Below are 205,295 nucleotides of genomic sequence, written 5' to 3' on the forward strand. Positions count from 1 at the left end.
TTAGGAGCCAAACACTTAACCATTTACATCACCCAGGTACTCCCTTGAGTAGTATAGTCCTAAGGAAAATTGAATGGAGGCCAAGACAGAGACTAAAAGTGACCATTAGAGGTGTTAGCAGTGAGCTGTAAGATTTGCCTCGAGTCCTTTCTGACAAGTATGGGCAGTTATTTGCATCACACATATTGAAAAAGAAAACATGACAGAATCTGGGAGGTGGTTTCCATGCCTCTGAAGAAAGAGGAAAACCACCATGCTTGAGCATCTGAGTAAAGCTTCACATCCAGAGGGTGTTCTTCTTAGAATTGCCTCCATCCAACCTGAGCTGCCCTTGGGTGGGTGGAAAGGTAGGGTAGCCCCTTTCTCCATTTTCATTAACCTTTCAGTGAACAAAGGGGGCCTCAGAAAAATTAGCCCAAAAGCCCACTCTGTAGTCAGGTCTCTGCCAAACCCCTGGACATCTCAGGCATGGGATGTATAGAATAGACTTTCCCCACAGAAGGGCAAGCGCTGCCCCATCATGCCCTGGGTCACAGAGGAAGGTCCTGGGATCCTGTGCGCTGCAGTCAGGAGTGCAGGTTCAATGGTCTCACAGGCTCAGCTGCAACCCCAGCTTTGAATCTACCAGTAGTGTGGCTGCCTAATGAGGAGATGCATCCATGCCTCACAGGCACTCACGGACGGTAAATGAGAAGTTTTCCGTAGCACTTAGACCAGAGCCTGATATCTAACACATTCTCATTGTGTAGCTCCAGTTCCAAAGTAGGAAGGCTGGTGTATAAGGGAAAGCAGTATCCTTCCAGAGCAAAGCAGGGGCTTAAGGGATTGCTCCCTAGGAATCCTCACCTTGACCCTGCTCCTGTCCTGCGCAGGACCCTGCGTAGGGCATATGCCCAGTTCTTTCTTATTCTGAGTGCATTTGTTATTGATTAATTAATGATTGATTCAATGATTGAAATACCTCTCTGCGGTTTGGGCAATAAGTCATCTTAATAAATAGCAAATTTCATGTTACTTCAATTAACAGATCTCCTGGGGATGAAGTCTAATTTACGCAGTGATTAAACCAAACACCAAGCCACTAGCCGTGGAGTTGATTCAACTCACAGTGACCCCAGGTGTGTCAGAGTAGAGCTGTGAGCTACAAGGCTTTCAATAGCTGATCTTTTGAAAGTAGACCACGAAGGCTTTCCTCCAAGGCACCTTTGGGTGGATTTGAACCACCAACTTATCAGTTAGTAGCCGAGTGTTCAACCATTTGCACCCCCCAGGGACCCAAACAGTGATTGGTTGGCATTAAAATCAAGGGGGGCTTGTGACCCAGCACTGCCTTTCTTGGGCCAGAGTGCTCCAGGACACAGCTTGTTCTGTCTATTCTGGGTCCACCAGGTGAACAGGGCAATTCCCCGAGGTAGTGATACCTTCTAGGTCCTTCCTTTGTCACAGACTCTACACTTTCCAACCTTTTCTGCCTTCATTACCTGACAGCCCATGGTGAGTCTCTGGATATAAGGAAGGATAAGGTAAGCACCTAATCACAAAAAAGGCTACCCCAGCCAGGCATTTGAGTTCTAGTCTTTTATTGTTAACTGGAATGAAAGGCTTTTTCTCTCCTTAAAAGAGTTTTGGGTCTCAGTAGGGAAGGGTGGAAATTTTCCATTTTCAGGGTAAGGCCCTGGGTCAGTGAGTGTTCCTGGCACTGTCCCAGGTCTGTGTGTCTGATCTTGTGGCCGTTAGGGAACCCTGGGGTAGGGAGGCAGAAGCAAAACAGCCCTGCTTCCTCCAATGAGAAGGGCCCAGCAGGATGGAGGCCTGGTCCCAAAAAAGTCAGTGGGAGGAGGTGTGTGTGCCTCTTTTTGCCAGCCTTTCATATTCACTTCCCTACCAAAAGACAAATCCACCTCCTCCTGTATCCTTAAATCAGTCCCTGCCTTGTCCTGTGTCGGGTTCCAAGACTCCTTGATGCATATATTGTCATATAAGTGACAGTATTTTAGATCATATTGAATGTTTTCTTTGTAGCGAACTTCCTGGCCTTATTTCCTACCCCTTAACCCTCACCTCCCCTCTGAAGCAAAAAGCCAAACCAGCTGCTGTGGAGCCAGTCCTAACTCATGTACTTCAGGGTAGAACCGTGTTCCATAGGGTTTCCATGGCTGTGACCTTTGGAAGTAGATTGCCAGGCCTTTCTTTCAAGGTACCTCTGGGTGAATTTGAGTCTCCAATCTTTCAGTTAGTAGATGAGCACTTAACTGTTTGCACCACCCAGGGACTCCCTACCTACTCTCTACCCCTGTATTATTTTTACCTCTACTTATAAAATTTCTCCCAAGGAAATATGTCATTGAAATAATTCTTTTTGTTAATAGAGGTATTATTTTATAACAAAGCCACGACAAGCATTTTGGGGATATAAAATGCAGCCTTAATAATATAAATAGAATAAAGGTTTGACTAGGAGCCATGGTGGTACAATGGTTAAAGCCCTCAGCTGCTAACTGAAAGGTTGGCGGTTCAAACCCACCAGCCGCTCCAAAGGAGAAAGATGTGGCAATCTGCTTCCATAAAGATTACAGCTTTAGAAACCTTTAGGGCAGTTCTACTCTGTCCTATAGGGTCGCTACAAGTCAGAATCGACTCGATGGCAATGGGTTTGGTTTTGGAAAGGATTTGCCTAGATAAGAACCCAAAAAAGAAATTAGACACTTATTGTTTCCTTAACTTTAGGCACTAGAGAAGTCAAGGAAACAATTTAATTTAAGGGCTATTCCTGAGAAGGGATTTGATAGTGTCAGGAAAGCTACAAGTCAGAGGGAAATTTCAGTAAAATAAAAGGAAGCTTGTTGTGTAACAATACTATTAAAATGTCAGCACTCGTCTTGGAGGTGGAGCCAGGCAATCCCACATGAAAGCAAGGAGGTTAAAATGTCACATTGCTTAGCTAAGGGGAAGTACCCTCCCAAACATGATATTTGACTTCTGGTTACTTCTCTCCATGATTTAAGTTATTTACGTACCTTGTAGGATCAAAACAAAGTTATGATAGTTCTAGAATAGACTGGTTCCTTATCAGTTTGTAGGAATACAAGTTGGCATTTATAGTTTTTATTTCATTTCTTTTAAAAATAGTTTTATAGTTTTGTCATAAATCACCTGAAGGCCTAATCTGGAAGTATGTGGTGTCTAAATGAAAATTCTTTGCTATCATTTAAACACCCAACTCTCCAGTTGCTGATCCTTCTGTGGCTCCCTATTACAGCAAAACTGAGAACAAACCCCTCTGCCCTGAATTCCAGGATCTCTGATGAAGGCCCCAGTAGACCTCACTGGTTCTTTCTCATTGTTCTTCATTTCAAAATGGCAATCTTCTCAAACAGTGCTTCTTCTATGAGCCCCAATCTCAGCCTCCCAAACAGACAGACCTTCTTCTCTTCTGCATTCCTGGAATGCCTGTCCCTCTTCATGGGACCACTCTCATGTTGTCCGAGAATATATGCAATACTTATCTTTCTGTTCACCTCCCACACACACACCACCTCTCAACCCTACTACAATGTAGGCCCTTGGAAAGCAAGAGCCAGGGCTACTTTGCAATCCCCTGAGTGCTGAGAAAAATATCTTGAACAGAGTTAATATTTGACAATATACGTTGATTGATGGTGGGACAGAAAAAATACGTTTTAAGGGTATGAGATCTACACTTAAAGCATTTCATAGAAGTTGTCTGTGCAAATTGTCTAAGCCCTCAGGGTAGGAATTCATATCTTACCAAGAAAGCTCACTTTTTAATTTAATAATTCTTCAGGAAAAAAAAAATTGCATTATTTTGGCAAACTGAAATATAATTTACTGTAATTTTTACTTATTTTCTCTAATTTTAACCTTTATAAAGTTGGATAGGAGCTAGTTGTCACCCTTTATAAACTTTGAGATAGATACTGAATCAGAATCAGGAAAGGCTAGTAGAGATATTTAGTCTGGATAGGAAGGAATCCAAAAAACCAAAGGACGCTCAGCTTTGAGATGAGCAGACCACTCGGTACATTTAAATGTTTTTTTCCTATTGAAAAAAAAAGTTCATGGCTTACCCCATAACTCATTAAAAAAAAGAGTACCAAACAGCTCCAGTTCTTCTTGCCAAATAAAGATGCATACTCAGGCTGTTAAAAGACAATCTAAAGAGGCCTTAATTATTTATTTCCCCTCACCTTACTCCCAATGGAGGCTTGGTAGCATGGTGATTAACAGCTTGGCTGCTAACCAAAAGGTCAGCAGTTGGAATCCACCAGCTGCTCCTTAGAAACCATATGGGGCAGTTCTACTCTGTCCTATAGGGTTGCTATGAGTTGGAATCAACTCAAAGGATTTGAGTTGACTTTATACAAATAGGCACAGTATATCAAACTAAAATAAGTAAATAAAGAGAAAGGGCAAAGGGAAAGTAAGGACAGAATAGTAAGATAGAGACAAGGGTAAAGTTAGCATGCAGAAACGTATGCCAGGAATTCTTCAACTTCTGAGCTTGGCTCTAAGTTTCCTGGTGACCAAAGCAAACAAAGGAATATGATTATCTACAAATTTCAGAGTGTGTTTAAAATCCCAACCTAGTTCATTAGTGCCCATATGCCAGAGACTGCACTTGACCTCTAGGTGGTTCTCTTTATTTTGGGTTAGTTAATCTGGTGCCTCAGAATCCCTGGGTGGTGCAAATGGTTAATGTGCTCAGCTGCTAACTGAAAGGCTGGAAGTTCAAGTCTACCTAGAGGTACCTTGGAAGAAAGGCCTGGAGATCTACTTCTGAAAAATCAGCCATTGAAAACTGTACAGAGCACAGGTCTACTCTGACACATGGAGTCTCTGTGAGTTGGAATCAACTTGACAGCAAATGGTTTTTAATCTGGTGCCTACCATGATGGATCACATGTGTTTGAAACCATGGAGCAGGAGGAAAACCCTCAATTAAGCCTGTGGTCCGGCTGTCTGTAAGGATGATGTCCATTGTTTTCATGAGTCAACCCAAGGAGAAAGATAGATCAAAAGGAAAAGAACTAATTTTCTATGGCAGCATCACGTGCAAGATTTTCTAGTGGTGGTAAGACTTGCCACCACAAAGACCTTAGAAAAACCCAAAAAGGCAAAGTATATCTTTAATGTCTTCTTGACAATTGACACCTTCCTTCTTTCTGTCCTCCTGGAACCATGATATCCTCTGGTGCCTAAAGCCCCTACCATGCTTCCCCCCAGAGTCCTCTGTCCAGTGCCCCAGTCCCTTAAAAAAAAATATATATATATATATATATATACACATATATGCATACCCATTTCCATTCAGTCAATTCCGACTCATAGCAACCCTAGGGGACAGAGTAGAGCATCCTCATAGGGTTTCCAAGGAGCACCCGGTAGATTCAAACTGACGACCTTTTGGTTAACAGCTGTAGCTCTTAACCACTATGGCACCAGAGATACACACATACATATGTAAAACACATCTCTCTTTCAGATAGCTATTAGGACAGCCACATAAGTAAAATAATTAATACAGTGATGTGCATCACTGATATATAAGCCTTCCAGAATAGATTTTATTTTTTAACAGTGGCTTTTTAACCCACATAAAACTGTAACTTACTAGAGGACTGACTAACTAATAGATTATGTCTCTGTGTGTGTAGAGTTAGAGATTTTTAAACAAAGGCACCTTCTCTGGGTCTCTTGCATGCCTTTAATGGCCACTTTGTCATCCATCAAAGGAAAAGGATTTAGCAACTTAACCTCTAACTTTCTGAAAATTTACAACCGTTGCCCCTAGTGGTATGTGAAACCTACTGGAATCACTTAAGTCAGTTCCCTCTCGGAAGTTTCAATCCTGATTTATAAAGGGGAATAATAATAGAAGTTACTCTAGGGAATTTGGATATGAAATCACTAGGCATACAGAAGAACTTTCTCCTCCCTATTTTCCTGTTATTCACTCTCTCTTCCTCACCCCCTTGCCAAGGATAAACCTGGTTAACCACTTGTTTTATGCTTGAAATTGTATGTTTTAAAAGCACTTTTCTTCCTGCCCTGCCTGTAGTTGCTCTCTCTCTGGACAGCATACAGCATCTGCTCGTGTATCATGCTGTTGTCCATCTTCCATACAAATCTTTTGGTGTCCTCTCGTAATTAAGGCTACCAGTCCGCTGGTAAACTGGCTGTGCCAAGAGGTTAGATGTGAGGTACTCACTGCTCATCACTCAAAAGTTGTATGGCACATGACTACCCCTGACTTCTTGATTCTGCATCACCTTGCCAATGGGAGCAGAATTGTCAGTGGCAGTCATCAAGGGAGAACACCTGGTAGCCATATGGTTATATGTATATATAGAGAGAAAGAGAGAGAACCTGGTGGCACAGTGGTTAAGTGCTCAGCTGCTAACTGAAAGGTCAGTGGTTTGAACCTACCTGCCACTCCACTGATGGAAGATGTGGCAGCCTTCTTCTGTAAAGATTCCAAACCTGTCATCATCGTGTCAATTTGGACTCATAGCAACCCTATAGGGCAAAGGAGAACTGCACCAAAAGGTTTCTGAGGAGTGGCTTGTGGATTTGAACTGCTGACCTCTTGGTTAGCAGCCAAGTTCTTAACCACTATGTCACCAGGTCTCCAGCTGTAAAGATTATAGCCCTGGAAACCCTAAGAGGCAATTCTACTCTGTCCTATAGGGCCACTATGAGTCAGAATCAACTTAATGGCAATAAATTTATATATACAGAGAGAGAGACAGAGACAGAGAGAGAATATGTATTTTATATACATGTATAAATGTGTGTGTATATACATCCACTCCTCACTTATCGACATGGTTAGGTTCCAAAGACCAGGTCATTATGTAAAAATCGGCATTATGTAAAAATGAGGATTTTTTTTTTCTGTTTTCAAACCATCAATTTGTCTGATTTTTTTTCTTTTTTTAGAAAATATGGTCATAGAACTAATAACAGCTAAGAATTGCTGATATGCTTATAACTGTCACAAGTCTGGTAGTCCAGTTATGGATTATTCCTCTTTGAAGAAGGAGGCTTGGAGGAGACAAAGCTGGATAAAGCCGGGCTGTGTGACTTGGAGAACCGAACAGGGCTTAACCACTTCACCTCCCTCCTGTGCTGGGTCACAGCTTCCCTCTTGGAGTTGCCTCCAGGGCTCCGCCCCCACCCCTGCAAGCCCTGTGTTCACTATCTGGAGCTTGCTCTGCCCTCCAGGCCTGGCAAGTCACTGAGCCTTGTCTCTCACAAATATTTGACCCAATGGTAGTGATATTTTGCATATTTCTATGCCACCTCATGCAATGGATTAGCAGTGCCCTCTTTACTACCAGAGGCAGAGTCATCAACACCTTTAAGACTAGTCAGACTTGAGAACCAATTTAGAAAACTTATCCTTACGATTTTGTTTCTCTAGAACCACTCTCAGTACCAAATGTCTTGGGTTCTCTAGAGAAGCAAAATACAGAGACAGAGAGAGAGATTTATTTCAAGAAAATGGCTCATCTAGTTGTAGAGTCTGGCAAGTCCCAAGTCCACGGGTGAGGTGTCAGGCTGGAGGCTTCTCCTGGCTCACATAGCTGCAGGGGCTGACGAACACAAGATCAGGAGGTCAGACGGCAGGCCACTGGCTCACGGGCTGTGGAAACCAACGAATCCAAGATCAGCAGATAAGATGGTAGGCATCTGGCTCACAGGAAATTGATGAATCCCAAGATCAGCAGGCAATATGCAGACAGCTGGCTCAAGTCCCAAGAACCAGAGGTCAGATGATAATGAGCCAGATTCAATATCTGGAGCAAGGTCTATGCAGGATCTATAATGTTGGATGTATATTTTGGAATGGAAAATGGTTTGACCACTTCGGAATATGGCTTGACAGTGTCTTATACAATTAAACATAGGCCTACACTTTGACTTAGCAACTTCATTTCAAAGAAATGAAAACATATATCCACACACACACACACACAAAAAAGCAGGTACAAGAAAGCTTATAGCAGCTTTTTTCACAACAGCCAAAACCTGGAATTAACTCAATGCCCATCAACTAGAAAATGGATGAACAAATTGTTGTATGTTCTTGCAATGGAACACTGTTCAGCAATAATAAAGAAGGAACTACAGATACACTGGATGAATCGCACAAACATTACGCTGAGCAAAAGAAGGCAGATTCAAAGGGGTATATACTATATCCGTCCATTTATGTGAAGTTCTAGAACAGGCAAAAATAATCAAAGGTGAAAAAAATCAAGACAGTGGCTGCCTCTGAGTGGGGGATGACTAGGAGGAGACATGAGGGAATTTCAGGGGTGGGGGCATGAAATGTTCTATATTGTGATAGTGGTGTAGGTTACATAGGAATATCCATTTGTCAAAATTGCACAGTTCAGATCTGTGCATTTAATGTGTAGAAATTTTGCCCAAAACAATGAACAGTAAAAAGCAAACAAAAAAACAGGGGGATGGAGATATACATAAAATAAGAATGGCAGAATATTGATAATTGGTGAAGGTGGGGTTTTGGTACATGAGAGTTCATTATACTGTTCTGTTCACTTAGTATGCATTGGAAATTTTCCATAATAAAAATTTTTAAAATACAGCAATTGACACATAATACATTTGACTACATGTCATCAAGACCCACTGAACACTAGCTAGTATTTTTAATTAGCTGGAGGTTAAAAATGTAGTTGGGAATCAGAAATTAAGTGGCTTGCATCGTGAATGTGTTTCTCTTTATTTCTTGGATCACGTTCATTTGTTGCAATGTTCAAAAATAGAAGAGAGGTCATCACTGTAACATGGTCTTGGTATTGAGCTTTAGAACTAATATTTCCTCAGAAAGCAGACCAAAGAATTTTGGTTTTATTTGCAAATTCACAATCCTTCATGTTAACATGTTATATGAGAATATATATGATAAACCCCAAGTATTAAAATTGTCTTCTTTTTAAAGTTAAATGAAGGGATTAAATGGTTTTCTTTTTCCCTCACGTCTTCAATATTTGTTTATCTTGCTCTTGGAATGCACAGGGTACTCATTATGCAGTTTCTGAAAATAAACTACTTCTGAAAAATATTTAAAATAATTGCCCTGAAGTTCTCAACAAAAGTCTGGAATACCAGTATTTCCTGAAATATATAAACATGACTGTTTCATGACCAGTTGATTCATCTGTAAAATTTCTGGTGATTTTGTTTTATATCATCTTTTTTATTTCATAATTTAAACACCCCAATTTATTTGGGGGTAAGAAAAAGAAAAAAAAAACATGGATTTCATATATAAAGAACACTTCAGTTAGGAAAGGTTGAATTGTAGAACTGAATTTTCATAAGGTTCTAATCTAAATTTTCACACTGGAATGTCTCTGGCTGGGCTACTGGGGGAGGTTTTGAAATCTCTGTTTCTGGAGAATATGGTGGTTTTAGAAGCAGAACAGATATTCCTCTAGGGTAGCTTTGGACAACCAGGCAACAGGAACCACTCAGCAGTCTCTGCCAGGTATCAAGGCTGGAGTGGGAGTTTTCTAGGATGAATGAACGCCTACCACCTTTTCTTTTTTCTTGTGCTTAAGCCACTTGGTTGAGATTTAAAGTCTTAAGAAAAAGAGCTCTTAACTGAGCTTAGGGTTGTGCCTGCCCCTGGGCAATTCTGGAGGTGACAAGAAATATTTGCCTAAAGGAACTGCCAGCAACTCCTTTAGCCTTCTTGGTGATAGGGCAGATTGTCTCCAATATAATGGAGGAAAGAGAATTCCACAAAAGAAAACAGGGTGCTATTGGGGAGGGATAAAGTTTACTGGATCCACTGCTGGGAGGGAAAGCAACTGCCTGTCAAAAAGAACTTTTCCTAATACAGCCACACTACCCATCCATTTTATTTTCACTGGCACACATTCTCAGGCCCCTTCATCTCAGGGCAATGACCATGCTTTACGTTCCTCTATATCACAATCATCATTGCAGTTTTAGGCAGAGTGGGTATATCAGAGGCTTTGGGCTGCAAGTAACAGAAAAAAAAATCAACTCAACTGGTTTGAACAATATGGAAATGTATTATTTCACATAATGAGTAATCCTGCCATAGGATGGACACAGGATTGTTTGAGCCAGAGGTTCTGTAATGTTTTCATGGACCCAGATTAAGTTCATCTCTCTTCTCTGCCATTTTCAGTGTGTCAGTCACAGAATGGCTACAGCAACTCCAGGCTTAAAATCCCCACACAGCACTGAGCAGAGGCAAAATAAAGGGATTATTGCATCCCTGTGCCTCTTTTTATGAGCTAAGAAACCTTTCCCAGAAGTCCCTCACCAGATGTCTCTTCAAGCCTCGATGATCAGAATTGGGTCACATGCTTCTCCCTAAACCAGGTAAGAGCAAGAGGAGTGGAATTTTCATGATTGGCTTGATCAAGACAGCTGAAGATGCACCAGCCTTCCCAGAAGCTCATGGCCACAAAGAATAAAATGGACAACTGAGAAAAGCTAGGTGGGCTTTTGTTAGTGGATAGTGTACGTTCGTTGTATTTGTGCCTTCCCATGTTTGAGGAATTTCCCACATTATAAGTCCTGCCACCCATAATAGAAGAAGAACTCACCTTCCCAATCAGTAGCTTGGCTGCAGGTATATTACCTGGGTTCCACCAATCAGAGGCACCTACATAACACTTGAATTCAGACCCGAGCAATACAAGGAAGCAGTGGCCAGGCAGAATCCATTTTCTGTGAAAGTGAAGGAGCACTGCAGAGAGACTTCTGGTTTTCAGGTAAAGCATGGTAGAGGGTTGAGTGATGACATCTTGTGCATAGCCACAAGGGCCACACATCTCCACTGGAGCAGTTCGGTTGTATAATCTGGGTATCGTTCCAGGTTAGGTAGCCTTCAAGCCTGATATCCCAGTGCTCCTGGGGGTTCTGTGTTCCCTATATTCCCAAAAAAATTATTTCCTGCTTAAACTTGGTTGAGTAGGTTCTATTGTTCATTACCAGGAACTCTGTAAGGAAGAGGTGAAGAATGCTGTCGGGTAAACAAAGCTGCACCTACTACTGCAGGGGATCAGTAGGTACTTGGCACTGCGAAGTACCAGGAGGCTGTATTCTGTATATACCCGGGTGCTGCAAACTGTTAACGTGTTTGGCAAATAACCTAAAGGCTGGAGGTTTGAGTCCATGCAGAGGTGCCTTGGAAGAAGGCCTAACAATATACTTCAAAAAAAAAAAAAAAAAATTCAGCCACTGAAAAACCTATGGAGTGAAGTTCTATTCTGGTACACATGGGTCACCATGAGTTTGGGATCAACTTGATGGCAACTGGTTGTTTTGGAATTTTGTGTGGTGCATCTCAATGTATCACTTATAGAGAATAAAATGTGAAAGATCTCCCAAAGTTGTGCCATGCTGTGGAGTGTTTCCAATGAGACGCTTGACATACTGGGATTCTCACCTCCACCCCGCTATCCCCCTGCACTGGCCTAATAGATTGATGTAACTTGATCTTGTGTGGAAGAAATCACAGCCCAGGCCAACCAAGCCAAGCTAAGCATAAATAAAAAGGTTTAAAAAATAAAATTCTGTATATGCTTGATGTTGTGTCCTCTTAGAAATACTAAAAGGTATTGTACCTCCCCTGCAATTTATTTAACATTTTTATTAAACAAAAAAACATTATGGCAAGTCACAGACTGGGAGAAAATATTTACAAAACAAATAGCTGATAAAAGGCTTGTATCTAAGATATATAAAGAACTCTTAAAATGCAATAAGAAAACAAACAACACAATTCAAAAATGGGGAAAAGATCTGAACAGCTGCCTCACCAAGAAGAGATACAAATTGCAAATAAGCTTATGAAAAGATGCTCAACATCATATGTCATTTAAAAAACTCAAACCCATTGAGGCTGAATCTATTCCAACTCCTGGCAACCTCATATGTCACAGAGTAGAACTGCTCCATAGAGTTTTCTTGGCTGTTATCTTAATGGAAGCAGGTTGCCAGGACTTTCGTCCATGGTATCGCCACCGGGTGGGTTCGGACTGCAACATTTAGGTTAGTAGTTGAGACCAAACCAGTTAAACAGTGAGATACCAAGATACCACTACACACATATTAAAAAAAAAAAAAACCCATTGAGGTCAAGTCGATTCCTACTCATAGTGACCCTATAGGACAGAGTAGAACTGCCCCATACAGTTTCCAAGGAGCACCTGGTAGATTTGAACTTCCAACCTTTTGGTTAGCAGCCATAGTTCTTAACCACTATGCCACCAGGGTTTCCACACACCTATTAAAATGGCTAAAATCCAAAACATTGACAATGGCAGATGCTGGGGAGAACGTGGAGCAACAAAAACTCTCATTCATTGCTGGTGGGAATACAAAATGGTTCCGCCACTTTGGAGGATAGTCTGGCAGTTTCTTATAAAGCTAAATATATGCTTACTATCCCCACGTGTCTGTCAGTTTGTTGTACTGTGGTGGCTTTTGTGTTGCTATGATGCTGGAAGCTATGTCAAATGCCATCAGGGCCACACTTGGCAGACAGGTTTCAGCTGAGCTACCAGACTAAGACAGACTAGGAAGAAGGACCTCGAGGTCTACTTCTGAAAAAATTAGCCAGTGAAAACCTTATGAATAACAGTGAAACATTGTCTGATACAGTGCCAGAAGATGAGCCCCTAAGGTTGAAAGCACTCAAAATACGACTGGGGAAGAGCTGCCGCCTCAACGTAGAATCGACCTTAATGTTGTGGATGGAGAAAAGCTTTCAAGACCTTCATTTGCTGAATGGCATGAATCAAAATGAAAAGAAACAGCTACAAGCATCCATTAATAATAGAAATGTGGACTGTATGAAGTATGAATCTAGAAAAATTGAAAATCATCAAAAATGAAATGGAATACATAAAGAGTGATATCCTAGGTATTAGTGAGCTGAAATGGACTGGTATTAGCCATTTCAAACCGGACAATCATATGGTCTACTATACCAGGAATGACAATTTGAAGAGGAATGACATCACACTCATCGTCAAAAAGAACATTACAAGATTTATCTTGAAGTACAACGCTGTTAGTGATAAAATAATATCCATATGCCTACAAGAAAGACCAGTTAATATGACTATTACCCAAATTTACCCACTAACCACTAAAGTCAAAGTTGAAGAAATTGAGAATTTTTACCAACTTCTGCGGTCTGAAATTGATCAAACATGCAATAAAGATGCATCAATAATTGCTGCTGATTGGAATGCTAAAGTCAGAAACAAAGAAGAAGGATCAGTAGTTGGAAAATATGGCCTTGGTGATAGAAATGACATCGGAGATTGCATGATAGAATTTTGCAAGACCAACGACTTCTTCATTGCAAATACCTTTTTTCAGCAACATAAACGGTGACTGCACATGTGCACCTCACTAGTTGGAATACACAGGAATCAAATCAACCAACTACATCTGTGGAAAGAGGAAATGGAAAGGCTCAATATCATCAGTCAGAAAAACGCCAGGGGATGACTGCGGGACAGACAACCAATTGCTCATATGCAAGCTCAAGTTGAAGCTGAAGAAAATCAGAACAAGTTCACGAGAGCCAGAGTATGACCTTGAGTACATCCCACTTGAATTTAGAGATCATCTCAAGAACAGATTTGATACATTGAATATTAATGACAGGTCTCTGCTGTCAGACTGAAGACCACATGAGCTGTGGAATGACATCAAGGACATCATACATGAAGAAAGCAAGAAGTCATTAAAAAATTGGAAAGAAAGAAAAGGCCAAAACAGATGTCAAAAGAGACTCTGAAACATGCTCTTGAACGTAGAGTAGCTAAAACAAACAAAAGAAGCAGACCCCGAAAAAGAGCTGAACAGAAAATTTCAAACGGCGGCTCAGGAAGACAAAGTAAAATATTACGATGAAATGTGCAAAGACCTGGAGTTAGAAAACCAAAAGGGGAGAACAAGCTTGGCATTTGTCAAGCTGAAAGAACTGAAGAAAAAATTCAAGTCTCGAGTTGCAATGTTGGAGGATTCTACAGGAAAAATACTAAATGACACAGGAAGAATCAAAAGAAGATGGAAGGAAGACACAGAGTGATTGTACAAAAAGAATTGGTCTATGTTCAGCCATTTTAGGAGGCAGCATATGATCAAGAACTACTGGTACTGGAGTACAAAGTCCAAGCTGCATTGAAGGCACTGTCGAAAAACAAGGCTCCAGGAATTGACGGACTAACAATTGAGATGTTTCAACAAACAGATGCAGTGCTGCAAGTGCTCACTCATCTATGCCAAGAAATCTGCAAGACAGCTACCTGGCCATCCTACTGGAAGAGATCCATATTCTTACCCATTCCAAAGATAGATGATCCAACAGAATGCAGAAATCATCAAACAATATCATTAATATCACGCAAAAGTAAAATTTTGCTGAAGATCATTCAAAAGCAGTTGCAGCAGTACATCAACAGGAACTGCCAGAAATTTAAGCCGGATTCAGAAGAGGGCACGGAACAAGAGATGTCATTGCTGATGTCAGATGGATGTTGGTTAAAAGCAGAGAATACCAGAAAATGTTTACCTGTGTTTTATTGATTGTGCAAAGGCATTTGACTATGTGGATCATAACAAATTATGGGTAACATTGTGAAGAAATGCGAATTCCAGAATACTTAGTTATGCTCATGAGAAACGTGTAAACAGACCGAGAGGCAGTCGTTTAAACAGAATAAGGGGATACTGCATGGTTGAAAGTCAGGAAAGGTGTGTGTCAGGGTTATATCCTTTCACCATACTTATTCAATCTGTGTGCTGAGCAAATATCCGAGAAACTGGACTATATGAAGAAGAATGGAGCATAAGGATTGGAGGAAGGCTCATCAACAACCTGTGATATGCAGATGATACAACCTTGCTTGCTGAAAGTGAAGAGGGCTTGAAGAACTTACTAATGAAGATCAAAGACTGCAGCCTTGAATATGAATTATACCACAAAATAAAGAAAAAAAATCCTCACAACTGGACCAATAAGCAACATCATGATAAACAGAGAAAATATGGAAGTTGTCAAGGCTTTCATTTTACTTGGATCCACAATCAACACCCATGGAAGCAGCATCAGGAAATCAGATGACGCATTTCTTTGGGCAAATCTGCTGTAAAAGACCTTTTTAAAATATTAAAAAGCAAAGATGTCACTTTGAGGACTAAGGTGTACCTGACCAAGCCGTGGTGTTTTCAATCACCTCACATGCATATGAAAGCTGGACAATGAATATGGAAGACCAATTAGAATTGATACCTTTGAATTACGGTGTTGGCGAAGAATATTGAATATATACCATGGCCTGCCAGAAGAACAAACAAATCTGTCTTGGAAGAATTATAACCAGAAAGCTCCTTAGAAGCAAGGATGGTGAGACTTCATCTCACATACTTTGGACATGCCATCAGAATGGACCAGTTCCTGGGGAAGGACATCGTGCTTGGTAAAGAAGAGGGTCAGTGAAAAAGAGGAAGATCCTCAAGGAGATGGATTGACACAGTGGCTACAACAATGGGCTCAAGCATAACGAGGATTGTGAGGATGGTGCAGGACCAGGCAGTGTTTTGTTCTGTTGTACATGGGGTCACTGAGTCAGAATCAACTCAACGGCACCTAACAACCCCAACATGCTTACTATAAACCCAGTATGATCCTGCAATTACATTCTAGGTATTTACCCAAATGAATTGAAAATTTATGTCCACACAAAAACATGTACATGAATGTTTCCAGGAGCTTTATTCATAATTGACAAAAATTGGAAGCAACCAAGATACCCTTCAATAGGTGATGGGATAAACACATACAGTGGAGTGATAATACAAATAATTCAGTGATAAAAAGAATTGAGCTATGATGAAACCTAAATATACTCCTAAGTGAAAGAAGCCAGCCCGGAAAAGCTACATACTATATGCTTCCAACTATATGACGTTCTGGAAAAGACAAAACTATAAAAAAAAAAACAAAAAAAAAATCAGTGGTTGCCAGGCAAAAGATGAATAGGTGAAACAGGGCATTTTAAGGGCGGTGAAACTGTTCTGCATGATACTGTAATGGTGGACACATAACATTATGCATTTGTCAAATCCATGGTACTTTAAGACACAAAAAGTGAGCCCTAATGCAAATTATGGACTTTAGTTACTAATAATGTATCTATACTGGTTCATCGGTTGTAACAAATATACTATCCTAATGCAAGATGTTACTAACAGGAGAATCTCCCAGCGGAGGGTAGAGAGAGTATGTGGGAGCTCGGTACTTTCTGCACAATTTTTCTATAAAACTAAAACTGCTCTAAAAATAAAATGTTTTTTTAAAAAATTATGGCAGTATTAATGATACTGTAAATAACAGAAGGAAAAAAACAGCATTCACAATTCTGCACTCCCCCCGCCCCCCCGCCTCACGGCACTACTTGTGCCTCTTAACGTTGTATTACTTTCCTATCTTAATGCTTCTACCTTGCGTTTATATTCATCAAGTGGATATAGTATATTTTACATAACTGCCCCCTCCACACTCAAAATTTAGGAGAGTTTCAGCTTATGAACATTTTTATATTAATTCTGTGTTAAACAGGCATAAAACATTATCCTTCTTTCAGACTATTTGCTCGGAAATGCAATCACTGAATCATGTAAGTACTCCTAATAGCTTTGTCTGATGTTGTCATTTAACACTGCCATCAGCAATGTATGCGTAGACAAGTTTCATGACACCATCACCAACAAAGGAATGTTTTAAATATTTTATTCATTAAGTAAAGCAAAATGGAACCTGAGTACTGTCTTATTTAAAATGTTTTAATAATTATTGAGGTTTTCTTACAATCGTGAGAGTGAAGCCCCCTGGTTTAACATGGGCGTCAAGTCCTCCAAGACACAGTCTACACCTGGGTTGTGGATTATAAATGGAATAAAGATGTGCACATTATCAAGAATGTTTCAGAAGGTGCCATGTGCTTCTCTTCAGGAGCTGGTTTTAGGCAGAATTAATCCTTTTAGAGGGTTATTATATTGGATTGTCCTAGTTATGTCAAAGGATGGCCTGGGGGAGGGGACTTCTTCATCTGTCTGAACATTGCTGAACATTTCATTTCAAATTTTATACTTAGTACACAATGAAAAATGTTCACTGCACTTGTGGCAGTAAATGCAAACTGTGTTTTTGACATTTGAAAAATTTGAAATAGATTACTATTACAGAACTACACCAGTTCTCTGTGACATCTCTTCCCAAAAATAAAATGGCTATTTTTCAGATGAATTGCCCCTCCTTTTTTCTCTTATTTTCTTTGCTACAAATAAAAGCAGTCACTTTTTAAAATTAGCCATTGAAAGATATTTACATTTTGGCAAACGTGGCTTAATTTTGAATGCTAGTATAGAATTTCTCACAGAAAACCGGGGTCCTGGAAAACAAAATGTTCTTTTTCAAACTGCATTTTAAAAAGGGAAATTAATTGTAACTCTTGCTTTTCCAGGTCATGCCATCCTGGGGGGTGGGGCGGAGAGACAAGCAGAAAGTAACAAAAATAGTTTTTGGCTCCAAGCACCCACCAATGGAAATGCTGCAACCCAACTCCTCTAAGTCCTTTTCTTCCCCTACCGGATACCTTTCTGGCTAAAATGTGCCCCCTGGTAGCCGTTTAATGACTCCCGGTTGGTTTTGTTTTTTTTTTTTTAGTTGGTACCCACCTCTGCTCTGCCCCCTGGTGGTCTCAGGCCACCATTGCTGCTGCTTGGGCATAGTTTGACCTAGCTGCTTTCCAAAAGGAAACACTGGTAGCATAGTCGTTAAGAGCTACAGCTGCTAAATTAAAATGTCGGCAGTTTGAATCTACCAGGTGCTCCTTGGAAACTCTATGGGGCAGGTCTACTTTACCCTGTGGGGTCACTATGGGTCCGAATCGACTTGATGGCAATGGGTTTGGTTTTTTGTTGGCTATCCAAGAAAGACCTCTCCTCTTGTCACTGCAACCACCCTGAGGCCATGCCTCAGGCATCTGTTGAAGCTGTTCTGACTGAGGAGGAGCAGACTCGGTTCCCTCAGTGCATTGTACATAATCCAGCACCCCCACCCCCCTCACCCACCATCCCCCCACCCCCTCACCCACCATACCCCCACCCCCCTCGCCCACCCTCTCCCCACCCCCCCCACCTCCACCCCCATTGCAATCACTTTCTGACTAAGGTCACGTCCTCAAGTTCTTCAGCCCTTTTCCTGAAAAACACCACTCAGGTTTTCCCAACCTTGGATCTTAGGACATTTAATGACACAACATATTGTTGCTTTAAAAAAGTCTCCCCCTAACACTACCATGCGTTCCTCAGAACAGAGCCATGTCTATGTCTGGTCTCCAAAGGCCTCAATGTTAGTTCCCAGGGTGCACCTTTCATTTTCTTTTGGAAATCTCTTTGGGGCCTCAGGTAAATGGGATTCCGGCTGGGGGTGGGAGGAATGTCCTATGGGCCACCCAGGTCTCTCACTACATAATAGAAGAAATGATTCTCAAACTGCCAAAATGGAATCTTATGTAACCAATGAAACCAGTCAGGATGAATGGGCAGAACAGGAAGTTAGTCAGTGATATGGGGTTATATTTTGGTTTGGCTGGGAGAACTCAACATTCCTTTTCAAACTTTGAATCTCATAAAACTCTGCATTGTTACCTCTGTCCTCTGAGGGTTACTCTACCTTTAGTTTTGTTTTTCCCCAGTACAAGTAGATCTAAGTTCCAATTATGTGTTTCAATCTTGAAAAAAAAAAAAAATGCAGAAACTCATGTGCTACATTATATTGACAGCATTAATACCCAGAAAGATAATGAATAATATTAGTGCCTTCATTGCTCTAAGGTCTGGGCTGGGACTGTGGCCAACCATCCAGCACAACTGTACAAACAGCCGCTTCTGTTCTTCGACCTGCAGAAGCTCCTGGAGCCCAAGATGTGGCTATGAGGCTGGTGACCCCTGCAGGTGCCTATTAGCAGTTGATTTGCAGGAAAGCATTTCATTCTGGCTGATGGAACAGGAGGGAGTTTGTCGGTACTGAGAGGAAGAAATAGGGAGACAAGAAAACGAGAGGATGGAGGAGGTCTGTCCCTCAACAAGGACTGTGGGTTGGTTTTGAGCACCTTGAAGGAGGTGCAGGTGAGCAGCTGAGGAGCGCTCTTTGTGAATGGCTGTGTGAGGCTCTGGGCAGAAGCATGCTGACTCGAGGCCCAGAGGTGAGGTGCTCATGTAATCAGGGAGAGCCCGGCCCAGGCTCCCACCTGAGAGTGGCACCTGTGGGGAAGGTGGCAGAGCTGGCACAGCCACACTTTCCTGATGCAAGAGCACTGTGGCTGAGCCGTGAGGGGCCCTTAAGGTGACGGGGGTGGAGGAGCATGAGCAGAATTGCTCCTAAGCCCAGGTGAGATGGCACCGCCCATAGGAATTCCCCGAAATAACTGACAGGAGACTATGGGCTGGGGAGGCCTATGGTTAAGTTAGAGGGAGGTTGAGGGATGACTGTCAGTGGAACTAGAGTCCTGGATGTCACAAAACATTAAGCTCTTGGCTGCTAACTGAAAGGTTGTTGGTTTCAACCCACTCACAGGCACCTTGAAAGAAAGACCTGGTCACCTGCTTCTGAAAGGTCATAGTATGAAAACCTTATGGAGCAATTCTACTGTGCAACATGTGGGGTCACCATGAGTGTGAATCAACTCAACAGCAACTGGTTTTTATTTTTTCGTCAGTGGAACTACATCATACCTGCCTACCAGTGAATCCTGGCACATAAAAGGTACACATCAAAGCACTCGGACCCTGATGTCATGCTCTCTAGTCCACATTTATTTCTTCATTTACTCAACAAATATTTACTGAATGTCTACATGTTCCAGGTACCATTACTGTATTGAGGATACTCAACAAGGTCTCTGTTCTCAGGGTGCTTACATGCCCGATTTCCATTTTCATCTGCTCTGGGTTCTGCTCACTGTGACCCAGATGAACGACATGCACAATATACAGTGAAAAAAACATAACCATAAAAGAGATTGTTTGAGGCATCTTTGAAAATTTCCTTGAGAAGCATTACTCTTTCTTCTCAGTAAGGTTCTCGGTCTCTCTGCAGCAGACCTCCTATACTGAGTGCTTGGTGAACACAAAATGCTGCTGTTACATTCAGGGTGAGCTTTCCCCACTGCTAATGGTGATTTCAGACTAGAGAACTGCAGTGTGCTCTGTCTGGGGCTGTTCTAGGAGACCAGCTGGTACAAGGCTCAATCATACCGCTTCTTAAGAACATAAGCCACTTGGCACAAAGCCTGGCAGAGCTTTTAGGTTGGGTGCTAGGCTTTGGTGGGAGGTGGCACATCACATGGTGGATGAATGGTTGGCTGAGGCCTTGGCCCCTGCTGCTTCATTAGAAGGCAGGGCGAGGTGGGACCAGTAGGGGACCTGGGGCAGCTGCACCCAATGGACAGAGAGCAGCAGAGGCCTGGAGGGGCTAGGGGTCTCCACTCCTGATAGAAAATGAGCTGCTTTGGACACTGCATTTAGGCCAACAATTTCTTCTCTTAATTTGAGTTTGAGTACTCAAAATCACAAAGATTTAGAAAACTGGAAAACTTCCATTTCTTTCTACACCCTAGTAATAACCTTGATCAACACACTGTTCATGTCAGCCCTCTCTGGTTACGAATTTAAAAAAAAGACTAGAAAGAATAATTGCCCTGAATGACTTCTGGCTCTGAAATTCACTTTTCCTGGTCAGTTAAGGGCCTTCTGTTGGTTTTCAAGTTTCAGAGAAAAAGCTTTTAGTCCTGATTGCATTGTGGGATGATCATCTTATTTAGTTCTGAATTTTATTTCCTCTGTGTTTGCATCACAACTTTTCATCTGTGTATCTTGCAAAGATGGAATAGGAAGTGAGAGAGTCAAATGGTTTATTTTAAATTAAACTTTTTATTCTGAGATCACTGCAGATTCACATGCAGTTGTCCCGAGAGGTCCTACATACCCTTTACTCAGCTTCCCCCAATGATAACATCTTGCAGAACTATAGTACAATATCACAACCAGGATATTGACGTTGGTGCAATTCATCACCTTATTTAGATTTTTACAGGTACTCATTTGTGTGTGTGTTTAATTCTATGAATGTAAAGTGTTTTGAACTCTGATGAAGAAAAGTGCTTTTCAAGCGCACAGTGATCATCATGAATTTTTTTCTTTTTTTGGTGGGAAGCCGTGGTGGCTCAGTGGTTAAGAGCTCAGGCTGCTAACCAAAAGGTCAGCAGTGTGCATCCACCAGCTGCTCCTTGGAAACCCTACAGGGCAGTTCTACTCTGATTTCTACTCTGTCTTGCAGGGTTGCTGTGAGTCGGAATTGACTCAAGGCCAATGGGTTTGTTTTTTATTACTTTTGCATTCTTGGTAAATAATAGTATACACCCTATTTATGGACTACATTTTCCTAAAAAGCATAAATAATTCTGTGACTATTTTCATCTCAGTGAATGAGTGTGCTTAATATCTTTAGCTCTTAAAGATACTGCTATTAGAAACCCAGACACATTCTGCTAGGTTTGTAACGTGCCAGGATTCCTTTTGTCCAAACATTTAAACCAGAAGCTGGAATCTACATTTCTTGGATTGGTCTGAATTCCCATAGTTAAATTAACCCTTTCTTTTCTATTTTAAATGGATTCTTCTTGTCCAGTTTTTCAGATAATATATGCTTGGGCTAGTAACTCAATAGCAACATTAGTACATTGTTTTCACACACACACACACACACACACACAACTGAGTTTGAGAGCCCTAATGAGTGGCAAAGAAGCCCTGGTGGCACAGTGGTTAAGCACTCGGCTGCTAACCAAAATATCGGTGGTTCAAACCCACAAGTCACTCTGAAGGAGAATGATGTAACAGTCTTGGAAACCCTATGGGGCAGTCCTGGAAACTCTCACTATGAGTCAGAATCAACTCAACTGCAATGGGGCAAAGTATGTATCCCAGGTGACCTCTAAATTCATGGGTCCCCAGGTTATGGAGGGGGTTCCTTTCAAAGGCAGCTCGCTGCTGTCATTACCCAAGAGAACGGGAGGCATATTTCTCCTGGACCCTCAAGACCTGGGAGTCACAGCCTTCTCACTCCTCCTCTCTGGGGGTTTCAGGAGTGACACACATAGGCCATTCTGGTCACAGGTGTTATTAGCACAGCACAAGAAATCTTGAGGCACAAACTACTGACAAGCCAGGTTCTCCCTCTGTTCCCTCTCTCTCGGTGCCTCCTCTGGCCTCCTTGGACCTTCGACCTCCCAGTTTCCTGATTTTCTCCAGGACAGTGACCAGTCCAGCCACATCTTGGACCCTATTATCTGGCTTTCACATGGAGCCACCTCCAAAATCCACAAGAGCCTGGTGCCTTGATGCCGTCACTGAGCTGTGGGACCAACCCTGAAACAGCCCACTTCCAGACCTATTGTTAAACAAAACAATAGATGTCCTACCCCAAGTCTCCCTCTCTGACTACAACCTCCTCCCACGGAATATAAGAGCTCAGCTGTGTCCTAAGGGTCATTTAGTTAAACCTCTTCATCTTACAGATGGCAAAAGTGCAGCTATCAAGTGATGTGCCCCCATGCACACAGCTAAGGGGTGACAAAACCAGCATTTGAACTAAGGTCTCTTGATTTTCAGTCCAGGGTTCTTTCCACCACAGCACACTTCTCATTTCCCTCTCTCAAACCACCTCATCTGCTTTTTGCCCTCTTGTGACTGCTCCTTAACCTCACAGACCACACCATCTCCTATTTACTTCCCCATCCAGCCTAGCCCTGTAGCCTGTTCCTTCAGACTTTATCCTCTGGCCATCTCAACCCTGGTCATCCCCATACACACTGTTTCTGCTCCTCTTCTTGGCCCATACAGCATTGCTGCAGAAAGGTACAAAACTGTGCTGTCTGGACCCACTGTCAACTTGAGCAGTAGAAAACAGGAGACAGGAGGAAATGAGCAGATCTGTTCTGTCTGCTTTCTCTTTTCTGTGGACTACTCCAAGATAAGTTCCTCTTCACAATCCTTTCAGATGATGAGTGCTGAGGAATTCCATTCAGCTCTACCAGGGACTGGCACGTGGTCATATGACACAGCTCTGGCCAAAGAAATGCAGACACTGCTGAAGGGCTTTTGGGAATTTTTTTTCTTCCCAGTATAAAAACCAGTTGCTGTGGAGTTGATTCCCAAGCATGGCGACCCATGTGTGTCAGAGTAGAACTGTACTCCAGAGGGTTTTCATGACTGTGATCTTTCGGAAGCAGATTGCAAGACTTTTCTTCTGAGATGCCTCTGGGTGTGTTTGAGCCATCAACCTTAGTAGTAGCTCCACTTGTAACCATTTGTGCCACCTAGGAAATCCTCTTCCTAGTGTAAAGAGATGTATACAGAGAGGGTCTGCCCCTTGCCTTTCTTCCCTGCTTTTAGACACTATCCTGTGAGAATGCATAACTCAGAGCTGCCACAGCTGTCTTGTGACCATGAGGGGAGGCATGACTTTTCTACTCTGAAAAAAGCCTGGTGCCTTGATGCTGTCACTGAGCTATGGCACCAACCCTGAAACAGCCCACTTCCAGATCTATTGTTAAATAAGACAATAAATGTTCTTGTTATTTAAGCAACTTTTGATTGGATCTTCTCTTCTCTGCAGCCAAAAGCTTCCAAATGACACAGATATGCTCACTTAGCAATACCTTATAGGTGAATTTGACAAAGAATAGCACAGTTCTGATTGTCTTTGTCAATCTCCTTCAACATTCAGCACTTGTTGAGGAAGACAATTCATAGCCAGACTCCTAAAAAAAACTGAAAACCTTTCCCCTCCTATGAAATATGAAGTAGTCAGAGACTCTTTGTAATCAACTGTTAATTGTTGTTGTTAGCTGCTATCAAGTTGGCCCAGGCTTATGGTGATCCCACAAGCGCTGGAATGAAACACTGCCTGCTCCTGTGCGATCTGCATGATCACTTGTGATCCATACATAGGATTTTCATGGGCTGATTTTTGGAAGGCCTTTTTTCTTAGCCATCTTAGTCTGGGAACTCACTGAAACCTGTTCAGCCTCATAGTAACACACAGGCCTCCACTGACAGATGGGTGATGGGCTGGCGGCTGAGCATGAGGTGCACTGGCAGGGAATTCAAATTTGGGTCTCTTACAAGGAAGTTGAGAGTTCTACACTGATCCACCATGACCCTCAGCTGGTAATTGTTGTTGTGTGCCGCTGAGTTGATTCTGACTCATAGCGACCCTATATGACAAATAAGAACTGCCCCATAGGGTTTCCACGGAGCAGCAGGTGGATTCCAACTGCTGACCTTTCAGTTAGCAGCCAAGCTCTTAACCACCGAGCCACCAGGGCTCCACAAATGAATGGGCCTTTATTCATTAGTGGAGCCCTGGTGGCACAGTGGCTAAAACCTTGGCTGCTAATCAAAAGGTCAGCAGTTCGTATCCACCAGTCACTCCTTGGAAACCCTGTGGAGTAGTTCTACTCTGTTCTATAGGATTGCTTTGAGTCAAAATTGACTCAGCAGCAATGGGTTTGGGTTATTCATTAGCATCCCTGTGAACAACATGTCAGCTCTTTGTAGCTCGAGGCTGAGGTGGTGGAGGCTATGTACCATATTGGGAACATTCCTATTGCTAATATGCTTAAAGGCAAAGTAATACTTAAGGTGCACAGGCAACAGCTGAGGCCAGTTGAACAGAGGATTTTCATGCAACCTTTTCAGCTGATGGAGCCCTGGTTCTGCAGTGGTTAGGAGTTTGGCTGCTAGCCAAAAGCTTGGCCGTTCCAATCCACAGCTGCTCCTTGGAAACCCTAAGGGGCAGTTCTACTCTATCCTAGTCCCTGTGATTCAGAATTGACTCGACAGCAATGGGTTTGGGTTTTCAGCTGATAAATCAGACAATTCCACAGCCACATGTCATTCCAGTTCCATGAAGCTGGTTAATTTTCATTAGATTGTAAATCTACACTAAGTTGCAATTTAATATAGGGTCGCTATGAGTCTGAATTTACTCTACGGCACCGGGTTTACATTTGTACGCCAAGACTGCACAGGCTATCAATTTGATGAACTTTTTACAGGGACTATGTGATAAATATAATTAAAACTGAGATTTCATATTGAGAAAAGCAGAAAACATCTTTTTTTATAATTTTTATTGTGCTTTAAGTGGAAGTTTACAAATCAAGTCAGTCTCTCACACAAAAACCCATATACACCTTGCTACACACTCCCAATTACTCTCCCCCTAATGAGACAGCCCGCTCTATCCCTCCACTCTCTCTTTTCGTGTCCATTTCGCCAGCTTCTAACCCCCTCCACCCTCTCATCTCTCCTCCGAAAACATCTTTTTTTTAAATATTTTTTTATTGCACTTTAAGTGAAAGTTTACAAGTCAAGTCAGTCTCTCATACAAAAATTTATATACACCTTGCTATGTACTTCTAGTTGCTCTCCCCCTGATGAGACAGCATACTCCTTTTCTCCACCCTGTATTCCCCATGTCTATTCAGCCAGCTTCTGTCCCCCTCTGCCATCTCATCTCCCCTCCAGACAGGCGCTGCCCTCACAGTCTCATGTGTCTCCTTGAGCCAAGAAGCTCGCTCCTCACCAGTATCATTTTCCGTCTTACAGTCCAGTCCAATCCCTGTCTGAAGAGTTGGCTCTGGGAATGAATGGTTCCAGTCTTGGGCTAACAGAAGGTCTGGGGACCATGGCCTCTGGGGTCCTTCTTGTCTCAATTAGACCATTAAGTCCGTCTTTTTACGAGAATTTGAGGTCTGTATCCCACTGCTCACCTGCTCTATCAGGAATTCTCTGTTGTGTTCCCTGTCAGGACAGTCATCGGTTGTAGCCAGGCACCATCTAGTTCTTCTGGTCTCAGGCTGATGTAGTCTCTGAGTTATGTGGCCCTTTCTGTCTCTTGGGCTCATAATTACTTTGTGTCTTTGGTGGTCTTCATTTTCCTTTGCTCCAGGTGGGTTGAGACAAATTGATGCATCTTAGATGGCCGTTTGCTAGCATTTAAGACCCCAGACACCACTCACCAAAGTGGGATGCAGAATGTTTTCTTAATAGATTTTATTATGCCAATTGACCTAGATGTCCCCTGAAACCATGGTCCCCAGAACCCCACCTCTGCTACCCTGGCCTTCAAAGTGTTTGGTTTATTCAGGAAACTTCTTTGTCAAAAGCAGAAAATATCTTGAAGTGAATATTATACTACTAAATTGGTGGTTTTTATTCCATTCTAACAGCATATTTTTTTTTCCTCTGAGTCACATCTCTGTTATATTCATAAAAGTCACTGGTGGAATTATGAACATTAAAGAAGTATTTATTTAACCTGCATCTTTTTAAGACATATAAGTCAGGATAAGCTGTTGATATTAAATATGAAGTGCATGTAACGTAAACCATGGAACTGTAAAATCTACTGTAGAGTCTTCGGGGGGAAAAGTATCTGTGAGTTCATTATTGCGTTGCATTTTTTGTATCTTAGATTTTGTAAGACTATATCATTACCCAGTTGACTGACTGCCCATATAATTCTTGCCTTAACTCAAATCTAGAAATGGCAGCAGGCATTTTCAAGTGAATGTAAAGATTCTCAAGTTCCTCTCAATCCCTCTAGTCCCATGCAGGATATACTCTGGATAAGTGAGAGGAGACAGGAAGAACATATCTTAACAGCTTCAGCAGCTCAGGTAGTACCTCTTGGTGCTGTGGATGAGAGTCATCAGTCTGAAAGATAATTTTACATGTGCACATTGGCAGATACTGGACTTGGGCATCAAGAGTACCAGGTTTCAGATCGCTTTACTAGCTGTGTGACTGTGAACAGATCACTTAACCTCTCTGAACCTGTTTTCTCCACTCTCTTAAATTGGGATAATAATCCCTGGGACGATATTGGGAATAATAAAAAAAAATTCTGCTGTTGTCTTTGACTTATGGCAGCCCCGACTCATGACATTAGTAGTATTGTGCTCCATAGGGTTTCTTTCTTTCTTCTTGTTTTAATAATACTTTATTTGTGTTTTCGGTGAAGGTTTACACAGCAGTTTAGGTTCCCATTCAACAACAATTTCTACACAAATGGTTCAGTGACATTCGGTTACATTTTTCACAATGCATGAACATTCTCATTTCTGTTCTGGTTGTTCCATTTCCATTAATCTAGCTTCCCTGCCCCCTTACATTCTCATCTTTGTTTTAAAGTAATTGTTGACCATTTGATCTCATATAGTTGCTTTTTTAAAGGACCACAGTACTCACAGGTCATATTCTTTATTTGTTGTTTAGCTAAAAGCTGACCTCAGGGGCTAGCTTCAGTTCAAGGATTAAACCGCATCTCAGGGCAGTAGTCTCTGTGAGTTCTCCAGTCTCAACCAGTCCAGTAAGTCTGAAAGTTTTTTAAGAATTTGAGGTTCTGTTCCACATTTTTCTCCCGTTCAATCTGGATTCATCTATTGTGGCCCTTATCAGAATGGTCGGTAGTGGTAGACAGGCACAACCTAATTCTTCTGGTCTCAAGGTAGATGAGGTAATGGTTCATGTAGACTATTCATCCAGTAGACTAGTTTCTTCCTTAAGCCTTTGGCTTCCTTCTTTCTCTTTTGTTCTGGACGAGTAGATGGTCCTTAGGGTTTTTAATGGCTGATTGTTTCTAAGTAGATTACCAGGTTTTTCTTTCAAGGTGTCTCTGGGTGGACTTGAACCTCCAATCTTTTAGCTAGTTAGCCAAGCGTGTTAATCAATACCAGAATATTAATCTCGAATTGGGATAATAGCCTCAGGCTTACTGTAAACTCAAAACAATAGGTATGAGAACAATTTGGAAACTATAAAATGCTTTGTAAATATCAGATACTTACAATTTTTTTCATCTTTAGTCTCTCTAAGATGTATAAATCATGTTAGCAATTTTGTTTGCAAAACAATTCCATTTACGAAACTTCACAATGTAAAACTCTGTTAAATGTCCCTTAGGGAATGCATGGAGGAACAGCCGGGTCAGTATAATACTCCCTTGCTGGGGTAGCCTAAATATTTTTCTACGTAGTGTCTTTCAGTGAGTCAAGATGGGCAGCTTTACTGCTTCAAACAACTGCTGCCTGGTGGTACAGTGGTTAAGCACTCGGCTGCTAACCATAAAGCCAGTGGTTCAAACCCACCAGCTGCTCTGTGGGAGAAAGATGTGGCAGTCTGCTTCTGTAAGGATTACAGCTTTGGAAACACTATGAGACTGTTCTACTCTGTCCTATAAGGTTACTATGCATGGGAATCAATTCCATAGCCATGGGTATAATTCTGCCCTTGTCATTTTTTTTTTTTTTTTCTTGATGGTGGTTTCTGAAATCTGGGGTGGCTGTTGCAATTTTTTATATTATTATTATTCTCTAGATGAAGGTTTACAGAACTAGCTTCTCATTAAACAGTTAGTACACATATTATTTTGTGACATTGATTAACAACCCCACGACAAGTCAACACTCTCCCTTCTTGAATTTGGGTTCCCTATTACCGGCTTTCCTGTTCCCTCCTGCCTTCTAGTCCTTGCCCTGGACTGCTGTGCCCCTTTAGTCTCATTTTGTTTTATGGGCCTATCTAACCTTTGACTGAAAGGTGAACCTCAGGAGTGACTTCATTACTGATCTAAAACCGTGTCCCAGGGCCATAAAGTCAAGTCTGGTCTTTTTTTTTGTGAGTTAGAATTCTGTTCTACATTTTTCTCTAACTCTGAGAGCCTCTATTGTGATCCCTGTTGAGCAGTCGGTAGTGGTAGCCAGACACCATCTAATTGTAATGGACTCAGTCTGGTGGGCACTGTGGTAGTGGTGGTCCATTTGTCCTTTGGACTATTCTTTCCTTTGTGTCTTTAGTTTTCTTCATTCTTCCTTGCTCTCGATGGGGCAAGACCAATGGAGTATCTTAGGTGGCTGCTCCATAAGCTTTTAAGACCCCAGACGCTACTCACCAAAGAAGAATGTAGAATATTTTCTTTACAAACTCTGTTATGCAAATTGAGCTAGATGGTCCCCCCGAGACCATGGTCCCCACAGCCCTCATCCCAGCAATCCAGTCCCTTGGAGAGTTTGGATGTGTCTATGGAGCTCCCATGACTTGCCTTGGACAAGTTGTGCTGGCTTCCCCAGTATTGTGTACTGTCTTATCCTTCACCAAAGTTACCGCTTATCTACTGTCTGTTTAGTGTTTTTTCATCCCCACCTCTTCCCTCCCTCAAAGCCATCAAAGGATTGTTTCTTTCTGTGTGTAAACCTTTTCATGAGTTTTTATAGTCGTGGTCTCCTACAATATTTGTCCTTCCGTGATTGACTTATTTTACTCAGCATAACGCCCTCCGGATTCATCCATGTTGTGAGATGCTTCATAGATTCATCATTGCATAATACTCTATTGTGTATATGTACCATAGTTTGTTTTTCCAGTCATCTGTTGATGGGCATCTAGGTTGTTCCCATCTTTTTGCTATTGTGAGCAATGCTGCAGTGAACATGGGCATGCATATGTCTATTTGTGTGACAGGTCTTATATCTCCAAGATAATATTCCTAGGAGTGGGATAGCTGGATCATATGGTATTTCTATTTCTAGCTTTCTAAGGAAACGCCATATCATTTTCCAAAATGGCTGTACCATCTTGCATTCCCAGTGCATAAGACTTCCAATCTCCCCGCAACCTCTCCAACATTTGTTGTTTTCTGTTTTTTTTTTTTTTGTTGTTCAAGTAATGCCAGGGTAAGATGGTATCTCATTATGGTTTTGATTTGCGTTTCTCTAATGGCTAGTGATCGCGATCATTTCCGTATGTGTCTGTTAGCCACTTGAATGTCTTCTTTGGTGAATATCTGTTCATTTCCTTTATCCATTTTTTAATTGGATTATTTGCCTTTTTGTTGTAGAAGTGTTGGATTTTCCTGTAGATTTTAGAGATTAGACCTTTGTCAGATTTGTCATAGCTAAAAAAGGTTTTTCCAGTCTGTAGTTTCTCTTTTGACTTCTTGGTGAAATCTTTTGATGAACATAACAGTTTAATTTTTAGAAGATTCTAATTATCTAGCTTATCTTTTGGAGTTTCTGTGTTGTCAGTATGGTTTGTACCCTGTTAATGCTGTGTTTTAGGGCCTCTAGTATTGATCTTACTTTTTCTTCTATGATCTTTATAGTTTTGGGTCTTATATTTAGGTCTTTGATGCATTTTGAATTAGTTTTGTGTATGGTGTGAGGCATGGGCCTTGTTTCATTTTTTGCAGATGGACGTCCAGTTTTGCCAGCACTATTTGTTAAAAACACTGAATTTTCCCTATTTGATGGACTTTGGGCCCTTGTCAAAGATCAGGTGACCATAGGTGGATAGATTTACATCTGGGTCCTCAATTCTGTTCCATTGGTCAATGCATCTGTCATTGTACCAGTACCAGGCTGTTTTGACTACGGTAGCTGCATAATGGTTCTGAGGTCCGGTAGTAGGAGTCCTCCTACTTTATTCTTCTTCAATAGTGCTTAATTTATCCAGGGCCTCTTCCCTTTCCATATAAAGTTAATGATTAGTTTTTACTTCTCTTTAAAGAGTGTGGTTGGTATTTGGATCGGGACTATATTGTATTTGTAAATTGCTTTGGGTAGGATTGTCATTTTCACAGTGTTGAGTCTACCAATCCATGAGTGTGGTGTGTTTTTCCATATATGCGATCTCTTTTGGTTTCCTGCAGTAGTGTTTTGTAATTTTCTTTGTACAGGTCTTTTACATCCTTGGTTAGATTTATTCCTAAGTATTTTATTTTTTTTAGGGGCTATTATAAATAGTATTGTTTTCCTGATTTCTGTTTTGTCATGCTCTTTATTGGTATATAGGAATTCAACCGATTTTTGTATGTTTAGCTTGTATTCTGCTAATCTGCTGAATCTTTCTATTAATTCCAATAGTTTTCTATGTATAGTATATCGTCTGCAAATAGGGACAGTTTTACATCTTCATTACCAATTTGGATGTCCTTTATTTCTTTTTCTTGCCTTATTGCTCTAGCTAGGATTTCAAGCACAATGTTAAATAGGAGTGGTGATAAAGGGAACCCTTGTCTCGTTCCTGTTCTCCAGGGGAAGGTTTTCAGCCTCTCTCCGTTAAGAATGATGTTGGCCATTGGTTTTGTATAGATGCCCTTTGTTATGTTAAGGAATTCCCCTTCTTTACCTATTTTATTGAGAGTTTTCATCAGGAATGTGTGTTGGACTTTGTCGAATACGTTTTCTACATTGATTGAGATGATCGTGTTATTCTTCCATTTTATTTATGTGGTGGATTGCATTGATTGATTTTCTAATGTTGAACCATCCTTGAATATCTGATATGAATCCTTCTTAATCATGGTGTATAATTTTTTTTTTATATGAAGTTGAATTCTACTGACCAGAATTTTGTTGTCAATTTTTGCACTATACTCATGGCCAGTGTTTCATTCTCTTGTGCACACGGTTACTATGAGTTGGAACCAACTCAACGGCACCTAATAACAACAACATTCATGAGCAATATTGGTCTGTAATTTTCTTTTTTTGTGGTGTCTTTGCCTGGTTTTAGTATCAGGGTTATGCTGGCTCCATAGAATGAATTCAGCAGTATCCCTTCCTTTTCTTTGTTCTGAAATAATTTGAGGACTACTGGTGTAAGCTCTTCTCTAAATGTTTGGTAGAATTCTCCAGTGAAGCCATCTGGGCCGGGGCTTTTTTTTGGTTGGGAGTTGGGTTTTTTTTCTTTTTTTTTCCAATCTCTTCTCTTATAATGGATCTGTTCAGATTTTCAATACCATTTTGTGTTATTTGGGTAAGTAATGTGTTTCTAGAAATTTATCCATTTCCTCTAGGTTTTCAAATTTGTTGGAGTATAGTTTTTCATAATACTCTGTTATGATCCTTTTTATTTCAGTTGGGTCTGTTGTAATGTCCCCCATCTCATTTCTTATCTGGGTTATTTGTGTCCTCTCCTGTTTTTCTTTTATCATTTGGGCCAGTGGTTTGTTGATTTTGTTGATCCTTTCAAAGGACCAACTTTTGGTATTGTTGATTCTTCCTGCTGTTTTTCTATTCTCTATTTCATTCATTTCTGCTCTGATCTTTATTATTTCCTTTCTTCTGGTGGTTGTGGGCTTCTTTTGCTGTTCTCTATTTGTTTGACTTGTGTACCTAATGTTTCGATTTTGTTCCTTTCTTCTTTTTTAATGTGTGTATCTATTGCTATGCATTGACCTCTGAGCACTGCCTATGCTGTGTCCCAAAGGTTTTGGTATAATGTGTTTTCATTCTCATTTGATTCTAGGAATTTTTTTTTTATTATTCCATCTTTGATTTCTTCTATTACCCAATGATTTTTAAGCAGGGTGTCATTCAGTTTCCATGTAATTGATTTTTTTTTCTTGCTCTTCCTGTTGTTAATTTCTACTTTGATGGCTTTGTGATCAGAGAAGATACTATGTATTATCTCAGTGTTTTCGATTTTGTTGAGTGTTGCTTTGTGGCCTAAGATGTGGTCTATTCTGGAGAACCATGTGTGTTGGAAAATAATGTGTATTTTGCAGCTGTTGGGTGGAGTGTTCTATATGTCTATGAGGCCAAGTTGGCTGATTATGTCCTTTAGATCTTCTGTATCTTTGTTGAGTTTCTTTCTAGATGTTCTGTCCTTTACCAAGAATGGTGTGTTGAAGTCTTCTACTATAATTGTGGAACTATCAATTTCTCTTTTCAGTGTTGTTAGAGTTTGTCTTGTATTTTGGAGCCCTGTCATTGGGTGCATAGATATTTATTATGGTTATATCTTTATGATGGATCACCCCTTTAATCATTATATAGTTTCCTTCTTTGTCTTTTATGGAGGATTTTGTTTTAAAGTCTATCTTATCTGAGATTAGTGTTGTCACTCCTACTCTTTTTTGGTAATTGTTTGCTTGATATTTTTTCCATCCCTTGATTTTTAATAAATTTATGTCTTTGTTTCTAAGGTGCGTCTCTTGTAGACAGCATATTGATGGATCCTGTTTTTTAGTCCATTCTGTCACTCTCTGTCTCTTTATGGGTGCATTTAGACCATTTACATTCAGTGTAATTATTGATAGGTGTGAGTTTATTGCTGTCATTTTGTAGTACTGACATTTTCATTGTTCCTCTTACTCTTCTGTGCTGAATTCCTTTTGTTTGAGAATTTTTTAATTTTCTTTTGTTTTTTGTAGATTTTTTGTTTACTGAGACTTTGTGTTTTTCTTCTTTATTTTGATGAGTAGGTTTGTTAACTTTATTTGTGGTTACCTTGAAATTTAACCTTATCTTCCTAGGTTTGAACCAGTCTATTACTACCTCAGTATTGCCTTGCCTTCCTCTCCATTGGAAGTTCTATATCTACATTGTTTATTCCCTCTTTTATTGTTCTGACATTATTGTCATTTACAGATTAACCTCTCTGGTACCCTATTGTAATTCTTTTGGTTTTGGATAGTCCTTGAGAGTTCATTTCCTAGGTTGGTATCTGGTTGGTGTGGTCTTGTGTCCTAGACTGAGGCTGTCATCTGATGATGTTTGTTCTCAAACCAAAGAATTCCCTTTAATAATTCTTGTAAGTTTGATTCAGCTTTTATATATTCCCTTAATTTCTGTTTATCTGGAAATGTCCTAATTTACCATCATATTTGAATGAGAGTTTTGCAGGATATGTTATTCTTGGTTGGCAATTTTTTTCTTTCAAGGTTTTATATATGTCATCCCATTGTCTTTCTTGCCTGCATGGTTTCTGCATGTGACTTTTTGTTTGTCTGGAGCTGCTGTCAGGATTCTTTGTCTTTGCTTTTAGCAAGTGTGAGCATGATATGCCTTGGTGATTTTCTTTTGGAGTCTATCCTATATGGGATTCATTGAGCTTCTTGGGTGGTCGCTTTTCATCTTTCATAATATCAGGGAAGTTTTCTGTCAGCAATTCTTCAATGATCCTCTTTGTGTTTTCTGTTTTGTCCTCCTGTTCTGGGACTCTGATCACTTGCAAATTTTTGCTTTTGATAGTATCCTACATCATTCTCAGGGCTTCTTCATTTTTCTTCATTCTTTTTTTCCGATTTTTCTTGAAACAGAGTTCTATCCAAGTGTCTTCAATTTCACTGATCCTGTCTTCCATTGTTTCAAACCTACTCTTCAGACCTTCTATGACAATGTCCATTTCTGAAATCTTGTTGTTTATCTTTTGGATTTCTAATTGTTGTTTTTGTATGATTTCTAGTCATGAATTTAGTTTGTTCCTATATTATTTTACTGACTCCTTCCATTGTTTTGTCTGCATTTTCCATGATTTTGTCTATTTTTTCTCATTTTTATCTGATTTTTCCTTCAGCTCTTGGACAGCTGTGAATATTAGAGATTTGAATTCCCTATCAGGTAGTTCCAGTGCCTTTTCTTCTACTGGAAAGTCATCTGGTGTTTTATTTTGGATGCCTATGGGAACCATCTTGTCCTTTTTTTATGTTTTGTTATTTTCTGCTGTCTTTGGGGCATTCAGTGACTATTTTCTTCATTTACTGATTGTAGATTTGTTTGTCTTGTCCTACTTTTTAATTTTATTTGGTTATGTCTGAGGAGGCAAGCTGTGTGTTCTTCATTGTTTGCTCATCTGTGGGCATGATACTTCTCACCACCTTGTCTGATAGGCAGGGCCAGTTGCTCTGCTATGGTGCAGCAAGCCAGGTCCAGCTGAAGGGAAGGTGTTGGGGTGGGTTGTTTGTGGCATATACTGGGACTGACAGGACAGGGCTGGGGATCAATGTACGGCAGGTTCTGGTAGACTGTGCTTGTGATGCTCAGGGTGCAATGTTCAGCACATGGTGTGGATAGGCAGGAGGGAGGGAGGAGGTTGTGATGTGTGGAGCTAAGTGGGTATAGGAAAGAAGAGAAAGAGGAGAGAGAAAAAGGAGCCCCCCAAAAAGTGCTAAGGGAGCCTGCATTGTAGTGGTGCAAATCCAGGAAAGCCACGTGTTGGTGGCTTTCTAGCCAAGCAGTGAGGCACAGCTCCTCAGTAAGGGACAGGAGGGCACACACAGGTAGATGGGCAGGAGAAAGGAATGGAAAGGAGAGAGAGAGAGAAGAAACTAGATTTTAAAAAAGGAAAGAGAAATGCACACATGGCTAGGTGTTTGGGGGAAAGTATTGGAAGGAATAGAGAGAGAGACTAGAAACTGAGAGAGAGAGAGAGAGAGAAAAGATGCCAGGTGGTTGGAGGGAAGGAAAGGAAGGAAGGTAGAGAGAGACAAGAAACCGAGGAGAAAAAAAGAAGAAAGATAGTAAAGAAAAATGCCCTAAGAGAACCCACTGGGAGTGGATCCCCAACTAAGCAGTGCTGCACAGCCTGTCAAGAAGGAACAGAGATGGCACATGGCACCAGGTGTTCAGGAGAAGGGCAAGGAAGGAAGGTAGAGGGAGACAAGAGATCAAGAAAAGAAGAGAGAAAGAAAAAGAGAAAAAAAAAGTGCTCTGAGGGAGCCCACCAATGTGGTGGTGCAGATGCAGGAAGTGGCTCCCCAGTGATGCAGCACTGCACAGACCATCTAGAAGGAGCAGAGGTGGCACATGGTGCCAGATGTTCAGAAGAAAAGAAGGGAAGGATGGTAGAGAGAGACAGGAAATTGAGAGAAGAATAGAAAAAATTCCCAAGGGAGCTCACTGGCTTGGTGGTGCAGACCAGTGAAGTGGCTCTCAAACCTCTAGGCACTGGACAGCCCATCTAGAAGGGGTGGAGATGGCATACAGCACCAGGTATTCAGGAGACAGGAAAAGAAGGAACGTAGATAGAGATGAGAAACCAAGAAGTGAAGAAAAACAAAAAGGAAAAAAGAAAAAAAAAATTTTTTTAACTGCCCCAGGGATCCCACTGATGTGGCGGCCCAGACCAGGGAAGTGGCTCCCAAGCCACATGGTACAGTCTGTCTAGAAGGGGTAGAAATGGCACACAGTGCCAGGTATTCAGGAGACAGGAAAACAAGGTAAGTAGAGAGAGATGAGAATCTGAGAAATGAAGAAAAACAAAAAGGAAAAAAGAAAATGAAAAAAAAAATCGCCCCAGGGATCCCACCGACGTGGCGGCACAGACTGTAGAAGTTGTTTCCTAGCTGAGTGGTGCTTCACAGCCTGTCAAGAAGACACAGAGATACTGCACAGAACTCAGGTGTTCAAGAGAAAGGAAGGGAAGGAGGTGAGAGAGAGGGAAGAAATGAAAAGAAGCCAAAAAAAAAAAAAGCAAAAACCCACAAAGATATGGCATGGAAAGAGGTGCCCAGTGTGGACGGGGTGAATCCAAGTGGCACAGAGCCAGCATCTCCCTCGCCAAGCAACCCTGGCCACAGGGGATTGGCAAAGGCCAAGCAGGGGGAAGAAGGGTAGGGGGTGGGAAAGCATGTATTGCTGATTAGCAGGTGATCTGTCTCCTGCTGGGAGCTCTGTGAAGCTGCTTTCCCATACTCCCTGTCAGCTGATCTCTGACAGGACTTAAAAAAAAAAAAAGATGGCCAATTTGTGCTGTGTTAGCTGATAGAGGACCTCCACTCCATATCTCTCCTTGCTCTCTGTTCTCTGTCAGTTTATTCTGTTCAGTTAGTGCTTGGTTGAGTTCTCTATCTCTTCATTTGATGCTTAGGGTTCCAGGATTGACATTTGTCTCTGTTTTAGTTAGTTTTTCAGGTCTTTGCTGTGGAGGGATGGTGTGGTGCTTCTGCTTTAGTGACCTGTTGACTCTGATCCCTGCCCTCATCATTCTTTTCAACCGTTCTCACTTGACTGAGAGAAATGTCCTGGCCAACAGCCAGTTAGCTTCAGGATCCAGTGGCATGCTTGTGAGGCCTAGTTTAGACCCAAGATCCTAGGAGGCAAGATCATAACTGGTAATCGGCAATACAACAGGTTTTTAAACTGAAGTTTCAACTGAGGTGCTAACACTACAGTTATCAGATCCAAAATGAAGGTGAGGCAAATCCTCCATCGACAACTTACAAAGAAGCATACAGACCCCTCCACAACTTTGGAACCCTTAACCAGACTGGGAGTCCCTTGGTTAACAAGCTTGGCTGTTAACCAAAAGACTGGAGGCTTGAGTCCAACCAGAGGTGCTTCGTAAGAAAGACCTGGTGATCAACTTCCAGGAAATCAGCCATTGAAAAATCTGACATACATGGGGTCACTGTGAGTTGGAATCAACTCAATGGTTACTGGTACTGGTTAAACCAGACTGAGGCTAAAAATACGGGACCCAGGTGGCAAGGGGGAGGTGAAGACATTTCATTGGGGACAGGAATGTGGGGGTTCTTCCTCCTTCATCTCAAACCCAGTAAGGGGGGTTTCCCAGGGGTCTGCCTGAGCCTGCAGTTGGGTGGCCCAAAGGGCTGGGGCCCAAATCATGAGAAAGCTAAATTTCCATCCCGTGGCAACATGCAGGGCCTGCACTCCCAGAATCACTGGAGCAAGAGATGTATGGGGTTTACCTAGGATCAGATGCTAGGGCATCTTGGGATCCATTCGCAAGGGGCAACAGAAGCTGGAGTGAATCCTGGATTTCTAGGAGCAAGGAAGGAATTGCAACCAATTCTACTGCTTGACCTTGGGTCAAGGGTCCTCAGGCAAGAGGTCCCAGTAATGGGAAACTCTGAAGAACCCAGGAAAGATTTACACAAGAGTGACTTTAGCTATCAGCTAGGCACAACAAGCTTGAAGCCACTCAACTCCAGGAAGAAGTACTCCATCCCTTGCTTTTCTTCTCCCTCCTCCCACCTCTCTTTGACCAGACTGGGTCTTATACAACCACTAGTGAGTGTATGAAGGGTGAGTCTAAGCCAATCCTTTCCCTTCTGGGAAGGAAATCGCTGCCAATTACAGACCTTCAGGTTAGGGCAGGAAGAGGGGGGAGAAGATTTACTTTCAAGTAAAGTCTAATGTTTGTATCTGACACTCGACATTATAATTTTGGAATGAAGCTGTGGTTCAGAATTAGTTACTGTAGAATTTCCAGTGGCCTAAAAATGAGCAGAAAATTCAAGGACTCTACCCACCTTTCCATCCAGGGTCAGGGGGAGATAACCAGTACTGAGTACCTTTTAAAGTGGCAGTGAGAGACCAAAGTAAGATTTCATTTTGATCACATTCCACAAGTTGTGCATATAAAGTACTGGCTATGGTTTTATATTGTTGTTAGATGCTGTCGAGTGCATTTCAACTCATAGCAACCCCATGTGACAGAGTACAACTGCCCTATAAGGTTTTCTAGGCTGTGATTTTTATGGGAGCAGATTTCCAGGTCTTCTTCCTGCAGAGCCACTGGGTGGGTTCAAACCACCAATCTTTCAGTTAGCAGCCAAGCTTTTAACCATTATGCTACCAGGGCTTCTATAGTTTTATATTAAATGGGATCCAGTGGCAGTAAATAGGGCTTGTTACTATGATAATTCGTGTTGAGTCAAGGAAAAAGATTTCGACCCTGAAGAACACAAATGTTTTGTTTCAGGCCCTAAAATTATCCAATAACTAATAAGTATTTATTGTCAGTTATATGCAAAATCCTATTGGGTACTCTGAAGAATAAAATTTTCAAAAATTTAAATATGAATTCTCATATAATATGGAAAGAACACACGGCAAAGAGGTATTCAACTCATTAATGAGGGAACTAGCAGGATAGTAAAGTTGGATCCTCTAGAATTAGAGGATCAGGGGTTATATCAACATTGGAGAAGGAATGTTGGCATAAGATTGCTAGATTAGATGCAAAAATGACTAATGTCCTACATGGCAATAAAACCATAACCTTTGAGGTTCTCTTTTCTTCTAAGCAGAAATCATTTGCACAGGTAACTTCACTGTGTCTGGGTCTTTAATCTCAAACAAAAGTACATTCCCTAGATGAGAGGTTGGCAAACATTTTCTTGAAGAGCCAGAGAGTAAATATTATAGGCTTTGTGGGCCACATGGTCTCTGTCACATCTATTCAACTATGCCATTGTAGCACAAAAGCAATGACAGACAATACACGAATGTGCATGTCTGTGTTCCAATAAAACTTCATGGACACCGACATTTTAATTTCCTATAATTTTCACATGTATGAAATTCTATGAGTTTTTTAATTAAAAATTTTTTCTCAACCATTTAAAAATATAAAAATCACTCTGAGCTCACAGGTTGTACAAGAACAGGTAGAGGACTAGATTTGGCTCAAGGGCCACAGTTTGCCAAGCCCTCCCCTAGATAATTAAATAATCTTTGGATGGGTCTATTTAAAAATTCTCTAACATTTCATTGAAATGACATGATGCCCTCCCTTTGCCTCATTTCCAGTTTAATATACTTATTTTTAATAATTTGGTCCAGGCAGTTAATAGACTTAAGTGTCAGGAAGACAAGACAGAGGGAAGTACACCAAAAGTAATACATTGTCTACTCCATTCATTCATTTATTCACTCATTGACTAAACAATGTGTTAACACTGTACTAAATCTGTTACAAAAAAAATGTGTCACACTTTAATCTTCAAGTACTCTAGGAGATAGTAACTATTTTTATCTCCATTGTACAGATGAGGAAATTGAGGCTGAGAGAGATGGTCTCGGCCAAACTCAGACAGCTAATAAGTAGTGAGATCAGTTACGTTCAGTGTACAATACAAAGCAATGTGGTAACTTAGTAAAAATCATGGTGGCTAGTATTCCTTCTAAGTCATCTCCAAGAGATTGTCTGTAATCCTTATAGAGCCAACCCAGCATGCTTGAGCACAGGAGGCCCAAGTGCAGTCATTAAAGATGTTATAAATTTTATAAAATGGCTAGTCTTAAGAGATTGGATAATGAGGACTTACTGCTTTGCTGAGTATTTAGTTCAAATAATTCAGGAGGAGCTTGTTTTTAATCAGCAGAGCAAGGCCAATAATATTATTTTTAAAAAGCTATTTTATACCTTTAAGTCTGTTAAAAATGAAACTCAAGCAGCTAAAGACAAAAATGGATAAACTGTACTTCATCAAAATTAAAAGCCTTTGTGCATCAAAGGATTTTACCAACAAAGTCAAGAGACAATCTACAGGTTGGGAGAAGAGATTTTAGGGAACTATATATCTGATAAGGGTTTAATATCCAGAATATATAAAGAACTTCCTACAACTTAACAACAAATAGGCAACCCAATAAAAAAAAAAAAAAAAAAAAAACCAAAGGACTTGAATAAATATCTCACCAAAGAGAATACACAAATGGCCATCAAGCACATGAAAATGTGCTCAACGTCAACAGTCATTAAAACAAACTAAACCCTTTGCCATCAAGTCAATTCTGACTCATAGAGTAGAACTGCCCCATTGGGTTTCCAAGGCTATAGTCTTTTTGGAAGCAGACTGCCACATCTTTCTCCTGCAGAGCAGCTGGTGGATTCAAACCACCGAGCTTTCAGTTAGCAGCCAAGCACTTTAACCACTGTGCCACCAGGGCTCCTTTGTTAGCCATTCCAAAAAAAAAAAAACCTATTGCCATCAAGTTGATTTCGACTCATGGTGACCCTGTAGTCATTAGAGAGATGCAGACCAAAGCCACAATGAGATACCACTTCGCACCCACTAGAATGACTATGATCAAAAAAATCCGGTGTTGGAGAGGATATGGGGAAATCGGAAACCTCATCCATTGCTGGTGGGAATGCAAAATGGTACAGCCACTGTGGAAAATAGTTAAATCGTTTCTCAAAAAGTTAAACACATAACTAGCATGTGACCAGCAATCCCAGTCCTAGGTATTGTCAAAGAGTAAAGTCTGAGTCTACTCAAAGCAAAAGTAAAGAGTTTTATTGAGGGTGTATAACGATTTGAATTGGGCAGTATTCAGGAAGAATTCCCAAAATGCTCTGTCTTCCTGGAGACAAAGTTGAGTTTTTATACACAAAGTCAGGCATGATTAATCCCACAAATGTTTCAGAAACAGCTCTTTCTTCATATCAGTTAATCTTATCTACTTCCAGAAGACCATCTGTGCAAAACATTGGTTCTGAGGACATCGCATTTGCATCACATGCTTCCTGGAACATTCTAAGCACATACTTTTCTTTCTGTCTCCTTCCCCTCTTACTCAGAGTGACCTGGATTAACTCTTTATTCAGAGCCTAGTTGTCAGCCATCTTGGCTTTGCTGAGAGCCTCAGTTTGATTTTAGAAACTCCTAATCAGTGTACACCCAAAATAATTGAAAGCAGGAACACAAACAGAAACATGTACACCAATGTTCATTGCAGCCGTGTTCACAATAACCAAAATGTCCATCAACAGATGAATGGATAACAAATTGTGGTATATACGTACAATGGAATATTGTTGTTACCTGCTGTGGAGTTGGCCCCAACTCATGGTGACCCTATGCACAACAGGATCCAACTACAATCATCAATAGGGTACTTAGCTATCAATAGAAATGGAATCTTGATATGTGCTACAACATGGATGAACCTTGGAAACATTATGCTAAGTGAAATAAGTCAGTCATAAAAAGACAAATATTGTATGATCCCACTTACGCAGGCAAATGTATAGCAACTAAAGTTTACTAGGTGTTACCAGGAATGAGAATGAGGAGTGAAGAGGAAGTCATTGCTTAGGGGCACTGAGTTTCTGTTAATGGTGGTGGAATAATTTGGAAAAGGATTATATAATGAATGTAATCAATGTCACTGAATTGTATATATAAAAATTCTTGAAAAGGCAAAAGTTTTGTTTTATATATGTATATATATATATTTTCCTTTTTTGCCACAATTTAGAAAAATCTCAATGGTAAGATCAAAAAGTGACCTTTCAGAATGGAAAAAGTTGATGTTGAAAATATGTCCCCAGCTCCCCCCTGCCCCATAAAAAAAAAATGTGAAAATTGGGAAGCAAGCATCTGATTTCTACCAAATCAGACTGGCCTTAGGTTGCAAGATTTGTCTCATTCTGTGTCCATTTGGCAGCAGAGTTGTATGGGAGTCAGTAGTCCAGTCAATAAACATGTGTTAAAAACAACCTAACAGCCCAAGTATTGCTCTGTGCCATAGCAGGCCTTCATACGTATTAGTTGTGTTGTCTTGAATTGTTAAATTGTGTATTATTTATTGACTTTAATCTGCTCTATTTGCCCAACCAGATGGTACTTTTCTAGAGGGCAAAGTCTTATTAATTCCACTTCCTAAATACATTTTTATGGGAGTCTCTGGGTGCTACAAATGGTTAATGTACTCTCAGCTGCTAACCAAAAGATTGAAGATTCAAGTCCACCCAGAGATGCCTGGAAGAAAGTCCTGGCATTCTACTTCCAAAAAGTCAGCCATTGACAACCCCATGAAGCACAGCTCTACTCTGATGCACTTGGAGTTGCCATGAGTCAAAATCGACTGGTCAGCAACTGGAACTGGAAAAAAAAAAATCTCGCAAAGCTGTTCCCTCCTCACCATCCTTACGTACATTATTTTTGTTCAAGTTCATATCATTGCTAATCTGGATAACTGCTATGGCAGCATCCTCCTAAGTGGCCTGCTTTCCCCACAGCTTGCTCACTTCTTGTATTTTCTCTGCAGTAGCCAAAGTGATTTTTTTGTATAACCAAGTATGACAATGTCACTCTTCTACTAGGGTCCTTCAGTGGCTTCACCAAACTAACTGATGTTCATCCCTCAAGACACACACAGCACAGTCTAAAACCTTAGCATACGTGTATCACATCACTTGTAACACTGTGCTTTTTATTGTGCTAGTTGTATCTCTCACTAGTCTGAGAGCCCCTTGAAGACAGGAACTTAGTTTTCAATATCTGCGCCTCCAGTATCTAGTGCAGTGCCTGGCACACAGGTGCTCAACAAATGCTTATTGACAGAATGAAAGCCTTTACAGCGTTTTAAATCATCCACAGTGCCTCCTACCATGCCTTATATGTAATTCGTGCTCAAAAATATTTTCAATTTAATTATTCTTTACAAGATACTTAGCACCAAATGATATGGCCTTTTTCCAATGTTGACAATTTCAAAGAGTAATATCATGTACTCTGTTAAAGCAAAAGCAAAGAGTTTTATTGAAGGCAAGATACAGTTTAAACTGGGGAAACACACAGTCCACAAAGTGAAACTGCAGCTGTCTAAAATGGTGCAATTACAAAGGCATATTTATATAGTAAAATCAAGAACAATACAAAATTTCTGATAGGTGCTTGATGATTCAAGGAAGTGGGAGGCGGGATATCTTGAAGCAGAGATGTTAACATAATTGGTTTACAGAGTCTTTGTTGATTAGTTACTACTTGGTGACTGTAGGGGGTTTATAGGGTGGTTGCAAGACAATTGCAAGGCATTCCTTTCTAGGAATGTGGAGGTTAGATACACTGTATCAAGGCTTTTCAGGAACAAGCTGACAACATTCTTTCTTATCTTGATTACAAAGAAAACATTTCCTAAATTATAAGATTAAGTCTGTATAATGGTTACAAGTTAACAAAAGCAGTAAATTATTGATCCCAAGTCTGGGTTAGCAGTCCTCACGATCAAAAAAAAAAAATATGCCCAAATTTAGGACTTTTGCATTTCCTCCTTCTGATCAAGGATTTTTTAGAAATTCTTTGATTGCACTCTTCAAGAATGTTTCCTCTGCATGGACTGTTAGTTCAAAGATTGTTGCTCAGTATTATGAGCCATTAAAGATTCTGGGTGCTACTATTAGGTAGCCAAGGCACCGTCTGGGTTCTTCAATATACCATGACTGGATATTCTGCTTCAGTGATAGTTCATGAAGGTTAGGGTGAGAGGATGGCCACATTACGGGAATCACTTTGATGGATGACAGTGCTAGCTTAAGGCTTGAGTTCAATGTCATCTGAAAAAAAGTTTGATCTATATATTCAATTCTTATATAATTTGAATGGTGAAATAAATTCCTGTCACTGCAAGCAGTCTTTGGAGTACTCCAAGTAGGGATGATATTTTCCAAAATTTCTTAGTAACAAAGGTGCAGTAGCATTCCTGCAAGGGAAAGCTTCTACCCAATAAGAAAATAAACAAATCATGACTAAAACATATTTATATCCATTAGAGGGGGGCAGCTGGATAAAATCAAGTTGCCATTCTATTATGGAACCAGAAAGCAACTGATATTGTCCTGGTGGGGGTTTCAAAGTTTTACTGGGATTACATAGAAGGCAGAGAGAGCATAAAGAAGTGACATGTTCTGCAGCCCTGAAAAAATTTCCCCACCAAATTCTTATAATAAGTCAATTATTTTGTGTCTCCCTAAGTGGTTATTAGAGTTCAAGGTAGAGGAATGTGAAACATGCTTCTAGTTAGGCCCTTCCCAAGTATGGGTGTGCCAGCTCATCCAACAACCTTCTTTTTTTTCCCAATATTCCTTCTCCTCATCTGGGTCCATAATTTGGTGGCTCACAGGATTTTGCCAGATGACTCCAGTAGTATTGGAATCTTTAACTAATAGACTATCAGACACAGCCAGGTCATTGTTAGAACAAATGTAGCAGTTACCTTTATTAATCACAGAAGCGTGAATAGTGGTAGAGGCAGCTTTCTTAGCAGCCTGGTCGGCTAAGTTATTCCCTTTAATTTCCTCAGTTAGAGGAGCCCCTTTTGGTGGATGGGCCTGAATGTTAATCACAACAATTTCATAAGGTTGTAATAAAGCTTCTAACAGTTCTGCTATTAATTTGCCATTCTTAAAATGATGGGCCCTGAAGAGGTCAGGAATCCTCGTTGTTTCCAAAGCATCCCCAACTATGAACCACCCCCAAAACATACCTCGCATCCATATAATACTCATGGGATTCCTTGAGGCCATTTGACAGGCACTGGTAAGAGTTTTTGGAGAAACTCTGATGGTTTCGTGGTTAAGAGCTATGGCTGCTAACCAAGAGGTTGGCTGCTAACCAAGAATCTACCAGGCACTTCTTGGAAAGCATATGGGGTGGTTCTACTCTGTCCTATAGGGTCACTACGAGTCAGAATTGACTTGACAGCAACAGGTTTGGCTTGTTTTTCTTTTGCTGGTAAGAGCTTTTAATGCAGCCTATTGGGCTGAGGTGGCTTTAGGGATTGCCTGACTTTCAAGGATCTCAGTGGACGTAGCGACAGAATATCCAGCCTGATGGTTTAAGCTGGCAGGGTCAGGTTTCAAATAAGACCCATCAGCAAATAATATTTGGTCAAGATTTAGTATCCCTTAGGTCTCTTCTAGGACATAACAGCTAAACCTAAGCAATCTTGGGGCCTTTTGATCAGGGAGTAAGGTGTCCGGGTTTAGGGTAGTCACCATGTACAGTGGTACATTACCTACCTGTTACCATTGAGTTGATTCTGACTCATAACAACCCTATAGAACAGAATATAACTGCCTCATAGGGTTTCCAAGTAGTGGCTGGTGGATTTGAACTGCTGACATTTTGGTTAGCAGCCAAGCTCTTAACCCCTTCACCACCAGGGCTCCAGTCATACATTAGAGGTGGCTGAAAGTAAAATTTCATAAAAGGTGAGCCTATTAACAGAGAGCTGTTGGGTCAGGTCTCAGTTAAAGATAGCAGACCCTGGATGAGGTACATAAACATCAATAAAGTTCTATAAAACAATATCGGTGGTGGTTTCTACCAACTTGGCTGTTGCTGCTACTGGTCTCAAACAGGGTGGGTAACCTCTGGCCACCAGATCAAGTTTCTAAACTATATTAATCAACAGGACTCTGTTGATGGTCTTCATGTTTCTGCACGTTAATGCAACCAAAGCATTACCTGAAAACTCATGTACAAAAAGAGAAAACGTAGGTCATAATTTTGAAATCTTAAAGCTGCTGTATTGATTACAGGCTCTTAAATCCATTAATGGTCTTTCTTCCTTCTTCTTGTAATTGAAAAGGATCAGGTTCAGAAACCTTCAAGTGTTGGTAAAGGGGCTGAGCCAGTAAAGAAAAAATTGAGAATCTGAGCCCTACAATATGCACAAAGACCAATAAAACTTCTCAGTTGTTTCTTGGTATTTAGGAACAAGGTAAGTCAAAATTGCCTCTTTTCTCTTAGGGTCCATAGTGACAGCTGCTGATGAGATAACATTGCCTAGATATTTTACTGAAGGTTGGGTTAACATCAATTTTTCCATGATGGCTTTATAACCTCCAGCACTCAGGTGCTTTAACAATATTGAGCTGTTTTCCAAGCAATTCTGGTATGAATTTGAACAGACCAACATATCATGTACATATTGTAATAAAACATACTGATGAATAAACTGTAAGGACTGTAAATCTGCACGCAAAATTTGGGAAACGTATGTTGGCGATTCAGTAAAGCTGTGAGGCATCACAGTTCAGGTAAATTGTTGATCCTTCCAAGTAAAGGCAAACAAATATTGACTTATGGAATGAACAGGAATACTTTAAAAAATCACTAAAAAGGTCCAGTACTGTAAAGTGAGTGGCATTTGGAGGCACATCTACAAGTAGCAGATGAGGATTAGGTACTACAGGGAGTTGAAGAACAACAATGTTATTGACAGCTCTCAAGTCTTCCACAAATTGCCATCCTTGGTTATTAGGTTTCTTTACAGAGAACACAGCAGTGTTACAAGGGCTGGTACAGCAATTAAATAAACTTTTAGATAAGAAATCTTGAATGACTGGGGTTAGTTCTTCCTTTTCCTCATGTTTCAAAGGGTATTGGGACACTTTAGGTGAAGGTTTATAGGTGTCTAGTTGGATTTTTATAAGTTCAGCCAATAGAACCCAGCACACATCAGTAGATCTGGTAGCTCATAAAGCTTCTGGCACTGAAGAAAGTAGTTCCTTAGAAAGAAAGGACTAAGAGTACTCTCTGAAGACTGGAGACTCATCTTCTGCAAATGAGAAAGAGTATCCTCCTACGTTACTTCTAAATTCTCTAAATTCCTGTTGGATAAAGAATCTGAAAAATCTAATATTTCTCCTCCTTCATTAAACTTGGAAACCCTGGCAGTGTAGTGGTTAAGTGCAACAGCTGCTAACCAACAGGTTGGCAGTTCAAATCCACCAGATGCTCCTTGGAAACTCTATGGGGTAGTTCTACTCTGTCCTATAGGGTCACTATGAGTTGGAATCGACTCGATGGCAGTGGGTTTGGTTTTTTTTTTTTTTTTTTTGGTTTTCATTAAACTGACTATGATAATTCTATTTGGGCAGAAAGTCTCTTCCCAATAGGTTTACAGGAGTAGTCTCACTAAGTAAGAAAGGGTGTAAGTCATCTACAGGAACTGGTTTAGAGTGAGGCACAGTATGTACCTGATTTATAACTCCCACAACTTTAGAGATTTGGGTACTCTGGAGCAGGGCCTTCTGCAAATACGTGATTGCAGACATGGTAGCACCTGTACCAGTAAAAACTTAAAAGACTGTCCGTTAATTTGAACTGTACTTTCTCCTTGACATTATTTATTTTTTTATTTTTATTGTGCTTTAAGTGAAAGTTTACAAACCAAGTCAGGCTGTCATATAGAAACTTAAATTCACCTTGCTATATACTCCTAGTTGCTCTCCCTCTAATGCAACAGCACACTTCTTCCCTCCACTCTCTATTTTCCTGTCCATTTGGCCAGCTTCTGACCCCTTCTGCCCTCTCATCTCTTCTCCAGACAGGAGCTCCTCACATAGTCTCACGCGTCTGCTTGATCCAAGAAGCTCTCTCTTCACCAGTATCATTTTCTATCCCATAGTCCAGTCCAATCCTTGTCTGAAGAGTTGGCTTTGGGAATGGTTTCTGTCTTGGGCTAATAGAAGGTCTCTGGACCATGACCTCTGGGGTACTTCTAGTCTCAGACCATTAAGTCTGGTCTTTTTACGAGAATTTAAAGACTGCATCCCGCTGCTATCCTGCTCCCTCAGGGGTTCTCTGTTGTGTTCCCTGTCAGGGCAGTCATTGGTTGTAGCTGAGCATCATCTAGTTTTTCTGGTCCCAGGCTGATGTAGTCTCTGGTTTATATGGCCCTTTCTGTCTCTTGGGATCATTTTTACCTTGTGTCTTTTGTGTTCTTCATTCTCCTTTGCTCCAGGTGGGTTGAGACCAATTGATGCATCTTAGATGGCTGCTTCCTAGCATTTAAGACCCCAGACGCCACTCTCCAAAGTGGGATGCAGAATGTTATCTTAATAGATTTTATTATGACAATTGACTTAGATGTCCCCTGAAACCATGGTCCCCAAACCCCTGCCCCTGCTACACTGGCCTTTGAAGCATTCAATTTATTCAGGAAACTCCTTTGCTTTTAGTTTAGTCCAGTTGTGCTGAACTCTCCTGTATTGTGTGTTGTCTTTCCCTTCACCTAAAATAGTTCTTCTATCTCTTTAGTGAAAATCCCTCTTCCTCCCTCCCTCCCCCCTCTCATAACAATCAAAGAATATTTTCTTCTCTGTTTAAACTATTTATCGAGTTCTTATAATAGTGGTCTCACACAATATTTGTCCTTTTGCAACTGACTAATTTCAATCATAATGCCTTCCAAGTTCCTCCACGTTATGAAATGTTTCATGGGTTCATCACTGTTCTTTATCGATGCATAGTATTCCATTGTGTGAAAACACCATTATTCATTTATCCATTCATCCACTGAGGGACACCTTGGTTGCTTTGATGTTTTTGCAATTGTAAACAATGCTGCAATGAACATGGGTGTGCATATATCTGTTCGTGTAAAGGCTCTTAATTCTCTAGGATATATTTCAAAGAGTGAGATAGCTGGATCATATGGTAGTTCTATTTCAAGCTATTTAAGGAAGGACCATATCAATTTCCAAAGTGGTTGTACCATCGTACATTCCCACCATCCAGGTGTAAGTGTTCCAGTCACTCCACAACCTCTCAACATTGAGTATTTTGTGTTTTTTGGATTAATGCCAAGCTGGTTGGCGTGAGATGGGATCTCATGGTAGTTTTTATTTGCATTTCTCTAACGGCTAATGATTGTGAGCATTTCCTCAAGTATCTGTTAGCTACCTGAATATCTTCTTTAGTGAAGTGCCTGTTCATATCCTTTGTCCATTTTTTAATTGGGTTGTCTTTTTGCAGTTGAGTTTTTGCAGTATCATGTAAATTTTAGAGATCAGATGCTGATCAGAAATGTCATAGCTAAAAAGTTTTCCCCAGTCTGTAAGTTACCTTTTTACTCTTTTGGTGAAGTCTTTGGATGAGCACAGGTGTTTGATTTTTAGGAGCTCCCAGTTATCTAGTTTCTCTTCTGTGATGTTGGCAATGTTTTGTATATTGTGATGCCATGTATTAGGGCTCCTACCATTGTCCCTATTTTTTCTCCCATGATCTTTATCCTTTAGGTCTTTGATCCATTTTGAGTTCATTTTTGTGCATGGTGTGAAGTATGGGTCTTGTTTCATTTTTTTGCAGATGGATATCCAGTTATGCCAGCACCACTTATTGAAGAGACTGTCTTTTCCCCATTTAACTGACTTTGGGCCTTTGTCAAATATCAGCTGCTCCTATGTGGATGGATTTATGTCTGGATTCTCAATTCTGTTCCATTGGTCTATGGATCTGTTGTTGTAACAGTACCATGCTGTTTTGACTACTGTGGCAGCATAATAGGTTCTAAAATCAGGTAGAGTGAGGCCTCCCACTTTGTTCTTCTTTTTCAGTAATGCTTTACTTATCCAGGGCCTCTTTCCCTTCCATATGAAGTTGTTGATTTGTTTCTGCACCTCATTAAAAAATGTTGTTGGAATTTGGATTGGAACTGCATTGTATCTATAGATGGCTTTTGGTAGAATAGACATTTTTACAGTGTTAAGTCTTCCTATCCATGAGCAAGGTATGTTTTTGGTTTCTTGCAGTAGTGTCTTGTAGTTTTCCTTGTATAGGTCTTTAATGTCTCTGGTAAGATTTGTTCCTAAGTATTTTATCTTCTTGGGGGTACTCTGAATGGTATTGATTTGGTGATTTCCTCTTCAATGCTCTTTTTGTTGATGTAGAGGAATCCAACTGACTTTTGTATGTTTATCTTGTATCCTGATCCTCTGCTGAACTCTTCTATTAGTTTCAGTGGTTTTCTTGAGGATTCTTTAGGGTTTTCTGTGTATAAGATCATGTCATCTGCAAAGATACTTTTACTTCTTCCTTACCAACCTGGATGCCCTTTATTTCTTTCTCTAGCCTAATTGCTCTGGCTAGGACCTCTAGCACAATGTCAAATAAGAGTGGTGATAAAGGGTATCCTTGTCTGGTTCCTAACCTCAAGGGGAATGCTTTTAGACTCTCTCCATTTAGGATGATGTTGGCTGTCGGCTTTGTATAAATGCCCTTTATTACGTTGAAGAATTTTTCTTCTATTCCTATTTTGCTGAGAGTTTTTATCATGAATTGGTCTTGAATTTTGTCAAATGCCTTTTCTGCATCAATTGATAAAATCATGTGGTTCTTGTCTTTTACTTATATGATGGATTACATTAATTGTTTTTCTAATGTTACACCATCCCTGCATACCTGGTATGAATTCCACTCGGTTATGGGGAATTATTTTTTTGATATGTTGTTGAATTCTATTGGCTAGAATTTTGTTGAGAATTTTTACATCTAAGTTCATGAGGGATATATGTCTGTAATTTTCCTTTTTTGTTGTGTCTTTACCTGGTTTTGGTATCAGGGATATGCTGGCTTCATAGAATAAGTTTGGGAGTATTCCGTCCTTTTCTATGCTCTGAGATACCTTTAGTAGTAGTGGTGTTAACTCTTCGCTAAGTTTGGTAGAACTCTGCAGTGAAGCCGTCAGGACCAGGGCTTTTTTCAATTGGGAGTTTTTTTTATTACCTTTCAGTGTATTCTTTTTTATGGATTTATTTAGTTGTTCTACCTCTGTTGTCTTAGGCAGGTAGATAGTGTGTTTCTAGGAATTCATCCATTTCTTCTGGGTTTTCAAATTTGTTAAAGTACAATTTTTTGTAATAATCTGATATGATTCTTTTAATTTCAGTTGGGTCTGTTTTAATGTCACCCATCTCATTTCTTATTCAGGTTATTTGCTTCCTCTCCTGTTTTTCTTTTGTCAGTTTGGCCAATGGTTTATCAATTTTGTTAATTTTTTCAAAGAACCAGCTTTTGGTCTTGTTAATTCTTTCAGTTTTTTTTTTTTTTTTCTGTTTTCTATTTTATTTAATTCTGCTGTAATTTTTATTATTTGCTTTCATCTGGTGCCTGAGAGTTTCTTTTGTTGCTCTCTTTCTATTTGTTCAAGTTGCAGGGATAATTCTTTGATTTTGGCCCTTTCTTCTTTTTGGATGTGTGCATTTATTGATACAAGTTGAACTCTGAGGACTGCTTTCGCTGTGTTCCAAAGGTTGTGATAGGAACTGTTTTCATTCTCATTGGATTCTATGAATTTCTTTATTACATCCTTGATATCTTCTATAACCGAGTCATTTTTGAGCAGGGTATTGTTCAGTTTTCAAGTGTTTGATTTCTTTTATCTGCTTTTTCTGTTACTGATTTCTACTTTTATGGCCTTTTGGTCAGAGAACACACTTTGTAACAATTCGATGTTTTGATTCTGCTAAGACTTGCTTTATGACCTAATATGTGGTCTGTTCTAGAGAATATTTCATGTGTGTTGGAAATGAAAGTATACTTGGCTGCTGTTGGGTGGAGTGTTCGGTATATGTCTATGAGGTCAAGTTGATTGACTGTGGCATTTAGATCTTCCATGTCTTTATCGAGCTTCCTTCACTGAAAGTGGTGTGTTGGAGTCTCCTACTATAATTGTGGCACTATCTCACTTTTCAGTGCTGTTAGAGTTTGTTTTATATCTTGCAGCCCTGTCATTGGGTGCATAAATATTTGATATGGTTATATCCTTCTGGTATATTCTGCCTTTAATCATTATATTGTGTCCTTCCTTATTCTTTGTGGTGGATTTAAAGTCATTTTGTCAGAAATTAATAATGCCACTTCTGCTCTTTTTTGATTGTTGTTTGCTGGATATATTTTTTTCCATCCTTTCAGTTTTGGTATCTTTGTTTCTCTAAGTCTAAGGTGTGTCTCTTGTAGGTAGCATATAGTCTGATCATGTATTTTTTAAGTCTGTTCTACCACTCTGTCTTTATTGGGGCATTTAGAGTAATTATGGATACGTATGAATTTGGTGGTATCATTTTGATGTCTTCTTTTGTGTGCTGTTGACAGTTCCTTTTTCCCACTTAATTTTTTTGCTGAGTAGTTTATCTTTATATATTGCCTTTTTCTCTTATTCTTTGTATTTGATTTTGTTTCTGCTGAGTCTCTATTTTTTTCTTGTACTTTATTTTGATGAGTAGGATTGTTAGTCTCCTCTGTGGTTACCTTAATATTTACCACTATATTTCCAAGTTTAAACCTAACTTTTATTTCCTCATATCACCTTGTCTTCCTCTCCATTTGAACAATCTATGACTACATTTCTTAGTCCCTCTTTCTTGTTTCATGTTACCTTCTTTCACATAATAACATCGGTGTTTCCTTATTTGAGCATTTTTTTTGTCTTGATTTAGTTTTGTGATTTTCTGTCTAGGTTGACCTCTTATTGCCCTGTCCAGTGTTCTAGTCTGGTATCTGATATTGATTTTCTAAGTAGAGAACTCCCTTTAATATTTCTTGTAATTTTCGTTTGGTTTTTATGGATTCCCTAATCTTCCATTTATCTAGAAATGTCCTAATTTCACCTTCATATTTGAGAGACAGTTTTGCTGGATATATGATTCTTGGCTGGCAATTTTTTTCCTTCAATGCTTTATATAAGTCATCCCACTAACTTCTTGCCTGCATGGTTTCTGCTGAGTAGTCTGAGCTTATTCTTATTGACTCTCCTTTGTAGGTGACTTTTTGTTTAACCCTAGCTGCTTTTAAAATTCTCTCTTTATCATTGGTTTTGGCAGGTTTGATTATAATATGTCTTGGTGACTTTCTTTTAAGATCTACCTTATGTAGAGTTCAATGAGCATCTTGGATTGATAACTTCTCTTCTTTCTCGATATCAGGGAACTTTTCTGCCAACAAATCTTCAACAATTCTCTCTGTATTTTCTGTTATCCCTCCCTGTTCTGGCACTCTAATCACTCGTAGGTTATTTCTCTTGATAAGAGTCCCACATGATTCTTAGGGTTTCTTTATTTTTTTAAATTCTTTTATCTGATTTTTCTTCAAATATATAGGCGTCAAGTGCTTTATCTTCAGTCTCACCAATTCTGCCTTCCACTTGATCAATTCTGCTCCTCTGACTTTCTATTGAGCCGTCTAATTCTGTAATTTTATTGTTAATCTTCTGAATTTCTGATTGCTGTCTCTGTATGGATTCTTGCAGCTTATTAAATTTTTCATTATGTTCTTGAACAACCTTTTTAATTTCTTTAACTGCTTTATCTGTGTGATCCTTGGCTTGTTCTGCGTATTGCCTGATCACCTTCCTGATCTCGTTCCTGATGTCTTGAAGAGTTCTGTATATTAATCTTTTGTATTCTGCATCCAGTAATTCCAGGAAGGCACCTTCATCCAGAAGATCCCTTGATTCTTTGTTTTGAGAGCTTGTTGAAATGATCATGGTCTGTTTCTTTACATGATTTGATATTGGCTGTCGTCTCCATGCCATGTATAAGCTATTGTGTTAGTTTATTTTATGTTTGCTTACTATATCCTAGCTTCTTGCTTTTTTTTTTTGTTTGTTTGTTTTGATATGCCCAAATAGGTTGCTTGAGTGAGGTAGCTTGATTATTTTTGCCTTTGGAGCTCTATCGTCCTGTCACTAGATGCCTAGAGCTGTTACCTTGTGTATGAGCCTAGGAGTCCATTCACTTTTCTTGTATGGATTCAGCTTAGGTGTCCAGGCAGTTGGTCATGACGTGTGTGGTACAGGCTCTGCCCTACAGTCTTAGAGGGACAGTGGTGATTGGCATAGGTACTGGTATCTGGTTGCAGCAGGAGATCACACACAGAACAAGGCAGGGGGCTGACAACCATCCCCCAAGTGTCTGTGAGGAAAGCACATCCCTCTTCCCTAGAGGTACAGGTGTGTGGGTTCTGTAGACAGACCTTGTGCACTCATTGCTTTTGGTTGTAAAGACTGGGGGGGTACCAGTCATCCTTGGACCCCGTTGCAGGTGGGTGACCTGAATGGAGCCACCAGTCCTTAGGCCCCTGATGTGGGTAGGTGAGGACCATGTTTAATAGGCAAAATGGTGTCAAACTTCAAACACCCACCCCTCCACTGCATAGCTAAAACAGTTGTAGTCTGCCAACAAGGGTCTATTCTTCCAAAATAGGCCCACACATGTCCATGCAGCAGGGAAAGTTATTCAAGGTCCACAGACTGTTTATGCCTGGACAGGAGCTGCTTCTGTCCTGAGCTCCCCAGGCTAGTGGAGCTGGAAGATGATCTTTTCCGCAATTGTGAATTTACTCCTTCTTCAAGGCCGGGAGAATGGCTCAGAGCATACAACACGACCTATCTCAGGCCCAGGGAAATCAGAAGCCACTGAAGCTGGCTTGGGGGCTAGGGGCATGGTGAAATATATGCAAGTACTTAGCTTTTGCTGAAAGTGCTGCTCTCTGGTTGCAGAGGTGTGAGTAGGCTGTGTGGCTGGCTGTTTTCCCCTGAGGAAACTGCAGCCAAACGCTACCACCAGCCCGACAAAGTCACTCTGGGGAATGGTGCCTGAGGGTTTCCAGAGATTCAGGTCTGGGAACTCCTCTCTGCTTCTGAACTGTCTCTCCCTCCACCTACCACTCAGTACTTTTTCTAACTTTGCCTTTGATGTTCAAGGCTTCTAGCTTGTCAGAACTGTAATCATTTAACTTTTTTGGGGGGGGTCTTTTTGTATGAGGGTTCACTGGAAGTGTCTGACCACTCCACCATCTTGGCCCCGCCTCCTCTCCTTGACAATTTAAAGCCACCATGGGAAAAGCCTCTGTGCATTCCCCAGAACCCTATCATTCCAGCTTGGGGGTGGAGGGGGTTAGTGGTTGATTCCTTATTTTGTTCTTCAATTTTATAAAATCCTTATTAAAGTGCCTGGGTTTTTTGCAGTAATAGCAAACACCAGATTGGGATGATCCAGGAGATTTGAAATTCTCCTGGCCAGGGGACTGTAACTGCTGCTATTGCAGAGCCATTAATTTGTTTGCCTTACTAGCTTGTTTAGTTTCCATAGTTAGGGTCAGTTCATGGGCTTAGCCTGTCAATTCAGCTATGGGGGCGGCCTTCCAGTCCATTCGATGCCTCTTCACTAAGGCAGATTATTCAGGATTAAGACCAGATATGAAAGCTGCATTAAAGGTCCCTGTCACTCAGGGGTCAAAGAAGCCAACTCAGAATTTGAAACAAGCCTTTGATATAGCCAGTCTTGATAATCACACATGCTCTCACCTTTATTCTGTGTGCATGAATGAATTTTAGTCCAATCAAGTACTGGAGGAAAGGCTTTATTAAGAGAACCCAGTAAATTCTGTCCTTTCTTTTGGGTCTCTTTGAGTAAAATCCTGGGCTGTCTTGGTAGTATCTAGGGCCAAACTAGCTTGGGGATCTTTCCAGTCAGCCTCTTCTAGCCATATCTGTGCATTCCCAGGGCTGACTAGTATGTGCACTAGTTGACATAAATCAGGTAATCCAGGCTGGTAAGTTTTAACAAAGACTTTAGATTCTTTAGAAAATTGGTAGGGGTCTTTATGTAAGACTAGGAAGTCCTTAACAATGCTATGCAGCTCAGTATGAGTCCAGACAACAAAAGACATGACTGGTTCCCTAGGGATTTCTCTAGTGCTGATCCCTGGAGCCAGGGGCCAGCTTCAAAGGGCATTTCAGGAATAGGCTTCTCCTATTTAGGAGGCATTTTTTTTTTTTATATATATATTTAGGAGAGTTTTTAGGGAAGAAAGGAAGTTTGGAGAAGGTGTTAGTAGAAGAGTAAGAAGGCAAAGACCGGTACAGAGAGGACTCAGCTGGAGAGGGAGTAGTCGGTGTCAGCTGAGGAGTGATTGCTGCCTGGCATTGGAGTTTTTTTTTTTTTTTTTTTTACATGTTTCAGTCAATTTGGAGATGGTAAACTGCATAGATGCCAATCTACTTTCCTGATGCCTTTTGGAAGCTTCTATGTACCAATCTAAATATAAGCCCCAGTGTGCCTGTTTAATCTGGGACTCTTTTCCTTCTTATTTACTGTGCAGAAAAATTAGTTTACCTAGGTCAAAAGTACCCCACAATAGCCACTGGTCCTTTAGACTATCTTTAGTTAAATTATGCCACTGATCCAGGAACAAGCATGTACTGGGGCTGTATTGCTTGTGCACATAAGCCACAGGGGTCCTGGATGCCAGCCCCACCAAATCCTTAGAAGTGGCATTCCCCATCCTGCTATGAGTCTGAGCCTTAAGTGCACATGCAATGAAAATCTTAACATGTACACAAGAAAACAAAATGAGCAGTGAGTACCAAGTGGGGGTACTCTGAGCTGCTCTTCAAGGAGAGGTGCTGTCTTCAAGACAGCAATATAAGGCTATATTAAGCTCTGAGACCTTTTAACAGCCAAAAATACTGAAAGGGAGGAACTGAGAGTGGTTTATTCACCAACCAACAGATAGCAGTGAATATACATGCAAAGTGTTTGAAGAGACAACAGAAAATGAAAGTTAAGAAATGAAGCCAATGGTAAAATCTCAGAGAGCTTAACACAGAGAGTGAAGTCTGGGTTCAAGAGATGGCTTACCCTAGATGACCTCTGGGAGGCTGGGGAGGTGATGAACCAAAAGGCTCTGTTGGCCAAGCCTGTATTCTCAATGTCCTAGGATCGTGGAAGGCATCAAGTCTTTGCATCCCCACTTCTGACACAAAGAACTGTCAAAAAGTAATACTGTGTACTCGGTTAAAGCAAAAGCAAAGAGTTTTACTGAAGGCAAGATACAGTTTAAACTAGGGAAACTCACAGTCCACAAAGTGAAACTGCAGCACTCCAAGATGGTGCAATTACAAAAAATATTACAAAGGCATATTTATATAGTAAAACCAAGAACTAACAATACAAAATTTCTGATAGGTGCTCAATGATTCAGGGAAGTGGGAGATGGGATATCTTGAAGCAGGAATGTTAACATGATTGGTTTACAGAGTCTTTGTTGATTAGTTACTACTTGGCGACTGTAGGGGGTTTACAGGGTGGTTACAAGACAGTTGCAAGACATTCCTTTCCAGGAACACAGAGGTTAGATACACTGTATCAAGGCTGTTTGAGAACAAGCTGACAACATTCTTTCTTAGCTTGGTTACAAAGAGAACATTTTCTTCATTTGAGATTAAGTCTATATAAAAGTTACAACAAAAGCAGTGAGTTACTGAACCCAAGTCTGGGCTAGCAGTCCTTTCACCATCAAGCACCCCCAAATTTAGGACTTTCACAAAAACACCACTTCAGCTGAAAAATCTCCATATTTATAAAACCTGGTACAAACCTGAATGGAGAGTGATTATATGGTCTCACTTGTATTTAACACTGTAAAGTGTTTCTTAGTGATCTAACGGCAGAGAAAAAATACAAAACAAGAAATGTATAAATGAGGGTTTTTTTTTTTTTTTTTGTCATTTAACTGTGATGATGCAGTAAGAACCAAAAATGATTGGCCATGGGGCAGTGTCTTAATCATCTAGTGCTGCTATAACAGAAATACCACAAGTGGATGGCTTTAACAAAGAGAAATCTATTCTCTCACAGTCTAGTAGGCTAGAAGTCCAAATTCAAGGTCTCAGCTCCAGGGGAAGGCTCTCTCTTTCCCTCTGGAGGAAGGTCCTTGTCATCAGTCTTCCCCTGTACGAGGAAATTCTCTGAGCAGGAAGCCCAGGTCCAAAAGACATGTTCTGCTCCCAGCACTGCTTTCTTGGTGGTATGAGGTGCCCACTCTCTGCTTGCTTCCCTTCCCTTTTATCTATTGTAAGATAAAAGGTGGTGCAGTCCACACTCCAGGGAAACTCCCTTTACACTGAATCAGGGATGTGATCTTGTAAGCGTGTTACAATACTATCCTAATCCTCTTTAACATTAAATTACAATCACAAAATGGAGGACAACCATAGAATACTGGAATCGTGGCCTAACCAACTTGACACATATTTTTGGGGACACAATTCAAACCATGACATGCACTTAGACTTGAACCTAGGTCTCCACTCTGCCCCTAGTTCCTCTCCTGTGAAATGGGGTTGCCAGGCACTTTGCAAACCCTTTGACTTGACAGATATTAAAAACAAAGTGCTGCACAAATCCAAGGGCTTTTGTGGTAATAGTGAACAGTTTAACATTCATTGATTGCCGCCACATCCTTAGCACCTTACATCTCCTTTCTCATTCAGTCTTCACAACAACCATAAAACCTAGCCAGGTATTATCATTTCCTTCCATTTTGCGAGGAGGAAAGTAAGAGCTCAAGCATCAGTATGAGGTTACACAGTTAAGTGGCAGAGCAGCGACTTGAACCAGTAAATCTTGATTCTTACTCCCAGCACTAATTATCAGAGGTGCTGAGATCTCATTGGGGATCAACAAATGTGGTTCCATAAATTGCTAATTTAAATGCACACGTGTCTTCATTCTCAGCTCCCGCTTTTCCTCTTGCTTCACGCGGCACTAGCACTCCCTGCCTCCAGCCCTCTGCCAGGCTCCTCCCACTCCCGCTCTCGGATACCCACTCCCTCAGCATTTCTACGCATGCGTTGGCTAGACTCGCGCAGGCTCAGTTGCCGAGCGGCGCCCGGCGACCGCCCGGCCCCGCCTTATCTATCGCAGCTGCAGCTGCTTCGGGAAGACAGAAGGGATGAGCTGAGCGTCAGCAGCTGGTGACTGTCTCCAGCGGCAATCACAGGTGCATTGGGTCAGGCCAGAAGCCCCCGTCCGTACGCTCACTCCCAAGTCCCTCCCGCCCGTTCCGCCCTCGGGTACCTGAGTGGTTCAGCGGGCGGGCGGCTCGGGCGGCGGCGGGAGGTAGTTTGTGTACAGTTGCCATGGAGACGGCGGCTGGCCTGACTAAGCAGGCAGGCGGGAGGGCTGGCGGGATGAGGATGGTCCTGCGCTGTGGCCTGGCCAGGACCTGTGGAGCAGCAAGCATTACCCGGGGTGGGAGAGCCGCCGGCTGGGCGGGAGGTGCGGCGGTTCCCGCCGGCGCTCCGGGGATCCCGTTGACTGTTGTCCACCTTTCTGTCCCTGATGAGGGAAAGAGGCTATGGGAGTGTCCTGTGCCTGCTCTTCTGGGTTGGGCCATGGCTCTCGTTTCTACACACTCAGCACTTTAGCGGTGTGGTACTTAATAGAAGCTCAGTAATATTTGTTACATGAAAGAATCGTAGACCAGGGGCTTTCTCTAGGCAGTGACCAGGCCAAGGTCACAGAGAGGAAAAACTGATTGTCCCTGGGCTCTTGTAGGCTACAGTACAAAAAAACAGTACAGGTAGGGCTTAAATAAATAAGGTGTGTGTGTAACAATCTATGTAAAAATACATCGTACCTACACATAATGCTCAGTATCCGTGTTCTGTCTGAACAACTGCCTCTTGGTCTGTGTACAGGTTCTTCATGAGCACAATGAAGTGTTCTGGAATTCCCATTCTTCTCAACATTATCCATAATTTGTTATGATCCACACAGTCGAATGCTTTTACATAGTCAATAAAACGCAGGTAAACATCCTGAGTGGTTTAAAGTCAGGAAAGGTGTGCGTCAGGGTTGTATCCGTTCACCATACCTATTCAATCTGTATGCTGAGCAAATAATACAAGAAGCTGGACTATATGAAGAAGAATGGGGCATCAGGATTGGAGGAAGACTCATTAACAACCTGCATTATGCAGATGACGCAGCCTTGCTTGCTGAAAGTGAAGAGGACTTGAAGCACTTACTGATGAAGATCAAAGACCACAGCCTTCAGTATGGATTACATCTCAACATAGAGAAAACAAAAATCCTCACAGCTGGACCAATAAGAAACATCATGATAAATGGAGAAAAGATTTCATTTTACTTGCATCCACAATCAACAGCCAAGGAAGCAGCAGTTAAGAAATCAAAAGATGCATTGGATTGGACAAATCTTCTGCAAAGGACCTCTTTAAAGTGTTGAAAAACAAAGATGTCACCTTGAAGACTAAGGTGCGCTCAACCCAAGCCATAGTATTTTCAGTCGCATCATATGCATGTGAAAGCTGGACGATGAATAAGGAAGACCGAAGAAGAGTTGACACCTTTGAATTGTGGTGTTGGCAAAGAATATTGAATATACCATGGACTGCCAAAAGAACGAACAAATCTGTCTTGGAACAAGTGCGGCCAGAATGCTCCTTAGAGGCAAGGATGGGGAGACTGCGTCTTACATACTTTGGACATGTTGTCAGGAGGGATGAGTCCCTGGAGAAGGACATCATGCTTGGCAGAGTACAGGGTCAGCGGAAAAGAGGAAGACCCTCAACGAGGTGGATTGACACAGTGGCTGCAACAATGAACTCAAGCATAACAACGATTGTGAGGATGGCGCAGGACCGGGCAGTGTTTCGTTCTGTTGTGCGTAGGGTCGCTATGAGTCGGAACCGACTCGACAGCACCTAACAACAACAACAATACTTTGGACATGTTGTCAGGAGGGACCAGTCCCTGGAAAAGGACATCATGCTTGGAAAAGTACAGGGTCAGTGGAAAAGAGAAAGACCCTCAACGAGGTGGACCGACACAGTGGCTGCAACAATAGGCTCAAACATAACAACGATTATAAGGTTGGCGCAGGACTGGGCAGTGTTTTGTTCTTTTATGCATAGGGTTGCTATGAGTTGGAACCGACTCGCGGCACCTAACAACAACAACACATGATGCCATTTATAATCAGTTCCCACAGGTTCCGCAGCAGGCCTTCCATCTCCCCCTGATTTAGAGTTATTTTAACTTGTTAGAAAAATAAGCAGCATTGTTTATTTGTATCCTACTTTGTGAGTTTTTTAGAACCTGTTGATTTGGCGTAGCTGATAGCCAATCAAATCCTTAATAAAAGGTCTCACAAAGGAAAACAACCCCCATCCCATTTCAATTTGAAAACTTATAAAGTGTATAAAAACATTGACAGATATCTTCCTCTTTCTTCGGCAGTTTCTTTTTTAAAATGCAGTTTTTCATTCATGGGAGAAATTTTTATTCTCTTATTTTATCACCTAGCACTTGGGCAGGAATTATGAACATTTTTTAAGGTCTGGGTGCCATGCTAAAGCACATTACATTTATCTCATCTAATTCTCAAAACAATCTGTGAGGCAACTACTGTTACTATCTGCATTTTACAGATGAGGAAACAGGCTTAGAGATGTTAGAGACTTTTCCGAGAGTTAAACAGCTGAGAATTGTCAGAGTTTGAACCCTTACACCAGCATTTATCTGTTTATAATTTATCAGTTATGACTTTGAACTTTTCCCCAAGCAAATAAGAAATAGTTTTTTTAAAAAAAAGGTCTCTAGTTTCAAATTTCTGACTGCTGGTGGTCTTCATCCTGTGGAGGTCCTGTGCCCAAACTAGAGACCTGTGATGCGAGACAGAAGTGAACCTCTGTCTTTTTTCCCATCAGTCTGCATTTCCATTCTTTGAAAAGAGCCGCTCACCTTCCTACCATCCTAGATTTGCATACCCAGTGTTGCCTCTGGCCTCTTCTTTGCCTTCTCAGGTGCCAGATCCTGTTGGATTTCTGTTCTTGATGCACCTGGCTTGTTCTCATCTCTCTTCTTACCCCTATGTCACCCTCACTCCTGTGTCTCAGGCTTTTCAATATCTCCTTCACTATCACAACATTTATTGAGTAGGACTCTGTGCCAGGCAACTTGAAATAAAGACAAAAAAGGGAAAGAGGGTTAAAGCTGAACTCACACTATCATATGGCATCAAGAATCAGATGCTATTTGAAATAAACTCTGAAGTATTTACATAATCTACCATAACAAATATCTCAAAATAAAGAAGCCATGCAACATTCAGCTGGAAATTTCTTGACTCAGGTCTACATTTGAAAGTGGAGCCCAGCAATTATGGAAGTGTTGACTTTCAGTGTACCTCACTTGGATGGTCAGAGCTCAGAACCAGGTACTCAGTCGGTTCTAGCATAGTAGCAGAAGTGTAGTGACAGAGACTAGCTGGGACCTTTTGGAGCCTGAAGGGGATGGGGCGCCTGTCTCAGGCTGGGAGAGTTGGGGAGGTAGGTCCAGGAAAGCTTCTTTGAGGAAGTGACCTCTAAGAATTAGCTAGGCCATTATATAAGAACTGCCTGATTTTGCCACTTCTAGTTTCTTCTCCATTCCATCCTGCTCATCCCTGCTAGATCAAGTCAGGCCTGAAAATCTTTTATTTCATTTACTCAACAGCTTTTATTTAATTGTTTGACTTGCCATTCTGTTCTGTCTCTGGTCTCCAGCAACCTACATCTCCAGAGTTCCCTCTTGTCTAGCACACACCTCATACATTTCTGAGTTCCTGATGCTCTCTGCCTTGGCTCACTCATTGACTTTTCTGGAGCTTCCTCCTCTATTTCAGCCCCAGTGCCGGCCATTGCCACTTGCCCAAATTCAACCCATTTTTCAGAACTTGGCTCAAGCACCACCTCCTCCAGGAAATCTTCCTGATGCCGCCTGCCAATCAGAGATGTCTTCCTCATTTTCTCTCTCTCTCTCTCTTTTTCATTGCCCCCATCAGTTTCTACCTTGTATAAAATAATTTGGGTACAAGCAAGACTGATACTCAGCTGGTACGCCCCAAGAAGGCTGTTCCAATGTGAAAATACTGGAATATCCCTCTATTGGTGGGTAAATAGCTGCAGCCCCAAGGCTTCCCAGTGCCCTGCCTCCCCTCACCCCATCTAATCGACACATAGTTTGAATATCATCTCTAGGTATATGTTATGGCTTTTTTTTTTGCTATTTTTTAAGACTATCCACTTCACAAAATTGTTGTGGGGATTAGTTTGAGACAACGTATTTATGAGTACCTAGCATAGTACTGGAAACCCTGGTGGCATAGTGGTTAAGTGCTACAGCTGCTAACCAAAAGGTTGGCAGTTCAAATCTACTAGGCGCTCCTTGGAAACTTTGTGGGGCAGTTCTACTCTGTCCTGTAGGGTTGCTATGAGTCAGAATTGACTTGATGGCAATGGGTTTGGGTTTTTAGCATAGTACTAGGTATTATAAATGTTTGGCATTAGTGTGGACCTCCTTGCCTGAGGGAGGAGACTATTTTATTCTTCTTTCTTTTCTGAGATGTTTGAGCGGAGGGCTTTTCAAATAAGAGTTAATAAATACTAGTTGACTGAATTTGCTCCTGTTGTCAGGAAAATTTTTGTAAGGTTAAAATTTCTGTGGTACTATTGTGTCAAGGAGCCCTGGTGGTACAGTGGTTAAGACCTTGGCTGCTAACCAAAAGGTGGGCAGTTCGAATCCACCAGCTGTTCATTGGAAACTCTATGGGGAAATTCTACTCTGTCCTATAGGGTCGCTATGAGTCAGCATTGACTTAAAGGCAACAGGTTTTTGTGGTTTTTATTGTGTCAAAGAAATTTGACAGAATTGTCACAGAAATTGTACTGTTTCATCAAAGACTGCAGCCTTCAATATCAATTACACCTCAACATAAAAAAAAAATCTGCACAACTGGACCAATAAGTACCATCATGATAAATGGAAAAAATATTAAAGTTGTCAGGGATTCCATTTTACTTGGATCTACGATCAACACCCATGGAAGCAGCAGCCAAGAAATCAAACAATGTATTACATTGGGCAAATCTGCTGCAAAAGACCTCTTTAAGGTGTTAAAAAACAAAGATGTCATCTTGAGGACTAAGGTGTACTTGATCAAGTTACGTTATTTTCGGTCACCTCATATGCATGTGAAAGCAGAATAAGGAACACCAAAGAAGGATTGATGCCTTTGAATTATGATGTTGGTGGAGAATATTGAATATACCATGGACTGCCAGAAGAACGAACAAACCTGTCTTGGAGGAAGTACAGTAAGGATGTTCCTTAGAAGCAAGGATGGTGAGACTTTGTCTCACATGCTTTGGACATGTTATCAGAAGGGACCAGTCCTGGAGAAGGACATCATGCTTGGTAAAGTAGAGGGTCAGCGAAAAAGAGGAAGACCCTCAATGAGATGGATTGACACAGTGGCTGCAATAATGGGCTCAAACATAGTAATGATTGCGAGGATGGTGCAGGTCCGGGCAGTGTTTTGTTCTGTTGTACATGGAGTTGGAATTGACGGCACCTAACAGCAACAACATTGTGTCCTGGGTGGCACAAATGGTTTGTGCTTGATTAACTGAAAGGTTGATGGCTTGAACACAACCAGCAGCACCACAGAAGAAAGGCATGTCTATCTGCTTCCTGTATCTGTAATCTTTATAGATTACAGTCAAGAAAACCTTATGGAGTTCTACTCTGTAACTCATGGGGTCACCATGAGTAGGAATCAACTCCACAAATCGGATTTTTTTTGTTGTTGTTGTTTTGTTTTATTGTGTTATAGTTCAGGCATAAAAAAAACTTTACTATAAATAAAAAAAAAATTTTTTTTTTTTTTTGAGCCAGCTTTAAAACTCTGAGTGGTTGTTTTTCAAGTAGAATAAAAACCACCTAATGTAAGGATTTTGTGGAGCCCTGGTAGCACAGTGGTTAAGAGCTTGGCTGTTAACCAAAAGGTCAGCAGTTCAAATCCACTAACTGCTCTGTGGAAACCCTATGGGGCAGTTCTACTCTGTCCTGTAGAGTTGCTATGAATTGGAATCAACTTGGCGGCAATGGTTTCTTTCTTTTTTTTTTTTTTAAGTAATAATTCGTAATTTAATAAATGTAAAACAAAAACATTCTCCATCCTCCTGAAATGACCAAATTCTAAATCAGTTCACTTGTATTACTGAACATTTCCATGTTTGATTCAGCTAATGTTATAGCACTATTAATTTAATATTAATATATTAACTGTGTAAATCATATATTATTGAACCAGTTTCTCACAGTTAAAGTGAGATTTGGGGGAAAGAAGAGGAAGAAAGAATGTTGTGTTGGGATTCGTGGTAAAAATTTAGACAAAAATATTCTTAAGTCCATTGTCTACATTAATTCCACCAGTATTTCCACACAGTCTAAATTCCTGTGTGCCCAAATAATTCACAGAACTCTTAGAATTTGACCTGAGTAAATGTTCCTGCTGAAAGAGTATAGTTCTCAGTGCAAACAGGAGTATAGCCATGAAGAACCTTAAGTCAAGAATGTGGAGTCCCTGGGTGGTACAAGCCATTGAGCACTTTACTGCTAACCAAAATGTTGGCCATTTGCGGTGCGATGGATTGCTTTTATATGGCATTTTTTACCATTGTTTTGTAACTCCCACCAAGAGACTTGGTGAGACTATGCAAATGAGGTGCTTGTGATCCACCAAGGGGATTGGATAGCTTGCTAATAATGTAAATAAGATGCAAAAATAAGGTGTCTGGAACCCTAACGAGGGGATTGGTCAGTTTTGCCATCCCACTAGGCTTAAAAGAGCCAATTCTAGAGCAGAGAGGGTTCCTGACATCACCAAGACGGGAGTGTGTTCCTTTGGAAGTGGGATCCCTGCGCTGAGACCCTCCAAGACCCAGGAGACAGAGAGAGAGCTGTAACACCAAAGACAGCAAGATGACGAGAAGCAGCAGCAGAGAAATGGTGGCCACAAAGGCAGCAGAATCAGGAGACAGGCAGGAGGCTTGCTGGTGAAGTAGGGTGCCTCCAAGCACTTGGAGCTGGGCTTATTGACCCACTGAGCAAAAGAGCGGTCTGAGGGTTACTGGCAGAGTGGGGTGCCTCTAGGCACTTATTTGCAGATGTAAAAGAGCTTCATAACACTTAGCAGAGCAGAGACCGAGAGGCCAGAGAGAGGCATGTCTGCAGGCATGGCTGAGGAGAAGTAGTCCTGATTGAAGAACTGTATGCTGAGCATTCCTCAATCTGAATTGTAACCTGTTATTTCACTAATAAACCCTGTAATTGTGAATATGGTCTGTGAGTTCTTTGTTGCCATTGCAACGAATTATTAAACTCAGCAGAGAAGTAGCTCCATGGGAGGGACAGTTGGTGTCAGAGTTCGTAAAGATGGCGGAGAGAGGAGGCATGTCTGACCTCTGCCTCACAGGAATCAGCCTCGGGCTGTTGATCTTGATTCTCTGTCCTCCTTGTAAAGTTAGAGGAGGTCAGATACTACTGCCATGGCCATTTTAATACCTTTCAAACCCACCTAGAGCACCTTGGAAGAAAGGCCTGTTTATCTGCTTGCAAAAGGTCAGAACCTTGAAAACCCTACTCTGCAACACATGGGATCACTGTCTTGGATTGAATTGTGTCCCCCGCAAAATACGTGTGAAATTGGCTAGGCCATGATTCCCAGTATTGTGTGCTTGTCCTTCATTTTGTGATCTGATGTAGTTATTCTCCATTTTGTGATGTGTTGGGGTGTATCTTGAGTCACAGCCTTACAAGAGGGTATGCTCCAGTCACATTGTTGCATGAGTCACACTTTTTATCTTACAAGAGGTAAAAAGAGAGGTGAGCAGAGAGGGAAGGGACTTCACTACCACCAAGAAAGAAGAGCCGAAAGCAGAGAGTGTCCTTTGGACCCAGGTTCCCTGCACTGAGAAACTCCTAGACCCAGGGGAAGATTGATGCCAAGACACATGGCGATATCCAAGGAATGCTAGGCCCACAAATATTGAAAAGAGGCAAGGACCTTCTTCTAGAGCCTACAGAGAAAGCGTTCCCTGTGAACCCATGCTCTCAATTCAGAATTCTAGCCTCCTAAACTCTGAGAAAGTAAATTTCTGTTTGTTAAAGCCACCTACTTATGGTATTTCTGTTACGGCAGCACTAGATAACTAAGACAGTGGCTGTAAGTTGGAATTGACTCAGTGGCAACTGGTTTGGTTTTGGTTTTCATTCTTCCAAAGCACTTTCTCCAACTTTTATTATTTTGCCAGAATTAATTTTATACATTAATAGACTCATTAGAATCATGTCAGACCAAAGGGGTCACAAACCTGATTTAGGCACTGGCAGAAACCTGTTCATTGTAAGAAACGTCTCACTATGTGGCATGATTTTGTACTGCAATGGACCTTTTAAAAACAAACAAACCTACCATAACTGTTTAAATTAGATGTTGTAGGAATTGAATTATATCATTATGCATCGAAAAATAAATGATTTATTAAAAAAACAAAACAAACCCGTTGCCATTGAGTTGACCCCGACTCATAGTGACCCTATAGGACAGAGTAGAACTGCCCAGTAGGGTTTCTACAGAGAAGCTGGTGGATTTGAACTGTTGACCTTTTAGTTAGCAGCCGAGCTCTTAACCACTTATAACCAGGGCTCCAGGAAATGATTTACAGAAATGTGTAAAACACTTCATACATATTTTGAGTAATTATTATTGAATTTTTCTAAATAAAGAATCAATCACATCAGAGGTGTTAGAAGCAAAATGTACTGGGCTGCCATAGTATTTTATAGTTGTATTTGTGTACATAATTCTAGAGTCCTTGCTTAACAAATTCAAAACCCTATATCAAAAATTCCGAGGATAGCATTGCTTACCCAGTAATTTTTACTGTTTTACCACAACACCTGCCTTTCCATATGAAAAGAATGACATATTTTTTGTAGTTTTCGCCTTACTCTTTTCCTCAAAAGATTTTGACGTGGGGCTTGGGTAAACTAAACAGATGTTCTTGTTGTTTGTTTTTATGGAACAACTTAATATATAGAGTCATAGTATGATAAATCTTTATTTGTTTAGGGAATCATCTGTTGATACCTTCACTTGTGGAAATGAGATCATTTTAGTTTCCTTGGGCATATGTCATCATGCATTTTTTCCCCCAGACGTTGTTCTAAAATTGGACAGCTGATATGATATGAATCATTTCTAGACCTCTATCTAGGAAGCCCTGGTGGCGTAGTGGTTAAGAGCTACAGCTGCAAACCAAAAGATCAGCTGTTTGAATCCACCAGGCGCTACTTGGAAATCCTACAGGGCAGCTCTACTCAGCCCTATCAGGTCGCCATGAGTCGGAATCGACTTGACAGCAACGGAAAAAAAAAAAAATTCCCCAGAGCTTTAACATTTTTAGAGGGTTAGGTTTTTTTTTTTTAATGAATTCCTATATATCTAACACCATATACTGATTAGAATTAAAATTTTGAAAACAGTTCAAAGCTGTCAGAGGTGTCTTGCCAAGTTATTCAGGCCTCCACGGGGTATACCAGCATTTGATAAGGATCTGCATAGTGGTCGATAGTTCGAATTCACCAACGGCTCCTTGGAAACCCTGTGGGGCATTTTTTCTCCATAGGGTTGCTATCAGTTGGAATCAACTCGATGGCAACAGGTTTTTTTTGTGTGTGTGTGCAGGACTTTAACTTTTTAACTGAGGAAGACGCCTGGGAAAGGACCATCTGCTATTGCTGTTTAGTATTTATTCACCTCGGACACTATGTGAGATTAAAGGTGATTTGAATCAATTCATTTAAATATATTATGGACAAATGTGGGACTGAACCTTTCTCTGAAGTTTGTTGTAAAAGCAAGTATGGTTTGGAAATAAGCCCCACCTTGTATAAAATTAAAATTTAGTCTTTGCATTAGCATCTTGTGTGGAAAGTGTGGTGAAGAAAAGGAAACTTTGGTTAAATTTTTTAACAGAACCCCCTTATAGATTGGAGAATATGAGATGACAATCTCTCCTAGTCTGTCGTCTTTCACGATTTATCTTCTTTCCCCTCAAGAGTTAGCTTTCTTCCTGGACCTCTTCCTTGTACACCTTTTCCCTCAACCATGTATACTCCCATAGGCATAACTGTGCACATCCATCTACAGTTTTGACAGCTCTTCCTGACCTTCTAAGTGGTGTATTTTTAATTAAAAATTGTTTATGATTTTTTCAAGTGTAATATAGTGGAATGGTTTAAGCTAATATGGTTGGGTTTAAGCACTCCTGTCTGATGTATTGGAAAAAAATAGTTGATGGTTTGTACCGTATATTTGCAGTGTGTGGTGTCTACCTGAAGAACGTTTTACTTTAAAAGGAAAGATGCTGTCTCCAAGTGATAAAAAGTTAGAAAAGCTGGATCCATTTTATCGACCTTCAGTGTCCAAGCAGAAGACCAGTGCAGAAATCATAAATGAGGCTCGAAATGCACTGAGAACAGTTAGAACTCAAAGGCCATTTACGCCACAGGAAGACCAAAGAAAGCTATTTGGACCTACATCTTCAAGAACACCAGAAAATAGACCTCCTTCTTCCTTCAGGTATATGACATATATCTTAAATGCACTTTCAGACATTTAAACCACCAAATGACATTTTCCCTTAATTCTAGCTGTGGATAAATTAAGTTTGACTTCTGCTAATTATGCCCCGGGAGTACTTGGGTGGTATAAACGGTTAATGTGTTTGGCTGCTAACCTAAATGAAGGATGGAGGTTCTAGTCCAACCAGAGGTTCCTTAGAAGAAAGGCCTGGCCGTCTACTTCTGAAAAATCAGCCACTGAAAACCCAATAGAGCACAGTTCTACTCTAACATGTGTGGTCACCATGAGTGAGAGATGACTTGATGGCAACTGGTTAATTACGCACCTTGTAGCTGTTCAGGATTCCTAAAGGTAATCCTAGACCTTGAATCTGGGAAATTGCTTTGGGTTGAAATGGTTAGTAGTGGTTGTCTTATCAACTTTATGAAGCTAAAAAAAAAAAAAAAAAAAAAATTACTGGATGTATTTCTTTGTTATTCAATATTTTTAATCTTTCTAAAAGCAGTGAAAAGACTTGCTAATAAAATGTCTTAAGTACTATAACATTTTTAAAATTTGCTTCTTCCCCAAGGCTTATTAATTGAATGTGTTTACTTGTTTTTTGCTTGAGTGAACTAACATACACTAGAAATAAAATAGTTATTCACAAACACTAATGCTTCCTTGCTTTGTCTTTTGCTAGCCTCCACGCAGCCAGCTTTGAATCACCTGATTCAAGGCCTATCTCTGGCGCACGTCTCAGTCCACTAGAGCTTGTGAGTACTTCATATTACCAAGAGTGTTGTGAAATGAACTTGACCAAAAAGACATGGACTCAGCATTTAAATATTCTAAGAAAATTATCTAATAGACCTAATTGTAATATAGATTCTACATGTACTAGTAGAGTAGATTCTTTTATATGTTAGCATTTAATGTAAAACTTCTATAATTTACCTATAGTTTGATAATTTGAAAACTAGTAAGTTGGAAAGCAGAATGTGTTACAATTTTTTAAACATTATACACATAGAGGGTCACTATGAGCCAAAATCAACTCGATGGCAAAGGGTTTGGGTTTTTGGGTTTGTACACATACATGCAAGTTATTTTTAGCAATGATACATACACATAAATTATACTTTTAAAAAAAAGTCATTGCCATTGAGCAGATTGACTTAGAGAAACCCTATAGGACAGAGCAGAACTGCTTCGTAGGGTTTCCCATTAGTGGCTGGAGCATTCGAGCTGCCAACTTTTTGATTAGCAGCTGAGCTCTTAACCACTACACCATCAGGGCTCCAAGTTATATATACATGCACATAAAGAGTACAATATTTCTGTAGCTACTTCTACAACATGATTTATAACAAAAAGCTCCAGCAGTTTCCTGTCCTCATATTCTTCATTCTCCCCTCCCTAGTGGCCCCACTTTAAACTCTCTTGGCACATTCTTTTGGTATTTACATCCAAACTTCTAGATAACACATTGTCCTGCTGCCCCCTGACTTAAGAGCTTTAGAACTTATGTAACGACTTCCCACTAAGGAAGATGAGGCTTTAGCTCTTTTCTCTCCACCCATTCCCACCACACATTCACCCTTTCTGCCCCCACTGCTATTCCCAGTACAGAGGTATTGTAATTTTGGTTATAGCTGTTTTCTCTGACTATGATCATATAAACCTTGTTCATAGCCAAGTCTTGAATTAATGTTTATTAGTTATGATTATTTCTCTCTACACCCTTTTGTTTTCTCTGGCGTTAATACTGGTCTTGCTTTTTAAAGTTTTTTAAAAAAATTTACGTATTACTATTTCACCTCTGAACTCTTCCATCAGTTCTTGGTATGTTCAGGCATATAAGGTATTCAGTTGATTTCATCTTCTTGGAGAACTTCCCACGTGCCCTTTCTTCTGGACCACCTGCTCTGGGTGCACAGCTGTTTTCTGGCACCTTCTCACCATCAGATGCTCCTGTTTGCTGTATCCCGACTCCTCCTATTTCCTGATTTAGTCTGGTTTTGAAGGAGCACTTCCTCCAGTAGCTTCTTTGTGCGTGCTTCTGATTTTTTTAATAATTTAGTTTATATTTTGTTGTTGGTATTGAAAATATACGCAGCAAAGCATACACTAATTCAGTAATTTGTGTACATTCAATTCAGTGACATTGATTACATTGTCCAAGTTGTGCAACTATTCTCCTCCTCCTTTTCCAAATTATTCCCCTACCATTAACATAAACTCGCCTCCCCCTAAGCTTTCTATGTGATGTTTTGGGTTGCTGTTGTCAATTTGAACTCTTATAAATAGTTCTTGAAAAGAACACGGTGCTCAAGGCAGACATTCTTTATTAATTAAGCTAACTATTGTTTGGATTAAAGAAGACTTCAGGGGATGTTTTTGGTTTAAGGTTTGGAAACTACCTCAGGCCTCCAATAGCTTCTTGAGACAGCTGCTTCAGAAATAAATTGAGGCCTTAATTCCTATTTTCCACTCTAGAAGTTTGCAGCATTTTTCTCTTTGTTCCCAGTGTCTTGAAATTTCATGATAATGGGACTTCGTGTGGGTCCATTTTCATGTATTGTGCTGGGCACTTGAAGAACTCTTTCCATATAGAATCTCATACCCTTCGGCTTTGAGAAATGTCCTTGAGTTATTTTGTAGTACCTTCCCTTCTTTTTTGTTCTGTTTCTTCTTTCTGGAATTTATTATTCAAATTTAGATCTCCTGGACCAGAACTTCAATTTTTTTATTTATGTTCCCCACCTCTTTTTTTGGAAGAGACTCTATCTTCTAATCCCTTTATTCAGTTTTTTCATTTCTGCTATCATATTTTTAATTTCCAAAAGCACTTTTTTCCTCTAATTAACTTTTGTTTTTTATAGTGTCCTGTTCTTGTTTCATGGTTGTAGCATCTTATCTGACTATATTGACAGTTTTAATTTTTAATTAAGTGTTCTTCTCCTTTTGTAGTCTTTGTTGCATTTTTATGTTTGTTTTGGTCTCTGTTTTACACATTAGAAGCTCTTCTCTGATTCCTTACATTCCTTGTTTGGCTGCTCTTGTCTAAGAGTGGGAGCACATGGATGGGGTTGGTCAACCCGTAGACGATACCCGCGCACATCTACGTTTGGGGGGACCTAGGTAGGTTGTGTTGTTGATGAAACCCTTGATGGCAGTATCTTTAGGGTTCTCCTCTTAGGCTAGTCAGATTCCCTCTAGCCACTGCCGTCGAGTCGATTCTGACTCATAGTGACCCTATAGGACAGGGTAGAACTGCCCCAAAGGGTTTCCAAGGAGCACCTGGTGGATTTGAACTGCAGATCTTTTTGGTTAACAGCTGTAGCACTTAACCACTACACTACCAGGGTTTTCAGATTCCCTGTAGAAGAACTATTTTCCAAGCTCTTGTCTGGAGGATAAAAGCTGGTTGCTAGTTTCCAGGAGCCAGGTAGATGAAGAATGTAAGGGTGCCATTCAATATGTAAATATTTAATTAACACCCATTTTTCAGTAAGGTACTCTCACCCTCAACTTTGCCTGGTTATCTCAGTCCAGCAACTGTCTGTTTTAATTTTTTTTTTTTTTTTTTTAGAGGATAAAGCTCTGATATTTTTGTGGGGTCAGTATCCTGATTGCATGAAGCTGGGAAGGAAGCTAATGCTTTGTAAACAGACTTTCAGCCAGTCCTCCTTATTTTAGCCATTGCTCCCCTTATGCCTCTGCTTTCAGAAGTACCTGGTGATGGCACTTCTTTAGGCTTTTTGAGGAATTGTAGTATCCATCAAACTGCTTCTCGATTCTTATTGCTGTATTTGTGTCTGTTTGTGTGTTTGACAAGCTTTTTGCAAGTAAGTCGCAGACATTCCGAGACTTCATCCATAAAAATTTAAGTATGCATCTCATATAAATGAGGATATTCTTCTGCATAACCACAACACTATCACCACAGCTAAGAAAATTGACATTAACTCAGTAGTGTCATTTAATATGTAGTCCGGATCCAAAAGACCCCAACCAAAACCAAACCCGTTGCCGTCGAGTTGATTCCGGCTCTTAGCGACTCTGTAGGAAAGGGTAGAACTGCCCCATAGGGTTTCCAAGGAGCGGCTGGTGAATTTGAACTGCTGACCTTTTGATTAGCAGCTGAGCTCTTAACCACTGTGCCACCAGGGCTCCATATGACCCCAGCTGTTCCAAAATGTATCTTATATTTTTATTTTTTAAAGTACTTATCAGTAGGACTCTGTGAGGAAGATTAGAATTGTTCTTATATTGCAGAGGACGAAAATAAGATCCCAAAATAGTAATGAATTAGTTGCCTATGAACTGATAGGCAGTAAACAATTTGCCAACAGTTGTTGACACATGGTCTCTTGCACCTACAACCTTGAAAACCACTTGAGTTTGAGCCAGCTACAGTGTGAAGGCCCGGGTTTGGCAGCCCAATGGGTCTACTTTGCTGTAGAGTGGCTCTTTTTTCTATGATTCTATGATTTGACACCTATGACATTGTTTTCAGCACTACTGTAGGTTTTTTGGGCTCATTTAATTTTGGGCCACTCTTTCCCAAAAACCTTTATTTCTGGAGTAACTTGATCCTTGTCAAACTGGTGCAGTTTTTGGACTGCAGGATTAGGTGTTAGGCTAAGATAATACTGGTATTTGTTTGTCTTTAGGGAGTCTCTGGGTGGTGCAAATGAATAAGTGCTCAACTACTAGCCAAAAGGTTGGTTGTTCAAACCACCATACAGTCAGAATTGACTTGACAGTTACTGGTTTGGTTTTAGCCTCTATTTAGGGTCATTGACATTGAATTTATTTACTGCAAAATGATTGAGTTTCATGTTCAAAGGAAAAGTAAGCTAACAAATTCTTAAAGTAAAATGACTCCTTTAGTTTGACTTTTTTGTTGTTGTGATAATGGATTATGTAAGGGTCTTAAGTTTATTTCGTTTTCAACAATGATTAAAATTTGAGGCTTCTAGTCAAAAAATTCTGAAAATGGACGCATGATACCTGCCCTTCCACCTTCTTTTCTCTTTTCTATTTCATCTTTAACGGGCCCTTTGCTCCAGTAACTGCTAAATTGACAAAGGAGGAGATAAAAGGAAACAGGAGTGGAGGGAAAGGGAGTGGGAAAAAGGAGAAACTGAAGGGAAGAAGAGAGAACGAGACTGACTCATAGTTAAGGAACACGGTTTCTAAGGAATTTGTGAAGAAGACCTAACCAAATGAATTTCAGCACTTTTTGAATCTATAACCCTTTCTTGGACTGGCTTGCCTTTTACTCAACCAGCGGTTCTCTAGGGAAGAAAGGACCCAGTGAGCAACCCATTGAGCTTCTCCATTTAACAGATTAGCTAAAATCTTTGCGCTTGTGTACTTATCAACCTTTCCATTTCTTTCACCCCTATCTGGCCTGTCCTCCCCTCATGCCACCAGCAGGCAATGGGAAGCCTATATTCTGGAATGTCTAGGGCTTCTGAGAATGACAGAAACTGATGTTCCTGCCTCCTCACCACTCTATCCTTAGCCCACTGGCCTGACTGGCCCACTGGGTTCCCACTAGCACCTGTAATGATGTAGAGGGGAGAAAAGCGTGATAATATGCAGCCTTCCATTAGCATTTACCCTGCCCGTTATCCAGTTATGCCCAGGTGCAACTTCTTTCTTTCTTGGGCCACCCCACCTTCCCACCACAGCTCTGAGACATGGGACAGTTGGGTGGCTGGGTGGTTGTTATTGTGTTGTTAGGTGCCATCGAGTTGGTTCCAACTCATAACCACGCTATGTACAACAGAACAAAACACTGCCTGGTCCTGCACTGTCTTCACAGTCGTTGTTATGCCTGAGCCCATCGTTGCAGCCACTGTGTCAATCCATCTCATTGAGGGTCTACCTCTTTTTTTGCTGACCCTCTACTTTCCCAAGCATGATGTCCTTCTCTATTTGGGTGGCAGTTATTTCTGTTTTCATTCTGCTACTCTGGTTAGCTGGCGTGTGGATGTATAGACACAGGAACTACTGCTTTCATACTTTGGAGTGTATAAATTAGGAAAAGAGACATAAGCATGTGAATAAATAAGTAATTTTGTCTTTCATCATTATCATTCTCAGAATAGTATTTTCCCTCTGTTTCCTAAACTCAGCCCAGTTATTTAAGCTCCAAGTATTTTACTAAACTTTTTATTGACATAGTGAAACAACTCAGATCATAAGAAGTACAGCTTGATAAGTTTACACAAACTGAACCAGCATTCAAAAAAATATCTATATATAGGTCACTTAACAGCACCCCAGAAATCCTCACCGTTTCTCCCTCAGTTATGATCCCCCAGGGTAACTTTATTCTCACTTCTAACAACATAGATTAGTTTGGGCTATTTCTTATATTTTATATGAACCAAGATCCAAGTATTTAACAAGTGAAACAAAATTTAATAAGAAAGGGACTTAGAAACCCACATAGACCTTGGGCATAGAGGTAGATCCAGAATAAGAAAAAGTAGAGCAAGAATGTCAAAGCAGTGTTTTTTCTATTGCTATTTCTGAAATGAATGGTAACATTTCAGTGGTGAGTCACATGCTCAGAGTGACAGAGTTGCCCAGAGTACCTACAGAGAAAATCGTAGTAATAGAAATGCACATAGAATTGCCAAATCTCAAAGGTTATGTATTTGGGACAATTTTTAATATTTACTTTCTGACTTCCAAGGGGCCTTGTATTGTGAGGTGAGTGTGTGTGTGTTCTGCTCCTTTACAAATTAATTCATGAGCAACTTTTCCTCTGAAGTGGTATATCATCAACTCCCTTTCTGGTCTTCCCATAGTATGGGGGATGGCCCTTGCCTTCCCTTCTGGTGGTCCTCAGGAGGAGCATCAGAAAGTGGTCAAGGACCACTGTGCTGGCCTAAGGGCCATGGCCAGCCAGATCCTTCAAATGTTCTATGAATTGCCTCATCCTTGGTTGGGTTGTTCTATGAAAGTAATCTTCCTGTCTTCAATAGGTTCTTTCCAAGTACTTTCCAGGTATCCTTGGTTATACTCAAGTCACTGATTAGTGTTATGAAACAAAACGTGCAGGATAAGTAAGGTTCTTAAATGAAGATTTACACTTATTTGTAGCATTACTTGTGCCTTTCACCAGTGGCCATCTAGTTGACTGTGACTTATGGCTACCCTATGTGTGTCAGAGTAGAACTGTGCTCTGTAGGGTTTTCAATGGCTGATTTTTGGAAATAGATCACCAGGCCTTTCTTCTAAGATGCCTCTGGGTGGACTCAAATCTTCAACCTTTAGGTTAGCAGCCAAGTGCTTTAGCTATTTATACTACCCAGGGGCTCCACTTGTACATTTATTTGAAGTGAATTTTAAAAGAACTTTTTTTTTTTTTTTAACAGGTTTTCTTCATAAAACCTGTTTTGTTCCACAGAGTGGAAGAACACTTTGTAGAACTTGGCATGAAAGAAATTGATGTCTTGTTTCATAGTTTTCTCTCTGGAAGAACTAAAAATGCTTTACATGTATCACCTCATATTTTAAGTAGCTCAGTGAGATAAATATTTAAATGGAATAAATATTTTATTAAAGGTCAGGAGTGAATGGAGCTAATGTTTTCATTTTACAAACAGTTAATAATTTTGCGCTAGGGGAATAACGCCTTTTATCAGCGAGCAGTTAGGAGACTTTATCTTGCCAGTCAGAGGTGACTCAGTTACTGTCTTCTGAGTAAAAATCAGCTTTGCAAAACTACATTTTCCCTTTTTATGAGAACTTTTACTTACTACCCAAAATATTTATAATAGTTAAGGCATCTATAAAAGAAATCATTTGCTTTATCTGCATTATCATTTCACAGAGTCGTCAGTCTTTTTCAGTTTCAAGCTACCTGCAGAGTATAGACATTTTGAAACAAGAAAACCTGTAACTACATTCAGTACTGAGGTGATTCTTATATATTTCATCTTTCATAATTATTTATGTCTAAAGCACTTATTTTCCTATTTTTTTTTGCCATTCACTTCATAGCCTAAGTCACATTTTTATGAATGTTTTGCAACAAATTGTTGTTAGCCGCCATTGAGTCTGCCCCCAACTCATGGCCACTCTGCGCACAACGGAATGAAATCTTGCCAAGTCCTGTGCCATCTCCATGATCGGTTACAGATCGAACCTTTGTGATCCATAGGATTTTCATTGGCTGCTTTTCTAAAGTAGATCACCAGGCCTTTCTTCCTAGTTCATCTTAGTCTGGAAGCTCTGCTGGAACATGTTCAGCCTCATAGCAACACGCAAGCGTCCATCGACAGGTGGGTGGTGGCTGCACATAAGGTACATTGGCTGGGAATCAGACCCAGGCCATCTCTGTGGAAGGTGAGAATTCCATCACTGAACCGACACTGCCGCTGCTGCAGCAGATTAGGGAGACTAAAAATGAAGTGACTGTTGATTAAACAAATGTACAGACAAATGAGTATTACTCCTTCAGAATAGAGCCCTCAGAAATCCCATTTTATGAGTCTTTATTCCAGCAAGGTTGTGTCAGAAGCCAGGGCCTTGACTTTTGAGAAGAGTTAAAAGTAGTTTCGAATCAAATTGGATAAATAAGGGGTGAGCAACTTCCACAGGGAAGAGAGCTAGCATTTCTTAAGCCCCCCCCCGTGACAGGGATTTTATATACGTCAGCTCATTCGATCCTCTCAATGTCCCTGCTCTAGTGTCTCCATTTTAAAGCTGGGGAAGTTCGGAGCAATAAATGGCCTGCCCAAGTTCACATAGCTAGCGAGGTGATTCCACTCCAGGTCTGTTTGATCCCAAAGTCATTTACTCTTTCCAGTATATATGCTGATTATTTTATTTACCCCTTTTTCTTTAAAAACTGTATGGGGCAGTTCTATTCTGTCCTACAGATGAGTCAGAATCAACTCAACAGCAATGGTTTTTTTCTTTAATTATTTTTTTTAAATGTGTGTCTGAAGTATAAAAATAATTTGTTTTGTCTGGTTTTTAAACAAATTCTGGATTAAGTGAGCAAGAGGAAATATTTTGAATAATGTCATTATTGAAATAAATAACTTCTTGGAAGGAAAACTCTAATATAGATGTTTGTTCTTTTAATATATATGAAGAAAAAAGTGTTTGAGATTATGGGCTGTACATGATAGATAACCTTACCCATTTTTCCAAATTACCTGACTTGAACTTTACACTGGATTTTAAAAAAAAAATTTTTTTTTTTTGGTTTGCTGTTGATTAACTTATTGTCTAGGGAGTCATCCTTTTCACATATTATGGAAGTGACTTTGGGAACTGTAACTTGATTATTTTTGGTTAGAGAGCTAAAAGCACTTGCTACCATAAGATTGCTCTTTCAGAGACAGTTAATAGTGCTAAAGTGGGAGGCAGGAGGAACAGAACTACGAAGTCATGCTGTGAGGTTTTGGTCCTGGGTGCAGACTATCACCGTCTGAAGGTTAGACCAGAGTGAGCTCTGGGTAGCACAGTGCTTGGTACAGATATTTTTAAGTCTTTTAAGGAACTGGAATTACGCCAGTAATTTTAATATGTAAAGGTAGTGTTTATTTGCTACACAGTACTTGGCACATGTTGCAGTTGTTCTTAGGTGCCGCCAAGAAGGTTCTGACTCATAGCGACCGTACGTACAATAGAATGAAACACTGACTGGCCCTGCACCATCCCACAGTGGTTGCTATGTTTGAGCCCGTTGTTGCAGCCACTGTGTCAGTCTATCTCATTGAGGGTCTTCCTCTTTTTCACTGCCCCTCTACTTTACTAAGTGTGATGTCCTTTTCCAGGACTGGTCCCTTCTGATAACATGTTCAGAATACATGAGATGAAGGCTTGCCATTCTTGCTTCTAAGGAGCATTCTGGCTGTACTTCTTCCAATACAGATCTGTTCGTTCTTCCGGCAGTCCATGGTATATTCAATATTCTTCACTAACACCGTAATTCAAAGGCATCAATTCTCTTTCCTCATTCATTGTCCTGCTTTTAAAAAAAATTTTTTGTTCCTTTTTTTTTTTTAATTGTACTTTAGATGAAGGTTTACAGAACAAACTAGTCTCTCATCAAACAGTTAGTACATAGATTGTTCTATGACACTGGTTAACAACCCCACGACATGTCAAAACTTTCCCTTCTCAACCCTGGGTTCCGTATTACCAGCTTTCCTCTTCCCTCCTGCCTTCCAGTCCCTGCCCTAGGGACTTTAGTCTTGTTTTGTTCCATGTTCAATCTTTGGCTGAAGGGTGAACTTGAGGAACGACCTCATAACTCAGCTGAAAGTGCGTTGGGGCCATACTCTCAGGGTTTTTCCAGTCTCTGTCCGGCCAGCAAGTCAGGTCTTTCCTTTTGAGTTAGAATTTTGTTGTACATTTTTCTCCAGCTCTGTCCGAGACCCTCTATTGTGAACCCTGTCAGAGTAGTCAGTGGTGGTAGCCAGGCACCATGTCATTTTACTGGACTCAGTCTGTTGAAGGCCATGGTAGATGTTGTCCGTTAGTCCTTTGGGTTAATCTTTCCCTTTTATCTTTAGTTTTCTTCATTCTTCCTTGCTCCCGAAGGGGTGAGACCAGTGGAGTCCTGTGAGATGGCCACTCACAGGCTTTTAAGACCCCAGACTCTATTCACTGAAGTAGAATGTAGAACGTATTCTTTATAAACTATGTTATGCCAGTTGAGTTAGATGTTCCCTGAGACCCCCACAGCCCTCAGCCCAGCTGTTTGGTCCCTCGGAGAGTTTGGATATGTCTATGGAGCTACCATGACTTTGCCTTGTACAGGTTGTGCTGACTTCCCCAGTATTGTGACATTGTCCTGCTTTGCATGCATATGAGGCAATTACAAATACCATGGCTTGGGTCAGGTACACCTTAGTCCTCAAGGTGTAATAGTCATCAGAGAGGCCTTTTGCAGCAGATTTGCCTAATGCAATACGTCGTTCTATTTCTTGGCTGCTGCTTCCGTGGGCGTTGATTGTGGATCCAGATAAAATGAAGTCCTTGACAACTTCAATCTTTTCTCCATTTATAATGATATGTTGTTTATTGATCCAGTTGTGAGAATTTTTGTTTTCTTTCTGTTGAGGCATAATCTATACTGAAGGCTGTAGTCTTTGATCTTTATCAGTAAGTGCTTCAAGTCTTCTTCGCTTTCAGCAAGCAAGGTTGTATCATGTGTATATCGCAGGTTACTAATGAGTTTTCCTCCAATCCCAATGCTGCGTTCTTCTTCATATAGTCAGGTTTATTGGATTATTTGCTCAGCATACAGATTAAGTATGGTGAAAGGATGCAACCTGGATGCACACTTTTTCTGAGTTTGAAACCACTCAGCATTCTCTTGTTCTGTTCGAACAATTGCCCCTTGGTCTATGTACACGTTCCACATGAGCACAATTAAGTGTTCTAGAATTTCCATTCTTTCAATATTATACATAATTTGTTATGATCCACATAGTTGAATGCCTTTGCATAGTCAATAAAACTCAGGTAAACATCTTTCTGGTATTCCCTGCTTTCAGCCAAGATCCATCTGACATCAGCAATGATATCCCTGGTTCCGGAGCCTCTTCTGAATCCGGCTTGAATTCCTGGCAGTTCCCTGTCAGTGTACTACTAAAACTGCTTTTGAATGATCTTTAGCATAATTTTACTTACGTGTGATATTAATGATATTGTTCAATAATTTCCTCATTTCATTTTATCACCTTCCTTTGGAGTGGGTAAAAATATGGATCTCTTCCAGTCTGTTGGCCAGGTAGCTGTCTTCTAAATTTCTTGGCATAGACAAATGAGTGCTTCTTGGGTTGCATCCATTTCTTGAATTATCTCAACTGGTATTCTATCAATTCCTGGACCTTTGTTTTTCGCCAATGCCTTCAGTGCAGCTTGGAGTTCATACTTCAGTACTGTTGGTTCTTGATCATACGCTACCTCCTGAAATGGTTGAAGACTGACCAATTCTTTTTGGTACAGTGACTCTGTATTTCTTCCATCTTCTTTTTTTTTTTTTTTTTAAATTTTTATTAAGCTTCAAGTGAACATTTACCATTCCAATCAGTCTGTCACATGTAGGTTTACATACATCTTACTCCCTTCTCCCACTTGCTCTCCCCCTATTGAGTCAGCCCTTATAGTCTCTCGTTTCGTGCCAATTTTACCTTCTTCCCTCTCTCTCTATCTTCCCATCCCCCCTCCAGTCAAGAGTTGCCAACACACTCTCCTGTGTCCACCTGATTTAATTAGCTCACTCTTCATCAGTATCTCTCTCCCCCCCACTGACCAGTCCTTTTCATGCCTGATGATTTGTCTTCGGGGATGGTTCCTGTCCTGTGCCATCAGAAGTTCTGGGGAGCATTGTCTCTGGGATTCCTCTAGTCGCAATCATACCATTAGGTGTGGTCTTTTAATGAGAATTTGGGGTCTGCATCCCATTGGTCTCCTGCTCCCTCAGGAGTTGTCTGTTGTGTTCCCTGACAGGGCAGACATCGATTGTGGCCGGGCACCAACTAGTTCTTCTGGTCTCAGGATATTGTAGGTCTCTGGTTCAAGTGGCCCTTTCTGTCTCTTGGGTTCTTAGTTGTCGTGTGACCTTGGTGTTCTTCCTTTGCCTTTGCTCCCGGTGGGTTGAGACCAATTAATGTATTTTAGATGGCTGCTTGTTGGCATTTAGGACCCCAGGTGCCACAATTCAAAGTGGGATGCAGAGTGTTTTCATAATAGAATTGTTTTGCCCATTGATTTAGAAGTCCTCTCAAACCAAGTTCCCCAGACCCCAGCCCCTGCTTCGCTATCCTTTGAGGCTTTCATTTTATCTCGGAAACCTCTTTACTTTTAATCCTGTCCAATTAGGCTGACCTTCCATGTTTTGAGTGTTGTCTTTCCCTTCACCCAAAGCAGTTCCCATCTACAGATTGATCAATAAAAAGCCCTCTCCCTCCCTCCCTCCCTCCCTCCCCCCTTTGTAACCACAAAAGTATGTGTTCTTTTCCGTTTTTTCTATTTCTCAAGATCTTATAATAGTGGTCTTATACAATATTTGTCCTTTTGCAACTGACTCATTTCGCTCAGCATAATGCCTTCCAGATTCCTCCATGTTATGAAGTGTTTCAGAGATTCGTCACTGTTCTTTATCGATGCGTAATATTCCATTGTGTGAATATACCACAATTTATTTACCCATTCGTCCGTTGATGGACATCTTGTTTGCTTCCAGCTTTTTGCTATTGTAAACAGAGCTGCAATAAACATGGGTGTGCATATATCTGTTTGTGTGAAGGGTCTTGTATTTTTAGGGTATATTCCGAGGAGTGGGATTTCTGGGTTGTATGGTAGTTCTATTTCTAACTGTTTAAGATAACGCCAGATTCCATCTTCTTTTGATACTTCCTGCATCATTCAATTTTTTGCCCGTGGAATCCTTCAGTATTATAACGTGAGGCTTGAATTTCTTCTTCAGTTCTTTCAACTTTAGAAATGCCAAGCATGTTCTTCTCTTTTTGTTTTCTAACTCCAGGTCTTTGCATATTTCATTGTAATACTTTACTTTGTCTTCTTGAACTGCCCTTTGAAATCTTCTGTTCAGTTCTTTTATGTGATCATTTCTTCCTTTCGCTTTAACCCAAGCCACTCTGTATTCAAGAGCAAGTTTCAAAGTCTCTTCTGACATCCATTCTGGTCTTTTCTTTTTTTCATGTCTTTTTAAGGACCTTTTGCTTTCTTCATGTATGATGTCCTTGATGTCATTCCACAAGCCATTTGGTCTTTGGTCATTAGTGTTCAATGCATCAGATCTATCCTTGAGATGGTCTCTAAATTCAGGTGAGATATACTCAAAGTTGTACTTTGACTTTTATGGAATGATTTTAATTTTATTCAGCTTCAACTTGAATTTGCATAGGAGCAATTGATGGTCTGTTCCGCAGTTGGCCCCTGGCCTTGCTCTGATTGATAATACTGAGCTTCTCCAGCTTCTCTTTCCACAGATGTAGTTGATTTGATTCCTGTGTCTTCCATCCAGTAAGGTCCACGTGTATAGTTGCTGTTTATGTTGTTGAAAAAAGGTATTTGCAATGAATATGTCGTTGGACTTGCAGAATTCTATCATGAGATCTTCCGCATCATTTCTGTCACCAAGGCCATATTTCCAATTACCGATTCTTCTTATTTCCAGCTTTCACATTGCAGTCACCAGTAATTATCAAGTATCTTGACTGCATGCTTGATCAATTTCAGACTACAGAAGTTGATAAAAATCTTCAGTTCCTTCAACTTTGGCATTAGTGGTTGGTGTGTAAATTTGAATAATAATTAACTGGTCTTCTTGTAGGCGTATGGATTTTATTCTATAACTGACACCATTCCTCTTCAGTTTGTCATTCGGCATAGTAGACCATATGATTGTCTGATTGAAAATGGCTGGTACCAGCCCATTGCAGCTCACTAATGCCTTGGATATTGATCTTTATGTATTCTGTTTGATTTTTGACGACTTCCAATTTTCCTTGATTCTTACTTCATACATCCCATGTTCCAATTGTTAGTGGATGTTTGCAGCTGTTTCTTCTCGTTTTGAGTCATGCCACATCAGCAAATGAAGGCCTTGAAAGCTTTACTCTATCCATGTCATTAAGATCGACTATTTTGAGGAGGCAGCTCTCTTCAATCATATTTTTAGTTGACGTCCACCTGAGGGACTCTTCTTCCAGCACTATATCAGACAGTGTTCCTTTGCTATTCATAAGGTTTTCACTGGCCAATTTTTTCTTTTTGGGGGGGAAGTAAATTGCCAGGTCCTTCTTCCTCGTCTGTCTTAGTCTGGAAGCTCTGCTGAAGCCTGTCCAGCGTGGGTGACCCTGCTTGTATTTGAAATACTGATAGCATAGCTTCCAGCATCACAGCAACACACAAGCCACCACAATATGACAAACTGACAGACAACTAGTGGTTGGCACATATAGGTGCTCAATAAATGTTTTTTGAACTGAATTGAATTTGAATACAAATATTTGCAAAGCATGCTGAATGTACTATACCTAATCTCATAGTCCGTTATATAGTAATATCTGTTTTCCAGCGCAGGTGACCTTTTTTCTTCCTCAAATATTTTGAGCAGAGCGGCAGAGTATTTACTCATAATATAATTAAAGAAAAGAATAAGTGTTATTTATATACACATTAGGTGAGATGGTCCAATGAGACGATAGACTTGGACCAGAATGAAGTCAAGCAGAAAGCCCTGTGTTCTTCTGGAAGTGTCAGGACTAGCTCCAGGGTAATGAGGCTTATTTGAAACACAGAAGCTCATACCAATCATTTAAAAAATCTCTTTCCAGAAACCGAAAACTCCAACATCTCCCACCACAGAGGAGGATTCCTTCCTTTCCTTTCCTAAACCCCCAGTGGACCCTGCGAAAATTCGAAGAATAAGCAGTGCCCGGGCACGCTTATTCAGGGCGGCCTCGCAGGGGGCGCTGCTGCCGGACCGAACCCTTCCTCCTGCTGAATGTAAGGCCATGTAACATCCTTTCACACCTGGGGACAGACAAGCTTCTTGTGTTTGCACACAAAAGCTAGTTTTATATGATTTTTCCTAATTCCAGGTGATTTCATTAACTAAGGCTTTAGTTAATATTGTGTAAAAACTGCGTAAGCACTACTGCACATGTATTTTTCTGGGTGTTGATAAGGAACACATAAATATCACAGTTATTTCTGTTGTTTTTAAATTACTTGGTAGACAAGGAATATTAAGGTAAGTATTTTTCCTGATGGGTGGGTTCACGTATATAGGAAATAAATGATTTTTAAATTAGAGTTCAAAAAGTTGTTACTTTCATTAGGCATACTTAAGATTCATATAATGTACACTGAGGTCTTTGAAAATGCCTTTCTGATCCCGTGGGAATATGTAAGCAAGCATTGAATGGGATTTTTGGTACTGCCACACAATTGCTGGCTGGGATCTAAACCTGGGAACAGAGAGGCTAAAGACCTCACATGCTGAGGGAGCCACTAATAATTGGGACCGCACTCCTCCAGGGCATACTAAGACAGGGTTTCTCAAACTGCAGGAAATGACCCTCTTGTGGGATAACAGTCAGTTTAGTGGGTCACAAACAGCATTTTTAAAAAATCAAGTAGAATAGAATATAAAGGAAATAATAAGGGTAAATATTGCTTTGAGAGACTATTTCAATTACATATGTATGCATTAAGGGTCATATTATACATTTGCTTCTTACTGTATGTGCTCAAAAAGCTAGAAAACTACTTTACCAGAGTTGACAGAACTGGCCCTAGCTCAGTCAGCAAGAAATGATGAAGAGGGTAGGTTTACGTTCACAGAGGGGAGATAATCTGAAGATGGACCCCAAAGGTTACAAGCCACTGCCTGAGGCTCATGCTTGTTTGACACATATAAGTTTTCTTTCTTAATTAGCTGTCAACATTTAAAAAGTAGAAGATCTCCTGGAAGAATCCATGAGATTCATGACTTCTTGTGAAAAATCAGACGATATAGCCACACTGGGTCCCCATTCCCTGTAGCCAAAACAAGGAATAATTGGAGCTTAGTAGCATCTGCCCCCTTTAGCCTGGGATGTGATCTGTAGTTCATATTTTACCATGTTTCTCCAGTCCATTTCACTCCTTTTCCTGGGTGGCCTCTATGGGCTTCGGGGTGAGTGATCTCTAATAGAGATGAAGAGATAGAATCAACGAGAAAGGAAAAAACAAAGAAGTACATGGTGTGTGCATCACCCTGTGATGCCGTAATGAAGTATCTAACTAGGCAGCTTGTGTGACCTCAATGTCTCAATGTGTTTCCTTTATAGCAGTCAGTCAGATATTTATTGAGCCCCTACTGAGTGTCAGGTGCCACTCTAAGGACAGCATATGTGTTGACAAACCAGATCAAGTCCTGCCCTCAAAGAGTTTACAGTCTAGTAAGGGGAGATAGATAGTAAACAGGAAAACAAATTTAAACAATAATTTGGGTTCTGATGACTGCTGTGAAGAAGATAAACAAGAGAATGGGGTAGATAGTGACTGTGGCCGGGACAATTTGCTTTTGTCAGGTGGCTCTGAAAGGTGTCACTGAGAAGGTGATATTTAAGTTGAAGTGTGAATCATGAGAAGGAAGCAGTCACGTAAAAATCTGTGGGGGAGTGCGCGACGCTGAAAGAACAGCATGTAGAAAGGCCTGAGCTGGGAACAAGCATGGGTGGTGGGGAAAACGAAGGCCAGTGCTGATGGAGGTGGTTAAGCAAGGGAAAGGTGATGGAGCTGAGGTCAAAGGGCTGGCAGAACCTTGGCTTGTGGGAAATGGCCTGGACTTCATTCTGGTGGCAATGAAAAGCCAAGGCCGGGCTTAAGCAGGGCAGAGATGTGTTTCAATTTATGTTTTTGTTTCAACAGCAGTTCTTAACTGGAGCTGCACATTAGAATCACCCGAGAAACTTTTCAAAAGTTCCACTGGAGCAAAAATAGAAGCCGGGGGTGGGGGCCAAGATGGAGGACTAGGTAGACGCTACCTCGGATCCCTCTTGCAACAAAGACTCGGAAAAACAAGTGAATCGATCAAGTACATAACAATCTACGAACCCTGAACAACAAACACAGATTTAGAGACGGAAAACGAACAAATACGGGGAAGCAGCGATTGTTTTCAGAGCCTGGAGCCAGCGTCCCAGTCAGGTAAACTTTGACACCCGATTTAGGGCAGAGCCCAGGGGAGCTGACGGCGCAAACAAGGGGCCCAGCCCTACCCCCCTGAACTCACCCCGGGAGGGGGCCCAGCCAGTTCACACGGGTGGCGTGGCAACGCAACCGGTGGGAGAAGTCCCTGGGAGGCAGTGACTGGTCTTGGAGCTGGGAGAGCAGCATCCAAGCCGGGGAATCGTGCCGCCAGGATTTTGACTGGGCGCTGGCATGGCACAAGCACGGAGAGCTGCTCCACTCCCCTGAACCAACCCCGGGAGGGGGCCCAGCCTGTTCGCAGGGGCGGCGCAGCGACGTGGCTGGCGGGACGAGAGGTCCCCGGGAGGCAGCGACTGATTTTGGAGCCAGGAGTAAAGCGTCCCAGCAGGGGAACCTTGACGCTGGCAGCGGGTGGCTTCAGAGGGCCAGACCGCCGGGGGCAATCTCCACACAGCCAGCACACATAGGCGACACGCCCCGCGGGAATCTCAGATATAATAGACATTCCAAGCAAGACAAGCAACTCTGGCTATATTCTGAGGTGCTACTCTCCTATCTCTCTGATCCCTCCCCCACCCTTCCCAGGCAGCTTCATTAACATTGGAATTGCCTGAGCCAGAGGGAGAAGGCTCCAGCTCCGCGGCAGCTTTGCTTCCCCCGCCTTTTTTTTTCTTTTGGTCTTTTCCTAACCCACTCTTTCGGCCTGAGAGAAGGAACAACGACAACAACAAAAAAAACCGAGGGACCAAAAATCCACCCCAATTGGACTAAAAACACAGAACCAGCTACAGCCAAGCATATATGATCCAAATCTCAGACTTTCATCCTTACAGAGAACAAGCTGGCGGTCATAATCCAAAGGCAATTCTGATAGGGATCTGACTGCATTTGTTTTTAGCGGATTTTCTGGAAAAACTAGTTTCCCAGTGATGGCTCAGAGACAGCAGTCCATGTCAAACCACATAAAGAAGCAGACCATGACAGCTTCTACAACCCCCCAAACAAAAGAATCAAAATCTTTCCCAAATGAAGATACAATCCTGGAATTATCAGATACAGAATATAAAAAGCTAATTTACAGAATGCTTTAAGACATCACAAACGAAATACGGGAAACTGCAGAAGAAGCCAAGGAACACACTGATAAAACTGTTGAAGAGCTCAAAAAGATTATTCAAGAACACAGTGGAAAAATTAATAAGTTGCAAGAATCCATAGAGAGACAGCATGTAGAAATCCAAAAGATTAACAATAAAATTACAGAATTAGACAACGCAATAGGAAGTCAGAGGAGCAGACTCGAGAAATTAGAATGCAGACTGGGACATCTGGAGGACCAGGGAATTAACACCAACATAGCTGAAAAAAAATCAGATAAAAGAATTTAAAAAAATGAAGAAACCCTAAGAATCATGTGGGACTCTATCAAGAAGGATAACTTGCGTGTGATTGGAGTCCCAGAACAGGGAGGGAAGACAGAAAACACAGAGAAAATAGTTGAAGAACTCCTGACACAAAACTTCCCTGACATCATGAAAGATGAAAGCATATCTATCCAAGATGCTCATCGAACCCCATTTAAGATTGATCCAAAAAGAAAAACACCAAGACATATTATCATCAAACTCGCCAAAACCAAAGAGAAGCAGAAAATTTTAAAAGCAGCCAGGGATAAAAGAAAGGTTTCCTTCAAGGGAGAATCAATAAGAATAAGTTCAGACTACTCAGCAGAAACCATGCAGGCAAGAAGGGAATGGGACGACATATACAGAGCACTGAAGGAGAAAAACTGCCAGCCGAGGATCATATATCCAGCAAAACTCTCTCTGAAATATGAAGGCGAAATTAAGATATTTACAGGTAAACACAAGTTTAGAGAATTTGCAAAAACCAAACCAAAGCTACAAGAAATACTAAAGGATATTGTTTGGGCAGAGAACCAATAATATCAGATACCAGCACAACACAAGGTCACAAAACAGAACATCCTGATATCAACTCAAATAGGGAAATCACAAAAACAAATTAGGATTAATAAAAAAAAAAAAAATACTCATAACAGGGAGTCACGGAAGTCAACATGTAAAAGATCACAATAATCAAAAAGAGGGACTAAATACAGGAGGCATAGAACTGCCATATGGAGAGTGATACAAGGCGATATAGAACAATATAAATTAGGTTTTTACTTACAAAAATAGGGGTAAATAATAAGGTAACCACAAAGAGGTATAACAACTCCATAACTCAAGATAAAAGCCAAGAAAAACGTAACGACTCAACAAACATAAAGTCAAACACTACGAAAATGAGAATCTCACAATTTACTAAGAAAAACGTCTCAGCACAAAAAAGTATGTGGAAAAATGAAATTGTCAACAGCACACATAAAAAGGCATCAAAATGACAACACTAAACACTTATTTATCTATAATTACCCTGAATGTAAATGGACTAAATGCACCAATTAAGAGACAGAGAGTCTCGGACTGGATAAAGAAACACGATCCGCCTATATGCTGCCTACAAGAGACACACCTTAGACTTAGAGACACAAACTAAAACTCAAAGGATGGAAAAAAATATATCAAGCAAACAATAAGCAAAAAAGAAGAGGAGTAGCAATATTAATTTCTGACAAAATAGACTTTAGACTTAAATCCACCACAAAGCATAAAGAAGGACACTACATAATGATAAAAGGGACAATTGATCAGGAAGACATAACCATATTAAATATTTATTCACCCAATGACAGGGCTGCAAGATACATAAACCAAATTTTAACAGAATTGAAAAGTGAGATCGATACCTCCACAATTATAGTAGGAGACTTCAACACACCACTTTCGGAAAAGGACAGGACATCCAGTAAGAAGCTCAATAGAGACACGGAAGACCTACTTACAACAATCAACCAACTTGACCTCATTGACTTATACAGAACTCTCCACCCAACTGCTGCAAAGTATACTTTTTTTTCTAGCACACATGGAACATTCTCTAGAATAGACCACATATTAGGTCATAAAACAAACCTTTGCAGAGTCCAAAACATCGAAATATTACAAAGCATCTTCTCAGACCACAAGGCAATAAAAGTAGAAATCAATAACAGAAAAACTAGGGAAAAGAAATCAAATACCTGGAAAATGAACAATACCCTCCTGAAAAAAGACTGGGTTATAGAAGACATCAAGGAGGGAATAAGGAAATTCATAGAATGCAATGAGAATGAAAATACTTCCTATCAAAACCTCTGGGACACAGCAAAAGCAGTGCTCAGAGGCCAATTTATATCGATAAATGCACACATACAGAAAGAAGAAAGAGCCAAAATCAGAGAACTGTCCCTACAATTTGAACAAATAGAAAGTGAGCAACAAAAGAATCCATCAGGCACCAGAAGAAAACAAATAATAAAAACTAGAGCTGAACTAAATGAATTAGAGAACAGAAAAACAATTGAAAGAATTAACAAAGCCAAAAGCTGGTTCTTTGAAAAAATTAACAAAATTGATAAACCATTGGCTAGACTGACTAAAGAAATACAGGAAAGGAAACAAATAACCCGAATAAGAAACGAAAAGGACCACATCACAACAGAACCAATTGAAATTAAAAGAATCATATCAGATTATTACGAAAAATTGTACTCTAACAAATTTGCAAACCTAGAAGAAATGGATGAATTCCTGGAAAAACACTACCTACCTAAACTAACACATTCAGAAGTAGAACAACTAAATAGACCCATAACAAAAAAAGAGATTGAAACGGTAATCAAAAAACTCCCAACAAAAAAAAGCCCTGGCCCGGACGGCTTCACTGCAGAGTTGTACCAAACTTTCAGAGAAGAATTAACCCCACTACTACTGAAGGTATTTCAAAGCATAGAAAATGACGGAATACTACCCAACTCATTCTATGAAGCCACCATCTCCCTGATACCAAAACCAGGTAAAGACATTACAAAAAAAGAAAATTACAGACCTATATCCCTCATGAACATAGATGCAAAAATCCTCAACAAAATTCTAGCCAATAGAATTCAACAACACATCAAAAAAATAATTCACCATGATCAAGTGGGATTTATACCAGGTATGCAAGGCTGGTTTAATATCAGAAAAACCATTAATGTAATCCATCACATAAATAAACAGAAGACAAAAACCACATGATCTTATCAATTGATGCAGAAAAGGCATTTGACAAAGTCCAACACCCATTTATGATAAAAACTCTCACCAAAATAGGAATTGAAGGAAAATTCCTCAACATAATAAAGGGCATCTATGCAAAGCCAACAGCCAGTATCACTCTAAATGGAGAAAACCTGAAAGCATTTCCCTTGAGAACGGGAACGAGACAAGGATGCCCTTTATCACCGCTCTTATTCAACATCATGCTAGAAGTCCTAGCCAGGGCAATTAGGCTAGACAAAGAAATAAAAGGCATCTGGATTGGCAAGAAGGAAGTAAAATTATCCCTATTTGCAGATGACATGATTATATACACAGAAAACCCTAAGGAATCCTCCAGAAAACTACTAAAACTAATAGAAGAGTTTGGCAGAGTCTCAGGTTATAAAATAAACATACAAAAATCACTTGGATTCCTCTACATCAACAAAAAGAACACCGAAGAGGAAATAACCAAATCAATACCATTCACGGTAGCCACCAAGAAGATAAAATACTTAGGAATAAATCTCACCAAGGATGTAAAAGACCTATACAAAGAAAACTACAAAGCTCTACTACAAAAAATTCAAAAGGATATACTTAAGTGGAAAAACATACCTTGCTCATGGATAGGAAGACTTAACATAGTAAAAATGTCTATTCTACCAAAAGCCATCTGTACATATAGCCCACTTCCGATCCAAATTCCAATGTCATTTTTTAAGGTGATAGAGAAACAAATCACCCATTTCATATGAAAGGGAAAGAAGCCTCGGATAAGTAAAGCATTATTGAAAAAGAAGAAGAAAGTGGGAGGCCTCACTCTACCTGATTTCAGAAGCTATTATACAGCCACAGTAGTCAAAACAGCCTGGTACTGGTACAACAACAGGCACATAGACCAATGGAACAGAATTGAGAACCCAGATATAAATCCATCCACGTATGAGCAGCTGATATTTGACAAAGGACCAGTGTCAGTTAATTGGGGAAAAGATAGTCTTTTTAACAAATGGTGCTGGCATAACTGGATATCCATTTGCAAAAAAATGAAACAGGACCCATACCTCACACCATGCACAAAAACTAACTCCAAGTGGCTCAAAGACCTAAACATAAAGACTAAAACGATAAAGACCATGGAAGAAAAAATAGGGACAACTCTAGGAGCCCTAATACAAGGCATAAACAGAATACAAAACATTACCAAAAATGACGAAGAGAAACCAGATAACTGGGAGCTCCTAAAAATCAAACACCTATGCTCATCTAAAGACTTCACCAAAACAGTAAAAAGACCACCTACAGACTGGGAAAGAATTTTCAGCTATGACATCTCCGACCAGCGCCTGATCTCTAAAATCTATATGATTCTGTCAAAACTCAACCACAAAAAGACAAACAACCCAATCAAGAAGTGGGCAAAGGATATGAACACACACTTCACTAAAGAAGATATCCAGGCAGCTAACAGATACATGAGAAAATTCTCTCGATCATTAGCCATTAGAGAAATGCAAATTAAAACTACGATGAGATTCCATCTCACTCCAACAAGGCTGGCATTAATCCAAAAAACACAAAATAATAAATGTTGGAGAGGCTGCAGAGAGATTGGAACTCTTATACACTGCTGGTGGGAATGTAAAATGGTACAACCACTTTGGAAATCTATCTGGCGTTATCTTAAACAGTTAGAAATAGAACTACCATACAACCCAGAAATCCCACTCCTCGGAATATACCCTAGAGAAACAAGAGCCTTCACACAAACAGATATATGCACACCCATGTTTATTGCAGCTCTGTTTACAATAGCAAAAAGCTGGAAGCAACCAAGGTGTCCATCAACGGATGAATGGATAAATAAATTGTGGTATATTCACACAATGGAATACTACGCATCGATAAAGAACAGTGACGAATCTGTCAAACATTTCATAACATGGAGGAACCTGGAAGGCATTATGCTGAGCGAAATGAGTCAGAGGCAAAAGGACAAATGGTGTATAAGACCACTATTATAAGATCTTGAGAAATAGTAAAAACTGAGAAGAACACATACTTTTGTGGTTACGAGGCGGGGAGGGAGGGAGGGAGGGAGAGGGTTTTTTATTGATTAATTAGTAGATAAGAACTGCTTTAGGTAAAGGGAAAGACTACACTCAATACATGGAAGGTCAGCTCAACTGGACTGGACCAAAAGCAAAGAAGTTTCCGGGATAAAATGAATGCTTCAAAGGTCAGCGGAGCAAGTGCAGGGGTTTGGGGACCATGGTTTAAGGGGACTTCTAAGTCAATTGGCAAAATAATTCTATTATGAAAACATTCTGCATCCCACTTTGAAATGTGGCGTCTGGGTTCTTAAATGCTAACAAGCAGCCATCTAAGATGCATCAGTTGGTCTTAACTCACCTGGAGCAAAGGAAAATGAAGAACACCAAGGTCACACGACAACTAAGAGCCCAAGAGACAGAAAGGGCCACATGAACCAGAGACTTACATCATCCTGAGACCAGTAGAACTAGTTGGTGCCCGGCCATAATCGATGACTGCCCTGACAGGGAGCACAACAGAGAACTCCTGAGGGAGCAGGAGATCAGTGGGATGCAGACCCCAAATTCTCATAAAAAGACCATACTTAATGGTCTGACTGAGATTAGAGGATTCCCGGCGGCCATGGTCCCCAGACCTTCTGTTGGCACAGGACAGGAACCATCCCCGAAGACAACTCATCAGACATGAAAGGGACTGGACAGTGGGTGGGAGAGAGATGCTGATGAAGAGTAAGCTAATTATATCCGGTGGACACTTGAGATTGTGTTGGCATCTCCTGTCTGGAGGGGGGATGGGAGGATAGAGAGAGAGGGAAGCTGGCAAAATTGTCACGAAAGGAGAGACTGGAAGGGCTGACTCATTAGGGGGAGAGCAAGTGGGAGTACGGAGTAAGATGTATGTAAACTTATATGTGACAGACTGACTTGATTTGTAAACGTTCACTTGAAGCTCAATAAAAGTTAATAAAAAAAAAAAAGTTCCAGTGCTGGGGTCCCACATCAGACCAACGAAATCAGAAAGGAGGTAATTGGAGGAGCAAAGTCCTTGCCAAGATGAGAGGAGATGGGATCTAGAGCCCAAGGGGGTGGGAGCACAGACTTAGGTAGGGTCAGGGTCACTTCTCGTAAACAGGGGTGACCGAGCTTGTGTGATGGTTACTAAACGGTCGTTTATTATATATTTTTTGTTCTGAGTTTGACTGCTACATGCATTTTTTATGCATGTAGATTTTGGTAGTTCATGTTTGAAAACCCTATTGCTTGCTGAACTGTTCATGTTTTGGGGAAGGTGACTGAAGAGACAAATATTTCACCATCCTCATCCTCTGTGCTCCCCCAATGGCTTTGCTTCTCCCTTCCTGGACCACCTGGCCCTTACGTGGCCATAGCACCTCATCTGTGCTCTGAGAGGTACCATCTGTGACTGTCATTTCTCAGCACCAAGGCTGGCTTCGCACCTCCAAGTTGTGCCAAAGGATATCTTTGTAGGGCTCTCGTATCCAGCCTGTCTGCAGTTGCTCTACTTTACCGGTCTGCTAATTCCTGAGGTCTATGTCAGCACTCAAGTAATAATGGCAATAAAAAGTAATTGTCACTCTAAAAGCACACATGGCCCAATTTAAAAATGCATTTTAGCTCCCCAGCCTTGGAATCATTATCCTTTGGTCAGGAGCTCCCTGGGTTTCATTTCAGAGTCACTCTGTTGTATAGAAAAGGTAGCCTGTATTAGGTAGCTGAGGCCAGGAGACAGAAGACTTGTCTCTCCCTCTGTTGTGCAGTCGATTGTAACCCATGTAGCCCCACAGGCAGGGCTAGGGTGTGGTGCAGGTTTAGAATTCCTGGGTTAGGGAAATAAAAGGGGAAAAGAAGCGTGTAGACATCAGTCATCTCAAAGGCCAGAAGCTTAATTGCTTTGTGTTCAAAGAGGGTTCTAGCTGGAGGTGGCAATGTTACTAACACCTCCCTAGTTATTCAAGCCAGACAGTGGCTCAGAACAGCCTCCACCTTCTCACCAGTCCTTGTCAGCTCTCCCATCTCCAGGCCCTCCCTGGCTTCCTAAATACCTCTTGAGTCTGCATCCTCCTTTCCCATCCCAACCCACCCACTGCCGTAGAGTTGATTCCGACTCATAGCGACCTTTCCCATCACTGCCACCAAAAAGCCAAACCAGGTGCCGTTGAGTCCATTCTGACTCATGGCAACCCCATGTATGTCAGACTGGAACCGTGCGCCATAGGGTTTACAGTGGCTGATGTTTCGGAAGTAGATCACCAGGCCTTTCTTAAGAGGTGCCTCTGGGTGGACTTGAGCTTCCAACCTTTTGATCAGTAGCTGAGTGCATTAACTGTTTGTGCCACCCAGGGAGTCACCACTGCCACAGTCCAAGCCTTTATCACTTCTTGCCTTATCCCTGGTCTTCCAGCTCTCCTGTTTTGCTGTTTAATCTCCCCCAGCTCACTGGGGTGCTGCAGGTGAGTCAACACAATGGTCCTCAGCCCTCGGAGCAACCAGTGGAGCCTGTGAGCAGCAGTCTTGTCTGTTCGTCCTAGTGGATCAGGAAAAATGTCATTTTCTGTGTGTCATAAGAGATGAGAGGTCGGGAAGTAAATAAAAATCCTATTACATCATCCCCTTGCTGAAAACCCTTTAGAAGTCCCCCTACGCCCGAAGGAGAGTTTGCCAAACTAAGGTCTAGGGAATACTTTTGGCAGATGGCTTTTCCTTGGAAGAAGGGCACTGTGCTCAAATAAGTCTGGGAAACACTGCCTACTTCCTCTCCCTCTTGGAGACTCATGGTGCACACTAGCATATAAAAGGGTTGGTGAAGCTGTATGGTAAAGACTTGTTTAATTTAAGTTGAACCAGCATTTCCCAAGCTGTCTTTTGGGAAATGTGGTTTGGGAAACACTGGCACGGGGTAGAAGTCAGCGAACTTTTTCTGTAACGGGCCGCATAGTAAAAAGACTTCATGGTCCATGCAATCTCAGTCCCACCTACTCAACTCTGCCATTATACCTGAAATTTAAATTTCATGTAATTTTCACACCGCAAAATATTATTCTTCTTTTGTTTTTGTTTATTAACCATTTAAAAATATATATAAAACCATTCTTTGCTGGCAGGCTGTACAAAAACAGGAGACAGGCTGGATTTGGCTAGTTTGCCATAGGGGGTGAAGTATCAACTCCTTAGCATGCAGAACAGCTCAGTAGTGATCTGGTGTCAGGCTGACTTTCCAGGTCCTTCTCTCTCCTTGCCTTCTCCCTGCAGTTCCCCATACCCATCCTGCTGTTTCAAGGCTCATGCAGGACCCGCTGTATAATTTGATGGGCCCAGTACACAATGAAAATGTGAGACTCCTTGATCAAAACTCATTAAGAATTCCGAGATGCTGACAGCAGAACATGAAACCAAGTACAGGTTCTTCTAAGCGTGGGGCTCTGTATAACTACAGAGGCCACATGCCCATGAAGCCGATCACAACTACCATATTTAAAATTCTGCCTTCCCCCATTCCCAACCACCTTATCCTTCTCCACTTTCCCACTTTTATATTTTTTCCATAGTACTTATTATGTTGATCATATAACCTATTTATTATGATTTACTGTTTATTGTCTGTCTCTCCCTATTAAGATGTAAGCCCTATGAGATCAGCAATCTTTGTTTTGTCACTGATGCATCCCAGGTGCATAAGACAGTGCCTCATATGGGGGAAAAAAATATATATGTATTTTTTAATGAAAAATTACTAGCATGACCAAATTCAGGAAGAATATTTATTGTTATTGGACACAGAAGTACTTATAGTGGATTAAGCAGTTCATAAACTTAAATTTGGGTGTTTACCTTTAGTAGACCCTAAGCTAAAGAGATAAGATACTACATTTTCCCTTTCCTCTTTACCTGCTGAATTGATGACACTAAGACTAAAATAGTGACGAGGTCTTGTATATGTTCAGGGAGGTTTGGGCCATATAATTTCAGACTTGGTTATTGTAAGTAATATACAATTTTAAAATTATCTAAATTCTTAGATTGAAAAAATATTGAAAGACAGTGATTCCTAAAATAAGAAAACTTTGACAAACATTTCCTTGATTATTACAGCAAAGAAGACAGTGAAATCCAAAGAAACAGTTACGATGGGGGACTCTATGGTGAAAATAAATGGGATTTATTTATCAGAATCAAATGCCGTTGGCAACTTAAAGAGTCACCCACTCCAGTTAACTTATGATGGAGGCTTCAGTGAAATCAAGGAGCAAGAAATGTTCAAAGGGACAACATCCTTACCATCTCATCTCAGAAGTGGAGGGTCAGTACTTTTTTTTTTTTTTTCATTTTCTGGTTAGGATAACTGTATCATTTACCAGTTTGTTCTCTGTCTTATGCAGATGATTGATTTGCTTTTCCCCTTTTCTATAAATGAATTTAAGCTAATAATGCATGAGTGGGAAAGATGTCTTCTCATGGATGAATGGAGTTGGTTTTACATCATTCCTTATTAAATCCTCAGGAAGGCATTCATTCATACCTACCTGCCAAAACACTGCTTTGATAGTCCTGTCAGAATCCTGTCAGAATAAGGTCTTTGCCATAGTTGGATTCTTCCAGTCGGCTCTTGAGTGATGACTGATGGTTCTCTTTGTGTGTTATTTGGGATTCTTGCCTGACCTGGAATCTCCTGCTACCTCCCTTTGGGTTTGTTCACTGTTGTTAACTCCACAAAAGAGTAACAATTTGTTATATTCTTCAGTACAAAAAAAAAAAATTATTTTTAATTTATTTTAATCCAGAACCTGGATTAAAGTATTTATTTCTGCAAACTTACGGTTAAGACACGAAGGTCCTGTGGATTTCAGTTATCTACCTCTCTACTATTTCCTCATAAAATGAATGATTGAGAATTATTTTATTTAATGACATGTTCCTGGATAGGACTTCTCTGCAAAGTAATTTTCCTCCCATATTAAGGATTTGTGAAGAAATGTGGGGGCCATGTGGATTCCTACCCTGGTGTTTTACTAAAGAAACCTTGAATGGCTTGATCCTGGGGTGGGGGTAGAATGGGGAGAACAGGGCTTTAGTCTCCAGTTTCTGCCAGTAATGATGCTAAGATGGGAAGAAGGTCTTGGCCTGGATAAAATCACTTAGAAAAAAATATTTTTCTAGAACTTTCCATTGGGTCATTATGGACAGCTGCCCAGTTTGAATTTGCTTAACAAGATTAAATTCCATGGACCATTTTAAGGCCAAGTATTTATTGCACTTATTTTAGATTTCGGGTCTGACTTTGGCTGTGCACATGTGGCATGCTTAAAACTTTTCCCTGAAGTGGCCAGTTGGCAGCTTGTTAGTTTGGCTGAACCGGCCTTGCCTGCTGACATAGCCTGAAGAGTGTCACACATGCAGAATTTATATTAGGCAACCCAGTAGTCCTTGTAATGTCGCTTCGCATTCAGAACATTTTTTAAATTAAAGGGAAAATGTAAATGTCTCCTTAAGTGGAAGAGAATGACTTCAAATTGGGACTCTGGGAGTTGAGCGCAAAATATCAAACTGGGCATGGCAGACAGTTGGTGAATAAGAATAGGCCGTGGCCCTCAGAGCTTACACATAAAAGGCAGCAGGAAAGCTTGTGTTTCTTTCAGAGCTGAAGTAAAAAGGAAACATTTATCCAACTGCACCCATCCTTAGAGTAATTAAAGTTGACTAGGAAAAACCAAACAAGAGCTATTTTATTTTATTTTTTTTGCAAATCTTCAGATGTTGCAGAATAATCTGGCAAGCCAGAGTTCATTATGTCTTCCGCAGCCTGGGACAGCAAAGGCATTTTCAGTTACATATTTTATCCCACCGACAGCAAAGGACAAATCAGTTAGGTACTGGAAGCCCTTCTTCCCGACTGTCCAAAATTATGAGATGTTGGCAGCAGCACTAGTTTTCTTTTTATTTTGTTAGGATGGCTTTTATATCGTATAAAGATTGTGTCTGAGTTGAGTTTGGAATACACCCTGGCAGGCTTAACTTTCAATAACTTTTGCTTTATATATTTTTTGCCTTCTTTAATCCTTGGATGGAATGTTGTTTAAGTGATGCCAAAAAAAAAAAAAAAAAGTTTATACAGTAGGATTAAAACAAACTAGAAAATGGAAACTATTAGCAGTTCTTTCATTAATTACATTTATGAATCAGTCTGGGACACTTGATAATTGTTTCTTGTAAACATTTAAGTGAATAATTCCAAGAAATGATCTTTGCTATGCAATGGAGTATTTCCAGTTTTGATGCTAAAACCCTACCCTCAATTAACATTTTTTCATCTTTTGAACATTAAGTAGAAAATGAAGACTCTTGTCAGTGAGCTGGGCTGGCAGGAGAAGGGAGGAAAGGGAGGGCTCAGCCCCAAAATGAGGAGGCATGAGATGACAAAAGGGTGAGAGAAGGAGTGTGTGCAGATCATGTAAGGGAAACAGGGGAGAAGAGGACACACTCCCAGCACAGGGTCCTTACATGCTTGTCCAGTGTGGGGGCAGCCACCTCATGTTTTGTGTTTGTCTGGGGGAGGGGGAGGGAGCAAAGAATAGTTTATTTCAGTGAAACTATACTGATTTGTGTGCGCCCTCAATTCAGAATATGGGATAATTCAAACACGGAATGGACTGGAGGTTATCTTTATGCTGGTTATGGTAGAAAAAGGATTTGATAAGCAAAGTATCATTGCAAACAAGATCTTGGGGGGACTTGTTAGCATTCCAAAAGAGACCACACTTTCAAGCACATATGGAACGGTCATCTTCAAATATGTGCCAATTATGGCAATCTCTGTGTGTCCTTTTAAAGATCCATGTAAGGCTTGGCGGTTCTGCTCCTCAGCAACACCCCATTATCTTATTGCTTTGTGTTGCCATTGGATTGAAAATCACAAGGCTGCCATTTAAAATGTATGTGTTTATCTTCACCTATCCATCCAGTGGTTCAATCCAATGAGTCCTTTTATATATCTGTCCAAAAACTTTTAAAGTCTTTTGCGTAAATGTTGTTCAAACTGCCTCCTTTTGGGAACATGACCAACAGGAGGGAAGGCAGCCTATAAAAGGAAAGCCAAAGAGCTGTGGATTGTAGTGGAGAGTCAAGAACTCTTCATGGGGGCCAGAATCCCTGGGTTTATGCTCTGTTCTCTCTCAGCTATTTGATTCAGCTGCATGGGCTTTGACTCTTTCATGGGCTCAGTTTTCTGATGAAAAATGGGGATAACTGTGCTCCTTTATTCCCATCTCTTTCCCCAAACCCCCACTGTAGGTTGTGCAATGATTAATAAGGCTTGAAAGCACATGTTTGTAAACGGTCAAGTGCTGGGTGAAGTTAGTATTGTTGAAATAAAAAATAAGAAAAGTGGGTATGAGGTTAAAGATAGCAACACAAAGACATTCTTCAGAAGCCCAATGAAAGCAATGAAGAGTGAAAAATAGAGAAACAAACCTCGTCAGTGAAACAGAAAATTGGATACAACCCCAAACTACAAAACACGAAACAAACCTGCCATATGGGCTTGATTTCTTTTATCTGCTTAGCATATGTTCCTTTAGGAACAAGTTTTCTCTCATTGTATAATGAGTCCTGCCCAGTCCATGCTTGAAGGAGGGCTGACCCTGCCCAGAGCTGGCTAGAGTTCTATAACCTACCAGTAACAGCAATTGCTTCAGAGAAGCATACATGATCTGAGGCAGGCCAGTTGCATTCTCCCTGGGACTTCTGTCAGAGCCTTTTGGAAAATGGTTTTTGTCCAAGTTCATAAACCGTAAAGATGAGGTGGTATTGGAGCTGGCAGTGCCCATCTTTCTGCCTTGCAATCAGAGACTCTCAGAGGGAAGTGACGTATAAACAAGCAGAGCTGAAGAATGAATATAGTGACCAAATTCAATGGTATATTAAACTGTGGGACTCACCTGTGCCTGAAGCCACTCCATCCACATTGTAGACTGCTCTGTTATGCGAGCCAATTATGTTCCTTTTCCTTTTTTCTTTCCTTCTTCCTTTCCTTCCTTCCATTTTTTTTGTCAGGGGCCGCTTGTGCTACTTTGATTAGGTTTTTATCACTTGAAATCGTTGCAACCAAGAGTCTTAACTATTGACCTACCAGACTATGAAGTATAGGTGAAAACAAGAGATAATTAGAGTGGGCACATACTTCCTCAGGCCTTGAGCAGGAAACAAATTTCATTAAAAGTGAGCCTCTTAGATTAGGAAGGTGTATACAGTAGTCTTTAATTAAAGAAATGAGATCTAAGAATATGGGCTGGCCTATAAATTTTTTTTTTTTTTTATAGGAGAAGAAAGTGATGCCCCTAGAAAGACTCCATTCAAGATCAAGGTCATCAGGTGGCTGGGGGATGGAGCTGAGGGTGGACACTCTCCCGATTACCTGTGAGCCAGCTAGTCTGTGTTGTGCATGTGGGGGTGGAGATTGATTTATTGATAGATTAGATTAGAGCTAATGGTGTTTAAAGCGTAAAAGGCTCCACAACCTGTTGCACATAAAATGAGGGAAAGACAAGCTCCCAGGTCAAGGAAAAAAAAAAGAAAAAAAGGTTTGCTGAGTGGGTATTCAAGAAAACTAACAAAGTTGAAGCTATAAAGTACCCCACTCCTTCTGTGGATCCTATTAATTCTTCAATAAATAAATGGCTCCATTTAAAGATAAATAATATCAAGACAAGATCTAGCATGAGACTTGGGCATAAATATGTAAAGAACATAAAGAAAAGACAGATGAAGAAAATGAATTATAAAAGGAATTACCCTTTCAAAAAAGAAGAGTTGAAAACAGTTTTCCGTGGTCTCAAATAAATTATAAATAATATGATCTCTTTCTGAAAAAAAAAGGAAAAAAACTTTTTTGGAGTTGCAAAAATTAAAATTAGAGATTATAAACTCACAAAAGGAGATTCAAAACAAGCTTGCAATACTCAAAAAGGAAATGAAAGAGAAATGTATACATGGAGAAGAAAGCCACATTAGAAATAAAAAATTAGAGTAAAAACAGCTGAAAATGTAATGAGACATGGTGGACAGGCTAGAGGAAATAATAGAAAAGAATATGAGTAAGAATAATGATATAAAATAATGACATAAAAATGATTATAGGCATGAAACTTACATTCCTGAAGAAGAGAACCCTCCTACTCCTCCAGTCCCCTTCCTAGTAACTAGCTTACTTCAAACTAATTAAGTGCCAAGCACTCTTCTAAGGGATTTACATATATTAACTCACTTAAGTTTTACAACAACCCACTGAAAATAGAAGAGAACAGAATAAATGGTACAAGATAAAATAATTAAGATATAATGAAAGACAACTTTCTGAAATAAAGACAATCTGATACTTGAATGGATACATTGTGTTCCAACAAAATTTGATATGGAATAACACACATGAAGACATTTCCAACAGTGCTCAGCGCTAGAACACCACCCATTGCACACACTCAATTAATAATTGGTGATTGCATGGATAAATTGAAGAAAGTATCCTCTGACAATCAGGCAGAACCAGCAAGTCATATAAAAGGAGAAAGGTAGGCTGGCCTCTGGCATTATTAGAGCATTACTCAGTGCCAGAAGACAGTGGAGCAACCCAAGAATTTTATTGCCAGCCAAGTTGTCCTTCAAATAGGGATGAACTGGAGAAATATAGGATTTTCAGATAGGAATGAGCTGGAGGAACATGGTATTCATGAATCTTCAAGAAAACTAGACAGCAATGATGATTTGGTGAGTCCAAATTCAAAACTCAAATGAAAGAACTATGGTAAAACGTTTGCTGGTGAGTATTGACTTTGTTTATATATTGAATTAAAACTTTAACAACTTTGAAGATGTGGTGATGGAACAGGAACCTTGACAATGTAACAGTAAAATAATCAAAACCAATACCCGGGAGGAAATATGAGTGCTAATTTCCTTACTTTCAAAATAGAAGGCAATGGATTTTGTCAGTAACTACAGTCTAAACTTGAAATACATAGTTAAAAAGTAACATCCTAATTTTCTTTTTATCATTTTTTCCTCAACTATAGAGAGATCTTTTAGACACTAATGTCTCTTGTGAAGACCCATTCACTGGAAGTTCTACAATTTCTTCAGTTTCAGCTCAATTTCTACTTCTTTTGTTAAAGAAAGTTTTATATTTAATATTTTTAATTAAAATAATATGTATAGTATCATTCCATTTATATGTATCCATTTACCTGTCCTCCCTCCCATTGCTTCTTTCTTTCTTCTAGCTTTTCAACTGAATATGTGTAAAAATACATCTGGAATAATGATCTCCACTTATTAATTATGTTTGTTTTTAGGTGTTGGGATCATGGATGGTTTTTGAACACCTTCTTTGTACTTTCTTGTATTGCCTACCCTTTAAAAATAATAATAAATACATCATTATTTCAAAAATAATGAAGTCATTTTTCTTTTAAGAAATTAAAGGTATTATGGCTGAGAAATTGTTTTATTTGGAAAAGACAGACATTGGCCAGAATGATTTGTAGAGGCCCACTTCATTCAACAATTTCCCTTTGATATGCATTTCTCGGTAAGCAAAGCTGTGCTGGTGGGGTTGGGAGATATGGAAATGGTCCCTGTTCATGAGGAGTTTGCAAACACAGCAAGCCTTTCTGCCCCCGAATCAGCAGCATTGGCATCACCTGGGAGCTTGCTAGAAATCCAGAATGTCAGGCCCCACTCCAGACCTACTGAATTAGAATCTTTGTTTTAGCAAGATCTCCAGGTGATTCCAGTGTACACAAAATTTTGAGAAGCACTGTTCAAAGATTTACTCTAACACTGGAGGAATGAAAGGAGAACTGAAAGAAAGCCTCTTTGAGTTTAGAGATCTGAACACCTAATTCTGACCTGAGGGTCAGGGAAGGCTTCCTGGAGAATGTGGGATTTGAAATGCTTCCTGAAGGCTAATTCTCAGTGGGGGCTGAGAATGATGTTCTCTGCTGATGGCAGGTAACTGGAGCACAGGGTCCCAAGGCTATAGAGCTGAGTAGTACAGCTGGAAGGGGGAAGGTTAGGGACACATGCTGGATGGCCTTTAATGCCAGTCTCGGGAATGTGGGTTTATTGTTCAAATAAGGGGAAGCCGCTGAGAGGTTTTTTAGCAGGATAGTGAGTCACTCTGGCAGCAGTGCGTAAGACCAGGAGAGGGGAGAGCCTGGGACAAAGGAGATCATTCATAGAGTTGTGCAATTGTGGTGGGAGATGGTAATGTGTGAGCTGGAGCACAGTATTAGGACATTAGGGATGGAAAGCAGAGAATAGAAACCTATGTAGAATTATATTGGGTAGCTACCACAGTAACATGCTGTGGAAAAGGGCAGTCTCAGAGTCTATTCCTTGTGCTGAGGTACTGACAACGTAATAGAGAGAAGTTACAAGGACTTTTCACTTGAGGTACATTGAAACTGCAACGCTTTGAATGCTAAGGGAAGCACGAAACTGGATTTTTATTCTGAGTTAAGGGAAGCATGGTTGGCTACAAAGGGCTATCTAATCAAGCTTATACATATAGAACTCGAATAATAACCAGTTAGTGATTATTGGAAAAGGTACTAAGATACACACACAAATACACTAGTGTGTGTGTGTGTGTGTGTGTGTGTTTTAAATCTTGGGCCTCAGCCCAACACCATAGGTTACCTTGGAAGACTTTCTTAAAATTTTGATCTTAAGAACAGCCCTTTAAAATCATGTGTTTTAATTTCATTGTATTTGTGTTTACCTGTTTAACTAGAACTCTGTATTTAAGGTTGAAACAAAACCAAACCTACAGCTGTTCAGTCGATTCCAACTCATAGCAACCCTATAGGACAGAGAAGAACTACCACACAGGGTCTCCAAAGCTGTAAGTCTTTGTGGAAGCAGACTGCCACATCTTTCTCCCACTGAGTGACTGGTTTGGGCCAATATTTAAGATTAGTTATTAAGAAAGAGTGATTGTCTGTCTGGAAACTGTATATCTGGTGCATCAGGCTGTAAGACATGTTGAAGGGACCACGACCACCTACTGGTGCCATTCCCAAATTGCAGTCAAAGTATCTAAGACTATGAAGTTGTTCTGTGCGTTGAGCTGATATAACTCACAGCAATCCTCTATGACAGAGTAGAACTTGCCCCTAGGATTTCTTGACAGGAGCAGATCACCAGGCCTATGAAGTAGGGGTCAGCAAACTAAGGTCCATGAGCCAAGTCAAGCCTACTGCCTTTTTTTTTTAATGAAGTTTTATTGTAACACCTCCACAGTCATTTTTTTATGTATCAATAACTGCTGCTTTCACACTAAAACCACTAGAAGAGCAGAATTGAATAGTTGTAAAAGAGACTGCAAGTAGCCTTGGTGGCACAGTGGTTCAGCACTCAGCTGCTAACTGAAAATTTGGTGATTCGAACCCCGCAGCTGCTCCAAAGGAGAAAGATGTGACAGTCTGCCTCCATAAAGACTACAGCCTGGGAACCCCATGGGGCAGTTCTACCCTGTCCTGTAGCATCATTATGAGTCAGAATTGATTTGATGGCAATGGGTTTGGTTTTTTGGGTTAATAGAGATTAAAACATTTGTTGCCTGACCATTTATGGAAAAAGTTTGCTTACTCCTTCTATAAACAGCTTCTTAGTACTAAATTTGCCCACTTAAAACTAAAAAGTGACAGTAAATCATATTACAACTTTTACTAATTTGTACTGGCTCCTCAATTAGTCTGAACCAGTGATTCTCCTCTAGTATTTGCTAAAGTTAAAGGGAAATATTAGACAAATGGTATCTTAGTTATCTAGTGCTGCTATAACAGAAATTCACAAGTGGATGGCTTTAACAAACAAATTTATTTTCTCACAGTTTAGGAGGTTAGAAGTCCAAATTCAGAGCCCTGGCTCAAGGGAAAGGCTTTCTCTCTCTGTCGGCCCTGGAGGAAGGTCCTTGTTCTGGTTCCTTGGAGATCTCCATGTGTCCTGGGATCTATCTTACCCATCTCTTCTCTGCTCCCTTGTTTAATCTCTTTTATATCTCTAATGAGATTGCTCAGGAACACCCTGTACTAATCCTGCCTCATTAACATAACAAAGACAACAGTTCCCAAATGGGATTATAACCACAGGCCTAGAGATTAGGATTTACAATATACGTTTTGGGGGACATAACTCAATCCATAACAAATGGGTAAAGATTTCTCGTTATTTAGAAATGTAAATTTTTAAAGTGTATCGTTTGAGAGCTTGATTGATTAAATTTTATTTCCAACTATTTGCTCTATGCTGGCTAGTAATATCTCTATTCATATCAGGTTTTTAACGTTTGTGTGATAGAGATAATATTTTAATTAAGCTGTACCCCAAGCAGTAAATTTGTTCAGAAGTTTAAGTGAAGTAATTATAATTAGTAGCGTGTGGTTTCAATCAAGGCTTTCTTTAAAAACAAGAAGTTACTATGTTAATAAAGTAACTAATTTGAATCTACATAATCCTAAAAATGAAGTGTCTTTTTCCTAGGGCAGGAAAACTTCAGTTCAAAATTTGCTAAATTTTTTTAGTCATAAATATCTTTAAAATTTTCCTTTTCCATTTCTTTACATGTAATTTTTTCCAAAGTGAAAATAAATTTATTATTTTATTCTTTATTCCCACCACTCATCTGTCAGTTTATCATATTGTGGGGGCCTTTGTGTTGCTGTGATACTAGAAGCTATGCCACCAGTATTTCAAATACCAGCAGGGTCACCCACAGTGCATAGGTTTCAGCAGACTTATTCAGTCTGTATGCTGAGCAAATAATCCAAGAAACTGGACTATATGAGGAAGAACGGGGCATCAGGATTAGAGGAAGACTCTTTAACAACCTGTGATATTCAGATGACACAACCTTGCTTGCTGAAAGTGAAGAAGACTTGAAGCACTTACTAATGAAGATCAAAGACCACAGCCTTCAGTATGGATTATACCTCAACATAAAGAAAATAAAAATCTTCACAAGCAGACCAATAAGCACCATCATGATAAACAGAAAAGATTAAAGTCGTCCAGGATCTAATTTTACTTGGACACACAATCAACACCCATAGAAACAGCAGTCAAGAAATCAAAAGACAAACTGCATTGGGCAACTCTGCTTTAAAAGATGTCTTTAAAATGTTAGAAAGCAAAGATGTCACCTTGAGGACTAAGGCGTGTCTGACTCAAGCCATGTCATTTTCAATCGCCTCATATGCATGCAAAAGTGAACAGTGAATAAGGAAGACCGAAGAATTGAGTCATGGTGTTGGTGAAGAATATTGAATATACCATGGACTGCCAGAAGAACAAATGGATCTTTCTTGGAAGAAGTACAGCCAGAATGCTCCTTAGAAGCAAGGATGGCTAGACTTTGTCTCACATGCTTTGGACACGTTATCAGGATGAATCAGTCCCTGGAGAAGGACATCGTGCTTGATAAAGAAAAGAGTCAGCAAAACAGAGGAAGACCCTCAAGGAGATGGATTGATGCAGTGGCTACAACAGTAGGCTCAAACATAGCAATGATTGTGAGGACGGTGCAGGACCAGGCATTGTTTCTTTCTGTTGTACGTAGGGTAACTATGAGTTGGAATTGACTCAGTGGCATCTAACAACGACAGTATTCTTAATTCCAAGTCTTTCCATTTAACCTATTTTTTAATACTTTTTATAGTTATTGCTCCAGACTATAGCCCAGGAGCCAAATTTGGCCAGCTGCCTCTTTTTTACAGCTCTCAAACTAAGAATCGCTTGTACATTTTTAAATCATTATATTTTAAATGGTTATAAAATACCTACATAATAGCCTTGATTTTGCCAGTGGCCCACAAAGCACAAATTATAAACTATCTGACCTTTTAAGAAAAATTTGCTAACCTAACTGAAGAACCTTAGTCATAATAATTGGAAAACCTGTCTGAATTATAGCAAAATCTGAATTGTAGAACATTTTTAAAGAAATATACTTTGGGATACATATAGTCCAGAAGTAGATGTTGCTTGACATCCCCCTTGCCAATGTGATTGATTCATGGATGGGCAGCAATTTCTTCATGTATGGCATTGTTTTGACTACAGCAGTTGGTTCTGGTTCTGCAGCTAGAGTAGAATGAAGTGGAATGAAGAACTCTTGTCAATGATTAGGGAGAGAAGGACTTGCAGATGAGTGGCCTGATACAGATGAAACAGAGGAAAGGCAGAGTTGAGAAAATTGCAGGAAGATGGAGCCAGAGCCCCGATCACACCATGTATACAGCCCACTCTACCTCTCAACTTTTTATTAAAAAAAAAAAAAATTGCCGTTGAGTTGATTCTAACTCGTAGTGACCCTATAGGACAGAACAGAACTGCCCCATAGAGTCTCCAAGGAGCGCCTGGTGGATTCAGAACTGCCGACCTTTTGGTTAGCAGCCATAGTTCTTAACCACTATGCACCAGGGTTTCCAGTGACCCTATAGTGAGCCAAAAAATTCCACTTATTAAGTCAGTTTGAATTAGCTTTTCGTTATTTGTAGGTGAAAATATCCACTAATAAAAAGGTATTATTTTGCCCCTAAGAAGAATTTCACAGAAGAACTTCAAGGAATAATTTCTGGAATCATTTTATTTTTGGTACATCAAGCATCATTGTAAGACATTTAATTATGGCTTTTAATAACATGGAACAGGAAGCTGAGAAGAAGAGCAATTATACTGTATGACTGAATGAAGCTCAAAGAACGTCTGATAGGCAGAGACTTTTTTTTGCCAAATATAACACTGTGAAATTTAGTAAGATTGAGTAAAGGTCCAACATGGATGGAAAAAAAATCTGCCTTCACTGCTTATGTAAGAAAAGACAAGAACTGACTAGTACTGTGATGTGACCAACAAAACCACTAGCGTAGTGTTGTTGTCGTTAGGTGCCATCGGGCCAGTTCTGATTCATAGCGACCATCCTCACAATCGTTGCTCTGCTTGAGCCCATTGTTGCAGCCACTGTGTCAATACATCTCATTGTGGGTCTTCCTCTTTTCTGCTGACCCTCTTCTTTACCAAGGATGATGCCCTTCTCCAGGGACTGATCCTCCTGATAATGTGTCCAAAGTATGTGAGACGTCTCACCATCCTTGCTTCTAAGGAGCGTTCTGGTTGTACTTTTTCCAAGACAGATTCCTTTGTTCTTTCAGCAGTCTGTGATACATTCAATATTCTTTGCCAATACCACAGTTCAAAGCCATCAATTCTTGGATCTTCCTTATTCATTGCCCAGCTTTTGTATGCATATGAGGCGATTGAAAACACCATGGCTTGGGTCAGATGCACCTGTAGTCTTCAAGGTGACATCTTTGCTTTTCAATGCTTTAAAGAGGCCTTTTGCAGCAGATTTGCCTAACGCAGTGCATCTTTTGATCTCTTGAATGCTTCTGCCATGGGTGTTGATTGTGGATCCAAATAAAATGAAATCCTTGACAACTCTTTTCTCTGTTTATCATGATACTGGTCCAGTTGTGAGAATCTTTGTTTTCTTTATGTTGAGGTGTAGTTTTAGACTATCTGAATATTTAGAATAACTCCTCTTTGTTCCTTAGGCTATACCTTTAGCTCGGTGCTAATTTCCAGACTTTAAAAGAGAGTCAGACAAACTGACACTCAGAGTAAATGAACAGGCTGATTTGAAGCCATATTTTATGGAGGAACGGTTGAAGGAACTGGAGATGTTTGTTAATGACATCAGTGATGACAACAACAACAGTAATAATAAATATTTGTTGAGTACTTAATGTATGCTTGGAACTGTGCTAAGCAATTACACATTATATCACTTAATCCTCACAACAACCTTACGTTGTGGGAAGGTACTATTTTTTACCAGCCCCTCATATACTGTTGCAGCAGTACATTGACAGGGAATTGCCAGAAATTCAAGCCAGATTCAGAAGAAGACTTGAAATGAGGGATCTCATTGCTGATGTCAGACAGATCTTGGCTGAAAGCAGAGAATACCAGAAAGATGTGTTCCTTTGTTTTATTGACTGTGCAAAGGCATTCGACTGTGTGGATCCTAATGTATTATGGACAACATTGCAAAGAATGGGAATTCCAGAATGCTTAATTGTGCTCATGTGAAACCTGTACATAGACCAAGAGGCAGTCGTTTGAACAGAACAAGGGGACACTACATGGTTTAAAGTCAGGAAAGATGTGTGTCACAGGTGTATCCTTTCACCATACTTATTCAGTCTGTATGCTGAGAAATGATCTGAGAAGCTGGACTGTATGAAGAAAAACAGGGCATCAGGATTGGAGGAAGACTCTTTAACAATTTGTGATATGCAGATGACACGACCTTGCTTGCTGAAAGCAAAGAGGACTTGAAGCACTTACTGGCGACAATCAAAGACTACAGCCTTCACCATGGATTGCACCTCAACATAAAGAAAACAAAAATCCTCACAACTGGACCAATAAGGAACATTATGATAAACGAAGAAAAGATTGAAGTTGTCAAGGATTTCATTTTACTTGGATCCACAGTCAATGCCCATGGATGCAGCAGTCAAGATATCAAATGACATATTGCATTGGGTGCATCTGTTGCAGAAAACCTCTTTAAAGTGTTAAAAAGCAAAATGTCAATTTGAGAACTAAGGTGCATCTGACTCGAGTCGTGGTATTTTTAATCACCTCATATGCACGTGAAAGCTGGACAATGAATAAGGAAGACTGAAGAAGAATTGATGCCTTTGAATTATGGTGTTGGTGAAGAATATTGAATATACCACAGACCAAGACAAACAAATCTGTTTTAGAAGAAGTACAGCCAGAATGCTTCTTAGGAGTGAGGATGGCGAGACTTTGTATCACATACTTTGGACGTGTTATTAGGAGGGACCAGTCCCTGAAGGAGGACATTATTCTTGGTAAAGTGGATGGTCAGCGAAAAAGAAGATGACCCTCAATGAGATGGACTGACACAGTGGCTGGAACAGTGGACTTAAACATAGCAACAACTGTGAGGATGGTGCAGGATAGGCAGGGTTTTGTTCTGTTGTACATAGGGCCACTATGAGCCGAAACCAACTCAGTGGCCCCTAACACCAACAACATATACAGATGAGAAAACCAAAGCTTAAGTTAAAAAAATTTTACCTGAGGCCACACAGCTAATAAATGGTAGCAACATGGGATTTAAACCATAGGAGTGCTGGCACAACATCTTTAAATATTTGAAATACTATCCAGAGGAAAAAGGAGAAAGTTTTGTTTCATGTGGCTCCCATTATTAGAACCAAGGCCAGTGGGTAGAAGTTACTGGGAGACAAATTTCTGTTGAGCATGAGGTCATCTATTTTTTCTCTGCTTTAGAGATGACCTTGAAGGAATTTTCTTTTCTTCATGCCTCTTTCTTCCCCACTCACTCTTACTGTGGAACTTCAGCCGTATTACGCAGAAACCCTGTTACGGTTACCCTGGCCAGATGGACGGTTATCCTCAGTCCTCATCTTCTTTGACCTGTTAACCATGCTTTCTTTCCCAAACACGCTTGGACTGCATGAGAGTATAGTTTGTTTCTCTTCTTTTTTGGACTCTTTCTTCCCTTTCTGTCCTTTAACATGAGTATTTCATGAGGCCTTGTCCTGAGCCTCTGGTATTTGGGCCACTCTTCTAATTATTTCTGGTCCCTGTGTACCACAACGATCTTTAACTGAGTTCTTTTTCTGATGTTGTAATGGTTCATTTTTTATCAGAAATTCAATATGGCAAAACCTAAAATTGCTTTACCCCTCAAATTGGCCTACTCCCTAACCCCCTACTTTCCCTTGATGGCAACCCTGCTATGCTATTTCCCCACGTCTACATTCTGTTCTTTCTCTGCCTAAAACCAACCACCAAATCCTATCAGCTTTTCATTTATAGGATGCCTTAAATTTGGTTCTTCTTCTCCAGTCCCACTGTGACCCCCAAATGGTTATTACTCATTAGCTGTCTCCAAGTCTCCTAAATGTTCTTGTCACTGCATAACCCTAAATATCATCACCTACATGTATAAGAACCTATGACAGTTCCTTCTTGTCCATCAAATCAGGTCAACTGACTTACCCCAAGGTATTAGGCAGCTGTTCCCAGGACTTCCCAGAATAAACCTTCTATTCCTGTCTTGCTAACCCTGTGCAATAATCCCCTGCTCTGAGTATCAGGCTTCTTATGCTCCCTATTTACCTTTACTTAGGCTACTACTCTGCTGAGAATACTGTTGTCATTTGCTCCAACCCTTTTTTCTTTCGAGGCCCACATAGAGGCCCACTTCTCCCACATACTAATCAGTTCCTTCTCAACATCTCTCTAGTTTTGTATCCTGCTGAATTTTACATTCATTTTAATTTTGTTTTAAAAAGTTTCTGATTTCCTCAGGAGCCCTGGCAGCGCAGTGGTTAAGAACTCGGCTGCCAACCAAAACATTGGCGGTTTGAATCCATCAGCCACTCCTTGGAAATCCTATGGGGCAGTTCTACTCTGTCCTGTAGGGTCGCTATGAGTCAGAACGACTCAACAGCAGTGAGTTTGGTTTTGGGTTGATCTCCGCAAAGTAGATTTTAAACTTCTTCGGGGCCACGCTGTAAATGTTCTTTATACCATTAACATCTAGCATTGGACTGCTTAGACAGGTGCTTAATAGATACTTGACTCAGAAAAAAAAAGCAAAAGAATATTGACCGTTTATTAAGTTCTTTAAATGTGCCGGTCACTGTCCTAAGCAGAGGGATTGCCCTCGTTTTAAGATGAGGAAACCAAGTCCAAGAGGTTAAGGTGCCCAAGGTCACAAAGCTGATAAGAGTTGGACCCAGGATTTGAGCCCAGGTAGTTTGGGTTCAGAGCCTGCACCTGCTCAGCCACTGCATATGATAAACATATAGAGCAAGAGTCAACTCTGTACTCTTCTTGTGAACTGGTAGGACCCAGCACTACCAAGCTTTCATCTATGATAAGAAAAAGAGCCCCTTTTTTCCCGCCTCCCAAGAAGAGGGGATACACAAATACGATATTAGACAGGAGCCTTGTTATTGGCCATGACCTCCAAAATGATCTTGCTTGATTTCAGTAGTTGTTTAGGACAAGTGTGTATATTGAAAGGAAAGTCTTGCCTCCATCGTTCTCAAACTTTCTTCTTATTTCTCTAGGTAATAACTGTAGGAACCTCCCTGGCCTCACACCCAGCTGAACTTTTGTTATTTTACCTTTTCATAGAATGGATTTTCTTTATTTTTGTTTTCTTTGAGATCTATTCCATCTGAAGCTCAACTCTGAGAGACTGACAAAGAAGATCTCGTCCTCACATTCTTTGTTTGATGGGCTAGGGGTGTTTTGCCAGCAGATCTATGTTCTCACAGTCAACAGAAGTAAAGCAGTCATTTCAGAGGATTAAATTATTAGACATTTTGGAAGATTAGCTTTATCTTCTCTCTATTTTATAATAAAAGCAAGTATTAACTCAAGTGTCAAAAGATGACATGTTTATGGGAAAAAAAGACATCTGCAGAAGTTAATCTTGTGGTGGTAGAGGCCTGAGGGTGGAGAAAGTCTCATCACCCAGGAAGCACGAGCTGTGGAATACACATCTGGATGTTCCTGGGTGACCCTGGCCACATGCATACACGTTCTCTGAGGTTTCTGGAGAAAATTATATATTTGATGGCAGAAAGATTTTGTTTTTTCCTAAAACTTGCATTCTTACTCTCTCAGTGGTTTTACATTGGAATTTTGTACATCAGTATAAAAATTAGCATTTTTAAGTATCAGCTCTAGCTAAAGAGAAGTCGTATCCTTCACCGATGGTCTGTACAGTAAATATAACTGACTTAAAAATAACCCAAGCATAAAATCCTGCTTTGGCCAACCACCACTCTTTTATTTGGAAAACATAAAGTATATGTCATCTGGGACTGCCTGATGTGACCTCCAATTTTGTTAATATTTAAAATATTTCTAAGAATAAAGTATTTTCAGAGAATATTGATTCTATTAATTTTCTTTACTAGAGCCAGGACCCACCGTGATGTAGTAGTAGAATGTGCAGTGAACTAGAAATTACAAGACCTGGGTTCCAGATCTGACCCTGATGTGTGACCTTGGACACATCTGGCCAGTTTGGGACACAGTCTGCAAGGAGGGAGTAAGGTTTCTCCCAGCTCCCAAACGCTGGGCTTCTGTGAGTCAAGCATACCGGAGTTCTTTTTTATTGTAACAGTGACCTCTTGTGGCACATATCCTGTATCGGTTTTTTTTAATTTTCAAAGTAAACTTTGGGTTTTTACTTTTGTTGTTGTTTTATGTAGTAACTATATTTCATATCGTCAGGAAAACCTGACTTGTTTAAAAAAGTCATAATTGGAAACCAGAAGCTGATTAAAACGGGAGGTAGAGCACCAAATCCCATTTTAGAAACAATTCTCTGTGATTTCTTTAGAAATTGCACATAGCTGACTCATGACATGTACAGAAAGAGCAATGCTTTGGTTTTTGTGCTGAGTCTTTTATATGTCCTCTTCCTCCTAGGGACCAGGAGAGGAGGCGTGCCCGGGCCTCGTCTTGCCCCAGCCACTCGGACCTGAGCCGACTAGAAACCACAGGTGAGGAGTCCTATTCTTAGAGATCCGTCCCCAAGACCCCTTCCTGGACAGTGTCTGCGTCCGTGTGAAAAATATTGGCATTGAAGATGTCTGAGGTTGGCTCTCCGTGTGAAAACTCCAGAGCTTTGTCCAACTTGGTCACAGATCAACATTCATTTTTATAGTTTTGTTTTTCAAGACAGTCTTATAATTACCTAGCTCTGGTTGCTCACATGTCTACAGATGAGTCTTTATGTTCTCACAGAAATTTCGTAAAAGCATTTCGAAATTTGCACAGCTTGACATCAACCTGAATTTTAAATCACTGCTCACTTAAGTGAAACTATATTAAGACAGGCCTTTTGGACTTTAAGCCATTTAATTGAGAAATATATAACAGTATAAATCACAGGCTAGAACTGGTACAAAATGTATTCATGCAATGGAATGTAGCAATTAGAAAATGAACTAGGGTATATTTATAATATTGAGTGAAGTAAGTAAACAGAATATTGAGTGAAAAAATTTAGTGCAAACACAATGACATGTATTGTTTATGGCTACAAATCTATGTGCTAGACATGTAAATCAAATAAGATAGCAATAAGCACTTAGTTTAGAATGTTGGTTACCCCTGGAGACAGAGGTAGAAGGGGAATGGATCAGAGGGGAGGCATACAGAAGGTTTCAACTATATGTATAATGTTTTATTTCTTTAAAACAAGGAAACCAAACCAAACCCATTGCCATCAAGTCACTGACAACTCATAACGACCCTATAGGACAGAGTAGAACTGCCCCATAAGGTTTCCAAGGAGTGGCTAGTGGGTTCAAACTGCTGACCTTTTGGTTAGCAGCCAAGCTCCTAACCACCGCACCACCATGACTTCTTAAAACACGGAAGAGGAGCGAAAATATGGCAAAATGTTAATAATTTTTCCTACTTCTTGTAAGCTTGAAATATCTTGAAACACTGACAAAGAAAGGGGAGAAATTATATGAAACCAAACTAATATTAAGTAAAAATATATATTTTATTATCTTCAAAACTAATTTCTTACCAAATAAAATGATTTACATAGCAAATGAGAGTTTCTATAGTACTAAGGAAAATCTTAGATATACTGATTTCTGAGTCAGCATCGTTGCCAAGAATTTTACATTTATATGCTAAAAACATCAGCCAATGAACACAGTGTCAAGTTTTTGGGTCCAGAATTCAAAGCTGTGGTTAAGAATATAACCACTGAGACAGCAAAATCATTTTAAAAACATGCTGAAATTTTTTGTTTGACTTACCCAATTTCCTGTTGAATCATATATATATGTATATTTTTATATTTAGCAAACGGTGAACCGAGATGAAAGTGCTTTCTAAAATATTAAGTTGTTGCTCAAGACCGAGACAGACTATTTTGGTGGACCTTAAAGAAATAATCACATTATTCTGTGTTTCAGTTTCTAGAATAACTCAGGGTTGGTGTGTAAAATAGAATTTCTCTTGAGAGCAGAGGGACAGGGAAGGAGTCAGAGCGGGTAGAAATGTGAACAGGCAGTGGCCGGACACAACTGTATACACTGGGATTCCTGGGAGAGAGTTAGGAACAAATCCTTATATCACAGTATAGGGCTAACTTCTGCTCTGAGAAGATACAAGCCCCGGAAATATTTAGAAGGGCCCATGAGGGCCCTTCCTTTCCCAGGGTTAAAGGAACTGTTCTGCAGTTTCTGATTCACCCCTGTAATTCAGTTCTCCCTAGGGCGGGCATGTTTTGGATTTTGAGAAACTGGTTGATGATCGGGGTTTCTCATAGAGGTATGATCTTAAAAGAGCATATTGCACAGAAGATGCTGATTTAAACTTACTGAGCTTGAAGTCAAATATTTAAGTGTGTCATCATAAATATTTGATGATTCAATTGATTAAATTATCGTTCTGGCTTATCATTTTTCTGGCTTTTCCCCTGCCTTAATGTGTGTTAATTTTATGGACTTTGAATATGTTAGTTATCTGGCAATATGAGCAACTAAGTTTTTTCTACTGCTTGAATATTCATGTTTGCTTTTGGAATCCATATCCGTATTTTATCAAAGTTAAGGCAGGCTCATAAAAGTAGTGATCCAAAAATTGGAGATGGTTGTGTACAGTCCTTTATCTGAAATCTCAAAAGCTCTGAAAGCTGAAGGATATTTCAAGATCATTTAGTGGCGGTACCTGACCTGAACTGATGGGAGGCCAGTTGCAGACTTTATTTCACTAGTGTGAATATCTGTATATTTTGCTAGAGTGCTGCCCCAGAAGACCCTGCTGAGGCGGTATGGCATATACAGTGTATGCATCATATTACTTTTCTAAAATCCAAAGAATTCTGAATCCCATAACACATCTGGCCCTGAGATTTGATTGTGAACCTGTACTGATGGGGACTGATTTTGTCCTAAAGACAATTTAGCTGAGTGTTTTCTGGCGAATTCTTGCTTATAGGTTAGACAGATTATCCTCAAGCTTGCTACTAAGACAGCACCAGAGCTGTCTTATGGTGGCTTTGTTGACAACTCTTTTCTGTTTATTTTTGTGGCTGGAGTACTCTTTGATGCCTAGTTCGCATAGGTCACTGTTGGTGCCAGGACGATTTGATAAAAGGCAAGTCTAGACTTGCTGCAACTGAGAGTGGCCATTTGCAGCACCAGGGGGCATTAGGGAAGCCCTGTGTTTTGGGCAACATAGTAACTTGTGTAGCCTTCCTGCTTCCCCTGGTGATGTTATCACAGTGCATTTGGAACATTTCTCATTGGATGGTTTGAGGATTCATTTCCGACATCTCAGTTTTATACAGATAACTGAGAAGAGACTTTATTGGATTCCTTGTTGCAGGTAATTTAAAGTGTGTCAAGAAAATATTAATACAGATACCTTCTAAGGCTTAGATACACACATACATTTAATAAGTTTTGCATATTTTTTCTGTCTTCAAGAATGATACAAGTGTACTAGAGGTTTGGGAAAGTACAGAAGAGCACATAAAAGAAATTAGTAACCCATAATCCCAGTACTTAGAGATAAACCTTGTTACTCCATTTTACAAAAAGTGAAGCAACTTGCCCAAAGTCACCCAGCTAGTAGGGTTCAAGCCTTCAAACCCAGACAGTAACTCTAGAACCTGTGCTCTTAACGGGCCTTATATTGCCTCCCTGGTAAGCTCGTCCTTTTTTTTTTTTTAGCTAAAACAAGATCACTGATGGAGGTGGGATTAGAACTGAGATGTTTGCCCCCAGAGTCTGGGCTTTCCTACTATACTACATGAAATTACTTGGCTTTAAGAGCCCTAGGGGTGCAATGGTTAAGCACTTACCTACTTAACTGCTCGACTAGTTAACGAGAATGTTGGTGAACCCACCCAGCAGCTCTGCAGTAGAAAGATTTGGGGATCTGCTCCTGTAAAGCTTACAGCCTAAGATAGCCTATGGGGCAGTTTTACCCTGTCATGTAGGGTTACTATGAGCTGGAACCCACTCAACAGCAACCAACAGCAGCAATAGCACTGAGCCCATAGTGGTATGCACACTTTACTTTTTATGGAAAGGAAAGTCCCGCCAGGCTTTCCTTTTAGGTATTATTTTATTAAACATTTTCAAAATCCTTATTATTTATAGTTCTGTAGTTATCTATTTATTCTACATTACCCCAGCACCCTGGAGTGACCGAGCAGGGAAGGCCCACGGCTGGTGGGTCCTGGCAAGGGTATGGAGAGCTTGTCATTTATTTACATTATTCTACCTTACAGAGGAATAAGTTTAAGTAAAAAAAAAAAAAAAAAAAATACAAGAAGTGTCCAAATGATATTTCAAAGTTCTGATTTCTTTACATTATCTTGTCTGAGTTTAATTTGGGATGATTTGATTAGGAGACCTGTAGTTTTAATTTCAGTTAGTAGGGCTTAGGGGACAACATATAATTTAATTCTTTGGTTGTTAGTTTTAGTGATGAGCAGTAAAGACTTGTGGGTATGCCCCAGTTACAACTCCTTTTTTCACGGCTTGTCCCTTGCTCTGAGTTTCTTTTGCAGGCTCAAAAGCCGACTTGCAAGAAAAGGACACAGAAAAAGAAGTAGATGAAGTCTTCTGGAATACAAGGATTGTACCGATTTTGCACGAATTAGAGAAGGGTAAAAAAAAAAAAGTTTTTGTCTTAAATGGAAAACACCCATAGTTGCCCTGATATTTTTAGTATACCTTGACTGTCATCGTTTCTGTGAACATGTTCAAAAACAAATGAAATGGTCTGTTTTTTACTCAATAACGTGTCTATATGGAGTCGCGGGGTGGCGCAATTGGTTAAGCACTTGGCTACCAACCAAGAGGCCGGAGGTTTGAATCTACTCAGAGGCACCTCAGAAGAAAGACCTGGCTGTCTACTTCTGAAAGGTCACAGCCGTTGAAAACCCGAAGGAGGACAGTTCTCCTCTGACACACAAGGAGCCTCCGTGAGTTGGAGTCACCTCAGCAGCAACCGTTTTTGTTTTTAATGCACCTATTAAATGTTGCACATAAGCCTTGTTTTTAGTGAGTAAAATTATATTTTAATTGTACCAAGACAGCCTAATTTTAAAATTCCCTTTATAATATAAGTGATCACCTCTTCTGCCTGAGAAATTCTGGCTAGATCTTTCTTGTTCATGCAAGAAAGTGAAAGATTAAAACCAGTTTCGGGCCTCTGAAACTTTGGCTGAGACTTATATTCTGGCATCCGTGGCAGATGTGCTCATGCTCTTCTAAGTCCACATATGTGTGTGTGTCCTCCTTTCCTGAGGTTGAGCACATCTTTTAGGGGTGCACTCCTTGGGAGTGCGGGAAGTGGCCTAGAATGTGCCCAGCACCCTGGAGTGACCCAGCAGGGAAGGCCCACGACTCGTGGGTCCTGGCAAGGGTATGAAGAGCTTGTCAGAGCAATCTCCTCCCCCTCCACGCTTCTCAGATGCTGTTTGTGAAGTTGAAATGGACTCCTTTTAGCTGTGGTTGCAGCCTGTCTTAGTTATCTAGTGCTGCTGTAACAGAAATACTACAAGTGGTTGGCTTTAATGAACAGAAATTTATTCTCTCAGCTTAGGAGGCTAGAAGTCTGAATTCGCGGCGCCAGTTCCAGAGGAAGGCTTTCTCTCTCTGTTGGCTCTGGGGGAAGTCTTGGCATCAATCTTCCCCTGGGTCTAGGAGTTTCTCAGTGCAGGGACCCCAGGTCCAAAGGATGTGCTCCACTCCCAGCTCTTCTTTCTTGGTGACAGGAGGTCCCCCTCTCTCTGCTTTCTTGTTTAATCTGTTTTATATCTCAAAAGAGATTGACTCAAGATAAAACCTAATTCTGTAGATTGTGTCCTGCCTCATTAACATAACTCCCTGTAATCCTGCTTCATTAACATCACAGAGTTTAGGATTTACAACAACCAGGATAATTACATCAAATCACAAAATGGAGGATAACCACACAATACTAGAAGTCATGGCCTAGCCAAGTTGACACATGTTTTTGGGGACATAATTCAATCCATAACATAGCCCTAGGGCCAATCACAGTGTCTGACACACAGGGCACAGTAGGCCCTCAGTAGGAGTTATTGTGTGGATGCTCCTTGGATGAGTGAACCACCATGGTAGCCACAGGAAGACACTGTAAGAGAAGCAAGGTAAAGAAGTCCTTCCCAGCAACCCAATAGGGAAGTCATGCAAAAGATCTACTTCTTAAAGTGTTCGAATGACCTGACCCCTTGGTGACTCCCTTTTGGTGTCTGACTGTGTTCATGGTTGAGTGGCAGAGCCCTAAACAGGGTTTCTAGTCATGTGTTGCTAGTAAGCATATGACTATGGGGAAATTGCCCAGTTTCTGTGGGTAGGAGCATCTTTACCCGCCAAAGAGGGGTGAACGAGCCTAGATTATCTCCAAAGTGCTCTGCAGCTCACAGGTCCTTAGAGTATGAACGGATGACTTCTCCCCTCTATAGTCACTAATTCTCACCCTCATATTAATGTGCCAGGTTAACTTTGAGCTGTTTTTAGAAAACTAGTGAAAGCAGTCATCTAGACAAGGATGAAAAAAGAAAACGTGTTAGGAAATACTAAATGGGGAGAATGGGTCAGTAGCACAAAGGTCTATCTTGGACGAGATCTTCAGCATGAAGAATTGAAAGAGGGCACTGAGGCTCTGCCATCATGGGTGGAGAATTGAAAGAAGTTGGGGTTTGTAAGAGAATTATTAAACACGGAAATGTGGCGTCTCTCCCCACAGCCAACTCTTAAGAACAGCCAATGGCAACAGCAGGGACTGGATTACTTGACCCTTCCTTGAGAGTCTTTTTTCTTTTCTTTTAATTTTGGCATAATTTCAGACTTGCAAAAATGTTGCAAGTATACTACAAAGTATAGTACAATGAAACCTTGAGAGCCAGAACTTGATGGGACTGCCTTGTTTTTCCGGGTCTTGCAAGTTTTCTGCCTTTGACAGGGTGCAGTCTTCCCACTTTTCTATAGCATGTCTTACCATGTTTTAGTGGGACATATTTTAGCTTTCCTCCTCTGACAGGTTTCTGCCTTACACAGATTCCAGCTTTCACAGGTTTTACTGTAATAAAAGAATCTGTGTACTCTTCACCCAGATTCCCCAAATATTAATATTTTACCATATTTGCTTTATCATTCTGCTCCTCCTTTCCCTCGTCACACACACACACATGCAAATTTTTTTGTTTTGTTTTTAGCCATTTGAGAACAAGTTGCAGACATGATGCCACATACCCTAAATACTTTTGCCTGCATTTTTACCAAAAAAAAAGTATTCTCTTACATATCTGGAAATTATAACTGGTACAATACAACACAAACCATATTCAGATATTGCCAGTTGTCCCAATAACTTCCTTTATGAGAAAAGAAAATCCTGGATCACAAGTTGTAATTAATTGTCTTGTCTCTTTCATGATCTTGAACCAATTATTTTATAAAATGCCCTATAATTTGGGTTTGTCTGATATTTTCTCACGATTAGATCCAAGTTAGGCATTTTGGCGGGTGCTGTGTCCTTCCTGGTACATCTTGTCATGATGCTAATTTGTTGCCTTACTGATGATGTTAACTTTGATCACTTGGCTAAGAAGGTGTCTGCCAGGTTTCCCTCCTGTAAAGCTGCCATTTTTCCAGGGCTTCGAACAGGTTCATTCTTGTTCAACTCCTTTCATCCTGGGGAAGCTTGTTAAAATGTAGATTCTGATTCAGTATATCTGGCATGGAAATGCAAATTCTCAGCAGATGGTTGAACCAGAAAGAGCCAGTTTGAAGCCCTGTATTTTTCATTTGTAATTAATACATACTTTGTGGGATGAAGTTACTTTGAGACTATGTTACTGTCCTGTTACTACTCATGAAACTTTCACCCATGATCTTTAGCCTTTTGAAAATCTTGATAACTCTTAGACTCAAGTTGTGTTTTGAGGCTGTGTGGCATTTGTAACAATCCAATTGGTATAAAGAATTCATTTGATCAATAGTTTAAAATTTGACACTTGAGCCCCCCTTTTAAATACTCTTTTTAAGCTAAAATAACTACTAATGAGTAGAACTCACCAAACTGAAGAGTTTGTAGAGGGAAGTGTTAGAAAAATACCTCGAGGGCCACCCACTGGCAGCGAGTGGCCCATAGCCTAGACTTACGGTTTGTGAAGAAACTGCCGGTCACAAAAGAATAAAACAACAAAACAAAAGTATTTCTTACAATGGAATTCAGGTTTTCCCTTTATTTAAAGTTAGGCTAAGTCATTTCCCATCAATTCATTTATTTAAGTGCATAACTGAAAGGCATTGAAGGTTACTTAGCTATTGAGGTTTAAAATTTTTTCTTAGATGTTATTGTTGAAAAGAGCTAAAAATGGCCTGAGTCATTTCCTTCTGCAGGCACACACTTCCTCTATGTGGGCTTTTAAGAACATATTATGGCATTTATTTAAGATTAGTTTCCTACTTTTAAATTTTGTGATGGAATCTACCAGAGGCTTTTTTTTTTCCCCAACTGAATAACTTATAGCTGGGATTCTTATAGTCCCCTTATTTCTACTTTATATGCTTTTATTCCTTGTATACCTACTAGTGTGGCTATCACTTTCAAAAACTGCTTTCATCAGAATTCTAAATATAAAATGTTCGACATCTCCACAATTCCAAACTTTTCTTTTTATACTCCTCTTTTCTAATAACTGCCCCTAATAATGATAGATCTGGTGACATTCTGAGATTTTGTTCTATTTGAATCCTGTTTTCTCAGATGATGAGCATTATTCTCATGAAAAAAATATTGATCATTCTCATCAACAGATATGTTAGAAATTGAATATGTATAAAATTACATTACACGTTCTCATCGTATCACGCACTATTGATACAAAGATATGTAATACATGGTTCCTACTGACTTAGCATGACATTCATTTGAGGGCATCTGACATATAATACAACATACACATATACACATGAATGTGAAAAATAAATAACAATAACCCTTTGTCCTTGAGGCAATTCCTACTCATAGCGACCCTATAACAATACAAGGTAGCATTTGTTGAATGGTGCATCTCTTCGGGAGGAGTTGGAACATAAAAAGAGTCTTGAAGGACCTCAATCAGTAGAAACGAGGGTGAGGAGAACATTCCAGGCCATTGGAGCTATGTTGCAAAGGGTTGGAGGTGGAAATGGAAGTGGTATCATTCCATGAGACTGAACAGAAAGAGGATGGGCTGAGATGGAGGGCGATGGCATAAAGGAAACCAGCTGAAATAGGTGACATTTCCATTCTTCAGTACACTCTTAGAAAGACTGTGTACTACAGCTAAACTTGACTTATTAGTACATAAGTCATCATGGTAGGAGATGGATCAAAGAAATGAAAATAAAAATTCTCAGATGGAAGTGATAAGAGAAGGGGAAAATACAGTTTAGGAATTTGAGGATGTCCAGGGGAATAATTATGGGACTTTTACTTATACCGTCTGTGTTTGATCCACTTGAAAAATTGACCTTAAATAGTAAGTGTTGCTTTACTCTCTTTGCTCTTGTGACAGAAGAAAACATTGAAACTGTTTGTGCTGCTTGCACACGACTTCACCATGCTTTAGAGGAAGGAAACATGCTTGGAAATAAGTTTAAGAGAAGAAGTATTCTCCTGAAGACCCTATATAAACTAGTTGATGTTGGTTCAGACTTGCTCAGCCTAAAACTTGCAAAAATTATTCTAGCAGTAAGTTTTTCATTCCTCTGGTTTGACACATAAAAGCTTTGTTTAATGCCTTGTTTGTAAATATTATAAAGAAGGTTAGAAATTCAGCGCCTTCGTTTAGAACCTTAAAAAAAAAATGAAGGTAATAATCTGACATCCTCGAATTTGACTAGAAAGTACTATCTAAGGAACTAAAGCTGAGTACAGAGAAAATGTTCAAATAAACTTTTACATTTGGAACTGTGACTATGTTTTGAAAAAACTCTAACAATAGGCAAATACATTCATAACTGTTGCTCAAGTAACTTGACTGAGACCTGTATCAGATATTGCAGGCTGTGGTTTCTGCCCTCTGACTTCTGCTGGGTACTTACTCTGTCATGAGATTTAATAAATAACTTAAGATAACTCGGGCCATGGACACAATGGCCAGGTGGTTTATGAACCAGCTTGAAAAGAGAAACTGCTGCATGTGGTCATGGGAAGTTCCCCCTCTGTGGTTGTAAAGCCTCCCTGAGGTGTTAGAAGAAAAAGCCAGACACCAAATAAAAGTCTGTAGAAACTCGGTCTCAAACAAAATGATATCATTGTTTGAGGGGAGCACTTTCTTGTCACAGCCATAAACAGTTGGAAACCAAAAGATAAGACACATATATTACAGAGTGTTCTAAGAGAGCCGCTAAAACAAATAAATGAAGCTTTGTTTACCTGGTTTCATAAAAGTAAAAGCTTTTATGTTAACGCCCCGTAATTCATATGATTTGAAATCTTAAAGTACACAGTGAAGGTAAGTGTTGGCATACTTACTAATAGTTTAATAAGAGCATCCACAGTTTCTCATTTTGATAATGCCATCTTCCTGAAGCAGAACGTCTTACATGTAATCTTTTGGAGAGGCTGCATTCTTATTTAGCTGTCACCCGAAACAATCCAGCCTCTTTTAAATTGTAATATGTGTCTCAGAAGGCAAGATTTCTTTGAAATAGTGATTTCACTGGTATTTTCATTTCCCCCCTCTGTTGAGGATATTTGATTAATTAGCTTTAATTAAATAAAAAGAACACAAACCAAAAAGAGGAATTAAAGTTAAAAAAAAAAATGTAAGGAGAAAATGAAAAGGTATCTGCATGCCCACCCTCCTCCCTCACTGGCCCTGGATTCAGGGCGCCAGCTTGGCTGGAAGAGCCCTCGTGTGAGGCTGGAGTCCTCTGCCCACGCAGTTGCCCTGGGGCGGAACCAGGCGGCCAGCTGCCCAGGGCTTACTGTTCCTTTTTTCACCTGCGTCTTAGAAATTTTGCTCCGAATATACCAAGCCAAAAAAAAAACGCTTTTTCTTAGAGAAAATGTCATGAACTTGCTAATGTTTTATAGAGAAAATATCATCTTGGTTATTAGGGTGTCATTCAAATTAATTATATCCATGGCACAATTTAACTACTTCAGGGCAAAAGGCTAAGTGATCTGCCAAGCAGTGAACACGTTCAGAACTAACACATGTGATTAGGTGCAGCCCTCTGCCTGGCACTGACCACCTTGCTGAATCAGGGGCCAGACGGGAATAGGCGAACCCCAGAATGCAGAGATGGCTAGGTCCTCCTTTCTGACTAACTATAAAAAAAAAAAAAACTATAGAGAGCCACAAAGTCAGAAGGGGCCTTCCAGTCCAACTTCGCTGAATCTCTTGGAGCATTCTGGGCAAAATGTTGTTTAGCTTAGACTGTAGAGATGGGGGTCCCGGTAAATTTCAAGACGATCTTATTAGAAATAGCCATTGGAAAAGAAATTTTTAGTAACTTCTTTCTGCCAGTATTTCATCTACCACTTTGTATAGGTTAAAATTTTCAGTGAGCATTATGTTAGTTGTTCTGGTTAATGCATTCTTTGGTTAGGTGGGAATTTGCCAGACAGCCATTTCAATTTTAACCTTTTTATTGAAAAATCTTGCAAAAACATATCTGCCTACATTAAGTTTTTTAAAAAGAATAAAAACATATATACAGTATGAATGCAGTTGAATTCTGGAGGGGAAAAAACCCAGTACCCTATGCGCAGCAGGGAAAAAAAGAAGAGAAATATGAATATGTCAGCAGTGACTATACACAGTGTTACCATTATAGGTGATTTTAAAATTTTTCTTCTTTAAGTTGCCTAAAATGCTTTCCGTAGACTAAACTACAATTTTTAACAGAGGAAGAAATTATCTACTACAAGAGCCTACTTGTGCTAGAGACCCTTCTTGAGAAGAATAAAATAAAGCCCCTGCCTTCTCTGGCTGACTGTAGCAAGGGAGAGAGACTGTAAACACAATGCCAGAGGGGGTTCATGGGTTCTGGGGGAAGAAAATAAAGCAGAGTAAAGGGAATGGGGAATGATGGGAGACAGAGTTGTTTTATGTGACGTAGTCTGTATTCCTTACATATAATTTAATATTTTATTATCTCATGTCTCAAACTCATAATTATGAATTATAGTTATCTCTGGGGAAAGTATACGGAATTGCTTTCAATATAAACTGACCTTACAGCACGCCTGGACAGTGTTGTAGGTATTTTATTTTATTTTTAGTGAACTCTCTGACACAGATTTTTTGTCGTTGTCCTTTGCCACTTTTTCACTAAAAATGTTAAGAGTGGGGGGAGGAGGAGTTATGTTAGTTTTATGCATTTATTTATTTTTTGACGAGTTTTATTAAGCAATTAATACATGCACCACACAGAGAATAATGAATCATGGTTTTGACATCAAAGAGCTCACAATATATGTATATCCACTGATGTAGAATTTTTGCCTATTAAGTCAGCTTATTTTCTCTTTTGCTCTAAATGATATTTTTAAAACACCTGATCATTAAAATTTAGAAAAGTTCCTGTTTGCTTTTTTCTTCCAGCGAACAGAAGGGCTCTCCATTCTGCCATGCGTAGCAGTTTCTGAGGCTTCCATAACGTGCTTCTCCGACTTTAAAGTGTGATCCAATCACCTGGTTGGATCTGGTTCAGATTCTGGTTCAGGAGCTCTGGTGGTGCAGTGGTTAAGAGCTACAACAGCTGCTAACCAAAAGGCTGGCAGTTAGAACCCTCCAGCCACTCCTTGGAAACCCTATGGGGCAGTTCTACTCTGTCGTGTACGGTCACTATGAGTCTGAACTGATTCGACCTCAATGGGGTTTTGTTTTTTCTAATACACACCCAGGTGATGTCAAGATGGTTTATGTGACGTGTCAGAGGCACAGACTGCGAAATGAGAATGACAACACCTAATATGCAGAGTTGCTCTGAGATAACCTATATATAAGTGCCCAGTGCAGGGGCTGGCCCTGAAGCTGCTCCATGGGCAATGCTCCCCCTTCCCCTCCAGCACGGGGCCGGCCATCTTGGTATCTCCTACAGTGTACAGCACAGTGCCCACAATAGGAGCTCACTAAATATCTATGAATCAAACAACACAGAATGAATCTTTTAAAAATTTGTGTGACAAATTCTTTCTTTACTAACTGGAAACTAATTTTAAAAAATATTAAAGATAATTAGTTTTAGTGATAAAAAATATCTATAATGCCATCCTTGTCACACAGATATTTGTTCAGATGACCTCATCCCCTCAAACATATTTTTACAGTGTTGCAATGAGAGCACAGAATATTTTCATCTGATAGTAGATGAATGCTTCTCCCTTTCAACATGGTGTCTACAGTTATAATCTATGTGAGTGCTTAACAGTGAATAGGACTGATGTTCCAGTCTGTTAAACTTTTCCCCAGTATTGGACATTTAGGGTAGTTTTATTTTGTTTTTTAATATTTTAGATAAATACACAGCTAATTTAGAATATTTGATTCAGTTAGTCGTCCTATATGGTGCTTTTAACAAAGGGTACTTCCTCATTGCCCCTATGCTTAATTTACGTGGATATTTTAGTATGCTTTACAAGGTAATTTTAAACTTTGAACGTTACTTGTGGTTATCTCAATGCATTATAGAAATAGCCTTCAAAAAAATATGTATTTTTTTTATCTAATCAAACAGCATTACATTTTAATTTTATTGTACATGAATGATAAAGAAGTTAGTACTTTCCCCCATTCTTTGCTTTCTGTCACCCCTGCTATGGTTTCTTTTCTAAATTAGTTAAATCTGAAATTCTGTTATCCTTCTTCTTTCACTTTTGTGTTTTTAAGCAATTACTCCATTTGTTTAAATTTATCAACATTATACCCCCTTTCTTCCTCACTCTTTAAAAAGTAACCAGTAATCTCACATATGATACTAAATGAAGTAAGAAATAATGTTGATTTTTAAAATGTGCTTACTGTAAAGATAGTTTATATTTACTGCCATCGAGTTACATATCGTACTTGGCAAATATGTGGCCTAAACCTTTGAAAGTTGGCTTCTGTAGAATTTTTACTTATGTTCTAAAAGTGGTCTTGCTGCATTTTTAAAATAGATGTTTGTGTTAAAAAAAATTATGGCATACCTTGATTTCCCTTTGCAACAGAAATGTGTTTTCTTTCTCTGCAGCTTAAAGTGAGTAGAAAGAATCTTCTTAATGTCTGCAAACTTATATTTAAAATTAGCCGGAGTGAGAAGAATGATTCTCTGATTCAAAACGACAGCATTCTGGGTGAGTATCTTTCAGCTTCGCCATGAGCCAATGTTGTACTTGAGTACAAATGAAATGTTTGAAAAGTTTTAATGATAGTTAGAATATCTTATTTACTAGTAGAATGCCGAAATTATGTAATGCTTATTTTTGCTCTGTCCCTGTCTGTGTTTTCCATGTTCAGTTTAAGGCAGCTTAGAAGGGTAGTTAGCTCTTGTATTTTATTTTATGCCTGTAGTAACCATATGTGGGTTTACAAAGTGTTCCCTATTTAAAAATTCGTTTCCTGTACTTGGATTTACTATTAGAAAAAAATGCAGTTAGTAGTATTTGTCATAATTGAAACATTCTTTTGACATACTCAAAAAAAAAAGTGGCCGTTGAGTCACTTCCGACTCACATCAACCCTATAGTCCAGAGCAGAACTGCTGACCTTTTGGTTAGCAGCCAAATGCTTAACCACTGCACCACCAAGGCACCATTTTGATAGACTAGGAATGACTAAAAACTTGTAAGGCATCTCTTGTGCAGAACTTTGACATCAAAATGTTTCAAATATGTCAGTGGAGGAGAAGTTTTATTATGTTCTAACTACCTGGCTAGCAGGTCCCTGGGTGGTATAAATTGTTTGTGCACAACTACTAGCCCCGAGGTTGGTGGCTCAAACCAGCTGAAGGGCACACTGGAAGAAACACCTGGTGATCTGCTTACATTAAGATTACAGCCAAGAAAACCCTACGAAGCAGTTCTACTTTCTAACACCTGGGGTCACCGTGAGTCGGCTTTGACGCGACAACAATGGGTTTGTTTTGTTTTGTTTTATAACCTAGCTAGTAATGCCTAATTCTTGACAAAACCCTAAATAATTAAGATGCTTAATAGTTACCTAAATAGAAATCTTTTTATGAATTAATATTGCTGATACAAGGGAAGGCAGCAATATGGAAACCACTTTGAGTTCTCTTTTTGCACTATAGGACAAATTCCCTCTCTTTTTTTTTTTTCACTCCAGCGGACAGGGATAAAACTAGTAATGAAAGAAATGTCTAATTGGAATTGGCTAATTGACTGAAAACAAAGAAAGGTTCTGACAATGATCAGAATGCATTAAATATGAGATACGCATGGCTAACCTTATAGCCACCCGGCATTAGTCCTAAGACTGGTAAAAAAAGACTGGTAGTTGCCCATTATTTAGATGGATGTTCTTGTCTTGGGAAAGGGGGGATGTTATATTTAAATTATCCCGTTCTGTGGTGATTGAGATTGTTTTTTCAAGTTTCTGTTTCAATTAATCTCCCACTCATACAGCAACAAATATAATCTTAAAGGTTTGTTGAAATTTCACTCTCTGATTGCTTCAGTTATCATTCTATACTAGTTCAAAGTTTTTGCAGCTGAAAGTAAAGGTTGGCAAATATTAGTAAGAGTCAGGGAATTACATTTAATTAAAAGAACGCTTTCTCAATTATATATTAATAACCCTGTCAATTTGCTGTCATTACTACTATAGAGATTTGTCTTAGCTAAAAATAAACTTTTCTCTTATACCATACGAGTAACCCTTAACAAGTATTTGAATGTAGGTTCTAGCCAATATGTGTTACAAATCCTATTTGATGTTCACATACAAGTGGCTTAATGTATTTCTTTCCAGCTGTTAGGCTTATGCATTTGTAATAATTCATCTTTTTGACAGAGTCATTGTTGGAGGTCCTGAGCAGAGAAGACCTGCAAATGAACACCGAAGCTTTTTTGTACTGTGTGGGGGCTCTAAAATTCATTTCTGGAAACACAGGATTTCTTAATGAAATGATCAGCAAAGGTGCTGTGGAAATATTGATGAATTTGATAAAGCAAATAAATGACAATACCATGAAGTGTGGGGTGTGTTTGCCTGATTCAGGCCACTTGTTAGTTCAGGTAAGTATTTTCCTTGAAATGGTTAAATATGTTAAATTAGCTTTCAAGTTACCTAATACCAGTTAGGAAACCCTGGTGGGTCAGTGGTTAGGTGTTACGCCTGCTAAACAAAACGTTGGCAATTCGAATCCACCAGCTGCTCCTTGGAAACCCTGTGGGGCACTCGACGTTGACTCGATGGCAACAGGTTATTTTAATACCAATTATATGGAGCCCTGGTGGCACGGTGGGTAAGTGCTTGCTTGGCTGCTAACTGAAATGCCGGCAGTTTGAATCTACCAGCTGCTTCACAGGAGAAAGATGTGGCAGTCGGCTTCCCTAAAGGTTTTTTTTTTTTTTTTAAGGCAGTTTTATTGCGATAGGAAACCCTGGTGGTGTAGTGGTTAAGTGCTACAGCTGCCAACCAAGAGGCTGGCAGTTCAAATCCACCAGGCGCTCCTTGGAAACTCTATGGGGCAGTTCTACTCTGTCCTATAGGGTCGCTATGAGTCGGAATCGACTCGATGGCAGTGGGTTTGGTTTTTGGTTATTGCGATATAATTTATATGGCACACAATTGACCCATTTAAAGTGTGAAATTCAATGGTTTTTTATATTCACAGATACGTGCACCCATCACAGCAGTCAAGTTTGAAATATTTTATCACTTCTACAAGAAGCTGTATCTTTTAGCTATTACCTCCATATCCGCCATCTTTCTGTCTCTCTCTCTCTCTCTCTCTCTCACACACACACACACACACACGCACACACCAGCCCCAGACCAGACGGCCTTTATCTACTTTCTGTCTCTATAGATTTCCCTATTCTGGGAAATGTAAACATTCCCTATTTACATTTCATATAAATGGAGTCATTCTCATGGTTGCTTATGGCTCAGTGTGTGGAGAAAATAGAGTGGTAATAACTAAGGGTTGCTTGGTTTCTTTCTTTCTTTTTTTTTTTTTTCCTGTGCGTTAGATGAAAGTTTACAGAGCAAATTAGCTCCTCATTTGATAGTTTGTACTCCTAAAGATTTTAGCCTTGGAAACTCTTTGGGGGCAGTTCTACTCTGTCTTATAGTGTCACTGAGTCAGAATTGACTCAACAGCAACCAGTTTGTTTTTTGTTTTTGGTGGCACAATGGTTAAGCACTTGCCTACTAACCAAAGTTTGGTGGTTAGAATCCACCCAATGGCTCTGTGGTGATCTGCTCTTGCAAAAAATTACAGCCTAGAAAACCCGGTGAGGCAGTTCTACTCGGTCACATGGGGTCTCTATAAGTCTGAATAGACTGAATGGCACCTAACAACAACAACAACAACAATTACCATTTAAAAGAATGGAGTAAGAGAGGCCCCTACTCCAGGTGGTGGTAGTGGTCCTTGGGGATCAAGAGAGGTAGCCCTGCCTCTTCTTGGTGGGTGCCTCGTGCCCATTTCCGGTGGAAAGGAGTTCCATGGCATCTCAGGGAACTGCTCCCCACAACTTGCAGACAGCCATTTCACTGCCCTGCAGAGAAAACAGGCCCAAAAGAATGAAAAAGTAGCACCTCTCTGCAAAAGGATTCCACATTAAAGTCAGACTTTAACAAGGCAGTTTGGAGTTGTGAAGACGGGTGTCTCCTGGAGATGGTTCATGTGATTAATAGCTAATGTCGTGAATTTTGTATCCACAATGAAAAACAGGAGTTAATGACTTTGGACAGTCACTGAGGGTGTGTGTGGATAATGTAGCCCTGGGACTACCAGGAACGAAGGTAACATAACCGGATACGTTGAATATGACCAGAGCAAGAAGAAAAATTTTGTTGTGTTAGAGTTTTATTACTCCTTTTGTGGCAGATTAAATTTTATAGTTAAATTATTTTCATTGGGGCTGCTTCAGCTCTCGTGTTGTTTTTAGATGAGATTTTACTCTTTAATAGCATTCGTATATCAGATAATAACATCTTTGATGTAATAATTCATGAGGCTTGAAAAGTGCTTGTCAATTACTGAGGATTGATGGTGCACTCAGAGTGCTCTTAGCCTTTGGGAAAGTGTGTTAAAAATTAAATTTAGGCCCTGCCTTCAAGATGTTTAAAATGTTTATGATAATTATTAATTTCGGACTGTGTGGTCTGTCTCCATTTTGAAAAAGATCTGCAAACCTCTTTACAAATGATGAAAAATTCTACTGAATATGCTATCTTTTGGCTAGGAGAACTTAAGAAACATTATCTTCATGCTGTCATTGTTATTGAGTTATTCAAATTTTTCTCTCAATGAAAATAGCTGTTTTTGATTATATGATTATTATATTCCCTTGCTAAGATACAGAAGAATATAAGGAAGAGTAGAAAAATCACCTAGAATTGTTTCACTCTGAGATAACACACCATCAACATTTTGGTAACCATTCTTCCATGCACCTTTTTATACATATATATGCTTATGTGTGTGTAATTTTATATAATCCTTGCTTTTTATTGTAGAACCTCTTATTTTTAATAGTCATTTTTGTTTGTTTTCCATCCCGCCTTCTCTTCCTTCCCTGTTTCTCCTTCCAGTCAACCCACTTAGCCAACATGTTCACGATGATGTGCTCAGCACCTTTTACCAAGCTTATGTTATACACACATACGTTTATATATAAGAAAAAAATATACATATATGTATATAAATATAAATACATATACTTGTGGTTGTTAGTTGCTGTCAAGTCGATTCTGACTCATCGCAACCCCATGTGTGCAGAGTAGAACTGTTCCATAGGGTTTTCAAGGCTGTGACCTTTTTCAGAAGCAGATCTCCAGGCCTGTCTTCCAAGGTGCCTCTGGGTGGATTTGAACCACCAACCTTTTGGTCAGTAGTCAAGTACTTACCCATTTTTGCCACCTAGGGATTCCTGTGTGTATATATATATATGTATATATTTTTATAAATGCATATGCACACACATATACATATGTATTTATATTTACACATAAATATATATTTAAATTTTATATAAAAATAAAATCAGTTGATACAAAGGAGTGTTGAATGTTATTGTGACCAAAAATATATCCAATGAAGAAATGGGACCTCTGGTGTGCCAGTGGGTACAGCACATCACTCCCCGGCGTGCTCCACTTTTCTTTTGCCTTTCATTGGATTTGGCATCCTCAGGTGCAAACTAACTCACCTTTCCTGGTATCCATGCTCCCTCTAGGGTGTTGTAGCATGGGGCACTGTAGGACCTTCTCCTTGCTGCTTGCCACCATTTACTGCCTCCTCATGACAGTCGTTTCTGCCATTGTCTCAAAGCCTTCCTTTGGATCTACCTAGAGTCTGGCATCCTAGAGCCCTGGTGGTGCAGTGGTTAAGAGCTTGGCTGCTAGCCAAAAGGTCAACAGTTTGAATCCAGCAGCTGCTCCTTGGAAACTCTGTGGGGCAGTTCCATTCTGTCCTGTAGGGTTGCTGTGAATTGGAACTGACTCGAAGGCAATGGGTTTTTATTTTTTTCCTTTGTTAGACTCTGATATGGACAGGTGTTACACAGCCTCAGCTCTCCTTGGACCTCAGTCCGCACCCCACCCCCCTGTCCAGCAGGACAAAATGGAGCCCATTATTGCTGCCACCTGAGAATGTGTTCCCGCTGTGGTCACCAAGTGCCCTTGTGTCAACAATACCATATCAATGTGTGTGTTTTTACAGATTTGGGGCGGGGGTGGGGAAGCATTGTGTTTTAGGCTATTCATTTGCAGAATCTTCTGAATGGGACATTTTCTCATATTTAACTAAAACTAAGAAAAGCTGTTTTATATCATTATAGATGATAAAATGTAAGCAACACGACTTCACTGCATGAGCAGATGAAAATTTCTGCCCTTGTGAATGTGTAACACTGACTGGCTTTTCTCCAGTCCGCCCATGTGCAAAATCATCCAAACAGATCTGGCTGCACAGAACTTTTGTGGTCTCCCACTTTCCGAACTTGGTAACTGTAGCTGATGAGGCTTTTTTTAAAACAAGATTGTTCAATTAGGAAAAAAAAAAAATCTTGTGGCTGTGATTAAAAATAAAATAATAAAATGTCTGCAAACCAGAGAATATGACAAGGGCAAAAAAAGATAAAGGTGGGCAACTTAGGGTGGCTGTGACTTCCCCTCATTTATGACTTTGAACCCGGAGAACCTCGGTAGCTTTAGCACAGTTTCTGGGGGCTTCATATCATACAACTGTGTACATTCTAGCACCTGACACAATGCTGGAGTCATTGTGGCTCCCTGAAGCAGCCTTGGGTGAGGCCATTGAATGAGTGGAAGCTGGACCATAAAGGTTGTATAGGATTTGAGAAACTCAAAGGAAGGGAAAAGGAAATTGAATGCTCAAGTTAGGAATAAATAAGGTGTGCTTGGGGGATGCTGATGAGGTTGTCCTGTGCAGAGCACAGGGATGCTCTGGAAGAGTCATGGGAGGTTAGATTCAGAGACTGTGGTGGAGCCAGGTGGTCATGCCTCCTGAATGCCAGGCTGTGGAGGGTAGACTTGGAGCAACAGGGAGCAGCTGGAGGCTGGTGCATGGAGAGAACGAGATGAGATCAGAGTGGCAGAAAGATGAGTGTGCATGTGATATTAAGCTGATAAAGCCAAAAACAGCCAAAAAGTAATGGGAGGAGAATGTGCCATTGGTACACAACAGATTTGAAGATTATGATCTTAGACACAGTAGCCCCAATTAAGAAGCGTTACTGCAGTTAGATTTTAGGCAGATTATTAATGAATATAAAGAAATGGGTATAAAAAAAAGAAATGGGTATAAAAGAAAAGCTTCATAGCAGATAGGCTAATGCTGCTTAGAGGGAAAAATACTAAAGCATTGAGATTATGCTGGTTCTCTCTATGTTGTTTCATATGTGTATGGATATGTACTTGTACATGTGTGTGTATATCTCCAGCATGGCTGAAACGAAGAGACATGGATTTAACAAACATCTGTGGAGTGGCTACCCTGTGCCAAGCACTGTTCTGCGTAGTACGTAAGACAGTGATACTCAAGATAGCTGCCAGTAGGGCCTACTTTTTGGTGATCCCTGTACAGTTAAGCACCACAGCATGCCATGGCTGTGAACCAAAAAGGTTGGCAGTTTAAATCCACCAGCCACTCCTTGGAAACCCTATGGAGCAGTTCTCCTCTGTCCTGTAGGGTTGCTATGAGTCGGAGTCGACTCAATGGCAACAAGTTTTTGGTTTTGGTATCCATACATACTATTCTGATGCCTTATTCTTCCACAAAACTATGGTCCTTCCATATGTCCAATGTTGGGTTCACTTCTGCATGTCAGACACATAATGACATTTTGAGAAGGGGGCGAGGATGATTGTTGATGCTAAGAGGAGCTCAGGGGCATCACATGAAATTATTATACTTTAGTCTAGCAAAACCAGAGACATGATTTTTCCTGTAAAATCACAAGAGTAAAGAAGGTTAAACTGTGCATCTTCACTGAATTCCAGAACAATAAAATTTAGGGAAAGTTCCTTGAAACTTGGAGAAAGGGAAAGTTCCTTGAAACTTGGAGAAAGGGAAAGTTCCTTGAAACTTGGAGAAAGGGAAATATAGGCCAGCTAAAAAGCAAGGCCCTCTGAATGTCAGCAGATAGGTGGTAGGAAATTCCTGTAGTGTCTTGTTATTCTCTTGTGTCTTCAGAACATCATGTACAAAGCTGCTTTACTGTAATTGGAGAAAATCTTAAGGTGCTCACATTTACAGTTAGGTAATTCATAGGTATGTAATGTTATTAAAACCCAGATTGACTTGAATTAACATTCCTATATTTTTGATTCATTTGTATTTCCAACCTTTTTCTTTATTGACTGACCTGTTTCATAGTGAGTCCAGTCCTTAGAGAAATGTATTCTTTCCCTTATAGGCTTTACATATAAAATCTTTGAGTTAAAAGTGTTCCACAGCACCCCAGACACCAGCATTTGCTTCCTGTCCTCCTCTTGGACCCGTTTCGCTTCTCTGGCTTCTAAGGGCTCTTTCAAATCCTAATTGTTTCCTCCTCGTTGCTCAGCACATCACTTATGTCATATTCTTCCCTTTTCTAAATTGAAGTCAGTTCTCTCACTCCTCATCAGCTCCTGCTCCATTCCTTCATTTTGGCTTTGGAGTTTGGGGCAAAGGAAAGTGAATAGCACAAAGAGAGATGAGTCAGACATTTTGAGCCTGGATTATTCAGAAAATAATATCAGTATTAGAAATTACAGAGTTATACAAGGGAACTAGATTTCGTAAGATGAGGGAAGGCAAATTACGTAATTACCCTCAACATAAAATTTTAAAGTGCCTGCAGAATAGCCAAGTGGGACTGTGCAGTAGGCAGTTGGAGGTCTGAACCAAGGCTTAACAAGGAAAGTAAAGACACGGATTTAGGCTTTCCTGTCACTTACACGGAGGTGATGGTGGAAGTCATGAAAGACAATGAAATCACCCAAGGAGAGAGAATAGAAAAATATTAGCAGAAGGCTGAGAACAGACTGTAAAATGGCCTCATTTGTGGAATAAAAAACCCATTCCCATTGCTGTTGAGTCGATTCCAACTCCTAGAAACCCTATAGGACAGAGTCAAACTGCCCCATAGGGCTTCAAAAGCTGTAATCTTTATGGAAGCAGATTGCTACATCTTTCTACCCTGTAGCCACTGGTGGGTTCAAATCACTGACCTTTCAGTTAGCGGCTGACACTTAACCCCTGTGCCACCAGGGCTACTTATTTGTGGGATAAGAGAAGGAAAAAAAAAAAAGAGGAGCCTGAAAATTAAAAAAGGACAATGTACAAGAGAGTAGAGATTTTAAAAAGCCAAGATTGGGCAGCATTGGCAAACATTGCAGAGAACATCCAGGGGAGGAGCAATTTGTTACTTTGTTTAGAGGAATATGAGTAGGCAGTGTGGGTGGGGGTCACGTTGCAAGAGAGCCATCCCTTTACAGGCTTGCTTTAAATCCGGTATGATTTCTTTATCTCTGTGTTTTCAAATTAAAAAGATGTTTTGATACAGCTGATTTTTTGTAATTCTGAGTTCCTTCCTTGGCTGATCTAGGCCCACTCCTCTGTATTCCACTTCTCCCCTACAAGGTAAATCTCACAGCCTACGCATCTTTAAGAATTTTGATGGTCTGTTTGGGATTGTACCCAGAGTTGAGACAGGGCTCAGCACCGCCATGTGGACTAGGGAAGAGAGCACAGGCTTTGGAGCCTACCTGCCCCAGCTGCCATCTCAGCTCTGACATTGGCAACTTATTTCACTCTTTAGAGCTCACTTACTTCACCTATAAAGGGCTGACTACACGTGGCTTAAAGGGTACTTGGAAAATTAAGGAGTCCCTAGGTGGTGCACGGAGCCCCTGTGGCACAGTGGCTGAGAGCTGGGTACTAACAAAAAGTCAGCAGTTCGAATCCACCAGTCATTCCTCGGAAACCCGGTGGAGCAGTCCTACCTTGTCCTCTAGGGTCGCTATGAGTTGGAATCGACTCAATGCAATGGGTGTTTTGAGTTTAGGTGGTGCAGATAGTTAAGTGCTGGAATACTAATCCAAAGGTTGCAGTTCAAACCCACCCAGAGGCACCTTGGGAGAAAGGCCTTGCATTGTGCTTCTGAAAGGTCAGTATTGAAAGCCCTATGGAGGGCAGTTCTACTCTGAAATATATGGGATTACCATGAGTCAGGATTGACTTCTTGGCAACTGGTTTGTTTTTTTGGGAAAAATTAAATGAGGTGATTTATCAAAGCACTTAGCACAGATATGGCACCTAGTAGCCACTCACTAGAAATTTATTAAGTGAAATAAGATCAAGAGTTACCCAAACATGAAGCTTCAAAGAGCAATTTACTTCTGATGAGGAAAATAAATTAACCACAGAAAATTAAGATGACAGAGATGGATTTCAAGTCTTTGCCCTCTCCCCCCGTTTTGGTTAGCAGCCAAGCACTTTTAACCTCTGTGCTACCAGGACTCCTTTTTCTTGCACTAAAATAAGGCTAAATAAGAACCGTATGCACCTGTTCCAACTTTCCTACAAATTCTTAAAGACACACTTAGGAATGGATCTGGTTCGTAACCTGGGGACTGCCTGCATTAGATTCATATGAATGTGATAACTAATTACCACAACCTAAGTGGCTTCAGGGACCCTGGCAGCACAGTGGTCAAGCGTTGGGCTGCTATCCAAAAGGTCGGCAGTTCAAATCCACCAGCCACTCCTTAGAAACCCTATGGGGTAGCTCTGCCCTGTCCTATAGGGTCGCTATGAGTTGGAATCAACTCGATGGCAGTGGGTTTGGTTTGGTTTCTTGGGTGGCTTAAAACAACAGAAATTTATTCTGTCACAGTGTGGAGCCTAGAAGTCAGAAGTCAAGGTGTTGGCAGGGTCATGCTCTCTCTGGAGGCACTAAAGGAGGCTCCTTCCTTGCCTCTTCCTAGCTTCTGGTGGTTGCCAGCAATCCTTGGCATTTCTTGGCTTGTAGCTGCATCCATCCAATCTCTGTCGCCTTTGTCACATGGTCTTCTTCCCTGCTTGTCTCCTGATCTTCTCTCCATATAAGGACAGCAGTCTTTAGATTTAGGGCCCATCCTAATCCAGTATTACTTCATCTTAACTTAGTTACATCTGCAGAGACCCTATTTCCAAACAAGTCACATTTACAGGTACCATGGGTTGGGACTTCAGCCTGTCTTTTTGAGGGACGCAATAATTCATACCACAACAATGACTAAAACAGAACATGTCTTAGAAGTATTTTTGTTGAAGAAAGAACAGGAAGTGGCAGATGTAGCAGCTGTTTATTTCTTGTTGTTTTAATTAAGGCATAATTTACATGTAGTAAAATGCACAGATCTTAGGTATTTGATGAGTTTTGACAAAAGCATATAGTCATGTAACCCACCACCTTATCAATATACAGAACATTTCTATCACCCACAGAAAGTTTCCTCCCACTTCGTGCTAGTTAATCACTATCCTCCTACCACTACCCCAGCCCGAGGGAACCATTTTCTGATTTCTTTTGCCATAGGTTAGTTTCGCCTTTTCTAGAACTTCATAAGTGGAATATACAGTATGTATATTTTTGTGTCTGGCTTCTTTAAAAAAAAAAAAAAACCTTTATTCTGAAATAAATATAGACTCACAAAAAGAGTATAAAAAGGTCCCATGTACCCATCACCCAGCTTTTCCTAGTGGTGACACCTGACATAACTACAGTACACTATTGAATCCAGGAAATTGATATGGTACAGTACAGTTAACTAGAATACTATGTCTGGTTACTTGGCATAATATTTTTGAGATTAGATGAAACACTTTTTGTCTTCATCTTTGGTCTTGATTACTAGGGTTGCTAATTTTTAAAAAAATTTTATTTATTTTGTTGTTGTTGAGAACATACACAGCAAAACATACACCAATTCAACAGTTTCTGCACGTACAATTCAGTGACATTGATTATATTCTTCGAGTTGTACCGCCATTCTTACCCTCCTTTTCTGAGTTGTTCCCTGCCTCATTAACATAAACTCACTGCCCCTTAAGGTTCCTATCTAATCTTTCTAATTGCTTTTGTCAAGTTGATCCCATATATAGGTAGTCCCCAACTTATGAAGGGGTTCTGTTCCAACGACTCCGTCGTAAGTTTGTTTTGATGTTCAGTCGAATACCTCTTTTTTTTTTTTCAGTTTTCATTACTAACCAAAACCAAACTAAACTCGTTGCCATCAAGTCGATTCCAACTCAGAGTGACCCTATAGGACAGAGTAGAACTGCCCCATAGGGTTTCCAAGGAGCGCCTGGTGGATTTGAACTGCTGACCTTTTGGTTAGCAGCCGTAGCTCTTACACTAAGACACTTACCAGTATCCTGTAAATCTCATCTTTCTTTGTCTTTGGGGGTTGGCATGAGAATGATAACATTAGCAAATTATGAGCTGCAGCATTGTATGTAGTAGTACAACATATTACTAATGATAAGATGTACAAAAAAAAAGGACAGCCCTAAATGCAGTTCGTTGCAACTGGAATACGTTGTAAGTCAGGGACTACCTATAGATAGTTTTTAAAAGAGCATAATGCTCAAGGCAGACATGTTTCATGGGTTGCTACTTTTTAATAATTTATTTGTCAGTGGGAGAGGGACATCTATTTTCTCCTTAAGAGGTGCCTCCCCAAAAAGAAGCACCCAGTAATATATCTAACCACTCCCTCAAGCACCCAGTAATATATCTAACCACTCCCTCACTCACTTCCCCACTCACACAATTGACATAACAGAATAGACATTCATGTTCCAGTCCCTTCTGAATCTTCCCTTCTCATTTCTTTCTTGGGAAGGAGCTGCCTACAGCACCTCATTATCCTCTGATTGTCCAGGAGCAGAAGATCTGAAGATTTGGGGAGTAATTTGAACACAAAAACCCCGAATGTGTAAAGCCTTGGGTCTTGAACTTGGAAATAGAGACTAAGGCAGATGGGAAGGAGACAGAAGGAGGATATCACCGTGGTTGAAGGATCTAGCTTATATCTGAAACAGGCATGCTTTCTAATCCTAAACCCCAGAATTAGACTACCCCGTCTCAGGCCTCAGCCCCTGAAGGAACAGAGAACGCCCTGTGCTCTGAGGACAGCTCACTTCTAAGAGAGGAAGGGAGGAGAGAAACAAGGAAGGGGCTGGGCTGCAAATACCTGGTTCTGTATCCCAAACTCACCAGTCAGGAATCGAGGAGTGGGGAGTGGCCAGGAGTATCGTGCTAATGAGTCTCATCACAAGGAAGGAACCGTCAAGAGTGGGGAATAAGTATCCACGCTACTGTTTCTGAGGAGAAGCGATTGCTTGTCAGTTACTGTCAGTTCTGCTCAGCCTCATCTCTTCATGGTTGATGTATTACATTAGATGTATTAGTTGTGGCAATGAAGTAATGACACTAACTTTTACATGTGATTTGTGAAAATCAGTGTCATTACTTTGTAATTCTGATCTTTTTCAGACTCATTTTCCTGATTTTGCTGCATTAGCATTCTACATCGATTATATGGGAGTCCCTGCATGGCACAAATGGTTAAGCCCTCAGCTACTAGCTGAAAGGTTGACGGTTCAAACCCACCCAGAAGCTCCTTGGAAGACAGGCCTGGCAATCTACTTCTGAAAGGTCACAGCCTTGAAAACCCTATGGGGCAGCTCTACTCTGCACACATGGGGTTGCCATGAATTGGAAGTGGTTTGATGACAACTAACAACAACACAATTTATACAACATTCAGAATCTCTACTATAGTGATACATAGAATGGCCACAGCTGGAAAAATCAGCTGCTTACACAGTTTACCACAGCAACTGCCTTAGGGGCAGTACATAGAGAAATAATAATAAGCATAGGCAAATGTTAACTAGAGTCTCAAAGTAGGACAGTGGGGTTTTGAGGAGGACAGAATGATTTCCTCCTGAAGCAGGACATTGATGCCCCGTGGTAGAGACAAAGATAAAGAGACCTGCATAGCCAGGCACCAGCGGTTATCAAGGATTAGAAATTAACTTACTGTTTTCATATGCCTGTATCTTAACAAATTCCAATAAAATATTAGAAATATTTAATATTTAGAAATATTCAATACCTGTCATTTCATGTGTCTAGTGGAATCTTGCCATTGTTTTTTTTTTGCCCAACCAGGACTGCACTAATCATATATGAGACAATATGAAACTTACTGGGTTACCACATAGGCTCTGATTTTGGCATATATGTGGTCTCGATTGGGCATAAATTCAAAAAAAGAATGTGCTTTTATTAATAGAGGGAGATGGTTTTGCTGAGGTTGGAAAATGGTGTGGCTTTGGTCTTAAATCATTTGACACTGTTTGTGGTCTCTGGCGGCTGTGTTTATTCTTTCACATCATCAGCGGGAAGTGAACCATTTTGCAGTTGGCAGTTAAGTTGAGATAAAGCTCAAGGGATTTGGGTTATGGATATTCCAGATGATTGAGAAATAAAAATGAATGCTTTTAGAGACAGCCAAATAGAGTGGGGGAGGCAGCAGGCAAGGAGTCAGAGGCCCAGGACACCAGACTACCTGGTAGCTGGTAGCCTTTCTGAGCTTCAGTTTCCTCATCTGAAAAATGGGGTTCATAATACATTTCTTGTCTGCCTCATTGGCCTGTTTCAGGGAGCAAAGGAGACAGCGCTCACAAGGTAGCTTCATAAACCATGCAGGTGCTGCTCAAATTCTTTGCATAAGACCATCTAATGTGTAAAAACAAAATAATTTTGGTGTTTCTGTTGAGGAAATACAGTAACTTTCAAAGTATTAATGGTACAATTTTTGACTGCAATATGGGTTTCTTTGAAAGCAGATTTTTTAAAATGGGGAAAATGTTTCTCCAAAGAACAATGTCATAATTGATGGTACAGTTCCTGGGCTAGCCACTTTTACTTCTGATGCAGCTAAGTAGGAGTTCTTTGGTGGGCTGTGAGCCACAAGCCCCTCTGATCTGGGGAAGCTCTGATGGCTTGGTGCCTTCTCGGGTGGAATCTGGGGAGATGACTGGGGCCTGAGGACTGACGGAGGAAGAGTGGAAAAGGCAAAGAGAGGGCCATCCACTCTGGGAATGAGTAGGATGTGGAGGCTCAGGTCGACCAACCACACCCCCACCTTGTGCCCATCCCACTACAGGAGAGGAGAATGCCCAGAATGGGAACAGGGCCTCAGCTGTTGGTCCTGTGATCTAAGTCAGGAGGGCCACATGTTATAAGACTTAAAAGTTTCTTGAGTTTGCTAAGGATTTTCAATTAATTAATTGATGAAAACATAATTTGAAATTGATACTTAAGTACATACAATTTGAAAAAAATCTTTTGAATTTTACTGTACTAAAATGCTGTTTGAGCCTTTATAAATTATCAGATCTTTTAGTAATATGATTTTTCCCTTTAAACTGGGTCTTCCAATGTTGAGTGCATGATGAGAACTTTGAGGCCTAACTACTACACTATGAAATAGGACAGCTTTGCCGAACTCACCAGGCATTTTACCTGGAGATTCTGATTGAGGGTGGGGCCCAGTAACTCCTCTGATCAAGGAATTTGGGGAAACACAGACAGAAGATGTTGCCCCAGAAAACACAAGCACTGTCAAGTCATAGAGTATAGCGCAGTTGTTTTTCATCAGTGGATTGGTAACCACAATCAGAGTGGAATGTTTCTTCAATGATATGTGCCAAAACTTCATATCCCCTTTTGTCCTGAATCATCTAACAACGGCTAGCAAGCAAGGACACTTAAATTTGTCTTAAGCTGCTCTGTGAATTATTGATTTCATTTTATTCTCCTTTTTATTCTCCCTATTGGTTGCCTTCTGACTCAGTATATCTCTCCCATGGGGTTGCAGATTAGGAAACGGGAAAAATAGGAGTTGAAACACATGTTTTTCAATCTGCTGTTTCTTGGTGCAGTGTTTGGAAACGGTGGTGGTATAGTGGTTAATAGTTCGGCTGCCAACCAAAACGTCAGCAGTTCGAATCTACCAGGCACTCCTTGGAAACCCTATGGGGCAGTTCTACTCTGTCCTACAGGATCACTATGAGTCGGAATCAACTCGATGGCAACAGGTTTGGTTCGATTTTGGTTTGGTGAGATATTTGATGACACTTAAAGAAGTTGGGAATTTCTCTAGTAAGTTTTTTAGAAGCTAAACAAATGTCCCTGTATGCATTTAACTTATACGTCTTTTTTTCATTAAGGATTTGAGATTGCTTAAAACAATGTATGCAGTAAAATAGAAAAATACATAACTTAGTTAGAGTTAGGATATATAAATTAGAATAGGAAGTTAAAGAAACTGATAAATTTCTCCAAGCTTGGACTTTGGTTAACTGCTGCTTTGGGGGCAGATCCGGTGGGTGGGCTTTAGAGGGTGGAAAACAAAGATTCTGCTACCAAGCATGTGACTCATTAATGCATTTCCCAAAATATATTTCTATTCAACCAGAAGTTCTAATTTGATTTTTAATTTTCACTTATACACAATGAGCTCAAATGTTGGAGCAAGGTTCAGAGTTAAGTGTACTCAACTTGGAACTTACTCTCCTTGGCTGTTACCACAGTATTTAGTAGGCTGTCCTCCCACAGATCTTTTTACATTTTTCCCAGAAAAAGCTACTTCTTTGAGCTTTCAGTCCCCCCTTTGCCTTACAGTGTGATTGGTGGCTCACAGAGAAGTCTCTGAAAAGGGGGGTGGGATTTCATAGCTGCATCTGCCTGGTGACCTCTTCCTGATCTTTCTCCCTCAGGGGTTTAATCTCTCTGGTTTACCACCAGGCCTCTTCTAATCCTTTGCACTTTCCTGCCAAAAGTTTCTTAAAGGGGAAAAACCTCTTTCTCTTTTCCCTTGTCCCTCCTCCTTCTCTTCCTCCCCTTCTGTGTTTCATCCACCCAGCCAGCGAGCCAGTGACTAAACATTTAAGAGCTTTTTGTGTGCACATTTGTTGTCCTCAAATAGAAAGAAATAAGAAATGGTTTGTACAGTAGAGGAACTCACGATGGGAGAGGTGTATAGGTGATTATGATTCCGTCAATAGACATATGAACAGGGTGGTTTGTTAACACAAAAGAGTAGGTGATTATCTTAGTTATCTAGTGCTGCTGTAACAGAAATACCGCAAGTGGATGTCCTTAACAAAGACAAATTTATTCTCTCGTCATCTAGAAAGCTAGAAGTCTGAATTCAGGGTGCCAGCTCCAGGGGAGAACTTTCTTACTCTGTCAGCTCTAGAGGAAGGTCCTTGTCATCAATCTTCCCCTGGTCTAGGGGCTTCTCAGTGCAGGGACCCCAGGTCCAAAGGACATGCCATTCTTCTGGCTCTCGTTTCTTGGTGGTATGAGGTCCCCGTCTCTGTGCTCACTTCTTTTATATCTCAAAAGAAGTTGGCTTAAAACGCAACCTAATCTTGTAGATTGAGTCTTGCCCTGTTAATATAACTGCCGCTATGTCATTAACATCATAGAGATAGGATTTACAACTCATAGGAAAATCACATCAGATGACAAAATAGTGGGCGGTGGAAGGAGATGAGCCTGGAGGGACCAGCTTTAGAGAAGGAAGGGCCTTTTAAGGTATGGATTGACCCTGTAGGCCCCAGGAGCCTAAGGCGGGCTTTAAACAGGGAAGATTGAGCTTTGAGATGCCCCGTCTGGCAGTAGTGATCCCCTGTGGGGAAGTGAGCAGGGGAGAGAGTCTGTAGAAGAAGCCCATTCAGGAGGCTGTAGAGTTTGGGTGAAAATGAAATGGGCTTAAGCTGGATTGCCGATCCTGTTGATGGAGAGAAGTAGAAAGGGGGACCAACCAGGTGTGAAAAGGGAAAGGGTGATGAGAGTTTAGGAGCCTGGGAAGAAGCTACTGTCATGAATGGGGTAAGTTAGGGAATATGCAAGGAATCTAGTCCCCATCCAGAGTGTCCGTTTTCTTTCCTGAATTGTATTCCTTTAGTCCTTTAAAATCATCTTGAAATGCATCTACCTCAGAGTTATAATCTGAATAATCTGATTCATCCCTGGCTTTCTGATACACCAACCTTTCTATTTACAGTCAGTCTTTCCTTTGTAGATATTCATTCATTCAATCAATGAAATGTTTGTTGAGGACCCACTGTGTGCCAGGCATTGATTTTGGCCTGGGACACAATGGCAAAAAGACAATTAAGGTGTATGTCCTCACTGAAGTTTCTAGTCTAGAGAGGTAGAAAGGTAAATATAATACTAAACAACCTAATATTAAATGGAATTTGTGGAGGATATATGGTATAAGATGAAGTTTGAGGAGTAGGTAAGAGCCAGATCATACCCAAAAAAGCCTGTTTAACTTCTGATGCACTCAGATCTGTTCCTACCACACTTTCCCTCTGCCCCGAACACCCTAACCTAGTTATTTCTACAATCCACCCAAAAGACCCTCAAATGAGCCAGAAGCTAACCTAATGCCTCATTTCTCTTTAATTTGAGGATAAACCTCTGTAAGGAGCCTTGGTGGTGCAGTGGTTAAGAGCTCAGCTGCTGACCAAAAGGCTGGCAGTTCAAATCCACCAGCTGCTCCTTGGAAACCTATGGAGCAGTTCAACTCTGTCCTAAAAGGGTTGCCATGAGTCGGAATTGACTCCATGGCAACGGGTTTGCGTTTGGTTTTGGGATTACTTTCTCCTCTATAAAATCAACTCCAGGAATATCTAAAAGCCATTTATTTATTATTATTTTTTTTTAACTTCTGATGCAGCTAAATAGGAGTTCTGCGGTGGGGGGAAGCTCTGATGGCTTGATGCAGGGCCTTGTATGATTTGGGAGCTGAATTGTACCCTAGGAGCAATGGAGAAAAAGCCAGTAGGACTTAGAATGATAGAAAGCAGAAAGGCAAGATTCTGGGATGTCTCTGAGGTTTGGGTCTTAAGCAACTGGGTTGATTTGATCATGGTGTCATATATTGTGGTATTACTATGTATTCTTAAGTGTGTGTGTGTTTTGTGCATGTTATTTCTACAGCATGACAACTGCACCAACCTGGAGTACTTTGAGGTGTCATGTTCACTCAGCTACATGCACTCCATACAATGTCATATGTAGTGAAGGGAAGGGGATTTAAATCACATTAAGTGTGTGCTTCTACTTTTGATTTGGGCCGTTTATAAAAATTGTGTATTTGAGGCAGATAAACCTTGAGCTATCTTAGCTTTTTCTAATGAAGTGAAAAAAAGAGTTTGAGGGAGAGAAAAAACTGAGGTTGAAACAAGAAAATAAAAGCTCCTAAGAAAACTATGGTCCCTTCTGCTAGCAATGCCAGAAGTTAGATGTGGGAGCAAAAAGGTAACTGTGGGTCAGGGGTACCCAATCTTTGAAGCATTGGGGACCAGGGAAAAGAAACTGTTCAATATGAACAACAATTGGAATGGGTGTCCCTTGATTTCCCATGGTTCACATGAGGATTCACACAGGCCTCTGAGCTCTGTGTCTCTGCAGAGGAAGGTCTGTGAGCAGAGCTTCAAACCAGTTCATTACATTTCAGCCCCCTGCTGAGAATTTGCGTTTCCACCCCCAGATATACTGAATCAGAATCTACATCTTAACAGGATCCCCAGTTGATTCTTAAAATTCTAAAGATCTTGTTAAAATGTAGACTGATTCAGTACATCTGGGTGAAAATGCAAATTGTCAGCAGGGGTTCAAACCGGAATGAAGCCCTCCAGTGCCTGGGATGTCTCGGAAGAAGGAGAACAGGGAGAGCCAGGGTCAGATGATCAAAATTTTCCATTTTATGACAGTGATAGTCTGGAATGCCTAGAGTGGTTTATTAATCTTCACAAAAGACATATTCCTTAGCTTTGGAGTCTACAATTGTAGACCCATGGTTAAGTGGAATGTGTGAGTCATTTGTCTCCCCTCCAATGTTTGGGTTACTGAAGCTTTCAGGAAAGAATTTACTGAATTGTATAACTGAACTGACTACAAAAGACTTGTACACACTTATATGAAGCATTATTTTTACTTCCTCTGCTTTCAAGGCAGTCAGGTATGTTTTAACTTACACAATCGTTTTGTCGCTGTTTTTAAAAGAGAAAACTAGTGAAGTGTACATATCTCTAATAATTGTTTTTTAAAGTTTGTTAACTATGGCTACTATAATGATATTTTATATCTACAAAATGCTTTCAAACCAAAAACCAAACTCCTTGCTGATGAGTCAATTTCAACTCATGGCGACCCCATGTGTTACAGAGTAGAACTGCCCCGTAGGGTTTCCTAGGCTATAGTCTTTATGGGACCAGATCTCCAGGTCTTTTCTTCTGAGGAGTGGCTTGCAGGTTCTAACTGCCGACCTTTCAGTTAGCAGCCAAGCACTTAACCGTTGTACCACTGCTGGGTGCGCTCAAACTGCCAACCTTTAGGTTAGTAAGTTGAGTGCATATTTTTTGAGTCACTCGTGTACCTTCATAATGCTCTGCAGTATGCAAAAAAAATCATTACATGTTTTATATCTGATACATACAACCATCCTGAGATGTGAGCAGGGATTGTTATCCCCTTTTCACAGATGAGGAAATAGGGAGGTTGAGTAATGATGGGCCTCTCCAAGTCACATGGGTGGGAAGAGATTTAACTCTAAGGCCAGTGTTCTCTCCTCTTCTGCATTTTGGGTATGAAATCCCACAACAAAAAGGTGGGGAGGGATTATTGAGCACCCAGTAGCTTATATACACTGGAAATATAATTTACACATCTCATCTCATGAAGTCCTCACAATTCCAGGGCAATTATCATCATCCCTGATTCGAGGGTAACTAACAACAACCATTTTACTGATGAGAAAGATGCGCTCTGGGAGGCTAAATAAGTAACTCGAGCTAGTCCATGGTGGGGCTGCAATTTGACCAGGCTCTCCAACCCTGAAGCCGCCTAGCTTAACCATTACTCTGTATTCTCCCAGGAGAAAAGATTAAATATTAAAAATATTAGATGGCAGCAACATTAATTTTATGTTGTTAGGTGCTGTTGAGTCAGTTACGACTCATAGCAACTCCATGCACGACGGAAGGAAACACTGCCCTGTCCTGCTCCATCCTAACAATTGTTGCTGTGCTTGAGCCCATTGTTGCAGCCACTGTGTCAATCCATCTCATTGAGGCTCTTCCTCTTTTTCACTGACCTTCTACTTTACCAAGCATGGTGTCCTTCTCCAGGGACTGATCCTTCCTGATGACATGTCCAAAGTATGTGAGATGGAGCCTCGCCATCCTTGCTTCTAAGGAGCACTCTGGTTGTACTTCTTCCAAGACAGATTTGTTCATTCTTTTGACAGTCCATGGTATATTCAATATTCTTTGCCAATACCACAACTCCAAGGTTTCAATTCTTCTTTGGTCTTCCTTATTCATTGTCCAGCTTTCAAATGTGTAAGAGGCGATTGAAAACACCATGGCTTGGGTCAGGCACACCTTAGTCTTCAAGGTGACATCTTTGCTTTTCAACACTTCAAAGAGATCTTTTGTAGCAGATTTACCCAATGCAATGTTGATTTCTTGACTACTGCTTCCATGGGTGTGGATTGTGGATCCAAGTAAAATGAAATCCTTGACAACTTCAGACTTTTCTTCATTTATCCTGACGTTGCTCATTGGTGCAGTTGTGAGAATTTTTGTTTTCTTTATGTTAAGGTGTAATTCATACTGAAGGCTGTGGTCTTTGATCTTCATCAGTAAGTGTTTCAAGTCCTCTTCACTTTCAGCAAGCAAGGTTGTGTCATCTGCATAATGCAGGTTGTTAATGAGTCTTCCTCCAATCCTGATGCCCCGTTCTTCTTCATATAGTCCAGCTTCTCGGATTCTTTGCTCAGCATACAGATTGAATAGATATGGTGAACGGATACAACCCTGACGCACACCTTTCCTGACTTTAAAACATGCAGTATCCCCTTGTTCTGTTCGAATGACTGCCTCTTGATCCATGTACAGATTCCTCATGAGCACAATTAAGTGTTCGGGAATTCCCATTCTCCAAAATGTTATTAATAATTTGTTATGATCCGCACAGTCGAATGCCTTAGCATAGTCAATAAAACACAGATAAACATCTTTCTGGTATTCTCTGCTTTCAGCCAGGATCCATCTGACATCAACGATGACATCCCTGGTTCCACGTTCTCTTCTAAATCCAGCTTGAATTTCTGGCTGTTCCCTGTTGATATACTGCTGCAGCCACTTTTGAATGGTCTTCAGCAAAATTTTGCTTGCATGTGATATTAATGATACTGTTCGATAAGTTCCATATCCAGTTGAATCATCTTTACTGGGAATAGGCATAAGTGTGGATCTCTTCTAATCAGTTGGCCAGGTAGCTGCTGTCCAAATTTCTTGGCATAGACGAGTGAGTACTTCCAGCGCTGCACCCGTTTGTTGAAACATCTCCATTGGTATTCTGTCAATTCCTGAAGCCTTGTTTTTCACCAGTGCCTTCAGTGCAGCTTGGAGTTCTTCCTTCAGTACCATCGGTTCCTGATCATATGTTACCTCCCGAAATGACTGAATTCTTTTTGATATATTGATTCTGCGTATTATGCCCATCTTCTTTTGACGCTTCCTGCATTGTTTAATATTTTCTCCATAGAATCCTTCAGTATTGCAATTCGAGGCTTGAAATTTTTCTTTAGTTCTTTCAGCTTGAGAAATGCTGAGCGTGTTCTTCCCTTTTGGTTTTTTATCTCCAGGTCTTTGCACATTGTCATCATAATACTTTACTTTGTCTTCCTGAGCCGCCCTTTGAAATCTTCTGCTCAGCTCTTTTACTTCGTTATCTTTTCCTTTTACTACTCGGCGTTCAAAAGCAAGTTGTAGAGTCTCTTCTGACATCCATTTAGGTCTTTTCTTTCTCTCCTATCTTTTTAGTGACCTTTTGCTTTCTTCATGTTTGATGTCATTCTACAACTCATATGGTCTTTGGTTATTAGTGTTCAATGCATCAAATGTATTCTTGAGATGGTCTCTAAATTCAGGTGGGATATACTCAAGGTCATACTTTGGCTCTCTCAGACTTGTTCTAATTTCTTTCAGTTTCACCTTGAACTTGCATATGAGTAATTGATGGTCTGATCTGCTGTTGACCCCTAGCCCTGTTCTGACTGATGATATTGAGCTTTTCCATCGTCTCTTTCCACAGATGTAGTCAATTTGATTCCTGTGAATTCCATCTGGTGAGGTCCATGTGTATAGTTGTTGTTAATGTTGGTGAAAAAGGGTATTTACAATGAAGAAGTTGCTGGTCTTGCAAAATTCCGTCATGAGATCTCCAGCATTATTTCTATCACCAAGGCCGTATTTCCCAACTACTTATCCTTCTTCTTTGTCTCCAACTTTTGCATTCCAATCACCAGTAATTATCAATGCATCATGATTGCATGTTTGATCAATTTCAGACTGCAGAAGCTGGTAAAAATCTTCAATTTCTTCATCTTTGGACTTCATGGTTGGTGTGTAAGTTTGAATAATAGTGGTATTAACTGGTCTTCCTTGTAGGCATATGGATATTATCCTATCACTGACAGCATTGTACTTCAGGATAGATCTTGAAATATTCTTTTTGATGATGACTGCAACACCATTCCTCTTCAAGTTGTCATTCCTGGCATAATAGACCATATGTTTGTCCAATTCAAAATGACCAATACCAGTCTATTTCAGTTTACTAATGCCTAGGATATTGATGTTTATGCGTTCTACTTCATTTTTGATGATTTCCAGTTTTCCTAGATTCATACTTCGTACATTCCAGGTTCTGACTATTAATGGATGTTTGCAGCTGTTTCTTCTCATTTTGAGTCATGCCACATCAGTAAATGAAGGTCCCAAAAGCTTAAGTCGATCCATGTCATTAACATCTACTCTACTTTGAGAAGGCAGCTCTTTCCCAGTCATCTTTTGAGTGCCTTCAAACCCGAGGGGCTCATCTTCCAGCTCTATATCAGACAGTGTTCCACTGCTATTCATAAGGTTTTCACTGGCTAATTCTTTTCAGAAGTAGACGGCTAGGTCCTTCTTTCTAGTTTGTCTTAGTCTGGAAGCTCAGCTGAAACCTGTCCACCATGGGTGGCCCTGCTGGTACTTGAATACCAGTGGCATAGCTTCCAGCATCACAGCAACACTCAAGCCCCACGGTTCGACAAACTGACAGACACTTGGGGGAATTTTATGGATTTACTAAATTAAGTACTCTCCTCGACTTTTAGACAAAGGTAGATTTCCTGAAAATTTTTGACAAAATAAGACACATTTACGAGTTTCTCAATACTTGCCTCTTGGAAAAGAATGAGACAAACAGTCTTAAATAATGCTTGGCCACATCATTATTTGATGCTACTTGTAAAAATATAGAAGGAGAAGTTTCTATGGAACTGACGTGGTTTATCACAGGTTTATTGAAAACTTATTGCTATTAACAAACTCAGATGATGATTTTTTTACGTGGTGTTTTGGTTTTTGTTTACTAACATTAATGTCCCGTTCTTTACCTTTGAACCAAATTAGGCTGTCTTTGTATATTAAGTTTTCATTTCATGCTACTTGTGCCCGAGCCCATGTTGGAAAATGTATAACAGGGGCCTGATTTAGCTATCGATGTGATGAAATTTATGGGATAAATTACACGGTGCTGATTAGTGTTGCTGTATTTTCCATTTTAAAAAGATGACACAGATGTGCTTTTATCTTAGGTGACTGCTACATTGAGAAACTTGGCTGATTCACCACTAGCAAGAAGGAAGTTTCTGAGCATTGGTGCCCTTCCTGACCTATGTACCGTGACAGAGCAGTACTTGGATGACAAGGATGTCTGTAACAATATTGCCAGAATATTCAGGTAGGTAGGCTAGGAAAACAAAAGAAAACAACCTTATAAAAATGCTTATGCCTAGATTTGGGGTTATCTTTAATTTCTGTGTGTATTACTGGCAAACAATCCTATTTGTGCTTTTTATTTCACCTAGCAAAAAAGATAAATCTAGTGGCCCTGGTTTAAAATAAATGACTTAAACTAATAACTCCATTTCCTAAAACCTATCTCTTATACCATTTATCACAAGTCACTTTTGTTGTTTGGTGAGTTGTGAGTTATCCTACTGTTTTTACACACACAGAGATACACACTGTACCTCTCAGCTATTGGAGATTAAAAAAAAATCTATACTACAAAATGTAACAGGCATTCTGTCTTTTATGCTTGGAAACAATACCTTGGCATTTTAACTCAAAGAGGGAACCACTGCTTAGGAAGTCTGACCTGACTTGATTTGTAACAGATTATTTTATTTCAGTGGTTTGATTGAATTTAGGCTCACACATCCAGTAGTCTTGTTTACAATTCCATTGCCCCAGAAGTGATGATCATTTGAATCAAGGTTGCTTCAAAGTCAGATATTAATAAATTTCAGAGATGTCTTTAAATTACACGTTTGTATCTCCTCCCTCACGACTCTTTGCCAGTATTTTTACATAATAATCCCTCTCAAGAAGAGCTGGGCCTTTCTTGAGCTATAATGGTGTAGTTGTTAATAGAAATACAAGAAGTTCCCCAAGATTGAATTGGTAATTGACCCCTGTATGACAGTGTGGGTCCAGATTAGGTCTTTGAGCACCGTCCTGTTTAGGCCTCATTCTGAACTTTGTTCTGGGTACTTAATTACTCCCATTTTGAAGCTTCGTAAAATCACAAAGTGTTTATTTCTATGTGTGGTGACATGTAGGGGTTCAATTTAGCTTTTTTTCCATGCAGATAGTCAGTTTTCCCAGCATCATTTATTGAATACGCCATCTTTTTCTCACTGATTTTAAAGACATAGTTGTTCATACAGTAGGTTCCATACTTATAGGCTGTTCCTGGGTAATTTATTCAGTCTATCCTCAGACCAATAAACCACACTGTAATTATTACAGATTTATATTAAGTCTTGGTATCATTCAAGGTGAGTCATTTAACTTTTTCCTCCTTTAAAATGATCTAAACAAGGCTCTCTTGTTCTTTATTTCTCTCATGAATTTGGAAATCAGCTAGGGTTCATGATAGAACCTTTGGAGTTTTAAATGGAATTATCCTGAATATATAGATTAATTAGGATGAAGGTTGGGAGAACAAACATCTTTATGATAATGAGCCTTTCATCCATAAACATTTATGAGTTCTTGTTTCATGTCCTTCAATAAAATTTTATATTTTTTTCTAAAAAGATCTTGAACATCTTTTGCTGCATTTATTCCTAGGCTCTTCATGGTTTTTGCTGCAATTATGAATGCGATGTTAAAAAATTATTTTTTAATAGGTTGTTGCTGGTATATATGAGTACTATTGATGTTTTCTTATTGATCTTGTGTCCAGCAATCTTAATAGGTCTAAGAAATTGTCTATAGATTCTCTTGGATTTTCTATGAAAATTATCTACAAATAAGAATAATTTTGTTTTTTTCCAATTGTTGTAACTCTTCCTTCCTGCCTCAACCTTTTTCTTATTGCATTGTTTAGGATGTCCAGAACAAAGTTGTGAAAATGTTGGACCTACTGCCTTTCTCCTGACTTTAAAGGGAATATTTTTATGATTTTATCAGTTGAAAATAATATATGTAATAGGTCTTTGTAGATACCCTTTGAAGGTTAAAGAAGATTTTTTCTCATTAATGGATGTTTAATTTGCTCAAATGCTTGCCCTGAATCTATTTTAATTATGTGGATTTTCTTTTTTTAATTCATTAATGTAAAGGATTACATTAATAGATTTTCTAATATTAAACCACTATATATCAGTGGGTTTGGTTAACTAATGTTTTGTTTGGGATTTTTCATCTACGGTCATGAGTTAGATTGACGTGTAATTTTTCTTTCTCGTATTGTCTTTGCCTGGTTTTAGTGTCAAGTTTATATTCACCTTATAAAATGAGGTGGGAAGCATTCTGTTTCCTTTACTGGAAGAATTTGTGAAAATTAAGCTAATGTGTTTCTTGAAAGTTTGTAGAACTTGCCTGAAAAGCTTCTTTATCCTGGTGTGTATGTGTGTGTATGCATATTGTTAATGACAGATACAATTTCTTTAATGGCTATATATCTAGTCAGATTTCCTATTTCTTCTTGGGTCAATTTTAAAAAGTTATATTTTTCTAGTAATTTGTCTGTTGTATCTAAGTTATCAAACAATCTAAAATCATTCCAAATATTCTCTTATTATCCTTTTAATCTCTATTGCATTTCTATGTCCCCTTTTATGAATTTTATTTATTTAACAAATACTTATACAGTGTTTGTTGTTGTGTCGAGTCAATTCCAACTCATAGTGACCCTATAGGACAGAGTAGAACTGCCCGATAGGGCTTCCAAGGCAGTTTTATATAAGGAGCCCTCATGGTACAAAGATTGCTAATCGAAAGGTTGGGGGTTAGAACTCACAAGCCACTCTGAGGGAGAAAAGACCTGGTGAGCCACTCCCTTAAAGATTACATCCTAGGAAACCCTACGGGGCAGTTCTACTCTGCCTTGAAGGGTTGTAGTAAGTCAGAATCCACTCGATGGCACACAACAACAACAATCTTTACAGGAGCAGGTGGCCAGGTCTTTTCTTCCTCAGAGTGGCTTGTGGGTTCAAACTCCTGCCCTTTCAGTTAGCAGCAAATAACCATTGCACCACCAGCGCTCCTTACATACAGTGCTAACTATGTGCCAAATACTAATCCATTTAATACGTATACTACCTTTTTTAAGGTAGGCACTATTATTATCATTTTCATTCTACGTATGAGGAAACTGAGGCATAGAAAGCTTCAGTAGTTTTTCCTAGGCCACACAAATACCCAAAAAACCATTGCCATCAAGTCCATTCCAACTCAAAGCAACCCTATAGGACAGAGTAGAAATGCCCCACAGGGTTTCCAAGGCTACAGTCTTTACAGAAGCAGACTGCCACCTTTTTCCCCCCACCACTCAGATAAAACCCAAACACCCATTGCCATTGAGTTGATTCCAATTCATAGTGACCCTATAGGACAGAGTAGAACTGCTCCATAGAGTTTCCAAGGAGCACCTGGGGATTAGAACTGCTGACCTTTTGGTTAGCAGCTGTAGCACTTAACCACTATGTCACCAGGGTTTCCAGCCACTCAGATAGTAAGTAGTAAAGCTGCAATTTAAAACTAAGTAGTCTGGCTCTAGTATTCATACTTTTAACTACTACGTTACACTGCCTTTCATTGCTACATTGATTTTCATTCCTAATTTTAATTATTTGTAACTTTTCTCTTTTTTCTTGATCAGTCTTGCAAAGGTTTGCCTATTTATTGACAGATTTATTGATCCATGCTATTGTATGTTTGTTTCCTATTTTATCCTTTCTGCTCTTATCCTTATTAATACCTTTCTTCTATTTTATCTGGATATATTTTTCCTCTTCTAACTTTTTTAGTTAGAAGTTCAACTCTTTTCAGCCTTCTTAAGGCTATAAATTTTCCTCTAATTACTGCTTTAGCTATATCCCCAGAATTTTGATTTGTAGTATTTTTGTTATTATTCATAAGCCTAAGTAGTTTTTGATTTTCATGCTTCTTTGACCCTTAAGCTATGTGTTTTTAAATTTGCAAGAGTATGTTCTTTTTTTAAAAAAAAAAAAACTCATTTTATTGATTTCTAATTTAATTGCACTTTGAGAAACAAATGTGAAATCTAAGGTACTAGTTCCCTGAAATTTATTGAGATTTGTTTATGGCCTATGCATGATCAACTTTTAAAAAATATTTATGATCTTTTACCTATTCATCTATCAATTGCTGTGAGAGAGTTATGAAAATCTCCCAATTTGATGTGGATTTTGTCAATATGGCCTTGTGGATTTTTCAGTTTTGGTTAGGTTTGGGTTTTGCTTTAGCTTTAGATATTTTGAAGCTAATTTGAAGACTGCCTTACAGCCTGTTTTGCCTGATATTAATATAGCTATCAGCATTATTTTGGTTAGTATTTGCCTAGTATATATTTCTTTTTTAGTTGTGTTTCAGGTGAAAGTTTATAGTGCAAATTAGTTTTTCATTCAAAAATTTTATACACAAAATTTTTTGTGACATTAGTTGCAGTTCCTCAATGTGTCAGCACTCTCCCCCTTTCCTTTTCCACTCTGGGTTCCCAGTGTCCCAGAGTTATTGTGTTATAACTGTGTTATTGTTTGTTTTATAACCTGTTGCCATCAAGTTGATTTCAATGCATAGCAACCCTATAGGACAGAGTAGAACTGCCCCATAGGGTTTCCAAGGAGTAGCTGGTGGATTCGAACTGCTGACTTTTTGTTAGCAGTCAAGCTCTTAACCACTGCGCCACCAGGGCTCCTATTTTTTTTATAGGCCTGTCTAATCTTGGGCTGAAAGGTGGACTTTAGGAGTGGCTTCAGTTCCAAGTTAGCAGGATGTCTGGGGGCCCCAGTCTCAGGGGGTCTTCCAGTCATCATCACACCAGTAAGCCTGGTCTTTATTTATGAATTTGAATTTTGTCCTACATTTTTCTCCTGCTCTGTCCGGAACCCTCTATTATGATCCCTGTCAGAGCAGTTGATGATGGTATCCAAGCACCATCTAGTTTTTCTGTTGCCTAGTATATTAAAGTAGTTTTACACTTGCTTCTGTGGGAATCTCAGGGGATTCATTGGTATCCAACCAGATTTTAGGTAAATTTCTTCACTTGTGTTTTCCGAATCACGTGTATTATAGCTTCAAGTTTCTGGGTTTTTTTTTTTTTTTAATTGTGCTTTAGGTGAAAGTTTACAGTTCAAGCTAGTTTCTCATACAAAAATTTATACACACATTGTCATGTGACCCTAGTTGCTTTCTCTATAATGTGACAGCACACTCCCCCTTTCTGCTCTACATTCCCCATGTCTGTTCAACCAGCTCCTATCCTTTTCTGCCTTCTTATCTTTCCTCCATACAGGAGCTGCCCATTTAGTCTTGTGTATCTATTTGAACTAAGAAGCAGACTCTTCACAAGTGTCATTTTATGTCAAGTTTCTGTTTTTCAAAAGACCTTTTTTACTATTATTTCTCTCCTCCCTTCCCTCCAGTCTAGAGAAAGCAGCAAGCTTCCTTGCTGCTTTCTCTGGACTGGTATGTTGAGTCTTTCTAGATTCCTTTTCATGAACTATGAAACCTTTGAAGGACTGTTTTTAAAGAGATACTGTGTGTATTTGAATTTTATAGAAAAATACAGTTTGTTTTTATTTTTCCATTTGGCATTTCTGCAGCAAACTTACTTCTTACCATGATTGCTGTGCAGCCTTGGCCAACTATTCCAGATGTTATGCCTTGTTTCTGAATCTGATAAACAAATACCAGAAGAAGCAGGTCAGTTCTTCATGCATTTAATTCTTCAGTATGTCTTTGTATTGGTATATTTGTGTTTTTGCATGTTGAATGACTTTATATTTTAAATGTTACAGGTTTCTTTTAGAAGCATCCATTAAATTTAGTGTTTAGAAATGGAACAGGCTGCCCCAGAAGGCAGTGAGCTACCAGTGGGGGTTGGGGAAAAGAGTAGTTTGAGACAGAAACTGCCGAAATCAGATGTCATAGGAGCAGTCTTGCATTAGGAAGGAGGGCGGATGCCCCCTACTCCTGCTTAAAAAGGCAAGATTTCTCGGCTCCACCCCAGCGGGGCCTACTGAGTCAGATGAATGAGCTGGGGTCTGGCCATCTACATTTTAGTAAGAACCACAGAGGGTTCTCATGCAAACTAAAGGTTACACAGTTGCCACTGAGTCAATTCCAAGTCATAGCGATCCTATAGGACAGAGTAGAACTGCCCCCAGAGGGGTTTCCAAGGAGTGGCTGGTGGATTTGAACTGCCGACCTTTCGGTTAGCAGCCGCACTTTTAACCACTGTGCCACCAGGACTCCAGCTAAAGGTTGGGGTCTACTAAATAATATGCTCAGCTGTCAACTGAAAGATTGGCAGTTCGAGTCCATCCAGAGCTGCCTTGGCAATCTGCTTCCATAAAGATTGCAGCCAATTAGGACCATAGTCTTACGGGACAACTCAGTCAATTGCTATAACATAGTCCACAAAAATCATGATCTGCACCCTAGTGGAGTGAGTAGTATCTGGGTTCTTATAAGCTTGAGCTTGCGAGCCGCTATCTAAGACACAACTACAGGTCTTGACTTACCAGAGCAAAACAGTAAGAAGGTAATCAAAAGCACAACAGAGAAAAAACAAGTCTATAAGAGCCGCAACCTCATTTACCCTGAGACCAGAAGAACTTGATGGTTGCTGGGTACCACCACTGACCATTCCAACCAGGACCACATAGTTGGTCCCAGATAGAATGGGAGAAAAATACGGAGCAGAATGCAAATTCTTATTAAAAAAAAAGAAAAAAGAGCCAGACAAACTGGAACAGTAGAGAACAACAGACCCCTCTGAGACTATTGCCCTGAAACACCCTTTAAACCTAAAACCGAGTCTATCCCCTGAAATCACCTTTTGGTGAAATAGTAGAGTGGCATGCAAAATCAAGGATATTACCCATAACGTCGGTGCCCTACTTAAAAATCATGAATGTGAGACCAAAGATCAACAATTTCTCAGAAGCAAAGATGAGAAGATAAGGGATTAGGGAAACTAAAGAAACTAGGGTACTGAAAAGAGAACAGACAGCACAATTAAAGAGAATGTTGACATACTGTGAACATTGTCACTGAATAATTTGTATGGAAATTGTCAAACGGGCACCTAACTTACTGTGTAAACCTAACTGAATAAAACATTATTTGAAAAAAGATTACAGCCAAGAAAACTCTATGGGGAAGTTCTACACATTGAGTCGCCATGAGTCAGAATTGACTTGATGGCAATACAACCTGAGTTGTAGAAATGTGCTTTGGAAGTTTTGTAGTCTCTCAATAGATGTAGCTGTCACCAAGTGATTAAACAATCAAAAACAGGATACCGGGATATCTCATCTTTGCTCTGAAAGGTTAGTGTTGCCACTGTCTTAAAAGCCTGAGAAATAGAACTATATGTGGACTCAGCATAGATTTTATTTTTCTGAGACTTATTTTTTAATTAATCATGTTTATGGCTTATTTATGTCAAAGAACATAAAACAATAATCTATGAGACAAAAAAATGAAGAAAGAAAAACACCCTGGTAATAAATGAAATATCAACTACACACACCTCTTTAAATGATCTTATCATGCCCAGTGGGGAGCTTCGCAGGATCTGGCTGTGGCCAGTAGCTTCCACAGTTTCCCAAGGGTGAAATCCTGCTTTGAACCAGGTATCACTGGGACTGACTGCTGTTGGGAGGAGTAATATTTCCTCCCACATCTGCTGTTGTTTCCTATTAGAGAATGTGTTCACGAATGAAAAAAAAAGATTATATAAGAAAATACTAGAGGTAAAAACTTTTTCTGTTGTTATTTTTATACTATTCATCATCTCTTCTCAAGGAAGTCTGATTTCAGCAAATGAGGATGGGTCTTTTTGTATATGTGTGTGTGTGTGCTTTAGATGATGGTTTACAGAGCAGATTAGTTTCTCATTAAACAATACACACATTGTTTTGTGGCACTGGTTGCCAACCCCATAACCTGTCAACACTCTCCCCTTCTTGACCTTGGGTTCCCCATTACCAGCTTTCCTGCCCCTTCCTACCTTCTCAGCCTTGCCTCTGGGCTGGTGTGCTCATTTAGTCTCACTTTGTTTTATGGGCCTTCTAATCTTTGGCTGAAGGGTGAACCTCAGGAGTGACTTCAGTACTGAGTTAAAAGGGTGTTGGGAGGCCATACTTTTGGGGTTTCTCCAGTTTCTGTTAGACCAGTACGTCTGGTCTTTTTTGTGAGTTAGAATTTTGTTCTATATTTTTCTCCAGCTCTGTCCGGGACCCTCTGCTGTGATCCCTGTCAGAGCAGTTGGTGGTGGTAGCTGGGTACCATCTAATTCTGCTGGACTCAGTCTGGTGGAGGCGGTGGTAGTTGAGGTCCATTTGTCCTTTGGACTAATCTTTTCCCTTGTGTCTTTGTTTTTCTTCATTCTGCCTTCCTCCAGATGGGGTGGAATCACTGGAATATCTTAGATGGCCATTCATAAGCTTTTTTTTTACTTTAGAGGAAGGCTTACGGAACAAACTAGCTTCTCATTAAACAGTTAGTACACATAATGTTTTATGACATTGGCTAACAAGCCCACAACATGTCAACACTCCCCCTTCTCGAACTTGGGTTCCCTTTTACCAGCTTTCTTGTTTCCTCCTGCCTTCTAGTCCTTGCCCCTGGGCTGGTATGCCTCTTTAGTCTCATTTTGTTTTATGGGCCTGTCTAATCTTTGAATGAAGGGTGAACCTCAGGAGTGACTTCATTACTGAGCTCAATGGGTGTCCAGGGGCCATACTCTCAGGGTTTCTCCAGTCTCTGTCAGACCAGTAAGTCTGGTGTTTTTTTGTGAGTTAGAATTTTGTTCCACATTTTTCTCCACCTCTGTCTGGAACCCTCTGTTGTGATCCCTATCAGAGCAGTTGGTGGTGGTAGCTGGGAACCTTCTAGTTGTGCTGGACTCAGTCTGGTGGAGGCTATGGTAGTTGAGGTCCGTTAGTCCTTTGGACTAATCTTTCCCTTGTGTCTTTGGTTTTCTTCATTCTCCCTTGCTCCAGTTGGGGTGGGACCAGTGGAATATCTTAGATGGACACTCACAAGCTTTTAAGAACCCAGATGCTACTCACCAAAGTAGTATGTAGAACATTTTCTTTATAAACCATGTTAGGCCAATTGAGCTAGGTGTCCCCTGAGACCATGGTCCCCAGCCCAGCCCAGTGATTCGGTCCCTTAGGAAGTCTGGATGTGTCTATGAAGCTTCCATGACCTTGCTGTGGTCAAGGAGATGGGTCTTTTCTACTGTACTTAATCTATCTTTATTTAGTCAATCAACATGAGGGTAAGGGGAGGCTTTTGCTTTTATTTTCTATATGTCTGTATTGTTAAAATTACTTACAAGAAACATGGATTTAATATTATTTTTTAGAAATCAATATTACAAAAGCCGATAGTAGGTATTAAGGGGGGTGATATTTCTAATTCTTTCTTGAATTTAAATCAGTGGCTCTCAAACTTGGCTTATCACAGAATCACATGGGGAGCTTTAAAAAAATACAGATTCCTAGGCCCCACCAAGGAGGTTCTGATTCAGGCCTGGGACGGGGTCCAAGAATCTATTTTTAAGAGGCTCCTAGGATGACTCAAATAAGCAGCCAGGCTTGGGAACCTATGGAATAAATTATTAAGGTGGTTCCTTAAAACAATTTTTCTCCAATATTGACAGCAGAGGGTTTTCCACAAAACCTCAAGAGACTTTAGAGTGTTTAATCAAATCAGCCACACAGGGTCAGTCTTTCTCCATAGGCGTGTGGCTGAAAGTGAGTCTTCCTGACACAATAGGAACCAAATTTTCAAGCAGGCCAGGTGTTAGTGAAAGTGTCCCCAGGTGAGTGGTGCTAACCACATGACTTTTGCAGCTGAGGGGTGCTTTCTTAGCTGGAGAAAATGGGATGGTACATTAGACTCTTCCATGAATTTCTCTGCCAGACTTGTGTCAAAACAAGCAGTCCTAGAGCCAAACCCAGTTTGATAACGCAGCCATGGCATTGATGAATTTCAGACACTGGTCAGGGTAGACCTCTCGGAGGGGCATGCAAAGGGCCTTCTCCTGCAGGACCCTCAGATCTGCCTGCTGTGAGGGAAGCATGTTAACCTCGCTCAGTTTTCCGGACAAGCCACATGTTGCTAACTCGTTTGTTGGTGAAGCAGCCACCAACACTTTTTGTTAAAATAAACACCACACATTCCTGAAGATGTCCTGTTTTGAGAAAGTTCGGTATACGCACACCTAAACTTTGTTAAGTTTGCAACAGATAAATTTTTGAGTAATTAGTGATCAGTTGGAGTCCCTGGGTGGTGCAAATGTAAACGAGCTCCACTGCTAACCCAAAGGTTGATGGTTCGAGTCCATCCAGAGGCATCTTGGAAGGAAGTCCTGATGATCTCCTTTTGAAAAATTAGCCACTGAAAACCCTCTGGAGCACAGTTCTACTCTGACATACATGGGGCCACCATGAGTTGGAATTGAGTTGATGGTAACTGGTAGTGGTAAATTATTTTTTAAACTAATGATAGCCTTTCAATGCCACATTCCCTAATTTCAAATAAAACATGGTTCGATTTACAGAACTTCTCTTTGCACACAGCCCCTCAGTGAAATGAGCCTCTGTGTGTATATGATGATTGTGGTACATGCCTGGGGTTTCTGGTTCATCAACAGTCTCGGGGAAAAGGAAGCCACTCATCCCAGCTCTTCTAAGGGACTTACACAGGAAGAACATGGGAAACTTCTTTGGCTCATTAGGTTAATTTGTCCAAGATTCATGGTATAACTAGCAACTCCAGTTCCCATACAAACGAAAACACAGCATTTTAGTCTGTTTGATACAGTTTGAAAGCAAAACTTTTGCATTAGGTAAAGTATTAAAAACATTGACCAAAATTCACTTAAATGACAAATCTCATTTAAGAAATATGCACATATTGAATGCTTTACGATGTAAACTGCAGTTGGTACAAACCAAATGTACAAACAGATGGGCTTAATAACGATGGGATGAGCAGGGTTGCTATCAGCCTTTGCAGAGCAGAGCCTGCCTGAGGAGGTGCCTCTGACGTCAGTGTTGCTACATTTAGCCTCTCATCAAAATAAGTTCGGGTTTGTTTTTTTGGAAGAAGATGAAGGGATTTTCCCCATTTCTTCTGTAAATATCGACTGGGCAAGAGATGTGGTAAAATGCCTCAAGCAAGATTTTTGCAAGACGGGCAATATTTTACAAAGGTCGAAGTCCAAAAAGAATAACCTTTATCTACATTCCCAGTGTCTGTGTCCATTGAGCCACTGTCTGTTTAACCCTTTCCACTTTTAGATATGATTGATTTTTTGGTTTGCAGACTGAACTTCCAGATATAAGACCATTGTCAGGGCCTCTACAAACCCTGTCTGAGAATGGCCAGACACATCCTTGCTTGTCCTGCGTTTAAGTCACGCCCCACTCGTTCCATTTAGGCTTCTTTTAGGGTAAGCAGTTGTCTTCAGTCATGTACACACAGTGAACACTGACTGGTTTGGAATGCATACACACTGTGGTGTTGAAAATGAGACATGGGCTGGCTGGAGTGAGTGGCCTGAAAGCAAAAACATCACCATATTTCTAGCTGTTCATCTCTAATGCAGCTATAGCTGTTCAGTAGTCCAGAGATAACTTGACCTCTCTTTCCCCTCCATCCTCTTTGGAGCTGTTGGGGATTGGTTAGGAAGGCGCCTCCTCCCCTTCCCCTGGCGCCTTTATATGGACAACTTGGCTCCCAGCTCACCCCTGCCTCCTCTCTGGCGGGAGCGTACCCTGTGGCTCCCTTCCCAGCCCCTTGCAGGCACGTTCCCAGGGGGTGCTGCGAGCATTTGGCTGAGCTCGCTCCTTTTTCCAGCCTTGGCCTTGGTCTGTACCCCGACTGGGCCGGCGGCACAGTAAACCCTTAGCTTGTTCATTCTTTCCAGCTCCTGCTGCTTTGCCTTGGTGGAACTGCCTCTTCCTCTGCTCAGCAGGAACCCAAAGGCCTAATTTATGTCTGCTGGCCTGAAGAAGAATGGAGCACGGTGCAATTCTAGCATTGCCCTGGGGCTTTTGAGTGATTGCCACATTCAGAGGCATACAGTGGGTGCTCAGTAAATACTTGCTGATGGCATAGATAGATGGATAGAGGAATTAAGTATAATTAATCTCTTCTGGTTTTGAAATGATTTTCTACTTAGCTTCTTGGTTCTGAGTCTTCCATTTTATATAGTTAAGCGCTTATGCGAACTGTTGATCCACTTCCGGTACCCTAGGGTGAATTAGATTTTTTGCTGTAGAGCACAGTCTGTTTGCCAGACTAGTAAAATTTATCTGTTCTTCAAGTCACCTGTAAGTTCAATTAATATTTGGGTTTGTTTTTGGGGGGGTGGGAAGTTGGGTAAACGTTGCAAATAGCATATCCTGACTCAGCTCTCAGATCCAGATTGCCCCAGAAGTTTCTAACCAAATCTAAAAAGGGTTTCTAGATGAATTTTGTGTTTCACAGAGGGTTTGAAACACTTACAACCCCTTTGGTTTCAACGCATTCTTGAAAACCTTTCTGAAATGTTTTCCTTTACTCAGTAAAAGTAGTCCTCTCCTAAGTTAGAGGAATCTGCTGAATGTAGTTTCTTCTTTCTGTGACAGCTCGTTCTCGTTCCTGCCCCTTGGTCAACCTTATGCACCTTAGTTATTTTGACGTCTGGTAGAAAGGGCGTGGGAGACAGCCAGGAATGTGTTGACTTTGGCTGGCCGTGGACGGGGAGTAACGTGAGGTAGTGCAGAAGTGGTCACAGCGGGCCAGATGGTGCATTGGTTGCTGACTTTAGCACTTTCAGCCAGGGAGTGATATGAGTTGTGCTCCACAAAGTGGTGTTAGTGTTGATCACAGAGGGAGGAGCCTCTAAGTCCAGAGTCCTTGGGAGGGGCAAACGGTTAACCACACATTACACATATCACACATATACACACACACACACAGACACGCCACTCATATATACCACACATTACACATATCACACACACACTCCATACATATAGCATACAGACCACACATTACACATTACACATATCACGCACACACAAACCACATGTATAGCACACACTACACATGTACATGCCACACTTTACACAATTACACAAATAGCACGTACACTACACACATACATACCACACATTACACATATATCACACACACACCACACAAATACCATACACGCTATACACGTACATACCACACATTACACAATTACACAGTATCACACACACACACCGCACATATAGTACACAGACTACACACATACATACCACACATTACACATTACGCATATATCACACACACCACACATAGCACACACACTACACACATACATACCACACATTACACATATACCACACATACTACACACATACATACCACATATTACATAATTACACAAATATCACACACACAGATTACACATATACCACACACTGCTAACCGAAAAGTTGGAGGTTGGAGTATACCCAGGTGCCTTGGAAGAAAGGCCTGGCGATCTATTTTTGGAAAATCAGCCATTGAAAGCCCTGTGGAGCACAGTTCTACCCTGACCATGAGTCCGAATTGACTTGATAGCAACTTGATTTTGATTTTTTTGGAGAATAGTCTACAGACAGGTTAACAAGGGTAGACATGGAAAGGTGGTCTTTGGGGGAGATTTTGAAATGACAGAGTTGAGGTGACTTGGTAACTGGTGAGGGCAGTCAGATAGAAAGGGATCAAAGATGCTGCTAGGGCTGGTCTGGGTGTTTGGGAAGATGAGGGTCATTGGGAATATGGCATTAGAATTGGGAGTTGGGCTGGAAGTGAAGGCTTGGAAATCATCGGTACACAGGTGATTGTTCAAATTCTGGCTCTTCCCTTCACCAGTGCTTGACTCAGGGTTAATCTCTTGAAGCCTCAGTTTCCATCTCTCTGTTGTTGTTAGGCACCGTTGAGTCAGTTGCAACTCATAGCGGCAACAGAACGAAACACTGCCCGGTCCTGTGCCATCCTCACAATTGTTGTTATGCCTGAGCCCATTGTTGCAGCCACTGTGTCAATCCATCTCATTGAGGGGCTTCCTTTTTTTCATTGACCCTTTACTGAGCATGATGTCCTTCTCCAGGGACTGATCGCTCCTGATGACTTGTCCAAAGTACGTGAGATGAAGTCTCGCCGTCCTCGCTTCTAGGGAGCATTCTGGCTATACTTCTTCCAAGACAGATTTGTTTGTTGTTCTGGAAGTCCATGGTATATTCGGTACTCTTCACCAACACCATAATTCAAAGGCATCAAACCTTCTTTGGTCTTCCTTATTCATTGTCCAGCTTGCACATCTGGCAATTGAAAACACCACAGCTTGGGTCTGGCGCACCTTAATCCTTAAAGTGACATCTTTGTTTTTTAACACTTCAATGAGGTCTTTTGCAGCAGTTTTGCCCAATGCAATGCATTATTTCCATCTCTCTGAGTAGGGTAAAATTCAGGGCTTTGAACCAGTGTGTTCCAGCTTGATCCCGCTGCTGAGAATTTGCATTTCTAACAAGTTTCCAGGAAGTTATACATAAGAATCACCTGGGAATCTTGTTAAAATGTAGATTCTGATTCAGAATATCTGGGGTGGAGATGCAAATTCCCAGCAGGGAACTTGTTAGAAACGAAAATTCTCAGCAGGGGTTCAAACTGGGGCAAATCTATTGGGAAAATGCCCGGGGAAAATCTTCTTCCCTGGCTTTAGGCCGATATCTCTCATGTGGAAAGTAGCGTTCAACTGCTGCGGTTGTTGCTGGAACTCAACATACACCATTCTGTTCAGCAGGGTCCTGCTGCTTGTTTTGTTTCAGTAGAAGCAGTTTTATTTTAAGGCTTATGGTGACCAATCAGATTGAGTAATGTCCTTGCTCATTAGGAACACAACATATGCTAAACTAAAGAGAATATCCCACAGACTCTAACTGGAATCCATGGCTGAGGTCAGGCTTCTTGCAATCAGTGTACCTGTTTGTCTGAGCTCTGGTTGGCCATAGCTGTTGCTAGGCTGATTCTGTTTTAAGCAAAAGTAGAAAGTCAGTGTGAACTGGTTATACTAGACTGCCTTCTTAAAAAAAAAAAAGATTATCTCCCCTGATTCATCTTCAGTTTGCAGTTTCAAAACTACATAGTTGTGGTATGAATATGAAGCTTTGTTTTAAATTTAATAAAAATGCTATAAATGTTGGTTTATAGATGGTTCCCACGCATTGTCTGAGAATTTCTACCTCAAAGGAGAATTGCATATTGATGAAATAGTTTTCATCTACAAGTCAATGGTTTTGGCCTTTATCTAATTTTTACAAATCTTTATAGGATGCTTAATTAATTGGAATTTTGTAGACTTGTGATGAACTGGGCTGTGAAACAATAAATAACCTCTCTATAATTGTGCCTCATGCAGTTTTCTGCTCACTGGGGGAGAATTGTGGTGTGCATGCTTGGGAACAGAGGCCACCCACGGTGAGCTAAGGGGCCCTGCAAAGACCCCACACCCAGCCTCCTCTTTCAAGATTCCAGATGAGTCAAGACAAGCACTGGCATGGGAATGAGGAAACACTACCTCTGCCAGCCTCCTGTGAGATGCATTCTGCTTTGACCCTTTCCATGCTCCCTAGCTCTGCAAAGAATATATTCAAGAAAGGTGAGGGGCGGGGGGGGGGGGGGGCGGGGAGAAGATGCCTTAGCCAACCCTGAGAAAGAAGACAAAAACAGTGAGCACAGCAGTTGTTGGAAGTTTGGTGCTGCAATCTGCCATCCTCATTTGTTGATGGCACACGCCATCCTTCAGTTGGCATCCCCGATGCCAGGAACCACCCCCTCCTTTTTCTGTCTGGAGGCAGGGGAAGGTATTGTGGCAGCTTTAACTCTTCCTGCCCCAAAGCCTAGGATTTCTTCCCCACTTCAATGTTAACAATCCATGCAGCACAAAGACATTAGAATCAAAGAATGTTAGAAGTGGAAGGGCCCTAAGAGAATTTTTAGAAAAAGAAAAGCAACGCCTGGTCTTCCCTACTTCAACTACCTATGTCATTTGAGTTTTGAAGAATGATGATCTGTCAGAAAACGTGCTCTGACCTGCAGTGAGGTAACTTGTCTACATACTACTGGCAAGTCAACAATGATACAAGGGGGTGGTACAGAGTTAGACTAAAGAGAAAACCCATGCATGAGACCTAGTGTCTTAGACACCTAGTGCTGCTATAACAGAAATACCACAGTGGATGACTTTAACAAAGAGAAATTTATTCTATCACAGTCTAATAGGCTAAAAGTCCAAATTCAGGGTGTCAGCTCCAGGGGAAGGTTTTCTCTTTATTGGCTCTGGAGGAAGGTCCTTGTATCAATCTATCCCTGGATTAGGAGCTTCTCAGCACAGGGACTCCGGGTCCAAAAGATGCGCTATTCTCCTGGCTCTTGCTTCTTGGCAGTATGAGGTCCCCCACTCTCAGGTTGCTTCCCTTTCCTTTTATCTTTTGCAAGATAAAAGGTGGTGCAGGCCACACCCCAGGGAAACTCCCTTTACATTGGATCAGGGATGTGACCTGAGCAAGAGTGTTATCCCACCCTTATCCTCTTTAACCACAGGCAGAGATTATAACACATAGGAAAACCACAAAATGGAGGACAACCACACAATACTGGGGGTCATGGCCCAAACAAGTTGACACATATTTTGGGGGGACACAATTCAACCCATGACTTTCCACCCTTTGGCCCCCCAAAATTCATGTCCTTGCCACATGTAAAACATATTTACTCCATCATATCATAGCAAAGTCTTAAATCAACTCCAAGTCCAAAATCCAAAACTTTGTCTTCATCAATGAAATCTAGAATATAAGTTATCTGCTTCCAAAGTACAATGGCAGAAAGGGCCATATAAACTAGAGACTCCACCAGCCTGAGACCAGAAGAACTAGACGATACCCAGCTACCACCAATGACTGCCTTGACAGGGAACACAACAGCGAGTCCCTGACAGAGCAGGAGAAAAATGGGGTGCAGAACTCAAATTCTAGTAAAAAGACCAGACTTAATGGTCTGACTGAGACTGGAGGAACCCGGGAAGACATGGCCTTTGGGCTCTCTGTTAGCCCAAAACTAAAACCATTCTCGAAGCCAACCCTTCAGACAGGTTGGACTGGACTATAAGACGTAAAATGATACTTGTGAGGAGTGTGCTTCTTAGCTCAAGTAGATCCATTAGACTGAATGTGCAGCCCCTGTCCAGAGGTGAGATGAGAAGGCAGAGGGGGACAGGAGCTGGTTGAATGGACACAGGAAATCCCAGGTGGAAAGGAAGAGTATGCTGTCACATTATAGGGAGAGCAACTAGGGTCACATAACAATGTATGTATAAATTTTTGTATGAGAAACTAACTTGAACTGTAAGCTTTCGCTTAAAACACAATTAAAAAAAAAAAAAAGTACAATGGAAGAACAGGCACAAACTAGACATTTCAATTCAAATAGGAGAAATTGGAGGGAAAGAAGGCATAACAGGCAACAAGCAAGTAAGCAGAACACATTACATTAGCCCTCAAGGCTTTGAAAATAATCCTCTGTTCTCTGAGGCCATTTACACAATGGCCCTGGCCTCCAGACTCTAGGTTTTGGCCACATTCTCCGGATTCTGAGTGGAGGCCCCTCAGCCCTGAGCTTCAGCTCTGCCTTCCAGGCCCACTGGCACAGCAACTCTGCTCACTTGGCTTTAGGCTCACCATCCTCCTAGCCTGTCTGAGTGGCTACCCCACCCTTAGAAACACCGGAGGCCATGAATCCATCCTTTGAAACCCCAGAGGTTGTGGCCATACGTTTTGAGACTGAGGCAGCTTGGCTTCCTATGTTCCTTGTCTCTTGAGCTTCTGCTTCCTGGTTTCTTGGTCTCTCAGCTCTCAAGCCTCATGCCCACATCTGCCCTGCTGGGGCAAGTGTTCCAAAGCTCTGAGGCTGCACTGAAAACTGCCTGGAGGCAACCTACTCTGCCAGTAAACGTCGGCCAAAACACTCTCAGCCGTCTTGCTCCATGGGTGGGCTACAGTGCCATCTTGAGCTGGTCTCCTGGTTCTGCTGCTGTGGGTTCTCTTCTGCTGCCGGTCCTCTGCTGCCGGTTCTCACCATCTGCACCATCTCCAGTGTAACAGCTGTCCTCATTTTCTTCTGCGTCCTCTATCCATTCACAGATTCAAAACTGCTTCCACATTTTAGGTATCTGTTAGAGCAGCACCCCACTCCCAGTACCAAATTCTCTTAGTCATCTAGTGTTGCTATAATAGAAATACCACAAGTGGATGGCTTTAACAAACAGAAATTTACTCTCTCATAGTCTAGTAGGCTAAATGTCCAAATTCAGGGTGTCAGCTCCAGGGGAAGGCTTTCTCTCTCTTGGCTCTGAAGGAAGGCCTTTGTCATCAATCTTCCACTGGACTAGGAGCTTCTCAGTACAGGGACCCTGGTCCAAAGGACACGCTCTTCTCCTGGCTCTTGCGTCTTGGTGGTATGAGGTCCCCCACTCTCTGGTTCCCTTTCCTTTTATCTCTTGTAAGGTAAAAGGTGGTGCAGGCCACACCCCAGGGAAACTCTCTTTACATTGGATCAGGGATGTGACCTGAGCAAGGGTATTACATCCCACCCTAATCCCCTTTAACCACGGGCAGAGATTATGATTTATAACACATAGGAAAATCACAAAATGGAAGACAACCACACAATACTGGGAATTATGGCCTAACCAAGTTGACACATATTTTGGGGGACACAATTCAATCAATGACACCTAGGTTCAGTTTCCAGCCAATATACCTCAGGCACAGCCACTACCCATCTGCCACTGTTGGTTTGTATGTCATTATGATGCTGAACTCGTTTCAGTGGAGCTTCCAGACTAAAAAGAAAAATCAGCCGATGAAAACCCTATGGATCACAGTTGTACATGGTGTTGCCATGAGTCTCGGACTGACTCAGTGGCAGCTAACAACAACAAAATGCTTGGAACAGTGTCTGGTACATTGTAAGCACCACTGCTGCTACTACTGTTATTATTACTAGTAATTATTAAAATTTTCAGATGTCAAACTCCACATAGATTCTCTTTAATGAGAAAACATATATTGAAGCTTATGTGAAAAGCTCATAGTGCTCAACTTGGAAAATATAAAATAGTATCTTCCTTAGAGGGCCTTGTTAATGTTAGTTGCCTTTGATTTGATTCTGACTCACAATGACCCCAACACAGCAGTTCTACTCTGACCTTTTGGAAGCGATCACCAAGCCTGTCGTCTGAGGTGCATCTGAGTGGGTTTGAACAACTAACCTTTTAGCCGGTAGTCGAATGCTTAATTCTGCGCCACCCAGGGATTTGCTGGAGGACCTTAATTCTTTTGTTTTTTTAAATTGTACTTTAGATGAAAGTTTACAGAACAGTTTACATACTGTTTTATGACATTGGTTAACAACCCCACGACGTGTCAACACTCTCCCTTCTCAGCCTTGGGTTCCCTATTACCAGCTTTCCTGTCCCCTCCTGCCTTCTAGTTCTTGCCCTTGGGCTGGTGTGCCCCTTTAGTCTCATTTTGTTTTATGGGCCTGTCTAAGCTTTGAATGAAGGGTGAACCTCAGGAGTGACATCATCACTGAGCTAAAAGGGTGTCTAGGGGCCATACACTTGAGGTTTCTCCAGTCTCTGTCAGGCCGGTAAGTATGGTCTTTTTTTGTGAGTTAGAATTTTGCTCTACATTTTTCTCCATCTCTGTGCAGGATCCTCTATTGTGATCCCTGTCAGAGCATTCAGCGGTGGTAGCCGGGCACCATCTAGTTGTACTGGACTCAGTCTGGTGAAGGCCATGGTAGTTTTGGGGCCATTAGTCCTTTGGACTAATCTTTCCCTTGTATCTTTAGTTTTCTTTATTCTTCCTTGCTACCGAAGGAATGAGACCAGTGGCATATCTTAGATGGTCGCTCATAGGCTTTTAAGACCCCAGACACTACTCACCAAAATCGAATGTAGAACAATTTCTTTATGAACTATGTTATGCCAGTTGAGCTAGATGTTCCCTGAGACTGTGGGTCCCCACAGCCCTCAGCCCAGTAATTCGGTCCCTCAGGGAGTTTAGATGGGTCTATGGAGCCTCCATGGAGGACCTTAATTTTGGAAATATTCTCTGTTGTGGTTGGAAAGCATTCTACTTTGTGGTTGGGTCTGACCAGGTTGTAGGAGGGGCTACGAACTTGCTACTTTCCTTCTAGAGCCCCCAGAGGGGCCTTTGCCACCCGAGATTACTTGAAGTAGCCATTGGTGTTATGTGAAGTGCAATTCAAGTATTATAATAAAATTGTGTGTGCTTGTTTTATATTTAAGGCCTATAGCTTCTTAGGAAAAGTCTGTTGATCAAAGACAAACAAGGTGACCCTACGTCTCAGAAAGAGGATTGTCCTGGGTATTCTTTCTCAAGACCCTTTCTTTTATCCCTACCATCTTCCCTTCCACATGTTCTCATCTCACGCAGTTTCAAGGTTAAACTCGAATTCATTCGTGGTAACTTTGCTGAGCCCAGTATCATTCATGGAAACCCTGGTGGTGTACTGGTTAAGAGTTCGGCTGCTAACCAAAAAGGTCAGCAGTTCAAATCCACCAGGCGCTCTTTGGGAACCCTATGGGGCAGTTCTACTCTGTCTTATAGGGTCGCTATGAGTTGGAATTGACTCAACGGCAATGGGTTTGGTTTTTGATTTTATATCATTCACGGAATATCCTCGTATCTAAACTCTTTAAGACCATTGGGTCTGTACCACACAGTTTAATGCTGTTCACTAACATTTTACCAACAATTATACAAATAGGGTTCAGTACAATGCCTGGATCATGAGGCAGTATGATTTATATTTCACCTATTTTGTCTCATTTAATATAATACAATATTTCCCCCATCTTACAGATGAGGAAATTGAGGCACGGAGAGGCTAAGTAAAGTCACATGTATGAGCCCAGATATTCTGACTCCAGTGCTAGAACCCCTTCAGTGTACAGCTTCTTGCTTAGCATGTATAGTCTTTGCTATCTTCCCACATATGTTAGCCTTGTTTCTCAAGTAGATTTTAAACTCTTGCGAGTAGCGACCATATCTCGTACTTGTTTATGGTGTGTACCCCCCCTCCTCAGTTCCTGGGGTAGAGCCAGGAGCAGGCTTTCTCAATGGGACAGCTGCTAGGATTGCTTGAATGCTGTGAGTTCAGTTTTTTCTGAATGTGGACTCTCTCCTGGACCAGCTTTAGTTCTTGCCCTAGTGCTAGGCTCTGTCCTTTCTTAGTGTTGGCAAATGATTCCCAGCTGTACAAGCAGCAGCCTCACTTCTTACCCGTCATTGTCAGGGAACACTTTTTCCCCCCAAGAGCAAACTGGAACAAGTTGGTATTAGCAGAGTGTCGTTGTTGTACGCCATGGAGTTGATTCTGACTCAAAGCAACCCAATATGATGGAGTAGAACTGCCTCATAGGGTTTCCTAGGCTGTAATCTTTAGGAAAGCAGATTGCCAGGTCTTTTGTCCTGCAGAGCCACTGGTGGGTTCGAACTGCTCACCTTATGGATAGCAACCGAATGCTTAACCATTGCTCCACCAGGGCTCCTTATTGGCAGAGTAGCCCCAGGCAAACCCCAAAGTTGTCATTTGTCCTTGATCCTCACTGTCTCTTTCCCCCACCCAGTACCTTGTGCTGCCCCACCTACACTTGGGGTCCCACCTGGACCCAGGTTCCCTGAGCAGCACCTGCAGCTCTCAAGCTTCTAGAGTCTGTTCAGTGATTAAAATATGTCCTGCCTTTTGTCCTTTGTCCCCTTTCCTTAAGGCTGTTGATAACCACTAATCTGATAAACAAAGTCGGGTTTATGGTAATCTGTCCCTGATGACAGATTTCATTTTAAAAGGGACCTTCAGGAGATAATTCCTAACTGTTCTGGAAAGAAGGCCAGGCCAAGGAAGAGATAAATTGAAAGACACCCTAGCTGGGAGGCAGGACTTGCATATGGGAAGGACCTAGGAATCTGGATAGCCCTGGGTTCAAACTCAACTCAACCCTTACTAGCCATGCAACCTGAGCAATTTTCCTTCCCTTTCTTTCTTTTTTTTAAACAAGCTCTGGCCAGTTTCATCAAGGAAAAAGTATTGCAGAATTTTTATTTTTTACCAGTGTGTGCTGGTATGCTTCTAGTGATATCAGAGTCACCTGGATCAATGACAGCTAGCATGCAGGCTGTACCCAGTTCAGTATTATTGCCCCTGTAGTGAGGGACACCAGTTGGGGCCAGCATGGCATAGTACTCTATTTCAGATATGGGCAGTTGTTGATGAGGATGACCAGTTTCACTTTGCCTTGCCTAACCATCTCCAGAGTCTGCTTGTACCCTAGCACATACTGTCCACTTTTCATAATCAATTGGAGCCTAGAGCTGATCAACTCCAACAATTTTTTTGTCTTCTTTGTGGCCACCATCTTCCTGCCTTACATGTGGGCCGGCCCCCGACCAAGAGCAACCACCAAGATGGTCAGGGAGGGAGAAAAGCAGGACAACTTTTCTAAGCCTCAGTTTCTTGTCTGTTAAAATAGCACAGTGCCTGGTACAGTAAGTGTTGACCCAGAGGATAGTTCTTGAATGATCACTCTCTCAGGGAATGAAAATGTGCATATGATATACCCAGGCCCCTCTTAGCCCCTTGGTAAATATCCCTTTAAGGTCTCCTCCCTCCCAGGTGACCTCCTTTGTCGTATGCTGGCCTTACCCATATGTCTGTCCGTTGTTGTCATTTTAAGAACACAATTTCTGTATCTTGTTCAATTTTAAAATGTTGTCAGTTTAGCGTTTAAAAAAAAACCTTTTTTTCATTATGAAATACAGCCTGTCTATAGAAAAGCACATGAAACATGTATGTACAATTTAGCAAATAGCAATAAAGCTGTCACTCATGTAACCGCCACACTAGTCAAGAAAGGCAGGGGCTGATTCAAAGTGGTATACTTATCTAACACTGTGGGTCGCAAGTGGGGCGATTTTGCCCCGTAGAGGACATTTGGCAATGTCTATAGACATTTTTGGTTGTCACAACTAACACGTCATGAGAAGAGCTGCTAAACATACTACAGTGCACGGGACAGCCCCCCACCCCACCCCAGCAAAGAATTATCCAGCCCAGCATGAGAATAATGCCCGAGGTTAAGAAACCACGGTGTAACCCAATAAAATCTATTATGCAGGAAATGCCTGATTTAAGAAACTGCTTCAGCAGGAGCTGGACTTTCAGGGAAAGATTTAGATGCTTAAAAAATTGATTCATTTCAAAACAGTACGGATTTTTGTAACACATTATTAATAATGTTATTCCACTCAACTAATTGTTCTCGGAAAGGAAAAAAAAAAAAAAAGAGAGAGCCAGCCAGAATTATCTGAAGTTAAGAAACCTTGCTAATCACATCAGTTTGTATTCTTTCTTTGCCGCCAAGGGCTTTTACTTTCCCCTGTCAATTTGCACCAATCGTGGGAATCAAATGCTGTACAAGTTAAAGGAAGCCAGCCGTGTTCCATTGTACTATTAATTAAATTGCGAAACAACTTAAACACTGTACTCTTTCCAACAACCTATTCCAGCCCCTTTGCACTTACAACTCTGTCTTTAATTTATCGCAGGATTTAGTCATTCGTATTGTCTTCATTCTTGGCAACCTGACAGCGAAAAATAACCAAGCTCGCGAACAGTTTTTCAAGGAGAAGGGGTGCATCCGAACTCTGTTGTCGCTATTCCAAACATTCCACGAACTCGATCTGAATTCACGGAAGCAGGTGGGTGACGGAGGGGCACAGGCCAAGCCGCAGAGGCAGCCGTCGGGCGTGGAGGACGTGCTCATCAAGCTGACGCGCGTGCTTGCCAACATAGCCATCCACCCGCACATCGGCCCGGCGCTGGCCGCCAAGCCGCAAGTGGTGGGCCTGCTGCTCACAACCCTGGGTAAGATCCACGGCCGGGCCAGCTCCACATACACAGGTCTTCCCACAGCACCTAAGACGATTCTAGGGCCTGGGGGTGGGTGCGAAGATGTTCTTAGTACCACTGGGTTACTTAAATGATGTTCTTAAGGAGCCCTGGTGGTGCAGTGGTTAAACGCTTGGCTGTTAACCCAAAGGTTGGCAGTTCGAATTCACCCAGAAGCCCCATGGGAGAAAGACCTGGCAATCTGCTCCAGTAAAGATTATAGCCTAGGAAACCCTAGGGGGCAAATCTATTCTGTCATATAGGGTCACTGTGAGTTGGAATGGACTCCAGGGCACCTAACAGTGATGAGGCTTGTTAGCGGTGTGAAGGGAATATTCCTCTTCTGTTCAAAACTGCTTCAAAAGCAATAAAAAAAAAAAAATTTTTTTAAGAAAATGTAATTGAGATCATTAGTAAAACTCATGGAATTGTACACTTCAAAAGGGCAAATTTCATGGTATGTGAATTGCATCTTTTTTTTTTTTTTTTAAGTAAAAAAGTAATTCCCATCAAGTTACTGAAAACTGGCTGAACTAACTACAAAGAGCTTAGCAGCCTAATTTTTCCCTGGGTTAGTCCACACAATTCAAGTGTATTTGCTTTTCAGGTTTTTTCATTAACTGTAATTATAGCCCCCAGCCGCCCAGATCCCATCTTCCCCCATGCGCACGTTTGAGGCCTTGTCCACATTTGAGGCCTTGTCACGGGTACCTCTGCCTGCTGGTGTGTGAGGGAGATAACTGCAATTCAGTGTAATCAACTGAGCCACTACTTACCAGTCTCTGTAAAAGACTTTGTTGTGGAAGAAATTTTAATGCCTAATGAAAATGGTGTTTTTGTGTAACCTGTGAATTTTTTCTGCTGTTTCATTTTTAAGAGCCATTATTGAGTCCTTACCCTACAATCAGTATGCAGTATACTGTATAATCAAAGTATACTGATAACACAACAGTTAAGTGCTTGGCTACAAACCAAGGGTTGGTGGGTTAAACCCACCCAACTGCTCCACGGGAGAAAAGACCTGGCAATCTGCTTCTGTGAAGATTACAGCCTAGAAAACCCTATGAGGCAGTTTTGTCACATGGGATCACTATGAGCTGAAATCAACTGGATGGCACCTACCAACAACAACACTATATAATCAATCCTATAGCATATGCTATATTCATTTTACTTGGATTCACAATCAACACCCACAGAAGCTGCAGTCAAGAAATCAAGAGACGCATTGTGTTGGGCAAATTTGCTGTGAAAGACCTCTTTAAAGTGTTGAAAAGCAAAGATGACACCTTGAAGGCTAAGGTACGCCGGACCCAAGCCATGGTATTTTCAATCGCATCATATGAATGTGAAAGCTGGGCAATGAATAAGGAAGACCGAAGAAGGATTGATGCCTTTGAATTGTGGTGTTGGTGAAGAATGTTAAATGTACCATTGACTGCCAGAAGAACGAATAAATGGAAGAAGTACAGCCAGAATGCTCCTTAGAAGCAAGTATGGCGAGACTGCATCTTATATACTTTGGACATGTCATCAGGAGGGATCTGTCCCTGGAGAAGGACATCATGCTTGGTAGAGTAGAGGGTCAGGGAAAAAGAGGAAGACCCTCAACTTGATGGATTGACCCAGTGGCTGCAACAATGGGCTTAAGCATAACAACGGTTGTGAGCATGGCTTTGTTTCATTCTGTAGTGCATAGGATTACTATGAGTCGGAATCAACTCGATGGCAATGGGATGGACCATACTATATGCTATGGAGCCCTGGTGGTGCAGTGGTTAAGAGCTCGGCTGCTAACAAAAGGATTGGTGATTTGAATCCACCAGCTGTTCCTTGGAAACCCAATGAGTTTGTTTTGGTTTAATCTTTATGGAAGCAAACTGCCACATCTTTATCCCGTGGAGCCACTGATGGTTTTGAACTGCCAACCTTTCAGTCACCACCCTACTGCATTCTTTTAAACTGTAGCATACAGTATAACCCGTTGCCATTGAGTCGATTGCGACTCGTAGCAACCCTATAGGACAGAGCAGAACTGCCCCATAGGGTTTCCAAGGAGCAGCTGGTGGATTTGAACTTTTGGTTGCACCTTTGGTTAGGAGCCAAGCTCTTAACCACTGCACCACCAGGGCCTTCGTGAAGATTACAGCCTGGAAACCCTATGGGGGCAGTTCTGTCCTGTAGAGTCACTATGAGTCAATATCAACTTGATGGTAAGGGTTCATCTGCTTTCAAGGCATGTCAGGTGACAGACAAGAACTGCACAGCATACGAAGGTGCCAGAAACAAAGTGCACACAGGGCTGAGGGGATGGATCCACTGAGTCCATTTTTGGGATGTGTGTGTAATAACAATGCTTTACTTTATAATGGAGCTTTATAGTTTAAAAAGCGCTTTCATATCCATTACCTCACAACAACTGCATGATGCTGGGTTGTCATTTTCACCATTTTACAGACAAGGAAACAGGCTTGGTGAGACAAAGTGACTTTTACAGGTCACAAAGTTAGTAAGTGCCAGAGTCACCAAGCCCCATGCTCCTCTGTTCTATGGTTGCCTGTCTCAAGAAGGGCTCCTAAATTCTGAGAGCACTCTTCAAAAATCTACACATTTGATCTTGAACTCCCTTCCTAGTTGTTGACTGCACATTAAGTTGTCTGCTAGAATCTGCATCTGGTTGTGCTGTGGACACTTCACACCCAACACGTTGAAAACACGGCTGCTTACAAACCCATCCTCCTGTCTTTCATAGGCAGATACAGAATCTAGCCTCAGCCATCCCCTTCCCACCCTTCTATCCAAACCTGTACCCTTTGCTGTCAAACTGATTCCAACTCATAGAGACCCTATAAGACAGAGGAGAACTGGCCCAGAGGGTGTCCAAGGAGTGGCTGCTGGATTCAAACTGCCCGACTTTTTTGGTTAGCAGTCCAGCTCTTAACGACTGTGGCACCAGGGCTCCTGCTTCTATCCAAACAGTAGTGTCTTAATTGCCTGGGTATTGTCCCTCACGCCTGTTGTCTCTGTCATGCTGCCCCCATTTCCCTAGTTCTGTCCATGCCTTGGCTGATCCTTTCCTCTACCTATCCTTACAAATTTCCCTCCTCAGCTCTCCTCCCAAATTGTGCCATTACCCACTTCCCAATTACACATGACACTAACTGTCTCCTTCTTGCTCAGAAGCCTTCCGTGAAACTCCTTCACCTGTCGCATCAAGTCCAGCTCCTTGACTTAAAGTCCATCTTTTCCGCAAATATCCTCGCTAGAGCAACTTTCTGTCTTGTTTTTCCTGCTGTTGTTTTGATTATATCTATTTCATGGCCACATAGCAACCTTGAGGGGCAGGAACTATTTTTTATTCACTACTGTATCCCTGAAAAAGCGTAGCAGAGTACCTTACTCAAAGTAGATATCTGGTAAATGTTTGTTGAATTTAGTTGGAGAAGATGATATTTGAAATGGATGGGGCTTTGAGAGGCAAAAGGCAGAGAGAAAGAAAGAATGGGATTCCAGGTGAAAGCAAGATGAGCTGCAGTGAGCGTTCACTGAGTCTTGAGCTGAGGATGCTAAAACAGCTAGAAAGGTAGGTTATGGTTTTTTGTGGAGGACCTAGAGTTCTACACTGAGGCACCTGATTGTTATCCTGTAGACAGAGAGCATCTTGGAGGGGGTGAGAAGATACATAGGGCCTACGTCTTCCCAGTTAGCAAACCTACCAGAGTTCCTGGGTGGTGTAGACAGTGAATGCGCCTGGTTACTAACCAAAAGGTTAGAGGTTTATGTCTACGCAGAGGTGCCTTTGAAGAAAGGCCTGGCTGACAATCTACTCCCAAAAAATCAGCCACTGAAAATCCGTTGGAATACAATTCTGTTCTCATGAGGTTATCATCAGTTGGAATCAACTCAATGGCAACTGGAAATTAGAACTACCATAAGTGGGCCTTGACATTTTTGAAATTCAATTTTTGAAACAACCTCAAACTTTGCAGCTTTTAGGTTGTAATATTTTCCTGTCTTCCCATGTTCCTTCCTCCCCTGGAGGCTCAGCCCTTTAGGATGGTGTTTCTCAGCCCATGGCCAGGGAACCAGCTGCCTCGAATCAGCTGTGGAACTCATTAAAATACCCTTTCCAGGGCCTTATCCAGAAACTGACTCTGTGGAATGAGGTGAGATTCTTCGAACCTGCATTTCAACTCTTCCCCTGTCTGCAGGTGATTCTTGTTCTCATTAAATGCTGAGAACCAGTGCTCAGGGAACCACAGTTGGCCTCTGTGACAGGTGAGGAATGGAGTCTGAAACCAGGATGAGTTCTGATGTGCTGCAAGCTCGAACCCAGTACCTGGTGGCAGCGACCTCGAAGGGACTGGGTCCTTGGATTGGGGTCATATCACTGTGAATGGCCAAGTTAAGGAGTAGAGCTGTGCCTGATTCACTTCCCTACAATTGTTAATATTTGCATGTAATAATTGCATATAACAATTTTATGGACTTATAAATTACATTTGTATCTTTAAACTAAGGTGGAATCAGTAACTTGCTTTTGATTCCCAAGAAGGCAATACCTTTTGAAAGAGGAAGCAGATTAGGCTAGAGATAAAAGGATTACCCCTGGGGACCTAGATCCAGTCCAGGTAGTCTAGCTCCAGCCCACCTGGCCAGAGTCCTTAGGAGGCTTTGGGGCCTATCGCCTTCATGACTTCAGCACCATGTTCTCTGGAAGTGCAGGTGCCTGGCTTTTGTCATTTGGGGGTTCCCATGTGAGGTCTCTCAAGTATATTTTCTTGAGGTTACTGGAACTCAGGAATGGCCTCTTTTTTTTCTCATTAAAAAATTTATACACACATCGTTTTGTGACACTGGTTGCAATCCCCACAATGTGACAGCACACACCCCCTTTCCACCCCTGGTTCCCTGTGTCCATTCGACCAGTTCCTGTTCCTTCCTGCCTTCTCATCCTGCTTTTGGACAGGAGCTGCCCATTCGGTCTCAAATATTTGATTGAACCAAGAAACACGTTCCTCATGTGTGTTATTTTTTGTTTTATAGGCCGTCTAATCTTTTTCTGAAGAATGGGCTTCAGGAATGGTTTCAGTTCTGGGTTAACTGAGCATCCGGGGGCCATAGCCACCTCCTGTTCTTGACCAGTGAAGCTCTAACCCAGTGGTTCTCAAACTTCCTTGTGCATAAGAATCACCCAGAAGCTTATTAAAAACACTGATTCTTGGCTCTACCCTTAGAGGTTGTGATTTATCAAGTTAGGTGTGGGCCTCAGGAGTCTGCATTTTGAAAGCTTCCTGGCTGATCCTGATGCAGGCACTCAAAGGCCTCACCTTGAGAAATGGTTGGGTCTCTGCAGGGTTAGAACTCAAAACCATACGAGGTTAAGCAAAAGTTAAGAAGAACTTGTGGTTCAGTCAGGGCTCTCTAGCCTACCAAGCCTTGAGCAGTTTGGGCAAGCAGGGGATCCTTTCTCTATTGTATCCTCTGAAAGTTTTTCTTATCCCCCAAGAAGCCTCTAGAAGGGTAAAGACAGAAGATTCTCCACCTCCACCTTTCTTCATTCAGCTCAACTGCTGAAGTGAATTCTCGGAGCCCTACTAAGCCCTGCTGTCTTATTTACCTAGTGCTGCTGTAACACAAATAGCACAAGTGGGTGGCCTTAGGAGCCCTGCTGGCAAGGTGGTTAAGAGGTATGGCTGCTAACAAAAAGGTCAGCAGTTTGAATCTACCAGCCACTTGGAAACCCTATGGAGCAGTTCTACTCTGTCCTATAGTGTTGCTCTGAGTCGGAACCGACTCCAGAGCAACAGGTTGGGTTTTTTTTGGCGGGGGTGGGGGTGGCTTTATAGAACAAAATTTATTTTCTTACATTTCTGTAGGCTAAAAGTCCAAATGAGGATCTCTGTCATGTTGATTCCTTCCTTATGGGTAGCCCTGGATGTTCCTTGGTTACCTGGCATTCCTTGGCTTGTAGATGATTCTCACGTGGTGTCTGTGCTCCCCTGTGTGTGTTTATGTGTGTGTGTGTGTGTGTGTGTGTGTGTGTGTGTATCTCTGTGTCATTTCCTTCTTTTTATAACTCTGAAGTGATTAGGTTTAGAATCCACCCTACTCTGGTATGACCTAATTCACATAACAAAACAAAACACCTATCTCCAAACAGGGTCACATTTACAGGTACCAAAAGACCAAAAACCAAACCCATTGCCATCCAGTTGATTCCAACTCACAGTGACCCTATAGGACAGATTAGAATTGCCCCATAGGGTTACCAAGGAGTGGCTGGTGGATTTGAACTGCCATCCTTCTGGTTAGCAGCCAAATGCTTAACCACTGTACCACCAGGGCTCCTTTTACAGGTACAGGGGTGAGGATTTCAGCACATATTTTGGGCTGGTGGTGGTGGGGTACAATTCAATCCATAACACCTGATAAACTGGTCTCTGCTGATTTCTGACCTGTTTTATCTGCATTGGTGTGAAGTAATGCACGAATATGGGGAGAAAGAAGCTGGTCTTTAAAGTGCCTGCCTACCTCTGACAGGCCTGGCCATGTATAGGCAGCCCAAGACTGGCACCGGAGCTGTGACTCTGTGATTGCAGAAGGGGCCTGCTTGCTCACTGGTCATGTACCCACCTACCTGAGGTCAAAGTAGCTGTCACCCTAATTATCCTCCAGGCTTAGTACTCCTCTACCCGACCCCTCCTACTGTCCTGTACCCTCCTCCCAGCCTCTCTCACAGGAAGGGCATTCCTTGGGTCATCTCCTTTCCACTTCTCTCTAGCCCTGACCCCCTCACAGAGGAGTTGCTTGTACCCCAGAAATTGCCTGTCTCATTGCAGAGGGTCTTTTAAAAATAAAAAAAGGTTTCTATAAGAACCAGCCCTCCCAGTGGACCCATTTACTCAGAGATTTGCTACCTTAAAGTCAAGGTCTATGTTCCATATTCTCTTAGATCTGTGACTCAGTCTCAGAGGGCTGTGGGTTCTCTTAAGCTCTTTGAAGCAAATTATTGCCCCAGTGGCTCTAATGGGCCCTTGGTGACATGTGTGCCTTTGGCCTCAGTAGGGTGCTATGGAAAGAGCAGGATGGTAGAGTCAGGCCTGGGTTCAGATGCCTGCTTTGTGAAGTCAGGCAAAGTAGTTAACATCTCTGGGCTTCAGTGTTCTCATCTGTAACGTGGAATGTTAGGCTACACCTTTACAGAATTAATTATTGGAGAGTGGAGATGAGTGACATTGCCCAACTTACTCTGTAGGGCTCAGTGTGTTGAGAATAGACTTAGGGAGGCAACTGTGGAAGAAGAGAAGTCAGTGAGGAGGTGAGATGTCCTCGGGTGGAAGTAGAGGAGGTGGTGAGAAGTGATCAGATTCTGCATATGTAAGGCAGAGTTGAATGGAGTTACTGATGGTTTGTGACCTAAGGATTGTTCTGCTGGACCCTGGAGAGTGTGGGAAAAAAATTCCAGCTCTCAGGGTGGAGGCCCTGGGAGAGCCCGAGGACTGGGCAAACCAGTTGGGGATTAGAGCTGGCTTCAGCTCGCCCGACTCCACAGCACTGGGTTTTGGGTTCAGCTCACCCTAGAATGGCTCAACTTTTCCAGACCCCTTGATTGGAGGGATTGAGCATAGGGTGTTCTCCCTGCTCTGGCCAGGAGGGATCCCTGTGTGCTTGGTGCATTTCCCTACAGGAAGAATCATGGGAAATAAAGCTGTACTTACTCAGCCCTGGCCTGGGAAGATGGTTTGTCCCTGGCCCTGCCTTTGCTGCAGTTGTGATGTCATTGGTTCTGCCCCTGCGATGAGTCTTTGACACCCTTATCCTCACTTTGTTTCAGAATACAAGTCAATTGATGATTGTGAGGAGTTGGTGATCAATGCTACAGCAACAATCAACAATTTGTCTTACTACCAAGTGAAAAACTCCATAATTCATGACAAAAAGCTGTATATTGCTGAATGTAAGGTTCGGAGTTGGGCTTGGGTAAATGAATGCTTGTTTTAAGGTTTTGCTTTTGTTAGCTAAGCACAGAGCTGGAAGCATTAATATTTTCTGACTTTTGGTCCTGGTGTCTTAGAGCCTGATTTAAGTCTAAGAATGAAACTGACATTCTTTGTATGGGGAAAACTAGTTTCTTATTTTTCTTCCCAAAGTCTCTTACAGTTTGTATTTTATATAATTTTTTAATTTTAAAGTTATCAGTATTTAGTATTATATTGATTTCTAGGGTTTAAATTAAAACTTAAATTCACTGATTTTATCTCTTTGGTAACCAAACCCAGTGCTCTTAAAGCTTCTGGTCAGTAACAACATGGATGGAATCCTGGAGGCTGTGCGTGTGTTTGGAAATCTTTCCCAGTACCGTGATATCTGTGATTTCATTGTGCAGAAAAATGGTGAGTTTATGACACTTCATTCATAAACGTGCAGTTCTTGCCAGTAGTTAGCTAAGTGGTTTTGGAACTTGGGTCATCACAACGTGGTACTTGTGTGTGTTCTGGGACAGGTAGTGCTCAGGATGCCCAGATGAGGCGGTGTCTGAAATGTTTGTCTTTCCCTGGTGAGTGGCCTTCTGAGTTCTGAGATGGTGTGTGTGTGCATTTAGGGGAAATAAGTCACCTAGACCCATTATTTCTGCTCTTGGGAATGGGCTGAAGAGGCATTCTACTTTATATGCCAGAAGGTCCATTACAGTATTCTTGTAGTAGCAAAAATTGGAAACAACCTAAATGACCATCAATAGGCAAGAGGATGAATACATTACAGTATATTCATGCAATGAAATGTTCCTCAGCAATTAAAATAAATGAACTAGAGATTCAGATGTCAACATGGATTAACCTCAAAAACAGAGGGAATTGCAGATGACATGATCTTATACACAGAAGACTCTAAGGAATCCTCAAGAAAACTACTGAAACTAATAGAAGAGTTCAGCAGAGTATCGGGATACAAGATAAACATACAAAAATCAGTTGGATTCCTCTACACCAACAAAAAGAACACTGAAGAGGAAATCACCAAATCGATACCATTTACAGTAGCCCCCAAGAAGATAAAATACTTAGGAATAAATCTTACCAGAGATATAAAAGACTTATACAAAGAAAACTACAATACACTTCTACAAGAAACCAAAAGAGACCTACATAAGTGGAAAAACATACCTTGCTCATGGAGAGGAAGACTTAACATTAAAAAAATGTCTATTCTACCAAAAGCAATCTATACCTTTGATGCAATTCCAATCCAGATTCCAATGACGTTCTTTAATGAGATGGAGAAACAAATCACCAACTTCATATGGAAGGGAAAGAGGCGCCGGATAAGTAAAGCATTACTGAAAAAGAAGAACAAAGTGGGAGGCCTTATTCCACCTGATTTTAGAACCTATTATACCGCCACAGTAGTCAAAACAGCCTGGTACTGGCACAACAACAGATACATAGACCAGTGGAACAGAATTAAGAATCCAGACATAAATCTATCCACATATGAACAGTTGATATTTGACAAAGGCCCCAAAAGAGTTAAATGGGGAAAAGACAGCCTTTTTAACAAATGGTGCTGGCATAACTGGATATCCATCTGCAAAAAAATGAAACAAGACCCATACCTCACTCTATGCATAAAAACAAGCTCAATATGGATCAAAGACCTAAATATAAAATCTAAAACGATAAAGATCATGGAAGAAAAAATAGGGACAATGTTAGGAGCCCTAATACATGGCATAAACAGTATACAAAACATTGTTAAGAATGCAGAAGAAAAACTAGATAACTGGGAGCTCCTAAAAATCAAACACCTATGCTCATCCAAAGACTTCACCAAAAGAGTAAAAAGACACCTACAGACTGGGAAAAAGTTTTTAGGTATGACATTTCCGATCAGCACCTGATCTCTAAAATCTACATGATACTGCAAAAACTCAACTGCAAAAAAACAACCCAATTAAAAAATGGGCAAAAGATACAAACAGACACTTCACTAAAGAAGACATTCAGGTAGCTAACAGATACATGAGGAAATGCTCACAATCATTAGCCATTAGAGAAATGCAAATGAAAACTACAATGAGATTTTATCTCACTCCAACAAGTCTGGCATTAATCCAAAAAATACAAAACAATAAATGTTGGAGAGGCTGTGGAGAGACTGGAACACTTATATATTGCTGGTGGGAATGTCAAATGGTACAACCACTTTGGAAATCAATTTGGTGCTTCCTTAAAAAGCTAGAAATAGAACTACCATAAGATCCAGCAATCCCACTCCTTGGAATATATCCTAGAGAAACAAGAGCTTTTACACAAACAGATATATGCACACCCATGTTCGTTGCAGCACTGTTTACAATAGCAAAAAGATGGAAGCACCCAAGGTGCCCATCAGTGGATGAATGGATATTCATTATGGTATATTCACACAGTGGAATACTACGCATCAATAAAGAACAGTGAGGAATCTGTGAAACATTTCATAACATGGAGGAATGTGGAAGGCATTATGCTGAATGAAATTAGTCAGTTGCAAAAGGACAAATATTGTAGAAGACCACTATTATAAGAACTCAAGAAATAGTTTAAACAGGGAAGAAAATATTCTTTGATGGTTATGAGAGGGGGGAGGGAGGGAGGAAAGGAGGGAGAGGGGTATTCACTAATTAGATAGTAGATAAGAACTACTTTAGGTGATGGGGAAAAATAACACACAATACAGGCAGGGTCAGCACAACTGGACTAAACCAAAGAAGTTTCCTGAATAAACTGAATGCTTTGAAGGCCAGCATAGCAGGGGCGGGGGTTTGGGGACATCTAAGTCAACTGGCATAATAAAATCTATTAAGAAAACATTCTGCATCCCACTGTGGAGAGTGGTGTCTGGGGTCTTAAATGCTAACAAGCGGCCATCTAAGATGCATCAGTTGGTCTCAACCCACCTGGAGCAAAGGAGAATGTAGAACACCAAGGACACAAGGTAATTATGAGCCCAAGAGAGAGAAAGGGCGACATAAACCAGAGAATACATCAGACTGACTGCCCTGACAGGGAACACAACAGAGAACCCCTGAGGGAGCAGGAGAGCAGTGGGATGAAGACCCCAAATTCTCATAAAAAGACCAGACTTAATGGCCTGACTGAGACTATAAAGACCCTGGTGGTCATGGCCCCCAGAGCTTCTGTTGGCCCAGGACAGGAACCATTCCCAAAGCCAACTCTTCAGACAGGGATTGGACTGGACAATGGGTTGGAGAGGGATGCTGGTTAGAAGTGAGCTTCTTGGATAAGGTGGACACTTGAGACTATGTTGGTCTGGAGGGGAGATGAGAGGGTAGAGAGGGTTAGAAGCTGGCGAAATGGACATGAAAAGAAAGTGCAGAGAGGGAGTGGGCTGTCTCATTAGGGGGAGAGCAACTGGGAGTATGTAGCAAGGAGTATATAAATTTTTATGTGAGAGACTGCCTTGATTTGTAAACTTTCACGTAAAGCACAATAAAAATTTTAAAAAAAAGAGGGAAAAAAAACAAGTGATAGGAGGATTTATACAGACTAATGCCATTAATATAAGTTTTAAAACAGGCAAAACAATCCTGCGTATTATTTATGTATATGTACCCACCTGGTAATGGTATAAAGTACAGAGCATACTTGGGAATGGTAAACTGTACACTTAAGATCGAGGTTACTTCTGGACAGAAGAGGGATGAGAATGGGATGGAGGAGGGATACACAAAAACAAAACTAGATCCGTGATGTTTTATTTCTTAATGGCAGGTACACAAGTGTTTACACTAACCATACTCTGTATGTCTCAAATATTTCATATAAGAAAAAAATTGTCCACATGGATAAGGAATTCAGATAATACAGATATAAAAAGAGGAGCAGCAGCAGCAAATAGTCACCCATCATCTTACTACCCCAGAGATAACGGTTAACATTTTGGTGTATATTTTTTAGACTTTTTTTTTTTTTTTTTTTAAATGGAACACTTCATAAATTTCGTGTGTCATCCTTACACAGGGACCATGCTAACCTTCTGTTTTGTTCCCATTTTAGTATATGTGCTGCTGAAGTGAGCACTCTTTACACTCTTAATACACAGATGTGTGATGTAGCCTTTGCCGAGCTCACTGTTCAGCCCACCACAGTTAGAAGAGGGTGGCCACCTCTCAGGTGCCCCGTGGAATAGGAGGAGGCAAAGCACATGCCTCATCTCCCCCAACCTTTGCCCAGCCCCTGCCGTGGGGACTAGAAGACAGGACAAAGGGTTCCTGGTTCCTTTTTGTAGGCCTAAGTAAAAATACTCCCCAGAGGCTGGGTGCCTGCCCTGACTGAGCCGTCCCTGCACTGGAAGGCCTGCCTTACCACAGGTCAGTTTCCAGCAGTCTGAGCAAGTCTTCTTTTAAGAGCTGTGACCCTAGAAGACTTCAAGGAAGATCTCAACAGAAGCCTGACCCCCTGGGGTTGGGTATTTAAAAGAGAATTGCTGCTGGATGGTCAAAAAGACCCTTGAGGACAACCAGAAGTTAGAGAAGAGTGTCACCTCTGTGGTGGGAAGTCTGTGGTTCCCTCCTTTCCCTGGCAGGGCCTCCATCACTGCCCTGAAGAGGGAGCTGCTGCCTGGATGGGATAGAGCAGTGTCTGGGGGCAGAGGGTCTTAGGGGGAGGTTCTGGAGTGCTGCGTGTTGGGGAACCCACTGCTGGGCTAAGTCCACTAACAGGGTTTCCAGTTTTGCAAGTCACTATGTTTTTGTAAAACCAGAATACAGCTGAGACTCCTGAGAGTTCACTGGTCCGCATCTGTTTTCCACCCTCCCAGTACACAAGTTCATGATTGCACTGCTGGATGCGAAGCACCAGGATATTTGCTTTTCTGCCTGTGGTGTTCTCCTAAATCTCACTGTGGATAAGGACAAACGGGTCATTCTAAAAGACGGAGGCGGCATTAAAAAGTAAGTTTCAAGGTGTGGAGTCCTGACCCTTCAGGATTCAGAAGGCTTAGTTTTCTAGGAAGCTTGGGCCCTGATCTCATGCTTCCTCTGGGGCAGGGGTCTTTCTTTCTTTTTTAATTTTTTTATTCAAATGAAGTTTTTGTGTGTGTGTGTGTGTGTGTGCTTTTAGTGAAAGTTTACAAATCAAGTCAGTCTCTCATACAAAAACTTATATATTCCTTGCTATGTACTTTTAGCTGCTCTCCCCCTAATGAGACAGCATACTCCTTTTCTCCACCATGTATTCCCCATGTCTATTCAGCCAGCTTCTGTCCCCCTCTGCCATCTCATCTCCCCTTCAGACAGGAGCTGCCCTCACAGTCTCATGTGTCTACTTGAGCCAAGAAGCTTACTTCTCACCAGTATCTGTCTTATAGTCTAGTCCAGTCCCTGTCTGAAGACTTGGCTTTGGGCATGGTTCCAGTTTGGGGCTAATAGAAGGTCCAGGGACCATGGCCTCTGGGGTCCCTCTAAGGGCAGGGGTCTTTCAACAAGCTGGGGCTACAGAGAATTTAGGGTCCACTGGGCACTTACAAAGGAGCCCTGGTGGTTTAGTGATTAAAGTGATCGATTGCTAACTGTAAGGCCGGCAGTTTGAAACCACCAGCAGCTCCCTGGGAGAAAGATGTGGCAGTCTGCTTCCATAGAGATTTACAGCCTTGGAAACCCTATGTGGTCCCTACGAGTTGGAATTGACTTGATGGCAGTGGGTTTGGACAGTTACAATAATTCAGAAGTAGATTATTGCTACTTGGTGGCTACTTAAGTTCTTAGATATTATTTTAAATGATAACTGAATTTTATGTAATATATGTTAAATGGAAACCCTGGTGGCATAGTAGTTAAGTGCTACAGCTGCTAACCAAAGGGTTGGCAGTTCAAATCTGCCAGGCGCTCCTTGGAAACTCTATGGGGCAGTTCTACCCTGGCCTGTAGGGTCACTATGAGTCAGAATCGACTCGATGGCACTGGGTTTGGTTTTTTGGTTATATGTTAAATAGCACAGAAGGATAATCATCATGATGTTAAAAGTATTAAAATTAATGGCAGATTCTGACCTAATAATGTCTTAATTTGACTTCTGTTAACTCAGGTTAGTGGATTGCTTAAAAGATTTTGGTCCTTCTGATTGGCAGCTGGCCTGCTTGGTTTGCAAAACGTTATGGAACTTCAGTGAAAATATCACTAATGCTTCATCATGTTTTGGAGATGAAGACACCAACACACTCTTAGTCCTATTGTCATCATTTTTAGGTAAGACTCCTGAGTATGAGTCTGTGAATTTTATCAGAGTGTAATGAAAAAAAAAAAATTCTGTGACCTATATGGATGAAGAGGAGCCCTGGTGGTGCAGTGGTTAAAGCACTCAGCTGCTAACCAGAAGGTCAGCAGTCCAACCCACCAGCTGCTCCACAGGAGAAAGATGTGGCAGTCTGTTTCCATAAAGATTTACAGCCTTGGAATCCCTATGGGGCAATTCTGCTCTCTCTATGAGTCGGAATTGATTCAGCCAACGACAGTGGGTTTGGTCGGTTTGGTATAGATAAAGATTGGTATGCATTTGCGTGGATGTATCTCTACAAGCAGCAAGGGCATGTTAAAGATTATTGTAATTTGGAAAGATTATTATAATTCTGGAAAAGATACCTGTTATTTACCACGTGGACACAAGGACTTGTAACTCATTGGGTACTATCATGGTTTTGTCTATGACTTGCTTTTTTTTTTTTTCATTTTCTGTAGACTGCATAAATACAAGATTTCAACATAAATATAGTGCTGTTCTTTAAAAGTACAGACACACAGTTGTGAGTGAGAAAATATACCTAAAATCTCCTCTGTATTAAGTCATACTTTTAAATGGATTTATACATTCTAATTAGCAGTTATATTATCATGTGGTAGGGTGTCTGTGAATGAGGTGTGATGAATTCCTTTTGTGTAGCCTTTCTTACCATGGTCTTGTAACTCCCAAATGATCGACTGGGACTGTGCAGATAAGGTATTTGTGGCTCACCAAGGGGATTGGTCAGTTTTGCCATCCTGCTTGGTTAAAATGGGCCATCCCAGAGGTGGGACGGAGAGGATCTCACCACCACCAAGTATAAAGGGCCAAGAGCGAAGAGTGTGTCATTTGGACCTGTGATCCCTGCACTGAATTGCTCCTGCAACCAGGAGACCAAGAGAGGAGAGAGAGAGAGACCCTTAACACTGAACATGGTAAGAAGTAGTGGCAGTGGCAGGAGGGACTGGCAGAAGTTACAGGCAGGAGATAGCACAGTGGACTTCCCAGCCCACAGAGCGAGAAAGCTGAGTGCCATCAGGCAGGAGGCTTACTGGAGGAGTAAGGTCCCTCCGGACACTTGGTGGAGTTGGTTTGCTGACCCATGGAGCTAAAGCTCAGCAACTTCGGCCGAGGCTTACTAATGGAGTGGGGTGCCTCTGGTCACTTACTGGCAGAGCTAAAGAACTTTGTAACTAACACTTGCCTAAGAAGGGAAGAAGCTGAGGGCCAGAGAGAGTTGTGCTGGCAGGTATGTCTGAGAAGAGGCTGTCCTGCTGGAAGAATGATAGCCTGAGCCTTCCTAAACCTGAATTGTAACCTTTTACTTCCCTAATAAACCCCATGATCATGAATGGGGTCTGTGAGTTCTATGTGGCCACTGCAATGAATTACTGAACCCAGTAGAGAAGTAGAGAGTGTTGTGGGAAGGACAGTTGGTGTCAAAATTGGTAAAGACGCACAGAGAGGAGGCATGCCTGACCTTCACCTCATAGGAATCAGCCTTGGGCTGTCAATCTTGATTCTCCTTCCCCATCGTGAAGTTAGAGGAGGTCAGATGCCACCTCCATGTCATTTTTACAGTGAAACTACTTGACATTATGGTATAGTCTGTATTTTTGAAAAGGTTGGAGCTCACTGATACAAAGCAAGAAGAATACAAAACAAAGGGATGGTATCTTACTTTAAAAAAATTTCCATTTTTTTTATCCTGAGTTAAATCCAAAAACAATTATTTGAGTCAGTAAATGAATTGAGTATTTTCAATAATCCTTTTCCCAAAATGGAGGCGCTGTCCCTTACCATTGCCCAACCACTGTGTACAGTCAATGAGGCAGTGTGGAAAGGCTCACTGTAACTCAGAAGACTTGGGTTCAAATCCTGGCTCTCACTGGTGCTGGGATGTGAATAAGAGACTCAGAGCCTGTCTTTCATCTCTGAAACCGGGATGATAATAATTCCTGTCCTGCCTTCTGGAGTTGTGAGACTCAAACAAGAGCATATAGGAAAGACCAGAGGCTTGTCAGACAGTTCGGAGTTTAAGTCCTGGTTTTATCACTTACAAGGTATTTGTTTTTGGTTTTTTGTTGTGGTAAAAACATATGTAACAAAACATTTACCAATTCAACAATTTTTATATGTGACATTGATTACACTCATCATGTTGTGCATACATTACCACTATTTTTCAAGTTGTTCTACCACTATTAACAGAAGCTCAGTGCTCCCTGAGCAATGACTTCTTCCCTTCTCCTGTCCTCCCACTCCTGGTATCATGGATTGAATAGTGTCCCCCCAAAATATGTGTCAACTTGATTAGGTCATGATCCCCAGTATTGTGTGGCTGTTCTCCATTCTGTGATTTTCCTATGTGTTATAAGTCATGATCTCTGTGGTTAAAGAGTATTAGGGTGGGATGTAACACCCTTGCTCAGGTCACAGCCCTGATCCAATGTAAAGGCAGTTTCCCTGGGATGTGGCCTGCACCACCTTTTATCTTACAAGAGATAAAAGGAAAGGGAAGCAAGCAGAGAGTGGGGACCTCATACCACCAAGAAAGCAGTGTCTGGAGCAGCATGTGTCCTTTCTGTGTAGAGAAGCTCCTAGTACAGGGGAAGATTGATGACAAAGACCATCCTCCAGAGCCGACAGAGAGAGAAAGCCTTCCCCTGGAGATGACACCCTGAATTTGGACTTCTAGCCTACTAGACTGTGAGAAGATAGATTTCTCTTTGTTAAACCCATCCACTTGTGGTATTTCTGTTATAGCAGCACTAGGTGACTAAGACCCCAGGTAACAACTAACAACCTTTGGTCTCTATACATTCGCCTATTTCATATAAGTGGTGTCATATAATATTTGTCCTTTTCTGACTGACTTATTTCACTCAGTGTAATGTTTTCAGTGTTCACCCATGTTGTAGTGAATATCAGGACTTCATTTCACTTTGTGGCTAAGTAATATACTTACAAGTTTTTAAACCTTGGGCTTAACCTCTCTGAATTTATCCTTTCCGTTCTTTAAGATGGGGGTAATTAATGTCCACCTCACAGGGTTGTTAGGATGACTAGATGAGCAGATGTTTAAAAAAGAGCCAAACAGTGCCCGACACATAGCAAGTTCTTGAAAAAAGTAAGGTGCTTAGTCAACTCTAAGTGCTGTAACAATATGTTATTAAACAGGAACTCAGAATCAGAAGTTATTTGAAAAAATTAGGTTTGCTAGATTGCTGTGAAATTTACTTTATCTGGGTAAATATAATTTTGTGAGTGTGTGTGTTTTAAAACACAGAGTAAGAAAAAAATGAACATGATTTTAGGTCACTGAGCTTTATACTGTGCTGCATGAAAATTAACTTTTCTCAGGGAGCAGATGTACTCGTTCCAGCCAAGTAACTAGTTGCCACTGAGGCGACTCCAACTCATGGCGACTCCATGTGTGTCAGAGTAGAACTGTACTTTATAGAGTTTTCAATGGCTGATTTTTTGGAGGGAGAACACCAGGCCTTTGTTACGAGGCCCATCTGGGTTGACTCAAACCTCCAACTTTTAGATTAATAGTGGAGCATGTTAGCAGTTTGCACTACCGAAGGACTCCATGCACTCGCTCAGGTTACCTGAATTCAGTGATTCTCAGCTGTGGCTGAGCACTGGAATCAGTTGTGGAGTTTAAAAAACACACAGTCCTGGCCTCAGTCCTAGGAATTCTGATTCAGGACTCTGCGATGAGGCTGAGAATCTGTGTGTTTAAAAAGTTCCACAGGTGAGTCTGGTGTACAGAGCTAGAATTGAGAACCTCTGCCTTGGTTAATGAAGGAGTGTAAAGAAGGATACACAGGGAAGAAGGAATTCTGGAAATAAGCAGAGAGTCACTCAGGAACTGGAACCAGAGTCCCTGGTAAGCCCTGGGTAGCAGGCATGTCTCTGCTCTTGTGCTCCCCATTCTGAAGACCCGCTCTGCTCTGCTCTGCCACCACTCTGGCCGTTGCCGATAAAGTTCTCTTCTTTCTCCCCCGGACTCCCTGTAGGCTTCTGGTTAGTCATGGCTTCAGCTACCTCAAGGCTTCTACTTGCTGTCCCTGGCCTGTGTCTCTATTGTCTTCTCTGTTTACTGGTGCACTTTTCTGTATGTCTTACATTTGGGGAGGCATGACGGTTCAGTGAGTCAGTCTTCTGTGGTGCAGGGCTTTCATACCTCAGGCAGCAGCTGCCTCTGCGGCAGGCTTTCTGTGGCCACCTTTGGCCAGTGGCATCACTAGGTGGGGACGGGAGTGCCGGTGGCATCCCCTGACACTGTCAGAGGGGGTAACACCAAAATGACCTCAGGGCCAGCAGAAGTGGGCAGGCGCCATAAGAGGGGAGAGGACCATTGCTGTGGCGTCACTAGGGTTGGTGTGACCCATCACCCAGTGCTGTAACTCGTCATGGACATCCCCCCTTACCTGTCAGTTAGGGTGCTGGCAGTCGGGCTTCGGTGCCTGCAATTGAATAAAGAGGAGGCTAATGCCTAAGCTAATGGGAGAGGGGAGGAGCTGGGGGAGCTGTGGGGGTGGGGCCAGAAGGGGGGCTGCAATGCTAGGCGCTCGCCCTGCGTAGGAGAGACACTGCTCCACCCACCAGGGTGCCTTAACTGGCCAGACATGCCCACCCCAGGCAGGGCGTGGGGTGGCGGTTACATCATGAGTTACCGCACTGGGTGACACCAACCACTCCCTTTGGCACCTAATTCTGGGGCAGTCAGCCTTAAATGACCAGGAGGGTGGGACCATGTGGGACAAGGATGGCTAAGAAGGGGTGTGAGCATACTGGGCTTCTCAGCGGGGAACAACATTCCTGGCAGGCACTTTGTCGCAGTGGACTATAGCCTACAACTCCACTCCCTCAACTCTCCCTTAAAGCTGCCTTCGCTTTTACTTGTGCTTCACTCCCCTTCATGCCTTGCACGTGCCATAACCCCAACCTGCCTGTCCAAATGCTGCTTGTCCTTGGAGGCCCTTCTCACAGCTTTTCAAGCCCGCAGTCAGCCTAGCTATAGGAAAATCCATACTTTTATTTTTACTGTTTTTTTTTTTAATTGTGGTAAATATATATAACAATCTTCACATGTACAGTTCAGTGATATTAATTATGTTCATCTTGTTCAACCTTCACCCTTGTCTGTTTCCAAATTATATCATTGCTCTTAATGGAATCTCAGTATCCGGTAAGCACTGAGTCCTCCTTTCTCCCTCCTATACTTTTTAAATAGCAATTAGGCATGAGCCTGTGTGACTAACTGCTCCTGTGTTGTTTTGAAAGTTTTATTTCTCCAATCAAACTGAGCCACTTTAGGGAACTGGATACAATGTAGATACTTGATAGCAAGGACTGTGTCTTATTAGAGAACAGTCAGGGTAATAAGAGGTTCCTAAACAGCACACTTAAACTAGAATGGTGATTCTGTTATAACAATCACTGACAAATTTATTTTGCACGACTCAGGAACAGCTGCAAACATCCATTAATAATCGGAACCTGGAATGTACAAAGTATGAATCTAGGAAAATTAGAAATTGTCAAAAATTAAATGGAACACATAAACATCAATATCCTAGGCATTAGTGAACTGAAATGGACTGGTATTGGCCATTTTGAATCAGACAATCTTATAGTCTACTATGCTGGAAATGACAAAGAAGAATGGTGTTGCATTCATCGTCAAAAAGAACATTTCAAGGTCTATCCTGAAGTACGATGCTGTCAGTGATAGGATAATATCCATACGCCTACAAGGAAGACCAGTTAATGTGACTGTTATTCAAATATATGCACCAACCTCTAAGGCCAAAGATGAAGAAATAGAAGATTTTTATCAGCTGCTGCAGTCTGAAATTCATCGAACATGCAATCAAGATGCATTGATAATTACTGGTGATTTTAATGTGAAAGTTGGAAACAAAGAAGAAGGATCAGTAGTTGGAAAATATGGCCTTGGCGATAGAAACAATGCCAGAGATTGAATGATAGAATTTTGCAAGACCAACGACTTCTTCATTGCAAATACCTTCTTTCACCAACGTAAACGGCGACTATACGTATGGACCTCGCCCGATGGAGCACAAAGAAATCAAATACACTACATCTGTGGAAAGAGAAGATGGAAAAGCTCAATATCATCAGTCAGAACAAGGCCAGGGGCCAACTGGGGAACAGACCATCAATTGCTCATATGGAAGTTCAAGCTGAAACTGAAGAAAATCAGAGCAAGTCCACGAGAGCCAAAGTGTGACCTTGAGTATATCCCACCTGAATTTAGAGACCATCTGAAGAATAGATTTGATGCATTGAACACTGGTGACTGAAGACCAGACGAGTTGTGGAATGACATCAAGGACATCATACATGAAGAAAGCAAGAGGTCATTGAAAAGACAGGAAAGAAAGAAAAGACCAAGATGGATGTTGGAGGAGACTCTGAAACTTGCTTTCGAACGTCGAGCAGCTAAAGCAAAAGGAAGAATTGATGAAGTAAAAGAACTGAACAGAAGATTTCAAAGGGCGGCTCGAGGAGACAGTATTATAATGACATGTGCAAAGAGCTGGAAATGGAAAACCAAAAGGGAAGAACACGCTCGGTATTTCTCAAGCTGAAAGAACTGAAGAAAAAATTCAAGCCTCAAGTTGCAATAGTGAAGATTCTATGGGGAAAATATTAAATGATGCAGGAAGCATCAAAAGAAGATGGAAGGAATACACAGTCATTATACCAAAAAGAATTAGTTGATGTTAAGTCATTTCAAGAAGTAACATATGATCAGGAACTGATGGTACTGAAGGAAGAAGCCCAAGCTGCTCTGAAGGCATTGGCGAAAAACAAGGCTCCAGGAATTGATGGAATAACAATTGAGATGTTTCAACAAACAGATGCAGCGCTGGAGGTGCTCACTCGTCTATGCCAAGAAATTTGGAAGACAGCTTCCTGGCCAACTGACTGGAAGAGATCCATATTTATGCCTATTCCCAAGAAAGGTGATCCAACTGAATGTGGAAATTATGGAACAATATCATTAATGTCACACGCAAGCAAAATTTTGCTGAAGATCATTCAAAAACGGCTGCAGCAGTATATCGATAGGGAACTACCAGAAATTCAGGCCGGTTTCAGAAGAGGACATGGAACCAGGGATATCATTGCTGATGTCATATGGATCCTGGCTGAAAGCAGAGAATGCCAGAAGGATGTCTACCTGTGTTTTATTGACTATGCAAAGGCATTCGACTGTGTGGATCATAACAAATTGTGGATAACACTGCAAAGAACGGGAATTCCAGAACACTTAATTGTGCTCATGAGGAACCTTTACGTAGATCAAGAGGCAGTTGTTCAGACAGAACAAGGGGATACTGATTGGTTTAAAGTCAGGAAAAGTGTGCGCCAAGTTTGTATGCTTTCACCATACCTATTCAATCTGTATGCTGAACAAATAATCCGAGAAGCTGGAGTATATGAAGAAGAACAGGGCATCAGGATTGGAGGAAGACTCATTAACAACTCGCGTTATGCAGATGACACAACCTTGCTTGCTGAAAGTGAAAAGGACTTGAAGCACTTACTAATGAAGATCAAAGACCACAGCCTTCGGTATGGATTGCACCTCAACATAAAGAAAACAAAAATCCTCACAACTGGACCAATGAGCAACATCATGATAAACGGAGAAAAGATTGAAGTTGTCAAGGATTTCATTTTCCTTGGATCCACAATCAACAGCCATGGAAGCAGCAGTCAAGAAATCAAAAGACGCGTTGCGTTGGGTAAATCTGCTGCAAAGGACTCTTGAAAGTGTTGAAGAGCAAAGATGTCACCTTGAAGACTAAAGTGCACCCGACCCAAGCCATGGTGTTTTCAGTCACATCGTATGCATGTGAAAGCTGGACAATGAATAAGCAAGACCGAAGAAGAATTGATGCCTTTGAATTGTGGTGCTGGCAAAGAATATTGAATATACCATGGACTGCCAGAAGAATGAATAAATCTATCTTGGAGGAAGTACAACCAGGATGCTCCTTAGAAGGAAGAATGGTGAGACTGCGTCTTACACACTTTGGACATGTTGACAGGAGGAATCAGTCTCTGGAGAAGGACATCATGCTTGGCAAAGTACAGGGACAGCGGAAAAAGAGGAAGACCCTCAACGAGCAGGACTGACACAGTGGCTGCAACAGTGGGCTCAAGCATAACAGCGATTGTAAGGATGGCGCAGTGTTTCGTTCTGTTGTGCATAGGGTCGCTGTGAGTTGGAGCCGACTCGACGGCACCTAACAACAACAACAATCCTAATACCTTGCCAAAAATTCTAGTATTTGAAAGTGTGCTGTGCAGAAAGAAAACTTAACACCCATTAGCGATCTAAATCAGCACATCTCACATTGTGGGTTCTGAAATCAGTTTAGTGAAGTATGACCAGCATTTTAAAAAACTGAAGTAGCAAAGAAAGAAATATCAGAGTGTACTCTATGTAGTAAGGGTAAGTATTCTATTATGAAAAATTTGTTATTTAAATATGTATCTGTATACAAAGTCATGATGTGTAAAATGTATTTCTTACTATGGGTTAGAGTCAAGAGTTTGAAAATTATAGACCTAAATCTTTCTTCAAGAGCCCTGGTGGTAGTGGCTAAGTACTCGGCTGCTAACCGAAAGGTCAGTGGTTTGAACCTACCAGGTGCTCCTCGGGAGAAAGATGTAGCAGTCTGCTTCTATAAAGATTTACAGCCTTGGAAACCCTATGGGGCAGTTCTACTCTGTTTGTAGAGTCAATCCATCAGGCTCTGCCACTCTTTGCAGCACAAGTTCCTAAATTTAATACTGAGTATAATATGGTACTTTTTAAATGTATTCTCCCCCAATCCCCAGTGCCGTCGAGTCGATTCTGACTCATAGTGACCTTATAGGACAGAGTAGAACTGCCCCACAGAGTTTCCAAGGAGCGCCTGGTGGATTTGAACTGCCGACCCTTTGGTTAGCAGCCACAGCACTTAACCACTACTCCACCAGGGTTTCCAAATGTATATTTATTTACTTTGAAACTTCAGACTGCATTTCTCCTACCTGTAGCTACTTGGCCACTCTTCTGCCACCTTGTGTAAACCAATTTAGAATCAATACAGTATAAGTGTGGCTTAACTAACTATAGGCTGAACCTCAATAAAAGTAACATTCTCTTCATGTTAGTGTTTTTTTTTTAAGGCAGAGATTCTGCTAAAACCACCTCATCCTACATGGGCAGAATGCTTAGTTTTAGTATTCTAAGTAACCTAAACATTTTAAACAGGACTGCTAAGTGCCTGACTACAGTGCTCAGCCCAAAGCAGTTGGGAGGGAAGGCCATAAAACAGGAGAATTCATTTTTTAACAAAAGATTGGTGCTCAGAAAATCTAGAAGAGTAAGCAGGACTAGGACAAAGAAATCTGAAACCACTCAGTATCCAGCAGACTCCTCTTGTCCGGAAGAAGCCAAATGGGAAGGGCTTTGAAGGCCTCTGACACTATCTGCATTTCCCTCCCCTGAATGTCCTGAGATTATCTCCTGGGTGGGGAGATCCAGGTTTGCTTACAGGGTTGCTGCGGTGAGGCTTGCTGAAGTGTTTGGCTGCCTGGAATTTATCTCAGAGCTGCATAGCTGTCCACTTGGTTGTCAGCCGAGGAGGAACAAACTGGAGGTTACTCCAGACTATTCCAGATGCCCTTATCTTATCCTGGGTAGTAACTTTAACGCAAAAGTGCTGAAGTACACATCAAGTGTACAGAAATATTTAGTGTACAGAATTCGATGTAGCCAGAGTAGAATATATATATATGTAATATATATATATATATATATATAAAATAGATTTTTAATTGGCCTTATGGGAGGAAAAAAAAAGTTTGCAAATTACGTAAGTAGCAACATTTGTGGTTATTTTAGGACTTAGTGGTTACCGCTTTAGAAATCTGCCTCAGGCCACAGACCTAGGAAATAGAAAAGCCAGGCTCCGGACTGGCAGGCCAGGCACCTTTCTGCAGTCTGTCATGGGGGTGAGGTGCAATATAAACAAGTACCAGTGTGGTGGCAGGTAGGCTCAGAAACCTTGATGGACATTTATCTTCCTACTTGGATTGGATATATTTATGGTATTCACAGAACTCAGGGTATTCACAGAATTGGATTAAGAAGTAAATTAAAGTTGTAATTTTATGTTCTGTTTTTACAAGTGCTTTTTTCCTGTATTATACATGGTCTTGTTTGGGATTCTAATACTCCTTGGGATTTTCAAGGTCCCCCAGTTTTCACCATTATTGAAGAGGGGTTGGGGGTTTGTCTTTTCAAAGAAGTATGTCCCAGGCTGCTATGAAGCCAGCAAAGATCTGATTTTTCAATAGTGTTTAAACCGAGCTATTTTCTCCAAAAGATTCCCTGACTCCTTTTATTATCTGTCAACCACTGAAATAATTAACTTTTCCAAAGTACAGGCAAGGAAGTAACCTATTAATGATTTGTTTATTCTGAAAAATTGTGATCTGACTTTTGGGTGAGAACTTATACAAAAAGACTCAGAAATTAGCTGAAATAAAAGCTCCATTCAGTCTAGGATTAAAAAAAAAAAAGATCATTGCCCTTTTTTATTAAGAGACTAAAACATACTTATTTTAGAGTGTTGGTAAAGAAGAGGGTAAAGAACTTCTCTAGTTAAAACAAAACAACAACAACAAAAAAACCCTCTTAACCCTAAAATCCCATCTTGTGTCATGCTGGTATTAAAGATGGCCCAGGATGAGTTTGACTTATGCCACCAAAAAATTAAACTCTATTCAATGGGATTACATTTCTAAATAACTGTTGCAATTTTTATTTTTCTGATACAGATGAAGAACTAGCACTGGATGGCAGTTTTGACCAAGACCTAAAAAACTATCACAGAGTCCACTGGGAAACAGAATTCAAACCTGTGGCACAGCAGCTTCTAAACCGAATTCAGAGTCATCACACCTTCCTGGAACCCCTGCCCGTTCCTTCTTTTTAACGTGAGGCAGATTAACAACAGAAACAGGAAGTCAGGTCTCCTTCATTCTTAAAAAGCAATAATAAATGTGAACTTTTTTCCCCCAGTGTTAACCAGTATTGAAAAGTTTTCCAGGTACTGATTTTAGTTAAAAGAAAAAAAGCATTTCCCCTTGTTAGCTATTATGGAAAAATGAATATACAACATGTTATTCTTTCTACTGTGAGCAATGTAAGTTGAAAATACATGCAGAGTTTTTCTAAGCAAGAGCCTTTTTTTCCCTATTCTCTATTAAATAATTTAGTTTCAGTCTTTAAATCCTGGTTTAACAGTTATAGAATTTAAATGGTGGTCAGTTCATTAGTTAAGTGAACTGTGCAATGTAGACCATTAGACTTTGTGTATAAAAAGAATGGTGTTCAGTACAAATGGAACACATTACTATATAAGCACCTACACTAATTCTTAACACATGTAAAAATAAACTTTCTGAGTAAGTACTGGTATTTTTCTGGTTCTCATATTAAGAGGAATAAGCAGATATAAGTTAGAGAAGACTGCTTTGGGCCATCTACTCTATTAATAATAAGTAATATAGATAAAAAGAGAAGTAGTTTACCTCTGTCTTTTCATTTGAAATAAAATGCCTGGAGCAGACAGTCCTTTCTGATTGTAACTCTCTGTGACTAGGGAAGTGATGTAATGCATTGGAAAGAGTGTCGGCATAGGTGTATGGCAGAGTAGTTTGAATCCTAGTTCTCCTTTGCCAGCTGAGGACCTGGGGCACATAACTCAATTTCTTGAGCTTCAGCTGCAAAATGGGAATGTCTACTTTCTTACAGTGTGGTCTAGAACAAACAATTAAGTGAGCAAATTGCCCAGTACAATGCCCAGTGTGTAAGCGGGGTGCTCAATGCATTATAGCATTGTGATGGCAATTAGTTTATTAACTTGCCATTCTTTGTAGGACAGGCGTGGCCTTTGAATAAATGATTAGATTAAAAAAAAAAAAAAGAAATTGAGATTACTGTTGTTATACTAGACAAATGAAGGAGACCTGGAAATAAGAGCAAATATACTACTCTGCTTGGAGAAAAGCTGTTAACAACAGCTCATTTCTCATCCTACAAAATACCAAGACTCAGGGTATGAGGGCAGGCAGCCCACACTGGACTGGCTTTTGGAACTTATTAGAACAAACTGAAATTTCCAGGAAAAACAGACTTTCCAAGGGCTCTTCCAGTCTGAAGTTTATCCCTGGTTAGGGCTCAGCAAGGCCCTGTAGAGAGACTGACTTTATTGTAATCTGTCTGTCCATGAGTATATGCTAGTAGATGCACTGCACTAGATGAAATCAGTTGAAGTCTGAAGGGTTAATCTCTCCAAAATATTTAAGGATCTAAGTCTTTATTTTACTCCTACCAGGCTATATATTCTACTTGCAGTGAAGAAAAGCAAACTTTTTTCCCCTAAAACAGCCCCCTCAAAATTTATAATATATAACTCATGCTAGGATACCATCAGAAACCCTGGTGGTGTAGTGGTTAAGAGCTACGGCTGCTAACCAAAAAGTCAGCAGTTGGAATCCACCAGGTGCTCCTTGGAAACCCTATGGGGCAGTTCTGTGCCATCCTATAGGGTCACTGTGAGTCGGATTTGACTCAGTGGCAACAGGTTTGGTTTTTGGTTTTAGGATACCATCACACTTGCTCTTCTTCATACTACATCCCACCTAGTGGGAAATGAGTTCCTTTATGGGGCTTTTTGCCTTGGTTAGTTGGAAAACAGCTTGAGATATTTTTCCCCTAAGCCCTGAGGAGTCGCCTCTGCCCTAGTTTTCTACCCCAGAGGGTTTGTTACTTTTGTCCAGGTTGATTGACATTTCCTGGGTAAGTTGTAAGAAAAATTTGGTTTGATACTTTTTGCCTGGCCCTGGGCTGCACCCTGCCCTCTGATTGGTATACAACTTGCAGGGACTGACCAATAGCCTATGCAAATAAGGTGAGGTATAGCCTACTAGGCACATGAAGTGTCTGTGGCCCACTGAAAAGGGATTGGTCAATTTGTGACCTTGGTGGGAGTGCCATGCCTTGAAATTGACAAGGGGTTTGTGTATTTAAGCACCCATCCCCACAGAGGTTTCTGAGACAGAAAGAAGCAGGAAGAGAAGCAGCAGAAAACAGCAGGAGGAAGAAAGGAGAAACAGCAGAGAGAGAGGAGGCAAGGAACCTCCTAAAAGAGCTGTAACACAAAACAAGGGCTGTTGAACACTTAAGATGGCAACAGGCCCAGGAGGGGCCCAGTGGCAGAGCTGGTGGTGACAGACGGCAGGGCCAAGAAGAATCTGTCGTCAGGGCTGAGAGGAGGCCTACAAGGTCCAGAAGAGCTGAGAGCTGTCGTGCACTGAAAAAGGGGGGCTTTGCCTACATGCTTTCTGATTCTGAGTTATAGCCTGTTGATCCTGATCCCACGTGGTACCCTGTTCCTTAATAAACCACTTAACTGTAAGTATGGTCTGTGAGTTCTCTGTGGCCATTGCAATCGAATATCAAACCCAAAAGAGAAGCAGAGGGAGCCATGGGAAGGACGGCTTGTGTCAGAATTGGTAAAAAGGTTGGAGACTGGAGATACGTCTGACCTCCACCTCATAGAGATCACCTTGGGCTGAACTTGATTCACATTATACCTCCTGAAGTTAAGACAGGTTCTGATGTTACCATTACTACTACTTCCACTCTTCTACACCTCTCCGTCAGACATGCTGAACAACTTGGAACTACCTTCCTGCTTTTGGCTATCCCA

At 40.9% G+C, this 205,295-nt stretch overlaps 1 protein-coding gene, 1 non-coding gene and 1 pseudogene across 6 annotated transcripts; 1 reads left to right on the forward strand and 2 right to left on the reverse strand.

Moving 5' to 3' along the window:
* The first annotated feature begins 58,967 nt into the window (after positions 1–58,967).
* Positions 58,968–204,991, forward strand: ARMC2 (armadillo repeat containing 2). Of its 5 annotated transcripts, none has more exons than XM_049895423.1 (18): positions 58,968–59,080; positions 69,314–69,574; positions 70,260–70,332; positions 84,916–85,087; positions 97,635–97,842; positions 115,116–115,189; positions 119,236–119,334; positions 124,264–124,439; positions 128,936–129,038; positions 130,717–130,940; positions 153,175–153,320; positions 158,719–158,818; positions 176,851–177,169; positions 185,031–185,153; positions 185,476–185,589; positions 190,019–190,151; positions 191,284–191,444; positions 202,357–204,991. In XM_049895423.1, the coding sequence occupies exons 2-18, from the start codon at positions 69,357–69,359 to the stop codon at positions 202,512–202,514; spliced, it is 2,601 nt and encodes an 866-aa protein (XP_049751380.1). In that variant the 5' UTR covers positions 58,968–59,080; positions 69,314–69,356; the 3' UTR covers positions 202,515–204,991. The 5 variants fall into 5 exon arrangements, with proteins under 5 accessions (XP_049751380.1, XP_049751551.1, XP_049751641.1 ...); XM_049895594.1 differs by having other exon boundaries at positions 191,327–191,444; positions 202,357–202,442; XM_049895510.1 differs by lacking the exon at positions 58,968–59,080 and adding an exon at positions 68,739–68,773.
* Positions 175,291–175,661, reverse strand: LOC126085333 (60S ribosomal protein L30-like; annotated as a pseudogene).
* Positions 189,174–189,279, reverse strand: LOC126057684 (U6 spliceosomal RNA). The gene has a single exon (XR_007512765.1). It is a non-coding gene; the product is annotated as a U6 spliceosomal RNA (small nuclear RNA).
* Positions 204,992–205,295: the final 304 nt, after the last annotated feature.

This window comes from Elephas maximus, chromosome 1 (genome assembly GCF_024166365.1).
Source record: "Elephas maximus indicus isolate mEleMax1 chromosome 1, mEleMax1 primary haplotype, whole genome shotgun sequence".
Taxonomy (NCBI): domain Eukaryota; kingdom Metazoa; phylum Chordata; class Mammalia; order Proboscidea; family Elephantidae; genus Elephas; species Elephas maximus.

What these genes read in the sequence shown, in the direction of transcription:
- ARMC2 (XM_049895423.1), top strand. Translation starts at nt 69,357, where the DNA reads ATGCTGTCTCCAAGTGATAAAAAGTTAGAAAAGCTGGATCCATTTTAT. An exon ending in ACAAATACCAGAAGAAGCAG is followed by an intron (nt 158,819 to 176,850) that starts GTCAGTTCTTCA and finishes AATTTATCGCAG; the next exon opens with GATTTAGTCATTCGTATTGT. An exon ending in AAAGCTGTATATTGCTGAAT is followed by an intron (nt 185,154 to 185,475) that starts GTAAGGTTCGGA and finishes AACCAAACCCAG; the next exon opens with TGCTCTTAAAGCTTCTGGTC.